Source organism: Didymosphaeria variabile (assembly GCF_027946475.1).
Source record: "Didymosphaeria variabile strain IMI 356815 chromosome Unknown scaffold_2, whole genome shotgun sequence".
Lineage (NCBI taxonomy): Eukaryota > Fungi > Ascomycota > Dothideomycetes > Pleosporales > Didymosphaeriaceae > Didymosphaeria > Didymosphaeria variabile.
Window position 1 is genome coordinate 4,748,493 of NW_026611621.1, and position 268,871 is coordinate 5,017,363.

General features: G+C 52.2%; 90 protein-coding genes across 90 annotated transcripts in view; 40 read left to right on the forward strand and 50 right to left on the reverse strand.

The window, feature by feature from the left end:
• Nucleotides 1-206: 206 nt before the first annotated feature.
• On the forward strand, nt 207-3,758 carry N0V89_003278 (uncharacterized protein; the record flags this gene model as incomplete). The annotated part of the gene is made up of 2 exons (XM_056212080.1): nt 207-2,036; nt 2,091-3,758. The coding sequence occupies 2 exons, from the start codon at nt 207-209 to the stop codon at nt 3,756-3,758; spliced, it is 3,498 nt and encodes a 1,165-aa protein (XP_056075553.1).
• An 828-nt stretch (nt 3,759-4,586) lies between these two features.
• N0V89_003279 (uncharacterized protein) lies at nt 4,587-5,627 on the reverse strand (the record flags this gene model as incomplete). Its single annotated transcript, XM_056212081.1, has 3 exons — nt 4,587-5,015; nt 5,077-5,275; nt 5,338-5,627. 3 exons carry the CDS (start codon nt 5,625-5,627, stop codon nt 4,587-4,589), a joined length of 918 nt encoding a protein of 305 aa, XP_056075554.1.
• An 803-nt stretch (nt 5,628-6,430) lies between these two features.
• Nucleotides 6,431-7,532, reverse strand: N0V89_003280 (uncharacterized protein; the record flags this gene model as incomplete). The annotated part of the gene is made up of 2 exons (XM_056212082.1): nt 6,431-7,365; nt 7,526-7,532. 2 exons carry the CDS (start codon nt 7,530-7,532, stop codon nt 6,431-6,433), a joined length of 942 nt encoding a protein of 313 aa, XP_056075555.1.
• A 2,242-nt stretch (nt 7,533-9,774) lies between these two features.
• N0V89_003281 (uncharacterized protein) lies at nt 9,775-10,476 on the reverse strand (the record flags this gene model as incomplete). The annotated part of the gene is made up of 1 exon (XM_056212083.1): nt 9,775-10,476. One exon carries the CDS (start codon nt 10,474-10,476, stop codon nt 9,775-9,777), a length of 702 nt encoding a protein of 233 aa, XP_056075556.1.
• A 3,515-nt stretch (nt 10,477-13,991) lies between these two features.
• N0V89_003282 (uncharacterized protein) lies at nt 13,992-15,623 on the reverse strand (the record flags this gene model as incomplete). Its single annotated transcript, XM_056212084.1, has 1 exon — nt 13,992-15,623. The coding sequence occupies one exon, from the start codon at nt 15,621-15,623 to the stop codon at nt 13,992-13,994; it is 1,632 nt and encodes a 543-aa protein (XP_056075557.1).
• A 4,584-nt stretch (nt 15,624-20,207) lies between these two features.
• Nucleotides 20,208-21,783, reverse strand: N0V89_003283 (uncharacterized protein; the record flags this gene model as incomplete). Its single annotated transcript, XM_056212085.1, has 3 exons — nt 20,208-20,977; nt 21,035-21,264; nt 21,317-21,783. 3 exons carry the CDS (start codon nt 21,781-21,783, stop codon nt 20,208-20,210), a joined length of 1,467 nt encoding a protein of 488 aa, XP_056075558.1.
• Nucleotides 21,784-22,384: 601 nt separating this feature from the next.
• On the forward strand, nt 22,385-25,708 carry N0V89_003284 (uncharacterized protein; the record flags this gene model as incomplete). The annotated part of the gene is made up of 4 exons (XM_056212086.1): nt 22,385-22,609; nt 22,661-23,406; nt 23,464-24,466; nt 24,515-25,708. 4 exons carry the CDS (start codon nt 22,385-22,387, stop codon nt 25,706-25,708), a joined length of 3,168 nt encoding a protein of 1,055 aa, XP_056075559.1.
• A 349-nt stretch (nt 25,709-26,057) lies between these two features.
• Nucleotides 26,058-30,252, reverse strand: N0V89_003285 (uncharacterized protein; the record flags this gene model as incomplete). Its single annotated transcript, XM_056212087.1, has 7 exons — nt 26,058-26,255; nt 26,318-26,455; nt 26,508-27,113; nt 27,182-27,531; nt 27,596-27,802; nt 28,351-29,810; nt 30,020-30,252. The coding sequence occupies 7 exons, from the start codon at nt 30,250-30,252 to the stop codon at nt 26,058-26,060; spliced, it is 3,192 nt and encodes a 1,063-aa protein (XP_056075560.1).
• A 977-nt stretch (nt 30,253-31,229) lies between these two features.
• On the reverse strand, nt 31,230-32,172 carry N0V89_003286 (uncharacterized protein; the record flags this gene model as incomplete). Its single annotated transcript, XM_056212088.1, has 3 exons — nt 31,230-31,782; nt 31,844-32,053; nt 32,165-32,172. 3 exons carry the CDS (start codon nt 32,170-32,172, stop codon nt 31,230-31,232), a joined length of 771 nt encoding a protein of 256 aa, XP_056075561.1.
• A 1,741-nt stretch (nt 32,173-33,913) lies between these two features.
• FMO1_1 (monooxygenase) lies at nt 33,914-35,163 on the reverse strand (the record flags this gene model as incomplete). Its single annotated transcript, XM_056212089.1, has 3 exons — nt 33,914-34,381; nt 34,435-35,047; nt 35,093-35,163. The coding sequence occupies 3 exons, from the start codon at nt 35,161-35,163 to the stop codon at nt 33,914-33,916; spliced, it is 1,152 nt and encodes a 383-aa protein (XP_056075562.1).
• A 398-nt stretch (nt 35,164-35,561) lies between these two features.
• On the reverse strand, nt 35,562-36,986 carry RIPK4 (Receptor-interacting serine/threonine-protein kinase 4; the record flags this gene model as incomplete). Its single annotated transcript, XM_056212090.1, has 1 exon — nt 35,562-36,986. One exon carries the CDS (start codon nt 36,984-36,986, stop codon nt 35,562-35,564), a length of 1,425 nt encoding a protein of 474 aa, XP_056075563.1.
• Nucleotides 36,987-39,428: 2,442 nt separating this feature from the next.
• N0V89_003289 (uncharacterized protein) lies at nt 39,429-39,702 on the forward strand (the record flags this gene model as incomplete). Its single annotated transcript, XM_056212091.1, has 2 exons — nt 39,429-39,433; nt 39,513-39,702. 2 exons carry the CDS (start codon nt 39,429-39,431, stop codon nt 39,700-39,702), a joined length of 195 nt encoding a protein of 64 aa, XP_056075564.1.
• A 2,747-nt stretch (nt 39,703-42,449) lies between these two features.
• N0V89_003290 (uncharacterized protein) lies at nt 42,450-43,365 on the forward strand (the record flags this gene model as incomplete). Its single annotated transcript, XM_056212092.1, has 2 exons — nt 42,450-42,766; nt 42,822-43,365. The coding sequence occupies 2 exons, from the start codon at nt 42,450-42,452 to the stop codon at nt 43,363-43,365; spliced, it is 861 nt and encodes a 286-aa protein (XP_056075565.1).
• Nucleotides 43,366-51,933: 8,568 nt separating this feature from the next.
• On the forward strand, nt 51,934-53,305 carry N0V89_003291 (uncharacterized protein; the record flags this gene model as incomplete). The annotated part of the gene is made up of 2 exons (XM_056212093.1): nt 51,934-52,533; nt 52,580-53,305. The coding sequence occupies 2 exons, from the start codon at nt 51,934-51,936 to the stop codon at nt 53,303-53,305; spliced, it is 1,326 nt and encodes a 441-aa protein (XP_056075566.1).
• A 492-nt stretch (nt 53,306-53,797) lies between these two features.
• N0V89_003292 (uncharacterized protein) lies at nt 53,798-55,380 on the forward strand (the record flags this gene model as incomplete). Its single annotated transcript, XM_056212094.1, has 2 exons — nt 53,798-54,687; nt 55,281-55,380. 2 exons carry the CDS (start codon nt 53,798-53,800, stop codon nt 55,378-55,380), a joined length of 990 nt encoding a protein of 329 aa, XP_056075567.1.
• A 36-nt stretch (nt 55,381-55,416) lies between these two features.
• On the reverse strand, nt 55,417-56,955 carry N0V89_003293 (uncharacterized protein; the record flags this gene model as incomplete). Its single annotated transcript, XM_056212095.1, has 1 exon — nt 55,417-56,955. One exon carries the CDS (start codon nt 56,953-56,955, stop codon nt 55,417-55,419), a length of 1,539 nt encoding a protein of 512 aa, XP_056075568.1.
• Nucleotides 56,956-57,475: 520 nt separating this feature from the next.
• N0V89_003294 (uncharacterized protein) lies at nt 57,476-58,586 on the forward strand (the record flags this gene model as incomplete). The annotated part of the gene is made up of 3 exons (XM_056212096.1): nt 57,476-57,835; nt 57,885-58,051; nt 58,166-58,586. 3 exons carry the CDS (start codon nt 57,476-57,478, stop codon nt 58,584-58,586), a joined length of 948 nt encoding a protein of 315 aa, XP_056075569.1.
• Nucleotides 58,587-58,795: 209 nt separating this feature from the next.
• Nucleotides 58,796-59,605, forward strand: N0V89_003295 (uncharacterized protein; the record flags this gene model as incomplete). Its single annotated transcript, XM_056212097.1, has 1 exon — nt 58,796-59,605. The coding sequence occupies one exon, from the start codon at nt 58,796-58,798 to the stop codon at nt 59,603-59,605; it is 810 nt and encodes a 269-aa protein (XP_056075570.1).
• An 889-nt stretch (nt 59,606-60,494) lies between these two features.
• N0V89_003296 (uncharacterized protein) lies at nt 60,495-61,712 on the forward strand (the record flags this gene model as incomplete). Its single annotated transcript, XM_056212098.1, has 2 exons — nt 60,495-60,612; nt 61,234-61,712. 2 exons carry the CDS (start codon nt 60,495-60,497, stop codon nt 61,710-61,712), a joined length of 597 nt encoding a protein of 198 aa, XP_056075571.1.
• A 1,026-nt stretch (nt 61,713-62,738) lies between these two features.
• On the reverse strand, nt 62,739-63,248 carry N0V89_003297 (uncharacterized protein; the record flags this gene model as incomplete). The annotated part of the gene is made up of 2 exons (XM_056212099.1): nt 62,739-62,965; nt 63,050-63,248. 2 exons carry the CDS (start codon nt 63,246-63,248, stop codon nt 62,739-62,741), a joined length of 426 nt encoding a protein of 141 aa, XP_056075572.1.
• A 1,678-nt stretch (nt 63,249-64,926) lies between these two features.
• On the reverse strand, nt 64,927-66,849 carry N0V89_003298 (uncharacterized protein; the record flags this gene model as incomplete). Its single annotated transcript, XM_056212100.1, has 1 exon — nt 64,927-66,849. One exon carries the CDS (start codon nt 66,847-66,849, stop codon nt 64,927-64,929), a length of 1,923 nt encoding a protein of 640 aa, XP_056075573.1.
• Nucleotides 66,850-67,173: 324 nt separating this feature from the next.
• On the forward strand, nt 67,174-70,622 carry EFG1 (18S rRNA maturation protein; the record flags this gene model as incomplete). The annotated part of the gene is made up of 4 exons (XM_056212101.1): nt 67,174-67,519; nt 67,567-68,094; nt 68,330-70,226; nt 70,403-70,622. The coding sequence occupies 4 exons, from the start codon at nt 67,174-67,176 to the stop codon at nt 70,620-70,622; spliced, it is 2,991 nt and encodes a 996-aa protein (XP_056075574.1).
• A 587-nt stretch (nt 70,623-71,209) lies between these two features.
• N0V89_003300 (uncharacterized protein) lies at nt 71,210-72,605 on the reverse strand (the record flags this gene model as incomplete). Its single annotated transcript, XM_056212102.1, has 2 exons — nt 71,210-72,023; nt 72,079-72,605. The coding sequence occupies 2 exons, from the start codon at nt 72,603-72,605 to the stop codon at nt 71,210-71,212; spliced, it is 1,341 nt and encodes a 446-aa protein (XP_056075575.1).
• Nucleotides 72,606-73,470: 865 nt separating this feature from the next.
• Nucleotides 73,471-75,153, reverse strand: N0V89_003301 (uncharacterized protein; the record flags this gene model as incomplete). Its single annotated transcript, XM_056212103.1, has 1 exon — nt 73,471-75,153. One exon carries the CDS (start codon nt 75,151-75,153, stop codon nt 73,471-73,473), a length of 1,683 nt encoding a protein of 560 aa, XP_056075576.1.
• Nucleotides 75,154-75,875: 722 nt separating this feature from the next.
• Nucleotides 75,876-76,949, reverse strand: N0V89_003302 (uncharacterized protein; the record flags this gene model as incomplete). Its single annotated transcript, XM_056212104.1, has 1 exon — nt 75,876-76,949. One exon carries the CDS (start codon nt 76,947-76,949, stop codon nt 75,876-75,878), a length of 1,074 nt encoding a protein of 357 aa, XP_056075577.1.
• A 4,173-nt stretch (nt 76,950-81,122) lies between these two features.
• Nucleotides 81,123-83,033, reverse strand: N0V89_003303 (uncharacterized protein; the record flags this gene model as incomplete). The annotated part of the gene is made up of 4 exons (XM_056212105.1): nt 81,123-81,671; nt 81,718-81,894; nt 81,945-82,919; nt 82,980-83,033. 4 exons carry the CDS (start codon nt 83,031-83,033, stop codon nt 81,123-81,125), a joined length of 1,755 nt encoding a protein of 584 aa, XP_056075578.1.
• A 1,547-nt stretch (nt 83,034-84,580) lies between these two features.
• Nucleotides 84,581-85,619, forward strand: MDM12_3 (Mitochondrial distribution and morphology protein 12; the record flags this gene model as incomplete). The annotated part of the gene is made up of 2 exons (XM_056212106.1): nt 84,581-84,770; nt 84,820-85,619. The coding sequence occupies 2 exons, from the start codon at nt 84,581-84,583 to the stop codon at nt 85,617-85,619; spliced, it is 990 nt and encodes a 329-aa protein (XP_056075579.1).
• A 937-nt stretch (nt 85,620-86,556) lies between these two features.
• N0V89_003305 (uncharacterized protein) lies at nt 86,557-87,754 on the forward strand (the record flags this gene model as incomplete). Its single annotated transcript, XM_056212107.1, has 3 exons — nt 86,557-86,563; nt 86,584-87,085; nt 87,136-87,754. 3 exons carry the CDS (start codon nt 86,557-86,559, stop codon nt 87,752-87,754), a joined length of 1,128 nt encoding a protein of 375 aa, XP_056075580.1.
• A 1,328-nt stretch (nt 87,755-89,082) lies between these two features.
• On the reverse strand, nt 89,083-91,142 carry N0V89_003306 (uncharacterized protein; the record flags this gene model as incomplete). Its single annotated transcript, XM_056212108.1, has 5 exons — nt 89,083-89,192; nt 89,251-89,692; nt 89,813-90,390; nt 90,827-91,028; nt 91,077-91,142. The coding sequence occupies 5 exons, from the start codon at nt 91,140-91,142 to the stop codon at nt 89,083-89,085; spliced, it is 1,398 nt and encodes a 465-aa protein (XP_056075581.1).
• Nucleotides 91,143-91,435: 293 nt separating this feature from the next.
• On the reverse strand, nt 91,436-92,685 carry N0V89_003307 (uncharacterized protein; the record flags this gene model as incomplete). Its single annotated transcript, XM_056212109.1, has 3 exons — nt 91,436-91,582; nt 91,654-91,952; nt 92,004-92,685. 3 exons carry the CDS (start codon nt 92,683-92,685, stop codon nt 91,436-91,438), a joined length of 1,128 nt encoding a protein of 375 aa, XP_056075582.1.
• Nucleotides 92,686-93,334: 649 nt separating this feature from the next.
• On the reverse strand, nt 93,335-94,672 carry N0V89_003308 (uncharacterized protein; the record flags this gene model as incomplete). The annotated part of the gene is made up of 1 exon (XM_056212110.1): nt 93,335-94,672. One exon carries the CDS (start codon nt 94,670-94,672, stop codon nt 93,335-93,337), a length of 1,338 nt encoding a protein of 445 aa, XP_056075583.1.
• Nucleotides 94,673-96,180: 1,508 nt separating this feature from the next.
• On the reverse strand, nt 96,181-97,510 carry N0V89_003309 (uncharacterized protein; the record flags this gene model as incomplete). The annotated part of the gene is made up of 3 exons (XM_056212111.1): nt 96,181-96,545; nt 96,602-96,939; nt 96,996-97,510. The coding sequence occupies 3 exons, from the start codon at nt 97,508-97,510 to the stop codon at nt 96,181-96,183; spliced, it is 1,218 nt and encodes a 405-aa protein (XP_056075584.1).
• A 1,035-nt stretch (nt 97,511-98,545) lies between these two features.
• Nucleotides 98,546-100,609, reverse strand: N0V89_003310 (uncharacterized protein; the record flags this gene model as incomplete). Its single annotated transcript, XM_056212112.1, has 6 exons — nt 98,546-98,927; nt 98,984-99,192; nt 99,240-99,411; nt 99,462-99,682; nt 99,731-99,928; nt 99,977-100,609. The coding sequence occupies 6 exons, from the start codon at nt 100,607-100,609 to the stop codon at nt 98,546-98,548; spliced, it is 1,815 nt and encodes a 604-aa protein (XP_056075585.1).
• A 580-nt stretch (nt 100,610-101,189) lies between these two features.
• On the forward strand, nt 101,190-101,837 carry FTR1_2 (high-affinity iron permease; the record flags this gene model as incomplete). The annotated part of the gene is made up of 2 exons (XM_056212113.1): nt 101,190-101,214; nt 101,263-101,837. The coding sequence occupies 2 exons, from the start codon at nt 101,190-101,192 to the stop codon at nt 101,835-101,837; spliced, it is 600 nt and encodes a 199-aa protein (XP_056075586.1).
• Nucleotides 101,838-102,578: 741 nt separating this feature from the next.
• N0V89_003312 (uncharacterized protein) lies at nt 102,579-102,969 on the forward strand (the record flags this gene model as incomplete). Its single annotated transcript, XM_056212114.1, has 2 exons — nt 102,579-102,695; nt 102,748-102,969. The coding sequence occupies 2 exons, from the start codon at nt 102,579-102,581 to the stop codon at nt 102,967-102,969; spliced, it is 339 nt and encodes a 112-aa protein (XP_056075587.1).
• A 425-nt stretch (nt 102,970-103,394) lies between these two features.
• On the forward strand, nt 103,395-104,445 carry N0V89_003313 (uncharacterized protein; the record flags this gene model as incomplete). Its single annotated transcript, XM_056212115.1, has 2 exons — nt 103,395-103,515; nt 103,577-104,445. 2 exons carry the CDS (start codon nt 103,395-103,397, stop codon nt 104,443-104,445), a joined length of 990 nt encoding a protein of 329 aa, XP_056075588.1.
• Nucleotides 104,446-107,200: 2,755 nt separating this feature from the next.
• On the forward strand, nt 107,201-108,898 carry N0V89_003314 (uncharacterized protein; the record flags this gene model as incomplete). Its single annotated transcript, XM_056212116.1, has 1 exon — nt 107,201-108,898. A coding segment is annotated over one exon (1,698 nt), but the record flags the coding sequence as incomplete, so codon positions are not given.
• A 251-nt stretch (nt 108,899-109,149) lies between these two features.
• On the reverse strand, nt 109,150-109,470 carry N0V89_003315 (uncharacterized protein; the record flags this gene model as incomplete). Its single annotated transcript, XM_056212117.1, has 2 exons — nt 109,150-109,405; nt 109,460-109,470. The coding sequence occupies 2 exons, from the start codon at nt 109,468-109,470 to the stop codon at nt 109,150-109,152; spliced, it is 267 nt and encodes an 88-aa protein (XP_056075590.1).
• Nucleotides 109,471-109,881: 411 nt separating this feature from the next.
• N0V89_003316 (uncharacterized protein) lies at nt 109,882-111,621 on the forward strand (the record flags this gene model as incomplete). The annotated part of the gene is made up of 1 exon (XM_056212118.1): nt 109,882-111,621. The coding sequence occupies one exon, from the start codon at nt 109,882-109,884 to the stop codon at nt 111,619-111,621; it is 1,740 nt and encodes a 579-aa protein (XP_056075591.1).
• A 681-nt stretch (nt 111,622-112,302) lies between these two features.
• On the reverse strand, nt 112,303-115,268 carry SEC21 (coatomer subunit gamma; the record flags this gene model as incomplete). Its single annotated transcript, XM_056212119.1, has 5 exons — nt 112,303-112,535; nt 112,587-114,902; nt 114,952-115,030; nt 115,081-115,127; nt 115,202-115,268. The coding sequence occupies 5 exons, from the start codon at nt 115,266-115,268 to the stop codon at nt 112,303-112,305; spliced, it is 2,742 nt and encodes a 913-aa protein (XP_056075592.1).
• A 412-nt stretch (nt 115,269-115,680) lies between these two features.
• On the forward strand, nt 115,681-116,904 carry N0V89_003318 (uncharacterized protein; the record flags this gene model as incomplete). The annotated part of the gene is made up of 1 exon (XM_056212120.1): nt 115,681-116,904. One exon carries the CDS (start codon nt 115,681-115,683, stop codon nt 116,902-116,904), a length of 1,224 nt encoding a protein of 407 aa, XP_056075593.1.
• A 749-nt stretch (nt 116,905-117,653) lies between these two features.
• N0V89_003319 (uncharacterized protein) lies at nt 117,654-118,720 on the reverse strand (the record flags this gene model as incomplete). The annotated part of the gene is made up of 3 exons (XM_056212121.1): nt 117,654-117,846; nt 117,901-118,472; nt 118,619-118,720. The coding sequence occupies 3 exons, from the start codon at nt 118,718-118,720 to the stop codon at nt 117,654-117,656; spliced, it is 867 nt and encodes a 288-aa protein (XP_056075594.1).
• A 1,461-nt stretch (nt 118,721-120,181) lies between these two features.
• Nucleotides 120,182-121,338, forward strand: N0V89_003320 (uncharacterized protein; the record flags this gene model as incomplete). Its single annotated transcript, XM_056212122.1, has 2 exons — nt 120,182-120,472; nt 120,523-121,338. 2 exons carry the CDS (start codon nt 120,182-120,184, stop codon nt 121,336-121,338), a joined length of 1,107 nt encoding a protein of 368 aa, XP_056075595.1.
• Nucleotides 121,339-121,935: 597 nt separating this feature from the next.
• SNX3 (Sorting nexin-3) lies at nt 121,936-122,480 on the forward strand (the record flags this gene model as incomplete). The annotated part of the gene is made up of 3 exons (XM_056212123.1): nt 121,936-122,013; nt 122,084-122,405; nt 122,452-122,480. 3 exons carry the CDS (start codon nt 121,936-121,938, stop codon nt 122,478-122,480), a joined length of 429 nt encoding a protein of 142 aa, XP_056075596.1.
• Nucleotides 122,481-123,172: 692 nt separating this feature from the next.
• Nucleotides 123,173-125,342, forward strand: N0V89_003322 (uncharacterized protein; the record flags this gene model as incomplete). Its single annotated transcript, XM_056212124.1, has 5 exons — nt 123,173-123,234; nt 123,290-123,369; nt 123,449-123,481; nt 123,870-124,214; nt 124,270-125,342. 5 exons carry the CDS (start codon nt 123,173-123,175, stop codon nt 125,340-125,342), a joined length of 1,593 nt encoding a protein of 530 aa, XP_056075597.1.
• A 1,806-nt stretch (nt 125,343-127,148) lies between these two features.
• Nucleotides 127,149-128,033, reverse strand: RPS2 (40S ribosomal protein; the record flags this gene model as incomplete). Its single annotated transcript, XM_056212125.1, has 3 exons — nt 127,149-127,743; nt 127,796-127,869; nt 127,926-128,033. 3 exons carry the CDS (start codon nt 128,031-128,033, stop codon nt 127,149-127,151), a joined length of 777 nt encoding a protein of 258 aa, XP_056075598.1.
• Nucleotides 128,034-128,726: 693 nt separating this feature from the next.
• Nucleotides 128,727-130,217, forward strand: N0V89_003324 (uncharacterized protein; the record flags this gene model as incomplete). The annotated part of the gene is made up of 1 exon (XM_056212126.1): nt 128,727-130,217. The coding sequence occupies one exon, from the start codon at nt 128,727-128,729 to the stop codon at nt 130,215-130,217; it is 1,491 nt and encodes a 496-aa protein (XP_056075599.1).
• Nucleotides 130,218-130,714: 497 nt separating this feature from the next.
• Nucleotides 130,715-131,425, reverse strand: N0V89_003325 (uncharacterized protein; the record flags this gene model as incomplete). Its single annotated transcript, XM_056212127.1, has 1 exon — nt 130,715-131,425. The coding sequence occupies one exon, from the start codon at nt 131,423-131,425 to the stop codon at nt 130,715-130,717; it is 711 nt and encodes a 236-aa protein (XP_056075600.1).
• Nucleotides 131,426-131,932: 507 nt separating this feature from the next.
• Nucleotides 131,933-132,481, reverse strand: N0V89_003326 (uncharacterized protein; the record flags this gene model as incomplete). The annotated part of the gene is given in 2 exon segments (XM_056212128.1): nt 131,933-132,464; nt 132,477-132,481. 2 exon segments carry the CDS (start codon nt 132,479-132,481, stop codon nt 131,933-131,935), a joined length of 537 nt encoding a protein of 178 aa, XP_056075601.1.
• A 1,422-nt stretch (nt 132,482-133,903) lies between these two features.
• Nucleotides 133,904-135,364, reverse strand: N0V89_003327 (uncharacterized protein; the record flags this gene model as incomplete). Its single annotated transcript, XM_056212129.1, has 3 exons — nt 133,904-134,734; nt 134,785-135,003; nt 135,059-135,364. The coding sequence occupies 3 exons, from the start codon at nt 135,362-135,364 to the stop codon at nt 133,904-133,906; spliced, it is 1,356 nt and encodes a 451-aa protein (XP_056075602.1).
• Nucleotides 135,365-139,596: 4,232 nt separating this feature from the next.
• On the reverse strand, nt 139,597-144,251 carry YTA7 (TAT-binding protein-like protein 7, AAA ATPase; the record flags this gene model as incomplete). Its single annotated transcript, XM_056212130.1, has 2 exons — nt 139,597-143,217; nt 143,265-144,251. The coding sequence occupies 2 exons, from the start codon at nt 144,249-144,251 to the stop codon at nt 139,597-139,599; spliced, it is 4,608 nt and encodes a 1,535-aa protein (XP_056075603.1).
• Nucleotides 144,252-145,872: 1,621 nt separating this feature from the next.
• N0V89_003329 (uncharacterized protein) lies at nt 145,873-146,773 on the reverse strand (the record flags this gene model as incomplete). The annotated part of the gene is made up of 2 exons (XM_056212131.1): nt 145,873-145,901; nt 145,954-146,773. 2 exons carry the CDS (start codon nt 146,771-146,773, stop codon nt 145,873-145,875), a joined length of 849 nt encoding a protein of 282 aa, XP_056075604.1.
• A 427-nt stretch (nt 146,774-147,200) lies between these two features.
• Nucleotides 147,201-148,480, forward strand: PDX1 (pyridoxine biosynthesis protein; the record flags this gene model as incomplete). The annotated part of the gene is made up of 3 exons (XM_056212132.1): nt 147,201-147,261; nt 147,316-147,416; nt 147,470-148,480. 3 exons carry the CDS (start codon nt 147,201-147,203, stop codon nt 148,478-148,480), a joined length of 1,173 nt encoding a protein of 390 aa, XP_056075605.1.
• Nucleotides 148,481-149,543: 1,063 nt separating this feature from the next.
• AGC1 (mitochondrial aspartate-glutamate transporter agc1) lies at nt 149,544-151,857 on the forward strand (the record flags this gene model as incomplete). The annotated part of the gene is made up of 5 exons (XM_056212133.1): nt 149,544-149,720; nt 149,780-150,973; nt 151,036-151,195; nt 151,247-151,586; nt 151,635-151,857. The coding sequence occupies 5 exons, from the start codon at nt 149,544-149,546 to the stop codon at nt 151,855-151,857; spliced, it is 2,094 nt and encodes a 697-aa protein (XP_056075606.1).
• Nucleotides 151,858-153,647: 1,790 nt separating this feature from the next.
• N0V89_003332 (uncharacterized protein) lies at nt 153,648-155,159 on the forward strand (the record flags this gene model as incomplete). Its single annotated transcript, XM_056212134.1, has 1 exon — nt 153,648-155,159. The coding sequence occupies one exon, from the start codon at nt 153,648-153,650 to the stop codon at nt 155,157-155,159; it is 1,512 nt and encodes a 503-aa protein (XP_056075607.1).
• A 4,338-nt stretch (nt 155,160-159,497) lies between these two features.
• Nucleotides 159,498-161,771, forward strand: N0V89_003333 (uncharacterized protein; the record flags this gene model as incomplete). Its single annotated transcript, XM_056212135.1, has 1 exon — nt 159,498-161,771. The coding sequence occupies one exon, from the start codon at nt 159,498-159,500 to the stop codon at nt 161,769-161,771; it is 2,274 nt and encodes a 757-aa protein (XP_056075608.1).
• A 2,119-nt stretch (nt 161,772-163,890) lies between these two features.
• On the reverse strand, nt 163,891-166,188 carry N0V89_003334 (uncharacterized protein; the record flags this gene model as incomplete). Its single annotated transcript, XM_056212136.1, has 3 exons — nt 163,891-164,151; nt 164,205-165,621; nt 165,830-166,188. 3 exons carry the CDS (start codon nt 166,186-166,188, stop codon nt 163,891-163,893), a joined length of 2,037 nt encoding a protein of 678 aa, XP_056075609.1.
• Nucleotides 166,189-167,701: 1,513 nt separating this feature from the next.
• On the reverse strand, nt 167,702-168,002 carry N0V89_003335 (uncharacterized protein; the record flags this gene model as incomplete). The annotated part of the gene is made up of 2 exons (XM_056212137.1): nt 167,702-167,863; nt 167,916-168,002. 2 exons carry the CDS (start codon nt 168,000-168,002, stop codon nt 167,702-167,704), a joined length of 249 nt encoding a protein of 82 aa, XP_056075610.1.
• A 2,174-nt stretch (nt 168,003-170,176) lies between these two features.
• On the reverse strand, nt 170,177-171,458 carry N0V89_003336 (uncharacterized protein; the record flags this gene model as incomplete). The annotated part of the gene is made up of 3 exons (XM_056212138.1): nt 170,177-170,600; nt 170,666-171,222; nt 171,285-171,458. 3 exons carry the CDS (start codon nt 171,456-171,458, stop codon nt 170,177-170,179), a joined length of 1,155 nt encoding a protein of 384 aa, XP_056075611.1.
• A 2,062-nt stretch (nt 171,459-173,520) lies between these two features.
• N0V89_003337 (uncharacterized protein) lies at nt 173,521-174,231 on the forward strand (the record flags this gene model as incomplete). Its single annotated transcript, XM_056212139.1, has 1 exon — nt 173,521-174,231. The coding sequence occupies one exon, from the start codon at nt 173,521-173,523 to the stop codon at nt 174,229-174,231; it is 711 nt and encodes a 236-aa protein (XP_056075612.1).
• A 2,593-nt stretch (nt 174,232-176,824) lies between these two features.
• Nucleotides 176,825-178,599, reverse strand: N0V89_003338 (uncharacterized protein; the record flags this gene model as incomplete). Its single annotated transcript, XM_056212140.1, has 3 exons — nt 176,825-177,215; nt 177,266-178,198; nt 178,400-178,599. The coding sequence occupies 3 exons, from the start codon at nt 178,597-178,599 to the stop codon at nt 176,825-176,827; spliced, it is 1,524 nt and encodes a 507-aa protein (XP_056075613.1).
• A 2,294-nt stretch (nt 178,600-180,893) lies between these two features.
• Nucleotides 180,894-181,756, forward strand: N0V89_003339 (uncharacterized protein; the record flags this gene model as incomplete). Its single annotated transcript, XM_056212141.1, has 2 exons — nt 180,894-181,332; nt 181,437-181,756. 2 exons carry the CDS (start codon nt 180,894-180,896, stop codon nt 181,754-181,756), a joined length of 759 nt encoding a protein of 252 aa, XP_056075614.1.
• A 2,668-nt stretch (nt 181,757-184,424) lies between these two features.
• N0V89_003340 (uncharacterized protein) lies at nt 184,425-185,726 on the reverse strand (the record flags this gene model as incomplete). Its single annotated transcript, XM_056212142.1, has 2 exons — nt 184,425-185,519; nt 185,718-185,726. 2 exons carry the CDS (start codon nt 185,724-185,726, stop codon nt 184,425-184,427), a joined length of 1,104 nt encoding a protein of 367 aa, XP_056075615.1.
• A 676-nt stretch (nt 185,727-186,402) lies between these two features.
• Nucleotides 186,403-188,936, reverse strand: N0V89_003341 (uncharacterized protein; the record flags this gene model as incomplete). The annotated part of the gene is made up of 5 exons (XM_056212143.1): nt 186,403-186,919; nt 187,304-187,646; nt 187,695-188,083; nt 188,136-188,874; nt 188,933-188,936. 5 exons carry the CDS (start codon nt 188,934-188,936, stop codon nt 186,403-186,405), a joined length of 1,992 nt encoding a protein of 663 aa, XP_056075616.1.
• A 4,368-nt stretch (nt 188,937-193,304) lies between these two features.
• N0V89_003342 (uncharacterized protein) lies at nt 193,305-194,333 on the forward strand (the record flags this gene model as incomplete). Its single annotated transcript, XM_056212144.1, has 2 exons — nt 193,305-193,310; nt 193,338-194,333. 2 exons carry the CDS (start codon nt 193,305-193,307, stop codon nt 194,331-194,333), a joined length of 1,002 nt encoding a protein of 333 aa, XP_056075617.1.
• Nucleotides 194,334-195,355: 1,022 nt separating this feature from the next.
• N0V89_003343 (uncharacterized protein) lies at nt 195,356-196,201 on the forward strand (the record flags this gene model as incomplete). Its single annotated transcript, XM_056212145.1, has 1 exon — nt 195,356-196,201. One exon carries the CDS (start codon nt 195,356-195,358, stop codon nt 196,199-196,201), a length of 846 nt encoding a protein of 281 aa, XP_056075618.1.
• Nucleotides 196,202-196,919: 718 nt separating this feature from the next.
• Nucleotides 196,920-198,500, reverse strand: N0V89_003344 (uncharacterized protein; the record flags this gene model as incomplete). Its single annotated transcript, XM_056212146.1, has 4 exons — nt 196,920-197,209; nt 197,261-197,752; nt 197,803-198,176; nt 198,226-198,500. 4 exons carry the CDS (start codon nt 198,498-198,500, stop codon nt 196,920-196,922), a joined length of 1,431 nt encoding a protein of 476 aa, XP_056075619.1.
• A 2,177-nt stretch (nt 198,501-200,677) lies between these two features.
• On the reverse strand, nt 200,678-202,336 carry N0V89_003345 (uncharacterized protein; the record flags this gene model as incomplete). Its single annotated transcript, XM_056212147.1, has 1 exon — nt 200,678-202,336. The coding sequence occupies one exon, from the start codon at nt 202,334-202,336 to the stop codon at nt 200,678-200,680; it is 1,659 nt and encodes a 552-aa protein (XP_056075620.1).
• A 516-nt stretch (nt 202,337-202,852) lies between these two features.
• On the reverse strand, nt 202,853-204,687 carry N0V89_003346 (uncharacterized protein; the record flags this gene model as incomplete). The annotated part of the gene is made up of 5 exons (XM_056212148.1): nt 202,853-203,301; nt 203,358-203,447; nt 203,497-203,673; nt 203,950-203,968; nt 204,019-204,687. The coding sequence occupies 5 exons, from the start codon at nt 204,685-204,687 to the stop codon at nt 202,853-202,855; spliced, it is 1,404 nt and encodes a 467-aa protein (XP_056075621.1).
• Nucleotides 204,688-206,419: 1,732 nt separating this feature from the next.
• On the forward strand, nt 206,420-208,133 carry N0V89_003347 (uncharacterized protein; the record flags this gene model as incomplete). The annotated part of the gene is made up of 2 exons (XM_056212149.1): nt 206,420-206,459; nt 206,509-208,133. 2 exons carry the CDS (start codon nt 206,420-206,422, stop codon nt 208,131-208,133), a joined length of 1,665 nt encoding a protein of 554 aa, XP_056075622.1.
• A 412-nt stretch (nt 208,134-208,545) lies between these two features.
• N0V89_003348 (uncharacterized protein) lies at nt 208,546-209,472 on the reverse strand (the record flags this gene model as incomplete). Its single annotated transcript, XM_056212150.1, has 2 exons — nt 208,546-208,556; nt 208,608-209,472. 2 exons carry the CDS (start codon nt 209,470-209,472, stop codon nt 208,546-208,548), a joined length of 876 nt encoding a protein of 291 aa, XP_056075623.1.
• A 232-nt stretch (nt 209,473-209,704) lies between these two features.
• Nucleotides 209,705-211,189, reverse strand: N0V89_003349 (uncharacterized protein; the record flags this gene model as incomplete). The annotated part of the gene is made up of 3 exons (XM_056212151.1): nt 209,705-210,141; nt 210,200-210,858; nt 210,912-211,189. 3 exons carry the CDS (start codon nt 211,187-211,189, stop codon nt 209,705-209,707), a joined length of 1,374 nt encoding a protein of 457 aa, XP_056075624.1.
• Nucleotides 211,190-213,276: 2,087 nt separating this feature from the next.
• Nucleotides 213,277-216,319, reverse strand: N0V89_003350 (uncharacterized protein; the record flags this gene model as incomplete). The annotated part of the gene is made up of 4 exons (XM_056212152.1): nt 213,277-214,250; nt 214,399-214,672; nt 214,776-214,791; nt 216,132-216,319. 4 exons carry the CDS (start codon nt 216,317-216,319, stop codon nt 213,277-213,279), a joined length of 1,452 nt encoding a protein of 483 aa, XP_056075625.1.
• A 1,109-nt stretch (nt 216,320-217,428) lies between these two features.
• On the reverse strand, nt 217,429-219,266 carry N0V89_003351 (uncharacterized protein; the record flags this gene model as incomplete). Its single annotated transcript, XM_056212153.1, has 5 exons — nt 217,429-217,810; nt 217,863-218,199; nt 218,252-218,602; nt 218,653-218,929; nt 218,997-219,266. 5 exons carry the CDS (start codon nt 219,264-219,266, stop codon nt 217,429-217,431), a joined length of 1,617 nt encoding a protein of 538 aa, XP_056075626.1.
• Nucleotides 219,267-220,266: 1,000 nt separating this feature from the next.
• N0V89_003352 (uncharacterized protein) lies at nt 220,267-221,596 on the forward strand (the record flags this gene model as incomplete). Its single annotated transcript, XM_056212154.1, has 2 exons — nt 220,267-220,370; nt 220,648-221,596. 2 exons carry the CDS (start codon nt 220,267-220,269, stop codon nt 221,594-221,596), a joined length of 1,053 nt encoding a protein of 350 aa, XP_056075627.1.
• A 380-nt stretch (nt 221,597-221,976) lies between these two features.
• On the reverse strand, nt 221,977-223,470 carry N0V89_003353 (uncharacterized protein; the record flags this gene model as incomplete). Its single annotated transcript, XM_056212155.1, has 3 exons — nt 221,977-222,558; nt 222,603-223,384; nt 223,449-223,470. 3 exons carry the CDS (start codon nt 223,468-223,470, stop codon nt 221,977-221,979), a joined length of 1,386 nt encoding a protein of 461 aa, XP_056075628.1.
• A 533-nt stretch (nt 223,471-224,003) lies between these two features.
• On the reverse strand, nt 224,004-224,621 carry N0V89_003354 (uncharacterized protein; the record flags this gene model as incomplete). Its single annotated transcript, XM_056212156.1, has 1 exon — nt 224,004-224,621. One exon carries the CDS (start codon nt 224,619-224,621, stop codon nt 224,004-224,006), a length of 618 nt encoding a protein of 205 aa, XP_056075629.1.
• Nucleotides 224,622-226,626: 2,005 nt separating this feature from the next.
• On the forward strand, nt 226,627-227,662 carry N0V89_003355 (uncharacterized protein; the record flags this gene model as incomplete). Its single annotated transcript, XM_056212157.1, has 3 exons — nt 226,627-226,648; nt 226,699-227,413; nt 227,461-227,662. 3 exons carry the CDS (start codon nt 226,627-226,629, stop codon nt 227,660-227,662), a joined length of 939 nt encoding a protein of 312 aa, XP_056075630.1.
• A 586-nt stretch (nt 227,663-228,248) lies between these two features.
• Nucleotides 228,249-230,054, reverse strand: ILV1 (threonine deaminase; the record flags this gene model as incomplete). The annotated part of the gene is made up of 2 exons (XM_056212158.1): nt 228,249-229,766; nt 229,839-230,054. 2 exons carry the CDS (start codon nt 230,052-230,054, stop codon nt 228,249-228,251), a joined length of 1,734 nt encoding a protein of 577 aa, XP_056075631.1.
• Nucleotides 230,055-230,558: 504 nt separating this feature from the next.
• Nucleotides 230,559-231,629, forward strand: N0V89_003357 (uncharacterized protein; the record flags this gene model as incomplete). Its single annotated transcript, XM_056212159.1, has 1 exon — nt 230,559-231,629. One exon carries the CDS (start codon nt 230,559-230,561, stop codon nt 231,627-231,629), a length of 1,071 nt encoding a protein of 356 aa, XP_056075632.1.
• A 163-nt stretch (nt 231,630-231,792) lies between these two features.
• On the reverse strand, nt 231,793-233,263 carry N0V89_003358 (uncharacterized protein; the record flags this gene model as incomplete). The annotated part of the gene is made up of 2 exons (XM_056212160.1): nt 231,793-232,483; nt 232,542-233,263. The coding sequence occupies 2 exons, from the start codon at nt 233,261-233,263 to the stop codon at nt 231,793-231,795; spliced, it is 1,413 nt and encodes a 470-aa protein (XP_056075633.1).
• A 1,281-nt stretch (nt 233,264-234,544) lies between these two features.
• Nucleotides 234,545-236,021, forward strand: N0V89_003359 (uncharacterized protein; the record flags this gene model as incomplete). Its single annotated transcript, XM_056212161.1, has 2 exons — nt 234,545-234,683; nt 234,733-236,021. The coding sequence occupies 2 exons, from the start codon at nt 234,545-234,547 to the stop codon at nt 236,019-236,021; spliced, it is 1,428 nt and encodes a 475-aa protein (XP_056075634.1).
• Nucleotides 236,022-237,368: 1,347 nt separating this feature from the next.
• Nucleotides 237,369-239,927, forward strand: N0V89_003360 (uncharacterized protein; the record flags this gene model as incomplete). The annotated part of the gene is made up of 3 exons (XM_056212162.1): nt 237,369-237,528; nt 237,577-238,312; nt 238,361-239,927. 3 exons carry the CDS (start codon nt 237,369-237,371, stop codon nt 239,925-239,927), a joined length of 2,463 nt encoding a protein of 820 aa, XP_056075635.1.
• Nucleotides 239,928-241,713: 1,786 nt separating this feature from the next.
• On the forward strand, nt 241,714-244,155 carry N0V89_003361 (uncharacterized protein; the record flags this gene model as incomplete). Its single annotated transcript, XM_056212163.1, has 2 exons — nt 241,714-241,721; nt 242,562-244,155. 2 exons carry the CDS (start codon nt 241,714-241,716, stop codon nt 244,153-244,155), a joined length of 1,602 nt encoding a protein of 533 aa, XP_056075636.1.
• A 5,951-nt stretch (nt 244,156-250,106) lies between these two features.
• N0V89_003362 (uncharacterized protein) lies at nt 250,107-251,316 on the forward strand (the record flags this gene model as incomplete). Its single annotated transcript, XM_056212164.1, has 3 exons — nt 250,107-250,509; nt 250,556-250,655; nt 250,707-251,316. 3 exons carry the CDS (start codon nt 250,107-250,109, stop codon nt 251,314-251,316), a joined length of 1,113 nt encoding a protein of 370 aa, XP_056075637.1.
• Nucleotides 251,317-253,212: 1,896 nt separating this feature from the next.
• On the forward strand, nt 253,213-254,526 carry N0V89_003363 (uncharacterized protein; the record flags this gene model as incomplete). The annotated part of the gene is made up of 2 exons (XM_056212165.1): nt 253,213-253,390; nt 253,748-254,526. The coding sequence occupies 2 exons, from the start codon at nt 253,213-253,215 to the stop codon at nt 254,524-254,526; spliced, it is 957 nt and encodes a 318-aa protein (XP_056075638.1).
• A 1,176-nt stretch (nt 254,527-255,702) lies between these two features.
• N0V89_003364 (uncharacterized protein) lies at nt 255,703-262,798 on the reverse strand (the record flags this gene model as incomplete). Its single annotated transcript, XM_056212166.1, has 4 exons — nt 255,703-261,101; nt 261,172-261,336; nt 261,489-262,463; nt 262,744-262,798. 4 exons carry the CDS (start codon nt 262,796-262,798, stop codon nt 255,703-255,705), a joined length of 6,594 nt encoding a protein of 2,197 aa, XP_056075639.1.
• Nucleotides 262,799-265,547: 2,749 nt separating this feature from the next.
• Nucleotides 265,548-266,807, forward strand: N0V89_003365 (uncharacterized protein; the record flags this gene model as incomplete). The annotated part of the gene is made up of 2 exons (XM_056212167.1): nt 265,548-265,551; nt 266,035-266,807. 2 exons carry the CDS (start codon nt 265,548-265,550, stop codon nt 266,805-266,807), a joined length of 777 nt encoding a protein of 258 aa, XP_056075640.1.
• Nucleotides 266,808-266,901: 94 nt separating this feature from the next.
• On the reverse strand, nt 266,902-268,019 carry NOG2_1 (GTPase required for pre-60S ribosomal subunit nuclear export and maturation; the record flags this gene model as incomplete). The annotated part of the gene is made up of 2 exons (XM_056212168.1): nt 266,902-267,828; nt 268,014-268,019. 2 exons carry the CDS (start codon nt 268,017-268,019, stop codon nt 266,902-266,904), a joined length of 933 nt encoding a protein of 310 aa, XP_056075641.1.
• Nucleotides 268,020-268,045: 26 nt separating this feature from the next.
• Nucleotides 268,046-268,871, reverse strand: part of NOG2_2 (GTPase required for pre-60S ribosomal subunit nuclear export and maturation) — a gene marked incomplete at both ends in the record, with an annotated part of 917 nt that continues 91 nt past the window's right edge. Inside the window, one exon of the mRNA XM_056212169.1 lies at nt 268,046-268,871. This exon is cut by the window's right edge and continues 32 nt beyond it. Coding sequence (XP_056075642.1) covers nt 268,046-268,871 — 826 coding nt within the window.

Here is a 268,871-nt window from a genome sequence, read left to right on the forward strand (position 1 = left end):
AAGTGATGGCTTAACAAACGATCGGATCTAGCATGAAGGTATAAGTACTGCTAATTCTGCTTACTCTCTCGTCGCATCATCAGCAGTTATTTGCAACTTGATCTTTGCAACTTTAGCTAGACAACTTCACATTTGCATCTTCTTCCTACTCAGTACATTCCCACCTTTCCAAGATGAGTGGCCCAAGTCATCGGGTTTCATCGAGAATGGAGGTCAGCATGTATCACCAGGTCCCGTCATGGACCGACTTCGACTCCGATGCTCGTAGCACAATAGGCTCTGAGCGTACCGACAGCCTCTTCTCAAAGACTGCTGCCCAGAGAAGTGCGCAGTTTGCGACACCTTCTTACAATAACATCATGTTCGAAGACGGGAAGCCAAGCAGCAAGACGTCGCTCGGTAAAGTATACTATAAGCTAGGAGACCTTCCATATCTGCTGTTGATTGATGTGGATATCACTGCGACGGAACCAGCAAGAGGCGAGGATGGAGAACCAATTCTCAATGAGGATGGTTTGCCAGTCTCCCAGCCTACAATGGTGCGGAGTCGCAGGCTCCGGCAGCAAGCTTTGAGGGAGTACGTTGAGATCGACTTTGACGGACTTAGTGTCAAGCAGAGTCAGATTGCTTTCGATCTTGAAGCGCGTTCCAACCAGCTCGATGCTGTGCAAAAGGTCTGGCCAGGCATAGGGGAGTGCCCGGAGCGTGCTAGATTTGGTCGAACGAATCGTCTTATCATCCCAGTGCGAGAAAAGCTCGACGTCAAAAAGGTCTTCAACAAGTTTGATCAAATCAAGAATCTCACTAGAGTTAAGAAAGCATATTCAGAGGCGGAAAAGCGAGCAGATCCTGAGAATTCAGGCTGGACCATCAGGTGTACCGTCGTGAGGCAGGGCCTAATCGCTCATCCTGATATCAAGAGCTCAGAAGATGCGATTTTCCCAGAGAGCGAACATTTGAAGGATGCGAATGTCTCAAATGCGAATAAAGAAGAGAGAACTGTTGAAGAAATGGCTAGTGACGACTATCTAAGTGACGAGACGACGGATAAGGCATCCACCCAGGCTAAAGAATCCTTGAAGGTTGATGAAGCCAGGAGTGCCGCAGAAGCCGGGAGTGCCGCAGAAGCCAGGAGTGCCGCAGAAGCCAGGAGTGCCGCAGAAGCCAGGCAGGCAGCGATCCCTCAAACCGCCAAAGATGACGCAAGCGATTTATATCGTCATAGTGTACAGCTTCTCTTCCAACATCACTGGGATACCGCATACCCTGAAGCGAGGCTTGGAAACACCAGTGAATTTAGTTTCACAAACGCAGACTTGGTCGGTCAGGAGTTGAAAGAGAAGTCCGACAGACATATCCACCAAAACGCGCCGTGGGAGTACCGAATTCGATATAGACCACGTTTTGATAAGGACATCCGCTTCTTTCTCGACTGTGACCTTGTTCCCATCATCCAAAATGGTGTCTCCGTAGCTGAGTACGCCCGCTATCACTTTCCTGCAAACCACCCAACGGCGCCAGCTAGCATGAGTCAAACATTGAAGAAACTCTTACAAGGCCTGCACGTTAAGTATCCGTCAGAAGTCAAATTGAAGGAGAACTACAAGCGCATTGCTAAGGCAAACAAGTGGAAGTTGGTTGAGCAGGTGGACGAGGAGAACGAGAACAAAGAATTGCAGAATCGCACATACACGATCCGAGACGTCAAAGCCAACTCATATGTGGGTATTGTCGTTCCCATAACCAAGCTGCTTCCCGAGGGTGGCGAGGAGAAGACATTCTTCAACGTCAAGAAGTTCCTGCGTGTGTGCGAAGCTCCTTTCGAGGACAGGTTCAAGCATCTACCTTTAGCTGACATCGGAAAGAAGCAACCCTGCTGGGTTCCTCTCGATCTACTAGTGCTCAGTGGTGATCAGGTTTTGGCCCATTTGTATTATCTTACCGATGAAATACAGAGATTGCGGAAATCAGTGAATCCACACGAACTGTCCGCGTCGGGAAAAAAGCTGTTGAACTTTCTTGTCAAGGATCCTAAGGTAAGTCGAAAGATCGATCAAGAGCTGAGTTGGCTGGTGCTAACGTGAGAATAGAAAGACCCCAAGACATACGTGTTCTTTCATGATAACATATGGCAGCCCATGACTGCGCTTCCTTTCCTAGCCTCCAAGGATGCATTTTACGAACCACTGAAGTACACCGCTTTGGAACCGGCATCGGAACCGAGAAGAGCAATCAAGAGCGGCGCGCCTTCCCCTAAGGTAGCCGTGGTTTACATTACACCTGATGTTCACAGCCGCTCCTCAAAGTTGTTCGTTGCTGATGTGCGGAACTCGTTGGCTCGCGAAGGCAACAAACCCACACAAGAACGGATCTTGGACATTGGTGTGGACCTTGACCAAATCTCGGCCGGTGTGGTCAAGTCAGGTCCTGAACTTTTCCGATTGCAAGATCAAAAGCGTTTGGAAAAGCTTGGGGATATTATTGACCCGACAGCGGATGTTCTTATAGGGATTATCGATGGTTCCGGGATGAAACAAGCTAAGTACTCCGAGACGGCTGCGGAGGTGAAGAGGCTAGGAGACCGCAAGCTTGGTGCTATCACTATCTGCCTCAAGAAGCAGGACTTGGAAAAGCATTTCCATCGCATTAACGGCCCGCCCTTCTTCCCCTCAAACGTTCTACGCAAGATTAGGTTCATGTTTGGAGCGATGAACTTTGAGACGAAGAAGCTTGATACTTACATCAAAGAAGAACATGTGGAAGGTCTCATCGTCATTGGAGCTCACATCTCACAGCCTGCATCAGACTCAACAGAGTACTGTCCAGCTGTGGCTGCTCTGGTGATGAGCAAGCCGAAGAACCCATCATTCTATCGTTCCGCGGCCCGGCTGCAGCCTGCCACTAAGTTGCACACACAAGCCTACGACAACGAAAATCTTCCGGCAGATGCGTGCAAATCTCCCAAAATGAAGACAATATACCAGCCCGAGATCTTGGAGCTAAAAGCAACACTGAGGTCTATGTTCCGGGCTTGGAAGAATGATCGAGACGAGTCATCGAAAGCGAACTGGTCAAAGGAGCCACGAGTCGTCTTCTATCGGGATTCATACCACGAGATCGACACTCTTTCACACGAACGGGAGGTAGCACAAATTACCGAAGCATATCAGAATGTCTTCGGCAACACAGAGGATGCACCTGTATCCTACGTTACGGTTATGAGAAACAGCAGAATCCATTCACCGATTCCAGAAGACAAGCAAGACAAGAACGACGTCTGCAAACCGCACTTTACTTTCACTACCACCCAATTCGCGATGGATATCTCTAGAATTGGAACGGACCCCACGCGCAAAGAAGACGGAGCCAAATACCAATACCTTGTCCACTCGAATGGGCGGGGATCCAAGATGACCCTTTCCAAACTCCGCGATTTGACCGGACTACTCAACATTAGCTCTCAATTTTGCCATTACACGTCGCTCGCGCTCCCCCTCCACTACGCCAGGAAACTTGCTCGTCGCGTTCTGTCGTACTACGACTACATGTCTCACAAGGACATCAGTAACTACCCGAGCCTAGCCAAATTGACTCCGTATGATTCGGTGACTGGAAAAGAGCAGATGGGCGAGGTCAAGCAGAATCTCCAAGTCATCGCAAAGAGGAGTAAGTCGTGGGATTGGGTCCGAGACGCTAAGAAGGAAACGCACACCCGTCCTTGGAACAAGAAGCTCGACGACAAGATGTTCTTCCTCTAAGGAGAAGATGAGTAGATCCCTCCATGTTCGCCAGCTTTCTCTTCGTCGCTTCTTAAGGTAACTTTCTCATTCTCTTTTGGCATTTCGCGGATCCCAACATCACTCTGATCTACTCATCGTCATTTCCTTGGTCTTTTCCTTCCTTACGCAGGCCAAGTAAACTCATTCACATTTTCTTGCTTTCTTGCGTTTTAATTCCTTATGTGCACCATTTCCACGATGCCTTGAGGGCTGCACAGTAGCTTTCGGGGTTGTTCGACGTCTTGTTCTGTTTTTCGACCTGTTTCCATGTAGTTAATGCGTCTTCAGTCTTCGACCATAGTCGTTCTTTCAATAAAATCTCTCACTCTTTTAATCCTCATGCATTCCTGGCACGTCGGTGATTAACTTCATACTATGCCTCTTCAAAGTATTACTAATAAGCATTTAACTCATCGCTAACACGATCTTTAGCCAACATTGAATACCGCCCTTCCTCCTTGTCTAGAGCAGTCAAATGCGACACGCTCAAATACACCCTCGAAAACACCTCGAAAACGCCTTGTCCGGTGCAATGAGGACCAGCACCTCCACAACCGCAAAATTTTGCCCGGCTGATCACCACTACAGCAAATTAATCGATGCTATGCATCTCGATAGGTTGCACATGGACGCTGACTGGATCGAAGCCGCCCGCGAATGTATAGTCTCCGGAAGATTTTCCAGGAAAACACAATCAACATCTAAAGTTCACCTCCTAGACTCAGTACTTCTATCTACTTCTATTTCTACTGAGGGTCCGGCAGTCTATTGTATTGAGGCGGCTGGGAAGCACATACATCTCGCCCTTCACATACCGTTTGAGATAGACATATTCTTCGTCTCTGAAAGTAACGCTTTCTCCTCTTTGATCCTCTTCTCCTCTCTCTCGCTATACCGATCACCAAAGAGATCAAAATGTGGGCGCATCACCATCGTATACTTGACAAACTCCTCCATACAATCAACAAGCCTGTCTCTGTTTCCGCTCGGCATCAGCCGACTCCCTCCTTCACCTGCATCCTCTTCGGTGAACTGTTTATAGGCCATTGGAATCGAGCTTTGATTGGGAATAGCGAACATGCGCATCCACCGTCCAAGAATACGCAACGAGTTCACCGTATTAAACGATTGAGAGCCGCCGCTAACTTGCGCGATCGCTAGGGTGCGTCCTTGTGTTGGACGAACGGACCCGGTTGAGAGAGGTATCCAGTCGATCTGGTTTTTGAACACTGCGGTCTACAAAGAATAGGTCAGCTGGAGGAAAGGAAGAAATGGTGGATTGCTCTAAAGCACTGACAAGGTTTCCATGCTGCTCTGGACTTATCCATACATGCCCATCACTCCACTTGCTCAGATCCCGCAGCTCCTGCACTTTCGGGTGCGAGTGTTGTTCGTCGTCTTTTACGGGTAGACCGCTGGGATCGTACATGCGGACATCGCAGCCGAGCCGGAAGAGTATTCGGCTGGCCTCGAATGCTAATAGTCGTGAATAGGATCTGTACGCCATTAGCTATTTCACACATGTGTAGACTAGCCGCACGGCGAGCTGGATATTTACCTTTTCCGCATACTGCCGTGCAAGACGAGAACCCTCAATCTCTCACCACCGCTCCTCAATATTTGGGAGTCCACCATCTCCAACGCCGTGTTCAGCTCAAGCTGTGCAATCCAATCCTGCTCCGACTGTGCACTATCGAGTAGGAACGGGCGGTACTTTTGTCTCACAAGCGCATCGTCTTCGGCAGCAGGAATTGCAAACGAAACATCGCGATATGCCGAGTCATTCCTGACTTCAGCAAGAGCTCGTGCAGCCGCAGTGTTGTTCAAATCTCCATTCGTCGCCATCATGCGCGAAATCGGACGACAAAGAACGAGTTTCGAATTATTAAGAACGCCAGAACGGCGAAGCGTACGAGAAATAATCACAAACATACAGTGAGAAGGGGGCAACAAAAAGCTGTAAAACGCTCCTGAAATTAAGCCTCTGAGGCTGAATTGAAATGGTCGTGAAATTATTGTTGCGAAGGTACTGCTTAGCTAGCGATATGTCACTCGCGTTGTGCTATTGGCTGAAAAATTCCGACGCTAGGGCAGACCCTGCGTCGTTAGCGGCTTCTCTATGCTCGATTACATCGTCGGTAAAAGGAAGCAAGCAGGACTGTAGGGGAGTGATGAATAATAGCTGGCCATAGCAGGCTCATGGTGATGGGTCATAACTGTACGTCGAAATAAGTCTTCCAAATTATGTTTTGATTGAGAAGAAATCTAGGACCGTCCAGCCTCGGACAGGTCTAACGCTTAATTCGCATCAGTATCCCCTCCTACGCAGAAGGTATCAAATACTCTCTTCTCATACGCGTATTATTCACCGTAGGCTAAGCAGCAAAGCTATTTCAATATTATTTCCCTACATATATGGGCATTCATGTTCGGTTATACGTCAACATGTCGTTCCTTTCGAGATTCTGCTGTTTTCTTCCTCTGGGAGACGCGCCAAAGTTCGAGCATGATAAGGGCGCCCAGGAAATATGATATACCGGCAAAGATCTGCGGATACAAATAGGATCGCGAAGCATTAGGGCGTCGGAGCCGTAGTGCTATGGCTTCGGCAACTGCGAGAATGTCAGGTCTATTATACCTCTTCATGCCACCTAGAGGGCAAGCTTACACGAGCAAGGAAGTACAACTGTCAGCGAACTCAACGACAGGTACGAAGTAACATCTCTAAGATCGACAACCTCAGCCGCCAAAGGACCGATGGCAACCCAGAAGATTCCCAGCGCAGCACCGCCTGTGAAAGCAAAGACAAGCAGCGCCGCAAAGCTCATGGTCGGAAGCCAGACGGTGAAGACGAGCAGCGAGCATGCAAACGTAATAATGCCAGCGACTCGAATGCGTCCATACCTATCGCTCGCAAAGCCAATGAACGGACGCCCGATTGCGCAACCCAAGTTAAGCACTGCAGCCACGGTGGCCGAAGCCCTTTGCGATTTCCCGATCGAGAGCGTGTAGTCCGAGAGCGAGAACATGAGGGTGATGTACCCAAACATGATGACGAGACTCCATGCCAACAGGAGCAGCACCTGATATCGCTTGACCAAGTGCCAATCAAACATGCGCTGGTGCGGCTGATCGTCAGTAATGCAGGGCTGGATCAGAACAGTCGCCGGGACGAGGACCACAACGATGATGACTGCGGTGATGCGCATAGTCCAAGCCAAACCAAGCGAGCTTAGCATCGCCTCGGTGGAGAAACACATAATCAGGCCGCCTATACCAGACCCCGCGGCGCAGATGCCGTTCGCAAGGCTGCGTTTGGTGGTGAACCACTGGGGGATGATAGCGTTCGCTGGCACCCAGACGAGGCCCACTCCCCACCCAACAAAGACGCCTTGGAAGAGGTAGAGCTGCCAGATTTTGGTGGAAAAGGACCCAGCTAGAAAGCCACCACAAAAGAAAGCAATCCCTAGAGACATAGGTAGCTTAACACTAACTCGCCGTGTTGCAAGGTTGGTAAGGGGCGCAACGAGCATTGCCATGGAGAAGTTGAGACCGCCGATGTACGCGAAATCCAGGGTTTTGGCATCTGGAAAGGTTTCGTGGGAAAGGTAGTAGGCCAAGTATACGCTGTACGACTGTACACTGATGAGTGGAATCAGATTCAGGTTCGTATAGTACTCACAGCGACGATTCCCCAAGTGAAAGCGTTGATGAGGAATTGCGATGCAACGCATACCCAGCCGTACCCGCCATTTGGTATTTCATTGAACCTGGTGGAGTGGTTGAATTGTAGACATAACATTCTCAGTGCAGTTGAAGAGGCAGAGGCCGCTTGAAGATTGGTCTTGTCCCGTGAAGGAAAACGATGGCTGATACTTCAACCAAAAGGAGTTTTGATGTTGTATTGAGAATTGCGATGTCCAGGGCCACCGCGGTATAACCTTCACCTGTGACGTAAAGACCGATATCGTAAGACTAAGCCCCAGCTCTTGGTAGTCACACCGCGATGAAAGCCAAACAGGGGTCAAGGCGTGTCATCCATCACAATATAGTAACGATGCGCGACGATAACGTTGAGTATTTGAGCTCGTGGTTCCATGATGGGAATGTAGATCATCACCAGGCGACGCTTATGTTACTTAGGTATAGTCGATACTGTCACCGGTGCAGCACTATTGGCTACCAACGAGCCGGAATCCTAGCCTCAAAAGGGTGCATGGGCAAGCTTCCCCTTCCTAGCCTAGCCTATCCGCTGGATGCCTTCATCAACGCCCTGTGCAAGCAGAAGATGAATACCGTGCAGTGTCAATTAATTACTAGCGGGCGTTCTTTATCTTTCAAGCCCCTCATATTGATAGCAAAGGCTCCATACTACGTAGAGCATAGTCAGCTTTGATATTATGACATGTAACCGCATTAGGTGCCGGTCTCGCTCTGGACCGGGAACCATTGCAACATATTTGCAGCTGAACCTTCGTCGGGACCATTCTGATATGGCAGGGTGAATTGATCGTTGCTAGCGCCTAAGTACACCAGCTGTGTAACATGACCGGAATTTTGCTCTTGTAAAGGCCATTGTTGATGGGCCGTATCTACTTGAGAATGGGCTGGGTTTGCAGTATCAAAGAGTCCGTAATCGGCAAATGTAGCGCCTGGAAACGGTGCATCTTGGTCGGAATTGAACCGCGCCTGTTCGGCGGTTAGCGGATAGGCGGCTACTGTTGAGGCCTTACGCTCTTACCTGGGCTTCTATTCCGTAGGCAGCGTGTATACTAGACAGATCGTTCAGCCAACTGGAGAGGTCCCACGTTTGGAACGGATCTGGCATCGTGCCCTTTTCTTGCGCATTGTGTAGCGCGGTTCTCGTCCACGACGGGTCTGCTGAGCTAAGTGCGGGCAGCAGAACAGAGTCTTGCAAACAAGTTAAGTTTGATTCTTGTGCGAGGTGGACCGGGCCGCCTGCCGAGGCTATTGGTTTGTCCTTCTGGCCACAACGAAGTGTCAGAAGTCATGGAATCTGTAATGGTAGTCATGGCCTTACCGGCGGCGTGTGCGACTGTGGAAATTTGGCGCTAACTGAGCAGAGTCGCTGTTGGAGTGTCTCATGGCTCATTCCAAGCTCCGCTATAATCGTGCGGAGTGTCTGGTTTTCTTCGTGGATCCGGCGAGCCTGCTTCTGGATTTCTGCTGAAGCCTGAACGCCTAATCTGACGCATTCCGACCAACGATGCTCCAGATCGTGTATGTACTCTTGTTTTCTCGCTCTCGAGTTACGCTGGTTGCGGCGTAGACGAGCTCGCTGCCACGCTGATCAGTAAAGTGGTTGGCACCTGGTGGGGAAGCAACAACGACCCCTCACTCGACCTAACTGACCTCTGCTGCGGATGTCTTTGACTCGGCTGAATTGGTCATATTCTGCATCGTCAACTAGGCAACCGCAAAAGGGGGTGCATCGGTCGTGCAGAGGTTGAGATTAAGCAAGACAGTGTCGATCTCATTGTACAGCGGGCCTGGGCTGCAGGGCTTAAGTAGGCATCCAAACAGGCGCCAAGCGCGCGCTTCGGGATTACCAGATGATAATCATTAGTATGATAATAGCCTTTCGTCTTCAAGAAACCAATCATTTGAGGCACGCAATTTTTTGGGCAGCTTAATGTTCTATCCAAGTCCCACGCGCACGCAGAACATAGATGGCCTCTAATCTCATCCATCAAACAAGCAGGCAGATCCCAAGAAGAAATTAGCCTTCCATACTTTTTAAAGCCACGACTGGCGTTATAATCTGAACTTTATGAACCATAACATCATTACCAAATACCGCAGCATCTTGCAGACTATATTAAGATAGTGGTTGGTCCAATGACACAGATCGTTGTGCTAGAGTGTCGCTGTATGAGTCCCTGTCTTGCGCTCCAGCGCTATGCATAAAGTCGGGCCGTGCTGAATTCTCGCAAAGTACATCCGTGATGCGCGTGAGCCGATCCCCAGTCAGACCCTAATCCTTACGAGCCAAAGCAATGCAGCTGAAAAGAAGTTCCTTTCCTCCTCCCTCCGCGTTCAACTCGATGATCCTCTTGATGCCCATGTCAAGCGCCCGCGGACTGAGAACGTCCTCGTCGTCAGCAAGACTTCCTCTGTCGAGAGGACCCTTCCTGTCCCCTTCCAGCTCCCAGAGCTTCCCGCCGCTCTTGACAAAACTCACAAAATGCCCACCATCGCGCTCATCCGTTGGATCGGCATAGCTGTCGCCGTGCTGCTCGACCGACTTGTGAGCGATTTCGAATGGCTCGCTGTTGTACAGCATGTCGGCACGTTTGTCCATGTCCAGCGGTATGGCGAGGCTTCGTATAGCCGCGAGATCGGAATCAGGCTTGATAAAGTCGACGGCTGGACCGTTGATCACGCTATGGAGCAGACCGATTGAGCCGCAGGCGTGGCCGATGGTCTGCTTGAACCAGATGACGGGCTCGTCAGGGCCGGAGCCAGTGTAGGGTCCTTTGTCGGCGTCTTCGGCCTTGCGACTTCGATCCCAAGCTGGCGTGAGTGGAATGATGACTAGCAGAGCCAGGACAGGTCGAGGGATATGTGCGAGCAGTTCGGGTTCATCCAGGGAATAGACGTCGTAGAATTGGAGCTCGGACGACAGACCCAACTTTGTTGCTAATTGGTTCATAACATGGGGGTTGTTCTCTGCCATTTTCGATGAGTCTCTACTCGAAAATCAGTGGTCCATGAGGGTGAAAGTCCCTTACCAAGCATTACCCATTTCTTCGCTTCCATTTTGGGCAATCAATAGATGGACGTCAAGAATTCAGGAATTTCGGCAGAATTGAGATGGCGTAGAGATCGCAGGATCTGACTCTTAGATTTATCGTGAAACAGGGCCCCTCTGCCCTGGAAAGACTTCCAGGTTGACTGGCTCAGACACGGTTATGTGGGAGCCTAACCCCGCGCTTGCGGAGACCAATCAGCAGCTCAGCTGACGTTACGTTGCTTACAAAGCTGAGTGTCGTATATCTATCCAAAGATCGTCTCGCCCAGCATCTTCACGTTGTTGAATGATAAACTTTCAATGATCTATATAGCGATCTAGTTAGAGAGGTCCAGCAGTAGAGGATCCAAGGTTCAGACTTCGAATGTACGAATCAGTACTCAGGAACAGATGGCTGAAGAGCCAGCTACATACCCAGCACGGGGCTTAGATTGCTGTAGCTTCTCCGTTTCGTGTCCATTTTCTTGGTGGTTCAGACGCACACGCTCTGCACAGATCTTGGGCTCTGAAGATACCGCCAACGCTCCGATCATGGGCTTCATTACCCACCGTCAAAACTTAGTCAGTCTTTCTTTTACTTCTTCCCACTCTTCCCACTACTTTTGTAAAAAGATGTCGCTTGGGAATTCGTCTTTATACCCCTGTTTCCTCCTTCCTGCCTTCGGTCCATTTAAAAGAATTTCCTCGGCGACATGTATCTGCGTCCCGGCATAACACCACCGAAACGATCCGACGACTGCTTCTCTTCTTCTACCTAAGAATCCCAGCTTCTTTTTCATTGTTCCACAATTTTTGTATTTCCTTGGTAGTCCGGTCCTGAACTTACTCTGTATACGTCACTACCTCCAAAAATCGATCACTCCTCACTTTATAAGAAATCATTTTGAGTAAAAATTTTAACAGCCGTGGCATAGCAGAACCCCCGGATTTTTACCTGCTCTTGAAACATCCACAGCATCACTGCGTACAAACCCGCGATTGAGATTCAAGTTTTCAGCGTAGGTTCTACTAAGAATGTCAAATCAACGGCGGAGCGATCGTCGTGAAATGGGATCATAGTCGTTCGAAAGTCGACTCTCGAATCTAAGCCAGTATCGAACTCGAGCCCCGACCTGCAGGTAGATACTCATAGCATGAGTTCCCTACTAGAGCTTATCTGTGAACGGATTGCTCGACCGCTTGGGCAATCGCAAAATAAGCACCCTCGTCGGAAACCCAACACCCCATGGAAGTAAAGCAAGGCACGACATCCATCAGCCCTTAAGCAGAAGATCTAGATCCGAAAATCACACCTACGTATCCACCAAACAGTCCTAAACAACGATCAACAAGTCGTCTAGAACCCCGCATGTGCAACCCTCACCTCGACGTATCGTCCACGCTACGGACCTCACCCCCCTTCCCTTGTATCTCGGAATCTCGACCGCAAAAAGGCAGATCAGCATGTTGAAATCGCATATCTGACCCTCCGCACCGCCACATAGGTCCCTCGAAAACACCCAGTCACCCGCCCTAATACCCGTAAGGCTGACCTCCCGGAATCCAGACCGCCGCAGTCTAGACCGCTCCCGACCCCGCGTTCCACGAAGCGACGTGCCTGCACGCGACCACGCGCAGCAGGGAAGTTTACCCGCCTCGTCTCGTCTCGTCGCGATCTCGTGTATGCAGCGTGGAGCGCTGATCTGGACACAGCCAGGGCGGTGGTATCTCCAGTACCTACACTCGCTTCCCAGGACGTCGTTTTTGTTCTCCTCGCCGGAAACTGTTCACGTTGGGGAAGCCGATGGAGAGTTGAAGAGTACACCTCGAGAGGTAAGGTTGGAAAGTGTGGGCCATAGTTGTAGCGGTTAGCGCTACCTACGCATATCCGCGAAGGACTGATGCTTATCGCGTCGCGTCGCTTCACGCACACATTCGTATCGTCGTGGTATCGGACTGCGCTTGCGTATGCGTATGCGTATGCGTATCTATACAAATCCACCATTCTATCTGCATGCACGATCCCACCCCAGCCAAGCCACGCGCGCCAATATCGCGGCTGATATACAAAGCCCCATGCAGCCCCCCCGCGATGGGCAGAGCTTGCGAGGGTGTTGCAAATCGCGAACAGACTATTGATGGAGCGCGTGTAGCACGCGTGCATCGCCCCCGCTCGACGGTCGAGGTGTCGCGCAGATCACGCACCCAGGAGAGAGACACGACTAGACTACCGACTGTAGTCATTAGCACGAGTGCTGGTCTTCCCGCACCGCAGCGTACCCCCCACCTCACTTGCAATCACAAAACGCCGCCACAAGATTCCATCGTATCGTGGCGTCTGCCAGCCGCTACGCGCATTGCGGCTGGCAAGTCCAAGGATCACGTGATGTGCTGTGTGGCGGAGTGGTGTCCTAGTGCATGTGGCGCGGCGCTGGACGAGGCGCTCCGCATGTCACGTCATGGCTGGTACTAAAGTGTGCCGAAATGTACATGCCGAAGTATGTAGTAGATCCATCTAGATGAGATCAGCTACGCGCTCGCCCCCGCGCGTCGGCTTGGCCGTGTACCCGTTGAGGGGGCTTGACAGAGCAAGTGTAGTGCCTTCTTCGGCGGTGAGGGGATGCTACATCTACGCGTTACTTAAGTGCTTGACGAACCAAACGCGAGGTGGCCGTGAAAGAAAGTGGGCGGGAATAACTTCACAACATCCCACCATCTTCCTACAGACCGGCTTTCACGCTGTGCTACTTATCGAGTACATCGCTTCCCTCAGTGCTGTGTCTCTGGCAATGGAAAAAGCCTGCGGTGTTGCCCAGAGCGAGATCGGCACACAGACAAAGCGCAAGCGCATCCAGCCGTGTAGCCGCATCACTCGATTGGCGCTAACGACGTCTTCCGCATGCGGAAGGCAGGAATGTATTTTGTCTGGGAGGGAAGTCGCTGCCGGGACAGCGGGTCATCCAGGTACGGACGTGCCGCCAGGTGCATGCGTAAGACATCGAATCGTAGCATCTCTCGAAATGGTACCTTACATTGCATTCCATGGTTCGGCTGTCGATCACAAATGTCATGTCAGAAAGGGTGTCGCTGTCAGCTTGCACACGTACCGTGGTTCATTCGGTTGTCACGACCAAACGCAAGACAAGACACTTTCGATGCGCTATTTCGGCGACCGACTGAGCATGTACATTGCATTTCCGTCCTGCACTGCGCTGTAGCTATCTATGTACAGATATTGCGCCATCAGATGGCCTGCACTCAACTCCAAAATGTGCAAATGGGTATCTCATAGACTAGGAAATCCATGGCCTGCGAAGCCAGTTGGAAAAGAAAACGCTTATAATGTAGAAAAGGTTGACATGTCGCCAATGAGTGTCTATGTATAAGAGACGCCGTTCCATGCTGACAAAAGAAATTGTGGTATTTGGGTGGGTTGATTTCGTAGTATTTGGGGTATGATATTAGACCATGAGACCCGCGACGCCGAGAGCCATAGCGCTCATGCCCGTCTCTCTGACCTCGTCGCCGCTTCGTCTGTGCTTGCCGATAGAGACAAGCTGGCGAGCTGCATCGGCCTTGGCTTGTGTGAGTGCCGTGGGCGACGGCGGCTCAGAGGGAGCACCAGCGCGGATCTCTTCGGCAGCCGAGTCGGAAGAGGTGGAGGACAGGTCGTAGCCGAATGATTCGATGGAAGTGTCGCTTACACCACGGAGAGGAGACGAGGGCCTTTCCACATGGATGGGGGCAGGGATGGGCTTTGGAACCTTCGGTGCCCGTTTGGCCTTCGGGAAGTTATGCGCGTCGTACCGGGGTGGGTGCGAGGTGTACGTGACTAGGACGTTCTCTCTGGTGTTGATGCGCACGCGTTCACCGCCGCACATTACAACGTCGCTCACCCGCGGGGAGCAGGCAAGCAACGCGGGCGCGCATCGTCGACGGTAGCGGAGAATCTGGGACTGGCTTGGGCGGATCATAGGGGCGTCTTTCGGATCCGGATACATCTCCCTAGTTGTAGGACGGTCTTCGATGGCGGTTTCCTCATTAGATACAGTTCGGCTCAGCGAAGAGCTGCCGGGCCTCCGCGAAGGGAAGCGCACATCCTCAGCGTCAAATTCTTCTCGGTCTGCGTCTGCGGGCGCATTAGACAAGTCCAAATCAGGCAACTGAGGAGCACTCGAGGTGCCAGCTAGATGGGGATAAAGCTGGCGAATGATCTCCTCCTGCTCTGCGATCATGCGGCGACCGGCCTCCAGACTGGACAAGTTCTCGAGGTTTTCGCCAAGGCGAGATCCGTCGAGCACGCGCTGTCGTCGGCTTCGTCTGGGCAAGCTGCGATAGCGGGGTTCGCTCCGGTCCTCCAACGGCTGGCTGATATCGATAGCTGCACACAACTTCTCCGACCAGTCGAGCATCTCCTCTTGGGAGCTAGCGCATAGCAAGAACTGTTCGGTCTCCAATCGCAATCGGATGACGTGTTCACGGACGGGTTCGAATAGATGAGGGTCAGTTTCATACAACTTGTGACGCGCGGAGCCCGGGACCAGATGTGCGAACGGAGATTTTGGCGTCAGCGGGGTCTTTTTGAAATCCGACGCCACACCAATTTCGGAATGCTGCAGCGTGAACGACCGGATCAAGCGCCCTGGTACAGGCGAGCGGTGCTTGCTGAGGATGCCGGGCGACTTTACGCGGTGTACGTTGAGCTGGGTTCCTTCCAAAACCACATAGACATCGTGCCAGTCTCGTGACCGCGACACTTGAAAAATGGCCGTCAGCTCTTGCTTCATTCCCATGATGCCGCCTTTGAAAACCGTGCATTCGTAGGGTGGGGGTGATGTATTGTTCCAAAGCTGCTCCGCCTCTTCCATGTGCTTCGTGTATGCCCACGTGAGCGTCTTAGCGCTGTTTGCGACTTCATAAGATGGCGGAGACGCCAATACTGGGGTTGCATGTGTGTGAAAGGTGTTGTGATATCCATAACTGGGCGGTGTTGATTGTGAAGCTGAGTTGTTGCTGTGCCGCTCTGATTGCTCGGCTCTCCGCGAGCGGCTAGCGGGCTGGGCCTCTGTGGTAGGGTCCATGTTGGAGGGCATTTGGAATCCGTGGGCCGCGACACCGATTTGGCTGCTCGGGAAGAAGGACCTCAAATAGCGGCAGCAAACGAGGGGAGGAGTCGTTCGCGGCGGGCCTGGGTCTTGTATGCGGTACGGAGGGCGAGATGAATGCGGTTCATGGATGGATTCCCGGCATGCAGCGTGGTAGCTCGACCCGAAGCGAGTAGTACCGCGGAATGCGCCTGTCTTTGTTCCTGGCGAGCAAGAAGGAAAGCTGTGGCTTGAAAGACCCGGCGCGGCCAGGCGGTGGTGAATGGAAAAGGTCGGCGACGGCGGAGCTGGAGCAGAAGCAATGTGGCGCGGGAGGCTCCTTCTTTGTACGGTGTTTCTCTAAGGGTACGGGCAAGGGTGCAGGTTGCCGTTGCGGTGATGGGCCTGCGAACAGGCCGGCAAGCGGACTGAGGTAAGCGCGCACGGCTCTCACTCGGGCGGGCAAGACAGCGTCACAGGAGGCGCCGAAGTGAATGGCAGCACCGAGTGAAGCGTGCTCCCTTAAGTGCCCGTTGCTTTTCGCAGGTGGTCGCGGGCAGCCCAACCGGAGCAGGCATCCCCTCACGAAGCCTGGTGCTGTGGCGCCGGATCCAGATCGCTGCACCCTGTCTCCCGTCGAGGTTCGGGGTTGGCGAGGCAGCCGTCGTGGTCACGGAGGGCTAGCCCTAGCTCTAGATAGCTCATGCGGTGCACGCAAACACGCACCTGACAGCAGTCCAGCCGCATAATCGCTCCAGAGTGTACATGGCTGTCTTGCACGGCCGTGTTGGCAGCATTCTGCCTGGACACCCTGACCGCCGTGCTCACGCCCAAGGCTGCGCGCATGCCACCATCCTGACCATGGCCGCGAAGGCTGACTCAGGGCCAGACACCGAACGACGACGCTCAAGCCAGGCTGTTCCGGGCCTGGCTATGACGGAGGTCAAGAGTAGAGAGATTCCTCCCCACCGCGCCGCCGTCGCAGATGCGCTGATTGACATGGTGCGCTGCGAAAAGCACGCCGCCTCACCCCTCCCGCGCGCCGTGCCCGCCCGCGCCCATCGTAGCTCTGTTCGGCGGTTGCACCTTGCGGCAACGGCTTCACAAAGTTTTGTTGGCCGCTTGACGCGGCAACCTTCTTGTGCCAGATCCTGTGAGCGAGCCATCCGCAAGCCTGGGAGCAGCTCCGACGATCTTTCCTGAGCTGTAAATTCTCCGCGGCGAGCTTACACCAAAGCATCATAACATGCAGCTCGCGTGCTTTCTTCCTTGGTGCATTGTTTCTTGATCCTGTTGCCCCTCTCGCGCCGACATTCAAGCGTCGCATCGCTGCATGAGGCGGACTCTCTCACCAATGGTGACAGCGCATCTCTACTTATGCTGAGAAAGGAGTCTCCCTGCGCGTCGCAGTGAATGGAAGCGCGCTGATCCAGCTCACGTACCGTGCAGCGGCAGCTCGCATCAGTGGCTTCGTAAATCTGTGCCGATCAGCAACTGCAATCTCAGCCTTACCGCACGAAAACAAACCCGAGCATCGAAGAAATGTCTTCCATTAATTATGAATCTCCAAAAGAGACCCTGTGCAGCTTGACTACCAACGTTGCCTGGGGAATCGTCTGCCATCTGCGACACGTTCCAATTCCACACCCACACATGTACGAGCAGTGCAAAGCTTGAAGAATGCAAATATCGATAAAGCGTTCCTTTCGGAGGAACTAGTTCTTGAACACATCTCACGAAACAATGGTCTCGTGATCGTCCCAGAAGTCGTAATCTGTAGATCTTGACTCTGTGTGGCTCTTTCCGTCCTCGACGCCAGCTGCAGCTTCCCGCACTTTTAGCGTGCCTGTGGTTAGTGCGGCTCAACATTGCAAGGCTCCTGCCCCCACGGGCCACGAACACTTGCACAACATAATCTCTCACACGCTCTCTATTCCATACGCGCCACTCCTGCGAAGCACGCGCAAAGTGGCACGCCAAAATTATGCCGAAGAACACTCTCCAGCCTGATCTCCACACGATGCGCAAGGATTGCCTCCACCCGTTCGCGCGTGCTTAAGTCGCGGCAACCGGACACTACCAAAAGATACTCAATCTAGTACGCCCGCGGAAACTCCAATGCAGCCTGCAAATCACGCTTCCCAGAGCGTACGGGGCCATCACCTCGAAACAGAAGCTACCGCCGCACCATGTGCTGTCTCCACATCGCCGTCCCACCAAGCTAGCCTTCGCTTTCTCGAACAATGAACTGACTTGTAGTCTTGTTTATATCGTCGCCGCAGTAAAAATGTCAACGTGTCGAGCGCAGACCGGTCAACATGTTGTCTGCCATCGCTGCCATCCCCTGCATCCAGAAAGAGCTAGCATGAACACCTCACCTCAGGATTCTGACCCTGTGTCATTTGTTCTCCGATATTGCGTCAATAGGAAGGCGCATAAGAATCGCGTCACTTTGTTCCCACGCGGTCAACGGTCCGTTCCTTTGAAATCCTTCTATGTATGACGGTTGTCGCTGTCTTGCTGCTTCGAGGTCGGTGATTATCGGATAGAGCTAGTCTAAGGCCTCCGGAGTCCGATGGCGGCGAAACGGCGCAACGAGATCCACACGACCTGCACGTCACTAATGCAACGCTCGGGCTTCCTCGAAAGGATGCCCGATGTGTATGGTTAACCCTGTGTATGTTTTCACGAAGCGGCGAGCTTACGCAAATCATACCCTGCGAACTGGATCCGCGATGCGTACACAAGTCTACTCACCATGGTGTACCTAAAGAGACCCTTTGAGCCTCACTCTGTCGAAGCACCTCTGGTTGCTCGGGCATCCGTCTTCGGTACACAGCCGGGTATATAGCCGCTAGGCTCCTTGTCGTGGTAAAATCGCAGCATCGACTGGCTAGTACAATCATGAAACCAAGCCGGAGCTTTTAGGTTGTACCATCGGCAGTTATTGATGGAACCTTTCTGTGAAACTCTCTCTATCCGCCTACTTGTCGGCATATCTTGGGGCGCACGAACCCGTGACTACCGACACACCTGGGCAGGATGCAGACGGGATGCGAATACATTGCATATCGAGTTTGCTGTTCTCCGCACACCTGTAGCGTTTGGTACAACCTCATGACGTACTCTCGAGGGTCTTGCAAACATTCATGTCTGCTTCGTCTTCACTGTTTGACGCAGACAGCCCGGCGAGACTAGTTGGTGAAAGAATTTTAATTGTCCCTGAACATTGAGACCTCGCAAGGAGCAAGAGTGGCGCTAAAAACAACAGGGGTTCGTGAATGCCGATGTCAGAAACTCCCAGCGGCCCAGCTCACAACATCACCAGAGGAACTCTCCGTCACGACTAATCCTGGTCTAATCAATCAAGCCCAGCAGAAATACGCCAACTATGCCTACAAGACCTTGCCACGAGGAATCTAACGGAACAGCCGTGCCTGAAGCTACGACTGTTTCTCTCACCGTCGTCGCGGCCTGTGAAGTGGCACTGGCTACGCAGCGACTGTCTGCCTCACAGATGTAGCCAGACTTGCAGCACACCGAGCCACAACACGTGCTCGGTTTCGTGCAACAGATGTCACCGCAGCATTCCTCAGCGTACAAGTCGCAACAACCACCATTCTTGCAGCACTGGCTGAGTCCCGCACATGCCTTCCCAGGCTGCTCGCAGCAGAATCCCCCTGAGTTGCCGTCAGCCGCCTTTTACACCTGAATGGAAGCAACGGAAGGCTTACAGACGCACGTCGTGCTTCCGCACATGATGTAGCCTTCGTTGACAGGGCAACATGCTTGTACGCCATTGTTCAAGTAGCACTGTAGCTATTGGTTCTGTACCCTTCACACCATCCTGGGGTACCTCGACATACCTGTTGACCTTCGTAGCAGCATCCAGGTGAAGCCAGGCTCGAACACTTGTTATATCAGCCACAACTGCAGAGAACCATCACGATACCTACGCATGTTGCATTGCCAGGGCAGCTATAGCCTGCGCCAGACGTCGAAGAGCACTGCGCACCTACATTGAAAGTCAATCAAGTCAAGTTTCCGGACTCTTCTTTCGCGCTCACCGTTTTGTCTCTCAAAGAGGGTTCCTGCTAGTGACCCGGACGCCAGATCAAGCAGAGGTGCCTGTGGGAATGCAGCCGACCCGGCAAATGGTTTTCTAGGAGTCCAGTGCTTAGTTGTTGCAGTGGCAGTTGCATATTCAGACGATGCTTGACCGGCTGCAGACACCAACCACAAAGCGACGAGCGCCCACATCGTTGCCATATTCTAACGAGAATACTTGAGAAGGCGAGCGAAGAAGGGCATATGCTGTGCAACTGTCACTCGTATTCGCTTCCTAGCCTCGACCTCGATGCTAGTGTTTCTGGGGGCGTCTTAGTTCACTCTCTGACCAATCACGAAGCATACTGAGGGCGGATACCAATCGGCCAGTGAAAGCCAAGATCGTGAATGCGAGCGATACGAGAGCTGAAAGTACTCTAACTGATTTGTTTCTCTGGTTGACACCGCCATCCAAGCCCACTTCAGTCCCGTCATCTGCCGGATGTACCTTAAAGAGCGCTTCCTCCCCGTAGGCATACCATCTCCTCAGTACACATAGAAGTTGATCGCCTCATCGTTCGACGCGCGGATCTTCCTGTTGTTCCTCTGCAGAACCAGTCTCATAACCCAAGCACACAAGACTACGCCTGCCGAAAACCCAACACTCGCATACATTGCCTTGCCAAATCGCGGCGCATCGGTATCCGGCCATAGATATGGCGTGTACACGAACGATAGATTGCCTAGCGTGTTGACAATGGCCAGCGAAACAGCTTTCTTCTCTGGGGTCTGGCCCAGCACACCTGCAGTCCAGGCCAACACGATGTTATTCACACCGTAAGTCGCGCCAACAAACAAAACCATGGCGAAGTATCTCGCACCAATGTTCAGCGTTGCAGTCCCGACTATAAAGCCCACAATCGCAACAGTCTTGGATAGCGTGATATGCCACGTGCGTTCGTTGAATCTTCCAGACGACCAGGACACGGCCACACTTACGAACGCTGAGATCAAGTACGGCGGACACGTCAGCACCAGTGTAATTGTCGTGTTAAATCCTAACGTTTGCACCACCGTCGGCAGGAAATTTTTGAACCCATTGGCGGATAGGTGGAGATTTTGCATCAGTGCAAAGATCCATGTGCGGTAGTCGGAGCACGCTTCGCGTAGGCCCTTCCACACGTCGACTTTGCCCTTGAGCTCGGTGGTATCCAGAGCGATGCGGGCGTGTGCGAGTTCCCGCTCGGGCTGGGTGAGCCAACGGGTTTGCAGGGGCGCGTTGGGGAGCAGAAAGAAGGCGGCTGCGGCGACGAAGACTTCTCATCGTTAGTACTGCACTGAGATCACGGAACCCGGGGGCCGGGGGAATTTACCTGTGACAACGCCTTGAATGAGGAACAACCATCTCCACCCCTCAAGCCCGTGTGCACCATCCAGTCTAGCGAAGATGCCAGCTGCGATGAGCCCGGAGAAGGAACTCGCGAGGAGGTTGCCGGTGTAGAAGACGGAGAGGCGGGTAGCGGTCTCTTTGCGCGTGTAGAATGACGAAATCATGAACAGGGCGCCGGGGTAGAAGGGCGCTTCTGTCATACCCAGTACGAGTCTATCCTCTCAATCAGTTCCATGGCCCCGCCTTACTTCTCCCAGAAACGCACCTGCATGCCAACATCCCATGGTAATTCTTCACCAGCACCATAAGCGTGCTCACTATCGCCCACGCCATCGTCCAGCCCGCCATGTAGTGGCTCGGCTTGACCCTCGTGAGTAGCATGTTGGAGGGTACTTGGCCGACGAGGTAGCCAACGAAGAAGATGGACACGCAGGTGTTGTATTGCGTGCCGACCAAGTGCAAATCTTTGTGCATGCCGTTTATCTTGCCGTTGACGATAGCGTTGCGGTCGAGGAAGTTCATAAAGTACATCAGCCAGAGTATCGGCATCATGTACAAATCCAGCTTCTTGACAAGAGCGATTTCCTCGGGATCCGTCTTCGCGGCCGCGCCGAACTTGTCGATCTCAGCGACATCGTGGGGTTTGGGTTTGTGCAGCTCGTCGATGTGCTCGACTGAGACTGAGGGCTTGAGCTCGTGCTGGTGGGCAGGGGTAGGAGTCGTGGAGGCCATGACGAGAAGCGGTCAGAATCGATGATGTCTGAGCCGGATGCCGCTCATACCGAACGGAGGGCAAGAGGTTATGTAGCATTTTCACGACGTTTATATGTGCATTTCGCGTTTTGCTTTCCTGTGCGCAACGCACAGCTTGTTGAGCTCGAGGGTGAGCTCCAGGATTCGTTGCATGATTCGTGCATGCGGGGTAGGGTCCCGCGTGCCCGTGGGGAAGGTCGCTTGTGGTATAACGTTACTTGGCAATATGTTGGCGGACGTTTCAAGGAAAAGCTACAGATCACGATTGGCAGGTATACGGCGGTATCAGACTGTGGGTCTGTGATCTTCTGCGGTTGCGAAGGGTCGTTGGTGGGTGAATTAACGGCGCAGCGGGAGAATCCGCCCCGCCTCCCCGACTTGCGGAAACTAATCCGGGCAGTGTTAGAACGCGTCGGATAAGAAATCCGGTGCACCAACGGATAAGCCTACTTTGACCTAATCCGGCATCCGAGGCGTGGGGTTACCTCTTTCACTCTTTTCGAATGGTACATGCATTGTTTTACATATATATCGCGTGCACATTTGAGGGATGTCGAGTACTACAGTTATCTCTGAAGCAATGAAGACCGCAGAAGACAAGCCGCTCATCGCGGGTGGAAGCAATGACGACATCTTCACCATCGATGAGTTGATCAAGCGGCGCGCTGCAGAGCTGCGAGGATCGCCGCTGCTGTGCTACCCGAGAGAAGGCTTGACAGACCATGAGGAGCACTCAGCAGAAGCCATCGACAGATACGTGGATGCGGCAGTCGAAGCATTGCAGCAAAGAGGGCTGCAGCCAGCGGTTGGTGGAAGACCCCACAGATATTGAACGTAAAACTAATCGACCATGTAGGATCCAGACCTCGAGCAAGCCCCTTCGGTCGGCATCATGGCGCATTCATCATTGGCTTTTATTATCACCCTTCTAGGCTTGAACAGGTTGGGTTACGCAGCTCTCTTGTTATCCACACGACTCGCAAGCCCGGCATTACAATCTTTACTTCAAGCTGCAGACTGCAGTACCATCTTGACGACTTCACATTTCTACGATGTACTAGCAGAAGTGCAAACGCTACAGGATCTCAAAGTGATCGAGATGCTGAAGCACGAAGACTACTACGGAGTAGAAGCACCCGTTTTCCAACGCAAATACGACCCACACAGAGAGAACCCTAAACGAGCAGTCATAATACACTCGTCAGGCTCGACAGGCCTGCCAAAGCCCATCTATCTCACGCATCGGAGCTGTATTGCTGCTTTCGGGACGAACCTGGACCGAAAAGCACTAATGACGCAGCCACTTTTCCACAGCTTCGGCTTCTACGAGACGTTCCGTTCGATATACTCTGGAAAGCCTATGTACTATGTTAATTACAATTACCCGTTGACGAAGCAGAATCTGCTGGCTACGCTTGGCCACGTCAAGCCAGACCTTCTTTTCTGCGTGCCGTATGTTCTGAAGCTGCTGGCGGATTCAGACGAGGGGATTCGGTGCTTAGCGGATATCGATCTCATCATGTACGGTGGGAGCGCATGTCCAGATGATCTTGGCGATAAGCTGGTGAAGCATGGGGTTAATGTTTGTGCGAACTATGGCGCGTAAGTATTTCGTACCCTCAGATTATGCTGAACGTCCATGTCGCTGACGCAAAACAGGACGGAGACAGGCCGAGTAATGACATCCGTGCGGCCCAAAGGCGACAACGCCTGGAACTACCTCCGCATCCTCCCGCAGGTAAAACAATTCCTCCTCATGGATGAAATCGCCCCCGGAATCTTCGAGTGCGTCGCCCTCGACGGCTTGAAATCAAAGAGCACCGTCAACTCCGATGACCCGCCGAATGCCTTCCGCACACGAGACCTCTTCATGCAACATCCCTCGAACCCTGACTTCTGGAAATACGTCTCGAGACTAGACGACAGGTTGACGTTGGTAAACGGTGAGAAGGTCCTTCCCATACCCATCGAAGGACGCATCCGCCAGGAAGGTCTCGTGCAAGAAGCCATCGTCTTCGGCGACGGAAAAGTCATCCCCGGCATCCTTATTATTAAAGCGGATGCCGCCTCGCACATGTCCGACGACGAGTTTCTACAGCACATCTGGCCGAGCGTCGAGGACGCGAACGCCCGCGCAGAAAGCTTCTCCCGGATACCGCAGGAGCTGGTGGTCGTTCTGCCGGCGGGCACGAAGTACGCCACTACGGACAAGAGCACGTTCATTCGCGCGCAGGTGTACGAGCAGTTCAAGCAGCAGATTTACGACGCGTATGAGAGGTTTGAGAATAACACTGGTGGGTCGATTGCGCTGCCACTCCAGGAGCTGGAAGCGTACCTCCTGCGCCGGTTCCGCGAACAGCTCGACGTGGCGCTGGAATCCCCAGAGACGGATTTCTTCGCCTTCGGCATTGATAGCTTGCAGTGCCTGAAGATGTGGAGCTTGATCAAGAAGGAGATTGATCTTGGGGGGAGGCAGGCCCAAGTCGGGCAGAATGTGCTGTATGAGACGGGCAATGTTGCGTCGCTTGCGCGGTACCTAGATGGGCTGCGTAATGGGACGCAGGAGGATGTGCAGGATCAAGAACAGGTTATGAGGGATTTGATTGACAAGTACTCGTCTTTCGACACGTTTACTTGGCCCAGCCCGGAAAAGCACGTCGTCGTATGTTCTACCATGCCGTATAGATTTCGAAATGCTAACCTTCCCTAGTTATTGACAGGCGTCACAGGCGGTCTAGGCGCCCACCTCCTCGCACAACTCCTCCAACACCCTCACATCTCCTCAATATGGACCCTCGTCCGCGCCCCCTCCGACCTCACAGCCCTACAACGCACACTCCACAGCCTCTCCTCCCGCGGCCTCTCCCTCTCCCAGTCCCAACTCCAGAAAATCACCGCCCTTCCCTCCGACCTCAGTAAACCCGACTTCGGCCTCCCCCCAAAAAGATTACAAGACCTCCGTTCAAAACTCACCCTCGTCATCCACAGCGCCTGGGCCGTAAACTTCAACATATCCGTCTCGAGTTTCGAAAACGAACACATCGCCGCAGTGCAGAACTTCATTAACCTGTGCCAGTCGACGACCCACGGCTCGCCAGCGCGGTTCTACTACTGCTCTTCCGTGTCATCTGCAGGAGGAACGCCGCGCCCTGGCATCGTACCCGAGCGTGCAGTTCCATCCATCGCGCACGTGCAGAAAACGGGGTACGCGCGCTCAAAGTACGTCGCGGAGTCTATCGTCCTGGCCGCAGCCAAACATGGTGCTCATGCCAGGGTCCTTCGAATAGGCCAATTAATAGGCGACACTTCCGTCGGCGCGTGGAACACGACGGAGGGCATACCGCTTATGATACAGACTGCGCAGACGGTGGGTGCGTTGCCAGCGCTAGATGAGGAGATGAGCTGGTTGCCGGTTGATTACGCTGCGGGTATCATCCTCGACTTGTGCGATGTATCACCCCTTTCTGTGGTTTCAAATTCAGAACCGGCACGCGAGACGAGACCGGACCTCGTATACCACGTGCTCAACCCCACGCGCTTCCACTGGACGCGCGACATGCTGCCCGCGCTGTCCGCCGCGGGGCTCGCGTTCGAAACGCTTCCGACTGAGCGGTGGATGGAGAAGTTGCGGGCGTCGGACAGCGATCCGGAGAGGAATCCGCCTATTAAGCTGCTGGGGTGGTTTGAGAGTAAATACGGGCGTGGCGCGAGTAAGGCGAAGGGAGCGTTGGTGTATGAGACTAAGGAAACAGGGAGGAAGAGTGCGACGGTGGGGAAGGTGCCTGATGTTACGGAGGTGGGGTTTGTGAGGTTGATGGTTGAGAGGTTGAAGGGGAGTGGAAACGGGGTGAGGGCGGGAGTTAGGTGGAGTAGCGGGGAACTGGGCGGAGGGCGCGGGAGTTAAGGGATGGTGACCCAAATACAATTTAGACATCTCGGCATGTTTAGGATTGGGTTTGAGCCTAGACATAGCCAGCTAGAGACCTGGTGTAAAACTAGAAATGGACTTTGTGTAGAGAAGGTTTGTGCTGAGGTCTTTTATAAGCCTTTGAATATACATTGTGGCATGGTATCCACGATAGCGGGGTGTTGGCTTACGCCAGCGCACACGGAGTATTTCACCCTCTGTTTGTAGCCGGCACAGATGTATGGGGAATGAGAGGGTTGCAATGATCTACGGACTAAGCTTCAGAGCAATGTTGCGCACCTTTCCATAATCCAAAGTCGTACCTCAACTTGCCTTGCAAGCCCATTCAAACAGTCCGCTCGCGCACAAAGCACTTGAACTTCTGCTTCACAAACCACAACGTCTTGTAATCGTACATCTTTCCTCCGTTCTCCGCATCAGGAACGATCTCGAAGTCAAATTGCCGCACCAGCTGGGGAATGACTTTCGACAGTTCGAGCAGACTGATGTTCTTCCCAATGCAAGTGCGCGGGCCAGTGCCGAACTGCGAACGTGACATTAGCTACACCGCGGTCATTGCGAATGATTGGAGAAGAAGGCACTTACAGCAAGGAAGTTCCTTTCCAGCCTTGCGCGCTCGCCAGGATCGTTCGTCAGCCAGCGCTCAGGGACGAATTTATCGGCGTCCGGGCCGAAGATGTCCTTGTTCCTGTGGATGACCCAAGCGTTGATTCCGACCTCAGTCTGGTTCATGTCAGCTCCTGTACGTCGTTACTGGAAAGATTGTTTGACCTACGCCAGCGGGAAAATATCGGCCTGCAATGTGTGCGCCGCCTGCAGGAACGACACGTACTAGCGGGCAGCCGACCGCAGGATGGATTCTCAGACCCTCTTGAATGACAGCCTGGAGGTAGGGTAGCTTCTGTGCTTCCTGGTACAGCGCTGGATTGGAGAGCTCCCCTCTCTGCGTTGCACTTTCCAGTTCGTGTCGTAAACTGGCCATCTTATCTGGATTCATAGCCAGGTGCCCGATCACGCTAGCGATCGAGATGGCCGTGGTGTCGGAGCCGGCAGCGATGTTCTGCCCTAGAGCGTTGAAGGTGTCGACCCGCTTGGCCTTTCCCTCGTGTTCAAGACGCAACAACTTCGTGAGGAAGTCTTCGCTGTCTGACTTAGGAGGTGATGTCTTGCCCTTGGCGCGATCCAGTATATGTGGCCAAGTGAAGTCTATAATGGCGCGAGTTGGATTGTGAAGGCGAAGGAATTTTCTGATCTCTTGCATTGGGTAGTGCACATCCGGTACAAGTGCACAATAAGCTCCGTAAGCCGTGGAATCGTCGATACCTTTGATGATACCGCTGGAATCGCCGTTGTTTTCCATTAATCCGAAAGAGGAACCAACCTAACGATCCCGAACAAGCCATCAGCAAGGGACTCATAACCACTTAGCAGCCAGTGCAATGCGCTTACGCTGATCTCCCCAATCACATCGAAAGCATAGTACTGGGCCCATTCGCGAAAGTCGACCGCCTGTCCCTCCCGGGCAAACTCTTTCAAACTTTTCAGCAATACCACGTTACACTTGTCCACCTGAGCTTCGTATGATAAAAGGTGTGTATTGGAATAGAGTTGCGAGATTGGTCGTTTTAAGTTCGAGTGGACGGCTTTGTCAGATACGGAGAAAAGGTTGGTCTGGTCATGTCTACCAAATGGGTAGTAGTACTTCGATTTGGCCATGGATGGTGAATGACCTAGGATCGTCTTGATCTCATCCGGATCGTTGATGCTGTACCTGTTGGGAGCGATTCTTACAATTGGTCCTGGATGAATGTAAGTGTGGATGCAGATGGTTTGATCAGAAAAGGTTGCGACCCTGATGCATACCGTACTTTTGATGAAGCGCAATGTTGTAGGTGGCGAAGTCATATCGTCTGACAGCGAACACCTCCCATAATCGTGTGAATCGTGCTAGAAGTGGGCCGGGTACATTCCGCAGAGGCGATAGTAATGACTGAACAAAGGATTTGATTACGAGCAGGGTGCAGACTGCGAGAATGCCGTAGGCATATTTGTGAGTTAGAATATGTTCCACTGTCGAAGTCATTGTGAGATTCGTAGAGCATCACAGAAGACCTTTGGTGTTACTGCACATTTGTACCCGTTCAGTGTTGTTTATGACCCACATGAGTTGTCGATCATTGTCCTAGTCCGCGATCCGATCCGAACTGGCATCCGAGCGCTAGTGTTTCCTCCCCGTACAAGCCGGAGCCCGGAACTGCAAGGATACATCCGAACCTCCATCATAACGGCCGGAAAGTTGAGCTTCCGAGTAGCATGAGCAGACAGACTCAGTGCGGGGAAACACATTATAGTGGCGACCTGCAGGCCATATTGCTCTTCAACCTGATGGCCAATGTGCTCCAACCAACCACTGAACATCCACCTAGTGACAGGCACGTGGCGGGGCAGAACCGTTTCCTCGCTTCAGAGTAGGAATGCATCTAACAGATCGAAGCCGCAGCCATGCGGGACGGGTGCAGTGAAGGATCCTGCGGAATGCGTTACGTCGAAGGAGCCTGGATCCCAATTGGACAATTTTTCAAGTGGGATTTGTCTATCTCGCGAGCTGAAAGCTCCACACAACGTGTTGTTCGATGGCGAAGTATCTGTATCGTCGGAGCTAATTACGAGATCTTTCTTGTGCGCAAGCGGTTGGAGATCGTGCAGTTGTCCGAACATTCTTCCAATCATTCTTTGTTGAAATTCCATTCTTCGGTGAGTGCGGCGGTCGATATAGCTCTCTCCGGCAGCTTGGAGACGTTCTGTTGCTCGCAAAGTGGTCCGGGCCCAACAGTCGTTAAGCTGTAACGTTCGCAATAGGGCTTGAGCCTTTTGCAAACTGCTTTTCAACGGGTAAACTTGGTCCAGATCGGCAAAGACAGCAATCCCAACAGTGAGTGCAGAATGGAAGACGGAGTTCACAGCATATGGCAGTCGCTTTGGTTGACCCGCCTGGGACAGCGAATCCCGAGTGACGTCGATACAACGCACCGCCGAGTTCACACATGCAGATACCAGCATATCACTGAATTCTGAGCTTGGCGTGTTCTCAGTGCGAGAAGAGCGACCTAATGCCTCATCTCCTCGGTCTTCTAATTGGGTGGAAACCTTGTCGAAAAGGAATGGCCATGTAAGGAGCATAACAGACCAATGGTATGACTCTTGGAGTGGAACGAAGAGACGGATTTCGTCTGCTAGTCTTGAGTCGAGTGGAGAACCACTTGCGGTAGCATTCAGCTCGGTTGCCAAGCGATCCACCCAAAGCCGATGCTCCTCCATAGAGTCGTATACAAATTGCTTGGAGATCTCCCCTGGGCTGTTGTAGATAGTCTTGATCGTGGTCTCCATGATCGCGGCTAGATCGTTGATACATGAGTAGCCGCAGCTAGCTTTGGTATCACGGGTCTCGGCAGTAGTCATGGGCCGACCGATAGAGATACTCAAGAAAAGATCAAGCATGCGAAGAGCTTTCCATATTCGCTCCCGCATGGCTTGTTCGTCGGTGAAGATGTACGAAACTGCAGAACGATGTATTCCTAGACCATGCGCATCACGAACAGCCGCACTGAGCGAAGCATAGCCAGCATTAACTTGGCGTGAAGTGATCAGGTAGAATGTCGTCCAGATGTAACAGACAATAGACAGGATGCTTGGCTCGCCGGTAGAGCCGATCATGCTCAAGTACTGGCCGTGTCCGAAGTAAGCGGCCGCCATATCGTCTTTATCGTCTGGGCATGACAAGGCACCGACGGCAAAGATGAGGTTGTTGAAAGCCCCTGTCAAAGGTCTGTCGTCCTGATCGCTGCACCCAAGCCAGTCCCGTATGCTCTGTTGTAGTTCGATTTCCTCGCATATCCCCAGTGCTCCATTTGTAGCCCGCATAGCCCAAGAAACAAGATGAGAAGCCTCGAGACAATCAGGCTTAGGTGGGAAAGCTTGAAGCATGGTCCAGTCTGCAAATTCATTGGTAGGTTCCACTATATAATGCTGTAGTGGTTCGTCAACGAATGAACATGGGCCGAGCGCTTCGGCAACCAGACTGCGAACGCGCTGTAATATGGAAATATTGGATGACGCGCCAAGGTAGACGACGCTTCCATTCGAAATTGGTATTAGTAGTTCTTTAGATGAAAGCGTTGGTTTCAAATAAAGCTGGTCAGATGGAAAGGCCTTCGCAGGCAATGATCGATCATGATCAGCAGCAGTGTCAAGAATACTAGCTTCTTGCGGTGAAGTTGTTGTACACACTCGGGAAATTGGCCAGTCTTGAGTTCGACGGTTGCTGTCCAGGGAACCTTGCGTTCGCAAAGTGATCGGATTGGAAGAGATTGCGTGCTGACCAGGCGTGGAATAGGCGCACCGGTTACGAACCCCTCGTACAATACATCGCTTGCATGGCTGAAGGCCATCACACCGCTCTTTGCGCCGTTTACAGGTGTCGCATCTGTATCGAAAGTCAGAAGAGTAATGAAATTCAGCATGATGGCACCCACGCTTGTACAACCCGACGGCGAAGGTTCTTGGGGACCTTCGGTGTCGGCATGAAGGGAATCTAGACTCGAGCTGACATCGGAGGATTGAGTGTGGGGAAGAAGGGGTAAGGGAGATGCGGCCCGGCCCATTGCGGCAGCCACGATGCGTAACGTAATTAGCGCGGCACGCTAGACCGGAATGGAACCGCGAGCCGAAAGTCACATGACATCTACAAACGATACTGGAGGAAGAATAAAGTCCTCCTCATGTACATAGATTCCACCTCATGTAATATGGAACTACACATCCAAAATGTCGGCTGGTCATTGCCATGCTAACTTTAAATGTTATGATGCTTACGAGATAAGGGCACGAATCTCAGAACAGCAAAAAGATATAGGATGGTAGAGGAAGAACTTTTGCAAAGCATCGATAAGCTTGCAGGCCTGCCCGCTATCACTGAGAGGCATGCCCGTTAACTCGCACCAGATATCTCCCCGCACAAGTTTCGACGTGGCGGACCAACTCCCATACCATTGGTTCACGATAGCCACGCGAAAAGCAATACGAGGCTATCGAAAGCCACCTCCTTCCCACCCATCTTCAAGCTCTTAGTTATAAGAGAGGCTCAAGGCATCAGTTAATATCAAAAGTTTACGATCGAGTCGTAATACCTTGCTTAGTAGAATGGTCAAGGAGAGTGTAAATTTACATTTTCCTCCTTTCCAAGTCACCATAATTCGTTGTTCAGGGGGTTATTAACAGGATACTATAGTTGATAGGTTGGAGATATCTTTGTGGAGCGATGTTGTGGCTCGAAGGTCCTGGGCAACGTCCATGTCGAATAAAATCAGCTCTTTCATGCAGACTTCGATGTTTACGATGGGTCTCCGATCGGACCCAACAAGCGTGTAAAGAACGTATAACTCATTTCACATAGTGTATCGATACTCCGGCAACCTCGTCGCTCCCCCGCTTGGGAAAACTACATACTTCGTATCGAAATTGTTGACTGTCGCTGCAGAACGATGAACTCCTGGCTTTCGTTGAAGTCTTCGTCTTCTCCGCCAAAGTTATTATCACGCGAATTTCTCCAAGCGATGCTCTTGTCTGCTTTGAACATCGCTGGCGCCGGTCGTTTTGGATTCACGACTCCCATATCGCGTTTCTCTTGGCTATTCATGGCATATCCACTCTGATTAGGTAGGATCACTAGACCTCTGCCACCTGAGTTCAGACTCTGTAGCTGAAACGAGGCCTTCGTGCTGTCCACCGTACGGCTACCTTCGGAGGCTGTAATCTCCTTGACCCTGCCTTGATCTCGAGGCCGATTGTTGTCTCGATTCGATGATATGCCAAAAACTTGTGGAAGTAGACGCGACATAAGCGGCTTGCATCCAGGGAGACATCCGCATACTATTCCAATGCAGGTCTCGACAGACATAACGGCGAAGACGGTGGCACCCCACCAGAGAACATCGTACGAGTATAGGTAAAGGCGGGTATAGTAGATCCGGGCGCTACCCGCAACGCATACACTGTGACTGGTCAGCATCGTATCGACAAAGGATCTACAAACGCAGGTTCATGGAAACGTACACAAGTCCGCATGAGAACATGGATGCGAGTGTGATACGCTGACGACGCGATATCCGGACCGCTGCGATGTCCTTCACCGGCCAAAGGAAAATCAGAAAGTCGCTCAAGGTGTTCTGTCCACTCCAGATAAAGTAAATAGCCTTGACGTTGCGACAGCGCTGCTTCACAGAGAGCAGGAACTTGAACGTTTCCCAGTACACGCGGACAGGTCTATTAGATGCGTTAGAAATGGAAAATTGCAGATTTTCGTATACGTTAATAACTCGCCTGCACTGGAATAAAACAAGGAAGAAGCAAGCGATACTGAAGGCGATAGTATACGCTAGCATGATGGAGCAAAACCACTTGTTTGTCTTCGATGGAAATATTCGTAGATAGGTCATTAGGATCGATATCTTTGTCAGCCCTATGCTCACGATGAATAGAAGTTGACCCGCCATTCCGAACGTTTCGCAGGTTAGCAGCGAAACCGAAGCATTTGTACACGTTGCGCGAGAGCATACCTTGCCGGCATCCAATGTTCCCAGTACTTGATCGAGCCTTACATCCCATATATGATATCCCATTTGATAGCGGGACGACGTTGATACGGTGATAAGGATATTATTCGCGATGGCGACGATCTGCAAATCATTGGAACCGTGGTACCTAGGACTGGAGACTGAATAAGAAAATCGGCTTACACCTGCACACAGCATAATCCAATCATCCCAGCCAACGGCATATACTAGGACTGTCCTGCTGTAGAACCGACAGGAAAGGAACACGATGACTAGCAAACTCATGGCAGTCGTAACACCAATTATTAGCGGTTGCTGAGTGACAGGATCCACATAGTTGGGTTCGGGGAATGAGGCGAGTTCCTGTGCGGTCGGGAACCTTGAAGTCATCACTGGGACTTGCGCAAGGGCAACGGACAACAATATTTGGAGGCAGAGTATGCGACAAGCTATGGTACGTGCGGGGCAGTCCCATATAGATCTGTCACAAGTAGACCAGGGCCTTGGTATCTGCCACTTCCGATGATGCCAGCAACGCGATAAGAACAGCTTGTTTCAGCCTCTTCGCGAAAGACTTCACTTCTGTACATTGTACCCTGCAGGACAACCAGCCGCTTGCCTCATACAACGTTCCCCGAGCCAGAAAGAGAACAGCCACCGCATTACCCTGGACTCTAAGGTGCCTTGGAAGTTCACCTTCGATTTCGGGAAGGTGTAACAGGGGCAGATCACGCACGTGCTGCTCATGGCATGCATCGCTACCCCAGTCAATCTCCTACAGAACACGTTGGGACATGCCGGCATTTGTTTGAGGGAGAAAGAGACAGATCTGGACACACGGTCGGGAGATTCCAAAGCTAGAGCGCTATTGGTCGCTGGGCGTTCGTATAGTGGTGGTGCATCGGGGCGTTGCCTCATCGCGACTTAGCGTGCTAGTAATGTAGGGTAAACAAGGATCATGAGGAGCATATACGTTTGCGGTAATAATTGCGACAAAAGGAATGGATTCGGCGCCTACTCTTGGAAAATCGGACCTCGAAGATTTTCTATTATCCAAAAAGGCTGAAAAATAGAGTATAGAAAAGAAAGGTTGGCAGAAGTGCAGCCCAGCCAATGGTGAGAGCTACTCCATACATGACGTATTTGCCGCTACGCTGAATTAGAGTAGATCTGCAATTCGTTCATGAGTACAGTGATCTCGATGCATATATGCTTTCGAGTTACGTGTCACTATTCTTAAAAGCTTGCTGCATCCATAGGCTATGGACTTAGCTTTTGTATCAAGCCCTCTTCTTCCTTCCATGTCTCAAAGTCAAACCCAAGGTCTTTCAGGCTGCGAACATCACGCCTCTTCTCACCTAACTCCAAAGCTGCTTGCTTTATCATCCGAAACTGTTGTCTCGTCCATCCCTTCTCTGCATCCCAAGGGCGGTAGTTTTCCTGATCCCCGAGCTGCACAGGCCTTCGCACTTAAGCTGAGCTTGTACAGCGCGTTAACGTACTCAACATCCTCGGGAAATCCAAGATCGTGGAAGCCATGGCTGCCCTTCGCTTGCAAAACATTGTCTTCCTAGGCTTTCATTTCTGCTAGCGTCGGTAAAACCAAACGTCCAGAGAACACCCGGGCAACGTACGCTGCCTGCGCTTCAGCGACCGGAAAGGGAACAATACGCTGAGGTAGTGCCAGGAACGCCAGCGTGGGTTCAAGGTTATAGAAAATGTGTTGATAGACGTTCCTTGTTCGTTCCCCCGTTGTGGCTACGGGTGGATCTAAGTCTTTCAGGAAAGGGAAAGAGTACTGGTAGCCCGTGCAGAAGATGATGTTGTCGATATTCGCCACAGTGTCGCCGTTGATGAAGCATACGGTTCTACTGTCGGCAAAGAATTCGGCGATCTCTGGACGATATGCAATGGATTCCAAGTCGTTGTGCAGCGTTGTTGGCTTCTTTTTCTCCGAAACGATAACTTGGGCAGCGACGGTGCTTATCTGTCTCGATATATCTAAGCCTGACGCTGAGTTACCCACGACAATAACTTTCTGGCAAAGCTTAGCTAGGTTTTTGTATATCATTTATAACAAGCTTGCCTCACCTTGTCTGCATACGGCCCTGGATTTCGGTAGTATTTCGAGTGCGATATCACCCCCGGATACTTCCCATTGAACTCAGAAATTCCTGGTATTTCTGGGACGAAGGGATCTGAATAATGACCGCTGGCACAAACAACTGCATCGAAGTTCTCTTCGCAGCTCGTCCCTGAAGCCATGTCGAAGTAGCGTATCGCCCATTTCGTGTTGCGAGCGCCATCATCACGGACAAGGCGTACTTGTGTAATTTGGGTTTCGAGTTTCAGGTGACCTCTTATATCGTCCGCGTATTCTTCAAGATACTGCTTGACAACTCTATGAGGCGGAAACAGTGGACAGTCTGTCGGGAAAGGTTGGTCGCTATAATTCATCAAGGTGTGCGGAATGTTCGTTTCAAGAGACTCGTATATGGGAGATGGGAAGACATGATTTGCCGCACCCGTAGCGGTGCGAATCAATACCGGTTGTTCCACCGACTCGGCTAGTTTTGTCCTTGGAATGGTGAGGTCAGACTGATGTTGCTGGAAGCTGTCGCCAGTATAGTTCCACACGCCGCCGACTTCATGGCGTTGCTCGAATACCACGATTCTATCGAATGCGTTCTCGGCTTTGAGATACCTGGACTTGGTCAGCGTGTTACGCTTGTGTACAAGGCAAACATACTTCACCGCCGCCAACCCAGTAGGCCCAGCACCGATGACTGCTATGCTTTTTATATTTGTGAAGGTCTCCATAGTTCATGGAACTGCGTTAGTGTAGATAATCTAAGTTGGGTAAAGGCAGTCGCGCAAACACGTGATTTTCTAGAGCCAATCGTAGGACATCTGGACCAATCAGTCGTCGCATCCTTGCACGAATCAGGGCGGGCGCTATTACCATTCCGGTAATTAACATCGGAGCTAGTCTTCCACGAACCAACAAAATCTATCCTCCCGCCACCCTCGATTATTGTTGATCGTCCCATCCATAAAGGAACAAACAACTCGACAGTGCAATATTCTATGCCAGTAACAAATGTCGAGGGCATGCTAGAGGCTAACTACAAATTTATTGGCAGCTACCTATGGTATACAGTTTACGATACAAGCTGTGCCACGGAAGAGAGCGATGTATCCCCTAACTAGGAGCGGTATTAGACCATTGACCGCAGCAGCCTCGCTACACCCTCATGCCCGTTCTCCGTGGCCAGCGATAGGGCCGCCTTTCCCCACTCATCAGTCGCGTGGGCGTCTATGCCCTTCTCAAGGAGGAATTGTACCACATCCTGGTGCCCACGCTTAGCGGCTAGGTGTAGTGCTGTGCGACCATTCTTCTCAGTCGCGTGGACGTCAGCGCCCTTCTCAAGAAGCAACTGCACGGTCCCCAGGTGCCCAAATATTGCGGCCCGGGTTAGTGCCGTCTGTTCCCAATAATCTCTCGCGTGAATATCAGCGCCGTTCTCCAGGAGAAACAGCACAACATCATGGTATCCGCAGTCGGCGGCGGCAATAATTGGCCTCTCCCCAGTAATAGAGTCTTGCTTATTAATATCAGCCCCGTTCTTGAGAAGCAACCTCACTACATCCCATTGCCCGCTTAACACGGTAGTCATTAGTAGACCCGGTTCCACCTTGGCACCGTTTCGGAGGAGAAACTCTACGGTGGTAGTATGTCCGTTTCTCGCGGCGACAAATATCGGTCTCGGTCCGAACCAATTAATCTTCGTGCTGGTGTTGTACTCAACGAGAAGCTGTACGATTTCCTTGTAGCCCCGCTCCGCAGCCCGGTATGTTATCGAGTGGCTATGTACCTCCGCGTTAGGGTCGGCACCATTCTGGAGAAGGAGCTGTGCGACGGCAAGGTGCCCTCCCTTCACGGCGTACATCAGCGGTGGCCATATATTTCCATGGTGTTCCTCCCTGGCCTCGGCGCCATTCTCAAAGAGCAGCTGTACAATAGCCTCGTACCCCTTCTCTGCAGCCCACGACACCAACGAACGCCCTCTCCACATTTGCTGGGCCTCGGCGCTACCCTTGAGTAGAAGCCGCACAACGGGCTCATGTCCATTTTGCGTAGCCCACCATAATGGCGTTCGTCCTGCCCTATCCGTAACCTGGGCGTCGGCGTCGTGTTCGAGGAGGAGCCGCACGATACTCTCGCGCCCGCTCCGCGCTGCCCATAACAGCGGCGTTCGTTCTTCTTCGTCCGCAGATTGGACATCGGCGTTACGCTCCAAGAGGAGCTTCACGATAGCGTCGTACCCGTTCTGCGCGGCCCATGACAACGATGTCCGTCCAGCGTTATCCTTCAAGTTGACTTCAAGCACCCGAAGTTTCAAAACCTGCCGAACGATCTCTTCGTGCCCTTGTGCGGCAGCTAAGTGTAATACTGATGAGCCATTCTCCGATTTCGCGGTGATGTCGGCTCCATTTCGAAAGATCCTGTCAACTAAGGGCCAGCTTCCTAACCGCACCGCCGATAACATGTCGAAGTGATCTGCCGGATTTCCCTGCTCTTTTAATGACTTCTCGAAAGCGACCTGAACATCATCTCGCGTTCCTTCCTTAAGCCGTTGCATTTGATGCACTATTCGCATATGCTTCCGCAAATCATCCTTCCGAGTAGCTCCCTGGGAACGGCAACCATGTACTTTGCAGGAGAATTTTGGGCTGTGATGAAAATGGATGCGCTTGTGTCGGGGAACATCGCGATTTCGTTTGAATAGTTTGAAGCAAACATCGCATTGATTTGGGGGTCGTGGTTGCTCCTGAGGAAGGCCCATCTTGTGGAAGCGTGGAAGCTACTCGATTAAGAGGTAGCCCTAATAAAAGTAGTTCGGACAAAGGTTGCAAGAATGAGTCTGGATTGTCCTAAGAGGGGGCCGTATGATGGGCACAGCTGGTGGTCGATCCACGCCTAGGGCTCGTGCTCACCTGCATGTGTATGACGCGCCTGGTTGGCGGGCGCTCCGTGTCAGCGGAGCGCCGCGCATCTCCTCGTATGCATAGCCAGGCTATATACCAAGTGAGGCAGATTTGATGCCACGTTAATTTTTAGTAGGTGCGGCGCGCCCATGTCCCTCCTCAGGCTCACTCTTGTGGTCCAGCACGACGACTCTTCCTTCACCCGAACACAACGCTTCCAATCCACTTCTCGCCGTAGTAGCAAACCCAGAAGCATCGCACTTTTCCCTCCCTTCCGTTCACTTCTGTCACAAGCTTTTATCTGGCAAATCCAACATGTCGCGTTACCTCATCGAGCATTCCGGCGACGACGCCGAATCCGGTTAGTTTTTTTTTTACGCTAATGCGACCGCGCCGCCAGAGTTTCGTTCTCGAGGTTGTCCGCTTTGCCATGACCCAGGCTGCGCCTACCGAACGTCCGGACTTGATGCTCTTGCATATCATCTTGAGAAGCGAGACCTTTCCGGTCCTCCCTACGATCCCATTGAAGGGACCACCAGTCACGACAACGCTACCGTTGAAGCTGAGGTCCCCAGCTCAGCCGACCATCCCGCTCAAGATGAGGTTCCCGCTCACGACGAGGTCCTTGGCCTGAACGACAATACCGCTCCAGGTACGGTTCCCAAGCGGATCGCAGGTCGCTTCTACTGCTCCCACCCTGGGTGCGAGATGATATCGTTTAGTCGCCGCCGTGACGCGCAACGCCATATGGATAGCCAACACAACCCACCGCGATTCCAGTGCACATGCGGCTGTGCCTATCGCAGACTGGACATGCTCAATCGACACCGGCGTAACACAGGGCACTGAGACTAGCTATCTGGCTTGTTTAGCTTAGGCGACGAAATCATTTATTTGCTAGATTGAATGAATCAGATTGGTTTCCGCATTATCACTATCCTTGCATTGTTGAGTGAAAGGAGTGCCGGAGTGTAGCTGAAACATTGAACACACCAGACGAACACATGAAAGTGACAACCAGGAATCGCGCTTCTGGTCAGGGAGTCATCGGCCTATCCTGAACGGCAATTCATGCAGGCTTTCAGAATGATGCTACACTGCCACAGATGTCCTGCGGAAAACCCGGCGCGGAACCAATTGCTCCGTAGTAGCATCGCAACGTTAAGCTCTTGTCGAATCATCTTCCGAAAGCAATACTATCCACTCACTAATCACCATGTAGCCTATAAGTTGCAGGATCAAATAGCACTCGGACACCGCGAGAAGAGTAAGCGAAAAGCCTAAAAAGTAACTTATGTATGGCGAACGTTAGACTCCTCTATGCCTCGTTTAGTAGAAGTCAGCGCGCATTGTATAAATATTCCTAGTCTCCCTACTCTTTCTATCGTTACAGTTCTCCTACATATTTAAGCTTCGTCTACTCATTACAGTGAATCATTTGAGTTATTATTATACGTAATTCCTCTTACCCCTTATTTCTACCATAGGGACACCTTTATCTAACACCTTACGCATAAGAGGTCTGTCGAAGTTGAAAAGGGAGAGGCAACGGACTAGAAGATAGAGGAGCAATTGAGCGTCGGATATCATAAGTAATTGCATGTATGCCAAGTAAATTGAGGTATGAAACTTTTGATACCGTGGTGGATATATTATTTCCATGCGCGCAGGCTTGCAATGGTTTTTAGCTACTCGTGCAAACACCTGTCAAGCCCCAATCGAATCATACAAACTTCTTGGCTAGGATCGGGGACACTTACCCATATCGTAGCACACAATTGACGATACCTAGGTAAGAATGTAGTACTTGGATAGCATGGCGCTAAGTCGGCAAAGATCCGAGAGTCGGACCATGGATTCCTGATACAGTTCGCGCTCCTCCGATCAGATTACTATCATCCTGTAGCTTAACACTTTGTTATCATATTTTACTCACCTTCGTCGAAAGTACATTGGAGCATTCACTGACACCGATTTCACTATGGTCATCGAATCCGAGGCCCACGATCTCTATGCAAAAACACTGCACTTGGACAGTCTCAACATGTGTAACTTTTCGCGAGAAATTCTCACTGCCTGGTGCGCCGGCGCCAATGATGGCGTGAGCCGCACGTGCGGGCTCTGGGAAGGCTTCAGAGCCTCTATCACCAACGTCGTACAGTGAAACAAATGGTTCGAAGAGCACTCGATCTTATCGTGCAAGCAGACACCGTCGCTGACATACGGAAAGCAAAAGAGCTTGGGAATATGGCTGTGCTATTAAGTCGGCAGAATACGGCAGGCATTGAAGATCAGCTCGACTACTCTCGCGTGGTTCGTGACTTGGGTGTGCGCAAGATGCAATTGACGTGCAACACGCAGAACTACTAGGCGCAGGCTATACAGAAGCTAACGACAGTGGTTTGACCGGACTCGGAATGGAAGTCGTCAGTGAAATGGCTCAGTTGTGAACCGTGTGTGATCTCAGTCACGTCGGACCTAAAACCACTCGAGACGTTATTGAGTTTGCCCCCGCAGGAAAGCCGCCTCGTTTCTCGCACGCTCTATCATGCGGAAGAGAGACCATCCCCGAAACAAGACTGACGAGTTCATTAGATTGCTTGGCGCAGGGGTGGGTTCGTGGGTCTCACTCAGTTTGGCCCAGACATGGAGGAGGGGACGACAGCACCGTTGACGACTGCGTTAAGGCGCTGGAGTACGTCATTGCTTTGATTGGGATAAGATTTGGTAGGAGTGGGAAGTGACAGCAGCAAGGTCACGGGCTACCAAGCGAGTTCATGGCGTGGTGCAACAAGGACAAAGGCTATGCTCGTCACTTGACGCCGTGGGGGAGCCAAAAGTTATAAAGCCGCTAGGAAAGCTTGAGGATAGGGGAGACTTGGCGCTATCGATGGCTAGGAGAGGCTGGAGTCAAGAGAGAATGAGGAAGGTGCTGGATAAGAGAACATCTTTTTCGATTTCGTCACACGAAACATCACTAATTCCAGCTAGGGGAAGATTGGTTGCGATACCTAGAAAGAATTTCGGCGAGTAATCTACGGGGGCCGCTTTCCACAAGACCAATGCTAAAACCCGTGAAACACTACGTCTCCCACTTCGGTTTGCTGAACCTTGGCACGACCTGGGCACACCAGTCACTTAACGTTCATGAGAAACGCATATGCCGCAATAAGTGTACAATGAAAGAAGCAAATCTTGCTATACTTTCGTAAATGCAGATTGCCGAGTTGAGGCTCCTTCGGCTCAGTGTTCGAGGCGAGGAACAGCACGGCAGCACCAAAGATTGCGGTGAAGAATCACAGTGCCTTAACTTTATATCGTAGCGGCAGCTTCAGGCTAATTTTGATAGAACATGGCGTAGCATCGCTGCCATTGTCCTTTCGGAAGCTTGGCTACTGGTGGTAGCTGTTCTTTGGTACTGTGAATTGCAGAGTAACTGTCGTACCTCTGCGTTGGTTGGAAAACCAGGTGAGTTACGATTTCAGGTATTGTTCCCTGCCCTATTAACTTCTCAGTGGGCACCTCACCGACTCAATGGTGTGCGTTTTGACCGGATGCTTGATGCCTGCTCGTTGAAGCTAGAGAAGGCGGTGTCGTACGGCAACCACCAGTGCCGAAACGAGTCCTTGAACCGAAAGCTACAAAACCAGCTTTGGGTTTTCATGCCAATATCTTCGCATCCCACGTAGAGAAGCTGTCCAAAGTGGCTTACTGAACTTGTGGTCCCTCAGTTCGGATTCCCAGGTGGCTTATGCTTTATGTATCTCGCACTCTTGAACAGAAATCATCATTGATCATGTACAGCAAGGTCATCGCCGACGACCGTGCTCATCACGGATTTGGTGAGTGGCATCTAGATCGAACTTGATAGTATTCCATTCACGCGGCTCCGCTTTCGGGCAGCATCTGCGCGAGGCCAGTCTCCATGTTTGACAGAGCCCAGTTTGGTGGTGCTGTGGGCGAAAAGCGGCGGCATTGGGTGCTTGAGTCCACGGAGGAAAAGGAGGCCGTTAAGGGACCAGACCGCCTTAGTCGCGTAGACTGGGCCGGACATCTTTATCTGGGAGTGAGTAAGCCGCGCCTGGACAAGTCATGTGCCGCTATGGTGGCTCCTCCTGACGGCTGCAGTGACAGCCGGCTTAGGGATGCAGCTACGTTTAGTGCCCAGCTAATCATTATCGGGAGGGAAAACACATTGCAAAACATCGCCCAAAATTTTGTTGCTTTCAGCAGAACCGGCAATTTCACCCGCTCGTTCCTTTCTGCGACCTCACATATACGGACTTGTGAGATACTTCTGACCAGGTCGTCTGTTCAAGACATGATCAACAATGCTGAGAGACGTTACAAGAGCAAATGACTGATAGTCGATCAACTCCTGCCGCACACTAGATTCATATTTTCAATTGATCTTGCATGTCGCAGTGACCCACCTAAACCTAGATAGGAACCTCCAGGCCCGTCATTCCGTCCCCGATGCGTGGAGAATATCGTGGACAAACAGAGCTAGCGGTAAGCTTAGCAAACAAGCTTTTCGATCGCTGTCGTGATTCGCTAGTTGCGCGAAACACGATGATCGCTGGAACAAAGTGGCGCTGCGCTAATCCTAACGCAGCCACAAACACGGTCGGAAGCTACAGCTCCCGAACAGTATGCCTTTGAAATCCCTCTCCTTTCAGTGGCACAGCCTACCGCCAAACGGGGCGCGAATCTCCTTTCAGAAGGCTTAAGATTCATGACGATTAAGTTGATTCTGATTGGTAGCAGAGAGCTTCGGAGATGAACCATCCCGGTGACATTCACGATGGTTTCCGTTTCCAGACAAGCAGACGGTTGGGTTAATCAGATTCGGCCATACTGTGGGTAGACCAGGCATGCTTTGAGGAATAATGAGACGTTCGTACGGGACCAATGTCAGCCACGGAATTACCTATCAGCGCTAATGAGTTGAGGGAGTATAATAAACTCGAGCTTCAAAAGGCTGCCATTCCTCCGCGAAAGCCTCGAGCGTAACCTCCTCTGCAGTCCTTTATTGTAATTCATTCTTTACGATCATGCGTTCCTTCACATCTCTTGCCCTTTTGGGCTGCGCCATTACCTCTGCAGCAGCCCAAAACATGTCAGTGTGCGATAAATACACAACAGCACTTCTCATGGACAACAATGCCACAAACCAGTACACCTTGCTGACACTGCTTGTCAACACTGTTGTCATTGGAAACTACACTCAACCCAACAAGAACGCTGTCGCAGGCATTCTGGCCAAGGGCACCTACGAAGGCGAAGAGGTCAACCTCCTGCCATACTTCGACGGTACCCTGATGTCGAGCAACCGCGGTGGCTCCAAAGGAGTTTCCATCAACTTCCTTGACGGCGGTGGTGCCGCTCCGTTGATGGAGAACAAGCCTGCCAACAACGAGACTTCGAACCAATAGTAAGTCGACTTAGCTTTTCCCACCCTTCACCACGCCTTACTAACCATAGTGCAGCTTCCTCCTTACGCACCTCTACCAGTTCTTCGGCAAGTTGCTCGGCTGCTCCGAGTACGGCTCCATGGGCTTCCCAGCTTACGCTGGACATGACATGGCTTCCGCACACGCCTTCATGAACCTCGATCCCTCCGAATTCGGATACTTCGTTCAACAGGTCGGCATGGCAGCCACCTCGTTCGGTGTTACGGAAGATGATGTCACTGCCGTCGCGATGGCGCTACAGAAGCTGTTCGGATACAGGTGCAGCCCGCCTACGACCGTCATTCCAGAGCAAGGGGCTACGCTCAACAGCATCTGCCAGAACGAGAAGTGCCCGCTTGACCCTATGGCCACGTGCGCTGCGTACCCGAACAATGGAACGGCGATGGAGCCCATGTCGGCGAGTGGCATGATGAATGGAACGATGCCGAGCTCAACTGGAATGAGCCCTTCGGCTTCGGCTACGTCGACGATGGGACCGGACTTCACGGGAGCTGCCGTATCTCAGCGTGCAGGGTTTGCGGCGATGGTCGGAGGTTTGGCCCTTGCGATGGCTTTGTAAGAAGCTGGAATATCAAGACTGCTCATGTCGATCAAGCTTGGTTCTGTCGCATCTTATCATGCATATTTTCTCCCAGGAAGTTTACTTCTATGCTTCTTACGTATAGGTTATGCGTGCCACGCCCTATTCAAGTTTTAATTTACGCTTTGATTATCATAGGTGGGAAATACCTACCTATTACTTTAGTTATCCTTTTATCGGCTTATCATGTCAAATTAGAGCATGAAAATCAGAATGTCGTCCAAGGATCAATCTTAAGAATCGTCCTCGTGCCTATCTGAGAACTCGAATGTAATCTTCCTCATCATGACCTCCTGTGTCTCAAGCTTAACAGGAAGCGACGATCCATCCCAGGCGCATTTTACCTACACTCATCAACGAAAAAGGAAACAACCTTGACGCTTTGGACACGAACGAACTCGTTTCATGAATTGTGTGAGTATCCTCAATGAGTGCGCACGGTTTTCAGAGGAGGAAAAAGGTGAAAGACTCAAGCACAGCGACGCAGGCGCCGGCAGCAACATGAGACGAGCAATTCCGGTCCCTTCTAAGATGCGCGTACATTAACCCAGATCAAACAATGCGTACCGTAAGACAACTCGATGCGATTGGTGCGCATCCCTGTTACACAAGCTGACCCCCTGGTTACACAAGCTGACGTTACCGTTACCCAAGCTGACATTCGGACTCAAATAAGGTTAACATAAGCTTTCCTATTGCTGGGCATTTTTACCTGGCCGCGTAACCTACTAACCTGTATGACAGATGTCTGGATGTCTTACATGGTTCCCCGCCTGAACTCGGTGCCAGCGGGTGCATGAATTCGGACCGGAAACGCTGACCTGCATAGGCCTGCTAAGGACAATTAGCATCTGTGAACTCAGCTCGTCCGAAGCCCCATTTCTAGGTTAGCTTTGATGCAGGCACGAGGCTTTATGGGAGTCGTACGAATTAAGCATTGACTATGTGCGGAGGCCGGCATCATGTCGCAGTCTTCATTGTCGCGATTGGACATTCTCAAGTAGTCGAGTTCTAGCTAACTTCTGAATGGTAGCCAGGTACACATCCAACATGTTCAATCAAAACGAATTTGTTCGTGATTGGCTTACGATCACATCTGGCTCCGATGACAGACCGAAGCTATTGCCTCGTGTCACCTCAGTCCTTTGACATGGCGCAGTAGTCAGTCAATCGACCGGGAATAGTGCATTGGCCGGAAACTATTATCAAGATTCTCATCAGGTCCCCTTAGTGAATCCAACTGCTCGATGTCAGTTCCATGCGTACGAGGACCAGCTACAAGCTTTGCAGAAGTACAATCACAGATTATTTCACAGTGTTAGGAACCTAAAAAGCGCCAAAGAAGAGCTTTAGACTTTTCCGACCCTGATCGGCGGCTTATAGTTACCTCGACAGGATCTCAAGATCCGAGCGCTCCGGAACCTGGAGAGCTCGCGATGCCCGATGAGGTTTCACTTCTGCCGTGATACCAGAGTTGACAGAGCGGCAATTACGCGGGGGCCAAACGCGTGCGGTGACGAGGGGGTTCATTGTGGATCTCACAGCTCTGTAAGGATCCCTCGTTGCGTAAGTCCTTGCTTCCTAGTTCGACCACTTAAACCTGCTACATTTTCTAAAATGAGAGAAAATTGCCTGGCCAGGGATCGGTCCCGCATGTTCAATTTGCCTCACTTGCCTCGTTCGCTGCATATGGATCGTAGTGCGAGGTCGAGTGTCGTTATTCTTTGGCCCCCGCATGGCACACTGCTCCATATGGACGATGCCGGGATCCCAGATCCTCAATCGTCCCAAGACTGTGGGTAAGCTTTACTTAGCTATTATGGCCCCTTCCCGAGTCTTCAGTTCTGTTGAATTGTACCAATGTGTTGCGTGACAACACGTGCACAAGGATGTGGAAAGAGACACTCGCTATATGAACTTCGATAAGACTAGTGTGTATATTAACACCCGTTCAAGCGAATACTAAATATTCTATTGCAATCGGCATGTTGAAGGGGGCGGGTGAGACGGAACTCAGTCCCTCACTCAGATCCTTCCCAAACAATGTTGTTACACATACTTCTTTCAGCTAGATGTACGCGCAAGACATACATGATTTAGAAGACAATGACGTGTGCTTACGCTCATTACTCGATGCCTGAGATTCAATTGAGGGATTTTCAACTCCACCTGCACTGCATCCGACAAGGGACCATGCAAAGGATTGATGACTCTCCACTACGAAGACCCCACGGTATACGGTAGGAGAGAGACAGCTAGAGGCAAGTTGTGGGAGGCCTGAAAGAGCTTCGATGTATAAAACCTGAACAGTCCTTCACCTTTCTCTTCTCCTCACCAATCCAAGAAACATCCCTTCCTCACGACCACATCAACTTCCATCCGATCCTCTTAATCAATTCCTCCACCGACAAAATGCAGTTCAAGCTTGCAATCGGCGCACTTCTCTCCACCATGATGTGGACTGCCTACGGAACACATGTGGTTTGCCAGGCCGGCTTGAGCGACACCAACATTTGCGAGCAGACCTACTGTGATTGCGATGGGCCCGTTCTATTCTGCCAGGGTGGAACCACGTGCGCATCGACATGTGTTTGCGCCGCTTAGGCATCGTTGCAGTACGTCCTTCTTATCAGCATTGAGATTAACTTGGTACTTTAATGCTAATTTTTCAGGAACACCGGGTTAGCAGCGATATCTACGTCTCGATGAGGTTTTTTATCCTCTTATAGGTTTTCCTCATCTTCGAACAAATGTTGAGGCTAGATAGTCCGGAATGAAAAGATGTAATCATTGTGTTTCTCTGAAACGTCGATGCTTGTGATTGCAGTGCGATCGTGGTGCGGCGAGATCGTTGCCAGATAGAAGCCCATGTCTCTACTACGCTGCCGAGCCGGCCAATTATGCCATCAGCACGATACGTCTTGTGGCCCCATGAGGACGGCACCTTTGCTTATGCGCCGGAAGGTACAGTTAATCAACGGGATGACCTCACCACAGGACCAGAGCGAGAATAGTGACGTGTCTGCCAAGCTCGATCGGAATAGATCCAGTGGGCGTTCTTGAGAGTAGGCATGGTGATGGAGGTCTACTTTCCCTTGCTACTCAGTTCGAGACCATCCCACAAGGGATTGACATCACTTTTGATTTAACACTAGATGATTCGAGAAATCTCCTACTTTTTATATCTTTTTAAGGGCCTAAGACATCAGCCTTCATCCAAGAGAGCCGATCCTCGTTCGTTTCCGTAGTCACGCTTCCTAATTGTCAGGAAGTGAGAATACAACAACACCATCGTCGTGTTCGAATCCACATGAAGATACCCAACTTGAACGTTCAGCTCGACGCTTGATCGAAGTCTCTGTTGAGAGATTGGACAGCCCCTAAAAGCAACATGAATATTTTGAGAGAGTTCTCAGATCGACTACCTATGCGCGTGTCTGTTCAAACTATCTGACCAATGATGGAAGATACTCCAAATTGAAGCTAGGCAATGAATCTTGGTAAGCGCGAATTCGGAGAACAGACAGACTATCCGATTTCGAACCATTGGCTTAGCTGCCGAAGGTCTCACGGTAGCGAATTTTCAAACAAGCAAGGCTACTCTGATCAGCTCATTATCGAATATATATGAGTTCGTAGAAGGCTCCAGCTAATAGTGAGTGAATGGAAAAGTACTACTCGTCTAAGTTCCTATAGTATAAGGGCTTTCTAGTTTGATAAATCTAACGCTAAAAACCAAGTGTCATGTAAAACTGCCGACAGTTTTGAAACCACTGTCTGGAGTACTGGTATTGCAGGGCTTTGCACCGGCATCGCACGATTTCTAGACTCGCTCCAAATGGCATAAGATGTTGCGCACTATTGGGCACCTCTTATCTCCCCGCTGGAGGTTTAGCCATAAATACCAGGCTGCTCATTGATGACGCAGTGTAACCTCCGAACAGTCTCGATGACTGGATTCCATTTGCGCTCATGCGTCGTGCGCTGGAACGGATCTACTCTTGTCTACGCAGCCAGGTGCAATAATGTATGTTCTGGCCGGGTGCTTGGCATGACTGCTCGTCGGGGCTAAAGATTGCAGTGTCGGCTGCCTGTTTTAATACACCTTTGAACGAAGTGTGGCAAAGATCAGTAGGCTACTGTCCAATGCTGATATCCATGCACTAAGCTGAGCTACCCCTTGACTACCCATCGCTTCCGGTTCGCTTGATGCAATCTAGACAAGCATGGTTCGGCAGCTTGACCCTTCATTGCTTCTAGTCGGATCTTGGCTGAGATATTCGTTCGCGCTAAAGAATGCATTGAAAACTGCTCGTCGGTGCTGAATATTGCAGTGTTTCCTGCAGAGCCTCATAAGAAGGTGAACATGTTTTGCGAAACACCATGTCCTACGAAATCACCGTTCTACCAGAATCTACCCTGTGCTATGAGGTGACTTTGCGAATGGGTCACGAGTTGTTCATGTCTTTCCAAATCATACCAATCATTCTTTCTTTTTTTCACACTCACCGGTTCCGTAGCTAAACCGCTAAATAACGCAAAGAATTGTGGCTTTGTTTCTTTCGCTTGACCGAAAACTTCAGATGCTTTCGTAAAAGGCTGAGTCCGAGCGCCGTACGTTCTAATGGACGCTCCGCATTTTCTTTCCGGGCATATTACTGCGGACTCCACTGGTTCGACTGTTGACCGAACTCACCGGAAGCTTGAATTGACCGCTCGTTGGGGCTAAAGAATGCAGTGTCACCTGCATCTTCGTTCCGCTCCTAGCTCCCTCTCTCGTCCAATAGCTATGCTGAATCACTGCACCATGACATACCATCCTGGATATGTTCCCTCACCGAAAGCTTGGCTGAACCCCTCGCCTACGCTAAAGTTGCAGTGAAAAGTGGGCTTGATGTCCTGCTAATGCTTCCTCCAATCTCATTACAAAATAAATAATAAGCGCTTGGTTGCACTTAAAGACTTTCGACATCTATAAAATCCTCTCTGCCTTCAGATGTCAGATTCTTTACATGCAGAACTGAGCACGATATGGACCCCTGGGGTGTGGGAGCGGCTTTTTCGACACGATTTTGGTTTCAAAGATCATCGCTTCGGCACCAATTCACATCTCACCTCCATTAGGCACAGACTTCAAGGCTTCCTTAAGAAGCTCGAAAAGTACGGACGCTTATCAATTTCCATGACGTTCAGTGACATAGGAGCCGAGCGCTCAAGATTCGTAGGGACTGCAACCTCAAACACACAATTAAACTAATTTCCAAGACTGTCAAGAAGCCCCAAGAACAAATTTGCTTTCCCAACAACAGCGAACGCTGAGCGTCGAAAACGTTGAGCGTGTCCGCGATTTTAACACAGTCTTCGAGTATCCGGGGATCGTCAGTACCGACGAAAGGCTACACTCATTCTCCATACTCAAGGATACCAGTTGAAAGTTTACGAAACATTTGAGGTTGTTGTCTTTTAGAAAACAGCAAAGGCATTCAAAGACCCATTAACGCGAGCTGACACGTATGGACGCCGACTGCTCCTTAACAGGGATTTGCAATGATAGAACGTGAAGAAGGTTCATAGCTATGATCACTATGTCCTCCTCCAGTGCTTGCCAGGGTTGGAGATTGTAGTGCGATCTTGATTCGAATATGTCCGGACTCCCTGCCTGAGCCTCTCTACAAATATAGGCTACAGTGATTTTTGATTGCGAAGCTCATGTAGGCTTCAATGTTTGTTGCCTACACTCACCGGAAGCTTGGCGGGACTGCTCGTCGGGGCTAGAGATTGCAGTGTCGTTCCTGACAGGGTGGTCTGGGGCAGTGCATGCACGAGCTTGATGACTCCCGGGCTCTAATTGGACATACTTATGCAGGCTTTGTTGACTTTGCTGGTATCTGCACTCACCGGAAGCTTGGCGTGACTTGACTGCTCGTCCGCCCTAAAACTGGAAGTGTAAACGATACGTCATACGCTGCGTTTATAAAGAAAGAGTCCCCCGCACTCTACGCCTCTGGCCATCTCGTAGAAATCTCGTGTGCGTGATGAGAGTTTCTCTATTCGACAAGTTGGAGCTCACGAAATCATTTACTCCAGAACAGACTTTATATAGGAAATATCTATCAAGGTTTATACTTCGAAGCAACTAGAACCAAGGTTAGACTGATTCGTAAAGGTCACCTGCTCTACCGGAATTTGTAAGGACCTTACTTCAAGGTGATCATCGGGATATAAGAATTCATGAATATTGTTTGTATTCGTGAGCAAGTATGATAAACGGTTCGAGCAAGTCAGTATACGTATTACAAGGTCCTAGGCAGCTGTGGTTCGCTGGTGGTGTAACAACAGGGTATGGCCAGTTTACTTGATCTTGCCTCCCAGACCGTAAGAAGACTACCATGTTAAGTATCTTAGCAGGAAAGCGATCAAGCTTACAGAATTCCTACATCCGTTTGTGATGACGTTTGTGTGTGCGCAAATTTCTTCTTGGTGCTAGAAAATGTAGTCTTCGAGTATGATGAGAACCAAACATCCAGGACACTGCTCACCGGGAGCTTGGCTTTACTGCTCGTCGGGGCTAAAGGATTGCAGTGCTGCGCATCATTTCTACGTTTCCAACTATGAGAGCCCGAATTCAATGGCTCTGACTTCAGATTGGCTATGCTACTACTGGTCTCATTGGTCGAGCTGTCGCCTATACTCACCGGAAGCTTGGCTCGACTGCCTGTTGGGGTTAAAGATTGCAGTGTTGTGGTGTCTCGCAAGGCAGATTTTACTGGGAATCAACCTTGATTGGGCATGCTATGCAGCCTGTACTGTTGCCTGCACTCACCGGAAGCTTGGCAGGACTGCTCGTCGAGGGCTAAGATTTCTATAGGCCAGCGATCTTTCACAGGCAATAAACGAATTAGGGACAGTCATACAGATTCTACCAATTAGATGGTTGGGGATACTCACCGGTTCCTTGGCTTGACTGCTCGTCGGGGCTAAAGATTGCATTGTGACCTGGTTCGTTTTAAGTATCGAGACTTTCTACCTGAGGCTCTGCACAAGAGTTGCCATAATGATCATGACTGAGCATTCTTAGGTAGGCTGTGTTGTTGCCTGGTTTGACTGCTAGTTGGGGCTAAAGAGTGCAGTGCAGTGTCGTGGGGGGTACACAAACACTCAAACTTCGTGCCTGAGAGCTCTTTGCAACGAAAGGTCACAATGATTGTGATTGAGCATGCTTATGTAGGCTGTGCTGCTGCCTACACTCACTGGAAGCTTAGCTTGACTGCTCGTCGGGGCTAAAGATTGCAGTGCCATGGGGGTAGATATTCTTAGACATTGTGCCTAAGGCTCTTTAAAGGGTCAGCTACAACGATTATGATTGGACGTACTCATGTAGGCTGTGCTGTTGCCTGCACTCACCGGAAGCTTGGCTTGACCGCTCGTCAGGGCTAAAGATTGCAGTGAAAATTGTTGTTTATGAACATACACTTAAACTCAGCTCCCTCCGCACCTCCTAGAATCTTAGGGATCGCATTTTCCTGGGCATACCCACCTACCATAGGTGTAGTTTCCCAACAGAACACAAAGACACGCGTTCCTCAGTGCTGTACATACGCCGGCTTTCGTATCACGAACAGCATTTTCACGAATACTCGAAGTCGACAGTAGCGGAATGCAACACGAAGCTTATGCGAAACGGTACTGTCGTTCCGCGTGCTGTGAGATGCGTGAGGTCGAGGCACTGGTCTCTGGGGGGAGCTATGAGATTCGACACTACTTCACGCACTGTGTACGCCCGACGGAGTAGGCAGGCGTTTTGGGAGATGCCATGACTTGTCGCCTGTATGATCAGATTGTTGATGAAAAAGTTGGATACTCTGAGGTGTGAGCGTCCCAAGGTTTCAAGGTTCGCTTCGATTCACGTGACATGCTGAGCATAAGTCTGTGCTTCGAGCTTCACAGAAATGCACAAGTTCGCAATTCCATAGAAGGAATATTATCGAGCTTGGCTGAAACACACATGCTTGTGAAGCACAAAGGCATATGGATCTGGCATACTGTGAATATCGTGGTTAAGCGGCTAACCGGCACACCAAAACGGTGTACAAAAGGATGCAAGTACCCCGGATCCTAGCTGTTCCTGGCGGGAACGTTGCCTGGCCGCTCGCCCTCCGACGCGTGTCCATGGAGGCGACCTGGATTGGGACCGACCAGGACGCGCTGGGAGATGATGATAGGATGTGGTCGAGGAGAGTTTGCGCTCCTTTGATGATCCATGCCAAGTTCCGTTTAGCCGCTGCCACAAAGCTTGTGCCCTGCCTTGTTTTGGCGCAGGAACACCCATCATCATCGTCATCGCTTCCACAATTCCCATGTTCTGCACGCAGAACCGCATGCGGCGCGGTTGCTTCCCGGTTCGATCTGTGCGCTGTGTGAAGGACCGGGCGTGATGCTAATTTGACAATGACATCAATTGATGGTTGAGCCGAGCTACCAGCTTATATAGCTTCGCGCTCGGGAATTGGTGCGAGGTACGCCGCTATACACAGGCTCGCTTTCACAATGCGCTCCACTCTCGCTCTGTCGCTGTCTGTCGCTAACGCTGCCGTTGCAGCCTACTCCTTCGATCCCCTGGAGCATCTCGCGGGCATTGCACCGTACTTTGAGCCCGAGGACCCGCCGCTCGACCCGAAGGCGCCGCAGGGTTGCAATGTCACCCGCGCCACATACCTCGTAAGGCATGCTGCCATCTACGCCAATGACTTCGACTATGAGGAGTACATCGAGCCGTTCACCGACAAGCTGGAAAATGCGAGCGTGGACTGGAGCAAGGCGGGACCGCTGTCCTTCCTCTCCACTTGGCAGACACCCATCTCCGATGAGGAGCTCGAAGACTTGACCAAGATTGGGCAGCTGGAGTCGTACAAGTTGGGTGTGGACGTGAGCCTGCGGTACCCTTCGCTCAAGAGGTCGAACAAGGTGTGGACCTCGACGGCGGAGCGGACCGAGCTCAGCGCGAGCTCCTTCATCGATGGCTTGTCCAGGAGCAACGAGACCGAGCGCGTGTCTGTGCCAGAGACCGAAGCTGAGGGTGCCGACTCATTGACCCCATACAAGGGCTGCCCCAAGTACAGCTCGTCGTACGGAAGCGACCAGTCATCTGTGAGTTGATAGACACGCTGTCCATATTCCCCGCTGACCTTTCCAGAAATACAAGGAGAAATACACCAAGCCCATCATCGAGCGCTTCAAGAACCTCGCACCGGGCCTGAACTTCACCGCCGATGACATTGTCGGCATGCAGGAGCTGTGCGGTTACGAGACCGTCATCCGCGGCTCCTCGCAGTTCTGCAGCCTCGACCTGTTCACCGCCAACGACTGGTTGGACTTCGAATACATGAACGACATCCAGTACTTCTACAATGCCGGATACGCCAACCCGATCTCGGGCGTGCTTGGCTTCCCATGGGTCAATGCATCCGCAGGCCTCTTGCTCGAGGACAAGACAGACCAAGACATCTACGTCTCCTTCACGCACCGCGAATTGCCGCCCACCGTTATCGTTGCGCTGGGCCTGTTCAACAACTCGATGTACTCTGGCACCAACAACCCGAATGCGACGATGCCATTGACTACGCAGAACTACGGCCGCGTGTGGAAGTCGTCGGCCATTCTGCCCTTCTTGACCAACATCGCCGTCGAGAAGATGTCCTGCGACAGCTACGGCTACGACGCTGGAGACTACTTCCGGGTGCTGGTGAACCAGAGCCCGCAGCAGCTTCCCAACTGCGACGACGGCCCAGGCGTGAGCTGCTCCAAGGCGACGTTCCAGGACTTCATCAGCAGCAGAGGAGAAGAGTTCGGCAGCTTCACAGAGAAGTGTCAACCGGAGTACAAAAACTCGACTGACGTTATGACGATTTACGATGCATGAGCGTAACATGTAGATTAATGTATAATAATTATGGCAGCGTACGCGTTGATCTATGCTGTTCACATCCCTTTCTTGCATGCACATCTCCAATTGCCGTTCCACAGCCCGCTCAGAGCCCCACGCTTCCCCTGCGTTCTCTGGGGCGCCTGCCCGCTTGTAGACTAGCGGCCGCAAGCGAGTGGGCACTCGTCATGCCGAGCGCGCCGAGCTTCTGCATGCCGCGACTTTGTTCCCACCAACCGAGAAGGGTTGCGCCGCCCAACGCCATCGCAGGACGTCTGCCCCTCGCGAAAATTTTGATCCGCCATTGAGGGGTCGGTCTTCACCCTCATTACTCTCATTTTAGCTGCGGTAGAACCCCAGACCCTTTTGCTATCCCGTTTCTTTCGACTTTGCGACCCTTTCAGGGCCTGCGCAGGCTTGTGCGACGCCGACCCCGGATTCTGGATACTGGATACTGGATACTGGATACACGCGGGAAGCAACCACACCATGGCATCCTTAGCCATCGCCCTCCGCCTGCCCCTCCTCCTCTTCCGCAAACCCTCCAAGGGGCGCAAATCCTCCACCAAGCCCACCGACCAAGATGCAGATGCCACACCCCAGCGCCTGCTCACCTACAACGAGCTCCCAGACTGGTACCGCGCCGAAGCCTCCCCCTTCATAACATCGCACTACCGACCCCCCTCCCACAGCATACACAAAAGCCTGCAGAGTCTGGGACGTCTGCACAACGAAACGACGAATATATACACGCATCTTATACCCGCGGTGGTACTCGCCCTTGCGCTTCCGCTACTGCAGCTTAATATTTCAGATATCTATGCGGATGCTCCATGGATGGACCGCTTCATGCTCGCCCTCACGCCCCTCACCGCGCTCTTCACTTTCTCCGCCTCCGCAAACTTCCACACGCTGTGCAACCACTCCGAAGTCGTCTCCCTGTCGTGCCTCCTGCTGGACTTCACAGGCATTTTGACGTTGATCCTCGCGAGTTTTATATCAGCGATATATGTCGGCTTTTATAATCATCCGTTTGAGCAGAGGCTGTATTGGAGTATGATCACCGTGTTGATAGCCACGAGTGCGGTACTCGTCCTGCATCCCGCGCTGCAGGGCATGAAGTACCGGCCTCACCGCACCGCCGCCTTCGTCCTAACCACGCTATCCGGCCTCGGTCCCACGTTCCACGGGATGTACGTGCACGGCGTGAGTCGGGGGTGGCATGAGTGCGGTGTGAAGTGGTGGGCTGCAGAGGGGCTGTGGTACTTGCTCGGCGTGGGGTTTTTCGTGTCGCGGTGGCCGGAACGGCTCGCCTGGCGGGGCTCGAAGACTCGGGGCCGCTTCGACGTGTGGGGCGGGAGTCACAGTTTATTTCACACGTGCGTTGTGATAGGGGCGGGGTGTCATTGCTGGGGTGTGGGAGGCGTGGAGGAACGCTGTTTAGCCTTCTGCCCCCATACATCAACTTTTCATATGTTATGGTCATATAGACGGCTGGGTTGGGTTGGGTAAATTAATGTAATATCGTATCACGAGCGGCGCGGTTTTATGGTGAGAGAGGAGCCATACGAGTGTGAAGAGGTCGACTAGCGTCTTGTGCAGCACTATGCTCAAGACGTGGTATCACCGAAGATTCATCCTCCTCCGTCCTTTCCACCTCCACTAACCTCTATCGCATCCCCCATCTTCTTACTCCTATACAAACCCTCGGCTATTGATCGGATCCGAATTTCTCTCTAGGCGGTCGACTGCTTCGATGGGGTGGTGCGAGTCGAGGGAAGTGGGATGCGCGAGGGAGTAGAGACGCGGTGGTGCTGGAAAGAGATAGGAGCGCGATGGTGGGTGGAAGAAGGACTGCTTCGCGGGTGGCGTTGCTTGCTGGGTGAGAGAAGATGGTGGACTTATACTGTATGTCTGGCCGGTCGTTAAGTCTTGATTCCTGCTGGTTGTTAATGCTCACTATACAATGCAGCCGGCGTGATAACGCACCGCCGTCCAATCATGACTACACGCCGGTCCACATTCTCGACAACAGGAAAACCGTACGGGTTTACTTCATGAAGGCATCGTAAATTCCAGTATGTATACTTTCCCCAACGAACGGTATCTCACACCCCATACACAAACGTCCACTTCTTATCCGCGTACCTCACCTCGTTCGTATTCTCCGCTTCGATCTCCTCTGCGCTCATACCCGCGATCTTCCTCGCTTTATACTTATTCCACGCCTTCAACTCGAAATAATAGCACGCGTAGCCGACGAACGCCACCGCGATAAGGCCAGTCGTTACTTTCAGCGGCCAGATGTAATTAGGTCCGTACTTCGCAAGGAACAGTTCAGAACCAATAATCCCACCCAGATTGCCCCACCCATTGATACCCAGCACAATCGCACGCTTCCCAGGCTCAGGCGTGTTCCCAGACAGCCACGCGACGGTGATAGGCGCCGCGATGAACGTGCCTGAAAGAAGGACTATGATACCGCCATAGCGGGCGGACGGATTGGTAAGAGGTAAGCTGAACGCCATGATCAAGCCTATAAGTACAAGCGTGATCCCCACGAGGATGTGCAGCGTTCTCTCCCGGAAGTGATCCGAGCTATGCGCGAAGAGCAGCAGTAGCACGGCGCCCACCACATACGGCGGCACGGTCATCAGATTGGCCGTCGGTCCGGAGTACCCTAATCCTTTTATCACGATGGGCATGAAGATGGTGAAGCCCTGTGGCGCAATGCTAGCTAGTACATTAAAAGGTAACACGGCCCAGAGTTTCCAGTCGACAATCGCTTCTTTGACGTCCTTCTTCGAGAGCTTAAACCGCGAGTCGAGATTTGCCGCGGAGTCGAGGACCATGCGTCTGTCGGCGAAGGCCCGCTCTGAAGGGGAGAGAAACCACGATTCGCCCGGGCTTTTGGCGAGCCAGAAGGGGGTTGCGAGCGCGACGGCGATGGTGGCGGCGCCCTCGACGATGAAGAGGTACTGCCAGCCGTGGAGGTGGCCATCGATTTGGAAGCAGCCGTATGCTATTAATCCGCCGAATGCACCAGCAACCGCGTAGGCGCCGTAGAAGATTGCGATGCGGAAGGCGAGGTCGAAGCGGGGGTAGAAGAGGGAAAGGTAGGACACGCAGGTGGGATAGAAGCCGGATTCGAAGATACCGATCAGGAGGCGGACGGCGATGAGCTGCGCTTCTGTCTTAACCCACGCGTGCGAGAGCGTGAGGATGCCCCAGCCTAGCCCGATGATGCCGAGATAGGTCGACTGGCCGACTTTCTTGCCCAGGATGACGCTCAATGGCTGCAGCGGGACGAATGTGCAGAAGAAGAGACTCGTCGCGGTATTGATTGCGCTAGGACTCATGTGCAAGTCCGTTGTGAAGCCATCGGTTTGCGCGTTTCCTAGGTTGCTTCGATCTAGGCCATTGAACATGTAGATGAGGACACAGAAGGGTAGGATGCACAGGTCGAATTTTCGGTTCAGGGCGCGCGAGACTTTCTTCTCTTCTGGGGTGTTTGGGATGTATCCGCCTTGCTTCGATGATTGTAGCTCCTCCTTCAGATGGCTTGCTGTCTTCTCGTCGACCTGCTGCACGCCGCGTGCAACATTCTCGATCTCTTCTTCGACGGAGGCCTTTTCCAGCGAGGCCATGATGTTTCAAAGAAGCGACAAGGCGTGGAGATAAGAACGCTCACTCCATCGAGCGTTAAACTGCGGGTCCATCTCTTATCAGACGTCTGTCAGATGTGATGATCCTTCGCACGTGCTTTGCTCTATGACACGAACACGCTGGGTACGGCACCCGCCCCCAACCTCCCGCTCACCAAGATGCGGGGTCCCCGCACGAGGGTCGAACACCATTCCCCAAACCCACGCGCCATCTCGAGCTTGATGGAGCCAAGGGCTTGGGGAGCGCTTTGATGCCCGCAATTTCCCCAAGTTGTTGTTTTACCTCGGGCTATTTCCTCCAATGGAGGTGCGGCGGAGTGTATTAATGGCGCATACGCCACCGCATATCAGCGCCCGCGGAGGCGCGTTTCTCCACGACTGTGACTGTAAAATGAGGAGGTGTGATAATTTGGGCTCCGCAAAGGTCGACGGGTGATATATGGTGTGCAAAGGGTAGGAGCGAAGGCGACAGGGACAACCCATCACCTAGAGGACACACACCATGGCTCCCACCAGAGAAGAGCTGTTCACTTCATTCCCGGACGATGTTGCAACTGCACCGCTGGTGACCATCAGTCTGAGAAAACTCGACTCTGACGATGCACAAGAGAAAGAGCGACTATTCGAGGCGAGCAAGTCGCTAGGGTTCTTTTACCTTGATATGCGAGACTGTGCCCATGGCGAAGCTCTCTTGAAAGGCTCAGACGATATGTTCGACCTGAATGAGAAGTTCTATGATCTGCCGCTTGAAGAGAAGACCAAGTATGATTTCGCAGCCAAGGGTATGTATTTTGGCTACAAGGGAATGGGAGCAGAAGTCATCGACGGCAAAGGCACAAAAGATAAGAACGAGATCTACAACGTATGGTTTCATCCTTCCAATATAACATTACCAGGCTCACTGCGTTCAGATATCAAAAGACGACATCCTCTCCATCAGCGATCCCCTCCCGGCACCAGCCCTCATCACCAACAATCGTCCAAACCTAGCATCCTACATCTACGCCAACAACGCAGTCCTCACAACACTCTTCACTTCTCTTGCTGCGTCCCTTCAATTGCCACCCTCAGCATTCAGGTCCCTTCATCGTCTGATCTCTCCCTCTGGTTGTCACATTCGGTTCATCCGCGCGCCACCCCAGCCCATGAACGAGCGCTCTCTTGCTCTCGGCTAACACACTGATTTCGGCAGCCTTACCATCCTCTTCAATCGCGTTGGCGGTCTGCAAGTTCTCCTCCCGAACACTTCAGATTGGGTCTACGTAAGACCCATGCCCGGCTGCGCGATCATCAACCTGGGCGACGCAATGGTTAAATTCAGCGCCGGGATCCTACGCAGTAACATGCATCGTGTTGTCGCACCGCCCGGCACACAGGAGAACCTAGTGCGTTACAGCTTGGTCTACTTTTCGCGGCCAGAGTACGACGTCAAGATGAAGAGGATAGAGGGTGGATTGGTTGGCCGTGTGGCGAACGATGGAGAGGTGGAGGATGAGAGCACGAGGGAGTGGCTTAAAAGGAGGCATCAGGGGAGGAAAGTGCAGTTTTTTAAGGGCGCGGAGAGTTGGGAGGGCGCTATGGGGACCGAGGCGAAACCACAGATCGCAGCGTAACACGTCTGGGAAGACTTTGATATTTCGGTTGTGGCACCCGACGAGCTTTTCGCCGATCGGCGTTCACAAACGACTCGGCGATTCGGCTTTTCCCCCGATGACTGTTGAATCAACCTACACTAAGATAAAATTTACAACAAAGTATTTAGTTAAGATTTTAAGAATACTTGCTAAGGTTTTCTCTTTCCTGTTCTATCATATTGTTCATAATGACGCTCACACACGCAGACATCCCACTACAAGTCTCAAACACAAACCTCATCATCTCCACTATCCACAAATTCACCTCAAACCCACCAATTCTATTCCTCCACGGCTTCGGCTCCTGCAAAGAAGATCTCTCAGACATCCAGATTGTGCCTGCCCTTCAAACCCATGGCTTCCTCGCCTACGACGCCCCTGGATGCGGCCATACACAATCCTCCGATCATTCTAAGATCGACATTGCTTTCCTCGTCGCAACCGCAGAAGCAGTCCTCTCGCACTTCGACATCGACAAGTTCCACCTGATAGGCCACTCTATGGGTGGTCTCACGGGGCTTCTTCTCGCACGCAGATATCCCAGGAGGGCGCTTAGCTTCGTTAATATCAAGGGGAACCTCGCGCCTGAAGACTGCTTTCTCTCGCGGCAGATCTTTGACTTCCCTTCTCAGGACCCTGGAGAGTTTCTCGATATGTTTACTAAGCGGTGTTACGCCTCGCCTTCACGGGGTAATGCGTTGTACGCTAGTACACTGAAGACACGCGTGCGCGCTGAAGCTGTGCGTCCTATCTTCGAGACTATGGTGAAGTTATCGGATGAGGAGGCTCTACTAGGGTGGTTTTTAGACCTGCGGTGTAGGAAGATGTTTATGTTTGGGGGGGAGAATAGTGGGTTGAGTTATTTGGAGAGGCTGGAGGAGGGAGGTGTGGAATTGGCGGAGATTGAGGAGAGTGGGCATTTTCCTATGTATTCGAATCCGGTGGAGATGTGGAAGAGGATTGGAGGGTTCTTAGGAGAGCGCGGAGAGTGGGTTTAGTAGGGTTTAGATACGGGGAAATGGGTGTGCGTGTTTTGATTTGTAAAAGAAGGACAAAGTGGTGGAAGAGCAGCTAGGGTAGTGCGGTATTGGTGTTAATAGAGAAGGAAGCACGCGCGTACTGCACCTTTGGCAGCAGGTGGAAGCGGCCAATTCAATGAGAATAATTATTTACTTGTTCAGGGTTATGTCACTCTCCTCCATGGTTAGTTTACTCGTGACCTTTGATCTACGTTTCGCAATTATATTACCGTGTGGACCAAGTCATTCTCCTTCCGCACTTTGATCACGTACTGTTAGGCAATGTTCGTAAGAAAAGCTGTTGATGTAGGCTATTGGATCTTTTAGTGGTAATGCCGGGGGGCCCTTGATTCGCGAAGTGGCTGCTTGCTAGCACTGAGAGCTGCTCGCAGTCAAATGTCCAGTCGTAGACAACGCAACGGTTGAATAGAAAGCGTAGCCAAGCTACACTTCTGCTCAATTTATACACTTGTGTGTTGCTGATATTCTGAAGCGGGAGGCAGATTTACCACCGTAGCTGATGTGTGGTGTCACAGCTCCAGCCTCACGCCATTCCCTGCACTGCGCCTCTGCGCTCGGCGCATGCCGTCATCGGTACTTTGGGGGCGGCGCTGCACCTGCAGGTAACGCCCTGGGGGCGGAAAGCAACGCGCCATTTTTAGTTCACAGCCTTGCCCCTACAAAATGTCTTCTAACTCTCAGCCTTTCCCTCCAGAACGTTCCTGCGAATTTCAGCCTCGCGCTTCACAGATGTTTGCGCTTCTTAATCCCAACCATTTACTGGCACCGCTCCGCAGCTCCGATTCGTTCCAGTCCAAATCTCACGTTCTGCTGCGTTGCTAAACTCGAAATGACGACAGCAACAGCAATGACCAATCCGCAACAAGAAAAGTCCTACAAGGATTTCGTGAAAAGAGTGTACCGGGACCTCAAACCAAACATGGAATTTCCAGACAAGACATATGTTCCGGGCGATTTAAGCGCCAGTATGTGGTTGGCGCAACAAGTTGACAAGCCTCTGGATTATGTGAGTTCGGCGCGGATCAGCATCGTTGATTTCCAAACTGAGCCACGGCGCTTCAACTTATGGTCAGACCTCGCGCCGGCAGAACAAAACGACGGTCTGCGTACCATACATGTCCGTTTAAAAGCAATGAAACAGTTTATACGCGAAACGCCCATCTCTTCCAAAGGCCTAGTCATCCTTTGGAGCAGAGATTCGGGCCAGAAAATGGAAATTGACAGATACTTCTTTCAATCTGCTGTGATCGTGGGACTTGCAGAAGCAATGTCTGCTAGATACGAAAGCATGCACAGTGTGGGTCGCCGCATTCGGGAGGAAGAGAAGGCACACGCTTTTATCCGCAGAACCGAAAACATTCACACGAACACAGCTTTTGCGAGAGTTTTGCAATTATGTTCGATGAAACATGGCGGCCCCATGTCTATACCATATCTCCCAACACTGGACATGGCCCTTGTTGGTGCCAGAGTTCTTGACCTTCGTGGCTGCTGCACGCTGGCTGGGGGTGCATTCCCCATCTGTATGTCAATCCATGCGCCTTGCTAGGCAACTCTATGATGTAGCGCAAACTTAATTTGAACAGACTTGATAACGACTTACGGGTTTGACAACTGGTTTTTATCTTTTGAGCGGCGGCTTTCGAGATCGTCACCTGCGGCATGCATTAGTGCAGTCGGAAACCGTGAGGTTGAGCTAATCTCGCACGCCTGGGAGTATATGCTCAAACAAGTACCACAACAGAGGATGGACAAAGAAACCTACAACGCCAGCCGATATCTCCATGTCTCGACGAAGATGCTCAAGAGAGACCTCGAGAGCTGGGAGAGTACTGGAGGGCCTGGCTCTGTGGCAGAAGTCATGAGTGGACTCTCGAACGTGAGACGTGATATCGAACTTTTCGATCCCGACCTACGCGATGCATACCAAATCTTCGTCAACAACACGACATTGCTTGACGCACGCAAAGGTATTCAGATGGCAGAGAAATCTATAGAAATGTCTGAGAAGTCCATCAAAGAAAGCGAGCGAGTCCGCATCAGTGAGTGCTTCATGCGCGAGTAAGGACAACCGTCTAACAATACCTAGTGACGATAATCGCCTTGATCTTTCTTCCCATCAACCTGGCCTCATCAATATTTGGAATGAACGTCTCAGAAGTCAGCGATGATGCAATAGTACCACTCTGGGCGTTCTTTGTGACCGCTCTCTGCTTAATCCTTGCTGCTTTATCCATATGGGCGGGCAGTAGCGTCTTCTTGCGCTACCAGAAGCTGAGCCTTGCCCAAATAAGAAGGGCACTTGAGGCAAGACATGTGGACTGGAATCGAAAAAGGGCCGGATCATGGAATCATGTCCAATGGAAATTGCGTTTGCAGGCTGCAGTGACCAGTTGGAGGAGGCGACTAGATGCTATGGAAACCCTTTTCGACCTCGACGAAAGCGAACGTAGGCGGAATCCACCTGTAGACTAGCGTTAAGTCGATTCCAGCTCGTTCCTTATTCCGAAATATGCTTTGGCAAATCGGTACGAACGAGCAAACTTGCACATGTGACTTGCCTTCCTTTACCGCTATCAATTCCATGCATCGCTGGCATGCATTTTCTCATGGATCTCGAATATCATCTAGCATCCTCGGCCTGCCTTGTCATGCAGCTGCATAGCCTGGCTTTTCTACTGCTGACTCTTACGCAGACCGCGCCTGACTGGATCGCTGTAGTGCGATCTCGGAATAGTATCACCAGTGAAGGGTGGGAGATTAGATATGTAGAAGGTCTTGGGGAGTACCTATACTGACTCCCAAGTTTAGGCCGTTTCTTCTAACCAAGACAAATTCCGACACGATCATGGTGCAAAGATGATGAATAGAACACTGCATGTTATGGTACCAAGTATTTTATTAGTCTTCGAAAGCTAGCTAGACATCGCACTCAAACGAATGGGAGTGCAGGGGAAAGTGGCCAAAAGCCTCCCCAGAAACGAAACCCCTATCACCAGCCTCTGCATCTACCATCCAATTACCACCACTTTTTGCTGGTAGCCCAGCACCTGTATTGATCAAAGATCACCACACAGTGGCTTTCAAGCTCTTAAGAGCTGAAAAGCCCATAGCTCTGCCAGCTACCGACAAAGCACTTGTCAGCACCAACCTCGGTGGCAAAGAAGCGCGTGAGGACACCAGACTGCTGGAGGCCAGTGTAAAGCGACAAGTGCCAGCCGTTGGTGAGCTGGAGGATGCGCACGCTGTGCTTGGTGGGGAAGTCGCCCTTGGTGCCGCTCCCGGTGGCGGTAATGACGAGACCGTTGCCGCCGCAGTCTGTGGGATATAGCATTAGAACTGTTCAACCACTTCTCCTCTCGCTCTTTGCGAAGCGGAAAAGTTCAGGGAAGAGTGTCATACTGTTGGAGTCGTAAACGACGAACTGGATGTTTGCGCGCTTCTGAAGAGAGCGCGCAGAAACGGAGGAGATGAGCTCAGGAGCAGCTTCGCCGGTGACGTTACCGCCGGCATAGTCAACGGCGAACTTGTCCTCGTTGGTGAGGGGCGCAGCAGTGGCGAGGGCGGCCAGGAGGGCGCTGGTGATGTAGGTGAACTTCATATTGATAGAAGATGCTTAGCTGCAAGCTGGTGGACTGCTGTAGAGTTGGAAGCTGGTAGTTGATCTGAGACTGGTGCGGTGATGGTGCTCAGTGAGGGTCCCAAGGGCTCCCTTTATACCCATTGTGCTGGACGCTGTTGATTAATCTGGTCAGACGGACCGTCTCTTTTCGATCTAACCCCTCATCGTGCATTGCCCTTTTCGGCCTTGATGATGCCCGTAAGGGTCGGTTCGTCTGGTCAGTGATGATATTGTCGCCGAGTTGCCGCGGCGTGTGTAGAGGTGAGCATTGTGTATGGCCGCTGAATGTTCGTATCCACAGTTGGTGGATTCTTACTAGCATAACTTCAAGCCACTTAATATATGAAAGTAATCTTGTGAGATAATTATGCATGAAGAGATCACTCCCGCAAAAGAATCGATGACAAGAGTACACTGAGCGAATTTGTCAAAGTCGTACGAGAAGAGCCACTGGAGATCTCCGTGAGTTATGGCGTATGATTGCGCATTATGCTTAGATGTTCTCCCATCGTAGCGTCTCTATCCCAATGGCGTTTACCAAATGGAAATAGTCCATGTTCGCAATAGCTTCCTCGTGGTTGCGCATAGTAACCGGTTTACTTGATGTTCAAAATAAGTGGAGGTCGAAAACGAATGTGTGAACTAGTCTCCCTGACTGGCCAGTGTCTATGGAAAGCTAGATCTATGCAATTGACCACGTGCAAACCATTGTCTGCGGCTGAATATGTCTAAAACGGTTAACTCGACAGCTTACTCAGGATGGCAGGCAGCTACGTTACCGCTCCATCGGTACCATGAACTGCAGGCACTCTCACCGGAACTATCCAGACCGACTCTTAACAGCATAAGCGTGGTAGTTCCCGGCTAGTCTGAGGTGGCGCCGAGTAGTTTGTGGGGTGGTCCCTGGATTGCTCGATCAAGCGTTTAAGGTAGTGGGGCTCGGGTCATCATAACATCCTCTAGATCCTAATTATCTCGAGCCAGATTGAGTGAGTGTTTAGCGCCAATCCATGGCGAGGCAGGTATTGTTTTCCATCAGTTATATATCCAGCGTACTTCTACAGATCCACTAAATGGGGGAAAAGTATGTCTCTATAGCTTTGGCTTGCTCATCTTCATATCATCTCAATCATTTCACAACAAATGGACTGCGACACCATGGGAACCTTCTGGAATATTTGCAATTGTGCTGTTTCCGAACCATCCGATTCGGCTGACGCCATCGAAGATATCCGTCTGCATCTGCGGTTGCTGGAATTGGCGATGCAATTTGTTGCTGACGCCATCAGGTAGGTCAAATTGGTGCTCACAAGAGTAGCCGAGAGCAGCGTGCTTTGCCCAGGAGCCAGTGTTAAGAAAAAAACTTTCAACGCGAATTATCGGATACCGGTGAACTTTCAAGTTGTGTTGCATATCAGGCACGTATCGCTTGCTACTTGGCTGTACAGCTGAATGCATTCACTAATGCAGGCTTTGTGATAGCTCCGCATCCCCTTTTGGAGACAGGAGCGTTTCCAGGTTTCGTAACCTGAGTAAAATAGGTCCCCAAGTACCAATGGTCGATCGGGCCATGCGAAACTTAAGTGAGCGCAAGGTCTCGGGAACCCAGCTAGGCTCTGCTTCGGAGAAGCGACTCTCAAAAACATAAAGTCCTTTATCAACTTCCCATGAATCTCTTCCAATCCGTGATCATGTCTTCGAGGCCGCAGACGACGTCTGTATACACCGCGCTACGCAGTGCCTCATCCGTAAGGTCTTCGCCGGAGGAGAAATCGCAATCGATGCATTGGCGAGCCATTTTTATGTACCGCTTTCCGAGCATTTTCAACGAGGGTGGCTCCCCACGTAGCATTTTTCGAGCACCAATGATGCGGTGGGGAATTGGAACAGATGAATCTAGGCTGACGCTACCTAGTTCTTGCTTGATGCCAATTTCGAGAAGCGCTACACCCAATCCGGCGAGCGTAAGATTGCGAATACCATACACGTAACTCAGCTCATCTGGGTCACTGCTGGGGCTAAATTTCGCAGGAGAAGACTCAGATGGAAATTGCGTGCTTAGGTGCAAAGTTTGTAGTGTCTTCGTGATCTGGTCTTCAAGTCCAGACGACTGGTTTTTGGTGACCGATGTAGTATTTGTAAAGTACGAGATGTCCTCAAGGCCCCAGTCCCGGCATAGCCATGAAGTGGAGTGATACTGCAGGACCCCTGTAGCAATTTTGTGAGCAAGCACCAGCTGGTGGAGAGTGTGGAGTTTGGCAAGTTCCATGCGGATGGAGTAGGAATCTTTTCCAGGCATGTTCTTTGCCATGTTGGCTTCGGTGTTGCGCCCCGCATCGTAGAAGATGAATGTGAACGAGTGAGGGCTCTCAAGGGATTCTAGATAGCCCAAAGAGATGTCCTTGCAGGGTGCTGACCGACACGCTTTACTCAAATGGCAACAAACACTAGCTGTAGCTCTCAGATCCAGCATAGCGAAAGTGACGGCGGAGGTGGGTTCAGATGCTTTGAGCGATGTCGATTTTCTAGGCGAACGGTTTGATGTCGTGATATTGCCGGCTGATGTGTCAAAGTGTACTCGCTTGAGATTTTTCTTAACTTTGCGAACTACAGAAGCTGGTGTGGAGGCTTTAGCTATCGATACTAAAGGATTGGGTTGAAGGTGTGCAGAGGCTGATAAGCTGCCCAGGATTGAGGGTGAATTGAGCGCAGGTTGCGCGATGTGCTCATTAGTGGTGATAGACCGAACTTGTAACCATATCGGTGGCTCTTCCGGCACTCTGCTTTCTCCTTTCGATACCCCGATAGAGGCTGTTCGGCGACAGGCAATAACCATATCTAATTGTGCCGTACCGTGGTCGGCTTCGGCATCTAGAGACAATCTGGCTTGGTGACCAACGTGTGAGATGTTGGTGCACGACCATGACTCTTTGAGCGAATCGTGAAGCCGTTGGGAAGCGGTGCGAATATCGCTGTATCGTTTCGGTACGCTCTTACGAATAAGGGCATCGGGGCGACGGCTGCGGTGTTTATGCAGCTTGCTTCGCTGATCGCGTAGACAACCCAGCTTCGTGTTCCACTGGTCTAGGTCATCCAGTGACTTGCGGTACGCATTCTCTTTACGAGATATGTCGAAGGCCGTGTAGAGCTGCCTCAGTGACATGACGCGAGAGTCGTTCTGTCCCGCGGACAGGTCTTGGTCGACCTTTGATAGTCGCGCACCCGTGGCACGTAACACATCTCGAATTTTTATGACCACCTCCTCGAAAACTTGACAGTCTCGTCCCAGATATTTGCGTAGTCGTTCTTCGAAAGACGGGTCTTGCCAGCCGCTATGGCTGGGGTTGTCGATCATCTGGGAAAGCTCGTGGGCATTTCCTATAACGGGCTTGAGCAGGAGTTGACAGTCGTTGGCAAAATTAGTCGCGGCAACGCGATATCGCAACTGCACATCGTAAACCACCTGTACATGATGCGTGAAGGACTTGAGGCGCTCTTTAGATGAGTTATACGACTTGAGGATCTCGACGACAACGGGCACGATGCCAAAAATGAGACCGGCCACTTCGATGCCAGACATTGTCTATAATATTATTGAGGAAGCAGAGCGATGTCGAAGACACTGTGTTGTCGACAAGGCAGGACTGGGCACTTCGTGGCGCAGCCCACTGGTGGCGCAGCGCGGGGCTGAATCCGCCCCTAAGTTACGATGCCTTGCGGCATGCCTAGGCATCACGCAACTGTCAATTTGCGAGCTTCTTGCTCATGAACACTCATTTCCTCCCATCCCACGATATCAAGTCGCGCTCAATCTGCAAGTCACATCATCAGGCGAGCCATACTACACTGGCGGCGTCTCATCTGAGGTGAACTTCAGCCTGATGTCATCCCACTGACGGCCATAATGGCTACTGGACAGTCCCGAACATCCTCGAGTCGCGCCGAAGATATCAAAAAATGGCAGATCCAGACACGCGACGGAGATGAGAGGACCGTCTCAACGGCCAATATATCGACACTTTATGATGGCTTAATGAGCTTCCTCAAGGCCATCTTAGCTCACACCAGAGAGCAAGGGACCGAGGTTTCGTACTACTCGTCCTTGGAGCAGAGCATCGCAACCTTGTTCTTCTGGGGGCGGGATTTTGGCGTATCGCAGGGCGAGCTTGACGCAGCGCTGCAGTATTCTCACCGCCTGCGTGACACCGTTCTGACTCTTCTCGTTGCTTTGGGAGATCTTCTGAATCTCGGTAGACACTTCCGCCATCTATCCAGTCCTATTGTTAATGACTCGTAGGACTGGTACAGGTCGTTCCTACGGTTGAAGAACGCCAGGCACTATCCAAAACCTCGAAGGTAGCCTCGCTTACGGAAAATGCTAAGCTCTTAATCGACGAGCCGGTGCAGGCGGCGAATTACAATGGAGAGACTATCGAGCAGCTTTGCAAATCGTTGAAGAACATAATCGAAGGACTTACGATCCTGAGTCCGAGCCTAGAGGCAATTGCAGATGACGAATCTGACGAAGAAGAAGCTAGGGCCTGGGTGCAGCTCAAGGACCGGGCTGCTCATGAGTATTTTATCGATATCGTTAGCTCACGTTTTCCATCTGCCAGCCAGCAACTTGTGCAGGCGCTTGGTCAGTCCAACTGGGATCGATACAACTATATCCAGAGATTGCGCGAAAATGCAATCGATGAGCCGACTCTAGTTGGGACAGACAAAGCTCGATCCGAGTTTCATGACTCTGGGATTGGAAGTTCAGCCCCAGCTCAATCGGTAGTCGCTATCGACCGTCTGGAGTACGCGGCTACCGTCGTCTCAAGTAGAGCCGAGACAAGCCACAAACGCTTACCACGACTTCCTGAAGTGGCTCGATTGGGTTTGCCGTTCAAGTGTGAAGTCTGCAGCAGAAGGATACAGCTAAGACGGACTACAGAATGGAAGTGAGTGGATCTTTCTGTTCCATGTTTTCAGAGCATTGACTCGAGGTTGATATAGGAAGCACGTATTTGAAGATATCTGCGCTTACAGCTGCATCTTCCCTGATTGCTCCTCAGTACGAATGTTGTTTAAGGATCGCGAAGCTATGACGAGTCACTTGGAGTCACAGCACGGTATGATTAACGAATCGACATCAAGTACCTGCCCACTCTGTCTTGAAGAGATATATGGAGGTCGCGACATCGTTTTTCTTCACTTCTCTCGTCATATGGAGGAAATAGCGCTCGGAGTGTTACCCCAGGGATCACAATCGGAAGATGGCTCAGCAAGTTCAGATGATGAGGGAGTGGAGCAGCCTCCAAACGATGCATTGCAATCAGATGGCTCTCATGATTTGCCTCCTGAAAAGCTACCCGGGAGCATCCCAATAAGCAAGGCGCCCACTGAAGAAGGCTCAGCTCACAGCACTTCTGCGCGGTTCCAAAGGAGAGGACACGTCGTAGGCAGGCTCAAGTGCTATAGCTGCAAAAGAGATAAGCAGCAATGTATGCCTCAAGAACGTAAATGGCCACAGCGATGCGATCGATGCGTCAAAAGAGACCTCCCATGCTCAGAAGGCCTGCCCCGGCCCCGACGCCAAACATTGAACAGTACTCCCGCACAATCGGTGAACAGGGATGAGTTCCAGAATACACACGACCAAAAGCCACTCACATCCACAACAAGGCTTAGCACAAGTTTTGAGGGAGACGAAGAGCCCTACACTACCAAGTGCATTTGCGGCTACTCCGATGATGATGGGAACACAGTCCTGTGTGAGTCGTGCGATACATTGCAACATATCCAGTGTTACTACGAATCTGTCGGCGAGGTCCCAGACGTTCACGAATGTGGAGATTGCAACCCCCGACCTCTCGACTTTGTGCGCGCACAAAAAAGACAACAGCATCAAGTATGGTACAACAGTGACTACTCCAAGTTATTGAAGGCGTCTGAAGCTTTTTTGGAGGACGTACCACCCACAACTGGTCACGGAGGTCGAACTAGGGAATTGACAATCGAGTTTGGTAGCAAACTTGACGAGCATGGATTTCTCCAGACAGCTGCCCAAGCGAGGGAACATGATAACAACGACTCAAGTGAGTCAGCTGATCCAGGATCAGAAGCATATGTGCCACCCGAACGAGTCACGTGCGTCTATCGCAGCACCCGTGGTGAAAGATGCGTGAACGTCGAGGAGCATCATTTTAAAGGCCACCGGGACAAGCGAGGTCGTATCATCGGGACTGGTCCATACGAAGGGGACGATGAAATTCTCCCCAGCGTAAAAGATTGGCCATCGAACCTTGCAGCGCGTGATGTAGAGCAGCGACAGATGCGACAGCAGAACGGACTGCCCAATCTATCCTCGGCTAGACTTGGCAGCTTGACCGGAGATGAGCACCTTGGGCAAGCTTCTCTCGAGATGTCGTCACACTCTTACGATAAGCATCTCCTTTCGAGGTTGAACACGAACTCTGTACAAAGCGCCAGCCACGAAAAGAGTGAGGCCGCCAAGATAGGCCTCCAGGCTGCTCAGCGTGCCCACGCTCAGCAAGCGGACAATTCCTCTCATCGGCATCTCGACAATGAGAAAGGTGCCAGACTCGGACATGACGGGAGAGAACCGTGGATTGAACAGCAGAGTAGCGCAATGCTCCCTCCTCCACGTCATCCAACCTCTCATTCCGAGCTGCATGATAACCTTGGCGACTGGGGGCCGGTCTACCACTTCGCAGGGCACGGAGACTCGGAGTCTATGTCCCATCAATCCACTACTGTTACAGGTCCGGCTAGCGCCTTACCTGCATTAGAGGAACTAGCTCCGCCATCAGTATTGCGCGAAGCGACATCCGGTACCTCGAATCATCGTCGAGGGCCTTGGTCTCCACATGAAGACCGCTACCTTATCGAGCTTGTGAATCGGAATGGACCGCACAACTGGGTCCGAAATTCGCAAGAACTGGGTACACGGTAAGTCCCACGGTACAAAGCGGAAGTGTTCTTCTAGCCTAGTGAAAGTATGACCCCTTCATTGTGTCTTGAAGACGCGAGAAACGAGTCTTGTGTTCACTTAGCTAAGACATGAGCCATTCTACCACATCCATTTTTTGAGCCGTACACTGACTTTATATCTTCGGGATTCACAGGTCACCAAAGCAGTGTCGAGAAAGATATCATCAAAATCTTAAACCTACGCTGAATCGCGATCCGATCACCCCAGAAGAGGGCGAGCTCATTGAGCAGTTGGTCGGCGAAATGGGTAAGAGATGGGCTCAAATCGCACGGAGGCTCAAAGATCGCAGTGACAACGCCGTCAAGGAATGGTGGAATGGAAGCCACAGACGAATGACAAACCATAAGAAGTAAATAGCGGGACGCAACAAAAGGGCTCAGCAATGACACGGGTGACGAGCGAGGTCTGTAATCGGATATAAGCATCCTTGGCACACCGTGGGAGCAGCTTGACCCGAGTGAGTTCAATAGCAGGCTTATGAAACTGCTTGTTCTTGATACAATGGGTTCGAATGATGCTTTTTACAAAAAATTACGTTGGCAACGCTCGACTAGATACCGTACCTGTTGACACCTCCGATTGGTTTCGAGGTCATTACGTTGAGCCATCTAGACGGAACAGATCCTCGGCCCTAGGATTGTTTCTCTTGCGGAACAGGAACTAATGAGAAGTCATAGAAGGCTCTCTCGCAATAGCGGGCGACTACCGTAGTCTTCAATGGACGTATGCCAAGAGGGGTTCGATAGAACGGGAGCGCGGAATAAGCATTGGTAGAAGGAAACCAGCTGGAATCAGCAACACTTTTTCAAACAAGAAACATCTCAAGGCGTTGGTTGCAACTCTATCACATTGGGATCAGTCGTTGCTATCTCGCAAAATCACACTTCTTCGATATAAATCTGCTCTTCATTCGCACATGAACTGTCTATGTTTGAAACTATTATATCCTCGCCATAACCTCTCTACTCCTCACGAACTTCGCCGCCATCAACGTCAACGTCCCACCCAATAAAGCCACGCCCCCGAAGATCTGCGCATACAGATACCCGCCATCATCCCTTTGAATCAGCGCTCCAGCGATAGGCGGGCCCGTCAAACACGCCACGCTCACGAATGAGAAACACATGCCCGTCCGCACGCCCATCTTCTTCAGATCCGTCGTCAGACTGGCGCAAGCCGCTGGGAACAGCGATTGTATACCGCCGCCGAAGAATCCGTAGATAACGCAGAAAACATACAAAGAGGGAAGAGCTTGAATGCCTATCCAGCCGAAGATCAGAATGCCGGCGGCAAAGACAGCGGGTATGAGCGTGTTGACAGGCCCAAGCTTGTCAGCTACGAGATTGCAAAGGATACGCGCTGGAACTCCGATCGCGTTCAGCACCAGCAGTAGGTTGAGCGATGTACTCGGATCAACATGCAAGATATCGCGCCCGAAACTGCTGATGTAGAAGTACGCGAAGAACACGGCCCACAGCACGAGAAACATGCCGCAGCAGAACAGGCTAAACGCAGGATCCTTGAATGCGCTCCATTCGACAATCGGCCCTGCTTTGCGCGGTGGCAAGCGCGGACGAGCAATGGATAGGAAGACGAGTGCATTAAACAGGATCACGAAGCCCATCGTACGGACGGTCCAGCCAAAGCCCACGCGTGGAAGGAGTTGTTGTGCGATGACGGGGAAGATGATGCCGCCTGTTGCGCCTCCACAGGCCATGACGCCGATGGCGAGGCTGCGCTTGGTGGTGAAGTATCTGTTTTCTTGTAAGTAAAGTCCATACCATTCTCAATGTTCGGGGGTCAACGTACGTAGCCACCAACGCCACCGTCGGACAAAACACCAAGCCGTCACCCAACCCCTTGCAGATCCCCTGTGCGAGGAAAAGCTGCCAGTACGCCGTCGCTCCACTTGTGGCAAACACTCCAAGTACCTGCAGCGCAAATCCCACACTCACGACCACGCGGAAGTACCCCGCGTCCAGAGCGCGGCCGGAGAACGTGCCCACCAAGTAAATAAGTAGAATCTGCACCGAGCCGATCCAGCTGATAGCCGAAGGCTCCACCTGAAAAGCGTTCGTGTAGTAGCTCTGGAAAAAGCCGAAGGAGGAGATGTAGCCCCAGCAATTGATGATGACGAGGTGAGCAGCGAGTGGCTGAGACCAGGCTTTAAGACCGCCATTGGGGGCCGGCGGAGGTGCGATGGACGAGGGCGCGTTACTGACTGTTGGGTTCAAGGGCACATCGTGTTGGATCTCTCTGGTGTTACCGCCGCCGAAGTCCTGCTCTTTTGTTCCGGGTATCGCGTGCTCGACGTCGGGTGGCGGCATGGAAGACATCTGGACAAGCTGGGCAGCGGATGGATGACAAAATGCTTAACAGCGCGACCCTAGTTCTTATTTTACAGTGTGGTTCATCATTTTACATGGTTAAAGAGTGTGTGGACAGTCATCTCGTAGACCGTCGGAAACCGGATATACAGTAGGTGCGGCATTGCGGAAAAGTAAGTTTTGCGGGGTTCCCCGGATGTCGGGGCAGATGCCGCTTTGCCGTCTTACGTTAGCAGGCGCACATCTGCGAGCGCTGATTGGTCAGAGACGATGGTAAGCACGATGCTTCTCCGACGGGCGGAGGTATCGTTCGCTAAAAGTTTGTGATCACAGTCAAGATCCCGGTATTCATGAGAACAGCCCTCATTTTGGTGCCAGGCGTTCTGTGCTCTACTATCATTACGAACGCCTGCACTGTAGTAGCACCTATGGGATATGGCGGATATGGCGGAAGTAACTTGACGCCTGGATGCAATCACATCGGCCTGACAGAGATCAGCGACTCGGAAATTGATGAACGAAGTAAAAATTCAGAAGTCAGGTTTTCGGCACTTTTACCATGTCCTATGTGGGAATAGTTGATACGACTTGTAGGGTTGTTGAGTGGTAAAATCGATGGAATATATCATGAGCACAATTGTTCGACCACAAAGCACACTACGGCCGCAATACTGATTTCTTCTCTCCTTACGTCGTCCAGGCCCAGGAGGATCTTCTCCGAACACAATCGTTTATCTACGACCATGTACAGCAAAGGAAAACACCCAAGCAACCCTGATGAACCCTTTTTTCGACCACGACGGCTGCGTATACTTGTATCGAATCTAGTAGCCTTGACAAGACCTCTAAAATCACATCCGTACCAACCATCGCATCAAGTCAAACCAACATCCGGTGGCTCAGGCATAGTCGGACACATCTCGAAGTCATCGCGGTAGGTCAGTCCTTCCCCGGCCATAAAAGCATCCCAGTACTCTTTCAGCTGATACCCATGCCTATCTCTCCCAACCTGTCGATACAATTCGTGCAATTCAGAGCCAGGACGCCATTTCCCGACACGCCACCAAAGCTGGCGGCTGGCGCAGAAGTCCTCTCCATTCCAAGAGTCGAAGGCTTTCACGCCAGGTTTTCTGTACGCCATGCCCCATGCAAGACCCACATGATCTGCGTCTGGAAAATTGGTCACTTGAGTTGTATCAAACCTCCTGTACCTATCCTCGGATTCCAGCGCCGAAAGTTCGAGAGTGAGGGGTGACCAAAGTGCAGCATCCTTCAACGAAGGCATATGTGCGAGGGCCCGGGCAAAAGCAGTAAGGAACGGGACTAATAGCCTTTCGTTGGGAGTAACGCGAAATTGAACGATGCGTTGCTGATTATCCCAGTTCGTTTCCATGGCCATAACATCATCATGTGTATCTTTGTCAGTGGTAGTCAAAGGTGGATACATGTCGTTAGTGACGTCAAAGCCCTCTACGGATCCCACTCCAGGTATCCCTTGGAAGTACCAGGAGCCTGAGGGTGCTGCGATGTGAAACATGACATCGATGCTCTTGAGGTTAGGCCACGCAGGCGTGCTGCCATCTCTGACCGTCGGCCAGAATAGCGTTTCATCTGCTACAACGCAAAGTTTCATGCTGCGAAGCTGATAGGATAGGAGGCGGATACTCGTACTGAACGGGTCAAAGGCCGCCGGTTTGACCAGATTTGGCAGGCTGCGCCTTTGATCGATAGATTCTGTCAGATCGAGCGGATAGAGGAAGTCTAAATCGACATGACGCAGGGAAGAGAGGGCTCCCTCAACAAGCGCTTTTCTAAAATCATGACGCGAATCTCGGCGAGGCCCTGCCCAATCTCGTGTGATGTGTCGCAAACCCTCGTTTACGAAACTGCCATGCCATTCGCCACCGCCTACCTTGCATGTCAGGGAATGCAGATTCGGCAGCTTATTGGAGAGGTCTAGGAGGATACGATGGTCCAGCATTCGCAAAGCCGGGTCGAGACCATCTGAGTAGAATTCCTGGTCAGGGTCGAGCACACGAAGATGCTGTATTGAGGAGAGCTGAGGGAGTGTCGCTGATGAGAGGAGATGCACACGCCAACTAACGAAGGTTTGATGGAGGCAAAATTTCTCTCTGTTTACCGATCTTTTAGGTGTATAAATTGACAAATCAATTCTGCCTAGGTTGGAAACATCTGCCTGCCGAGATTCGATTGCATCCACTGTTGAAAAGAGGAAGTTGATTTGGCGGGTGAATTCTTGATCCAAAGACTCGAGCTCTTCGAGTGATTCCCGACAATTGTCTTCATTGTCGTTCGAATCGAATTCGGGGAATTCGGTGCTGAAGTGTATGTAGCGAAGGTAATTGAACCTGCGATTACTGTATGTGGCTAGGAATTTTTCGGCATTGCTTTCGGTCAACACGTAGCTCTCAAAAGTTGCCGAGTACTGTTCGGCTGCATATTGGAACTGACGCGACAGCAACAAAGTGTTCCGGAGATCTTGGCGGCCGAGGTAACTGCTGATGCGGTCGACTAGCTCCTGTGGAAGCTTGTCCATGGTGGAACAAGCCTTTTGCGAATTCACGCCTGTTGGTACTTTGTACTGGGTGCAAAAGTCAAAGTCCAATTTAAGGGTCGTAGAGAGGACTACAAGAGGTCCTCCATCTCAAAGCGCATATTTAAAGTCACACTGGGCTGTGCCGCGGACCCAAAGGTGGGGTTGACGGGTTAGCGGTCAGCACATCCTGGGGGCCAACTTGTAGTGAACGCGCTGTATGTGTTGAGACACAATAGTTCTGACCACGATGCCGATCTCGCTGGATCGCGACCGTTCTCAATGGCGGCTGTGAGTGTGTGGGTTGGCTCTTGCTTGGGTTTTCATATTTTTGGCAAAGGTACCGGGCCGAGGCAGCATACCTATGGTACCATGGGTATGTTTAATAGCGGTGATCAGGAATAAGACGCTATCTATGGGCTCGTCACGCTGTCACCATGCTGATCCTGTGCATTACTCTAGCATTCTCACCAGAATGGGTAGCATCCAGCAACCGTGGATCACGACGAACACAACCTCGATGTATGGAAGAGAGACTCAAGAGGGAATGGCACTAAGTTGATTCATTTGTAACCTTTCTGGAATGTACTGTCAATGCAGCTATCCAAAAACAAATCTTTATTGCATGGCGAATGCAGACAGTTAAGCAGAAATCAATACAAACAACGCATGCGGAACCCTGAGTTCAGTCACGCCGTATCCTAACAGCTTAGCCCTAGCACAGTCTATTCTCTCGCACAAAGTTCCGCCGGTACGCTAGTCTCACATGTGTTCTTCGCAAACACATTCTTTTTACCCGTGGTATTGAGAAAGATATCGACATCGTTGTCCCACAACACATTCTTGATAACAACATTTCCGGATGCGACACTGCCACTCGGCGTGTCGTCTACCACAACAATCCCCGCCCCTTCCTCCAGCTTTTGCCCCTCCACATGGTTTTCTTTGACAAGGGTATTCTGCGCACCATTGACGATGATGCCAGCTGCTAATCCAAAGGTGCATGCTTGGTTGAGGGCATCGATATGATTCCCAACGACCTTCGCGCCCTTGACGCCTGGATCAACAAAGGCCCCAACGCAGCTATCATGCACCTTGTTATCTTGAACCCTCGCGCCATTCGTCTGCACGCATAGTGCGATGATATACTTCGAGATATTGTTACTCGCGATGCGTGGATTTGCCTGATCGTCCATGCACATGCCAATGAAATTGAGCGGTACTGCTTCCGAAGTGACGACGTTATTATCTGCGACCGTGTTCTCCGAGCCGTCGCTCAAGAAGCCGTAGTTGGCGCCGTCGACAAGAACATTCTTGGTAGCCCGGCAGTTCTTCGCACCTACGAAGGCGATGTTCTGTCCCGTAAACCCCTTGATCGTAAAACCTTTGATCAGGACATCTTTGATGGGGTGGCCAATGGAGAGCACCTTGCGGTGTTCCTGGCCTGGAAACGGTCCGAGTTGGATATCGGAGCCGGAAACGCAGATACCGGCTTGCGTTGGGAGACCACTGGTGTCATTACCGGCGAGACCTGTGCAGGTGTTTGAGGTGGGGGTTTTGGGAGGAACGAGGACAGCGTCAGATCCGATGAGAGAGATTCCGCTTGCAGTGATGGTGAGCTGTTCGTAGTATGTGCCAGGCTTCACGAAGATGGTGGAGCCGGGACTGGCTGTACTGAGGACGGCTTGGATGGATTGGCCGGGTCCAACTTGTTTAATCTTTCCGTTATCATGCGGTGAAGCAGTGACAAAACCGTGTAGGGTCAGCAGTGATACTAATAGAGCAAGCATGATTTTCATTGATTAGAGAATTTTGTGGAAAAGCTTCCGAGACAGTTGCGGCTGATGAGAGGGGAAGCAGGCTTACTTTATTGTTTCCTAATTGCTGGGAAGTTCGGACGTCCAGAACATTCTTCAGTAGGAAAGGAATCGTCCATCATCTGCAGATTCTTTGCATGGGCTGGACGAACAGACCCATCCAGCCTGCAGCCATTCATTCTTAATGGTACATGCCGCACAACAGTCCAATGGTACGAGTCGATGGACCGTTCATGTGACACCAAGAAACATAATGATGCCCAAATTACGAGAAACATTGAGGGAGCTGTCCAGCCGTATCGCGGCTAGGGCGCCGCAACCGAGCTGAAAGCTGAAGGTTTGAGAAAGCGCCTTGGCATTCACCATTGTTGTTGACAACGCTAAACCGATTCGAGCAAGCTAGGCCTCGTCGTTTCCATGGATATCGGACTACGAAATCACAGCATGCGCTTCAAAGCCGCATCATGCTAGAAAGACAGATCAATTAGAAACTGAACAATGCTCATGGAACACACCCTACAGTATTCGTACAGCTTCTTTCCGGATTTCATGACTTACGCTGGTTGGGGATGTCCATATCAGCTTTTTTTTTAACTCTGTTTGCAGATAGCATAGGTAGGAAAGTAATTCTAGCCATTGTCGCTGCACTCGGGGGTGAGTGGTGCTGTCTTTGCAACATCTGGTAACTATTGGGTATTACTTGCCGCTGCAGTGCTAGGAATCATGAGTCCAAGGCACTTATCACCATGTGGTTTATAATACTCTTTAAAAACCAGACGTAATAGTAACCTCTTCTAAGGCTAAATAGCCCTTCATCCTCCGGCTTTAGACATTAGTCCTGTTCGTAGTAGCAGATTCCATTGGATTACTAGCCCTGTGCTCTTCGTGTTGTTTTTGCTCCCTCAGTAACTTATTTTGTTTCAGCCACATGCTTCGAAAGTTCTTTGCTCCCCAGAGCTGGGCAGCGCTGAAGATAAAATACAAAATTGGGGTGACGACCCTGAAAGGAAGAGTCCAACGATGCCATAGCGAGCCGAAGAGCCACATGACAGTCATGGTTTCGATAACGGTGCCAGCGAAGGTGCTGATGTAGCTAAAGCGGAAGACTTTGCGATGGAAGTTGTGGTTGGTCGGGTATACCCGGTACAAGATGATGGCGATATGTGGACAGAACTCGGCGATGATGTCGAAAGCGCCCATCGGATGGGTTTGCGTTAGTAAAGGAGAAGAGGGGAAGAGGGGAAGAGTTGAAAGCCAAGTGGACTTTTACAACACGAAACATACCCCAGACAAAACAAAGGATGAACTCAATGGTGGCATCTCGCTCATGCTTCCAATTAAGACTTATGGCGATCGAACTTTGGGCTATGACGATGGCTCCAATGTGGTGGGCAACGGCGACAGGAGAGAGCTTCATGCGGAAAAAAAGCTCAAAGATGTACATAGCAATAAAGAGCTGATTGAGGACGATGAGGACTGCATTCTTGTTAAGTAATGAAATACGACTATGTTAACGATTTTGATAGAAGAGGGACGTACCGTCACCTAGAGTCACGATTTTAAAACCTGCGTATAGGGCGTGCACCGTCGCATTTCCAAAGGTCACGTCAATGAATGGATAAGCACCAACGGCCGCCATAATAATCTTAGCGCTACCAGCAATGTGGTGGTTGACAAACCCTCACCAGTTGACCTCATCAAGGTTCAAGTATTTGTCGCCGTAGCATTTCCGCATCAAGAAAGTCTTGAAGAGGTAGTAACGCACGAGAAAGAAGATGACCAATATGACTGTGAGGATGAGTGCAGAGAATGGTGCCAGCTGAGAGATGGCTTGGTTGATCAGATCAACGACGTGAGGAGGATCGTAGTCAGGATGGATATCTGTTTAGGCTACCATAAGGCTCAAACGGTTTGAAATGCAGCAAAGGTCGTTGCCCCTAGGGGCTATCGAAATGGGAGTTGCAGTGGAGCACCTCAAGCCAGCACGCAGGTCGCCCAAACGTCATAGAATTAGCAGCACCCTAGGGCGGAATGGGCGGGGTCAAGCCAGTGAGACCTAAAGGTAGCAAAGGCTTAAGCTAAGCGAGGCCACACGTTCATGCTAGTCTCCTCGGCGATGTCAGCCTAGCCATGCCGATCAATAGCTTAACTCAACTAAGCAATTCCATAGGAAACGACTGATGCTAAATGAAGCATTGCGTGGCCTTGCAGTCCCCCGCACGGTTTGCTTATAAGAGGGCATATAGAGTCGCCTGCGTTACCTTTTTTCAGTCTACGCGCACCGCTCTACTTCCAACCTGCGCTGCCTTGCGTATTGCGTTCCCAAAAGCCGCACTCCATTGCTGGCCATGATTATTGAACCCACCGCTTTACCGTGCGCTAAAACTTTGGTTCTTGTCGCTTTGCGAAACCGTCTGCACTAAGGTGCCATTGCTACTGTTCAACCAATCGTTCCCTGCTAGAAGGCGGCTAACCCTGGTCGACGCTGAGGTTGAAAGATTGGTCGTCTGAGAGGAGTGTAGTCATATATCTATTCGCGTTTGCTTCAGCCTGAATTATTTCAGCGATTAGTACTTGGAATAAATTCGGAGTGGAATGACAGCATGTCTTTTCGGCACTTGTCATCACGTGCTGTTAGGCAACGTTCGTGGGAATGGCTTTGATGTGACTTGTTATTGTGTTGTTGAGTGGCTATGCCTAGGATGGAACCGTGTTACGCGAAGTGGTTGCTTGATATCACTGAGAAGTGTCACCGCGTATCGACGCGTACATGTACACCTTGAAAAGATAGAATGATGATAGTGAGAACATGAAGCATAGAAGAAGTGGAGGTTATCAAGGTACATTCTACAGTTCCAGCTTAGAAAAGAACTTTGTGGTACCACTTCTGTGGAAAGGTAATTCATACTCAGCCATCTCCGTAGTATAAATGAACGCCTCGTGTCCCTCCCCGTATAAACACCAATAACGAGTCAGTTTTACAGCTCGATGATCACTTCGTACCTCCTCACGATTGCTGAAACATGAGATCGCTCACGTCCTGTGGAGACACTGGCTTTCCTTTGCGTCTCTGCGTCGGCTCTGGCATGAGCTCGCTCACCACCAGGTTCGTAGCCCTCGCCGCGTACAGGCCGCAGAGTCCGTCTTCGAGGACCTCCCTGTAGAACATTAGGAACACAATGTTTGGGAAAACATACCTTCCTGGCTCGGGCCAGGCGGCCAATAATATGACCATACTCGACCATCCAAGTTCCAGGCCTGCACTTAAGGACCTGGACTGGTCCCTCGCAGTCCGGACCGCTTCACCAGCCCCGAGAGGAGTCAGGGCCGTTTCCATTCCTCAGACAGCCCATCGAGCTCAACGCAAGAGAACGAGCCAGCCTTGGCGGCCGAACCCGTTCACACGGAGCGAAGCCCTTTCAGTACAAGCCGGATCGATTGGAGGGTGGTCGAGTGCGCTGAGGGAAGCCTCAAAGGGCGGGGGAAGGGGCGGCTTTATATACCGCGTAAGGCGCTCGGACCTCGCGGGCACGTGAGTGGGGCTTTTGCCAGGCCTTTGCCCTTAAGGGCATATTTCACTGTGCGATTGAACTCGCCCAGCTCGGCTCGTGAGACGACTCCTAGCTCGATTTTCGGTTCTTTGATTCAAAGGGAGCCTGTTCGCCCCTGTCAACAGCGCAGACTCAACAACCCAGAATCAACGTGGTACACCATGACTGGTCTCACGGAGCTACCCAAGGAGCTACTCCAGGACGTTTTCAAGCTAGTGCGCTTTCTTACTCTCTGTGTATCGTGTAAATCCAGAACTGACCGTTCTAGTTGAATTTGCACGACAAGCGCGCCTTGCTCATGCTCAACAAGGACTTCCACGAGACTCTTGCCTATCTGCTTGGCGAAGACATGGGCCTGCTTGACATAGAATGTTTCGATGACCGCCAAAGCCGGGCTATGACGGTGAACTACCTTGCGAGTCACGGTTACGCCACGAGGAACTTGCTTGTCCACTACGGTCGGCCGCATGTGGATAGCTATCATCAAGAGACAAAACTGCTTTTGACATGGTCTGTATCCTACGTGTAGGAGTGTATGGCTCTCAAAGGATCTAATCTTAATATCCTTATGCGGCGCCTATAGCAATTTACCAACCAGTCTATTTCATTCCCCATCTTCGATATCTGAACTCTCATCGTCTCCTGCGCTCCTCTTCTGTACTCGGCGCACGCGATGCTGCCGATAGGACTTCCTCTTCCGCGCCAGTGCCTCCTCATCTTCACGCCTTTGCAATCGTTTGCGAGTATGGTCAACCACCTGCTGCGGAAGTATACTAAGCTCGCGCAAGTGACTACGTTCATAGTCGCCGTACGTCGAGACAAAGTCGGCACCAAGCTTCCAACGCGTCTCGAAGACATCATCGGGGAGATCGACTATTTCCTCCGCTCTGAAGCTTGCATGGCCATCGTCTGCCTTCACAGCACGGTAGGTGATTCCGTTGTGGCTTATTGTGGACCACCATGTGGAGTCGTTGCGGATGGCGCGGTGAACAATATGCACCCATTGTATTTTCAACCCCGCCTCGTCGAAAATGTGCAGGAGCTTTCCAACCGCGAGTTTTTCAGTCCATATGTCATGCAGGGTATAAGTTTGGGTCAAGCCGGGCGTAAAAAAGGCAACAGTGTCCAGGTCGTTCATCAAACTAAGCGAATCCTAAGGGTGATTAGCATACGACCCACGAAAGTAAGGTATGTCTTACCGCCAAATCTGTCGCATGCTGTTGGAAGTTGGCTCGAATGTTGTGGTTCTCAGGGATGATGTAACTCCAGTTGCCACCCCAAGCTTTGACCTTGTTTGACTTGTCTGCGAAGTGCTTGAGCTCGGGATAGACGACGTCGCCTTCGCCATCGCGGAATGAAAACGTTATCAGCGTCGGCTTAGCGAAATCGTGAAGTGAGCCCCCGTAGACAACTGGACGCACAGAACCGCAATTCGGTCCTGCTTCCTGACAAAATTTATGAGCTTTTCAGGATCAACGGTACTGTAACCCTCGTTGAGTCTAATTGTCCGTTGGAGGTGGACAAGTTCTGCAAGGCCCTTGCATCCTGGGGTATTCTTCTGCACCTCTGCCAATTGCTCCAACGCATGACCTTGGTTGTATTTCTGGAACGTTGCAGGATCGTCGCAATTGTCAATGAACGCAAGAGCTTCAAGACTAGCAGGGAGGGTAGTCTTGGAGAGCGTTACAGTATTGCAATTGTACAGTCGGAGCGTCTTCACAGATGACAAGTTCATAAGCCCCAGGTCCCGTCTGAGGACCTCCCAGCGCTTTAGGCTGCGTTGTGGATTGTGTCCAGCTTCCCGGTTGCCGAAGATCACCACTTCCGTTACCGTGCGGTTTTCCTTCTCAGTAGCAACCCTAGCTGCGTCTAGTGAAGCCCAAGGTCTAACGTAGAGTTCTGTCTGCTTGTCGGGTTCCTTGCCGTCTGTCTGCACGATCTTGATGATTGCTCCGCTTCCAAGGACCGTGGGCTGTGTCATCATGCTGTAGGTTGGCGCGCCGAGGTAGTTTTCGATCCGTGGCAGAACAAACCGCTCTGGCAAGGTGTCTGCTTTCAGAGAAGTTTTGATTGATGAGTACGGCTCCGGGCCCACGACGGTGGGAACCGAGAAACCGACAAACTTTGACGTGGATCTTCCGCGGTATATGTCGAGAATGCGCTCAAAGTTCTTCTCGTATGCGGCGTTACGTACACTTCCCTCAGCTGGCCATTTGTAGTGGATAAGAAGATTCTCTGCAGTGTGTGCGCGTTGAGCGAGGTAGTCAATAGTCATGCGACGAGCCTGAAGGTCGAAGCAGTCCATGTCGAGCAGACCCAAACCTATGCTGAGCCTGGGGGCGCATATGTCGTGGAGGTACTTATCAACCAGAACGACACTGCGCTTCTCTTTGAAGTTCAACTGTTAAGGTGAGAGAGCCGTCATGCCCATATAGCGTTGTATCGGCGCAGGGTAACTGACCTGCTCGAATATTGCGTGCACCAGCTCCTTTGGGAGCTTGTGAAGAAAAGACATCGCGGTGATTTCGGCGACCTCGTGGAATGGGCTCTGATGGGGTGAGCCTAGAGTCGAGGGTTGCCCCGCGAGATTTCGAAGGGAGAGCGGACACGCCTTGTCGAGCCAAGAAATTACCTCAGCCGCCGAGCCAGGTGAATGAAGGGACACGTGCTAACAAGGTCCGAGCGCCATGCCGTTGCCTTATAAAGTTGACTTCGCCTCTTGTTCTTCTCCCACCCTTAGCTCCACTCGATCCGCGCGACCACTTCAATCGATCCGGCAAGTACTGACGGCGCTTTGTTCGGCATGGTAATGAGGGTTGGCGGATGGCTACAGTCACCATGAAACAGTTGGTTGGCGGTCACTGCATATCCAGTCCCACTGCTTTGAGCGCGCTTTGTTCGGCGATTCATCGCGGGGTTGCAGAAGTGGCTCATGCTAGAACTGGTCAAGTTCTGCCAGCTCGTTCGAACTGGCTAAGTTCTGCAGCTCGAGCCGCGAGGTAGTAGCTCAGGCGTCTTGGTGCTTGCCTGGAACTTGGGTGGTACAGTGCATAGGGATCAAAGGTACGTCTTCCTGAAACATTTTAGTTCTAACATTTTGGTGTAAGGTCGTCGGGAACACAGTTCTAGCTCGCGTTCGACGCACCCCACCCATATCCAATCGATCCGACTTGGACCCTGCCCCAGTCAGGGTGAGGTACGTTTCCCCAAACATTGGAAACTTGACGATTTGTATAGGTGGTCCTCGAAGACGGACTCTGTACCTGTACGTGGTGAGGGCTACGAACCTGGGCTCGAATTCGCTTGTTGCCCAGAGCCGACGCAGAGACGCAAATGCTATAGTTTTCAATGCAACGAATTGGGGTCAAACGCTTCGTATCTTTTGTTACCAGGGAGACTGCATAGCACTGTGCCGCAACTGATCGTATCTTATGCTCATATCATGTTCCAACGCGTAGGAAGACTGGCGATCCCCTTGATGTGTGCGGGGTGATCCCCTTTGATGTGTGCGGAGCAAAGGAAACAGGTGACGCTTCGCAAACCGTTCGAATAACTCTTGTGCCAGTATCTTGAGTGAGGGTTTCGACAGAGTGCAGCGCGGAATATCCAACACTACGTCTTTCATTACTGCATCGCAGTGCTTGTTAATTCATAACGACAGTAAATTGACAAGAGAGTGATGGCTTTCCTGCGATCTTTGACCCACGGTGAGGAACTAAATCTGCGCACATGGTTCATGGTCTAGCAGTTGCCCGGGCGCCATGCGTTTCTTGGATGAAGCAACGCTTGTGATGTAGTTCCTTTGCGACATTTTGGCACTATCTTATGCCGCATACAATAGTATGATAGTAATGTAAAAAGGACGAGGAATGAGGAGCGTTGGGTCATGGCCGTCGTCTGAATTGAGGTGGGCCAATGCGTCGAAGGAGGAAGGTGCACCCGAGCGCCCCACCTAACGTCATTGCTACACCAAGATGCAGGAGCTCTCTGTTCGCAAAGCTTCCGCGCAATGTTCAAGTTTACATGCTCCCAACGCTTCGAAATAACACGATTCGAACCGCCATGAAGCTCGACTCAGCCGTTGTCCAGCTCCTACGCCTCGATCCAGAGCACACGAACGTGTCCTCGGCTGGCGGAGGCGGTTGCAGCTCCGCAACTACCTCGAAGATCACATCCAAGCTCGGCGATGGCACAGTGAAGAGCTTCTTCATGAAGACTGGGAAAGGCGAAGATGCCGAGACCATGTTTGAAGGTACGATCCGTTCCTAATCCCGTGTTTTTCTTACCAATTCTTGTGCTAGGCGAGCACGAGTCGCTCAAAGCTATCCACGACGCCGTACCCTCACTTTGCCCCCAGTCATATGGCCACGGCCGCTTCTCCTCCCAACCCTCGATCTCGTTCCTCGTGACCGACTTCCTTAACCTCACGTCGCGCTCCGCACCTAAATCATCCGCACCCTCATTGGCGGCGAAGCTCGCGAAGCTCCACACAACGCCCGCACCGGTACCCGACGGCCACGACAAGCCCATGTTCGGGTTCCCAGTCACAACATGCTGCGGTGACACGCCTCAGGACAACAGCTTCAAGGATTCGTGGGCGGACTTCTACGCGAACAACCGGCTGCGCTTCATCCTACAACGCGCGGAGAAGTCGAACAATGTAGATAAGGAACTGCATACATTGGTGGAGACGACCGCATCTAAGGTGGTGCCTCGCTTGCTGAGCGACGACCAGCTAAACAACGGCAAGGGAGTCACGCCGGTGGTCGTGCACGGTGATCTGTGGAGTGGAAATGCTAGTGTTGGCACCATCGGTAGCGACACCGGTGCCCCGGAAGACGTCGTATACGACTCAAGCGCGTGTTATGCGCACAACGAGTTCGAGCTAGGCATAATGAAGATGTTTGGCGGATTTGGTGGCAGCTTCCTGAAAGAGTACCACGACCTGTGTCCAAAGACAGAGCCCGTGGACGAGTACGAAGATCGCGTGAAGCTGTATGAGCTGTATCACCACCTCAACCACTACGCGCTATTTGGTGGCAGTTATCGTTCTGGTGTTATGAGTATTATGAAGAGCTTGGTGCGAAAATACGGAGAGTGAGCGTGAAGGGTACAGTATCACGCCAAGAACGGAGACAAGGTGGGTACGAGAAGGTACATAAAACATCGAGAGAACCACTCTAGATTTATGACAAGCGGCTGTACCTCCGCGTTACTCCACGCGGCTCAAACGCGGCCTCAAGGGTGCGAAACGATGACAATATGTCCAGGACTGGTATAGGACCGGGGTTTCCTCCTTATCGCCCTCTGCAGGACCAGGTGCGCGCATTCCGATATTGCTGCGAATCCTAACACCATCTTTTCTCGCAATCAAACCACGCGCGCTTGTTATACTCGGCATCAAATGTGCTTGCAATATAAGCCTCGTGGTCGCGGAACCCTGCGCGTTGCCTACGCGTGATGCGACGCCAGACCAGGATCTCATCCTACTAGATCCGGCAACTCGAAACGCTCACATTTGCACACGGACCAATGGCAACCCCGAACAGCTTCTACAACGGTCAACGCCGCTAAACAGTGACCCTGAATTTCTTTCCCATGCGCGGCGCGCGTGCTTGATTGCTCCCAAAGTGGTCCCTATAGAGCCGCTGAGTCTCAGGGTTTACCCAAGATTATGAACAGGTTTAGTACCACTCGCCCAACGTACCAGGACCTGTCGGGCGAGTATTCTTACCACCGGGCCTTGAAACTCAGAGATGGGCTTCGGTCCTCGTCATCTTACACTTCGCAGCTGCCATCCCATTGCGCGCATGCCATGTCTTATCCTGAGGTTCTTCAGGCTGTACGGCTCATGAGACGTTTCGACATGGTCCACCTTGGAATCAGCATGAACTATATGAAGACGGTGCCCTCGTCGCAAACCTTTCGAGTAGGAAAAAGAGTAGGTACCTTAATTGTAATCCAATAGACCAGCATGCGTTCGCATTATCTTTACTTCGTCGTTTTACCAGGGCTTTGCGCCGCCCTTCCCGTTCAGGATGGAGGGTTTATCTCACAATTCCCAGTCCACACAACCAACGGTGCCGACGGGTCGGTCATCGATTGGGTGGCTGTCAACTCTCAGGTGGACGATGATGAAGTCGCTACTGCGCCTGAGCTCCCGAGCATAGTGGCTTTGTCTGCTTCGAGTTTCAACGGAACCAATGGAACCACCTTAATACCACAACCCATCACCGCAGAGGAGCACGTAGGACCTGAAGGCACTGTGCCTATCGTTCGCCAATATGGCCGACTACCAGACGTCAAGGCCCCGCCGCAGACCATGAGCTCGTCATTTGCGCAACAAATACACATCGGCAAGCGCGCAATCGGTGACCACTGGTACGCCTCTTCCGCAGAGAATGTCGTGAACCACGGCGGCTCAGCAACATACTCCCTGTACAAAGCCTATACCGAATCCAGCGCCGACTTCTCCCTCCTCCAAAGCGCTGTCATCAAGTATAACGTCAAGAACCCGCTGTATAACGACCCCTCCCGCGTCGCCATGCAGACTGTCGAAGCAGGCTGGTAAGTTATGGCCCCCTCCCCCATTATATACACCCCTCTAACAGACGCAGGATCAACTACCCCAACCAAGTCTCCGCGCCCCACCTCTTCATCTACTACACCACCAACGGCTACACCACCTCCGCCAACAACCAAGGTGGCTGGAACCGCGACGTAACCGGCTGGGTACAAGTCGACTCAGCCATCTACCCCGGCGTATCCTTCTCCCCGCTCTCCACCCGCGGCGGCGCCCAATACGACATCAAAATCCAATGGCTACTATACCAAGGAAACTGGTGGCTCTTCGTCCTAGACCGCTGGATCGGGTACTACCCCGCGACCCTCTTCGGCGCGAACACCGACGCTTCAAAATCCCTCCAGCAAGGCGCCGACGCTATCAACTACTACGGCGAGATCTACGATAGCCATGCGAGTCTTACGAAGACGGATATGGGGTCTGGCACGTTTCCTGATAAGGGGTATGGGCAGAGTGCGTATATTAGGAATATGGTGTATACGGATTCGAATGGGGCGGATCAGAGGTATGATGGGAGTAGGGGGATTGTGGTTAGTGATACGAATAGGTATCAATTGAGTGCGGATTGGAGTGGTAGTTCGAGCTGGGGGAGTTACATGTATCTTGGGGGCCGGGAGCGGGTGGGGTTGTTGGGGCGTGAGCAGCATGGGTAATGATAATGATGGAGTTTGTGTATATGGATGGCTGGCTGGGATGGCTGGCTGGTTGGGAAGGAGTGTATATATTGTCGACTTGGGGGGAAGCGTACATATGGGATTGATACCATGGGATAGACAGGCGCTGGATTAATGGATGATTCATTCTATTTCACTTGTTGCGCTGACCCTATGTAACTCTCTTCCTTCGGTGCGTCTCTGCTTGGCTCTGGCAATGAGCAAGCTCAAGTCCAGGTTCGTAGCCTTCACCACGTACAGGTGCAGAGTCCGGCTTTGAAGGCCACCTATAATTTGTTACGATAAATGTTCTGGGTACACATACCATGAAGGCTTCGGAAGCCAAAGCGGGTGGGTTCGGAAGACTTCAGTTACTCATCTTCCCAAACACGTCGCAAAGGGCTTTTCCCAGTGCAGTTTTCCGTGGCAGGTCAAATATTGTAAAAGGCTCTTGCTGCGATCCATTTACCACGTCCCCCTAGATGTAGAATTAGCAGCTCCGACTTGATAAGTATCACAAAGGCTTACCTAGGAGGAACAGCTGTACTACTTGCGTAGCGTATCCAAGCTCCTTCCCACCAGTGCCTCTGGGACTGGGGCATCACCCGCCATCGATATCTAGATCAATTGCTGTAGCCAGAGGCAACATCTCGGGATATATCACTCTACAGACCAGCTATCACGGCGAAGGGCGATACCTTGTCCCTTTTAACATATAGAGCTCCGTCCACTGGCCTGTAGAGGTTGAGATTACACAGCAAGCTACGTCATGGTGGGTCGGAAGAGTGAAGGCTGTGCGCGTTCGTCATGGTGAATCGAAAGCAGCGCGAGCTCAGGGTCGAAAGTCTCCATGGTGGCGGCGGCGGCGGAGGGGAGGGCGGCGGAGGGAAGGCGGCGAAGACTGAAGGAAACGATGGAGCGAGGGCGCGAAAAGCGTGGAAAAGGTGCTGGCGTGAGTGGGGGAGGCAGCGACGGGCTTATATAGAACAAAACGGGGCACGTTCAAGGCGCTAACCAAAAGTTTTGCTGGCCTGCGCGGTTGCGGCTGGGAAAGGCAGGCGCGTGTGCACGGTGCAGTGAAATGTGGACAGTGGTGTGAAGGTGAAGTTGAAACATGGTCACACTGAACACGGGATAGCAAAAGCACGCGCACTGTTCTGCACCAAGTTGCCTTTCTGTTCATCTGCTGAGGATTGCATGTAGCTGAGGAGCTAATGTATGGAACCGTTGGTCGCCATCGCTATATCACGGCTCCGTAAGTCACCTCGCGTCTATCCGATATCCGATTCAACTTTCTGATGAAATGACGCAAGTCACGACTATGGTACCTAAGGCCAATTCAATTCCATGTCTGAATCTCCGTCTTGATCAGCATCGAGCGCTTGTTCCGGGAACCCGGTCTCCTTTCCCTGCTGCTCCAAGTCTCGTTCTTGCTCCTCTAAGAACCGCTTCCGCACATTGTCGTATCACTCCCCCCTGTTTGTTCATCCTCTCACGCTCTAAACGCTCATCCCTCTTTTGCTGGCATACTTTGGTCTCATCTTCGCCTAGGTAGAGAGCACCCAATCCGGCACGCTCGTAATCATTGAATATCAAGAGAGTGTCTCCTCCAAGATTCTTGAGGGCTTCCGTTTCTTTCGGTGATAGCTCCTTGATCAGTGGGGAAACTACCGAAAACATGTCCTGTTTGTTGTCGAAGTCGAACCTGATCCGATAGCATACGGCCTGGCGAATTTGGCGTCGGCGAGAAGGGGTATTGAGAATGTTCCGATTGGCAACGAATACCGTCTCTAGAAAGACGAACCGATCCGCGAGCTTATCGACTAGATATTTTACTGCACCGCGTTGATGCTTCTTGGCTACCTTGTTGAAAGCCGCTGAAGTAGCTGGGGTGATCAACAATAATACTTTCAGCGAGATGGCCGGAGATAGAGCGTCCTATAATATCGTTAGCTTATAAACTTCCATACCACTTGGAAAGGTTGTTGCAACACGACATGTCAGTCGTGTGTAAGAGGTAAGGCGAATTCACCCGGCACAGAAGCTGCATATACTTACTGCGAGAGCTTCCGCTTCCTGCTTGAAGTCATCACCCACTCCCGTCATCAGTCCAGTGTAAAGAATTGATGGGAAGTTCATCCCCCAGCCAACAAGGCCGTTTGCTACCCTGAAGAAGGCTTTGATGTCTCTATAGTTCCGTTCGTCTTCGCCGTGCTGATGGCAAGCATACTCCAATGTCGGGATTGCGAAATCGGAGAGAGGCCCCATGTACCTAAGGTTCTGTTGAATGACTTGTACAAGCATGCCACTGAACTGCTGCACGAATGCTGCAAGTACATGACCTGGCACTGTCTGTGAACCGGTAGGCCAGCGTATAGTCTGACGATGTTTGAACACTTTTAGAACGGGAGTAGACCCAGGCGAGTGTTTCGATTTGATGTGCGCGAATCGCTTCATCAGATCTTCTTGACCACGATCATCCGTCGTCTGTGCTTTGGTGTTGTTGAAGAAGCATAACGCTTCGATGCTGGGTAAGAATTCAATATCGATGAAAAAAAGAAAGTTCGAAAGCATGGAACTCGATACTTCGTAGCGACTTGAATTGTGGACTCGCGAGCCAGTTCGCATAAGGACTCCTGTTATTGCGGAACTCGTAACGGTTATGGCAGAAGTTGCCGAACAACGAAATATGACTAACTTCAGATTTTTGAAAGTCAATGGTCGCTTCGAAAGCCTCTGGAACAGTTCCAGGTCTCAGATAAAACGTAGTAGTACGTCGAAAAGAAGATTCATTCTGTGTCTGAAACCCGACAGTTGCCGAAGTCACCGCGATGGCGCCGACATAAACCACTGGGATGTGGTCAAGCGGGTACACCTGTGGGATTACCACGTGATCTGGTAGCGGGCCCTGTATTAAGGCGTTTTGGAGAACATGTATTGAGCTCGGAAGTTGCCTTCCTAAACCATACGGTGACGAGGCACATATGGATGAGCTGGTCGAGAAAACAAGTGAACCGAGTTGATGGCCGCGAGTTGGTTGCAAGATCTTTTCGAGTTTGTCTTGCTCCATACTTGGATAGATATGTGCAGCGTTGTTGTGAATAGCAAGATTCTTTATCCGATAACTGGCAAGCTTGTATCCGTCGAGGTTGGCGTGCGAACCTTCCAAGAAGTTCACGTCCACAAGACCGATACATTCGAAGAACACTGGAGAAAACGTCCAAAGGAGTTGCTTATTGACTTGAAGAACTGCACGGCGGTCATCGAGACGAAGCTAGCAATACGTCAACTCGATAAAGTCTACAATTGTGCCATAACAAACCTCATTGAAGATCATGAGCGTCAGCTCATCCGGGAGAGTGAGCAGGTGCTGCTGGGGCTGTGCCATTGCGCATGCGACTTGATTTTTGCGTGGCGCGAGAAGCTGGTGCGCGGTTTGGTGCGGTCAGGGCGGGTTGATGGTGAGAACCTTGGTGACGAGGCGGTCGAGCGGCAGCGTTTGCGCGTCCAGGCGCGTACGTAACAAGAAGAAGCTCACGCTAGGCTGCTTCAGGAAACCATATCAGTGAGACGTCAACGTCACGTGGCAATGATGACATGAAAGTCGATGGCACGATCAGCGCCGGTGATACCCTCATCGCAGGATATTTTCTTGCATTTTGTTTGACAAACTACACATACTTATGGGAAGCCGATCTTCCCTTTCCACAGCGATTTTGTGTTCTCCGAGAATACATCGTTCCTTTCCTCAGCTGAAAGAAAGTCGGCTTCCGCGAGACCATTGATGTTCGCATTGACATCCCAGAAGCCAATGCCGTACGGATAGTCCTGCACGTATGTTAGCATACAGAATCTTGTCGTACCCTGTCGATAGCAAACTCGGACTTGAATTAACTCACTGTCCCAAATACCATCTGTGAGATAGGTATATCGTGCGCAAGCAAGCCTTTGATTTGCCTGGGGTATACGGGACCCGCGCTGTCATACCAGAAGCGCGTCGTATAGATCTTGCGCGCTTGTTCTGCGTCCTTTGGAAACCCGAGAAGGAAGCGATCGGATATATCTGGAAATGCACCTGCTCCGTGTGATACGCGCCAGTGAAGGTTGGGAAACTTGATGATGGTGCGATTTGCCGTTATGCTCGAGATTGCTCGCGCAGTCTCGAAGTAGAACTCGCCGAGGCCAGAGCGCAGAGGTGCTGTATCTGATGAGCGTTTGGGGTGGGTCACCACTCCGCAAGGTAGCTTACAAGGTTTTGAGCTGACAAGCCTTCCGTCCTCCAACCTTATCACAGGATCGTGCGGATGAATAAACACAATCTCTCGCCCGTCTCCCTTTTCTGCACGCTTCTGTAGATACGTCCAAAGTGGGTCGAAACTGTCTTCCCCAGGATACAACCCTTCATGGTTCGTCAAGACGCCCACACCCACGGCTCGCAGCTCCTCAAGCGCGTACCGCACTTCCATTACAGCATCTTCCACATACGGAAGCGGGGTGACGGCCATCCAGCTGAAGCGCTCCGAATATACCCTCACCAGCTCAGCGGAGAACTCATTCAGCAATCTTGCCAGTGCAACGGTTTTTGCGTTGTCATCAGGGAAAGCGTTCGCTTGCGGGGTCGACACACAAAGGATGGAATGCGCTATGCTGTGCTCCTCCATGAAATGTAGATGAGAAAGTGGATCCCAGGATGGTGTTTCGCGACCCGCAGAAAGAGGCTGGAGACTACGGAACCAAGATGGGACGGGGTGAGTGTGGGTATCGATCCGGGTCGCATTCTTGAATGAGGGCAGTTGCGATTTGCTGCGATTGCTGGATAGAGTAGATATGTCGAATAAGGCATCCTCGAGGAACGGAAGAACGGATAGGTCGATGTTGTCGCGTAATGCGGTCGCTTTGATGCGCTCGATGCATGCCGAGTTGGACGCCATTGCAGTTGCGAATAGTACGAATTACGGCCAGAATTGCATCATATTAGCACCTCATGCGTATCTATGGGTGGATTTTGCTCTACAGTGGTGCAAGTGGGAGAGATTAGAAGAAGGAGAACTCGACGGTGAGCTGCAGTTGATGATCACGAATGTGGAGGTTGTGCGACGTGAGCTGCGGTGCGCCGGCTCCCCGCGTTCCAATATTACACAAGCAAGCTATCTACGACAGGATTCAATTTGCAAAGACCCGACCGTTCCATGCACTGCTCTCTTTATCTCGATCGCACATGTCGAATTCTAAACAGACAACTCTCGACGAGACCACAAGATACAAACAAGGGCAAGCTCACGTGGACATGCACGTGACTAGTAACCGTCCACAGGCACAGTCGCTTGCGACCGGATATGAACGAATCAAGGAGATCATCATGCAACAGTACAATCATCCATTGCTTTTCATGCTTTCATCCTCATACACATACAGCAGGTCCAAGAACGACAGACAAGAGCTGCATAAACACATCAAATCCTAACCACTCAACAGGAAGCTAATACTCGGTCATCCCTTTCTCATATCCACAACGTGCGTGAAGTCATACAAGCTGTATCTCGAAGACACGGGCAACTCCATACCATAAGAAACCAAAACTTACTTCCTCCGCTCAGCACGACCGTCCTCGCCTGCCAGCCCAACCCAATTATCCGGCCTATTGAAAGTATGCCCCATCGCCTCTGCAACCTGTCGAACCGCCTTGGACTTTCCATTCGGTATCATACGGCCGAACGCTTCGATGAGATTGCCCGACTTGTTCATCTTGACGGTGCGAACATAGTCTTCGCTAATTTCATGATGCTCCATCTTCCGCGTCTTGTCGTTCTTGACCTCGATGCTGTGGCGAGCTGACACCGGCACGATGATTGTTGCCGGTGAGTTCGGAGCCGTGGCGGCGGGCGTCAGTGGCAGGCGAGCTTGGGGTGAAAACTGCAGGCGATTTATCTTCGGTGCCGGTGAAGCGTTGGATGTATGTTTGGCCTTGCGCTTCGGAAGTAGGGTCAGAACCGGTGCCATTTGAGTCGGTGAGGGTGTCAAGGCTTGAGGCCAGCCGGCTTGGCCAGAAGAAGCGCGGACGATGGTCTTGAACGTGTGGTCGACCTGCTCTGCGAGCTCTGGGGCGAGCGAAATGCTGTTGGAAGCAGCCCCTTGGCTGTCTTGCGCGTGCGTAGCCATAGGGGCTAGTAGGCCTTTCTGCTCGTGGCTCGAGTCAAAGTGGTAGAACTCGAAGGTCGGTTTGAGAGGGCTTCCGGCGCAGGCTAGAAGTATGACCGCACCACGAGACATTCGATCGCCGTGGATGGTCAGTCTATGTCGTGATTCGAGGTGATTTTTCGTCACAGCAAGATGAGCGGGCGCTGTGCGAGCAGGAGGCATGCAGAATTCTGGATCGGTGACAATCACAACCAGTACCGTGATCGCGGCGTCGGACTTCTTTTGCACAGCCCAATGGCGAGTACCGGCTATTGGAACTCCATTCACAACCGCGTCATGTGTGAACTCTGCTCCGGTGCTGGTGCTTGGCCATACTTGCTTCACCACATACTCCACCGACGGGAAGTAGTGGCGGAGCATAGCTGAGACGAGAGAGCAGCCAACGAGTACTCGGGGATAGCCAGTCTGCTCCTTTACTCGCTTCAAGAAGTCGTGTTCTTCGTAGTGGTTGTAGAAATTGCGGTAGCTGAGAGCAAGGGGCTTAGGCAAGACCGGGATTGGGGACGGAACGATAGCCTCGCCGAACGCGTTCATTTTCCAATGTGACTCTTTGCCAGACATGTCGACAAAGCCAAGGCTGACAATGGCGCTCTTCCTTAGAGGTGCTGCTTTCTCGGCCTCTGACGCTCCAGGTGATGCGAATGATGATGTGATTGTATCATCTGCGACAGCCTTCTCAACCCCCTGCGACCGAACAGTAACGGGTGTCGAACATCCCATGACGTGTATTCTTGGATGAGTTAGCTGTTGCGTGTATCAAACTGTACGAGAGCCAGATACTCCACAGCGGGAAAAAGCTGCGAAAGGTTTACAACCGGACGCTAGGTTGAAGCGGATGTTTACTGTTGAGTTCGCTGATTGTTTATATGTAGACTTCAAAAAGCGAGAGCGCGTCTTTGAGTGGCGTGTACTCAAGTACTTCGGAAGCCAGTGTGGCTGCAGTTGAAGTTGAGGTTAGAAGTAAGTAGACGCTGTGCTTTGTTTATGCGTCTGCTGCTGTATTTTTATGGAGCCTTTCGTGTTTTTTGCTGGCACGAGCGCCTTCTTAAATGAGCCGGATTTATTTGTGGTGAAAGACTATGGTGAATCCTTCAGATGTTGCTCCTTCCGCGACTGGACGTGTTCACCTGGTCGGAAAGTTTCGACAAGACGCTGGACTCCTTGAGAATCCCACTACTCTACGTTTGTGCAAAACGACAGGCTCTTCGTTTTGGTTTTGCACGATCGATCAGGAAAACAGGATTGGCTTGTTGTGCGTATCGGGTAAGAAGTTCGAGATTGGAGAATACATAGATGCCTAGACCGAGAAGTAGGCACGAGAACGTAGTGATGCCTCAAAGGCAACAGAACCTATTGATAAAGTTAAGCATGATAATAGAAAGCCAGACGACGTCTACAAACGCCTTCACGGTGCGCAAACGCCAATTCGATCCAGATGACATCCTCAACTGCTCAGGGCGTTCGCATTTAGCTAGAGTGAAGACTCGGAATGATTGTACAAAATTTCGAATATATCTCAGGGGTTTGATGGGAAATCCTCGTGTAAGAGTCATCCGTGTAGGACTAGTGTGTGCGCGTTGAGGCACTCGAGATGCGTTTGCTCAAGGTCAATGCTTGGCAACAGAAGTTGCGGTATTACAAGCGAAAAATTTACTGCATGTAGAAGGACCTAGGCATCACCGCTCAATGGAACACTACCCAAAAGGTCACATCAAAGCCATTCTCACGCACGTTGCCTAACAACACGTGATAAGTAGTGCCTGAAAGAGAACCGTCACGCATAGATATTTAGACTTGGGTCACTTCTATATCGACACACTGTTCTAGCAAAGTTCACCTCTCTAGTAACAAAGAATCTCCGATGACACGAAGAGGAAAGTCCGTCATGCACGCCAACATCTTACATTCAGATAGCTACCTAAAAAGATAAGGACAATAAAGGTCGTGAAAAGAATACGGAAAGAGCTCCGTCGTCATATTCCGTGGAATCAGAGGGAAGAGATATCAGATCTAATGCTGTATGCAACCTCCAGAACACCGACAATGCACTTGGTGCCCCTGTAGGACCAGACTCCAGACCTCCGCTTGCAAATTTTTCTTATCGCTCGATTACTCCATGTTACGATCGAAAAATGCCGTTCCGTGTGATCAAAACATTGTCTCCATTCCGTCTCGAATGAAGCACCTCAATGACTCTGGGTGCTCAGAGTAATCCACGTGGTCGGGCTTCAAGGTTGGTTCTGACCATGGTTAGCGTTGCCGTTGAGATGGTTGTTGAATGCGCGTGCGTGGATATGCATCATCTGCTGCAGGAAGCCGAATATACCCGCAGCATGACCAGGTTGCTGAGGCGCACCGACCTGAATAGGGCCATCATCTGGCTGGTGTGGGACGAACGGAGGCTGTGGTGGTCCTTGTGCGGCGGCCATCATAGCGTCGACCCAGCCATCTCCAGGAAGGACGTTATCGGGAAGCCAATTGCGAGGATCCTGCATGATGTTACGCTGGGTTTCGGCACAGCCGTCGCCATGCTGCATCTTCGGACCGTAGGCGACTAAGCACGAGAAGCAGAAGTCTTGCTTGCAGTGGCCACCTGTGAGACTGTGTCAGGTTATAAGGTCCAGACAAAAGTGATATGACATAACTCACACTTCATGTGGTTGCAGCCACCGTTCTTCACGATTTTGACTCCGCACTTGGGGCAGGGCTTGGCTCCCATGTCCGTGATGGCTTGCAAGGAATGCTTCTCTTCGGCGATCTTGAATTTGCTGCAGCTGGTCGAAGCGTGCCATGGGCGCATGCACTTCATGCACATGCTCTCCTCGCAGTGTGGACAGGCGATCTTCTGGCCGCGGCTGGACTTGGACGACTTTGGTAACTTGCCCTGGCAATCTTCGATCGAGAAATATTGTGCACATGCCGGGTTCAGACAAGCAATGTAGTTTTCGCTAGTGCGGAGATGGTGGTTCACCAGCGCGGTGTCCCAGCTACACGTACGGTCAGCATCCATTGTATAGAAATACTTGTTATCGTGAGTACTCACTTCTCTCGGGCGCCTTTGAAAATCAATCCCATGATGGTGTGGTAGTCGAGCACGTGCTCACAATCCGGGAAAGCGCAGATCAGAATTGCTTCACCGAGATCGCGCTGCACGATCTTCTCCTTGATCATCTTTCCGATGCAGACATTGCAGGTGTTCTGGAAATGCTCACACGCGCCCTCCACGGCCTTGAAGCCGCGGCCTGCGGAATTACCGACCTGGCGGGTGGTAACACAGATGATGCACTCTTTCTTGACAGGCTTCAGCTTGGGTTCCTTCTTTTTCGGAGCGGCCTTCTCGACCCGGTTGCCCTTCATTGTCTGCTGGCCTACGATAATCCTTCCCAAGCTCTTCGCAGGGCGCAGGCCTGAACGGCTTATTGGTAGGGCGGGTGCATCGGCCGCCGCGGGCGCAGGGCTGTTGCTGCCGCGAAGGACGGTGGGATTACCAGAGCTACCGGTGTTTGAGGGCGGAAGGGATTGTTCGACAGCGCGTCCGGTACCGCGCGTGCGAGCCATTGTGGTGGTCGGTTTTTCGGTCGATATGTCTGCAGTGGTGGGAGTGGTGAGCGGTGTGGATCGCAGGTGCGGTTGGGTTATATGACGGGTGCGGGTAGCTGCATACACGCCGCAGCCGAGACGAGACGACTTGGCTCAGCTTGGGCCTGCGGAGAGAGCTCTGAGCGGGGCGTCTGGCCGTTTGTTTGTTTACGCGGGTAAGCGCCAATGCTGTTGGTCAAAGTGAAAGACAGTGGCGCATAGACTCAGTCCGTGACAGCTCGTCGCGATTCAATCCCCACGATTTTGGCGAATTCTACACGTTGGCGCAATATTTGTCTGTCGAATAGATCGTTCCTCGGAGGATCAAAATGGTCTCGTTGAAGCCTTTAATATGGCCACAGAAAATGGCATTTCCAACCACGGTCGACCGCGCACGTGACTCAGCCCAGCCAGTCAACCGTGCGACTTACTTTTCCCTTCACACCCTTCTACGAGGCTGTAGAACTCATCGTACCTAATCTTGACTGTCGAGACATCACACGTTTCGGGAATTGTGTGCGTTTTGTATACCGATATCGAATAGCAGTCCCCTGCTGTGAAGTTAGCGAAGGTGGTACTAAATCTACGTCACATGAAAATGGAGCAAACAGTCCTCGGTCATGTCCCGCTCTGGCACCCATGTCCCGCTCTCGCACCCATGGCTCGCTTACGAGACCTCCACTTTGGTGGTTCCCATCACGAGAATCTCAATCCATGGCAGATCACTGATATTCAACACGCCAAGTACTCATAATCACCGCCTCTCAGACACGACTATCAGGCTACAAAAGGATAATTGCACTCATGTGCCTCGACGGCCTAAGCCGGGAATCTTACGGTGTGCGAAAAGGATGAGCATTTGCGTACCTATTCGCATACATTCGGGTTGAGATTTATCTAGGATGGTATAACCTAGGGCAACTCAGTCTGCAATGAGTCTGAAATTATCATATAATACGTACTACCACCAAAAGTCGACTCCCCATGCAATCTCAGTCCGAGAGTTTCTCCTCCCTACGGCGCATTGTCGCTCGCCGCTAGAAGAGGTTGATTCTCACCCTGCGGACCTTCATCTTCTCTTTCGCCAGCTTCGCCAGCCGGACTCTGCAGCATGCCATACCACGCAATGATAGCCACCATCGCTAGCCCGTTTATGATACTGACTATTAGCGCAATGATACCCTTCGTGGTGAATCCATCAGGCAGCGGTGCCGGAGGCGCAGGCTCGCCCTGGAGGTTGAGCAGGTCATCGACATTACCGGCTGCATTTCCAGACGTAGGAACCGCTGGTTTGTTTCGCGCACAGAGATTGTAGTGGGATGGTGGGATGGTTGTTGTTTTCTGGAGCTCGAGCGGCGCCTCGATGAAGGTTGCGATGAGGCCGGTGGTAACGTGCCTTGGAACAGGAATTGTTAGTTTATCATGCAGCATGGATGTGTATAGAGAGCTCACCATTCGATGTGGCAGTGGAAAAGCCAAACACCGGGATTATCGCTGCGGAATCTGAGAACCGCGTAGCCGTTGGGGTTTACCAGTATGGTGTCACGCCTCATGGGTACGGCAGGCTGGCTGGCTGCGCTACCGGCCTGGTAAAATCCCGCATCCTCCGCGGAGCGTTCGATGACTTGGAAGGCGTGTCCGTGGAGATGAAATGGGTGTTTCTATGGGCGGTCAGCTATGCCGCAACAAGACCGGGCTTATAACGCACCCCATCATCGTCATTGTTCAGAATGATTTCAACGGTCTCGTTTCCATTCAGCACGAAAGAATTGGTGTGACTGCCATAGACAAGCGAGTTGCTGGAAGCTTGGCCGGAGGACATGACAGTGTATAGGGTCGGGACTGTCGGTTCGACATATGTGTTGTCATTGAAGAAGGCACTAGATGAGTGTCTCAGTATAGTGATAGATGATCGAGAATTGACACTTACTAATTAGCACCGTCTCCCAGGTTGTCCATCTTGATATCTAGCCTGACAGTTCTGTCCACTTTGTCGAACAAATCCAAACTGTCCAAGGGTTGGATTGACAAGTCGTCCAAGGGCTCGAAATCGTCAACATCCGATGGTTTTGGATGTTCTCGAGTGCTGTCCAGTACAAGCCAGCCAGTTACGTTGGATCTCAAGTCATCTGGAATAGCATCGAATAGTTCCTTGATACTTGTCAGACGGATACCAGTCTTCAAGATGCGCTAACCTACCTCGTCCATGCTTGCTACAAAAGGAATGTTGGTCGCAGCATCGCTGTCGATGGTCAGAAGCACCGAGTATCGTTGACCAGCCGTAAGGTAAAGCATGCTCGCTTCGGTAGGTTTGGTATAGATGCCATCCACTTCAACGACTCTCATTGAGCAGCTCTGGAACCACACGTACATGCCTGCAAACGCAGCCATGTTCACCTGCTAGAGTAAGGTCGAGCTTCTACTTGTCTACCTTGCTATACTGACCATGCGTATCATGTAAGTCTTTCCTGCCTGAACTGCAACTGTGACATTCTGGGAATCATTGATCAAGGCCGAGTTTGGCACAGGTTCCGCGCCGGTCGGGTTGGTGACGCTGATGAAAGACGAGAGGAGCGGTATCATCGAATCGTGGTACCAATCCGAGAAGGAGAGTACAATCTCTTCGTCGAAATCATCCTTGAAGGGATTGTCCGGATCGTCGACAATGAGCGGAGCTCGGAGTCCATCAGGATATTGGCCTCTGGTGTGAGAATGAAACCAGTATGTCCCCGGCTGGTCGACCTTGAAGTCGTAGATGAAACTATCACCAGGCGGGATTTCACACTGTGTTACGCCTGGCGGGCCGTCCATATGCGCTGTGCCATTCTGGTAAAGGCCATGCCAATGCAAGCTAGTGGTCATGTTGCCAAGGTGGTTGTGCACTGTGACAACGACTCGTTCGCCTTTCGTAACGCGAAGAGCTGGTATAGGCCATTGGCCATTTATGCCCATGACGGGCCTTTCGTGTAGTCCATCAGGGTTGCGGGTGACCCACGTGATGTTGTACTCGTGGTATGTCACCTTCGCGGAGGCGACGCCATGGAAGAACACCAGTAGCGCCCACAATACAGTGAGCATTGTGTCAACTAGTGCCGCGGAGGAGGCCAGCAGTCGATGTACCGGTAATGTCGTCAAGCGAGGTTAATCACAACACGCGTGCGTGCTGAACATCATGGACTGCCGATTTCCGCGGGGAAAAGAGAAGCGGCTTTCAACTGTGGGACAAGATCGATGCCCAGAGACCCAGACATTATTCATGATGATCTAACCTCATAGCCAGTAAGGCTTGTGTGCGAGAGCGGTATGCGGGGCGTGGCGACACATTTCGATTTCGTTATCAGATCCGAAATTGATCCGACTAATCCGCTTCCGGCACAAGCTCCGCACAATTTCTGCCGCGCTAATCTTATCTGATGGGTCAGATCCGAGTTGACCCCACTTACATGACCACATTTCACACACATGTGACCAGGTGATTCGTTCCGACAATCCTTCGCGTCCCAGGTGCATCAAATGCGACCCACTGAAGAGCGATGTAGGAGGGTACTGCGGTAGGCCATCTAAACATCTCCGGCGTAGGACTCTTCACGACGACGAACGACCTGTTCGGCCTCGAATCTGGTTCGACCCTTGGTAGCTCCACGCTCGCACATTCGCCATGGTCCAAATCTTCGCCGCGCAAGGTCTGTAATATCAATCACACTATTGCCATTGCGTACTAAACGAACTAGTGTTCTTCATCTGCCTGCGCGAATGCCTGGAGACCAGCATCATCGTGTCGGTCCTGCTCTCCTTTCTAAAGCAGACCTTGAGCTCTGAAAATGACAAGCCCGTCTACCGAAAGCTGGTCCGACAGGTCTGGCTCGGAGTCATCCTAGGCGTCGCAATATGCCTCGTCTTTGGAAGCGCTATAATAGCTGCTTTCCACTTGCTCGACTCCGACATCTTCTCGCAATACGAATACATCTGGGAAGGCGTATTCGGCATCATCGCATGTGCCATCATCACCCTCATGGGCGCGGCGCTGCTCCGGATCTCCAAAATGCGCGACAAGTGGCGCGTTAAGATCGCAGCCGCTCTTGAAGCGAACAGTGCCGATGACGCTTCCGCACCAAAAGGCCTCAGTTTCCTCGGAGAGAAGTATGCCATGTTTCTACTTCCCTTCGTGACGGTGCTTCGCGAGGGACTCGAGGGCGTCCTATTCATCATCGGCGCTGGTCTAGGACTACCAGCGACTGCTTTCCCGCTCGCTGTGGTGTCAGGTTTGGGTGTTGGTGCGTTGGTTGGGTATCTACTTTACAGGTAATCATTGCGCGTTGATTACCTGTTGTAAGGCTGACACGTCGCAGAGGAGGTAACGCGGGATCTTTGCAAGCGTTCCTTGTCGCGTCGACCTGTTTCTTGTATCTGATAGCCGCTGGCCTGTTGAGCAGGTCTGTGTGGTTCATTGAGAACTATGCGGTATGTGTTACGGAAAATAATCAACGAAGAGCTTTACTAAGAAAGTGGTAGTGGAACGTCGCCATCGGCGGCGACGCAGCGGAGACAGGCGTCGGACCTGGGTCATATGATATTCGTCAGAGCGTCTGGCATGTGAATGTGCGTCGCTCTCTCTCACTTTTCGCTCGACGATATGTTGCTGACAATGATTGCGACATTAGTGCTGCAGTCCTGAAATCGACGGCGGCGGCTGGTGGGGTGTCTTCAGTTCGATCTTCGGTTGGCAGAACTCCGCCACCTATGGCAGTGTCATCTCGTATAACCTCTACTGTGTTGCAGTTGGTGCTGCATTCTTGGTCATGTATTCCAAGGAGAAGCATGCGGCGAAGACGGCGTGAAGTTCTTGGTGTTGGGATGAGTCGGAGACGAACCGCGGTAGAGGTCTACAGAAATCATTTTATGCGGTGCCAGAACCACACTTCCCCATAATCCAATTCTTGCCTTGAGTATATCCAGGATGCCCTTTCATCTACTCTATCGACAGCATCTTCGCAAGCATCCGCTCCCAATGCCACACACCCACTTTTGCAAAGACACCTTATACGCGATGAGGATCACCACCGCCATCCTCGGCTTGTTCGCCGCCACGACATTTGCTCATCCCGCACATGCAGACAACCACGCCCCTGTCGTCCTCGACGAGATTTCCAAATTCGACTGCGTCGTAAGTCCTCATGTCAGTGTCACTCACACCAAATGCAACTAACATCCTCCAGAAAGACTGTTGGCGCGCACACTCTGACATCGAGGACTACAACCGACGCCAATTTTGCCACAGCCACGCCTACGATATGACTATGAAATTGTCACGCAAAGTTCTACCTTGTATCAAAGAGTCATGTGACCATCACGACAAGGATGCAATCGTACTTGAGAGCCGTGTCTGGTTCTGCGATTTCTGTGGCTATTTACCCGATGATGCCGAGATCTCGTGTTGAAACACGATGGAAGTTTAACGAAAGGAACGCCGCGCGAGCAGGGAATCTACACTGGGCTTGTGAACACCGACGATGCAGTACTATATCAGAAATCCAGACATTCATAGCAGACTGAGTTATCCCAAGATATATCATCCTAGATAGCGCTTACTGACCTTTTTTTCGATTATTAGCAGACCTTAAAATGTTCATGTTACTTCATCTCAGATTCGTCTCAAATTTTTCAGTTGCAGCCAGCCTGGCATGGGGAGGGTGAAAGTGAATGGTGAGAGTCGGAGCGTAAACCTTAGATAAACGATAACGGAACAGCTGCTTGCTTCCTTTCCTCTTCGTCCACACAGCTCGCACCTACATTGCACCTGCACACTCAAAGCTACTTACTGCTCACATAACTCTGCTCTCTTTTGCTGCTCTGCTCTGCGAAAATGGCTTTCGCAAAGGAATTGTGGGAGACGCTGCGCGCTGCTGTGTGGGGAGCGTTCTTCCCCTTCCTCTTGTTCGCACAGGTCGTAGTGCCTGTGTACCTTATCGACGTCAGGCTGACGAGTGAGTTACTTTTTTCTATAAAGGCTAGTATGTCAGCATTCAATAAGCTAATAACACCCAGTGTTCGTGCTGGCGGCCAGGGACGATGAGGGCTGGGCTATGTATAACATGCCCAAGGACTCGGGCACAGCTCTGGGTGCCGCTATCGCCGTCGCCGTCCTCTCCAAGGTTTTTCTTTTGCTGTGGGTGATTCCGCTTGGGTACTGCCTTTGGAGCTATTACTGGGTAGCTCGCCGGTGGAAACCGGTTTCGGCACCAAAGACACCTACCAAGCAGGTCAAAGCCCATAGTCAAGAACGGCGGTATTGCGACCGCTGTAAGATTTTCCGTGGTGACCGGACCTACCATTGTCGAGACAACGAAAAATGTCTCCCATACTACGATCACACCTGCTTCTGGTGGACAGGTGGTGTATGGCTACACAACGTCCAGGCCTATGTGGTCTTCCTCTTTTTCCTCCCGGTATATCACCTTTACATCTTTGGCATCAGCCTGTGGGTTCTTATCAGCCCAAAAAAGTACCTTCAAGCCAATGTGTACATCGCTCTTGGGGTACCTTCTATCCTCGCACTGCTCATCTCTGGTGGAGTTGCCTTCGTATACATACGGCACCTCGTGTTCTGGAACATTCTGGATAACGAGGTTGATCATGGGGTTTGGTACCTCAACGATGACGGTGAAGCCCAATTCTGGGATCCAAAGAAGGAACACTCTTCGACAAATCCTTGGAGCAAAGGCTGGCGTGCAAATCTTCGAGCCTTCTTCAGCAATGAGCTCCGGGACACCATAGAGTGTTACCACCAAGAAGAAATGCCTATCCTGCTTCGCCCTCTCGAAGTGACCTCTCGAAGGGCGAATGCTTCAAGCACTGGATTCGAGTCAGACATCGAGCTTGGCACCCTCGTTCGTCGATCCCAATCCACAGCTTAATTTCTTTTTTAAATCCCCCACGGTAGGGCAGGACCGTGAACAAGACCCGAATTACTCGAAGGCACTGTCTAGCCATGAAGAGTCTTTTGGGCATAGCAAAGGGAGGTTGGAGCGTTGGGGTACCGACATAGATTCGGAACGCACGACCGGCTTAATGCACTCTTTGCTATTCGCTCCTCTCCTTCGCACTAGGTGGTGGCTTTACGCTTTACAGCTGTAAACCCGTTCGCGGGGCCTGTTGAGGGACAGGTGCCCATATCCATAGGCAAGGTTGAGTTGATGCGACCCTGTCATGACTTCGCGCCTCTACGTGGCGACAGGGACCAGTACGCGGTTCAACTAATCGAACAGAACGGAATCCGCGGAAGCCAAGCAAGTCAACCATCGAACATCGATCACGAACGAACACAGTCTCTCCATCGGCCTACAAGTTACAACAGACTGTACCATGCACGAGCAGCAGCAATCTCACCGCCTATCGCATCCACTCTACCCTAATGAGACGAGCCATCATCTGCATGCGAGACCCGCCAAAGAATACCAGGGCATCGTGATCAGGCCAGACCAGAGAAGGAGCTGCTATAAGCTACACCAGCCAAGTCAAGTCAGGCTGGAGCAAACAACAGTCATCGCAACATACGAAAGCAGCAGCATCGAGTTAGCAGATGCATCGCTACCAGAGCCGAGCAACACACCGTCAAGCCAGACCAGCGCAGACGCATTTTCACCAGAACAGACGCAATGTTACCAGAGCAGAGGAGAGCGCATCTACAATTCACACTGTTCAGGTCCAGTCAGGCTAGAGCAGAGCGATCGTCAGCACATCTCGAACAGAGCAGCAGCCCCAGGTCATTCCAAACAGAAGCGTCTTTATCGAACCAAATCATAGGAGCAGCATCTACAAGCTACACCACTCAAGCCAAGCCAAACCAGACCACGAAAGCGCCATCAAGCTAAGACGGACCAGACTAGCGCTTTCAAGCCAGGTCGGAACAGTATCTCGTCAAGCCCGACCAGACCAGCGCATCCTCAAGCCAGCTGGACAAGCAGATTTTCAAGCCAGACTGAAGTCGAAGCACACACACCAGGCCATCTCAAGCAGCAACATCTACAAGCCATATCAATCTAGTCATGTCGGGCTATAGGACTAGCATCGTCATCACGCCAGACCAGAGCAGCCCTTCCAAGGCAGGCCGGAACAGCGCCTTCCAACCATTCTCAACCAAAGCAGAATTACCACCACGCAGATTCGCATCAACTACACTCAGCCAGAGCAACTCAATCCTACCCCACCAGGAGTGAAAGTAGAAGCGATGATCAGGAATCTCAACGAGGCCAGGCTCGCAACTCGCCACTGAGAAGGAGCAAATCGACTAATCGAGTCAGCCACTTGAAGCCAATGCCCCGTGGTCGACGAATCAATGCTCTTCGTTACAACACTACACTTCTAAGTCATTCTTCGAAGGTCATTCTTCGTTGACCCTCGAAGCCACCAAAACAGCCCCTCATGATCACCGTCCGAGTCAGTCTCTCAGTTCCAAACACAGCATGACCAATCCCTCATTTAAAATTTATGGCCAGCCCTCTATGTCAGACTTACGACTCGTCGACCAGTTCCTGTACGTAGGGCAACTTCTCCAGCCAAGGGTTCAAAACAGATATCAGAGTAGTCTCTCACTCGAGTTGTTTTCCAGTCAAGACATCAAGCACTACAGCCACGCCAATCCCTATGGAATAGCCTTGCTTTCTAATATGTCTAAGCCCTGTAGCCCAAACAGTCCGTCAAAGGGCACATCCGTCAGTCCTTTAAACAAGACGGCGATCAGTCTCTCCACCACGATGTCTACGCCAGTGTCTCAAACTAGACGCTCAGACAGTCCCTCAAAATCAGCTACACAAATCAGCAGTCGAGAAAACCGCCTCTAGCACAGATACTAGAGCCAACCTACTTAGGTCCGTTTGACAATCTCAACACTCGTTACCAGAAGAGTCCTCCAGACGAGCGCCCACGGACCTTCCGACCGCGGACTACTTGCCATGTCACCTCAGAGAAGAGCAAAATGGAAAGTAGCTGTCGCTCCGGAATTACAGCTGTTTCCAATCGCGCCTGCATCTGCAACAGCCTCCTCGCTACGGAAAATCAACCCACCCTCAGACCGCGTCCAACTCAGTCTCGATCCTTTTGATGCAAGTGCTAAGTCCTCGATTGGAGCAACTCATATGCGATGAAGAATCGCTCTTTCGAGAATACTATCGCCGGAATCTGACATCTGTACAACTTCGCACATGAAGCTTCGACTGCAGACACAAAGTCAATAGATGAATGCGAAGCTTTGAGCCGGAGCGATACGTGAGCAAGCCAGGTTCGCGACATCTGCAAAGGCCTGCGTCTTACCATAGGTATACCATTATCGAAACTCAAAAGCCGTGCCATGTCGGTCTCAATTAGCATCGACCTTTGCTAGAGATTGACATGGAGTATGGGTGCGCTAGTCAGTCGAACTACGTTGGCATGTATGAAGGGTCCGCTCGATCAGGCGCCAGCCGCAACACAACCTCGCTCTACGCGACCTCGGCGAACTCTCCAAGCAGATCGAACCAGATGGTATCTCTAAAAGCGTAAGTTCGGTCCTGTATGTGCCATACCACGCCAATATGCGGTGGTTAATAAGGTGGGGTCGACCGGGTAAATAGACGCGCGCATCTCCACCATATCATCCCACCTACGAAGGCCTCAAATACGCTACAAACCCAGATCATGATTCCAAAAGCGCATCGCCAACTCCCCAAATTCTCTCCTCCTCGACCACCAGCCGCAATGCCCGAAGTGCTCAACCCAATCCTCCCCGGCTTTAACGCCGACCCCTCCATCCTCCGCGTGGGGTCGGACTACTACATCGCAACTTCAACCTTTGAGTGGTTTCCTGGCGTACAGATCCATCATTCGCGGGACCTCGCAAATTGGACTCTCGTCACGCGGCCGCTGAATCGCAAGTCGCAGCTCGATATGCGCGGGAATCCTGATAGCTGTGGTGTCTGGGCACCGTGCTTGACGCATGATGGATCCAAGTTCTACTTAGTGTACACGGATGTAAAGAGGAAAGACGGGAGCTTCAAAGACACGCATAACTACATCGTCACAGCCGAGAAGATCAAAGGACCCTGGAGCGATCCGTACTACGTGAACTCATCCGGTTTCGATCCTAGCCTTTTCCACGACGAGGACGGAAAGAAGTGGTTCGTGAATATGCTCCAGGATCATCGCCGGCGGCCGAGATCTTTCGCCGGGATACGGCTGCAGGAATGGTCGGAGAAGGAGGGTAAACTGGTGGGACCGTGGAGAACGATATTCCTCGGCACTGAGATCGATCTCGTTGAGGGTCCGCATCTCTACAAGAGAAACGGGTGGTACTACCTTCTCACTGCCGAAGGCGGCACTGGGTATGAACACGCTGCCACGCTCGCGCGGAGTAAAGACATCTGGGGCCCGTACGAAGTACATCCCAAGAACCCCATTCTCTCTTCTACAAAAGCTCCGCTCGCGCCGCTCCAACGAGCAGGACATGCAGACATCGTGGAAACTGAAGATGGGAAGACATACATAGTCCACCTGACAGGCCGCCCGATAACACAAGCGCGTCGTTGCGTCCTCGGCCGCGAGACCGCCATCCAAGAAGCATACTGGGACTCCGACGACTGGCTCTACGTGAAGAACGGGCCCGTCCCCTCTCTATCCGTCGAGCTCCCCGCTGCAAGAGACAACGCCGCATACTGGGCAGAGCAGCGCTATACCTTCTCCGCTTCAGACGGCCTGCACAAGGACTTCCAATGGCTACGAACCCCCGAGCCAGAACGCATCTTCGCCGTCAAAGACGGCGCCCTCGAACTCACCGGCCGAGAAGCAATCGGCAGCTGGTTCGAACAAGCCCTCGTTGCGCGACGCCAGACACACTTCTCCTACGACGCGGAAACAGTGATTGATTTCAAGCCGTTGGATGAGAGGCAGTTTGCGGGGTTGACGGCGTACTACTGCCGCTACAACTTCTTCTACCTGACCGTCACGGCGCACGGGGACGGCCAACGCGAACTCCTTCTTCTTACCTCTGAAGCGTCGTGGCCGGAAGGCAGACTCAAATTCCCGATCCCGGAACCTGTTCCTATACCCCAGGAAGGCAAGGTGCGGCTTGCGCTCAGCATCCGCGGGAAGGAATTGCAATTCTCTTATGCGCTGGAGGGCGAGGCAGAGCTCAAGAACATTGGGCCAGTATTTGACGCGAGTATTCTGAGCGATGAGTGCGGTGGGCATCAAGCGCATGGCAGTTTTACAGGGGCATTTGTCGGAGTCGCGGCGAGTGATCTGGATGGGTTAGAGACGAAGGCTACATTTGATTATTTTGTGTATAGGCCAGTCAAGCATGAGAGCGATCGGTACGAGGTGGAAACATACACGTAGTTCGGACGTGAAACGAGTAGATGAACGATGATTGATTGTTCTGGAAGCCATGCAGAAATGCCGAAATGTATAGACAACGCCTTTACGCCCTGCTCAGCCTTCTCTGAACAGAAGAAGAATCATACACCATCCTCTGTTCGGTCCATCCTCCATCCCAAGTCATCCCCCAAATTCCCCCGCTCTGTTGACACGAACGCGCATCCCTCCCTCTCACATAGCACAAGCCCCACACCTCGCAGTAGCGCCTGCCTTCAACGGCGCTCGCATATCCAACGTGGCCGGTAACCTTCCTCCCTCCTCCCACCTCCACTTCCACCCGTGCCCCTCCTGCCCTGCCCATGCATGCCCGCCTGGTATTCCGACGGTCTGTTCGCGGGGCGGTAAAAGCTGGTTGCGGAGGGCTCGCGGTAGGGCGAGTTGCGGGCGGCCGTCCAGGTGTCGAGGGAGAATAGCGTCGTGAGGTAGAGGGCGAGGAAGGTTGTCAGAGTGTTAACGGGGGAAGATTTGCTATTTATAGTATCAGTAGAGATAGGGTGGGAGAGATACAAGGGAAGGACGTACGCTTCGGACATATTGGCGGTGAGTTTGTTGGTTGACAGCGGGACGGTGTGGAGATGTTTTGAGCGCAAGACCCGACGCAGTGAGGTCGTGAAGTGGTCTTATTACTGCGCCATCGTGTGAATCCTACGAAGTGCCTGTTTGCGCCCCTGCAGCCTAACAGCCGCACTAGTTTGGACTAGCGCGCCATGTTACAGGGATCCGCGCTTGCGCCTTCCCCGCAATTCGCGTGGGCAGAAAGTTCGCTCGCGTATTTTTTTCGATCGACGTCGGTGAAGGTTTGCGACAACTCAATTGAAGCGCATTACGCCGTTCTCTTACCCTCTGAGCGATGCGCTGATTCATATTCAAAAAGAGTATTCCGCAGACCTTAACGCTCGTACCGCGCTTCGACGATGGGACGCATAAGCCTCGACAACGGCACGATGGGCAACGAGTCCTCTAAGACGAAGTCCAAGTCCAAAGAGCCTAAGAAGAAGGAACCGGTCGAATACGTCAATGGAAAAGGCTGGGTAGACGAAGACGGCAACGTGGTGGAGGAAGAGACGGGCAAGGTGAGGAACAGGAGGGCGCTGGAGCTTGTCGACAATGTCATGGAAGAGCACGAGGCGAGGGAGCAGGAGCAGGCAAGAGCTGAACGAGAGGGCAGGGAGGTGGAACAGCCGGAGCTGGAAACAGAAAAGAAGGGCAAGGTGGGTGTTATTGAAGTTCTGTGTAGGACATGGAACGCTGACGAGGTGCAGAAGCGGAAACATGCGGTTGTGGTACATCAGGAGGAGACGAAGACTAGGAGCGCACAAACAGACATATATGACATACCTGGTGAGGGGAGAGATCAGGCACCCGCGACACAATCTTCAATAGGGAAGAGGTCGAATCGACAGAACAATGGTCTACAAGATCAGGTGGATGCGCAGATCGAAGCAGAACAACATCCTGCTAAACGGATACGAAGCGAGGGCACACAGAGCAAGCCCTCTTCTTCCAATGACCTGCTGAATGCACAACCTGCGAGAACGCTTAGGAAAGGCAACCCTTCAACGGAGCTACATACCGAAAAGCCCTCCGCTACTTTCAAACCGCGCACAGCTCGACCTTGGACCGTAACGATGGCTCTCCCTGGCAGTATTCTCAACAACGTCGCTCGACACGACACAAAGACGCTCCTCGTAGGCCGCATCGCCCGTGCCGCCGCCGTCTGGTGCGTCGACGAGATCGTTGTCTACGACGATGACCCGAACACCATCCCCGAGAAAGTCTCAGGCTACTATCGCAGCAAGAAGAAGACCAAAGCGGAAATCATGGACAGCATCTCCGAAGCAGACATCCCGTACCAGAACCCAGATCGCTTCATGGTAGGCCTGCTGGAGTACGCGGACTGCCCGCCACACATACGCTCGGCGCTATTCCCCATGTGCGAGCCATACAAGCATGTGGGCCTGCTTCCTCCGCTCGACACGCCGTCCCACACCAAGCCGCACGAGTGGATCCGCTTCCGCGAGGGCGTTGCCCTACCATCCCCACCGGCTCACCTCCGCTCCAAATCCGGCAATCAAGAATGGACATACATCAACTGCGGCCTTCCCTTCCCGGTCAAAGTCCCCTACGCCGTCCCGCAAGGCATGCGTCTGACCGTAGAGTTCAAAGACGCACAGCCACCCTCCTGGCCGTACCTCTCCGAATACGAATGCGAGAGTCTCGCCGTCGATGCTGTGGCGCCTGAAACGCCCCGCGAGAAGGAAGGGTACTACTGGGGCTATAAAGTCCGCTACGCAGCGAGCTTCTCGAACATCTTCAGCGAGTCTGAATTCCCCGACGGCTACACCTTTGCAATCGGCACGTCTGAGCGGGGCGTCCCCCTCTCTTCCATTCTACCCGATGCCATCGCGCCGCGGAACCGGCCTATATCACACGAGAAGAAGCTGCCGGATTCGTGCGAGCATTTACTTGTCGTGTTCGGCGGCGTAGCAGGTCTTGAGCCCGTGGTCGCGAACGACCCCGTGCTAGGCGAGCTGAGCAAGGAAAGCGCGCACGAGGCGTTTGACTACTGGGTTAATTTGGTGCAGGGGCAGGGAAGTAGGACGATTCGGACGGAGGAGGCGGTTGAGATTGGGCTGGCGGGGTTGAAGGGGTATGTGGATTATCAGTATGAGGCTCATGCTTAGGGGTGCGTGTATTTAGTACAGCGCTGGCTTCGCCCTTTCTGGGACAGTGTACCCCAGGGTGAATTAATCTACAATGAAGCTTCAAGACCTCGATATGATATGGTTTTGCTGCTACGTTTGCTGTACGGTTTTTCGTAGCATTGCATCAACATTCAATACGCTGTGTTACCCCAGGACAGTCAATACAAGTGTGGCATTCACACAGTGAGGAGCTCGGCATCTGTGCCAGCGGAGAGATGGCAGAGCCTAGGACGGAGCTTCCACAGCACTGCCAGAGAAAGGTTTAGTACTCTGAGTTACCCCAGGACAGACGATGCAATGGCCGACTGTAGGCATACTGGCCACGTTCTCTAGAGTTGCCCGTCTCAATGACTGCAGGCTCGTTTCTTCCCTGCTCACGTGTTTCTGTACGCTGTTTCCCCAAGCTAGACAATGCAACGGCCGATTTACTGTAGCGCGCAGGTAAGCCCATAGCACATGCAGTCACGTGCCTCTCCATAATCTCTCGAATAAACTTGATCACGTATCAACTTCTAGACCTCCTTTCAGAACTTCATTCATAACAATCATTCCCTTTTCCCCGCTATCTCATATGGTAATCTATTTCCCCACACGCTGATCCAGCAATGCTACCCCAAATCCCACAGCTCCCAAAGCAGTCCCCAATCCGCATCGATCATATTACGCCACGCTCCCCACAACTAGCGCCGCAACACCCTCCTCCTCACTCCTCGCCTCGATCTTCATCGTAACGCCCGTCTTCGCGCTAAACGCCATCCTCACCATAGCCGCAACCTTGCCATTCGTAATCGTCTTGCCGTACAGCTTAAGCGTATGCGTTGATTGCGAGAGCGGGACGTCTGTGCCCTCGAGGGGCTGGAGGGAGAGTGTCTTAATGAGTTGTTCGGTTGCATCTACATCCAGGTCAGATTTCCTATTGCACGGTTTGGGGGAAAGAGGCTTACCTGCGACACTCTTTATGTTAGAAAGCTGCAGCGTCTCGGTCGCAGAATCGACGTTCGACTGCTCCCAGACGTTGTCAAAGCTACCTGCGTATGCGGGGACAACATAATCTGCGCCGTTGAGGTCCAAGTCCTCGACTTGGTACTCATCGGCATAGCCGTCGCCTTCTTCAGGCTCGTTAGTGCTGGGATCGATTTCCTTGCTGACGAACTTGAGCGTATTTGTAAACGATGTGGCGATGAACTGTGACTCGGTTTCCAGGCGCTTGAATGAGACGTAGATGGTGCCAGGCTCGTTTGTGGGAAGTTTTGGCGCGGGAATGATGAAGTCTTCCTCCAGGCCTACATCATCGTCCTCGGCGGCAACAACCATTTCCACGTCCATAAGTACAGTGTCGGGAAGTGTGTTCTTGACATCGTACTGGAAAACAACGTGGTCCTTGAAGATGTGCTTGACAGCAGTGACGACGTATTCCGTTTCGGATTCTGTGAGCTCAACCACAGCACTGGACTTGAGCAAGCCACCGTGCGCAGCCAGCTCTGGGATCTTCTGCAGCTCTTCGGCGTACTTCTGTGTTGCTGCAGTCGCTGAAGCGGCCGCATCTGCGCCAGTCTTGGCGGGTGCTTTTGTGGCGCTCGGGGCTTTGAGTATGGGTGTGGAGCCTTCGGTCTTCTTGCTGAGATCTGCTGCATCTGCCTGTTCGCGAGATACAGTGGGAATCTTGGTAATGTCGAAAGCGTCCTGGAAAGTGTCCTTCGAGTCGGAGCTGACATACATGGTGAGCTGGTGCTCGAGGGTGGGTAATGAGTACATGGAGTCGTTTCGGACAAAGCTGAGCGCGAGTTCGTCGTCCTGGTCCATCAATCTCAGGTTAAGCGCAGCGCGGTCTCGGACCTCATCGTCGACATCGTCAAGACACCTGCTAAGGAGTACATGAACAGACTTCTTGATTTCGGGGTCTTTCTGCCCAACACCGAACTTGGCAAGCGCGGAAGTGGCAGCTGCGCGAACAATGGCGTTCTCCAAAACGACGCGGTTGTAAATATACCGAATATACTTGGTTGGGTGTGGTGTGGAGGGACCCTCCCGTCCGAGTACGAAGAGGATGCGGACTGCAAGCTTGGTGAACTCGCAGTCTTCAATGAACTCGCAGAGGGTAGCCAGAGCATCCTCCTTAGCTTCCGGAACGAAACGGATGAGATCCATGATAGCTTCAACCACGGATCGCTTGAATTCATAGCCACCCTCATCACGAAGGATACCGCTGAGGAATGCAAGGAAACCAGCCTGTTTCGACTTGAACTTGAGGGCCAATGTGCGGACAGCTTCAACGATGGTCACCTTGAACTCGTCTGTGATCTCAGCCATGAAACCAGAAATTTGCTTCATCAAGCGATCAACAGAAGATTCATTGCCCGTCTTGAGGAGGGTGGTGATGGCGAAGGTGGCAATGCTGCGGTTAGAGTTGGTGATGAGCGATTCGATATCCTGGTTGCAAGATCGGACAGCATCGGGCTTGAACGAGGCCATGGTGGACAATATCCTTAGAGCAGCAAACTTTGTGACAGCGCGAGGAGATGTGAGGAAGAGCTGCAGAACGTGGACAGCCTGCACGAGCTCGGCGTCTGTTACACCGCGCATGTCGCAGATGGCCTTTGCCGCCTCGAAATTGACCATCTCGGACTTGTGGCGCAACCAGCCATCGAGGAGCTGTACCATGGGCTTGCGCAAATTCGGGTCTTCCTCTGCGAGCTTGGAGGCGAGCCTGACCAGCAACACAGTAGCAGCAGGGCTCTTGACTACACCCGCAGCGGAGTATTGCTGGACCATCTTGACCAAGCTCATCCTGTCGCCTGACCGCATCTGGTACAGCAGTCCAATGGCGTGGTACTGCGACATGTAGTTTGTGCTCGCCTGGAGGGTGCTGTGCGAGCTGCCTCCGAAACCGCCTAAAAAGCCACCAGACTTTGGACCTGATGCCGCCTCTTGAGCTTCTGACTGCCATCTCCGAACAACATCCTTTGCGACGGGGAGAAGGTGATACGACGAAACGAGTGCGGCCGAGGCAACGGAGGGGTTCTTGTCCACGATGCATGTCTTGACAAGACGCTCAATCGCCTGTACGGTGGAGGCATCGATGACGCGGCAGAGGGCGCGGATCGCATTGGGCCGGTATACGACGTCGCTGCCGACGGAGGTGTCCTTCATGATGGAGGCTGTGACCATGATAACATCGTCTGCGTTGCCGGCGAGCTCCTTGAGGACAAGGTAGACCATCTGGCGGAGGGAGGCATCTTTGTTTGAGAAGAGTTTCGAGACTATGATGGTCAGTACATCCTTCTGGCGGTACAAGGACGGGTTGCATACTGCCAAAGAAAAGGTTAGTAGCTTCCTGTCTCCCCCAGCTTTCGCCGGTGAAGAGCAGCAATGCAAGCTTGGTCAGAATCTACATAGGGTCAATATTTTAGATTGCTTCAGCTCCAAGTTGCAACATACCACTCTGCATTTCCGCGGCGATATCGGACTCTGGCTGAATACTCGTGCTGTGCTTCCATGTCAGCTTCCGCATCTTGAAGACCCCTCCGCAAGCTCCCCATTGCATTGTAGGTCGCCATACCTTCCTGGAACACGGAAGTCTTATCGATCTGTGCCACTCCACCAACATCCTCGTGCTTCTTGTCCATGATTGCAGAGTGCAGGCACCCGCCGCGAGCCCGTCCTCAAATAAGTGTATTGTGTCCTTCTCCTGCTCCGCCTAACGTGGCCTTTCCCGAAAGCTGGCGGCGCGATGTGAGGACCCGAGTGTAATGATTTGGTTGGATGGCGAGAGTGAGAGAAACCGCGAGCGGGGTGCGGTATGGCAATGGTCTCGTCGGAATTGGCGACGTTGTGGTTGTCCTCTGCGGCGCAATGCAGGGATGCTCCAAATGTGGGCGGTCGGTGTTTGCTGTGTTTGCATTGGATGCCTGTCTGCTGAATAAGGCAGCCCTACCCCGTTAGCTTCGGGAGAAAGTGCGGCCAGAGGCGGGATTTCGAGGACTACCAGCAACTTTGCGTGCTCAACCTCCATCCTTCTAAACACGCCTCTCACGCACAATGGCAGCTTCAGTGCCCCGGTCAGCATCTCGCCTCGCGATACCGAATGCATCCCGCTCAATACGACCGGCTGCACGATGCGCCCGCACGTTCGCCACCGCTGTAGACACTCCCTCGCAGCCCTCAAAGCCCGCCCGACCAACCACCAGATTTGCTGATAAGCTGAACACCGGGCCTTCCTTCAACGACTTTGTAAATCCAAACGCGCCGCTCTCCCCATCCGAAGCCTACGAGATAAAGACCGCCACGGTTGGCCCCAACGGTCGCAAGAAAACAATCACACGACTCCCCGAGTGGCTGAAGACACCTATACCCGTCAATGAAAACTACAAGCGACTGAAAAATGACCTCCGAGGGTTGAATCTCCACACCGTCTGCGAAGAAGCAAAATGCCCGAACATCTCAGACTGCTGGGGTGGAAGCTCCAAGAGCGCAGCTACAGCGACGATTATGTTGATGGGCGACACATGTACGCGAGGCTGCCGCTTCTGCTCGGTCAAAACCTCCAAAGCACCCCCACCACTAGACGTCCACGAGCCCGAGAACACCGCAGAGGCACTGCGGAGATGGGGCCTGGGCTACGTCGTCCTCACAGGCGTCGACCGAGACGACCTCGCCGACGGCGGCGCCCGCCACTGGGCCGAGTCCGTCATGAAAGTCAAGCAGAAGTCCCCACAGATGCTGGTCGAGACTCTGACGGGAGATTTCGCAGGCGACATGGAGATGGTTAAGCTCGTTGTACGCAGCGGGATGGACGTCTTCGCACACAACATTGAGACAGTTGAGGAACTCACGCCCTTCGTGCGCGACAGGAAGGCAAAGTTCAGGCAGAGTCTGGACGTCCTGCGCACCGCGAAGGAAGAGAGACCAGACCTTATCACCAAGACTAGCATTATGCTGGGTTTGGGCGAGACAGAGGCGCAGGTTGAGCATGCGCTGAAGGAGCTGCGTAAGAACGGCGTGGACGTGGTTACGTTCGGCCAGTACATGCGTCCTACGAAGCGGCACATGGCTGTTACGGAATACGTCACCCCCGATAAGTTCGAGATGTGGAGGCAACGCGCGCTCGATATGGGTTTCCTGTACTGCGCTTCAGGGCCCCTCGTGCGGTCGAGTTACAAGGCGGGAGAGGCCTTCATCGAAAACGTGCTGAAGAAGCGGGCAGCGAAGAGGAACGAATTGGTCGGCGCGCAGGCCGTCGAGGACTCGTCGCAGACGGTTTGAAGTATGCGTGGCAATTTTTTCATCTTCTTGTACATTATGAGGGCACGTGAATACCGCGCTCTGTATAGCGCTTGTCACTCGACCTCGCAGAGGCTTCAACGCTCTGAGCGACGCGCTATCGGATCGAAAGTTTAGATTTATTAGCTAGTAATGATCCTTTGCAACGTGCTATCGTGGCACGTGGACTCCATCTCACTAAGACGCCCTCCATGCGTTGTTACATATGGCAGCTGTAGTATCTTCCAAGTTCCCCTTCATACTGCCAAAACGTCTTATTGAAGGTATGAAGCACGATTCTAGCTTAGAGAAACGGTGTGGTGGGGACAAAATCATAAACGTCTCCAAGTCCATAACAAGTTTATAGTAATAAATCTTAACCCATACCAGATGTATCACGACAACTTAGATTTCACCAAGCATGTGTTCCACGATATTTGGTCGATTACTTGTCAAATATTAATCATTCTAGTGGATAGGTTCAAAGAATTACGGCCAGCCGAGGAGGTTGCCTCTCGCCCAGGGCGGCTTCCAAGGGTATCTATACCGCCGGTCTGAACCATGCTGCACATACGGTTCCGAGCCTGCCTAACGCCTGACCGTGCCATTCCTCACCCTGGGGATATCATGCCAAAGAAAAAAATCGGGTTGCAACTGGCTTGTGCACGGGAGGTTAGTGACAAGCGTAGTATAACCCAAACTGAGGTAAACAAATTGAGGGATTCGGAGAAGTGATGGGTGAAGTCTCCTCACTACAGCTCTTTTCTGGACTCTTCCCTTGACGCGGCCTCCGCCTGGCTGCGAAGACTCGGGGCAGTGGTCTCTCCTGGCGCGGTCTTCTGCTCGATGTCTGCGGCCCATAGTGCAGCGCCGACGGTGTTTGTAAAGCTGAAGAAGATGCCTGCGATTGGAACAAGCTCGAGGAGGACAGCGGGCACGCCGAAGCTACAACATATTAGCATTCCAAAGATTTACGTGTGCGTGATCCGCTAAACATACCTTGTGTACGCAGCTTTCCTGCTCTCGATAAATTCCTCTTTTTGATGCTTGTTCATCTGCTTGAGCTGGAAATACCTCGCGTGCGCCGTTGGTCCGAACTTCCTTCCCTGGAGTATGACGAAGAGCACCGTGCCCACCACGGGAATCATGTTCAGCGGCAGGTACATAAGGTACCTGATGATGGCTTTCGGACTGAATCTCTCGAATGGCTTCCGCGTGATTTTACCCAGACGCGCCATGTAGTCGCCGCCGCTCTTCATTGCCCTCTCTCGCGAGACGAGGGCGGCCTGATCGCGCGCGAGAAGGGTGCCATCGAAGGTGTCGATGAGGGCATCATCGATGAGGAAATTCTTGGAGAGGATGTTGAAGACGGTGGAGGCTTCGGACAGGACCAAAAGAATGGTAGTCACGATCGCGAGAGGGCCGTTGAAGATGGTCAGGACGGCAGCTTGTGGTACGTAGGTCACGGCGAACATGAAGACTGTGACACCAAGACCGAGGGAGAGTGTGGGGATGAGCTTGTTGGCGAGGGGGCGCCAGAGTGCGCGGTGCGTGAAGAAGTAGGCTATGCCCTGGGGTGTGTGTTAGTTGCATTGTTTGATATGTGTGTACCAAGCTTGAGATGCTTGAGATATGGAGGGTTGGAATTTTCAGCACACAGTAGCCTGTATGCACTGAAGTGGTGTTGCAGAAGCTAAAATTGCGGTCTGAAGCTTACTTTGAGTGGATAGAGGTAGGCCTGCGACCGTACTGCGCCTGCGGCGAGCACTTTGGCCTGCTCAAACTCCTCCTTCGCAACCTCTTTGACTCTCTCCGACATGGCTTTGCGGAATCACGAATAGAGAGAAGGATAGGTAAATCGTAGGACGTGGTGTTGACACTGTTGAGAAAAGGGTTCTACTATGGCGGGGGAATTTCACACGACGCTACGTCATCGTCACGTACCTCTGACTTTTTACACCACGCGACTGGATGTTGGGCGCGCGTGGAAGGATTTCGATCACGAACTCCATATCGAGATTGCTATCGAGATTGCAAATTGTGCCATGTCTTACGATAGCCACGCTGCTGATAAGATGCACGAGGTTCATGCAAGAAATTGGGTGCAGGGCAAGGGCGAGGGGTCTTTTTCCCAGCGGGTAGATGCGGGCTGGCCTTGATGCCCTGGTCTCTGCCGCTTCAGGATCTGCGAGAGCGGTTGCTTCCTTTGGACCTCTGATGTAAATTTGAGGTACCCTAGTACGCGTCTCAAGTTCATCTTCCTGATCACGATCGTGCCATCGCCGACGAAACCCCGCGAATTGATTGTTTGTTTGTTGATGCTTCAGGGTAGACTTGCAACGTCATCGCTTTGACGCAATTAGCTATCTCCCCGCATGCCAGAGGCTCGAAGCGTCGAGCTGAAGGTTTCCCCAAAGTGCTAGCAGAATGCTAAAAATGCCAACATCCTAGCGAAACCGTGGCTCTAGATCCGGACGGACATTTTCGTCGTTGCGTTAGCAGAACTGGTCCCTCATCTGATCGGCCATGGAGGGGCTAGCTAACAAGTTTTCGCTACTTTTCCCTGCTTTTGCCGTCTCACCGCCACAGAAAACGCTCCGGGCTGATGCAAGACGCCTCCAAAAACAGGGACACGGAGACCACAATCGATGGTTAAGCTTTCATCAGTCCCCGCACTTTCTCCGCTATGACGCACTGCACAGCCACTTCTCGCACGGCCACGATCGAGCACCGGAATGATCGCTGGCGACGCCTAGCTGGATTCAGCCAGCGACTAGCCGCATATGTCAGGATAAGCTCCCGCTCCCGGCGCATATGGCTCAGCACGTGTGGCAGCTGTGGCGTCTGTTGCGAACATCCGAGCCCAACCTTGCGCAATGCCAGTCTTTGTAAAATCTAGACAAAGAACGCCATGCGAGGTGACCGCAATTGGTGGAAGAGAGTACATTCCCATGACGACACAGGCCCCTCTCGTTACTGCTTCTGTTTGTATCCGGCACTAGCGTCCGACGCGAGATTGCCTATGGAGTCTGAGAGGCAGTTTCACTGCAGACGGCTACCCGTACGGTAGCACCTTCTGTCGGCTGATTGAGCTCACTCGTTATGACGTACGGTAGGGAAAGAGACAGGAAAGAGCACCGCGTGGTATATAAGACCTAGCTCTCCCGCCATCATGGCATACACTCACACAAACAACCACTTCCACACCTCTACCTCACTTCACAAGAACTTTGCACACTTTTGATACCCCTTCACCTATCTATACATCAACTCAACAATCATGTCTGGAGCCATGGAAAAGATCAAGGCCAAGGTCGAGGGCGTCCTCCACAAGGATAAGACCCACGATGACCCCACTGGTCCTCACTCTTCCCACTCTGCCAACCAGGCCGACCCTCGCGTCGACTCCGACCACATTGGCACAGCAGGTAACCATGGCTCTGCTGCTCATGGCACCACGGGCACCCACGGCACCCACGGCACCACGGGCGGCTTGACTGGCTCGGGCGTTGGCAGCAACACCTACGGCTCGGACCCCACTGGTCCCCACGAATCCCGCATGGGCAACAAGGTATGTCTCTATCAATCACATCTCGCAGCCAAGACACTAACAATGTAAAGGCTGACCCCCGCGTTGACTCTGACACGTATGGCGCCGCTGGCAACATGGGCACTGCTTCTCACGGCACCCATGGCACCCACGGCACTACCAGTGGCTTGACTGGCACGACTGGCTCAGGCATTGGCAGCAACACCTACGGCTCAGACCCTACTGGCCCCCACGACTCTCACCTCGGCAACAGGGCCGACCCGCGTGTCGACTCTGACCGCGTTGGTGGATTCGGCAACACTGCCGGCACTGGAGGTCACTCTTCAGGCTTGACGGGCACTGGTCACTCAGGCTCAGGCTTGACTGGCAACACCACCCACGGTACGACCGGCGGCCTTGGAGGTAACACCTACTCTCAAGGCACCACTGGCTCCGGCCTCACGGGCAGCAACACCTACGGCTCAGACCCGACTGGTCCTCATGACTCTCACATGGCCAACAGGGCCGACCCCCGCGTCGACTCGTCTGTCCCTGGAGCTTACGGCAACACTGCTGGAGGTCGCACCGGCGCCTACGGCTCCGACCCCACCGGGCCTCACGACTCTCGCCTTGGAAACACGGCTGACCCTCGCGTCGACTCTTCCACCACTGGTGGATACGGCAACACCCACTCCACTGGCGGCTACGGCGCTGGCTCCAACACCCACTCTGGCGTCGGCGGTGTCGGCAGCGGTCACGGTGCTGGCGGCCTCTCGAGCGGACCTGGTCCTGCCGAGAACACTGCTGGACCTCACAAGAGCGACATGCTCAACAAGGCCGATCCCCGTGTCGACAGCGATCTTGATGGATCCAAGACCTACGGCGGCAACAAGACGAGCGGCTACTAGATGTAGCAGGTATGGAGGAATGAAGCGGACCTGATGATATCCCCGCGGGTAATGAAATATGGAACCTGCCACTCATGTAGCACTACATTCATGGTTTTTACTGTGTTTGATTATAATGTATGAATGAATGACACGATTATTCAATGATAATCTCTACCAAACTTCCGTGCTATGGTGAATTTGAGCTTGACATCCGAACCAAATCAGCAATACCTTGAAAGCATCAATTATTTGACTAGATTGTTTGACTCGGACAAAGTTCTCTTTATTGTTCCATGTTCTTATTGACCCTGGAATGAATCAGGCACCACGAAAGTTCGAGACTACTTGATGCCCGTTTGCTCCTGTCTTACTCATCATCAACTCCAATTCCAGGAGAACGAACAATCGCAAGAAAGACGAATTGACCTGCATCGTTTGCTCCTGTCTGTTGAACTATTTACGTAAGCCGCAGTGCACGCCTCGGCCCATGTTATCGGAACAGCCGCCAGTTTGCGCCTAGCCTAGCGCTCTACTTCCCAGTTGCGCCATAAATCCAGAGCTCTCCGCCCGCATATACACGCCTCGCTCTGAGCACCGCCTCACGCACCCCTCACGATGCAGTCGCTGCCCGAGTCGCGCCAGCAGTCCTTTGAGGAGCTGTACGGCCCCCCGGAGAACTTCCTCGAGATAGAGGTACGGCGCTCTCTAGAACCCCTCAGCTCCACGCCCGCCCCGCAATGAAGCTCACCCGTGTCGCACACAGGTCCGCAACCCCATGACCCACGGTGTTGGCCGCGGCATGTACACCACCTACGAGATTGTCATGCGCACCAACATCCCCGCCTTCAAGCTGAAGAGCTCGTCGGTGCGACGGCGGTACAGCGAGTTTGAGGCCTTCCGAGATATACTGGAGCGCGAGAGTGCGCGCGTCACGATACCGCCGCTGCCGGGGAAGGTGCTGACGAACCGGTTCTCGGACGATGTGATTGAGCACAGGAGGGAGGGGCTGCAGCGGTTTCTGCAGATTGTAGTCGGGCACCCGTTGCTGCAGACGGGGAGCAAGGTGCTGGCGGCGTTTGTACAGGGTTAGTCGATCTTAAGAGGGAGGGGAAGGTGTACTGACGGATGCAGATCCGAACTGGGACCGCCACGCATGGTAGACGACGACTGCGAGCCTTTCGAAAGATAATTCGCCGTCCTACGGACTTCCGCGCATGCAGCAAGCGGTCACACGATGTCACGAGACCACGAGGAACGACCTCGAGAGGGAGAACTCTCGGGCGAGCTGGGGCGTAGTACATATTGCAGACATACTTCTTGAGTGGGAGGCCATATTTATGTTGTTGTTGGCTGGAGACGGACGACGGGGTGTGTGCATGGAAGATCACTCCGCTTGGAGCGCGTTGATACTGATCGTATACCCTTCCTCCTTTCCTTGATATATCATCTCATAGCTCGAGCCTTAGGATATCAATTCGTCATTCAATGTGTGTTTGCCTGGCGTCTCCAGCGACATCAGGTTTTCAGCATACTATCAGCGTCTACAAAAGGAAGACAAGATTACTCAACCGACATCGTCTTGTGCACCAAATCTCAACCGTCTAGTTAATTCCTACAACATAGAGCATTGCAGTGCCCTTCGAGGTGTAGAACGACCGTTCGTAACGGATGTACGCTAGCAGCTGTTAGCTTCCTATACCGGAAAAGGCGCGAGCCAAAAGCAAAATTTCAAGCACGCCAGACGCTACCCCATGAGCTTTAAAGCTTGAGCTCCCCATCCCAGCTCCGCGGTTCTCTTACCACCGACCCACGCAGCCTCGTTTGCTTGCTTCCTATCCCTCTCTCCATCGCCATGGGTGTACCCTCCACGCAGGCGTCAAACGCCATCCTCTACCTCACCTACGGCGCATTCCTGTAAGTGGCAAATATGAATCAAACTAGGGAAGTGATGGAATTGACAAGGTGGAAGGGTCGTTGGATGCTACATCGCTTGGCGGCTGCGGCACCAGTCTAAGACGGAATGGCTGAGCAGTAACAAGACACAGAAGGGTTAGGATACCAATTGCGCCCCCCGTCCATTTTTATTATATCACCCCATGGTATAAGAGTGAGAGCTGACTGTGAGTAGGCATACCGCTTGCCTTCAATTTCATCGCATCGGGTGAGTGCATTCGCGCGGTGCTCCCGGCGTGAAGGGCGGCGGCAGTATCGGCTTTTACAAGACGTATCTCGAGGCGTCATAGGACGCAAGCAAGGTTCTTTTTTGTTCGAGGAAGATGAACAGGTTCGTATTTGAGATCACTCGCAGAGCCTGCTCTCTCCTGCTCCGATTCTGTCGTTAGATGGGATGGAAGCGGTGGGAGGGCGGTTCTGCGCGGCTACACTGCGGGCGCTGAGCTAAGTTGGATGTCATGCATGTCCAACAAGGCAAAGCTGAGAAGTACCGCCTGAACTCGATCAAGATAATACTTGCGTGAGGAACGTGCTGCCGCTACTCTTTTCCCCCTTTCCTTCTTTACACTTGCTGACCTAGCTTTCTCTAACACCAGCTCTCGGTTCCGGCATCCTCTTCACGTACCCTGAGATTGCGACCATCTGCGGTGTGCAAGGCGTGGTGGTGTACGCGCTTGCCAGCGCCCTGCCTCTACTCATCTTCGGTTATCTGGGTCCCATCATTCGGCGCAAGTGTCCTGAGGGCTTTGTTCTGACCGAGTGGACGAGGCAGAGGTATGGTGCTGTGGCGGGCCTGTTCCTCAGCGTCTGCACGCTGATTACGATCTTCTTGTACATGGTGAGCGAGCTGTCTGCCATGCAGCAGATCGTCACTGCGTTGACGGGACTGGACGGTCTCCCTGCCATCATTGTTGAGTGCGCCGTGACTACGATTTATACTTGTAAGAAGGATTCCCCTTTCTCCTTTCTTTCGCATGAAGACTGACGCCAGCACAGCCCTCGGCGGCTTCAAAGTCTCCTTCATAACCGACAACATCCAAGGCGTCATGGTCGTCGGCCTCATCATCCTCGGCGTAATCACCGTAGGCGTAGAAACACACATCCAGCCCGCCCTCATCAAAGAATCCGGCTTCCTAGACGCCTCCCTCCTAGGCTGGCAACTCATCTACATCCTCCCCGTCGCCATCCTCACAAACGACTTCTTCCTCTCGGGCTTCTGGATGCGCGCCTTCGCCTCGCGCACAGACAAAGACCTCTGGGTGGGCGTCTCCATCGCTAGCATCGCCGTCCTGCTCATCCTCACCCTCGTCGGCGTCTCAGGCTTGCTCGCCGCCTGGAGCGGCGCCTGGCCCCTGGGCGACGCAGACAACGGCTACCTAGCCTTCTTTCTCCTCCTCGGCCAACTCCCCGCCTGGGTCGTAGGCATCATCCTCGTCATGACCGTCTCCCTCTCCACCGCCGCCTTCGACTCCTTCCAATCCGCGCTCATCTCCACCGGCTCAAACGACCTCTTCAGAAACAAGCTCAACATCTGGGTCATCCGCCTGCTCGTCGTCGTACTCATCGTGCCTGTCGTGGTGGTGGCGCTAAAGAGCCCTGATATCCTTCAGATTTTCCTAATAAGCGACCTCGTCTCCGCGGCCGTCGTCCCGGTGCTCGTCATCGGATTGAGCGACAAATGCTACTGGTGGCGCGGCTTCGACTTCGTAGTGGGCTCGCTTGGCGGGATTTTCACGGTTTTCCTGTTTGGGTTGGTGTATTACCACGGGGACGCTGTGCTCGCTTCAAAACTCCTGATCTTGGAGGGAGGACTGTACGCGAACGACTGGAGCGCGTTTGGGGCGTTTGTTGCTGCGCCGTTTGGGGGGCTGCTGTGGGGGTTTGGCGCGTGTGGATTGAGGCTTGCTACGCTGTGGGTTGTTGCGCGCGTCAAGGGACAGCGGTTCGATGCGCTGGATAGGCCTATCCCTAGGGCGCCCGGAGCTATCGGTGGGATGGATGAGGATAGGGAGGCGGAGCGGGTGTTGGAGCATCCGGACGACAAAGCTATCTATGGGAAGTTCTTCTAGGCTTCACGGAAGCATTTGTGGAGGGAGAGAGGGGTGAGCAGGGAGGACTGACGAGGGGTAGGTGCACAAGGGGACGTTGGTGTATGGGTGGTATGCACCACATGACGATGAGCGGTTCAAATGAGACCATACGCACAGGAAGAGGAGTTAGGGGTCGGGGTGGAGTCAGAATGCGGTGCGCATCGTGAGCCGTGTAGCTCAGATCACTTCACTTCACTTCACTTCACTGAACCATACTGTACCGTATATATAAATTGTAAATGTAAACGAGATGTAAATGAGAGAGATAAAATGCTGCACTTCCTATCTTGATATTCTATCATCCTGTTATGTAAACTCCGCCATGCGCTCTATATCTCGACCTCACATCTAATCCTTTCTTACGCTACAGCTCGAATTTGCGAGACGGATGGTTATGAGGGGGTGTGATTCTCGGGTTGTACACTCATATTAATAGACATAGATCCATAAGGTACTCTAGTGTCTAGATTTCAATGCCAAGGTTTCACATCACGTTGGGGTATAAACTCTAGTCGTATACCGATAGATACACATCCACACATCGGTGCCCAGCGCTTCATCTCAGATGCTTCGTTGACGTGTACAGAACCACGTCGAAGGAGAGTCTCGTAGCGGCTATTTCGTAACATAGCTATTCCCCATCCTTTTGCGCCTACCAGCCAAGCTATGCACCAGTCACCGTTCTCACCAAAGTATGATACCCAGCGAAAAAGCAAGTAATTCCAGGGCAAGATGCGCGTTTGCGCGTAGTATAGTATGGGAAGGAAAGGAAATCCCTTCCCTTCCTTCCGCTCATCCAGCCAGTCCTTACAAAACTTCGACACAACACCACAGAACCATAATCCAATGTCCCATCCACTACAATAAAAATAAAAATCAAACGAGACACTTACCACCTGCCCTGCATAAATATAACCTCTTTTCCCTATCTCCCTCCTAACTTTTCCCCCAAAGCACATAGCTTAGATAAATAACACGAAACGAAATGCCGGCGCCTTTTTTTCCTATGAAAAAAGTTTATTTAATAGAAAGAGGAGGCGACGGGATTTCTTTCAGAGCACGTCAACCAAGCTATTTATCAAGATGGACAGAGTCTAGAAGACATGTAGGTGAGAGCGAGTACGGACGTAGAGCAAATGGTAGGGATGCGATGCTATTCTATTCGATTTAAGGGTTTGGCGACGGGCGTGCGGGTTGAACATTGGACTTGGCGTTGTGCTAAGAGGTATGTGAGAAGTTTTACACACACACTCCGCCTGGGGTGGTGTTTTGTTGAGGAAGACTGTGTTTTATATGAGGATGTGGCTATGGTGGTAGGCTGGAGGGCGGGTGGACTGTGGCGTTGTGTGTACTACGTGTATGTGTAACCGGTGATGAGGGGAGAATTGGCTGTGTTCGTGTTACGATGACCTGCATGACCCAAGAACATGGTCGCAGTGTTTTAGAAAGTATTTGGGATACTTTGCCTAAGTTCTGTTGTATTCTGCTGAAGTTGAAAGTTGCGAGTCTGGCCACTGTCCGTATTCTTACGGATGAAGACGACACCGGCGCGTCTTTCGCGCCGTTGAGACTTGCACAGTACATGAGATGAGTCCCTATATATTCAAGTTTGTGTCACAAGCAGCAGTCGCAAATTGAAATTCGTCATGGATATCATGAACGTTTTGTCATTTCCATAAATGACCTGAATGGTCCCCTATGCTACCTCACGCCATATTGGAACCCGTGAATGTAATGCCGAAAAGAGACCTCCTACAACCGCACTAGTTGTGTCACACCACACACCTAGTACCTCTTGCCCTCGCGGAGCACATCGCTGTACTCCTCGAGCGGGCCTCGAGGCAGCTTGGTCTCCTTCCACAGGTTGGGGGTAAGGAAACCGTATGAGTTGGCGACAGCGACGAAGGTCGCCTTGAGGGTGTTCTCGAGCGTCTTGGTCGAACCAGACGACGCGGTGTAGATGTCATTGACACCAGCGAGCTGCAAGAGACGCTTGACGGCGGGCGAGGCGACGAGGCCGGTACCACGGGGCGCGGGGATGAGACGGACGGTGACGGAACCGCACTTGCCGGACTCCTTGGTGGGGAGCGAGTGAGGCTCACCGAGGTTGGTACCCCAGTATCCTCGTCGGATGGGCACAACGCTGAGCTTGGCGATGATGATGGCGGCGCGGATGGCGGTCGCGACTTCCTTGGAGGTCTTGATACCGAGACCAATGTGGCCCTCGGAGTCACCGATGACGACGATGGCCTTGAAACGGGTACGCTGACCGGCACGGGTCTGCTTCTGGACGGGCTTGATCTTCATGACCTCATCCTTGAGCTTGGGGAGGAAGAAGTCGACGATCTGGTACTCCTTGATGGCGAGAGAGTGGAGATAGCTGCAATTGTCAGTCCTGCGTTCTCTTGCTTCGGTGAAATTTTTCGACCTACATCTCCTCCATGCTCTTGATCTTGCCGGCCTTTACGAGACGACCGAGCTTGGTGACGGGCTGCCACTCCTTCTCCTGTGCCAATTGTCAATTTTGTCTGCGCATTTTCTCTAGCCAGTGTGTATCCGTACCTCGGTCTTGCCGCCACGACGGCCACGGCCGCGACCACGTCCGCGACCACCACGGTCACCACCACGAGATCCGAATCCGCCGCGGGCGGGGGCAGGTGCGTCAGCCATTTTGTGAGTCGGTGTAGGGCGACAACTGAGAAATTGTTAGCTACGGCTACGGCAATATTTTGGAAGAGAAGTACTCACAGATTTGTGCTGTGGTTAGTGCTGGTGTCGCGATGCTGGACCTCAAGATCAATTTTGTGCGGAGTGGTGGCTCGCTTAAGCGAGGGCGGGAAACTTGGCAAGTGCGGCCAGCAAGCTAACCATTTTAGGATTGAACGTCGTCGCAACACCTCTGGGATGAACACCTACTTCAGAATGCCGGAAATGCACCCCCTGTCGCATGCAGCAGCATCCTGAAGAATCACAGAGGGTTCAATTAATATCCACTTACATCACTCCATCTTCACATGTTCAATGGTCTTCGATGAAAGCCATCCTAGCGCCCTGTTTTAATCCCGCTCCATAACAACGCACGAATTTTATATCATAATGTATAGTGCTACACTCGGTCTCTGAATGCCACCAAGTATATCTTCCCTCATCTATCACAGCTCTTTGATGCTGTCAGCTGCGCCTGCCCACGCGTGAGCATTTGTTTTTGGCTTGGCGCGAAGGACTCCCGAGACAACGTCATTGGCTAACGGTCACGTACCAACTGTTCGTACAGCTCACCTGAACAACATTCCACTATGCTGTCTGAGCCTCTGTAGCTCCGGTTCTCTCTCTGTCCCATTCCTACACCCTTCATCACTCACCATGTCGTTACTAAACTCGGTGCTCGGCTCTATATCGCCATCCAGATTCCGCGATTCTTTCGAGGATCTACGTGCGCCAGACCATGAGCTGCCTCTATCTCGCTCCCCGTCCTCGTCACGATCGCCGTCACAAGCTCCGCGCATCCCTCCTCCTATAGCATCCACAGTGTTATGGAGCGTTCCACCCACACATTTCAAACCCGCAGCCCGCGTTCCCGACGAGCTCCTTGCCCTCCAACGAAGAGCGCGGCACCTCGAACAGCAACTCCAAGAGCTGCTCGACGCCCAGGCTGATGGCTTGATGGGCGGGCTAGCGGGGAAGGACTCCAATATACCCGATGACCTTGTCTCGAATGGTAGTACCACACCTACCGTGAGTAGCGTCCGCAGCTCAAGTCACAGCGGTGACGGCGATGAGAACTCATACAGTCTGCCGCGGAAGAAGAAAGTAGGGCTCACTGCAGCGCGGAAGGGGATCTACAAGCGCATACAACAGCTCGCGAGCGTCAAAGCTGAGGAGCTGAATCAATTGGACGAAGATCTGCAGGACTTGAATGGCATTGTAGGGCAGACGGATACGTGGACGAAGAAGCGTGCGCGGCTGGAGCAGAAGATACAAGACATCGAGCAGGGCGAAAGCAGCGCATCACGTACGCAGGCTTTGCACACTGAAGCTTCGAATCTGGAACGCGAGATACGGCAGAGAGAGGAGGAGTTGGCGGCGTTGAAGGCCAGGTACAGGAGTGTACGGACAGAGCTTGAGAATGGAGAAAATGCGGTTGAATCGAAGCTCTCTTCATACAAGGCATCGCTCGCAATACTTGACAAGAACGTTGCAAGTTTCCTCGCCAGGCCACCAGATACGAACCACGTTTCTCTTGCAGCGTCATCTTACCTCTCTCTCCCACCACGGCGTCGGACTCTCGAGATGGCACACGACTACTGGACGGATGAGCACATGCGGCTCGTTGATAAATGCGAAGAAGTCGACATTGAGCGCGCCGCGCTAGACGAAGGCGCCATCTTGTGGAACGACGTAGTCAAGAAGATAACGACATTCGAAACCGCTTTGCAAGACATGATGCAACAAGGTTCGCGCGCCCCATCACCATCGAGAATCATCGCGAAGATGGATGCTACGATCACGTATCTCGAAGAACAGGTGGACTTTGTAAAGAGTAGAGACTGGAATCTTCTCTTCCTTGCCATTGCCGCCGAACTAGAGGCGTTCAAGCAAGGGAAGGACGTACTGGAAGACGCGCTCGGGTTGAAGAAGAGCAAAAAGGGTAAAGAGAAAGCGATTGAGAGCCTCGTCGATACGGATGACACGACCCATGAGAGCGACGAGGAGGTTTCGAGGTCCGCCATACGCATACCGAAGGAGCCGCCTAAGCCAGCTGTGTCTCCGCCGAAACAGAGCTTCTTCGATACAGATAACGAGGACCCGGATCCGGAGTTGATGATCAGTCATCAGGATACTGATACGGACTAGAGTAGGGGTGTTTAGTTCGTAATGATCATCAGATTTCTTGTTGCTATTTGTGTAGTCCAAGTGTTAATAATCAATACTGAAATGATTACTGCCTAACGTGCTTCCCTACGTAACGGATACTCTAGGCTGGGACAAACTTAAGCTTTTAGCGTGAGAAGTCTCTCCCCCACCACTTTTCATAGTCATAGATATCATGGATACGATATCGTTGTTGTCTCTAATATACTCTAGGATTCACCTTCTGATAGTACAGCGAAATCAGCGTTTCTCATATTGTCGATTGGTAGTCTAGAGTATTGCATCTCGCTTTAGCATACTTTACCTTATCCTAAATAATTGATCTAGGTTCCAGAGGTATTTGACGATATTCCTGCTACTGAGGAAATATTGGTTGGGCTTTGAAAATGCTGCTCTTGCGCAATTGAGCAACCACACTAATACCCTCGAACCTACAGCTAGACTTCCGCTACTTACACATGTACGAGGCAACCCAAAAATTACCCAACGTGGGCTACATGGAAAAACGAACGATCGTTACAGTGGTCAAAACTCGAAAACCACCATTCGAGCCACCCAAACCACGGTATCCTCAGCGTCTTCCACACGTTTTTACCCTCCACCTCTCCGGCACCGGCGCTCTGGACATACGCTCCGCCAACAGACGCAGCCATTACATAGATGCCCCTGGTATTCCTGACGTGCTCTCCGTAGTCGCAGTCGCGGTACATGGTGACGATGAGCGGCATCGATTTCGCATCGGTTATCACGAGAGGCGGCTGCACGACCCAATCGTGGCGATACTGGCCCACGCATGCGCGGCGCCCGCCGCTGTAATGTAGCATCATGCCGACGATAGGCCTGTGGGCGTGGTCCTGGTTGACGCAGCAGGTGACGTGCGAGACGTCTTCCAGGCGGCACTTGTTGAAATATATCAGGCTGGGAGACGGGGGCCACGGGGAGGCAGAAGGCGTGAGTGCGGGTGGGTATGGGGTCCAATCTGGGCTGATGCTTGAGACGAAATAGTGGATGTCGGTGCTAGGGAGTCGCTTGAGGGTCTTGTCTATGCCTATAGCTTCGATGGTTTGCTTGTGCAGGTTGTAGTCTATATCGCCTAGGTAGAGTTGTGACGTGGGGCCACAGGATCGGGAGAAGATGCGGAGGAAGTTGGGGCGGGGTTTATTGGCGAAGTTTACCATCCGGCCGAGCATGCTTGCGCGCCCGAGGTTGGTTACGAACTTGCAGCCAATTTCGTTAGCAAAGGTCGAAAATCATGCATTGGGGTGGTATGGCGTGTGCCACACGCATGATAGACAGCTTACCATGAGCGCCCTCCCTCCCTTGTCGAATTGCACGACCCAGATGTTTTCCACATACTCGCCCTCGTCAATGGGCATGTACATCCAGTCACCGTAAGACAGACTTCTGTACGTTCTCAAAACTTGTCGCGAATATCCCGGATTGTCGTGGACATCCGCGATCACTGCATCGACTAAACCGTATGTCGATGATGCGTAGGCGCAATACCCTCTTACATTGGATGCCTGGCATTCAAGGAGCGTCATTCGCGGACCATAGTACTCCATTGTTCCGCCGCTCGTAGATATAGCTTCGTAGCCCTCATGATGTAGGCAGGGCCAAGCTATTAGGTCTTCGCCGTATTTGTGCTTTACAGTCCTTAATTTCAGGCCCTGCGGAATGTTTTCAAGAGTCAGTGGCTAGTCATGGCCCCATGGTGGGCAACTGAGCGATGGAGAGGAACGAACATCGTGGATGCAGACCAAGGTCTGTTCATCGGTATCAGGTCTTATCACCTTCCAAAACGGCAGAGAACCAACCCCAAGAGAAATCTCGACGGGGTGCTCCTTAAGATCGACTCGCCTGACGCCGAGTTGATCGAAAGCCACCCATAGGGCTTTTACTTTCTCATCTCTTCGGGCCCTGTATATACACGGTCCCTTGCCGCCCATATTCGTATTCGACAACCATTGAACATAGGTAACGCCTTCGATTTCACGATATCTCACGTAGATATCTTGCCTTAGATCGAGCCTATATTTGAAACCGTTTGTGGACCTCATCGAGGAGAATATCTCTTGGGAGTGAACAGCAGCCAGCTCCATGACCATGTTTTCCGTAATCATGTCGACGAGTTCCTGTGACAGATGCTTGAGCATGCCTGATCGTAATTTGACCGAGGCAGCATCCCTTATGCGCCTCGCTCTCAAGCGCTCGTCATCATATGATGGCCTGTAATCGTACGCCATGGCAGCTGCAAAGGATGGTGAAAATGAATCCGGCACAATGGAGTAGCATCCGGTGTGGAACGTGTAGGTGTCCTTGTGACGGACTATACAGCTGGACCGTCCGCACATATGGATCCGGATTCCATTGTCGAGGTCCATTTCCTCCATATGGTGGAAGCGAAATTGACTTGTTATATGCTGGTCTCCGCATACTTGATGAAATCTGGCATTAGCAGGTCAAGAGAAGGGAAGAGTTATCTGACCTTGGAAAGGCACGATGCACTTACACGCGGAGATGAGGTCGTTTTCATCATATCTGAATCGACACAGGAAGCATCGCACGTCGACCATGCAATAGTTGGGGCCCCGCGGGGGAGGCACATAGTTACTAGGCGCGACGATATCATAAGAACTCATCTTGACATGTAGAGTCAAAACAAGCTGATCAATGCACGATAAGTACAGTAAAGAAAGCAGATGATCTTTATCTACTTGTTCGTGAACGGAATAAATTGATGCATAGCGATGGAAGCGAGCTCATTTAGATGCGGCGAAGCAGCTGCCTTGAGGTGTTCGTCACCTGACATCACCCTTCTAAACCAATCATAGCCTGAAGGATTCGATGTTCCAAATTCCGCCTAGCGCATGTCAGAGTTCCCCAGACCACAACCTTACATTGGTGTAGAGCCTTAGGATCCTCCCCGTACAAGCTTAAATGGATTTCTCTGGTACTTTGTGCCTGGAAAGAAGCTCTGACACTAAGTGCACTGATGTTCGAGCACTACCTCTGTCCAGGGATTTTTCTTTAGAGTGTAAGCATGCGCTGTGGTTTATATAAATTGGCAGGAATGCTAGGAAGAAAATACGACGCACAGAAAAAGATTTACTTCATGTTCGTAATTTTTGAGATCACCTTACAATGGAAGGATGATAAGTAATACTCATGGTAGACCTACTAGTAGATATAACCAGAGTGTTCAACCTCCAAGAAAGGAGATTGAAAGAGTCTACGCAGTACTCGAACTACGTCAATTCGGTGGGATTGTGAGGTTTGATGGTACTTCGCGTGCATTCATGATGCGCACATCTGCCTCATTTCGACTATGAAACTTGATAAGAGGTAGGAGACGATTCTCCTCGCTGTTTGTGCGGTCCACTTCTGATGGAAGACTAGCGGAATGTTCGATCTGAGATATTAATCCAACACGATATAACGCACCACGGACATAGAAAGAAGAGCTAAAGCTAGACATTGTAATAGTATGTAAGACCTTCCCATGCTCTGTAGGTATAAAGGCCCATATCAAACCCCGCTGATGCAAATGCCGTGGCCCCAGCGCCAATGCCAACAACACAAGGAGACATGATAGGAAATCCGTTCCCCATACACACATACATATCATCAAATACAAGTACAACAAGCAAGCATGCCGAAGCACAACCTCATCTTGTCTCCGCTTTACTATCTACCTTGCTGCTCCTCTCGCTCAACTGACTCCGCTTGCTATGCAAACTCCGGAGCGTGCGCAAGCTCTTCGTACTGGGTATATGCGCGAGTTCTACATCTTTGATCGCGCCGCTTTCTTCGCTCCACCGCCCGGCTGGCGTCCGCGGGCGCATCTGCCGCGCCATTTCCTCGATCTCTTCGTAGTCTTCTGGCTGCGCGGGTTCGCTGTAGACCTGCGTCGTGGTGATGAGTTTGATATCTTTAGTCCCTGCACCAACGAGGTCGTTCTGGCTGTCGTTGTCGAGGGTCAGGGAGAGGGAGCGGAAGCCGCGGCGGGTTCTGCCGGGCATGGGATGTTCGGTGTCTCCGCCTGAGATCGCCCAGGTGCCACCGAAACGCCGAGGCTTTTCGTTCCAGAAGGCGACGAAGTTGTCGATGCCGTTGTCGTCTGCGGGAGGGTCGTCGGAGAATATCATGATGCGGCGGGTGAGCGTGTAAAGGAGAACGTCGAGCCAGCCGTTTGAGGTGATCATGCAGGCTGCTAGACAGAGTCTCGCGTAGGACGGCGGGTTACCGCCCATTGCGGACATACGTGCTGATGCGAGGGGGATGGTGCAGATAACGTAGACGACGGGGTAGACGACCATGAGGAGCGAGACTTCTTTAACGCGCTTGGCTTGTTCGGGTGTGTAATGACCGGAACGGATTCGGAAAATGAGGATGGTGTAAATGGCGACGTAGATGAAGACATTGCCGAACTCAGCGACGAAGATCCAGAAGTAGTGGAGCCAGAGACGGAGGTCCTGCAGGTCGTGGTGTATCCAGCACTAGGTAACTATTAGTCTTTGTGTAACCGTGATGAAGAAGAGGTACGTACCCATACGCCTGACCGCACGTACAGCTCCTTGCCGTACATGCCCACGCCGATGAGTGAGATGCCATAGATGAAGACCCACAGTCCGACAATGCAGGCGAAGAAGCACCTTTTGCCCAATCTATAGTTGAGAATGACAGAAGCGAATGTGTGCAGGCCGATAGCGAAGCACCAGACGCCACTCGACAGATCACCTGTTGATACCAGCCATCCCTGTGTATACTGTAAAATGGTTCCCAGTCAGTAATTGCCTTACATCGATGGCTTTGGGACTTACACATATCGGAGTGCCGACGACTACCGAGTTCACACGGAGCCACTCAATGTTGAGCAAGAAAGCTAGCGACTGCTGAATGTCCGCTATGAGCAAGTTGAAAATCAAGATGACGAATTGGTTTGTGCGCTTGGCTTTCCTTTGCCAGCGAATGAGACGGTACGTGAGCAGGGAAAGTAACGTGATCGCCGAGATGAAAGAAAGGAAGCTGAGGACGACAACGGCTTGAAGCCATGGGCGGATGTGGCCTGGGAGTTCAGGTAGAGTGGCCGAGTCGGCGTCCAGAGGCCCTAGGATGTGTTTTGGCATGGCAGTAGCAGTAGGTACTGCCACCGACGTAAATGGTGTAGATTCGCGATTCTTGCGCTAGTGGAGGCGTTATGAGATACGACGCGATAGCATGTCGACTAGCTGGTGATGGAGAGGGTGTAGATGGGGTGAGGTTGGGCGTTGTTGTTCTATCGTGACATGGCGGGTGCTCGAGTGTGTTTGTAGGTCGATGGGAGTCCTTCGCCCGTCAATGTCACTGGGAGAGTGCCGATAAAGTAGAGACCCGAAGACCAGAAGGGAAGGCAGGGTGGGCTGATCAGATCTGACTACGGTAGGTACCTTTTTTTTCCCTGCAAGCACTAGGATCATCACCTCGAGCGGGAGGCGGCCCACTTACGCAACTACCCCAGTCCTCACCTAAGCCCTGACAGTGGTCCCGATCCCTTCAACAACCCCGGCCTGCACATACAGACTCGTGAGCATCATGGATGAACCGAGTAAGGTGCGGACTTCAGCAACAATTCGTGTCACTCTGCGTCTTTACGGCGCGGTTGTCACGCCGCCGCCATCCAATCGAAGCTAGAAGCCACTGGAAGGCAGCTGGAAGAAGTTCAAGCGCAGGCTCAATGGTAGGTCTGGCGCGGTTCGCACGTGGAGCGCTGTCTGTCAAATGCAACCAATCTGTAGCGAACCTTGGTTGATTGGATGCGCGAGTCGTTACTTGTCGCCGAGCTCATAATCACTTCATATCACTGGCTGCATTGTGCCAAGGGCGAACTGTATTTTTGGCGCAAGTAATGCGAATCTCGTATCCGGCCTTGGTGGCGTTTTCTGGGCCATACAGACGAGACGCTCGGCTGAACTATCTTCTTGGAAACACGCCGGCGTCTTCGGAGCGACCGTAGGGGCTTTCTTCATCGAACCCTGATGGACGTGAATGCTACCCGTGGTAACGTCGTGTGGTATGAAACGATTACATGATATAGAAAGTGTGTTGAGGGAGACTTTGCTGTGGTGAACGTCTGTTTACAGCTGAACGCGATCGGCGCTAGCAAGGGTCCCTGGTCCTTGCCTGTCATCCTTCCTCGAAGCGAGCGCATCGAAAATCCGGCCCCCTACGAGAGTCTGTGCTCCCAAGGATGCCCCTCACAGCATTCAAGGTCAGTCAGGTACGTAACGATATTTGCTGCGATATCGTACGGGCAGCTCTCTACGATCACGGCCTTATGTATACCGAAGTCCGTTCACCGAGCCATAGCAACATAGAGCAACTTCATCCGGCTTTGCAAGCGACCCATCGACCGGAACAGCGGACATGGGATCTGCAAGTCCCGCTTAATGGAGACGCGCTCTTACCACCTGCTCCCTATAACAAAGCTGCTATACTAAGGGTGTGCCTCACCTTGACCGGAGAGGTACAATTGGCGAACCGTCACTGTACATCAACAAGGCCAAACGGCCCTTTACAATCTCTACACTCTGTTTCAGGCAGGGATAATCAGAGATCTACTAACCACTTCTTGACCGTGCTCGATATCGAAAACAGTAAATTCTAAGTTCATTCTAGCGCCGTGATTGATGGAACGTTGATGAAGTTCGCTTCTTCGCTCCCAGTTCGCAACAAGCGCTCTGTCTATGCGGAACCGTGTAACCGCTCCTACTGCATTGTTTTACAAGCAATCTGTACGCTACAGGTGCAAGCCACGCTCGTATGTACTACTTTTCCTGAGACAGTGGCGCCTGCCAACGATGTCGCAACGGCACGCCCCAACGCTCCTGGCAGCCACCACGTGCAGCGGCGAACCCTATGTCCAAAAAAACCACTATAGAACGCACGAGAAAGATGCCTGCGTCTTGTGTTCCGGAGAATTGGTCGCATTCTTTGCGAGGTACGGGGTCGAAAAGGTGCACCCAAGCCTTGGACTGCCGGCAGGAAATCCTTCCGTAATCCTACGATCCTTCTGTGACTAAAATACGTTGTCAGACCGGCTCCTGCTGAAAGACGTCTTTCTCGACGTCACTACTTTCAGAAATTAGATAGTGATCTCGAGTGTGTTCGAGATCTGTGCAACCTGCGGGGGTGGCACCCGTATCGCGTGCAGAATCACGCACCTTCCCGGAGTGGTGAAAGGTTAAAGCGTTATAGTTGATTCCTCGTATATGTGGGTGGGTCTCGTCTGGCGGTCTAGCCCAGGCCTTCGGTAAGATCTTGAGATAACAGAGGCCTGTCCGCGAAGTGGATCCCAGATACTGCAGATGGCATCGTTTCCGATCTGTCTCAAACATCTACACACCATGCAAGTATACATTTACGCAGCATAGGATAATAGCCGAAGCACGAACCTCGCAATCGGATTCACTCCTCTCAACGACGCTAATGATTCATCTCTCAACCTGATGCTGCACCAATCTATATGTCGACAATCCATCACTACACGCAAGTTTATCAGCAGATTATACAATCCCGAACCATAGTCACCAGTCTCGACCTCCCCTCTCTACCCCACCCATCCAATGACGCACCCTCTCCCTCGCTAGACCATCCACTCCACGGCCTCCGTGTACAACTCCGAATCCCATCCACCCAACCACGTGCCATCTCATCCCTACCTATCTTCACCATTTCGCTTCCTTCCTAGGAACCGCATCGGCGGTATCTCGGACGCGCACACTCCACACTTTCTCATCGCTAGTTGTTCCCTGCTCGTGATGCCTAGGTTTAGAGCATAAGATGAGGCTGAAGATCGTGCCTTCATGGGTGTAGCCACGAGGCTGGGACGGGTAATGCCTGAAAGTTGGGTCGCAGCGCTGGAAATAGCAAAGCAGGCGTACATCCAATAAGGCGAGTTCAAGGGTGCACTGTAGTACCGCGCAATTTAGAGGTCTGTATACAGTTTTTCGAGAAGTTATAACGACTAGTACATTCATCGACAACTTTAACCGTGTAGATGTTTACATCCTCGAAAAAAAAAACCTATAGACATGAGTATCGTCCACCAATAGCCCTTACGAGTTGAAATAGTACCCACCTGTTCAATGATCACCACATAGTCACGACATGCAACACAAGACCACCCATCCCTAACCCCCCTGCTTCATCAAACACAAAACCTCCCACATATTCATCCAGCAATACATTCATTGCGCTTCAACACACACACAACTGCATTTAATGCGAAAGCGAGCCGGCAGGAACATCATCCCCGCTCCTTACGCAGACCGCACCACGCACAATCACCTCGTCGCTAGGGAAACTTTTCCCATGTAAGTAAACAAGGGGCTGAAAAACCCCTGCTCTGCCCGCCGCACAACCATGTCGCTCCAAAATAGCAGCGGAAATTAGGACCCCACGCACGAGACAAGGGAGCAAGGGAGGAACGGGCCGCTTGAACCCAAGAAAAAAGCAAAGAAAAGCTGAATGAGATACGGTATGGTGCGATGGGCGACAAGACAGCATCACAGACAGCAGTTGTAGTAGAACAGGAGGAGTGGGAGTGCACAGAGATTTGTAAGTTAGGCATCCCATTTTCCCCATCGGCGTCTAGCGATTTGCCTTTTGCAACGAATGCACTGTGTGCTTTGTGCCCAACCAACAACCCAATCCCAGGCGGGGCGACCAGAAACGCCACTGTAATGAACAGAACAAAAAGATCATGGGGAATCGTACAATATGCATGCATGCACGCCAGCGCAAACCTCTTTGCAACCCAATTTCCAAAGAACCTTCCCACGCGTGTACACGACGGCTATGCACACGCTCACATCCCCTTACGCATGTACAAACGGATTTGCACACACTCACATCTTCCCATCAGTTCATGCGGAATACTGACTCGCCTGCGTCTGCACCCCTCCTGCCACACCGACACCACTCCCCTCCCCTCGCCGAATCCCAATACTGCGTCGGCTCCTGCGTCGGCACCTGCGTCATCCCCGTATAATACAATCCCCAGATCCCTCTCCCTCTGCTGACTCCTAAACTCCTCCCCGCCTCCGCCTCCTCCTGACTCTGCCTCTGCAGCTTCTGCATCTCCTGAATGTCCATGATGATGCGGTTGAACGCCTCAGACACGTGGTGCACCACCTTGTTTCTGTTCCACTCGCGGCGGTCCTCCCAGATGGTTTCCATGAGCGTGGCGTTGATCTGCTCGAGCTGTTCGAGGAGCAGCCTGAGGACTGGGAGACGAGCAGGTCGTGCAGGGCGGACAGTTGCTGTTCGTCGAGGAGGAGTTGCGGGTGGGGATCTTCGTCGCGGTCGTTGAGGATGGCGGTTAGGGCGCCGGGGCCGCGGGGACGGCGGGCGCGGGCATGTCGCGGTGGTCGGAGGACGCCTGTGAGGGCGGCGCTTGGCTGCTGATGTCTTCTGATGGGAATTCTGGAATAGGCGGCAGGTTAGGCTTGAGCTGGTGGTGGGGAGGAGCTGACATGTACGAACTTGACAAACCTTGTGTGTCCGGGAGCTGTGAGCCGCCGGGCTGAGGCGCCATCTCTGAGAAGTCTGGCGCCCCAGCCGGAGCATTGCCGTTTGTGCTTTGGGTGTTGTATTGCGTGCTGAAGCGCGCGCCCGATGATCGATCCGAAGTCTTCTTCCCAGAGGTGGTCGTTGAGGCACTATTCTGGTACTCGTGGGGGTTTGAGTTGGGCGCAACGAAGGTGCGAGCCGATATCTGTGACTTCTGCGTTTGCGTTCCCATTCCACCAGGCGTCTGGAGCTCGTGATGCTGCGTATGGGCATCAAGATCCTGACTATCCGTCATATGCGTGTCTGCATCTGTTCGGGATGGTACAGTAGATCCATTCTGTTCCCCACTTGTCCCGTTTGTGAGAGGAGCAGCCGGTGGAAATGGCCGTATGGGTGTGACAGGGGGTGCTGCATCGAACGCTGGTACTGGCTCTCCTAGCACAATGGGACCGGACGATTCAGCGGTGGTGGTCGACTGCTGCGGTGGTATAGGAGGAACAGCGGTGGGCTCGTTGCCGGCGGCAATGTCCCTCTCACGCTTTTCTTTGGCCTTCTTCTCCCGTTCAAGTTCTCGCAGATAGAGAGCCTCACACTCTGCTGCTAGAGCTGGATTGCCTTGTATGATCCCTTCAATGTCTACCTCCACGTTTGTCACCATCTCATTGGCCTTCAACGTTCGTTCTGTGTCCCCGAAAGTCTTGGAATCTTTTGCCAAAGTTCTAATGTCGAAGAGGAAGTCCCGTGGCCTCTTATAGTACCCATTCGATAACCTCTTCTCGATGTTACCGAGATCGAGATTGTAATACTTGTTACCACTCGGGATGTGGAGCAGCATATCCACACCTTTGTTGTCTTTCGAGAATGCCCAGTGGCGCTCGTTCTCCTGCTGCTGCTGCTGTTCAGGCGGAAGGTCCGTGGTGATGTGGTTCGGGTCGGTTTCTGTCAACAAGTACGAGTACCACGTCTCGTCTAAGCAAGCCTTGAAGAATTTCCGGTAGGACTTCTTCAACTGATCCATGATAGGCTGGATGGTGATTTTGAGCTTGTTCAAGGTCATGCGGTCCTGTTTGCGTTGCGCCTTCTCCCGAGCTGCCATTTCGCGGGGATCTATGACTGGCTCAACGATGGGCGCAGGAGGCAGCTCCGGGAGTATCCGCTTCTTGCGATTGTCTGGATCCGGGAAGTCTGTAGGTGACATGCGTATGTAGGTGGACACTTCAGTGAAAAACTCGCGCCGCGCTTCTTGATCCGGTCTCCTCAGGTCGTAAATGTTCTGCTTCGTGTAGGCAAACAGGTCTTTCATCATGCGAGGATTCAGACGCTCATTCTCGTGCTCCTGCTCCATGACACCCAACAGCAAGACAGGCTCATTCGCCTGGATGTCTCTGAGCATCATGTTGAACATCTTCAACGCGGCGTCCGGGAGCGAATCGTACCATACATCGACGGCTGGGATGTAGATGACGCTGGGTTTGTGGCGTTTCACTTCATTGAAGAGCTGGATTATCGCTTGCTCAGGCGGTCGAGTTGAGTCCTCGTAAATCGTTGGGAGATCAAAGGACTGGACGTGTAGACCTTCGATTTTGCTAAGCAGTGCTGCACTGAGGTAGCGCTGCCCCATGCCTTCCAGTCCGTTGATGAGCAAACGTGGCCGGAACATCCGATTGTTCGTGAAGCTGCGCATGAGCATTTCTTTCTCGAAGCCCTTCTCCTCATCTCGATCATCGTATTGGGCTTCTTCGAGCGCTGTAAGCTTCTTTCTTCGAGGTATGAGCTGATCGAGACGTTCTTGCAGTTCCTTCAGTGGCTTGCGCAACAGTGGCTCGATGCCCTTCGGAAGCGGTGCTGCTTTCGATGTGGCCGTACGCTGCGAAGACGGCACGATCTTGTTGACCGAGATCATGAAATCCTTAGCGAGAACCTTGATGCTCTTAGCGTCTATGAGCAACTTCCTCTCAGACGTGTAGATTTGGGGGTATGTTCCCTGCACCGCATTCAGCGCGGCTTCAGTACACAAAGCGCGGAGATCGGCACCGCCGTAGCCCTTCGTCAACTCTGCCAACTGGTCTTTGATTTCTGGTTTCAAAGCTGGTTCCCAGCCTTTCGTGTGGATGTCGATAATAGCGCGTCGACCTCCAGCATCGGGCAGAGGGAAGTAGAACTCGCGATCGAATCGGCCTGGTCGCCGCAGTGCAGGATCGACCGAATCAGGCCTATTGGTAGCACCGATAACAATAACTTGCCCACGACCATCCATGCCATCCATAAGGGCTAGTAATGTCGCCACGATGGATGCGTGAATCTGCTCTTGCTTGCTAGATCGCACAGGTGCCAGACCGTCTATCTCGTCGAAGAAGATGATACTTGGCTGATTCTTGCGCGCTTCCTCGAAAAGCAGACGAAGCTGGCGTTCGGCTTCACCAACCCATTTGCTGAGTGCATCGGCACCCTTGCGCATGTAGAAGCTAACCTTTTGACCGGATTTGCTGACACTGGAGGAGAGCGCACGGGCGAGCAGTGTTTTACCGGTTCCGGGAGGGCCGTGGAACAAAACACCCCGTGGAGGCGTGATCTTCTTGTGAATGAACACTTCGGGATAAAGTAAGGGGAGCTGCACCATCTCTTTGAGCTTGTTGATGTGATCTCCTAGGCCACCGACTTCGTCAAAGGTAACATTCGGATCGACGCCCAGAGGGTCGGCATCTGCGAGAGCCTTCTTGTCCTTGACTTTGCCTAAGTTGGCCGGGCCACCACCTGCTCCCGCCTGTTGCGGATCAGCATTGTGAGTCTGTGGGAAGCCAAAGCCGGGGGCTGTTGCTGTGGTTGGAGTCATGCCAATGGCGCCGCCTATCGACGGTCTAGGCATCTTCTGCACTTCCTCATCGCTGCTATCTGAATCAGCGCCGCCCATTGCACCGGCTTCGAGGCCACCACCAAATGGACCCTGGTTGCTGAAGAGACTCCGGTATTTGGCGCCGCCTCCTGCCCTAGACCGAGACTTGTCGGCTGCCGCAGCGGCACCTTCTTCATCATCGAATGCCGCATTAAGTTCTGGGCGGACAATGCGATAGTCGACCTGGTTTCGGGCACGATTACGTCGCTGAGGTTTGTCGTAAGCAAGGTCGCTGTCTGGGACGTTCCTGTTGAGGCGGCGCCTTTTGGTGGCTCCCAACTCGACTGCTTCTTCGGCCAGCTCGTCATGATCCAGATCAGATCCTTCACCGGACGAATTGGATTGTCGACGACTCCTAGTCCGTCTCTTCCGAGTGCGATTGGACCTCCTGCCGGAGCCGGAACCACTGTCTTCGGATGTCGACCGATGGCCCTGGGGCTGATCGTCCTCAGACATTTCTTCGTCCTCTTTCTCCTCTTCTGGAGCAGGCTCAAAGTCGCTGCTCTCGTCGACGCCTCGCTTGGGCTTTGCTGCGGACTGCATGTTGTTAGCTTCACTTCATTGACTGCAACAGCTCGACTCACCCTAAGATTTCTCGCGCCACCGCGAGTCACGGGGCCCTCTTCCTCTGAATCGTCGGCTGCGAGTGGATCATGCTGGGATTCCTGAATGACGCCCTCCTGCATCTGCTCGTCATCATCCTCGCCCTCAGCATCATCCTTGGCGGCTTGAGCTTCTTGCTCTGGTGACGCTTCATGGCTCGCCTGTACCTGTGTCTCGGTGTTCTTAGCGAACAGGTCGTCGAGCGGACCAACACTGGTGTCGCGATGTACCATCGAGTCTTCCTGCGATGCCTCCATGATGGCGCTGGCCCTGGGTGCCTTGGCGCCTCGCGTCGCTCGCGTGGTAGGCATAGGCTCGGGGCTGCGCGTACCCTGGCGGACTACGTTGACGTGCTTGCCGGAGTCGGACAGAGCTACAATGGGCTCTTCAACATCGTGGGACAAACGACTACTACGTCTCGTGCCAAACGGATTTGGCGTTTCGCCGCGCGTGTTGGCGATGGACTTGCTGCCCTGGCGGGTGCGCAAGTTCCTTCCGCTTGACATTGTAGAGTTGAGGTTCCGCGCTGCGTCCTCGCCGATCTGGAGCTTCACTATGAGGGACGGATGCTCGATGCTCTGGTGGGCCTTGTTGCGGCGGCGCGGCGCAGGGCTGTCGCTCTCCGAGGGCGTGTCTTGGATCTCGTCTTCTTCGCTCTCTTCGTATTTTATCTGCTTCTTGGTCGCGCGACGCACGCTGCGGCCCGTGTTGGGGTTGATTTCAACCTCTTCCGAAGACGAGCGGTCGGTAAAAGAGTCGTCGGTCACGATCTGGTCGTCGTCGTCGACGTCGGACCCGCTATAACCGCGGCGCTGGCGTTTACTGCCCTTCTTCCTCGGTGCGCCAGACGTGTGTCGCTTCCTTCGGCGTTGTGGTGAAGGACGTTCCGCGGCGTCCCAGTCGTGATCGTCGGGATCCGACGCGTTCGGATCGAAGTGCTCGAGCTTCCGCTTTGTGCGATTCGACATGGAGTTCGATGCGGTGAAGCTGCGTGCAAGACTGCCGGGCTTTAGCAGCTGTAGAGCGGCATGAGGATGCGCTCAACTGACATCGCGCAATAAGTTAGAAATAACTATGAGAGGAGCATCTGCAGCAAGCGATGCGCCCTGTGAGCTCGCGACTGCGATGGCGACAGTGCAGGTGGTAGCGTGCGGTTACCCGGACGCAGCTGTTGATGCAGAATGTCGAGGACGACGCGCGTGTACAGACACAGAGCGAATGCGCTGAGAAAGGCTGCACACGAAGGAACGACAGCCACAAAATATTGTAAAAAGCCGAATTGCGCTCGTCGTCGAACAAGGTTGATGCGGGGGATCAGATGGTATGGTGAGTGTGGTTGTGTTGGGGGTCGCGGTTCAGAGGGCTTGGACCCACCGCGCACGGTTGCCTGTCGTAGACGACATTCTTGGGTTCCAGGAAACACCCTTTCACGACTTTAACAACATGCATTATTTTCCAGCTATTCTGCGCTCTAATGGACTTTCTGATGATTGAAATCACATTTTCGACTGCGACACGTTTGATCCGGGCACTTTTCGGGAGTCTCCCGACTGCCCCTGAAGCATTATTCAAGGTCACAGAACCGCAGTAGATGACCATCCTGCTGGCGATCGACTCTGTACCTGCAGTGCGGCTCAAAAGCTTATTCCTCCCGTCGGTGCTGTCAACGATCTGTGGGGAAGAACCCACGTGTGTGCACGTGCCATCTCAGATGCTGAGACGGCATTCCACGCTCCACCTGTTCGTCCAAAGGACCCGTCTTCACAGATACCATGCGCTTTGAACGTGTTTATCTCTCAGGATTGAAATTACGATTTATCTGCGTGCTCATGGACTTGTGCGAGTGGACAAGAACTAATGCAGGGCTTGCGGAATGACACGCTGATTTGCGAATGCCTACACAGCCTTAGTGTCGTTACAGTGCATGTTATTTGTCTGTTCGGTGCTTGCGCAGGTGCGGCGTTTTGGCTGATCCCTGGCGTTGTGAAAGTCTGGATAGACCCAGACTTAAGCGACGTTGGTGTTGCAGGTCGCCCTGCAATCCGTTCCACTTCCATCACCACCTCAGGCAGAACGACGCACATCTGAACAGTTTCGAAGTGCTCTTAGGGGATAATATCATGTTATTGCGTTTCTAAGAAATATGTTGTGAAAAACAGCAACATGTTGGCTCGATTCAGATGTTCCCACCTAGCGCGGGGCTTCCCCCTTTGCCCGCTGTAACAGGCAGCACTTGAATCATGCAGAATAGATAGTCGAACATCACATAGTCATATTCCATGATTAGTCCTGCTCTGTCATTTTATTTGTTGCCTTTGCAGAATTGAAGTTTTTACATTTCACTTGACAGGTGTCCGTCGCTCAAGCCCCACCCACAGTAGGGAAAGTAATACATAGTGTCAACATGCTACCATTGCTCAATTTTCCGCCGGCTTGAGTATCATACACGTATCTTAAAGTGGAAAAGTAGTTTATAAAGGAGGATGTGTCGTAATGGCTCTGGAGGGTTGCTTGCCCGTTGAATGTGCGCACAGTCGACCAGTTGATCAGCCGGGGTCTTCTGCAAAGGACAGTGGTGGGCCATATCGGCTACTCAACGGGCAGAATACGGTCAACGGCTGTAGGAGTTAGTAAGCTGTTATTCGAGAGAATCGTCGATAGCCAACGTACCTGCTCCTTGCTCCCGGAGATACCCAGTGCAGTCAATTTTCCACTTTACTCCGTCAACTTCGACATGGATAATTCCAAACTGCAGCACCGCAAATTTGAACCTCAAAAAGAAGCTCGTCCACTTCTGTTCCACCCAACGCGCCATAATCTCCCATACCTTTAGCGGAATCGACAGGTGCTCCAAGCCCTGCGTAATACTCTGTTGTCTTGCTCGATTCGCCTCAACTATTTCCGCTAACATAGGTCCCGTCTTCTCGCTGATCGTGGCGTTGAAGATATCCGTTTCGATCACTTGATCCTTCGCCCAAGGCTCTTTTCTTCCGGTAAGTCGCAGCTGCAAGCGACCGCCCCTATATCCGGGAACCACCTCGAGCGTGGCGAGTCGCCGCACGGGACGCTGGTAGATGTGGATTCCAATGGCGCAGAAGGCTATGCCTATCACGATGTACGTCGGTGCGACGAAGAAGCTCAGGCCTTCCGGAAGGACCGAAACCCAGTAGAAGTTGTAAAGGCCTATGCCAGTAGTTACTGTAGCCCATGCATATACTTTCATAAGGTAGTTGTTGCGCGGTGGCTCCTTGTATAGTAGAACAGGCTGGTGCGTTTGTATGACCGACCGAAGGACGGGATCGGCTTGCACGTAGGAAGAGCGACTGGGCGCCGCATAACGTCGGAGTATTGATGCAGAGAATTGTCGAGTAGGAGGAAGCGCGCGGGTGGCTTGCAGTCGGGTGTTCAGAAGGGTCGCGCGGAGAGTAGAGGGGAGGCGGAAGGCATGCGGGTGGAGGAAGCTGGTCACTCCTCGAGAAAAGGCAGCCATGCTGGAGGCAATTAGACCAATGCTATGTCCAAAGCTCGGAGCAACATACCTGAAATACCGCCTGTTATAGTCAAGACGACTAGTCGCTGGAGAGCATGCTGCCGTCGCGTCCCATCAAGCTCCAAAATGTCAAGCCACTATTTTCGGCGACCGCGCGCTCGGACCCTTTGCTCAACAAGCTCGACATTCTTCAACAACCCGACGCTCCTCCACATCCTCTCCCGAAACTGCCTATCCGTGTCAATTGCGCTCCATGGCCTCGATCGCTGCGGCATGTAGGCTGTCGGCGCGTGCTGTGTCCCAGCAGCTGAGGAGCCAGGGCGCCCGCAGAGGTAGAAGCTCGCCGATCGGGGATTCAGAAATAGACTGACAATGAGCCATAGCATTCCACACGGGACAGGCGTCGCTCGCAGCGCAGAACTTCAATATGCCCGCACTCTCTCCGACCATGACCGAGGGCAATATCGCGACGTGGAAGGTGAAGGAAGGTACGACCGCCGACCGGACCGCATCTCGGCGCGAACATGGCTGACGAGCTTTAGGCGATTCTTTCGTCGCCGGAGATGTGCTCCTTGAGATCGAGACGGATAAGGCACAGATGGACGTGGAGGCTCAGGATGACGGTGTGCTGGCAAAGATTTTGGTACGCTGCGCTTCCCAGATGAGGAATGCTACATCGGGGCTGACATGAAGTAGCAAGGCGATGGTTCAAAAGCAGTTCAAGTCGGCACGCGGATAGCAGTCACTGCGGAACCAGGCGATGACCTCAGCACTCTCGAAATCCCCGCAGACAACAGCAAGCCCTCCCAGCCCGAGGCTTCCAAGGAGGCTTCCAAGTCAGAGTCCGCGCCCGCGCCCAAGAAGGACACTCCTGCCTCATCGTCTAAGCCTGCCTCTTCAGGCGCTTCCAAAAGCCCGGCTGGAAAAGCCCAGAAGCAGACCTACCCACTCTACCCTTCGGTGCAACACCTGTTGAAGCAGAATGGATTGCCCAAGGAGGAGGCCGACAAGATTCCCGCGACGGGTCCTAATGGAAGGCTACTGAAAGGCGACGTGCTTGCCTACCTGGGAAAGATCAACGAGTCCGCTGGATCGGAGGTTGCTGCACGCTTGAAGCAACTCTCACACCTGGATCTATCCAATATCAAGCCCATGGCACAGAAGCCCAAGCCGGCTCCCGAGAAAGCGGCAGCGATTCCTGAAGAAGTTCTCGAAGAACTGGATATCGAGGTCGCGCTGCCCATCTCTCTCAAGGCAGTCACCGAGGTTCAACAGCGTGTACAAAAGTCTATCGGCGTATTCCTGCCCCTCTCGACCTTCATCGCCCGCGCCGCAGAGCTCGCAAACGAGGACCTTCCTCGGTCCCAAGTAGCCAAGCCCTCTGCTGACGAGCTTTTCAATGCGGTGCTTGGTCTCGACAAAGTAGGTGGAAAGTACTCTCGCGGCGACTTCGTGCCTCAGGTCACGGCACTACCTCCCACCACTTTGAGCCCTAGGATACCAGCTAGGAAGCCAGATGTCCTGGACTTCCTCGCCGGAAAGAAGGCAGCCGCACCGAAGGCGCCTGTCGGTGGAGCGGCGCAGGTGGTCGGTCCGTTGAATGTGTTCAGCGTAAGTGTACCGAAGGGCGACGAGCGAAGAGGACGCGTCTTCCTGGAGCGCGTCAAGAGCGTTCTGGAAGCCGAGCCTGGACGATTGGTTGTCTAAATACCAAGTCGCCTGCTCTGTAATCTGGATGTACAATGATACTATATTGGCACGTTATAGATGGCGCGTGAATCATTTGTATTCTTAGCTTTGCACAGTTCGCAACTGCTGCTATCTACTCCCATAACCTTTCAACAGTCTACACTTGCTCTGATCCGGCTTTTCGACGCATGCAGCGCTTTCCCCACTGCTTGGGCCTGCGGGTCGGATCGTCCTTCCCAAAGTCTCGTTTCCTTGGCCATCTTGGGACCGACCTCGATGCGACACCAGAAATTGTGGGGGGCTCAAGTGCTGTGACAACACAGTGACATTGTACGCTGGCATAAACCACAAATAAACCGGATGCGGGTGCTGCGAACCATGGATGCGCTGCGCTGTCAACCGAGATGCACTAAATTATATGGCAGATGCAGCTTGACCCAGGAACCAGATACCTCGTTACCGACGGCATCGACTGATGGCAAAGTACCGCAGAGCCGCATCGACTGAGCGGTACTGGATATGTATGGAGCTCGCCCGGTCTTCGGCTGCCACGGGACACGGCTCTGCTGTCTGCGCTGAGCTTCCTGCGGCCTCCCCACGCCAAAGCAGCTCGAGCCCTGCAGGTGATCACACCATTCGATTGGATTGGCGGTGAGCGTGGGTTTTGTGCTACCCATCCCCATCCCAGGAATAACAAAACCTGGCTTGAAATTCCTACCTGTCCGCGGCGCGCCTCACTCTGTCTCTCGTACCAAGGGGCGACCAACGCACAAGCTTCAACATCCACTCCAGACAGCTGTCGTGTTGTGCTCGTCGTTGGCGGCGCTCCCGTGCCTGTCCGCGCCTTCTCCACGATTTCCCCGAGTTGCGCTAATCGATAGCTGGCAATTAAATTTTGTCTGTGCATGAACTTCGCGCCGAAACCCGCACAGCTCTAAGCTCCTCCTAACGGCTCGCTGCTGGCCGAGTCACACGCCCATCAATCTCTCACTTCCTCCACCCTCCCGACTATCATTCCGACTCGACGACTCTCGTTATCCGCCATTGATACCTGCATCCCTGTGCTAACGCCGACTCCGCCATGGCGACTGTAACGGAGCAGGTCGGCGAGGTGCTCCTCGGCACCTCCGATGCGCCGCAATTGTCCTCCATCATGCGCCAGACCTTCTTCCGACACGCCAAGAAGGATGAGAAGGATGAATACGTCTTGGAGGAGAAGGATTTCATCGACGCGGTCGCGCCCGAAAGCGAGGATTATGTAGATATACCCTCTGCAACGTGTCGAGTGCATTGGAGCTGACCACGCGTGTTTTCTAGCACAAAATCAAGCGCTACCAATATGGCATCCTCTTCTACGTCGCAGATCGCGAGCAGAAGGGCAAGGTGACCCTCCAGGACTGGGCTGTCTTCCAGAACCTGCTTGCGAAGCCAGATGCCGAGTACGAAGTCATCTTCCGCTTCTTCGACCGCGATCGCTCTGGATACATTGACTTTGAGGAATTCTACGGGACATGGCAGGCGCACAAGGGCGAGGACAGCCTGCCGTTCAACTGGAGCGGAGACTGGGCGACGCTTTACATCGGCTCGAAGAACAAGCGGCATATCATGACCTATCCTCAATTCGCGCAAATGCTCCGCGGACTGCAGGGAGAGCGCGTTCGACAGGCGTTCGTGCATTTCGACCGCAACAAGGATGGATTCATCGAGCCTGAAGAGTTTCAGCGCATCATCCGCGAGACCGCTGCCCACAAGCTGTCTGACTACCTTCTCGACAACCTCCCCACCCTTTGCAATATCGCGACTGGCAGCAAAATTTCTTATGCCAACGTGCGCGCATTCCAGAACATCATCCAGCAGATGGACATGGTCGAGCTGATCATCCGGAACGCAACGATCAAGAGCACCGACGGCAAGATTACCCGCACAGATTTTCTCAACGAAGCCTCCAGAATCAGTCGCTTCAACCTGTACACGCCAATGGAGGCAGACATTCTTTTCCATTTTGCGGGCTTGGATGAGCCGTCAGGGCGACTAGGCCTGCGTGACTTCGCTCGCGTCCTGGACCCTTCGTGGCACACGGCGTATACACTCGGAACCGACGCGATTGCGGATGCCGGCCAGAAAGCTTTCGCCGGCACGAAGACTCTTCTGCACGATGTTTTGGAATCGGTGCATCATTTCGCGCTCGGTTCGCTTGCGGGAGCGTTCGGTGCCTTCATGGTGTACCCGATCGATCTCGTCAAGACGCGCATGCAGAACCAGAGAAGCTCGGGCGTCGGCCATGTTCTTTACAAGAACTCGCTCGACTGTGCGAAGAAGGTCATACGGAACGAGGGTTTCAAAGGCCTGTACTCTGGTGTTTTGCCACAGCTCGTTGGTGTGGCGCCGGAGAAGGCCATCAAGCTGACGGTGAACGACTTGGTGCGCGGAAAATTCACAGACAAGGCCACAGGCAACATCTGGTGGGGTTGGGAACTTATGGCTGGTGGTTCAGCAGGTGCCTGCCAAGTGGTACTATACCCTGCATTAGCGATGTAGAGTCGACTGGAAGCGTGCTAACTGGACGGCTGCAGGTCTTCACGAACCCTCTTGAGATTGTCAAGATTAGATTGCAAGTGCAGGGAGAATTGGCAAAGTCTGCAGACGTGCCGAGGCGATCAGCCATGTGGATTGTGCGCAACTTGGGTCTCGTCGGCTTGTACAAGGGTGCTAGCGCCTGTCTGCTGCGCGATGGTGAGCTTGTTTGAACGGAGGTGACATGAACATGGGCGCTGACGACTATAGTACCCTTCTCGGCGATCTATTTCCCCGCATATAGCCATCTGAAGAGGGACTTCTTCGGCGAGAGCCCGCAAAGGTCGCTCGGCGTGTTGCAGATGCTTACCGCGGGTGCGATCGCGGGTATGCCTGCAGCATACCTCACAACACCGTGCGACGTCATCAAGACCAGACTGCAGGTGGAAGCGCGAAAGGGCGAGCTTTCCTACACAGGCCTCCGGCACGCGGCTACAACCATCTACCAACAGGAGGGCTTCAAGGCCTTCTTCAAGGGTGGCCCGGCCCGTATTATGCGATCATCTCCCCAGTTCGGCTTCACCCTTGCTGGCTACGAGGTGCTGCAGCGGTACGTAAACGATCTAGCCTATATGAAAGACCGCTGACATGTTCGCAGCTCGTTCCCCATGCCAGGCTCCCACGCAAGCGAAGGGCCCAGCGGCCACGTCGAGCCCGGCGTCGGGCTTGCAGAAGCGAAGGCTCCGTTGCCGTACCTGCGCAGTCGCAACGCGCTCAAGGTGATCCTCGACCTGGACGAGAACTTTGGGCGGCCCCGGTTGCCCAAGGGCCAGAAGTTCCCGGGCATACCTGGATTCGGCGGCAAGACGCAAGAGTCGTGATTCAGGCGGCCCCTGCAATCGAGGTGAGGGGTGCAGCGGAGGGGGTAAAATGGCATTGGACGGATTTGTCGCATGAGGGTTGCATCTGGCGTGGTCGAGCGTTAGCCAATTGTTGTGTTTTTGGCGAGCGTTGGGCAGAGGGGCGCCTGTCGGTTTAGTCCGTCAGCCGCACTGGGTGGGGGCTTGAGGGCGGGCTTGCCCATCTGGGGCGGCTTGTTGCGTTACATGCATATACATAGAGGTCGGTGGTCAGCCTGCCGCGGGCTGCGGGGGTGTACGATAGGGAGCGGGGCCATGTAAGCAGCGGTGAATAGGGAGAAAGCGCGCATTGCATACGACAGAGCCCCAGAGCAGGCAGATACATCAAGACTGGCAAACGGGGCTTAATCTATTCGACCTGTTCTTACTGGACACTCGCAGACACACTGGGGACGTAGTGGGGGCTAGGCCTGTTCGGGCGGGCGTTGTGCGGGGTCGCTGCCATGGTCGCTGCTTCCCGATTCGAGCGCGTGCTCAGGTGCTCAGGAAGGAGCCCTGGAGCAGGCACGGAGTCGTCGCGGGGAGCATCTCGCTGCTCCAACGAGCTAAAAGACAGTCAAGCCAGCAAGTTCTCCTTTTGCCGTGCCGGCGACGGGGCGTGGGCTAAGTGTGGGCAGCCCGTCTGCTAGCGGGCGTTGGCGCTGGAGACCCCAAAGACCCCGAAGAGTCCAGGCGGAGAGAGCTGCGTTGGGCCGTGCAGGCGCCCCCCGCGGCTTGACGCTTAGCGACACGCCTTGTCCTCGAATGAGGCTCCATCAGCCTCCAAGAGTGTGTGCTCCAGTCAGCCTACAGAGACCTCCCGCTGCGCCTCTGACCCTGGGACGCTGATGGCTCCCCTTCCCTCTTGGACAGCTTCACCTCCTCCGCGAGCAGAGAGTCGCCGTCCTCCGCGAGCCACCGCGCCGTCTCAGCCGCTGCCCACCCCACACCTGTCCTGCTCGACACGAGGGAGCCCTCGCCCGGCGTCTGCGGCCCACGACGCACCGCGAGACCCCGCCGCCAGAGCCCTGCGCGAACGCCCGCCCTGAGCAACGAAACGAATCTGTTTTGTTTCCTCGTCGCGGAGCCCACGGGCACGCGCCCCTGAGATCGTCTCCCCATGCGTTCGTCGAACCGGTGCCTTGGAATCCGACTTTCGCATTGACGTAGGCTCGCGATCGGCGCCCCGACTTTCTCCACCGCTTGAGGCTGAACGGCTTCGAGTTGCACCTCGGGTACGTCTCCACCGCGCAGAGCCGCATTCCCGCAATTCCTCCGTTTTCCTGCCCACATTTTTCAATCGCTCGTTTGCTTTAATCTCCTGCTGTTTTCGACGTGTGCGCTGTAAAAAGCCCGTGAGATTCTTTCTAGCTGCCTGTTTCGGTTCTCCGTCTCTCTCGAGGACCACCGCCTAGTGCTACTGGCCGCAGCCTTGCCCGCTGCAATTTCATGAGGGCCACAGTCCACCTCTGATCATGTGTTTCGAGCTTTTCATGGGCGCCGCACATTCCCAAAGTCCGTTCTACACCCTTCATGCATCTATCGCACCACATGGTCGTTGCTTGTGCCTGCGCTGACCTTCCTCAGTCCTCACTGGCGCATGCTCTACCGACATCAGTCTCCAGCCCTAGGCTTCAACGTCCAGGCCAACTTGCACTTCTTCCCACCGCAGCGTGGGGGCCATTGCTGCTTCCGTCCCTCAATCCCACCAGTCGCTTGCTTTCTCCGACCGAGGCTACGCTCCACGGTAGTAGCCTCCGCGTCAGGAGCGAATGTCAGCCAACTACGATTCCGACGACGCACTCCGCAAATCGCCAGGCCTTGAACCATTCCGTCCGCGCGCCACTCCCTCTGTTTCGCCGCCCCCCATAGTGACCCACCACGTGCCCCTCTGTACGACTATTCAGAACGTCAGTCCATCCTCCTCGAGACGTCGCAAGAAGTCTAATCGGAGAAAGACCAGGCCCAGCCAGGGCGACTTCGTCCTCATCAGGGTCATGGATCCGAACCAGCCCGATATAGCGCGGCAGGTGGGTGAGCGGGCGCTCAACTCCGAATCGGGCTCGGAGATGGAAGATGAAGAGATGGAGAACAGGAGTCCGATCGAGGTAGCGAGTGCCGATCATGCGAATCACCCGAGGTCGGATGGGGCGTCTCTGGACTTGTCAAGAGTGGCGCAGAGAGCCCTGAGCGTAGATGCGACGACACAGCATACGTTCGCAAAACCACCGCCGCCGTTGCATCGAGATTCGGTTGTCGAGCCGGACGGCCATGATGCACTGCGCAAAGCCAGCTTTGCGTCTCAGGCGACGGATACGTCGGGGAATGGCTCGCTGCTGTCAGTCAGCGATGCTCTCGCGAGAACTCGGACGCTGAGTGTTTCCGCCACCTCTGCATCGTCGAGAGAAGAGCGCAATGGCTCGATTGCAAACGGCCATGCAGACTCTGGCTCATCAGGGAGGACTCCAGATCTCCACGATCTAGCCATACCGTCCCGGAGCGGCTCACCCAGCCAAAAGCTCCCGGCACTCCAAACACCACAGTCGCCGCCTCAGAACGGTGCAGCAGCCTCACCTAATACCCAGAAGCAACAACTCCCAGGTTTCCGACACCTCAGCGATCTCGCAGAAACAGCGATACAAGAGCAGGAAACAAGGAATAACAGCATCGCACACCGCCAGTCCATATCCTCGACCGGCCAGTCGCCTACATCGGTTGGCCGCCAGCTCTCTGTTACATCACTCTCCCCCAACAGCACATACGGCCCGCATAGCGCGGCCTCCCCCAACGGCGACCCCCAATCGCAGTTCCAGACTCGCGACCCCTTCCTGCGGTCAGGGCATGGGCATCTCACGCTCTTCGCCAACACGCGGCGGCCCTCGCAAGCGTCAGATTCGGGTCCCTACTCCGCGACAACACTGCACTCCGCCACGACAGAGAACAGCTATAGCTCCGAGGGCGTGAGTCCCGGCGCGCAGGTCACGCCCATCGAGATGCGCGGCGGGCCAGGCGGACGTCTGAGCATCGACGGCGCCCTCGCAAGTAGGACGCTCCCGCCGCCGCCAGGCGTAGGTGCAAACATCGGCTTAGTCCCCAGCCACGGCAGCGGCGGCTTCAAATGTGACCACCCCGGATGCACAGCATTACCCTTCCAAACGCAGTATCTTCTTAAGTACTTCCCCCTTTCTTCCTCCTCTCTCCTTCCCTCTCCCCCAATGCTAATGCTAAATAAAGCTCCCACGCAAACGTCCACTCGCAGTCCCGCCCACACTACTGCCCCGTGAGCGGCTGCCCCGCGCAGAAGGCGGCAAGGGCTTCAAGCGCAAAAACGAAATGATACGCCATGGGCTTGTGCATGCGAGCCCGGGGTATGTGTGTCCGTTTTGTCCGGATAGGGAACATAAGTATCCGAGGCCGGATAATTTGCAGAGGTATGTTCATTCTGAGTTTGGAGGAGAGGTGGGAAGGGGTGGGGAGGGTGGCTGGGTGAAGGAAGCCTGGTGGGTGGGTAAATGGGGAGGGGAAGGGGAAAAGGGGTGGAAAAGGGATGAAATATGCTAACGGGAAGAATAGGCATGTTCGAGTGCACCACGTCGATAAGGATAAAGATGATCCGCAGTTACGCGAGGTGTTGGCGCAGAGGCCCGAGGGGGGGAGTCGGGGGCGGAGGAGGAGGGTCAGTGATGTTTGACTACCGACATGACCGCTTCTTTTAGGGACGGTGTGTAGGACGAGCTGCGTAGCCTTGGGTAGCTCGAAGCAAGGACTTGAGTGAGGTTTGTGCTGATGTTTAAGTGCGTTTTCTTTTTCAAGCGAGCGTGCTTTTTACACTGGCGTTCTGGCATGGGGATCCCGCACGACGTGCACGAGCGGCATGTTGCTCTCTTCTTCTCCTTTCTTCTCATGGGATGTTATGTTACAGAGACCGCGTTTCGGCGGTCGGTCGGACGTCGTTGTCTGTCTGTCTGTCTGTCGCTACTAGACACCAGACCAGCGCCGAGTCCTTTTCGTCCGTGTTCGTGTCCGTGTGGTATAGCGTGTGTGTTTTCTGATACCACTGTACCACTGTTGCTGTTGCTGTTGCTGTTGTAGTCGTTTACATACGGGCCGATGCGCGGTCCGCATGCGTGGGTGGAAAAGCGGAGTCTGTACCGTACCTACCGTACCTGACGTTCGATGTCTGTGCTGTGGAAGTGAATGAGATGAGGTGGAATTGACGACTGTGTTGCTGGTCTGGCTTCCCTGTTTATCCTATGGCCCACGTGGAGCGTGCTGTCTCGTAACATACCACGCTCATACTGCTTCTTATTCTCATCTTGGTCCTGCGCTGTGATGTGGTACGATACGTTGCCTCGCGTTGCGGTAGTATCCACATCCACATCCAATGTATCCAATGTGTCCACCATATCGAACGACGTCGAACTCACCCTCTCTTGTCCAAAGCCCGGCACATGTGCGTTTCACTGCGACGAAGGGTGGTTAGGTTGTTGCTGTGTGATGGAGAGATGGAAAATTAGACGGAGAAGGGGAGGTGGTAAGGAGGTATGGGGTTGTATGGGTGTATAGGGTTGGGGGAGGTAGTAGGAAAGAGGGGGAGGTAAGGAGGGTACAGTGATAAGGTGGTGAGGAGGGAATGGGGATATAGGGGTTATATAGGAGTGCATAGGGTTGTTTGGGTTGCGGGAGGAGGGTAAGGTGAGGAGGGTGAGGAGGGTGAGGAGGGTGAGGTAGGGTTAGGGGTTGAGGTAGTAAGGTTGTGAGGAGCGTGAGGTGGTAAAGTAGTGAGGAGCGTGAGGTGGCGAGGTAGTAAAGTAGTGAGGAGCGCGAGGTGGCGAGGTAGTAAAGTAGTGAGGAGCGCGAGGTGGCGAGGTAGTAAGGTGGTAAGGAGGTATAGTGTCACTAAGAAGGGAGAGAAGAGAAGGGAAGAGGAGAGAAGCAAAGTGGCGAGATAGGAAGATAGCTAGCGAGATAGACAGGTAGCTAACCAGCTATGTGTGTAGGATAAACACAAAGGAAAAGGTTCAGCAGGTTAGGTACAGTGCCAGCATGTTATGCCCCTTCGGCCTCTAAAGGGGTATACGGCGCTAAGCGTTTACGTAGTAAAAGTAGCTTTTTCAAGTGCGCAGAGGCTGTGTAAGGTCCTAAATCATGTAGCGCTGATTGTGGGTGTAAGGGCGAGGGGTTGTGTCGGAGGGGGTGTAGCTTTACCCCTCTTACGCAAAAGTATCTAAGCTATATGTAGATGGCGGGCGATCTTTCTTATAGAAATCTCGCTAGATACCACGGTGTGTACTTAAATAAGCCTCCTATTACCTATGTTTTATTAATTTAATAGCTTTAGAGGCAGGCGAGATGGCAAAAGGGTACTAGGATATTGTATAGGTCTACTAAAGTAATATGTCTCCTAATGGAGAGACGTTATCTGTTTATTAGATGTGTTATCAGTGTGTGAAGGTAAGACGTAGTATAATGGCGTAGGAAAAATGTGGGAAAGTGGGATAAGTTAGTGGCGTTAGTTAGTATAAAGTCGAGGGGGGTTGGGGATGGATTGGTAGAAGGTAGTATTAGGTATTCTAGTGAAGTATATAAGCGTATGTAGCTAAGTTATCCTTCCCCCTCTGTACAGGGTCAGGTAGGTCCGTATGGCTAGCCAATCGTGTTTTCGGGGTATCGCATTTGCATCGGTGAAGCGATTAAGCGACAGTAAAGATGTTGAGATACGGCCGAAGATCAGTATGTTGCTATGTGATGATGCCACAGTCGCGTTTGATCAAGTACATGTTCGTTACACACGCGGTGCGGGGACGATCCCTACGATTACGCCAAGGCAGAGCTCCAGGGCTGCCATGGGCCACAGCTGAGCCTCGCGGCCTCTTCAGCTCATTTCCATACACGGAACGACTGAAGGAGTACCACAAGCTCGACGATATTCCTCATATCGCTTGAAAATGGACCCTTCGAGGGCTACTGTTTATCCAGCTGCACTCCGGGCTTCGGGAAAGCGTGAGTGTGACCTTGCCACCACTACAAACGACCAACAACCTACTCATACTACTTAGCTGAGACCGAGTCAACGAGCGCGACGAGTATTTATTCAACATCCCAACTGATTTCGTGGCCAGCCGCAACCACAAAATCTGGCGCCCTCCAAACCGAGCAGCCCTCGTTGGCCTTGGACTTTCTAGTGACACTTGCTATGACCAAAGTCGCCTTAACGGGCCAATACTACGACAATGGCCCTGAGCGTGACCTTCCCGTTGGCTCTGGGAGTGTGGCGACCGTAGTTCGTTCCGAAAATTTCCTGGAGGATAATGTGGTCGCTCTAAAACAAATCCGTGGCCCACCAAAAGAACGCGCGGCAGAACGTAGCCAATTTGAATACCAGCTCCGTCGCATATGCCTAGAGCTGCGCATTCTTAGTCATGAACCCCTGAGGGAACATGCCAATGTCGTAAAGCTTCTAGGGGTTGGCCTCTTCACAGACTGTGGACATCCTTCTCTTTCTTTGGCTCTAGAGTACTCCGACTACGGCAACTTGAAAGCTTTCTTGGCTGCTTCTGGGGAAGATTTGGACAATCGAGCGTTGGTTGGGTTTTGTGCACAGGTGGCTTCGGGACTTGGCGCACTCCACCTTTCAATGATATGTCACGGAGATGTGAAGACTAGCAACTGCCTAGTTTTCCGGGAAGGAATTGAATGGAGGATCAAGATTTCGGACTTTAGTGAATCAGTTGTGGGACAAGCTGATGATCCCTCACTCTTGATACGGTGTAATTTTGGAACCCGGTTTCTCAATGCTCCCGAGTTACGGCAGAGCGGTAGCTGCTATCTCGACATCCGTTCCGCCATTGCTGCCGATGTCTATTCCTTCGGACTCCTTACATGGGAGCTGTTGAAAAGAGGGCAATCGTATCTGGATCCTTTGTGGTGTGCTGAAAGAGAGTCAACGGTCGACGAAGATGCTATGGAAGATTTTCTGGAGAGGTTAGGGCCATACGGCTTGATTGATCTGGGGGAAAGGTATTTGAGAGACAATATTCTGGAGCCGCAGATTGTCAAGAATGTGTCTCGAGTGTTTGAGGCATCATTGTGCGGCAACGCTTTGGAGAGGTGTTCAATGAAGGAAATTCGCGAATTTCTAAAGATGGGAAGCGAAGAAGATCAGTGAGTAACAATCCTTCTTTTCGGAATAGCTACTGAGTTGCTTTGAATCAAGGTCGGAAATCGAGGATGAAGCTCCGGCACTGCAACAAATTTCGGATTGGAGTACCAACCGGAAGGCCCTTATAGAGGTATGGTGTTTGCCCCATATCCGCATTGACGTGTTGGCTCAATCAATTTAGTTGATCGAGTCTGGGATAGACCGTGATAATTTCAACATTGAAGGTCTTCCTCTGAAGATCAAAAAGCACATAACAACGCAGATTAAGACCATAGCCCTATCAGAAGGACTTCCAAGACAATCAAGGATACATGCCGCCCTCTGTGCGGCCGAGGCTTACGCGTTGGGGTTTGGTGTCGAACATGACAAAGAGAGCATTTTACATTGGGTGTTGCAGGCAGCTGAGCTAGGATCTGTCAAGGCTCTCGCCTGGTATCCACGGCTCTGCTCTGCATTTCAAATGAAGCCTCTTGTCAATGATCTGACGTCACCATCTTTGCTTCTTGAAGGACGAATCTCCCAATGTCCGCCAGAAAAGTATCTTGGGAACCGTATCAGGCTGCAGGTTCAAGTAATGATTGAATCGATTCAGGCTCCAACCAGCCCCGAAATCAAGAGTCATGGCACTTCGCTTGGATCTATTTCGAACTTCATGCTTTTCAACAATTGGGAACCGGACATGTTGCACCCAATACACGTTGCTGCTCTTACTGCAGACGAAGTTGCTATCAATCGCCTATCTAACGATCCCAGATCGGTTCTCTTATCCTCACGTGGATTCAGCCCAATTCATTTTGCTTGCATTGGCGGGCATCTGTCGGTGCTCGACCTCTTGCTCAAAAGTGGTATGGAGGCCAACTCAGGTGGCGGTAGAGTCCCTACTCCATTGCATTGTTGTGTATTCTTCAACGAAGAGGAGGCATGCGCAGCCGCTGCTCTTCTCATAGCGCATGGAGCTGATCCGAGTATCGAAATTGATGAGGTTGACTGGGAGTACCATGACATACAACCACTTGGAACCCCACGTGATTGGGCAATAGAGTGTCGACATAGATCGCTTAATCAATATCTACTGCCTTTCGAAAAAGATGAGGAGTACATGGCGATGATCGCAAGGTCATTTTTCTGGGAGCTTGGTGGAGACCTCAAGGAGCATTTTCGTGAAGCCGGCAAGGTCCCATCATCCGAATCACACATACACAGTGTTCTTCAACCAATCGCAATGTGGATCGCACATGGGGCCAATTATTCGGAGGCAATGAGACGAACAGCTCAGTTGTGCATCGAACACGATCAAGAGTATGGCCTCTGCAAAGGGCAGAATACGAATTGGGAAAGTCTTATGCTCCTCATCAACAACGCACGCTTTGAGGACGACTTTGTGCTCGTTCACGCCTATTTGGACTTTCTGCCAGTTGAAGAAGTGAAACGACAAGAATGTGATGGACGAACAGCTCTTTCAGACGCAATATATCGCGCACAAGACAAGAGGATATGGACCGACGTTATTCAAAAGTTGGTGAACATGTACACCATAAAGGAATTAGAGGTCAACGTATTGGCAAGGCACGACGACCCAAGTCCGCCGAGCGAGGTATATCTATCCTATTACAAGTACTTCCCCACAAAGTTCTATCCATATTTGCACTGGGCGACATTGCATGAATCCATTATTGGAGCTCGCATTCTACTGCAAAAGGGTGTAGAAGTTAACCAGACCTGTTCCGAGAAAAACTTCGAGACCCCCTTCGCGACTTGTCTTGGACAAAGAGAGTCGGCAGATATGTACAACCTGCTTCTAAGTTATGGGGGAAGGATGGATCCTAGAGACCCCACCTACTGTGATTCCATGCTCGAAGTCCACCTACTCCGTTTGGAAAATGACTATGACTTTCTTGAGATAGCAATGCGGAAGGAAAAAGAACTGGGTACTTTCGCACAGTCCCTCCATGGCGCCTTCGATAACGCAATCGACCTCTTTTCTTCTACTTCACGGAACCTACCCAATGGCTCTGAGTACTTGCTGGGATCGAATTTAACGGCAGAACACATCAACGAGCGGGACAAGCTGGGCCGGACACTAATACAAAAATCGGCGAAAGGACTCAGCGCTGAAGTTGTGAAGCTTCTGCTGGAAGCAGGCGCAGACGCTAGCATTACATTCGAGGATGAAACATCAGGAAATCATCTGACACCATTGGAGATGGCTTGTATTACCGGCAGATCGTTCAACCGCGTCTCATATACAGTAGAGTCCAAAGCACGGTTAATATCGAAACGAGACGCATTGCCAGTCGCCTCAGAACTACTGCAATGGCATCACGCCAGGTCTGATGGATTATTCGAAGGTATAACGAAGCTTCATCTTGCAGCCTATATACACTCGGAAAAGGATATAAGAGTGCTACTCGACGCTGAGTACAATCCAGAGGCGAAGGGCAGGTGGCCTAACATTCCATATCTAGTTACGCCGAAAGCTCTATGTCGGGCCAGGCACGACTACTGGTCAAAGCAAACAGGTACTCAAAACGAAGATGTGGCACGTGCTTCCCCCGAAAGTGGTATTGCGCCAGAAGCTCCTTGCCACAGTAACGATCCTTTTTGGGACATTCCTGTATGGGACGTAGAAGAGCTGGACGGCATGGACAGTGAAGTGAAGGAGTTCTTTTTATCCCTCGATTTTGAGGCCACAGCGGAACGATTACGCACTATAGATGCCATGCTTCCGGGCTAATCATGGAGCTGATACAACCCTAGTGGGTGTGACAGCTCTAGCACCTTCTCGTCCTCAATGAAATGGATCTCGCTTCAGATGCTTCCCCTCCACCAATTCCGGATGAGGGGCGTTGTTCAGCTTTCCTATCAGCTCAAAGAAATCATTTGGATGCGCTTGTTTGATAATAAATTCGCCGAGTGGTGCACGAAACCCTGGCTTTACGATCCAAACAGTGTCTCCAATTTCGAAAGGGTACTGCGAGGGTTCGTTGGCAAGCGATCTTTAGTTCGCGAAAACTATCGTACCGGTGCCGCAACTGCATATTGCCCCACGTAAGGCTTTCCGGGATCGGCAGCCTTGCTCGGGCGTTAGAGGTCACGTTTGCAGAGGTTTGAACGCACACACCTCTCCCTTAGCACCATATTTTCTAGCCAAGTTATTACTCATGGCAACACAGTTGTTTAAATAAAGCTATTGAGGCACTTGTCGATTCTGGGTGGGTAAGATACTGGGTCTGTTTGGAAGAGTTCCAGAAATTGGTTCTTATCGTGTCGGCCGGGGCTTTGATGCTGTGTAACCCACCAGCGCATTGCCTCATCGCCAATTGTATCTGCCTAAAAGGCACATGCCTAAAGGAACAAATGATAAATACCACATGTACAATATGAGTAAGACGAAACTCAGAATACCTACATGGCGATACATTTTGTAAAGTGTACACGCTTGTGAAAATGAACTTTAGGTACACTTCGTCCTCGACCAGCACAGCGTTCGGCATGAATAGGCAGTTGGTTCACCGGTTGCACGCTAATGTACGTAGTAATTAGCGAGCATTCGCTCAGTTTTGCAATATCGTCGTCACCTCATTCACTTCGGCTTCCAAGCTGGCCCACTTCTAGTGTCTGCTTTTTCCACAAATGTCGAGAAAATATAAACGCAAGTCGCCACCCAGTAAATCTAGAGATCTTACTAACAACCACGTGTGCATAGTTGAGCATTATAGGCGGGGCTATCCAAGGCTGGCTGCATTTATCAACCTGGACGATGAATTCAGCATGCTGAAACGGTTCGATAACCTACACATGCGTGTTCTGCTCGACCAACAGGATCGTCTGGCTGAGTTAGAGGAGCTTCTGAATACGTGCGATGACGACGAGACAATACAACTCAACCTTAGCAGCAGACGGCAAGATACCAATGTGCAGCGCCGGCAGCTGATTCATCAGATCAAAACAGAGCTGAAAGAGTACTGTGAGGCAATTAACTCAACAGCTTTGCCATTATCATACAAACCCCTGATGCATAATAGGTGAAGCGGTGCATCGATATCGGAGGATGCTCTCCATTCCAACCGCACGAAAAAGACATCGCCGCAGCGTAGAAAACTGGATTGTTGGCAACACGCCTCTCGTTAGATCCGAAACCAAAAGCTTTTTAGAGAGCACTCATTGCGACGACAAGATGGCGCTGAAAGCGGAGAACACCGATCGAGGTGGTTTAGAGACTTTATTCGACGTGCTAGTCATGACATACCCAAATCTAGCGAAACATGTTCGTACTCTACGTTATCATGTGCAGAATTAAGCTGACATTTGCGGCCACATATCTCTTATAGTAAGGTTCGTCACCTGGTACGGATGGACAAGAACAAGCACATGCACTAACAGTTCAAACAGGCCAAAACAAGCGACTCTCAGATTTTGCTATTTCGCAAGCAGAGGTTTGAACAGTTTCTCAGACTCTTTGTGTCGTTAGTCGTACCGTCAATGCTCGTTTTCCCCGGCCTGTTACTGTATAGATTCCCTCATCCATCGAGTCGGGCAGCGATTTCTACGGTTTTCACATTTGGTGCATCTTTTGTGGTCTGTTTCATGACCAACGCCAGCAAGTACAACTTGTTATTAGCAGTGTTCGCGTAAGGAAGTAGCGTAATCTTTCGGTATTAGCCCTTCGCTCACTTTTGCTTATAGATATGGCGCAGTTCTTTCGGCTTTCTTATCAGATGGTTAATCGAAGGATGGAGGAGTCTGCTACATCTCTGATAATTGATGAAGTGGGAGTAGAACTCCTAGGCCCGACAAATTGCGAGATCGAGTATATGACAGTCCATTCTAAACCAACACTCAACTAAGAACTCTCATGAGAGTAGAGACAGAACTTCCTCGCGAATTATAGACTGTGCCTCCCAGTTCTCATATTTCTTCCAATCTCTTGGTCTTATGCAAGATCGTACAGCGCTTGCGTATCTTGATCCAGCCGCATGGGCAACACTGGCGCAGATAGGGCCTAAAAGAAGGTCACGAAAGCTTTCCGGCTGCTGAATGTGAGTGAATTCTCTGCGTTTCTTGTCCAAGCTCGGCAGCGCCTTCCAGAGACCAACCTCCAGCAAGAGCACACCCTACAGTTTCCATCAGTCAGGAACCAATTTCGTACACCGACTACTCGACTTACCAGCGCATAGACATCATGGTGCCGCTCGAATCCTCGCGGCCTTCCCCATCGATCAGGATGCCTGTAAATGTTGTTCTTGTATGAGAAGTCCGTCGCCGTCCATGTCTCAGCATCGGCAGGCCGCGAACAATCGAACCCTGCCAAATATGGATTGACTAGGTCGTATTGCATGTACCTCTCGTAATCAGGCTGGCCCTTCCCGGCGGAGTCTGCGTTTTTGAAAATGAGAATGTTGTCGGATCGTATGGCCTTGTGAAACCATCCAATGGCATGCAGATCTAGAACAGCGTCGCAAATAACCGCCGCGAGCCTCTTCCGCACTTGGAGCGGAACCATCTTCATACTTCTCATCAGGTCAGCCAATGTGCAAATTTCAGTCTGCGCAGGAAGTTCGTAAACGAATCCAAATCTTCGTCCGTGCAGGACCTCGTGTACGTATCCCAATCCGCGCAGGATACGAAATCGATCAGGCTTATCCTCTGCTAGTAACTTGGATATTCTTGCAACACGATGTTTGATCGCAACAAAAGCTTCTTCTGATGCAGGTTCCTCGTAGTACCAGTAGTCGACTAGCACGGTGGAACTACCCTTCTTCCCATTCCGAAACCGCTGGTTGGATGTTGCTTGATCCTCATAGTTCACCCTGCATGGTTCTTCCATTCCTTCTTCTCGTAGCAGTGTCAGACGCATAGCTACTCGGCTTGCAAGTACTCTGTTTTCGCTTAGTGCCTGGACACTTTGGGTATCGCGCGACGCAAGTTCGAATGACGATAAGTTGTCACTCAGGAAGTGCAGCAGGGCGTGGGTCCTAGTCGATATGGTTTCTATCAAATCCACTGTCTGGCTCGCGTGCGGTAGATCCTCAGGAAGAGTCAGCGCCTCTCTCAGGGAGCTGAACAGCTTCCCGGCCTCTACTTGGGCTTTTTGCGATAGCCAAGGCAGAACGCTTTGTTGTAGTCCGGGCTTTGGCTGTAGTATCTCGCTGCTCAAGCTCCCAACCTCGGTCGCTTCTGTGATTGTTCGTTCTATGACTTCGATGTCATGGATAATGGATGGGGAGCCACGAGTCAACCACCTCAGAAGGGACTCTCTCTCCGAAGGTTTTGGTTGCTTGATTAGGAACAAGCGCAGGTAGAGGGATGCTGCATGCTCCAAAGGTGGAAGGGGAATCTCCGATGCGCTGCTCCCTTCAAGCGGCCTCCATGGCTGAAGACGTATGACCCCTACAGAATCATCGGAGGAATATGGAAAGTAGAACGGCTGCTTAGTGGCTCCCGCTTCTTTTCTCAGCATTCTCCGTTGCAAGCCAGGTAATGTTGCGGAGCCATATTCTCTCAGCATCGCCCTCAGTTCTTGACATAGAACTTTGGTGAATGATGGCCACCTTGAATCCTGTCCTGACGGAGTCATCTGGTCCCTGTCCGTTGCTGCCAAAAACTCCACATTATGCACCAAGCGAGAGCGAACAGCTTGGCCTGCATAACAACAATCGAGCAAGAACGCGACGTCGCAACTGGCTCCAAGGAACATTGGTTGGATGCAAGCCCAGTCCAAGATAGATCCGCCAACGATCTGACTGCGGTCCGACTCAGCCATCGGCCATAGCCTGTGGTTTGGGTACTTACGCTGCCCATATGCATGCTGCGTCCTCCGAATTGGCCGCTCGACCACCATGGCCACTGTAAAACACGACAATCAAGTTCTCTTCATCGGCATAGCGAGAGATAAACTGGGAGACGTGTACCTGGAGTTCCTCTTGTGGCTTCTGCGATGGAATGTGGTATGGCCAGACTAGGTAATTGAATTGCTCCCGAAAGATGCTGCCAAGCTCACTAAGTTCATCGGCTATCTCCTTTATGTCACTGTCCTTCCAGGATAATAGCAGCACATGCACACAAGCATAGCGTTGGTGTCGCCGGAGTCGGTAACGAGACAGTGCTCCTGACAGGTCCGCTTCGGCGGACTGCATCACGGGATCTTCCATCTTGCTGGCTCCTAGAGAGCAATGGACGTGCTGAAACACAATTCGCGAAAATCAATAGGAAACTTAAAGGACGACGTGTCCCTAAGTTATGTCTTGCTGACTTACACCGGTCGGCTGAAAGAATTTACATGCACCGAAGTGCCCCACGCTGCTGCCTTGTTATCATCTCGCTTACGAGATTTGGGAACATCTAAGAAAGTACCATACTCGAGCCCCGGTGACACGAACATCACGTGATTGCTCTTCAACATGGGAATCTCGCGAAGAGCACGGAAAATTTATGATAGGAATCTGTGACGAGATATTCAGCAAAGAAAATGGCTCTATTTTGGCCAAGGAAATATGTTGCCATATTGTTGTCGCGATTCTTCTTTCTCTGTTATGAGGCTGAGCCTATCTCCGTAGACCATCGACGGGAAGGACTGACCGTAGAGGTCGCGACTAATCGTTGTGCATGTCTCAACCCTTTTTACAAGGAAACGCCCTGTAAAATTAACGATTCGTGCATTATCTCGCGATACAATGCGTGTACCTTGCGCCTCGTCCCATCCTCGGCCCCTCTCATCTGCTTACGTATATTCTGGGGCTGGCAACGAGGCGTAATGCGAGCGTGTTCTCTTGCGGCATGTTATCAAGCACTATTAGGCAACATTGGTATGCAAGAGTTTTGATGCGACACATAGTGTTCTGTTGAGTGGTGATGCCTTGGAAGAACTATGATACGCGATATACATATGTAGCTACTTGAGGACACTGAGAGTTCGGGTTACCGACGCTGAATCGGGCACAACTTTTGCTTCCTCCCTAATAAGACGATAGGGGCGACCCAACGCTTCCAAAGAAGAGGCTGATATTTTGCTGGACCCCCTTGAAAGATATGTGTCAAGGCCTCAATACGATGAAGTTGTGGAGGTGACGAAGCATCAACATTCGAAGCAGGCATCTATCGCCAGTAATAGGCCGCTGCCAAAGCTTAAGATAGGATATGAATCCAATAAGCCTATTGATCCCTATACAAGAAAAGGTGAGCGCGGATAACGCTAAGGAATCGCTGACCAGGCACGCCAAGAAGTGGGGTGCCGGCAGGGTTTCCTAAAACCGCTAATAATAGCTTCTATAGAATGACGTCTGAACTACAAGCTGAATCATCAAGGCCCCGAACTGTTCATACAGCACAATTCCAAGCTTCGGAGTTAACTTCATCTCAATACGTTCATCTTTCGTCACTCGACGTATTGAATATAGCTACAAACGCACCTCTTGCGGCTTTCCGAGACAGTAGGAGCGCAGAGCTTTGGTAGTTGGCAGGAGAGCACCCCCAACACCGGTACATCATGAGGCGGGGACGGATCAAATTTTCGTGACGTGTCGGACTGTCCGCCATGCAAAGACCGAACCGGCGATTCAATAAGACGTTAGTGTATTATTCTATAATTGAGAGTATCAATGCTTTGGATTCAGTTCTTCCAAGGATGCTATGTTACATGATAAATAGCCTGATCCGTTGAAGCGACTACTTTGCTTCCTTGGAGTCTGACAGCAACGGTCCCTTTCCCTGATCACCGGTCGATGGGAGGCTGAGGCCACCACCGCTGGCGTTCAACCCCTCGATTCCTTCGCCCTTTTCAACTTCGGGCATTGGGGTAGTCTTATCGGCACGAGCGACATGGTCGGACTGTATCATGGGTGAGCGAATCAGGAACATTAGGCCAGATTGATGGACATACCACATTGGAACCTGCACCGTGAAGAATGTCATGCTGTGCCTCTTCGAAGGGGCCATTGTCAGAACTTCCGTCTCCTTGGCGAGGCATGTCTGTCGATGCGTTATGGCAGGTGTTGAAGCACGGGCAGAGGTGTGATTATGCTTGTTGAACGTTATCGAACGTTGTGGTCGAAGACGAAGGGTAATTGGAGGCTTAGAAGAAGTTCAAACACTGATGTAAAGCCCCCTGTACAGATTAACGAAGCATGATTTCACACTGGACCCTGCTTCGCCATTCTGCGCTAATCGAGCAGATGCGAGGATATTGGATTGACATGCGTGATATGGCAAAGCCTAAAATTGGACGGCTCGGCTCGAGAACCTTGAATTGAGTCATCGCTTACGCGCTTTAATTATCGTTAATCCTTGATGCTTATGGTACAACGTTCGTAACCTTGGAATGTAACTACACAAATCGCGCTAAAATGGTCCATAAGCGAGCCGGGCACGCAAGCGAACCGGCCACTTTTCACCAGCGGCTCGCCTTCGCAGTACAATAACGCTACGCCATAGTCATAAATAATAACTTACTGTACACTGGTATATTCTTTGGACTCGTCGCTATCATCCAAGACCTCTATTCCTACCTTACAGTGCGACGGGTATATCATTTTTCGCCACTCCGCTGAGCTCACAAACCACCTCTAAAAGAGCCAGTTTCTAGTCCTACTCAAGAAAGGTGACTTCTTCCCTATCTTATGGAAGGCGTGGATGAGCTTCTTTGAGGAGGAGACGATACTCACGTTATTTGAAGCAACAGGAACATCACCATTCAACGCAGAGGGCATGATCAAAATGTTCAGCAACACCACCCTGGATGAGCAGGAATCGCGAGATAGTTCTACGTCAGTACTCGGTGGATCTGTATACGATCGGTATATCATTCTCTGTATGATGGGCTGTCTCTCATTGAGTCCCCGGGGTGGTGTGCAGGCAAAACCATTACGCGGGTCTGGCCAGAGATGCTCAGTCGGTCGTCAGTCTCAGCGATAGCACGAGAGATCCCGGCGGGTGCGGGTCTGTTGTGGTGTTGTGCGTGCCTCACGCGGAAGGATACGTCATCTTGGGTTTAATTTTGTGCGTGAAATTCCTTCAGCTATGCTTGATATGAGCCAGCTAGGAGGCTATGTATGCTCAATTGTGAGCATAGCTCTCTTGACCAAGGGGAGAGGCTCTAATGTGACCCTATGGGTGAACAAGACGGCCATTTAGTCTATCAAAAACGTCGACAAGCTCACGAGTCCGCTGTTGGCTACATCAAACGGACAATTAGGCCTTTATTTAGAAACGGCTATATTAGAGAAGCTATAACATCCCCACCATTCACCGTCTCCCTTTTGCTGGCTCGTCCCACTGCAAAGTATTTTGTTACATCATCCACATCCGAATCCTCGATACGCCCGTATACTAGGTTGTCACTAGGATCGGCCCGTAGGGCTACTGCACCGCAACGTGCGGATGATTGGACATACCCGTAGAGGGAAAGGAAGGGGTGATGGAATTGGAGACTGAGATATGATAATTTAGCAGAAAATTAGCGACAACGTCCGTCAGATCAAGATGCTTAGGTGGGGCGATTCCCGCGCTGCCCTTATATCATGTCCAGTTGTGATGTGAAGTTCAGCATTGGCGGAGTCGGATGACATTGTTTTACGGTTATGTCGAACCCACACTTCACGTGTCTTCGGCTGCTCGCAGACGGGAAACGTTCTATCCGGACCCATTTCGTCGAATTTTCCATGGAACTTCTTGAAAGCAACTTAACTGTATGAGCCTCCACAGCTGCTAGCGTCTATAATTACCCCTCATGGGTAGGGGTATTTGAATGACGTGGAACACGTCAACCAGTCTAACGATGGGCAAGCGAATCGCTTCCATTCTTGGGAAATTACTCTTATGGAGAGGGCACAATCAGTTCAATCACTGCGAGGTGAGAGTGAGCGCAACTACGCGACTTTTCAATATCCGAAGGATCGATACACAATTATATCCCCACTATTTGTCCATGTGCGCTGCATCCACGGTTATCCGTACACAGTTCATACAACAGTTTGATGTAGTAATCTAGCTTTGTGGGAGTTATTCATTGCTCATGACACCACACGGCTGTGTCTGTTAGGTAGGGCCATTGCGTGGGGTTACCATAGCCCATAAATGGCAGCTTGTTGACCAAAAACAACCTCATCAAACATATATCCTAGCGTTGATGAATACCATAAGCTATCAAACCATTCCATGCTTGTCCGCATCGACCACCAAATCCAGTAACCAATTCTCTAATGCCATCTCGTCAATATTCTTCAACCATTGTTCTGTCGTGTTGCGCACTCTGTATGAAAGCCTCAAGTACTCGGATCTGTCAGTCATCAGTTTATCCACAGTCTCTACCCACGGCCCAATGTCTTGCTCAGGCACGATATATGCTCCTTGCTCATCGCGTTCTCCTCCGATGGGACTCACAGGGACAGTGTACTCCAGCCCGAGCATGGCCTCGGGAAGTGCCCCTACAGTAGATGAAATGACCGGAATGCCGCGCAGGTGGGCTTCGATCACCACTATTCCCCAGGCCTCAAACCAGAGAGAGGGAACGAGGAGCACTTTGATTTCGCGCCAAGCCACTTCCATATCTGTACATGTGGGGCGGATTCTGAAAGTAGACACTGTGTTAGTTTACAATGCTAGACTGGATTTAGTTTACGATGATGGACGTACGTCATGTTCTTTAACCCTTGCAGCTCTTTCGCAATCTTATCATCGTAACCCCAGCTTTCATACACCAGAAAATCATACTGCGGGCATGATTTGGCGAGAGCAACGAGTATCGTCGAGCCCTTGACCACGCAGGGATTGATCAGACCTACGAACTGTTTGTTCCAGTTGCGTAGATGGACCGGCAATTGGTGCTTCTTTTCCTCGAGGTACGTCCAAGGATGATGCACGAAAAAGCTCGTCTGTAGCTGTCCGTGATCGAGAGCGTAGTGCTTGAGGGCGTTGGAGACGCTCCAGATGCCGTCAAGCATTTGAAGGAGTTCCAGTTCGCGGGGTGAACTTGCGTGACCTGGCACACCACCAGCAAATGGACCAAAAGGAAGCTGCTCGGCAGTATGTATAATGCCAATACGGCACACATTCATACTCGGCATTTCCAGGGCAGAAGTGGCCTTCATGGATAAGCCATCATTACTGATGATGTGTGTCGGCGAGAAGTGCGTGACTTCCTGTTGCAGGAAGGAGGCAAAGTCGAGTAGCCGGGCTGATAACGTCCCGGTCTAAGGGAGAGGAGAATTAGATATGCCGAAGTTACAGTAGCAAAGCTCCATGGATTAGTTACCTTGATATAGTCTGCCGTCTCCTTGGCTATGTCTTTGTATATCTTCTTGCCACCAAATGCTGCATCAAATGCTTTGCTGTCCAAGGCCACAATCTGAACGCCGTCATCCATGACGAACTGATTGACTTCCACATTAGTTCCTGGCCCGCCGTTCTCAGCCCTCAAATGCAGCATTCTCTTGCGTAGGTGCGGATCATGCCCGCCGCTGTTGGCCATGGACTGAACATATGTCTCTGCCTCACCGGGGTGAGAATAGCAGAGTTGGCGGACATGATGGCCACGCGAGGCGAGATAACGCAACAGGCAAATATTGGCTTTGTAACCACCCGAGGAAGAGAAAAGGCCCTTTGCAGTCTGGACGAGGAAGATACGCACAGGGATGAGACCCGGGCTAGAAGTAGAGGTGCGGGAAGAGGAGGAAGAAGAGGATTGAGTAAATGGTTGGTGAAACATAGTGATAAATTAGCATGAAGTTCTGTATATTATGTTGATGCTTCGGGAGGAGGAATGAACAGACAGAGGGTGGGAAGAAGGAGGACATTTTTAATCGTAAGTAGCGAGGTATCAGGAGCAGCTGTGTGCTCTCTGAAGCGCAAGAGGATGATGCACGTATGCGAAAGAGTCAAAGGTTAGAAAACGTCAAGATGCGTTAATATTTGCGAAAGAAAGTACCAGAATCTTAAGTTTCGAGGAGATGAATTCTAATCCAGCATTTGATTTTCAGGTCATTACTGACAAACTCTTTCCTAGCAGTTGCTTAGTCCTAGGATAGCATCGTACACTAAGGTAGCGTTGATAACTGGATATGAGGGAGAGCGATCCTATTGACAGGAGGCCAAACAAACAAGTACACACGGAAAACCTCTCTAAGCCGCTAAATCGGTCGCACAAAGGTCGCCGTGGAGATGCTGTTGATATCACGCTACTCATGCTAAACCGTCGCTTAAACCCTGTTCGTTATGCCCTGGTGACGTATAACATACCGACCATAAGCGCTAAAACAAACTTCGTTTCGGCTGACCGCGAACGGCATGTGCTCCACTCCGACCCAAGTATCCAAATCCCCGTGTGGCTCGTCCGACTGTGATAGAACTGCATGTGAACCTGCAACAGACAGCCTTGGCTAGATATGTCCTTCGTGAAATGTAATCCATGGCTACAACCTGCTATCACACCCTTTCTGGGTTGCATCCAGTAGAGCACTGGCCTACTCCGAGCGTTCCTGTCAGAAGTATGTGCCGTCACCTGACTGTCGATGCATGCGGGTGCGTGCAGGGTATGCTTCGTCTAACCAAGAAGCAATGGGGCCAAGATATCGATGTGACGGTACGGCTTCCGACTGGATAGCTAGCATCAGCCATTGGCATTGCGAGACTTGAACGTCCCTGCATTCAGCGTCAATCTAGCATCATGTTGGGGAGTCAGCTACCCGATCTTATTTGACACGGGATACACAGCCGATGCTTGGAGCTTTGGCCTGCAACTCAACATTCGCAACGGCGGCTATCAGATGCGTGCCTTCCCCGCAAGGTCCAATGATGCTATCGTCCGTTCTGAAGTGCAGAGACAAACATCTGGCCGTGAATCTGATCGCGATCCGTGGTTCTAGAGACGTTATTTCCACACCACCTACTCCCTTTTCGACGCATGAGATGGAGATCTTGATCCGGCCTAAAATCCGCCAAGGAATCTGCCACGAAGATTCCATATTAACCCCTCCAGGATATCCAGAGTATTTCCCTACTCCACCAGCGTGCCTAACCTGTAATGTCTTTGAGATAACTTTCCACCCTCTGGAAGTACCTCGCATCTTGAAGCGCTGTTACTCCTTTACGATACATCACTTTGCGCGTTCTACATTGTACGATACCAAACCTCTTAATCCTACGTAGTCAATCGCTCACAGAAGCTCAGATACTCTAGGCAGTAACTGAGTATCAAGAATCGGCACTCGCTGATCATGATGGGGGGTACCACTCAGCAACAACTCCAATGGTCAGAATCCTCCTTTGTCACCCCCATTAGCCCATTTCCCCACCACTGGCATCAGGGATGGCCTGCGTTCGAAAGTGGTGTGGCGCAAACCGTCACTATCTCCCCCTATCTACTGAACCTGGAATCGATCGAAGAGAGCGACTGGATTAGTCACTATAACGTGGTTTCTCCTTCCGAACTTCCCCGCAACTTTGGTGAACAGTCTTTTGTTCCAATAGACCAACTGAAGAGCGAAACTTTAATGTCCGAGAAGCCGCCCGACATATTTCAAGAACGTGGAAGAGCTTCGCTATCGAACCCAGATATACAGCACTCATCCTCAAACCATCATCATGCCAGCGGAGAGGCTCCTTGTAGTCCGTTCGAGGTACGCAACAGTGCACGACAGCCTGTCACCAATTCTGAGCCTCTGAAGCGCCGGCGTGGCAGGCCTAGGGCGCACCCTCCCGCGACCGATGCTTCAATCGCTCGAGAAACACGTCTTGAGAAGAATCGCATTGCCGCCGAAAAATGTCGACGACGCCAAAAATCACACATTGCTACAATAACGGCAGAAGCCTCAACTCAATCCTCTAAGAACAAAGCTTTGAAGGAGGAAGTAGCTGCTCTCCGCCAGGAGCTACTTGATCTGAAGAATGAGGTGTTACGCCATGCTGGATGTGGATCATGGACAATTGACCAGTACATTGCGCAAAGTGCTAGTGGTCAATTCGGCATGAAAGAGTCATCCATACATACACCATCACTCAAGGACTTGAGCCAGTCCGAAGGTTCTCCTGTTTCTTCCTGCCTTACGGATGAGCCTGCTAGTCAAACCGCGACCGTGACCGAGTGTTTGTCCTCCCAGGGAAGTTCAAACTCTAGCGTCGATATGGACGAGTACTTCGGCCCCTGGCTCTTGGAGGACTCTGATCATTTCAACATATCAGAGGAGACAACTTCATCATCATAGGCAGACACGGCAACTTTTTTCGTTCAATTGATGGAACATCGTGCCTTGCCGGTCAATGCGCGCGGGATCCAAAATTTTAGTCAATGACTTCGTAGTACAGAGACTATACAAAAGTTATTATATTGAGAATTTTAGGGTCAAGGTGTCTTAGGCCTACAAGGAACTCCCAGCTAGTTGAGTCATAATCCTTCTCATCGTTGTATACTTTGGCTGGAAACAGATCCCTCACTTCGTAGTCTTAGAGCTTTCAATGCTGCAATGTACACTTCCACCACCTCCTACCCAACCATATTAATAGTTCCCTGTTCACCAGCGTAACACATCAGGCCATCAAGTTCAAGCCGCGCCAGCAAGCCGGAACGCACCACTCGCTCCTGGCATACTCCCACTTGCTTTAGCTCTTTACTGCGTTCCCTGTTCGCGTGCTTTATACATCCTTAGGCTTCCTCTAAACAGTGGTCTCCACAATCGCAGTCACATGCTCTCTTGATCACATTTCCCTTACTTTAATTGCCGACATCTGTACTCTCGTCACGTCGACAAGTACGCTTGCGCTACGTCGCCGATTATGCTATTCCCGCCTTACAAATCTCTGCCGCTATTTAGTGGCAGGAAGCCGCCATCACTAGGATAACACCCCCAGCACCCCCTAGGACCTCGAGGCTCCGATACTCCGTGCAGGGGTCCCAGACACAATTCTAGTCGAGCAGGGCTCGACCTATCGCGAACAAATGTTTCGTAATTTTGACTATACTATGACAATAGACTTGGGACCGGAATAAGCACGGTAACAAAGACATGCTGATGAGGTCATAGGAAGCCTGGTGGTAAGGAAGGTGTATACGATAGGCTTTGGAAGCTTGGTAGGGAGGTAGGAAAACCCACCACCGAATTCCCAAAGTTACAGGATGAGATTATTGAATAAAAAGCTCCTAAGCCCCGCTCCCAAGCTTCCCCCTCTGGAGTAGATTAAATAATCTATTGTAAGCAAGCGATGTGGTTGTATTAGTCCTTTAATAATATCTTTCGTTAAGTCACTGCATGTCCATGAATATGATCTGATAGCATGTGCAAGCAAGCCGAGACAGAACAATGAATCATTGTTACTATGTTCATACTCTCTTGGGACAAGCTCCCACCATACGTTCAGCGCTACGCCTTCCCTGCACGCCTACCATGCGAAGGTTACCCCTTTCCCCACGGTCTGGGTGAAAGCGACCTTGCCTGCGATGCACGGTCATGCCGCCCCTCTGCACAAGCGCGGCACAACTCGCGGCGTGAATGCTACATACAAGCTTTCCTAAATATAACCGCCTTGGCTTTCGTGCGTCTTAGCACTTGGACCTTACGCCAATCGAACATTTTGGCCTGGAGAGATAAGCGCGGGATGATTTAGCACTGACAATCACATGATATCATCGATATGGACCGTTGCGCAACTGGTAGAAAGAGAAAGGCACCCGTAGAATGCATAACGAGGGGAGATATGGCTTCTATCCCGTACAGCAATGTTGTAGTAGGAGGGTAGTGGGCCCAGAGACGCAACCGACACTTGTCAGTAGCACTGGACTGCAGTGGGCGTTACGTAGCTGCGCAAAGAGAAGCCATTCGTGGCGAAGGACGTCGGTATCGGCCGTCCTGATGGAAGATCAACTGGCGATACCGGGATGGGCCAGGGCATTTTATCTGCGCTCTGCGCTATCAAGCCTCTGTGCCCCGATCCCAGGATTCTAGCCAGTGGATTATCGGCACTCGTAGGTACAACCAAATCTTGTCTAACATCGCATGCCTACAAGCTGAGACAGAACTGGCGGTTCGACGCCCGGCCGTTGAGAAGATCTATGGCTGCACGTGAGGTCAGCGAGTCGGCACATGCGTCGACGCGGTGCATTTTACGGTGTAGTTCGATACCGAAATGGTTGCTATAAAGTTAGAATACTAGACGAGCCACGGGCTTAAGTCTTCCTAAAATCAGAAGAGACAGCTGCGAAACGTTAATCTAAAGAAGCTGTACCCTCGATAGTTGCCAGAACACGATACCGAATAGACAAGAACGTCGCCTGTGATAGATACAAGAGCCAGTAGATAAGCGAAACGATGACGTTACTGTAGTAGAGTGAGCCCCAAACCGTGTCCAAGTTTGTCGAATTATGCGACAGCACTACATACTTTGTACCGTGCTCCTATGGAATTCGTATCGTGCTTCTATGGCACTCGCAAGCAAGCCGTTGTACCCCTGTTCGGGTACTGTACCCGCGGCCCAACTACCTGGCAAGGGAACGCTCGCAGCATTACAAATCGCTAGGTATTCACTTGGTAGAACTATCTTGCGATACTCTTTGTTACCCTACCCTAACATATAAGGTGACCGTATTGAATACTGTACTATTATACTTTACATAGTCATAGTTAATATATATAGTTCTCGACCTCGACGAAAGAGACGTTTCAAGGCATTGGTACGTTGGAGCTGTTGAAGAGATGAATCGTGAAAATCCGAGTTAGGCATCTAACGCTAGTAATTGGGTGCTGCCAAAGCTACTCACCGACACTTGAGATATAGAGTACCGCAAGAATAACGTACATCCCTTATCTACCACTTCACCGTCTCCAACGCCTTTGCGTCGCTTTCTTGCCAGGGATATTGCTTCTCTGCCTCCCTGATCAGGAGCTCATGTTTTTCCGATCTTGGCTTGATAGAAACGCGATACGGTACAGGATGCGATACCACTCCGGGTTCAAACTTCATTTCTGGCTTTACCACCTTGCCGTTCTCATCGACTGGGTTCTCAATCTTGAAAACAGCGAGCGACTGCGCGATTGTAAGGAACAAGGCGTTCTCTGCAACGTATCGACCTGGGCACACGCGCCTTCCGTACCCGAAGATCCAATTGCGCGGGTCGGGTTCCGGCTCTGCTTTGAGGTAACGATCGGGGTTGAATTCCATGGGGGAATGGTACACGGATGGGTCGTGGGTAAACCACCTGGCAATTGTCAACGGAGATCGCTGGATTGGAAATAAGGGAGTACTCACCAGTTATTGGGAAGGAGCAGGCTGCCCTTGGGGATCCTATATCCATTGATAACATCGTCCTTGGTACTAGCATGCGGAAGCGCCATAGGCGCAACTGGATGCCATCGGTGGGTCTCACTAACAAGCGCTTCGATATACGGCAGCTTCTGGCGATCTGCGCTGACAGGCAATCGGTTGCCAATGACGCGGTCAAGTTCCTCTTGCGCTTTCTTCTGTACGTCTGGGAAAAGTGTGATGGCGAGGAAAAATGTCATGAGCGAGGAGACGGTGGTATCGGCACCGCCGAGGTACATGGAAGAAGCGGACCACTTGTGAACACTCTCCATATCATCAGTGTCTGAGTCGCCTTTGATGTTCTCAATAGCCTGCGAGAGGAAGGATGTCTTGGCCTTGTTTTGGCGCATCTGCTGCTTGACGAATTGGTAGGGTTGTTCAGTCGTCTGGTGCAGTTGGGCTGCCATTTGGCGTGCTGTGCGTTTGAAACCCGCGCCGGGAAACCAGTCTGGTGCGTATTGCACTATTTTGCAAAAGGAATCATCAGTGATTGCTTGCATGAGCATGCGCTGCTCGCGAAGGTACATGTACTCACAAAATGGCATGATATCTACCGCCCATTTCCCCGGCACAGTCGAATCGGCGAACTCATGCATTGTCTTGACGGCCATGTCCACCAGCGGGTCTTTGCCATGAGCTTCAGCTGTATACCCATAGGTAATTTTCAAAATCACAGCTCCGGCTTCCTTCTTGATATGGGAGAAGAGATTCTCCGGGGAAGAGAGTACATTAAGGAGAAAGTGCACTGCTTCTTCCTCCTGCACGCGGTCAAATACAGAGAGTGAAACAGTACTACCAGCGACCTTTGCGATATTCTTGCGGTGCAATTTGAAAGTATCGGTGTAGCCACTGAATGCGAGTGTGTTGTTCCAGCCGATCCTGGGCACCGTCTGGGTCAGCAAAACATGCGACAGACATTGCAATCAGATAATGCGCGCATACATGTCGCTACTAAAGACCATGTGTGGCCGCGCAGAATGCATAGCCGATCGGTCTCGGAGTAGCTCAAGCGCTATCTGCGCATCGTTGATTATAACGAAGGTCTGCCCTAGCACGGTGACTGAGCTGATCGGACCATACAGTTCCTTGTGCTTTAGCCAATGGTGGCACTCTAGCATGCCTGGCTTGGGCAGGTCATTGACGTTGCCCAGAAGAGGGAGCCCTTTGGGCCCTGGAGGGAGGGGTAGGTCATGTTTCTGGGATCGTACAAGACGGTTGAGAAGGTATGCCGCGACGATACTGAAGAGGACGAGGAGGGTCGTCGGCGACGAGACACCCATCTTGACGGCAGTCTCAGTTTAAGAAAGGAGGGTTTGGGGGAGTTGGGGAACTCTGGAGCGGAAACACGGAAGACCAGTGCTGGAGCATATCGCTGGCCCACATAATGTTTGAATGGAGCGGGCGGAGGCTCGACTTACCGCGCGGCTTGCTCGCTTCATATGCATGTAACAGTATCTCGCCTAGATGATGCAAAAGCCGCACGTGCGAGGACAAGGGTATGGATATTCAATTGGGCCTAGCAATGATCGGCCCCCACAATACCTTGCTGAAAGAGGCTTGACCTGGAAGCAGGTCGTTCTGCATACAGTAAAAACCCAATCTTCATCAGGCAAGTATGCCGCAAAGAAACAGGCTTAAGATGGTCGTTCTTTCTCGCGAATCGGCTATGGGGGATTTCAAAAGAGAGGCCCGCTGTTGAAGTTGTGAGTCAGGGATAGTCGTTGAGTCTGCAGCGCGTGCACGGCTGGCAAAAGTCGTCTGCGACTTTTCGTCAATCCCACACGTAGGTACATAGTATGATGGATGTCGAGAATCCTTTCAGCCCTATCCCAACTACTCTCGATTTTCTGCGATGTCAGCACATGAATAAGAGCGAAATAAGCCATGAGTCGTTCGCTTAAGGCCGTCTTCGACTATCCGCTATGCAAATAGAGCACGGCACAGATGTCATCTAGCGCCACTGGGCCGCCCCTTTAGCCTACCCGACGTGAGCCGACCGTCGCACTTTAGCGTCAAGCGTTAGACATGTCTGCGAAAGGGTCTTTGAGGGGGAGAATGATTCTGAGTGCCCAAGAGGCTAGTGTTTCCGCCTCCGTGATAGGGAGCGTACAGAGCGTACTGGGCAATTGGGCGGCAAACCCAACCGTTACCCTCCATGAGCTTCAGCTGCAATTCAACAAATGCTCTTCTTAGTCGATATTCGCGCAATTGACCATCGATGTAGTGTAGCGCATGTTACAGCTAACTTGGCTTGTTTGGGACCTGCTGCGGATGACATGGTTGTTTCGAGGTTGCGTGGCTCGGTGCACCTTCGGTCAGATGGCGCTGCGGGCCTGATGTTTGGTTGGGGGACTCGGCTCTACTCTAGGCTTTCCTGGGGCATAGCCGTAGGGGCCGAGAGAATTTTTTTCAAAAAGGGAATGACCTGATGTCGAATGTGTTGATCGTTAAGGGTCATGAATCACGGAGTAAATTTGACATCTTGTGAACCACACCACAATCAAGAAATGCCTACACAGTATAAAGTTGAATCAGCTACGGGGCGAGACGTATGGTTCCCGCATCGCATTGGAGAGCCATGGTGAAGCAGCATCTACACTCCTTTGGTAAGCCGTATCTATAGTGGGTAGGTAAATCGCACTCATTTTGGACGACCCCCGTCAGAAAGTGGGACTGAAGATGCATGAACTCACAAAAGGCCAAGTAAGATCGTGATCACCTCGGACCATGGGCGCCGCACCGTTGCGTCCTAATCCCTCGGATGCTGCTTCCCCAAGCGACATTTCAGGCCGTCACTCAGAGGCTTAAAAATTAGTGTGAGTTTGACAAGCCGTTGCATTGCAGATCTCATGCTTCTCAGGGTGTGTTTGGGCTCAGGAGGGGATGGCCCGATGTCGTCGCCATATAGGTTCTGCTACTTACCCACCACACAGGTGGTTTGACGCTGCGTAGTATGTTTGACACTGTCGACCACAGACACAATGATGGTCCGCATTAATCTCCTGCTGTTCGCTTTCTTCGTAACGGGCGCCTTCACCCAGCAGGATTTCTTCAACCGACTACCTACTTGCTCTGTTCGTCTCCTTCTCCTTCATTAATAGGGTCCAGACTGACCACGACTCTCAGGTGCGCTGTCTTCAAGCTACTTTGCCCACGACATCCTGCTCGTCCACCGACTTCAATTGCCTCTGTACCGATGGAAACTTCATGCAAGCTGCGGCGGCTTGTAATGCCGCAAACTGTACCGTGATCGAGGTGCTGCAAGCTACGAACGAGACGTACGCAGCGTGCGGCATCCCCGTTCGAGATCGAAGCGCAACGTTGATGGGAGTCGTCGCATCGCTCGGGTCCCTAGCCTTGCTGATGGTCATCATGCGGCTGGCTGATCGAGCCATCTCCTCGGTAACGCAACTTGGATGGGATGATTTCTTGATTGGTCTATCAGGGGTATGCAATTACTTCTTATTGTTGCTCTGGATGAGAAACCATGCTAACGACCAGCGTTTTATAGCTCTCGTCCATCGGATTGAATTCACCAGTCATCGTAGCGGCTCATTTAGGCTTCGGTACCGATATGTGGGGCATGGAAGCCGACAACATTACCACCAGCTTGAAATGGTTGTATGTCGCCTACTTCATGTACATGATCGCCGAAGCCTTGTGCCAGCTCTCTATCCTTGCATTCTACCTGCGCATTATGATCCACCCAAAGTCGCGCCTTGCCGTCTGGACCTTGCTGTGGCTGGTCGTTTGCTTCGGACTCGCGAATGCGTTCTCCATGATCTTCCAGTGCGCGCCCATCCATTTCTTCTGGAATGGCTGGAAAGGAGAAACACCTGGGAAATGCATCGACGTCCGTTTGTTTGGCTTCATTCGAGGCGGTATTGAGATCTTCCTCGACCTAGCCATTCTAACCCTGCCTCTTCCTATGTTAGCAGGACTTCAGATGTCAAGGAAGAAGAAGCTACAGATCATGTCCATGTTCTGTGTCGGCTTCATCATCACGATCGTCAGTTGCCTTCGCCTTCAGTCGTTTGTGCAATTCGCCAGTACTCAAAACCCCACGTGTTTGTTACCACTTTCCCGACTGCCATCTCATGATCGCTAACATATGCAGACGACAACACTGCCGGTCTATATTGGTGTGCGACCGAGTCGAATCTGTTCACAATCGTCGCCTGCATGCCTGCCATACAGAGCATCTTCCACAGGGGTCTAAGAAAGGTCCGTGGCGTCAGCACCCAAGCGAGCAGGAACCACTATAACAGCGATGGATTGGGCAAAGGGTCGTACTTGCGTCAGGGTTCCAGCCGGGATCAGAGGTCGGGCAGTCTTCCTTTCGGTGTCATTTCCAAGTCGGTCAACGTGGACGTTTACCGCACCCAGCGGTCCGACTCAGACATCGAGCTAGTGGATAGTCCCACTTTCAGCAAATAAGGTCATACTTGGTTACTTCTACTAGATTACACAAGCACCGAGAACATGAGAGCGCAATGATACTGGTGAAAGACTGATCCAAGCCCGCCGGCAAGGAAGGGTCTGCATGTATTTCGAAATGTACCTCTTTCGCTCCCTCTTGAAGTAGACTCTTCAGATGGAAGCATGTTGTCGAGCTCAACCAACGGATAAAGGTCATGGCAGTGCGCGATCCGTTTTTCGACTCCTTTTCGATTCAGTCGTTCCACGTAAAAGTGGAATCGTGATACCTTTAGCGGCACGAATAAGAAACTTGGGGGAGGCAGAAGGGTTGAATCTTTGACAAAATTGTTGATGATGGAGAAGTACAGCTGTGACACTCAGCGAACGTCGGCACGACTTGAACTGGTGTCAGTGCACGAGCATAAGAATGCTGTATTGTCATTGCAAGAACTTTGATTAGTACTCAATCGGTGCCCGTATGTTCGATATGTAGACTATCGTTTATAGTGTATCGATTACATCGAGGGTACTTGCGAACATGGCATCCGCTTCTGTGTCACTCCGTCTCACGTCCACTATCTTAGCCAGCTTTGGTCCTGCAATCATAGGAATAGCGCTGCTCTCCTCCTAAATGCATTTACTGTCGCTGTTACTATCCGTAGGCGCTCTAGTCACCTACCCATCACGATTCCTTCAATTGGATAATCCCGTCAATCGCTTGTGTCGTCCAGAAACGACCTGGTCACCAAGAGATGACACGCAGGCCTTTATGGTTTGCCATTGCAATATCCTTCTTCCACTACATTTTTGCCATGCTAGCAATTGTAAACTTGAATGCGACAGCAGTCGAGCTGGGACGGAGGTCAGTTGTCAGCTCATGGTTGCCGCTCATGCGGGCTATAACACCCATCGCTTGTTATGCTCCAGCAATCTTGAGTATCGAAATCTAACCGCTAGGGCTGCCTGTTTGATCACGTAACCTCTTGAGCTAAGTATAAGAACGTGAGGGAAAGGGTTGTGGCGTTCCTTGAAGAAGGCGAAGCGAGGCGGGAACTTCATTCGCACAGCGTGACCCCATATCCTACACCGATCACATGGAAACGGTTCCATTGACCTCATGCGCATGCCTGCAACCGTGTTGCCTTGTTTTGCCTTGTTTTGCCTTCCGCTCTTCATGAACGCTTCTTCGGGTGGACGGGGGCCAAAGAGATTTGATGGCCAATCAGATCAGATCTTCGGGTGACGGAGGGTTTTCTACACCGATATGTCGGGACAAGGCTGAGCGCTTCCTAGCCTGCGTGCCTGCTGCGCTACTGTGGACTCACTTTGTAATATCATTTCCAATTACTTGCTTGCTCTGCGGGTTGTGTAGCACCTACCCGAAAGGTAGCTGGTGCAACAAGAGGCTGAACTGCTCGTCCAATCGTCCACAATACTTTAGTGAATTGTCCTTGCCTAGTGTGCGGACAGTTAATATGCGAGTATGTACGATGTAACGTAATCATCCATGCAACTGCACAATCCTGTCGCAATGGTTCTAGGACCGGCCAAGTTGGTACGGAAGGAAGAAAGCTTATTTACTACCTTAATCCGCCCCAGATCGATGCCTCGCCCATCTTTGTCTACAGCCTGCTTTGATCAGCATATCGTCTGTAGTCATGGCCCTACTTTTCGCTTTTAGTTTCCTCGTGACCCACTTCGTCGCTGGGGCCCCAGAAGCGCAAACCACGGCCCGAGCCGAACTGCACGTGCGCCAGAGCGTGGACTCTGCGACTATCATCGGGTATAGTCATATGGGAGGTTTCTGGGACCCCAACCGTTCGCCGTGTGAGCTGTGTCCCTGCTAAAGCATTACTGTGCTTGCTAATATGTGCGGTTACAGGGTCGCTGGTAGCATGCGAAGACCAGAAAGAATATCAGACCAGCGGCGATTATGCACGATGCGGCTACGCACAATCTTCTTCCGATGATCAGTACGCTACTGCATGCTCTGATGATACCGTCCTGTACGCTGGGACACAAACAGAGGCGTGCGATTTACCATCTTCCACTTGCGATACTGCTTTTGTTGTGCCTTCGCAAGATGGGGGCGAGACTGCAACTATGATAGCTTGCTGGTCCACCACTTTCGTCTTCGGTTCCGTTTCTCTGGTGAGGAACACTGCCGATGGTAAGTCTATGGGTGATATTGCAACGCTTGTGTGCATGCGACTGACTGGGTGCAGCACCTGTCACCGATAGCGCTTCATCCACAGGAAGCCTAACGGGTGCATCTGACTCTACTAGCCAGTCTCCGCTTACTTCAAGCGCTACACCGAAGTCAACTGGCGCTGCTGCATTGGGTGTCACGTATTCTAACACGGGGTTTGCTGGGTTGATTGCAGGTCTGCTCGCTCTGCTTTAGATGTAAATAATTGAGGTTCAAATGTGACCATCTCATCTTGTTATTTATGGAGTCCGCACCAGTAGCTTCAGTTTCTTCGGTTCGAGTAATCTAAGGGTGAGGGAAGTAAGGCTGAGAGAACTGGGTATCGAGTCTAAAGAGATGAGCGTTTGGGCGAGCTGTGAGGAGGTTGAGAGCCCATATATGGTGACGAATTCATACTGAGCTTGGATGAATGTTGCTCTCAATGTGACTGGACACTTTCATAGCATAGCATTGTCTTTCTAGTCTCGTTTTGCCAATCTAATCAAACGGACGTTCCAACACCGAGTGCACGTGTTGCCGACGCCTAGGTTGTGTGTCATCCTGAAAGTTGATGAAGTACGGCACGTCATCCATCCAGATATGTGGCAAAGGCTCCTTACCCCGGCACCTACTTAACTCTCCTGCATCCACCTTTGCATAACGCTCAAGCGGCTCGTCGAATTTATGATCGCTTGGACGATGGAAGCCATCCTTGAAGAACTCGTCTCGGAGACTGATGACCGCATTTCGCCGTATCTTCGCATCTTCCGGCCTTTGTTCCCGCCACATACTGAGCATTTTATCCCTTGCAAGATGCGGTGATGTCGAGTTCTCGGGAGACCATTGCTGGTAGAACAGCCATGGCCCTTCGTGTAGAATAGCCCAATTCGCCCATGAGTTACCCTCTTCTAGAATTCTGTTTTCCGGATTTGGTTGCCAGTCTTTCACAAACCAGTCAAAGTCGTCTGGGCCATGGTACATGCTCTCTTTGCTCGCGTATATACAACTTGTAACTTTGTCGTGCTTGGTTCTGAAGGCGGAATGAACAAGAAATATGGCTATCGCAAAATATGCCAGGTCTGCGGGAGTCTTCTGTTGCAAGTACTCGATTCTTCGTTCCGCGATGAGGTTTTCGCGGTGTTCCGTCACATTCTTCGCCATGGTGGTCACCGGGCTGGTGAGGAATTCCAGAATGTTCTTTCCAGATGTCTTTCGGAAAACAATCTCATCAGGGAGTGCGTATATGTCTTTGGATATGTTGGACAGATTCCTCCAGACTCGGATACCTCGCACCAATCCTTCTCTCAAGACATCTCCAATGTCGCTCTCTGCGGGGATGCAGCGTGTCCTACCAGTATAGTGTGAGGACAGAATATATCTGTCCAACATAACCGCTGCTAGATACTTAGGCACCAGTGACTTCAGCCAGGTAAAGTCGAGAGGTTGTTCAGGTGCCACTTGTAGCATGCGCTTCGCTTGCGGAAAGACGTTTGAAGCGACGGCTGGGGCGATGGCGTTGGTGTGAGAAGCAATCACCTCCGATATCTGACGGCTAACGAGTCGGAGCGAGAATAAATCAACGAGCGTAACATGCTGGAAGATGAGAACTTGCAGCTCAATTGGGCAAGGCAGGTTGTTCGACATATTGGTCAGAGAATTTCATGCGACGGTTGACGAAAGATTCCGTTTACTCGAAGTTGGTGCTGATAGAGAAGGTAGGGGACGAGGAGAAGTAGTTGATACAATAGGTGCCTAGAGCTCGCTAACCGCTTCGGGCGCTTATCCGATGACGTCAAGCATGTTCTCTCTTTCGGGACTTTGATCACGTGCTGTTAGGCAACGTTCTTGGGAAGAGCTTTGATGTCAATGGTTGGTGTTCTGTTGAGACGTGATGCCTAGCATCGCCGGGCGAAGAATCCTTCCTGCGCCTTTCATTATCCATCCGCTTAGGAACCTTGGGGCCAGGGCGGGAACGAAGTACCTAAACACTGAAGAATAATCCCATCCTATGCCACTACGGATCATGAGATCTCTGCATTCGAAACATTTTGTCCCAAGACATACCTAGGTGAGCCCAGAAGGAGTTTGGAGCTCCGCTATGCGTTATCAATGGATTCTTTAAACGACTAACTTTCGGCGTACTCTTAGGAAAGCGATCAACTATGCATGGAATCAGAATGAACACTGACTTGCGGATCTAGAGTTCAAGAGTCTCTTGGGGCCCAACTTGCTACGGGTATAGTTCTACTGGATGTTTCTCACAGCTGATTCCCACGACAATAGACCATCTCTGAAACGAAACACACAAGATCGACCCAGCATCCCATCAAACCAGCGCATTGAAACACAGAAGGCGCGCATGTATGAACCTATTGCACCCCAGCATATAAAACCCCACAGTCAACCCCCAACCTCCCCATCGCTAAACCCGCAATGCCCCGCCTCATCCCTCGACCCCTCCTTCGTAACCCCCACTTCAACGGCTGACACACAACACCACCCTCCTCCCCAGTCTTATTACTTTCACTGCTCGTATCCACATGACACGCTGCACTGATAACAGCGCTATTCGTCCCCCAATCGGCATCCCCTCAGCCGGATACCTCCCCACCGCCCCAACAACCAGCGCCGCAACAACCAGCACAAGCCCACACACAAGCGTGCCGATCAACGCATAAAGGCTATAACCCAGCTCGCTATCCTGCGTACGCGACGGCTTATCCGGATCCAAAGCATTGTAGCTAACCACCCTACTCACGAAGATAGTCTGCGAGATAAACCAGTGGAACAGCGCGCTTAGCGCCATCAGCGGAAGGCTGTAGACGTAGGGAAGTGACAGGAAGTAAGTTGAGCGCTGGCCTGGTTTAGCCGCGCTGACGCGGAGGGCAGCGCGCTTGGTGCTGTACTGGGCGTATTCGCGGTTGGCGAGCATTGTGGTGAAGAGGCCGTTGTAGGTGAAGTAGAAGAGGGAGGCTATGAGTTGGGGGTGTTGGCTAGGAGGGCGTAGGCGATGATGTTGTTTGTGTGGCGGAGGGAGGGGGCGTCGAGGAGGTAGTCTGGGGAGGGTATGGCATGTTAGTGATGGAGGCGCGGGCGGGCAATGGAGATTAGAAGCATGGGAGGGTAGGGCGAGCGTGAATTACACGACTATTTGTTTTTGTTGGGGGATGGGAACTTGGGGACGTACTGGGATTGAGCTTGCCGAATTTGTTCATGTAGCAGCGGTGTTTGAGTATGATGTAGTTTTCACAGTATTCTTGTGAGTGACCCTTTGCGATCCAAATGGCTACAGCAGTGCTGATGATGAATCTTGAACGGAGCGTTAGCGCACTCCTCTTCGTGGTATCTCATCATGGTTGTGGGGAAGGTTGTCTCACAGCATTATAGGAACACTCCAACGTTTTACGCTTGCGGCCCGGAACCAAGCCTCCGTTGAAGGCATGTGAAAGGTCCGGCCACGGCGACTGTCCAGTGGTGTCTTCCATGCCTTGACTATGTCGTGTCGCGTTTCCAGGCAAAGGTTCGTGGTGGTGGCATCCGGAGTCTCGATGAACGATTGGATACCGTCGCCGATGGTGGCAATAGTGTCCTCCTTGGTAAACTTCCACAGTATCACAAACATTGTTCCTATTTTCACAATGCCACATGCAATGACAATCCCGATGATTGTTAGGCTGAACTGTATGCCGCAGCGTCCAGGTACTTCTTGGCTTATGCAGTCTGCGAAAAGTTGAGTATTGGAAGTATAGCTGGAATTGTAGGACTCACACTCTAGAGGGAAGGCTGTTGGGGAGGGGTCAATATCACTATCCACCGGGATTGAGCCTCCGTCAGTAGGACGGGTCCATGAGTATACAGGCGTAGCTCGATTGATGTAGTGCTTATGTTCTTTCCGCCACGACTCAGCTGGTACACCAAAGGCGTAGCCTCTCATCATATAGGGCGCTTCGTAAATATCCCTACATTGGTCGGCCGTGAGATTCTTCCACACTGACTGATCTTGGTATTGGCCGTCGGAAATCATATTCCTGAGTTCCGGGAAGTCCTCAGCTTTTTGTGTCCAGGCCGTGTCGGTGCTAGTGAAGATTGAAGGATCTACAACGAGGTAGGCAATTTCATCATAAGTCGCTTGATCCTTGATGAGGACGGAGTTATAGCTGGCTCTATATGAGTATATCTGTAGTAGTAGAACGTCGGAGCCATTCTTACAAAAGATGCAGCGGCAGGCTGCTCAGGGCCAGCATAACCCATAGCACTATGCGCATCGGATTGATCGAGGGGAGATTCCTCACACTTGGCTTCCCGATATCGAGCCATCTCCTCTTTGCATGAGCAGCATCGATCTCGCTTCTTGTCGGTGCCACCAATCGTTGCATGCAATAATTGGACGCGGCTAGTAAAACAGTACTGAAAACGTTGATGAGAAATTGCAGTCCTTCGAAGATGCGCTCATAGACTCCACAGTCGCCACGATAGATGGTCGTGAAGCCAGATTCCGGGTGAGGAGCGGCTCCTGCGATGATTGCGAAGAGAACGTTGAGGAAGAGCACGAACGCGGTGCCATAGGTCCACAATTGGACACCACCACGCCAGCCTGGAAAACGGCGTTTAAACCAAGACTGTGTCCTGCTCCACCACCTAAAACGGCGTTTGAACCAGAACTTTAGCCTGCTCCACCAAGACCTTTTTGCTCGTGGAGATTCATCGACAGCCTCTTCGGCCGCTTCCACGTCGTTTGCGTTTTGAGGGAGTGGTTGATGTTCCACGTTCGAGTGTCCTGAGGTCTCGGCTACCGGCGGCGCACCAGAAACGTTCGCTGGAGGAGGTTCGTTAGGGATGCTTGCTTCGGCCGGCTCCATTTCGTCATCGTCTACATGCGCATTTCCAGGAAGCGCTTCAAGTTCGATATTGGAGTGCCCTAGGGATGTTTCCGCTGCCGCCTGCACACCTGAGATTGCGTTTTAGCAACAAGTTCCATTGCGGGCGAAAGCGTATTTTGGGCATACTCATGGCGTAAGGCGTCCAGGATTATTTACCTCTAGTCTTTTATCTGTCGTCTGCATCGTATGCGCAATGGCACTCTTAACAACATTTGCCCAAGCATTTGCCTTGTTCTGAACGGTGTGCGCAAACTCATTATCTTGGGGGCCGTTTTGTCGGGGAGGGTTACTCAAGGAGATTATCCCCCGCATTTGTACGACCACCCGCCTTCCGTCACAACAAGTGAGTGGTGGTCAGCATTTTCCTAGTCCGGCACGCATCCTTTTATGGATAAACGACCGTTATTGACAAGCCTCTCCGCCAAGGCAACCTGCAAGGCTTGATGCCATTTAGCTCTCTATCCGTGGATCGCAGGGATGGAACCATCGGTGAACAATACTGCCTCGACCTAACCAATGGCAGCTTGGTCTTGTTCGAGTGATGTCCAACTTTATTGACACGTGCGACCATCTTCGAAAGTGGTGGCTACTGTAAGCTTAGGCTTCACAAAGCTTCTTCATAGAAAGGTTATGAATCGAGGATATAAATGTAGAGGTTATAGTAGTATACAGTATGAATGTTTTACAGAAAAGGTTTAGTACCTGGGCATTAAGCTATAGGTATTGAAAAGATCGATTAAAGTAATATCTATGAAGTTGAGAACTAATAGGCTACACAAGCCGGCAAGCCGGAACCTCGCAAACCGCGTATGTCCGCTATCTATGGTACCTAATCCGTTGGACTGCATTTAGCTAACCGAAGTACAGACCTTTCTCATTTCTTGTCTCTTTTCTCATCTCATCGTGTACAGAACATAACAGAGAGCCGTTTACAGTTTATATAGTACTAACTAGCCACTTCTTTACTATTAGGTAGTTGCAATAGCAGCTTCACTCCAAACTTTCTTCTGAACTGATGCTGTGATGACTCTTTTGCTAAAACGTTTCGTGGCGCTGTACCTAGATGGCGGGTTCCCGCCCATGGTCTTCTTGCGGCACTTGGATCATGTGCTGTTAGCCCGCCCATGGTGCCGCATCATTAGCGCGCACGTATGGCTCATCGATATCTAGACCTTGCACATATATAACTATGCTGCTTTTTGATACATTTGCACCTTTCCGCGATCACATCCACCGTACAATTATGTCTCAATCAAGTTCCCCACTCCTCGGCTTGCCCCGCGAAATGCGGGATGAAATCTGTCGATATACGGTACAGGAGCCCGGTGGCTATGCGCACAACGCCTCGTCCGGAAGATTACGTACCTTCAGAGACGCACCTATCGATCTCTCTATGAGCTATACGTGCAAGCAAATCCATTCGGAAATGCGTGGCGTGGCCTTGAAAACCAATTCGATTACGTTCACGTCACAACTAGATCGATCATCAGATATGCAAGATTCATCGATTACGGCACGTTTCACTGGCCTATTGGCAAACCAATACATCGCACTTAAAACCATGTTATCTTGGGTCTCTGACTGCGTCACCGCTAGCCATCTAGATACTTTACTCGCCTTGCACCCGTACAACAGCAATGTCCGCAAGCTTCAACGGATGAACGAGGTCGACAGATTAGATCAATTGAGAAATCATGGCCTCGTCGCTGGATCAAGATCCCTAGAAAGTATCGCAACCGTTCGCGCGGTACGCGATCTGTTGGAGCTTGTTTCCGCAGACGAAAGATTTTACAGACTGACAGCCAAAGAGTATGACCGGATGTCTAGAGACGGTCAAATACCACCAGGTCACCTCGACTACTACCGAGAAATTTATCCCAATGCAAACGAATACGATGGTTCGGAACATGTTCCACGCTATGCGCCAAATTCCGAAAAACAGCTCCTTGCACGAGTTCTGGAACCTTGGTGGATTCTGGACAAAGTCGAGATTGACCACTTTGACAAGCTCCTTCCGGATCCTTGGGCAGATCAAGTATTTCCTAACACTGTGCAAAGATGGTATATTTCAGCTGCAGCTGGGGCCATTCAGTTTCTTAACCGACTTTCCGAGGACACTCGCGGATGTATTCGACACATCTCAATCATCGAGGACCATGATTGTAGGACAAATCATCCTTGTCACCCCCATGGTTTTATCCCGTTCTGCGTAGAGAATCCGCATCTACAGGTGGAATCCGAAATCGATGTGTGGAACGTCCTCTTTTGGCAAAGCAGCATGCACCACCGCCATGAGATCTTTCCAAGTACAGTTATCTGGAGAACAGGTCAATACCTACGAGAAGCACTACTTTTACCTCTGAATGGGATGCCAAAGGGACAATATACGCTGAAACTTCGGGGCAGAACGCCAGAGATGACGCAGCAGGTATGGAAAAAGATCAAAAGAGGAGCCGAGGTACTCGCAGCTGCCCAACAAGTTCACCAGTCGCATCCCGAACAACAAGAACACCCTCTCATTCGTCACCTTGCCAAGGATCTTCCTCAAATTGTTAAGGATGTCATAGATGGCGATACACCAGTGCTCTTCGACCACTGTCCCGGGTCTTCGTGGGACCTTGAGCAAGCTACGTTTGACCTGAAACACACTTTGCCATATGAAAATGAGTGGCGCAATGTAGTCGATTTCTCGGACTTTGAGCGGCAGACTGAGGAATGGGAAGCATTGGAGAATGAATACATGAGAAACGTTGATTGAGTGCGTGTTGGGGAGCTGGCGACTGCACTTTCTATTTTTTTCTTGCAGCTGCATATTATATCTTTCTTTCACAGCGGATTTGCTCCCTCTTCTGGCTGAATTGTTTGGTTCGGCCTCAATGGCTTTCTGCACACAGCTGAGATCTCCATATTAGCAGTCTACACACCTAAAAACCGCTTCCGACCCGAATAGGGCTGCCAATCTACTCATCTCGCCGCTTCCTGAGGTCAAAAGTCACCAAATCGAATACTCGGCATCCACTTCGAAGCAACCGAGGCAGTCTATGGAAGATGGGCAGCAGCTCCAGATTTATCAATGCATACCTAGTCGAAATTATTGTCTCCATGGGATTGCAAACACTTTGGATCTTTGCCCATCGCCGAAGGATAAAGATAGTTTGTTCGTTGGGAAAACTTTTGTGCTAATAGCTAGTATGGCTTATGGCAAGTGGGCAAGACATTAATCGAATGATGTGACTGAGGTAATGTGTCTCTGAGGTGACGCATGATGCGTACTTCCGGACGCTGAAGCTAGCCTTCCATGCAATTTTTCCTCACTTGCCGGAAGCTGCGGCAGGATCCGTTGTAAAGAATTAGGCTCCCTGCTATCGATTGAACGCATGGCAGATCATAGGAACCGCAAATAACCAACGATGTCAAAATGACTCACAGAAACGGTGCCAGTCCGAGACGTAACACCACATGCGTGATTAGTCATGCTTGATTTAGGAGTCATAAGAATTTTGGGGCCCGCAGGGCGCTACCGTAGAGATGAGGGACCCAACGTTGAGAGACACCTTGTGCATGCCTCTTTCGGCACTCGAATGACGCGCTGTAGCCAACGTGCGTGAAAAAAAAAGTGATATGACTCGTTGTTTTGTTAAATAGTGATTCTTTGGATGGAACCATGGTTTATGCACCTGGGCATGCCTGAACATGAGTGACCAGACTCATGATTCCATGAGCTCCTCTCGAGTTTCGTCCTGTGAAAATACCTCAAATCGTGAACCCAATAACCGCTGGGCTTTTATAATGTGCCGAACTATGGTACATCCATCGTAAAAGTATCCCCTGCTAAGCAGCTCCTTCGCGATACATGGTATCATCCTAGGCATCACTACTCAACGAACCAACAAATCATCATAATTTCCCACGAGTGTTACCTAACAGAAAGTGGGCATAGTGCCAAAAGAGAACCAAGTACTTATATCGGGTTCGCAGCCCTGCGTGATCCTTGAGTCAGCATTCAACTTGACGCACACCGACCTCCCACGAGACCGACACCATGTCGCAATATCAGTCGCCTTTGTTTCGCCTACCCCGGGAGCTCAGAGACGAGATATACAAGTATTCATTATTAGAAACTGGTGGTTATCTCTATGATCCAGCGTCTGGACGATTGCGTACGGCTCAAGGAACTCCAATCAATGTTGCTTTATGCTTGACGTGCAAGCAGGCAGCAGAGGAGACGCATGACCTAACTCTCCAAAGGAATACCATCAGCTTTACCTCGTTCGCAGACGCTTCTCTTGATGCACGGACCTTCGACCGCCTCCAGGACCGTTGTTTAGCTGCTATCCGGAGTATGTTGGCTTGGGCTGCGCATTGTGTCACTTCCGACCATCTTGACATCCTGCACTCGAAGTATCCTCACAACTCCGGCGTGCGCACTCTTCGTGCCGCCACCATAGCGAGGCGAATATATCATTTGGAATCCTTGGGGATACCAGACCTTTTCATCATGCCAGTGCATGTGCATTCCAGAGCTATACAGTCTCTACTTGAGCTCATTCAGAAAGAACCCGAGTTTCATGTGTCAACAGCCAAAGAGTACGACGCGACACTAAGGGACGGAGAAGTACCTCCGACAATAGCATGCAGTCACGAAGGGAGAAGGCCTGGAAAATACGATGAAAGCCGTCACTTTCCAGCCTATAGTACAGATTCCCAGCAGCGTATCATCGAAATTCTTCCGCGACCTTGGGATATTCTTGGGTCTGTTGCTTTAGACGAGATGGCCAAGCTTATGCCTGAGTCACAGCGGATCAAGGACTTTTACGCGGCTGTCGATGAAGATGTCGAATCGCCAAAACGATATTGCTATTCTGGGACAGCATGTGCAATTCAGTTGCTCAAGGAACTTCGTTCAGAGCACCGGTTAAACCTCCGAAAGATCGTGATTGACGAACGATACCTTAGCGTATGCGCCATGGAGTCGCATGCAAATGGACTCATTCCTTATTGCAACGAGAATCCGAAGCTCTGCATAGAAGTCAAGGTGGACGTGTGGCATGTGCTCCTACAGAAAACTTGGTATGACGGGCGTCTATTTGCATACTCGGTGATCGTAGGAGTAGCGAGGTGGCTCAGCGAGGCATCCTCACTCTTGGCCCAGGGCATGCCACAAGGTCAATATACCCTATTGTTGGGAGGAGCAGAACCAGAGCTCTTGGAACCACTATGGAACGCGATCAAGAGAGCTGCCGCGATATATGAAGGGACTCAAAATATTGAGGAAGTGCATTTGGACCTATTTAGCAGGTTTCCTACGGACTTCCACGTGTTAGTGAGACAGAGTTTCGATGGAGGGCTCCCACTGCGATTTGATGCGCCTTTGGGCGAACCCTGGGATCCGACGCAAGTGATGCACGAGCTGGAGCATTTAATTCCTGACGCGATTGACTGGCATAATATGATCGACCTCTCGGCCCTGGAGCGGCACGCGCACATCTTAGATGCCATCCGGAAGGAATACTACACTGTTAGCTAGCGATCCGTGAAGAATTTCGATCTATCGGCTCAAAAACATTGCTGTATAATTCCTCTTTTTTATTGCCCTTCGGTTATGCTGCGCAAGTAATAGCTTAGTTTAGACCTAATGTTATAGGTCTGGTTATGGTCGGTCTCCGAGTCATCACGATTTGATCTCGTCTTCAAATCGTTGAGTGAAGAGTTAAAATGTGCTGTTTGTCTTGAGGTTGGACACCGCCACCATGTCCGTGCCTTGGGCTATGTGGCATGCATAATGATAATCAAATCACGTGGAAGCTGCCCACCTGCGCATTCAAGATAAACACTTGCTGTAGTGTTGCTTGGCTTTCCCGACCCTCGTGACACGCAGACCACAGAGCTGGTAGTCCATTCCCGTAGGAGTAATTGCCACCTGGTCCAACATCACCACGGTAAATCTATTTCCAGGGACTTCTAACTCCTTTCTAGGGGTTTTCTGTCTATAATTTCGGAGTCACTTATAACCAAAGTGCCAAGTCCAACCCCTCACGCGCACGTTCGCTTGTGTAAAGGCACGGCGGGCAGGAAGGTGGGGGGCATTGGAAAAGCAACAATCGGTATATCCTAATGTGAAATATAGGGAAGACGAATCCTTGGGGTGCCAAGGGTTCGGATGGTGGGACCAAATATGGGCTGTCACATGACCATAGTAGTCTCGTGAACGGCCCTGGGTATTTCCGATGGATTTTCGCCAGGACTGGAGTGATACGATGTCGTGATACCTAGCCGCGTAGATATGTAGGTACTTTTTTTTTTGTTAAACTAGCTAGTAGGGGATTTCGTACGGAGGAGCATTTCAGAAGTCTTTTTCCATACAGAGAAACGATAATCGACTAATGACAAGGTGGATAACAAATGGCGAGGTGGATCGCCCAAGAATAGAGCAGTGGTGCCGAGGATCTACGTGACATGGTCCAAGCGTTTTTAGTGTGGGACATCCGATCCAAGGCGCCAAATTCCCCCGTCACTTCCCCACGTCACTCTTCTTCATTCAGAGCAACAATGGCCGACCCGCCTTCTCCTCCACCTGGGCCTGCACAATATGAAGCGGAAATCCCTCTCAATGCTATCGACCTCTTTCCCCGCAAAGTCGGACCGAGAATCTTCCATTTGCCGGACAGAGGTGCAATTTTGAAAGTTGGGACAAATGTAAAGATGGCTGAAGCTGAGGCTATGCGGTTCGTGTCCAGCCGTTCTTCCATCCCCGTACCTGAAGTATACGAAGCGTACGAGAAAAACGGATTGGGGTACATCTACATGTGCAAAGTTGAAGGACTGGAGTTGGCGGAGACGTGGTCGTCGTTGTCGGACGACAAGAAGGCATACGTTGCAGATCAGCTTCGAGGATACGTGAGAGAGCTTCTTGATATGCGCGGGGACTCGTATGGCGCGCTTTGGAATCAACCTAGCGAAGACATCTTCTTCTCACACCTATGTCTGACATCACATGACGACAAGCAGTACGGCCCCTTCAATTCAAGGATCGAATATAATCAAGGGCTAGTCGAGGCTCTTACCAACTCTCGTCCCGGAGGTCAACTTGGGGAATCAGAGAATAGCCTCATCGCCAAGATCACAGCTTTGACTGAAGATGTCAAGATTTTCTCTCATGGCGACCTCCACCTCAGCAACATTCTAGTTGATGGCAACTGCAAGATTACGGCCATCGTTGATTGGGGCTCAGCTGGCTTCAGTATACCAGGTCGAGAATATCTAGAGGCCAATCTACGAGCTCGACGACCTGACTGGATCAAATTACTCGACGATGTATTCCCTGAAGATGCAAAGGCGGAGTATCATATACTGAAAGAGCTAGATCGAGCACTCATATTATATAGTGGGTTTTAAGTTGAATAGCTCACTCGAACCCATTCAGTCCTTGACAGCCATACTCAAGGCGCCTCTAACCAACCGCACGCACCCAGCGGGACCTGGTCTTATTCGCCACCGTCGCTGCTGGCTGTCCCAACAACCCCCAAGCCACTCGCTCGTTCCCGGTGGAACAATCTCTCCCACCTCGAGTGCGATGATACAATTCTGCACCTAATCTTGGCACCTGATCCTCCCATTATTCGGAGCCGGCTCCTGACTGATGATATGATCCGCACGTTGATACTGCTCTAGCGACAAGGCTGCTATAGTAGCGTCTCCGGATGATTTAGACCGAACCTCGACGCTTTTGCGCTTTACAAAAGCATAGACGAGTCTATTGAAATCGAGAAGAGTGACATGAGAAAGTCGCCGACTGAGAAGCCGGGCCCATGGAAGGCGAAGGCCCAGTGGGAGCGGTGGTTTGAATCATCACCAGGACCGCAAATCACGACTGAGAGGTAGTATGACATGTCCATGCTATTGTTATTGGGAACCCTGGTTCCGAAATTCCTTCTTCAACTTACTAGTACAACTTACTAGTAAAGTCCCACCTTAAGGAATCTGTCTCCTCGAGACTTTCTTTTGGATATGATGGATAGTTAGTCGCCAGGCTCACGCTTCGTAATTATCCAGGTTCAAAGTCCAGCATGCTCATTCAAGATACGTATTATCCATTTCGACCAATTTGTTGATGCTAGATCAGCCATCCTTTATTCAGTTTCTTTTTGGTAACAACCCACAAGACGCACAAGCATCCCGATGCGACCAGAAGACATATTCCAGACCAAAGCTGTGGACCCAAGAAGTCCGTCTCTCCATTCGGCTTCGTTCTGAGCAGGGCACCAGCTATCGGCGACCCGATCAAGGTAGCTATACTGGATACACTCCACGACATGCCCAGGCGGGTACCGAGCCGCGACATATCCGGGCAGATATTTGCAAACGCAGCTGAAGGAAGCGTAACAAGTGCGGCGGACAGGAAACCTACAGACAGTCAGACACTGCAATCAAGGGAACGGTCGATGGTGCACTTACCCCAGAAAACGCTAAATGCAATGAACGATGCCTGTGTATCAATACTAATCCAGCAAAGCGCCAAAATACCACTGGTGAAGGAACACAGAGCCCACGTAACAATGCTCCCCAGGTAATGCGCCAAAAGCCCGCTTCCAATGCGACCGAAGAAACTCCCGGCCAACGCGCCGATGAGCATGTACAGCGACACGCTTTGACTCGAACCCAATTTCTGCTGGGCAAATGTCGGGATGTAGAAGTACGGGACGATGTAGCCGAGGAAGTTGCAGAACGTGCATAACGTGAAGAGAAGGAAGAGCTTGTCTTTGACAGCGGAATTGTCAAAGAGGGCGCGTCTTTTGCGCGGGCGAGCAAGCATGCCACTTCCAGAAAGGAGGGCGGGGAACGACAGCAGAGCGCAGCCGAGAGAGACGAAGCCGATCGCGCGGATTGTCCAGGGGAAGCCGGCTTTGTGGATAAGTTGGTCAAACATGATGATGTAAATCACGCCGCCTACTCGCCGTCAATACAACATATGCAAAGATTCATGTACAAGGACTCACCGACAGCGATACCGCTCATCACAATACCCAGTGCCATCGCGCGTCTCCTCTCAAACCAGATACCTACTAGCGCAAGACTCGGAATGTATAACAGGCCAGCGCCCAAACCCATGCAGATGCCTTGAGCGAGGAAGACCTGCCAGTAGGTCCTGCAGAGACTGAGCATCATGATGCCGAACACGATTAAAAAGTTGCCAATGTAGAGCATAGAGCGGAAATAGCCGAGGTCGAACAACGGACCTGACAAGACTCCGACTACAATTAGCAGCCAGCCTTGAACAGTACCGATCCACGATATCGACGATGGTGACTGATCGGGAAGTAGCGTGAAAGTGTAGTAGGATTGGAAGGTGCCATAAGCGAGAGTGAAACCCCTGACACATGAGTTAGAAGCAGGATACACCCAGATATGGGACTCCGCACCAAATGTTGATGTACACCAAAAAGCCACCAAAGACTTTCAACCATGCGTGAAGACCACCATCAGGCGGTGGTGGCAGCTGAGATCCTGCCAGTGATTGCGATTCTATGTGTTGTAGATCATTCGTGTTGTTGGAATCCTGTGCGATCGAATTTTGTCGTGTGTCATCCTGGGCCTTCTCTTCATCGTGCCATCCAGTAGATGACGCATTTGAATGTGGCTCTATGGAGGATTTGCCTAGTTGCCTCTTTTCTTCCGCACCTGTTGATTCTGACATGGTACCGATGTTTCGTAAAGTTATTCTCCCGACCGTCAAGCCTTGTGTATGATCCAAGCAATTGTGAAGTGACCAAAGGCTGATTCAATGTTCGGAAAGCTTTCGGCAGGGGAATAAAGCCGGAATTCGTTCCGCCACTTAGCGTACAGGAACACCAAGGCGATGAGGTATTAGGACGGTGAAGAAGGCAAGGCGCGAGAATGATGTAGGGGCACGCAAATGCAAGGAACGAGAGACGTGACCGCGATTTGAGACGAACTGACATGACGAGGCCAGCGCGCCTTTTATGACCACCGGAAAAGGTCATGTCCATTGGGCGTTTAGATGCCGGCATCCACAACAATGTTAAGCTTAACCTCTTTGGGATGAGCTGTGCGGGGATAATGGTACCGAGGTCGGTGCTCTCCCTGCGGCACGATGGCGCCAGGCCTCAAGAGGCAATCGTGAATTTAGCAACGACCCGCTCAGATCAGGTGCTTTACTCCGAGTACTTGCCATTGTGGATTGTGCTCGGTGTGAATGTACAAAACTTGGTTGGATGTGAAGGGCAGACAAACTCACAGATGAAGATACAAGTGTCGACCTCGCATGCTCCGCGGAGTATCACGAGGCTGGAGGAACGCAACACCAGTCTTCCAAATATTCATTGGATACCGAAATCCAGTATGCGTGCAGCAATCCCTGCAGCAATATTCTACCCTAGCGTGACTCACGGCCAGTGAGTTTCATTTTAACTGTGTACGCAGCATCTTGCCTCTATTTGAGTTGCAGCTCCAAGATCCACGACAGTCCATGTTTTCAGAGAAGCAGAAAAGGACCAAAGCCTTGCTCTCGCTATAACCAAACCGCAACGACGAGGTTTTTGTATTATCGTCCTTGATGCTGTAGACTGCCCGAACCGGAACCGGAACCGGAGCCGGAGAGAAAGAAAACCATTAGTCTATGACCAGCATGTCAAGAGTGTCATGTCAGAATCCGGGCGGCAATGCGACCATGCACTGCGAAGCATGTGCTTCTTGTATAGCACAGGTGCGCTGTACATTATTGTTCGTCTGATCTTGGAATATTGGATAGATAATTCGGAGGGGAGCAATAGCAGGGTTCAAAAGCGAAAGCGCTTATTTCCGACAGGTAATCTAGTGGGATCTTCTGTAGATTTTCACGAAAGAACCTGCATCGCGCAGAGAAGCATATAGTAAAGAGTATGATTTTCCAGACCTGAAGCGTAGAAAGAGCATGAGAACTGTGTCGGAAAGTGAGGAAGTTCTTGAACATTACATCATTTACAAATTAGAGTTACCGAGCAACGATCATTGCGATGTCCGTGCTCCACACTAGCGCTTTCGCGGGACCAAATGCTGAACTGCATGCAAACCAAATACCCCTTGCACACTTTCAAGCCATCTCAATAACAATGAATGGGTTGCTATTTTGATGACGCTGGTCAGAAGTTTGACTTTTGTTGATCATACATGTTCCATGGCAAATTATATCACCATTCTCGTCACCAGCACGTGCTAAGATGCAGAATTTGACTGCGCAGTGCTATCAAGCAACTACATCGCGTACCATGGGTCCATCCTACGCATCCCACTCAAAAAAACACCAAAAGGTCACATCAAAGCCCTTCTCACAAACGTTTCCTAAAAGCACGTGATTAAAATCACGAAAGAGCACACGCTAAGTTTCGTCAGTGATACGGAAGCTGGAACGAGAAAGCAAGTATTGGAACGAATATTGGAACTGAGACAGATACATACGTGTATACGTTCCGATAAAGATACTTCAACTCCGGTCTATTGTTACCAGTTGTTCTCTGTGCCAAAAATCCATGTCGTTGAACGATGCCAACGAACACTGACGATACTCCACACTTAATGACAGAGCATAAGGGCTCGACGTACATTCTCGCGACTGGCAATTCGAGTCGAGCCATATCTCTGCTCGCCGTTCGCTGTGACCGGTGAATACTCGTCCGGGTTGTATGTAAGATATGGCATCACCGACTAGCCTTCGGGGCTCTGTTCAGTCTTCTGCCGCTTGGCTAATTTCGACGACGCAAATTCGCTATCCTCGGAATCGCTTGGAGTGCGAACGCGCCGACCGAGTGTGGAGCTACCATGAAGCTGTCAGTATGCTTCCAGGCAGGTACAGGCGACCATTGAGGAGGGTATGACTTACTTGGTGGAGGCCTCGTGGTTGTGGTCTGCTAGAGGATATGATTGCGAAGCGCCATCCATTGACCGAGCGTCATCCACCATATGGAGACCCTCTTCGACTTGTTCGGCCGAGCAAAGGCCGCTCGATAAGAGATAAGACTGCAGCGTGGCATCCGAAAGACCACACACCGCATCCAGCATCTGCACGTCGTGCTCAGATGGTGCTCCACTACTGTTCGGTTCCACTTCGAGAGCAGTACCTGTTGCGTGATCAGAATCTCCAACGAATTCCACTCCCACCTCCATCGAATGCATGATGGCCTCAGCTAGCGGATCTTCAACCTCTTCTAGTTCTTCGGCAGGCTCACTACCGGAATCGCTTCCGCTAGATGAGTCCTCCGAGTCAGTATCACTTTCAGTGTCACCAAAGACACCTTCGTCCACAGTAGGGTCTGTATCCTCGCTGCGCGGAGCAAACAGTGCCAAGAACCTTTGGTGGTTTTCCTCCAATTTGTCTAGCTCGTTGTCGTATTCGAAGTCCTCATCGCAACAGAAGCTGGTGTCTGCCCACCCATCCTCAGAAGGACATGCATACCGTCCGGGACGGTAGTAGATACCAGAGGTCCTCCTGAACTCGTATCCCCTCCGTTTCTTGTTATCTAGCACGTCGACGGCGAATGTAACTGCCTTCCTTTCACGAATCGGACTGCGAGGCGGCGATAAAACTAGTGACGGCGAAGACGAATCGCGCGCTGACGATGACGATGGCGATGGCGGTAGCGGTGGGTACGCATGCCCAAGTTTCGAGGGGCTTGGCGTATGTGGTGGTGACAATGGTTTATCTGATAGCGGAGCTCCCGATTCTATGCTTGGCCCGCTCAGAGCTTCTTGAGCCTCGTCGCGTGCGGTAACATCAGTTTGGACTTTTCGTAAATCAGTGCGACGATGCAGTCGCGAATGCAGCGCGTATAGCACGCCGACGCTATCCATGCGATGTGGATCATTCCTTCGTGCAAAGTGTAAAGCTTCCAGCACCGATTTCGCCTCTGTCAGCTCCTCGAATGTATAAGCCGGGCTCGCCTTCCGCATTTCGTTGTCCTCCCATGCGACGACGCCTTTGCTCAACTCCTCGTATTTGTATACGAGACCCACCCATCGATTCTTCTCAAAACGCCAAATGTCCTTGAGTATGTGGTACAGCTCGCGTGAGGACCCTTTCGGATCGTATGGTAACCTCCGGTCCGGAGCACCCAATGCTTTCCAGGTTTGCCATGCGCGAGTCAAAGTCCAGGTGATTTGTTCCATCGTGCACACCGGGCATGCCGTCGCGAGGCAAGACGACCGTATCGCGGGATGCATGGCGTGACCACAGAGTTTCGCAATCACGAGCCTGGTTGTCGTAGGTGTCCGGTACACCTTGAACAGCTTTCCGCGCGCATGAAGCCAATGCATGAACGCCTTGTAGCCTTGCGGGTTGGGAAGATGTCCGTGAGGTACGAGCTGTGAATTGAAGCACGCTTCTATCCATGCTTTTGTGCTCCTATACAGACCGCTGCTACGAGGCAATACGATCGAGGACTGAAATTCGAGATATTCGGAGTATAGATGGTGGCCGAAAAGTAAGAATGCGACGTTAGGTGAGGTGACGGGGACCTGTAAGCCACGGGAGGCGGCCATGGCCGATGATTGATTGGGTTGAGCCCTGGTGGGCCTGAGGTAAGGGATGCTTTGGGTTTAGGCGGCGACTGCTCGAGGATCTTTTGTAGAAAGCGCGGGTTGGCTCCTTCACTTCAGTTCAGATCACGTGCACGGTCCAACTCCAGGGCTAACTCAACTTTAGATGGCCAAGCTAGGCTGCCCACATTCCCAACAAGTGCGTGCAATGACCCTTACCAAACATCCGTAACGCCCTTTCCAGAATCGGACCCTACAGCAAACACACCACTTCACAAGAAACATTGATACTCAAAGCAAGCGCAGTGGCCAGAGATACCATTGCATCGGCACGAAATGCAACATTGCCAAGAGTCGTTCTCCTCGTCTACACCACCGCATCATATAGCAAGAAGAGATAATGAATTGCTCTTTCTGGCAATAAATCGAAATACCTGCACATGGGGATCGATCCACTGACGACGAGAGAATGGAGGAAGCATCTGTGGCATGTAACAACTGTGGCATGCAACAACAAAATTATTCCCTCCTGGTTTCTCCATCATCAGCCCTCTCAAATTCCTCCGCCTGAATATACGTAAATAATGGCTCCGGCCACTCTGGCTTTTCCCCTGCCCTCGCTCCCCTTCTCAGCACATAGGTCTTCCACTTCCACTTGACCATCTCCCGTGCCCATGGAACCATACGCTTCATCTGATACCCCACGTGCTGTTTCGTCGTTGCACTAAAGATATAATTCAACTCCTCCAGCGAGATGTAGTTGAGACCCTGAGCATCATCGACGCCAGTGATCGCAACAGCAGTCTCCGGAACAAAGAAGAAGATCAGAATGAGCGCGATGACATTGAGGCAGGTGAATATTCCCAGGAGTCTAGATTCGCCGGTCTTGAGGTCGGTAGTCTCTCTAGCGGTCGAGGCGGTGTGGTTGAGCGCGAGGGTTAGTTGAGGGACTACGAGGGCGATTATCCCTGGGTGGGATTAGTCATGCGGTATGAAAATCGCTTAGGGATGAGTCAGTATTTACCGCATCCGAATAGGTTGGCAAAAACTGCGAAGCTCATGCCTGCCTCACGGTTGAGCTGGGGAAAAACTTCCGAGGAGTAGGCAAATGGGACTGCGAGGGTCAGTAAGGACTGCGAGGGAACCACGAATTGCAAGCGTACCTGGACCTTGACCCCAGGAGTAGAAGAAGATGAAGCAGAACATGAAGAATACCACGACGATCAGCCGGCTTTTATCGTTCTCGATGTTGTAGGCTAGGCATGCGGCTAGCATTGAGAGGATCATTCCGGGATACGATGACAATAGGAGGAATCGGCGACCCCGGGTATCGATGAATTCTGTAAGAGGACTGGTTAGATACCATCAAACGTTCATCTGACGAGCCTTATCAACAAAGAAACGGTGCCGCTCTTACTGTGCAAATGTTAGCTGGAGTTTGTTTAGTCATCTCTTTCTGGGACCTTCATACCGGTATATGGGAAATGTAAAGAGAAAGTTAGCCAACCCAAAGCCTAAGCTAAGCCCCGCTCCTACAATCGAATCCCCATTTGAATCTCCGGGATCACAAGACCCGCGGCTCGAATCAACACTCGGATCACGGAAGAAAGTCGTACTGTAGAACTGGAGTATATTCTACGACATATTATCAGTAAGTAACACAAAAACAAGCGGACTACACTTACAATGCCGCAAAGTTGCTGCGATATCATCATTATGAGCGCTGCAGTTGTCGCACGTCTAATACGTGGGATTCGAAATAGCTGTACGATGCGATCGACGAAATACGAGCGCTTTGCACACAATTGGTATTCATCCAGCTCGCCATCAGCGAGCTCATCTCTAAGATGGAGAAAGGTCCAAAAGTATCGCAAGCGACCGGAAAGACTGAGGCATCCGTACGATGCGTTGTTGCCTGGTTGTGCAGTAACGCCTATGTCGTCAGTATTCTTCTCAGGATCTTCGATATTCATGGTTTCGCCCGCATATTCACTATTTCGTCGTTTTTTGGCCCGAGCTTCGGTAATCACCTTCTTATCACTTCCACGTGTGCTCCGCTGGAGAAGCTGGAGTTCGGCTTGGAGCTGAGCGTTGGCGTAGAAGAGTTCAGCTGCAGCCTGGAGAGGTGTTGGTCGAATTGCACAGAAGGAACGAAAGGCTTCGGCATATCGACCCTTTTTAAGGAACCATCGTGGTGACTCTGGTATGGTCCATATCAAAGTGAGCAGACAGATTGTTGGGATGACTGCCGATGCCACCTCGTATCTCCAGCTGTTGTCGCCCGATTTAGAGACGATGAGGTTGGCTGTGAAGCCGAGAAAGAGCCCAAATGCGTCGAATAGCTGCCAATTCATCACCAAGGCTCCACTGTCTCTTTATTAGCCCAAGCAGTGACAAAGAAGAGGAAATGTTGCATCGTACCGGAGATGCGTCGGACTAATTTCTGCACCGAAAATCGGCGTCACGCTGGCTTTCGCCCCCAGTGCTGCTCCCAAAACGATCCTACAACCTAGCAGTTGTTGCCATGTCTGAGAGCAAGCACAGCCAATAGCTCCGGCCAAACAGAGGCAGGCTGAGAAGAAGATGGCACCTCGGCGACCAAGAATCAGTGACTGGAGGGGATCAGACAGCCAGCATCCTATTATGCTCGCAGAAAAGTACAAGATGGAATTGATCCCGGAGAATATCCAATTCTCACGATTTCTGGTTGGAGGTACTGCGTCACTCAAGCCTAGTTGGCAGGGCCATTTGAGGTTCGCGCCGTTCTAGTCCCGCTGTCAATACAATTCATAGATAGTGCCTCGTAAAAAGGTTGGATACACGGTGTTGTACTAATCTGAGCAATACAATATCACAGGAGGGGGGAAATATGGCTGACTTACCAAGCCGGTTTGAACCCACCCTTGGATGATTGCAGACAAACACAGTGTCACAATAGCGATCCGAAGCGGCTTAGGCTGTTCCCAAAAGCCTTGTTTCCACTGTCTCTCGATAGCCAATTTTTCCTCTTCTGTCAAGTCCTTGAGACGTGCACACAGATGGGGAACTTGTTTGTACCGGGCCACGAGCGCGGCTTTCCTCCAAAACTCAGTGTCCCGATGCGTGGGGTTGATCCTTTCCGCAAACGCATCCGCAGCTTCGTTAAGCCTTCGAAGGCTCAAGTGAGCTAGCGGATTGTCGATCCTGGATCATTTAGCAAGATACTGGCCAACGCAGAAGAGTCAAACTTACTCGCACTTCGCGTTCACTCCTGAGATGTCGTGTCTTTCTTTTGATGACTTCTTACGGTTCGTCTAATACTCGTTAGCAGCGCATTACTGTCTTTTGATTAACCACACAAACCATTATTGCTGTTTCAGCAATATCTTTGGCCGTTTGGACATGGGGTTTGGCTCAGCTGGGTTCAAGGAGCCGTTCGTAGTCTGAGCACCGGCTCTGTAAGTACGCGAGAATGTCAAATAGTTGGTATATTACGCGTCGAGCATACGGCATAGCCACACAAGGCTGAAACACGGGAGGACTTGAAAGAAGGCAAAATGTCTTGGAGTGCATATGGCTTCCACAACCCGTACCGAAATTTGTTTTTCCACTGCATTGTTTCTCGCCTCCAAGGCGGCCTGGGTTGAAAAGGCTCTGCATCCTGGTGACTGCGAAGCCTTTCGAACCGTTGGAATAGCTGCGCCTACTGGCCAGGTTCTGGTGGAGTCTCGCCCCCAAAAGGATCTATGTCGATCGCGTTGCTGGTCGCTGAGCTCGATAAGTTACCCCGCGCATTGACGAGGGTGAGAATGAGTTCGCGATGGCTTGATTGGTTGCAATGGTTGGTGGCGCAACGGGGAGCCTTAAAGCGACACGACATTCAGCCTTGAGAGATGCACAGCAAACCGCCTGCACTTGCCTGCGATTATGGCAAAAGGTGGCTTACTTTAGCCTGAGGCGCGTCTCACCGGTCGTGTGGCGCACATATGATGACGTCAAACTCGTATTCTTGCTGGCATTGCGCCTTCCGTCTCGATACTGTCCATGGTTCTCTCAGCCATTCAAGCTATGTGAAGAAGTGGACTATGGACTGAATTTATACGCGATATGGCTGAGCTGCAAACGGCATCTGCCATTTGTGGCATTGGTACGATTTTCACGACACCTGCGTTTAGGGCTTCGCTGACAGGACCCAGTACGAACGACATGGCAAACGATAGAACTTTCCAGAGACATATTCCGAGCCCCAGAGGACGCTCAGATGCTCTGGGGGCGCACCAAGTCTACATATCAACTGATGCAATGCCTCGACGCTGTCATCAAACTGAGAAGAGAGAATGCTGTTGACAATACGAGACCACTCAGTGCCAGCATTGTTCTCGTCATCGAAGGCGCCGCCAAGAACTGTCAGCAGGTATTGCAGAAGCTGGCAGATAAATGCATCCAACTTGGGGCACATCAACACATAACAAGGGGCAAGACCGTGAAGGAAAGTGTGTCATTCGCGTTATCCGCAAAGTCGATTCAAAAGTTCGAGACAAACCTGATATTCGCTACCCAGATGGTGAAGTTTGCGCTGGAACTACTGAACAACGCCGATAGAATAACCGATAGAGTGGACACATCTGTACGATTCGATATCATCGAAGCACTGTTGCGACAACTAGTAGCCGATCGGGGTCTCATACTAGACAATCAAGAGAAGGACCACACTCTGCCTTCTAAATCTAGCACGACGACTCGTAAGCGCCTTGACTCAGGAGTGGGGCTCGAAGAAGATGCTAGAAGCACTGCGCCAAATATTGAGAAGACACTATCGACTAGTATAGGCGAGGAGGGCCAACTCATGTCCGAAAATCTTCTAAAATTTGCGGAGCAGATCAACGTGAGCTTCGGCGATTTTCATCCACATGTACCTAAAGAGTACGGAAACAATGCAAACCCGACTCCCTTGAGAGCGAACGATGACGACGATGTGAACGAATTGCATACACTTGAGAGCTGTCGCACCAACTTTAGCTTGTTGGGAGCGATCGAAGAACGGTCACCAGAGAAGTGTGAGGCACTACTCAGCCGGGAATGCGAGGTGAACAAAAGAAACGAAGAAGGACTCACTGCATTCATGTGCGCAGCAGCCTGTGAACATGGAGATGCATGTGAGTCTTGTCTCAGGTGCATGAAGATGCTTGTCGACCATGGTGCTGATCTCGATCAAACCCACGAAGAAAAGTCTGCGCTGCACTTGTCGGTGAAACATGGGAATCTCCAAATCGCGAAGTGGCTGGTCGAAAGCTCTGCCGAGATTGAGGCTTCATCCCCTCGTACACCTTTATTTCTTGCCGTAAAGTACAACAGACCAACTTTTGTGGATCTCCTCGTTTCGGCGGGCGCAAACGTCAATGTGCTCGATGAGCACAACTGGAGCCTCATACATTACGCCGTAAATAGGAACTGCAAGGCCGCTCTACTCGAGCTATTACAAAGCGCCAAGTCCAAAGGCATCGACTTGGATGTCAATGGTCGCTGCGAAATGACTTGGACCCCGTTGATGCATCTCGCAGAGGTATCGGACAAGGAAGAAAACGTTCAACTGGCTGGGATCCTGATTAAACACGGCGCCAAGGTCGATGCCACGGACGGAAATGGATATACGGCGTTGTGGTACGCTGTGCAAGGACGGTTTTCTGCAGCAAGAAATCGGTTTGTGTTTGAGCTGTTGCGGAAAGGTGCGGATGATGCGATTGTGAAGAAGAAGGCGCCAAAGAAGATAGCGGTTTTTGGCGCTTTTAAGACGTGGAAATTGTCGACCGTGTCTCGATGACATTGTTTTCCTTGGACAAGGGGTTCACCAATCAGAGAGTTCCAACCCATACTACTGCAATGTACAGCACCACCGCCAAATAAACCCAATCAGACCACCACCTGGCTCCTGTTTCCGCCTAGTTGATCTACCTTTCTGGCGGCCGCTGCTCATAACTTGCTCTCCACCCGGAGTGTTAGGCCATGGTCTCGATTTCGTGGAGTATTTCTTAGTTCGAAGAAACTTCACGTCCGAGGCTGAAGAATGACTGCCAGGGCTCTCCTGTGGGATTTCATAGGACAGACTTGCTTGCGCAGTATCACATGTTGCCGGTAAGACCGTTGTAATCGTATCAAGCAAGCCTTTCCGATCTTGTTGATAGCACTGAGCTTCAGACGCGCCTGAAATGGGGTTATCGATTGTAGTAGATTGCTCAGTATCTGCCTACAACTTAGCGAAACTGACCGCTCCGCGGATGGACTTGCGTGAACGCACCTTCAGACCGTCCCTTACGCTCTACCATCTCCAGCCAAGCCAGCACCAGCCTACCTTCTTCCTCAATCTCTCGCAATCGCAGGTCGTCATCGTCGCACCCCTCTTCCTCAACACCTTCCCACGCTTCGTCGCACCCCTCTTCCTCAACACCTTCCCACGCTTCGTCAAGTTCACGATCGCACTCTGGCATCCCGTACCTCGCCTCCCGCCAAAACGACGTATCCACCCACGGCTTCCCCTCAGGCGCACACCACCTCCCAGGCATATACCGCCAGTGCGATCTAGCAAAGCAGTGTTTATGTCGAATTAGCCGCTCAGCAACACCATCCGCAAACCTAGCACTCTTCTTCGGTTCCACCCGCGTACCAGTGCATTTCGGTGCATCGTCATCAGAAGCATGCCAATCAAGGAACGGCGTCCTCTCCAATGCCATCCTCAACGCTTCTCTCGCACTGTTATTTGCAAGACCTTTGAGTGCTGTGGGGTGCTCTCTTTCCCACTTCGTCTCTTCCTCTAGCAAGATCTCGAGGCTTGACATGTGGTGTTGAAATGCGAGTCGCTCTGCGTAATACGCTCGCAGCGCACATGAGCGATTTGCATTGCGTAGGTACACTTCGGCTAGCGGATCTGGTTTCTCCTTGCTGTTGAGGTATTTGGCTGTTGTGTGGAGCTGTGCGAGCTGTTGGTCTGTGTGGCAGGCAGGGCAGAGACCGTAGCCTTGGGTGGTGGATGGATGGAGTATGTGGCCGCAATGCGATGCTGTGCGGATGATCGGCGTGTTGAGGAAGGAGCATGAAGAGTCTTCGGGGTTGGAGTTGCCCAAGGGGTCGCTCAACATTGAGGTCAGATCGGGGTTGAAAGGCATAGCTAGATTGTCGCGACAAGTACTGTGGACGTTCTAGATTTGTCCCAAGGAGTCATGAAGACGATCTCGTAAGGAAAATTTAGGGTACTGTTTCGACTAAAGAGGTCATTACTATTCTATCACATGGGTGGTGACCGTCACCAAAGAATAGCTATCCACCTCTAAATCATTATTCTCTTCAGAGATCCCGAGACACAGTCATTCCGTGACATGTTCGCTTCGCTTCCCTTGATCACACCTTCACCAAAGCCTCATGTCTCTTCAAAAACTTCTGCACACACCCAACAAATCTCTCCAACTCCTCCCACGGCGTTCCCAGAATCAGTGCAATACTCCCTCGCTTCGAGATCCAGAACCCATCCTCCATCATCTCGAACCAAAACAGGTCCTTCAACTCATGCTCATCTTTCCTCTCTCTGTAGCTCTTCAACTCTTTCTTGCCGTCCTCCAGGAAGTGAATGCCAATGACTGTGCCCCGCCCAGTGACAGTCATCTTCGTACCGTGACTGATTTCCCGCAGCTTCGCTTGAAGCCTATCACCCATCGCATTGAACTCGCGCGCCACGTCGGGGGTGTACACCTGCGACATACCAACGTACCCCGCAACCATACCCAGCGTATTATTATTAAACGTACCAGAGTGCGCCAGCGCCGCACCATCTCTTGGGTCTGCACAATCGTTAGAATATATCCCACACACACTCATAATCCGGATAAGAAAACTTACCATAAACCCTCATAATCTCCTCCCTCCCCAAACGCCCCAAACGTAATCCCTCCCCAAGATACTTCCCCATCGTCGTAACATCCGGCTCCAGCCCTCCAACTTCTGCAGCCCCCTCCGAAACCCGACTCGTCATCACCTCATCCAGGATAAACACCGCACCCACCTTCCTAGCCGACTCCTGAATCTGGTGCAAGAACTCGTGGCTCCCTACTATACACGGCCCCGCGCCCTGCATACCCTCCACCAACACGGCAGCTACATCCCCACTCTCCTCAATCTTGGCCTTCGTATCAGCAACGTCGTTGTACTCTGCGACAATCCACTCATCGCGGTCGACACAGTTCTCAGCAGGCGCGTCGGCGGGGAAACTGAAACACCCGCCGTGATACCCGCCCGTGAAAACGACGACTTTGCGCTTTCCCGTGTGGCGCTTTGCGCCGTTTATGGCGTGGAGATTCGCTTCTGTGCCGGAGTTTGTGAAGCGGATGCGGGCGAGGTTGAAGCGCGAGCAGAGCAGTGCGGCGTGCTGGGCTTCGAAGCGAGAGGTGCCGCCGAGGTTCATGCCGATGTCGGTAATAGTGTTCACTAGAGTCTTTGTGATGAGGGGGTGGGAGTGGCCGAAGAGGGCGGCGGTCATTTCGCCGACGAAGTCGGTGTATCTTACGTCTTGATTAGATTTCGCTGCTGGAAGAGAGAGGGAGAGGGGTGTTACGTGTGGCCATCTTCGGAGAAGACTTGGTAGCTGTCACCTTTCTTGAGGAAGACGGGGAAGGGCGCTGTGTGGAGGAGACTGCGGGTGTTTCCGCCTGGTAAGCTTTTCACGGCTTCGTTGTGGAGGTTCAAGCTCGTGGCGTTTCTCTCCGTGAAGCGTGCTTTGGCAGCTTCAAGTGCCTCTCTGGCAGTAGAGTGTCCGCTCTTGATGCTGCTTTTGACATTGTTGTTGTCTGCGATGGTGCACGCATCGGATGATAACACGCGGGCTGGTGCCATGATGCTGATAAGAAATTATCGATGTTCTGTATTGTCACACGTCTTCTGTCAATCTGGATTAATTGTCATTATTGTATCATTCAATGCTCCTATTTGAGCATTTATGATATGGAGCTATTGACCCAACAAGGCACAGTGCAACCGCGTGTGTAGCGTCAGTTGCGGGGTTGAACAGTGTAGGATTCGTCCCAATAGTTTTCCGTAGGGCTTTTCCGGATCGACGTATTGGTAGCGCACGCTCTCATTCGCTGCAACCCCTCGTTATCAGATATCGCAGATATGCTATCTTATCCGATGTGTTGAACCCGATCGGAATGACACCTGGTCTGCGGAATGCTTCCATTCGCGAATGGGCTATTCGATGCGTCTTAGGAGTACGAGGAGCTCGTTTGTGCTGAGGAATAGCGATCATACCCCAACAGAATAGAGCTCTACCACTACGAGATTTCATCCTTTAACAATAAGGAGAGATGATAAGCAAACTTCCACTATTCCTCCCATTGCAATAGGGTGTAGTATTATAGGGAGTTTATTAAAAACGCGACGTTGTGAAGTATTTAGTGTTCTCGGCGCATATTCCTCGATGAAAAGGAGCTTCTCGTCCACGGCACTGGCGTCAACGTTGCTCCTTTCACGCTGGGGACAAAGATGTTGATGGTGCGAAGCAACTGGAAGAGAGTTCGCTGGTTGTGTACCAATATAAAGTCGAAGCTTCAACGCTCATACAGACTGATTGCGCTCAAGCGCTCTCAGCAGCCCCTTCGCGATCCACGATTCCGTCCTAGACATCACCACTCAGCAGCCCACTAACACATGTATTGCCCAACAGCACGTGACCAAACCGCCGAAAGGAGAAAACGCTCATATCATACAAGGCCGCCATCCCCACTCCACCTCAGCCCTACAGCCTTGAAACATCGTGGGGTCCGCCCCTGCACCCAAAATAGCCACTACCTAGATCTAGGCACACAACGCTGACATCTTCATCCGGTCGGCCTGATCACTCCCCGCGCCCCACTAAACTTCCAGAACGAAACGCTGCGCATACGAGGCTGCCCATGCATGATTAATTAAGCCAAAGGTAGTTCGCCTGCGTGCCAAAGACTCCGTGTAGACGCTATCCCACTTGACACAACGCTGACATCTCCGTCCCCCGCTACTAAACTTCCAGAAGGAAACGAAGCGCATACGAGGCTGCACATGCACGATTAATCAAGCCACCAAAGCCGGTTCGCCTGCTCCCAACAGAAAAGAAAGATCTCGTGCGAAACTCAACAACGATGCAATGTAGCTAGAAAGCGAAATAACACAGATGGAAATAGACCTCCCACCGCAAACCGCCTTCTCCACGCTCGCTATTCGAAAGTACCGTACCTTTCCACCACATCGTGAAGTTCCCTCAACCCAACCCCACCCACCACCTCTCAAAGTGCCCTGATCCCCAAAACAGGCACCCTCAAGCGCCCGCTAGTCTAGTCTAACCGCATCCCGCTATCCCCTCGTGCATTGCATCCCTCAGACCACGGCACCTGCCGCTCCTCCTCTTACCACTATGTCCCTCCTCCACCCCCCAACCTACTCCATCCGGCAATCCAACTTCCCTCCAGAAAAAAACCATCGATCGCAGCGCTCTAGCATTGTCCGTTTTGGGTCGCAGGCGAAGGATCGTATTGCGTAGTTTGCATGATGCGGCGGTGCGTGTGCGGCGGCGGGTCGAGGTGGTGGGGCGGCTTACGTGCGTTAAGCGTTTACGTGCGAGACGTGTGGGAAAGCGAGCGGGCGCCGGATGGGGAAATCGCTAGAAGGTTGCTAAGAGGGATGGGGAAAACGCTGGTTATAGGATTTTGTATATGACGAGAGGAGTAGATGGAAGGGGAAGGGCTTGCGAAGAAACTTGTGATTCGAATTCCGATCTCATAGTTAGACAGTGAAGGAAGTACATTGCGAAAGAGGGAGATGAATACACGGGATAGGTTGAAGGGTACATGTATGTGAGAAAACGCACATGCTATGATACAATCATGATTTAGAAGAGAAAGAGCAAAGGGAAGAAGATAGATGCGAAGATGCGATGCACACTCCCACCCTCAATCTCTATCTCTCCTCGGCGCACTATCCCTCCTCGGCGCACGAATCTCCAACGTCTCCACCTCCCTCTCCAGCCTGCGCCTTCCCCCCCTACTCGGTCCAAGACTGAAGCTCCGCCGACTACTCGGCGCCATCACGCTATCGCTCCTCCTCTCCGGCATCTTCTCCACAAGCTCAGCAACATCCAGTTCGGCCTCCAGCTCGCCGATATCGTGGTCCTGCCACACGTGCTTGACCAGCGCTTTCACGTCGCCGCAGACCGTCTCGTGGCTGTCGCTCTGCGCGCACAGCACGCACGAGTAGCCGCCGTCGACGCCTTCGCGGTGGCACTTCACGACGAAGCGGTTCTGCACGTGGAAGCAGCGTTCGCGGACGCCGTCGTCTTTGAATATCTCCCATGACCTTCCAGGCGAGAGGTGCAGTGAGCGCTTGCAGTATGGGCAGAAAGGCGAGGGGTCAGAGGTGATGCTCGACGCGAGAGGCTGCGAAGCGTGTCTCTGGAGGTCGAGAGCATAAAGACAGAAGTTGGAGTGGAGGGTGGTCTCTGTGCCGTAAGCGGTGGGGCCCGAGTAAGCTGTTGACTCTGTGTCGGTTCTCGGTACGGGAGGTCTGCTGAGGATGGTGGTCTTTGCGGGATGTACTGAGCGCAGGTAATCTTCTGGCGGGTCATGTCGCGACTTGATCAGCGCTGTCGATGCTGAGCTTGTGGCAGTTACAGGATATGGAGGTGCTTTCATGCTCCCCGCGCGAGACCTCGCTGTCGAACGCGGAGTGGGCGGCAAGACAGCGATCTGTCGTTGTAGTTGCGCGGTCAGTATGTCGACGGCGGTTGTCCCTGCCTCTCGTGAAGCTTCGAGTAAGGTCTTGAGATGGTGCGAAAGTGGCTCTGGCGAGGTAGGTCCGTAGAGGAACGTCGTGATGATGGCTGACTGCAAAGTGATAATCTGCGACTGTAGCCCAGCTTGCGAGATGACTACCATGTATCAGCATGAGGCCTCGCATTCATGGAGGTTGCAGTCTTGAAAACAAAGTTTGAGCGCGCTGAAGTAACACCAAATAGACCGGACGGAGGTGAAATGCGACCAAATTTTCGTTCTGCGGCTGCAGGAGGTTTCCCGTACCATCTCCTAGAGCGAACTGCGAGCCAACATCCTGAAGCCCATTATCGAACACCCTCCGGACCGCCGCCTTGTCCATGACAATCTCTTCCTCGCCGTCTGGGCCATCGTCCACGTAGTCGATGCTCCGCCTGTAGCCACGTGACCTCAAATTCTGCTCATAGTCCCTCCTCTGCTTCGACTTGAGGGTCTGGTACAGATCTCTCGTCGCATCGAAGACGTCCACCAGCGTGTTGACAAGCGCTTGCACGACGTTGGCCGGATCAACTGTAAGGTTCTGCGATGGATTAGCGACGTTGCACGCATCTCAGCCCAACAAGTGTGTCCATACCGCAGCACCCATTTTCACAGGAGATCCACGTCTTCGAAATCGGTCCTACAGAAGGTAAGCAGACCCTGCATTGGTTATAAGAAGCATCTTCGGGCATCACACCGCCGACGTGATGCTGTTCCCGCATGGTTCTCGGCGGTGTCCACCCCCAGCCACACCACTCATGTGTGAACTCTATGTTAGCCGTTATGTGGAGTGATGCGCTTGTACAGCTGGCAGAGCGTCATTGGCGGTGAGCGAGCGCTGACTGACCGGATGGGCATGGCCGCGGCTACGGGCCGCCCATTAAAGTGGTCCAGACGCGGTTGCAAGGATGCATGACGTAGTTGGCGTCATTAGCAAGGCACAAGAGGTCGGAAAACGACGCATTTCTGCGGTCAATCCCCGCTACGCATTTCGCATTTCTTCTTTGGGCGGCGCAGATCGCGACGTTGTCGAATTTGGACAGCGTAGTGGAGTATCAAGACGCGTATTGGGACTGTGGATTGGCTGTGAACGGTTCGTCGCAGCCTCACTGGCGATGGCCTGCAATGGAGTATAAGTGCGATATCGTCGCGAGCTGTCTCCAGGGCCTTCGCGAGGTCAGAAAATGCGGTGATGCGGTGTCAAGGGAGCAGCTGCGTCACGGTAAGAGCGATTGCGGAGTTGGCAGGCTCAAGGCTTCGTGGACGAATGGCTATCGTGGCGAAAGACCATGCCCATGGTAATATGTCGAGGAAGGGGATTGTGTTCCCAAACGCTGTCATATGTGACGCATGACGTGGAGGTGTCAGAGAGGGCCATAGTCGGGATGAGACGAGGGAGGAGCTGTCCTCGCGCTAGTGACGCGGCGCGACACGAACGCGACATCGCACCTCCATCAGCTTCATCGGTCGGCCTGCGCAACGAAACAATTCAGTTTCGGCTCACTCGCTTCCGCTTCTTCCAATGGTCGGCCCGTGTTGTTCTGAGTGGCCTCGGCCGTCACGCTTTTCGCCGGAGTACACTCGGCCCGACAGGTGCGACGTGTCACTTCACCAAGACTTCACCATCGTGGGGGACAAATGACGCAGAAGAGCTCAAGGGAGCACCTCAGACATGCGGGCCAGAGAAATACGATATGTCGCTCTCAGTGCCATCAAGCAGCTACATCGCGTACCATGGTTCCGCATTACCGCTCAACAGAACCCTACCCAACAAGTCACATCAAAGCCATTCCCACGAACGTCGCCTAACAGCACGTGATAAAAGTGCCTGAATGAGAACCTAGAGGATCCGAATATGCATATCATCTCCCGTCCCCGCCACCCCTCCATCACACGTTATATCCGACCACAGGAACCAATCGCCATGCCAGCTCTGCTGGCTCCCAGCCCAGCCCCAAACAAAGTTACAAAACGCTTCGTCACCCGGTCCAGAAACGCACATCTTTCCCTTGTCCGCTTGGTAGCAATGCTCGCCGTTGCCCTGCTTGCAGAGGTCGACGAGGCGGTCCGCGGGATTCTTGACGTCCGCCCAGCGCCCGGCGTCGTCGGTGTTCTTCCAGCAGTCGTAGGCGCTTGTCTGGGTTGCGAGTGCGGTGATGAGAGCGGATATATAAAGGGAGACCTTCATGGTTGCTGGTCCAGATTAGAAGGGCCGTGGAGATCGTCCGGAGAAGACTAACCGTTATTGATATTGATGTTTTCGCAGATAGTGGTTTGAAGACTGCTTGTTTGATGCGCGATGGAGAGGTGAAGAGGTGAAGAGGAGGCTCTTTATACATGGCAAAACCTTGGGCCACACGGATCTCGATTGCTCGTGCCCTCGTGCTCGAACACGCCTATGCTGGGGCGAAACCGGTCAACACAATGGGTCCCAATCGCCGGAGCACGAGGGCTCGAACTTGACCGGAGTTCTCTCGCCGAATTGCTCATAACAAGGTGTACGAGGTAAGGTCCAGTGGTTGTGGGACCTTACATAACTTGTACAACCGAGGTGAGTCCGACTGCCCCTAAGGATAGGTTTCACAGCAGGACGAGTCTCGGCGTAAGCCCATCTAACTACTTGGGTATTCCGGTGAAGACGAGATATGTGAAGTTGCCAATGGAGGTTCACTGGAAGGACGTCTGCGTGTGTAGGCCCCAAGTCTCGTACAACACGACTTCGTGCACCTGGATTACCACGTCCAGTATCGGACTTAGAACGACGCACGTGTATTGCTATTGTGTAGCAGATTGCCTTCCGGTCAATCGCCTGATCTCGTTGCCCGGTGCTACTTGTTTGGCTTTTTGAAGAGCATGGGTAGGACGGGTTTCAGCGCACTCGTATGTGCGGGCGTGAACGGCCGTGAGGCTATACATAGGTATTGGTGGTTTCCTCGGGTTCCAGGGGTTGTGTATCGTTAGCACCCGCGACTATTTCGCATTGATGTTCTCGCTGGCATATGTGCAAGTATATCTCACATGTTACGCAACCACTTGTTCACTCTTCTTAGATAAGCTTATGTTTGAAGTGTCTTTTAGGAAACATCCTTGTTTGTTGCGTGGGGTTCTAATCGACAGAATGCCTGCTCTAGAATGAACAAACCGTTCAGATGTTGAACAACCTCAGTCGGACGTGACATGGGTATGGTACATTGCTTGGACATGCTCAGCATGCACGCTCCTATATTACAATTCATTCCAATACTTCAGACTTTCACTTCTCGATTCTTATCGTCTATCAGCATCAACGACTCCTCTTCACGGCTCCAACTGCTGACGCCTCGCCTTGATTTCCTCCCTGACTCTACCCATCTTCTCCTGCTCGACCTTGACCTTCTGCGCCCACTTGCTCCGCGCACGCACTTGCGGCCCCTTCCAGTAGAAAATGTACACTGGGATGCACACCAAGAAGGAGACGGCGAAGAGGAGGAATGTAGAATTTTGAGTGCCGAGCGACTTGTACATCGGGCCGGTGTAGAAGGCGCACAGGCCGGCGAGGAGATCGCGAGAAAAGCCGTTTCCGCCAGTGGCCGAGGCAGCGTACTTGCCTCCGTAGGCGGCCACCATGTAGTCGATGGTCGCGTAATAGATGGCCATGTTTGCGGTGCCGATCAGGACGGCGAATATAAGTGGGGCGATCCTATGTGCGGGTTAGCGAATCCAACGACGAGCGCATGTCTGCTTATACGTACCATGGCAGCGGAGGTCCAGTCACAACAAAGGCTGAGCCGAGAAGGCCGATCGGCAACAAGGGGGCGAGGAAGAGCAGCCACCAGAGACGGCTCTCGGGTGTGACTTTTGCGGGGTCCGTCTTGCGCAGCTTGTTGTGGTGTCGGATCACTGGGAAAAAGGAGAAGTACGCGAGGCAATATCCGAGGAGTAGTGCGAACATGGCTAGACTGAACTGCACGGCGTTGAAATCCCACTGGCTGAAGACGATGCCATAGGACTCGAGGAAGGAGAAGATTAAGGCGTCGCTGAAGCCGCTGAGGAGCGAGAGGAACAGCACGATTGGCTCGAACAAGAGCACTGTGTAGCGTTAGTCTCAGAAATGTCCACATAGACTGCGGATGCTACTCACTGTGGTACGGTCGCCACATCGTCTTTCGGATCTCCTTCCACGACAGGCGCGCGCTGAGCGACTTGCTCCCATTAGGGCCATACACGTTAGCCCTTTGTTGCTTACGCATTTCCTTGGCCTTTCGATCCAGCATGACGGTCGACCTTGTCTCAGGAACAGTGAAGAAGTGCACAGCTTGCACTCCAACCCCAAACATCAACTGGATCCAGAAATTCCAGCGCCAGTCAAGGTACTGCTCCACAGGCCCGCCGCAAATCCCACCAATCACGCTCCCAATGCACGACCAGAACGAAGCCCAAAGCACCGCATATTGCTGCTCCTCGGGATCAAACATGTCGGCAACCATGCCCACTACTCCTGTTAGCTCGCACCGCTTAACACCATCTATGCAGGAAACTTACATGTCACCGATCCACCAGCCGTCGAGAAACCACCCAGCACACGCGACGCCAGCACCATGTTCCAGCTGCTGCTCGCGCCCGCCAGCGGCTGCCACACGTTGATGAAGAACAAACTCATCTGCATGATGATCCAGCGGCCGAACTCCTCGGACCAGGGCGCCCAAAGCTCGCAGCCGAAGGCATACGTAATGAGGAAGGCAGCCATGCCGTCGCGAGCGCGCGTGATGCCGTAGTGCTCGTTCAGCGGCCTGACAGCGTTCGAATACACCGCTGCGTTCTATTACTGTTAGCCATAGCCACGACTCAGGGATTAGACTCGGACGAAGCGAAGTGACGGGACATACAAAGTTCATGCTCGTCTGGCAGAGCGCCACGACGGTGAGGATCCACCATTTCTTGCCGGTGGAGAAGTTGTACGCTGTGTACTCGTAGCTGTTTATCTCGTCGAGCTGCGCGACGCCGCCCAGTTCGACGGTGGGGTGCGCAGGGGTCGCGCCCTGCGTGCTTGCAGTGTTCACGTGCTCGATGTGGTCGAAGGGGCTGGGGCGCTTGTGCTCCGTCTCGGGCGTGCTGGGGACTTCGCTGGTGGAGGTTTCGAAACGCAGGTCTGCCATGCTGGTGGAATTGTACATGGTGTAAGTCGTCATTGGCTGGAAATCTTCGTCAAGTGTATGACGAGAGGTAAGAGTGTGGGGAGATGAAGAGTATATTTAAGTAAAGGAAGAATGGAATTATCAAGCACGGGCTGTGTTGAGCCCGCGTTGCTGGGAAAAAGCAGTTCCAGTCCACGATCGGATTGCCTCGGAGGACTTTTCCGGTAGAGCACTCTACAATGACGGTGTGATCTGGGTTGCAAGCCTTACGATGCGTGGATTGGAAATAACGTCCGTACCAAACTCGTACCGTCTCAACATGATCGGACCACGCCCTCATGTGGAAGATAGCTGGCAGCGTAGGGGGAGTTCGAACATACACAGGAGCATCTTCGCTATCAATACGATTAATGACTCTTGAATAGCAGCTCACAACAACATCTGCTACTATCACGATGAGCGTTACAACAGACGGCGGGCCCAGGGATCACGGATGGCGCCGCTCGACCCACACGCATCCGTGGACCGCACATGTACTTCCCCGCACCGAACAAATCCACCGGTCCAAAGAGTAATAGCCCTCCATGGCTCGCTTTGAAGCACGTGATAGTCGATGAACCGTTATTCTCCGAACGAGCCAATTGCAGCAACAAGGTGGTGACGACGCACCTCTAGGAACACTCTCATTACATGATAACCGGCTACAACAACTTCCATTCTTCCAAGACATCAATCTCGAAGCCATCGATCGTCCCACTTAAGGACCGAACATACAAAGCCCCAAATATCAAAGCAAAGTCTATGAAAGCACTCAAAAGCGCCCACCTTGACCAATGCCTATGAGCTTGTCCGGTCGCCGTTGGCGCACGAGTAATCTTGCGACCGCACGTCCGCAAGACCAAAGCCTCAAATCAAGTCACGATCGCCAGCCATAACTCTGGCGCCGCTTGAGTGTGCCGCTTCCCTTCTAGTAGGCTGTGGGGAAACGGCGAACTGTTGAGGAATACACCCCCCAGCTACCATGTATGCGTATCCAATATCGCCCAACGCAAACGCGGCGTCCCAGAGTTTAGACACGCTTTTGCACTTCGACGCTCATCTACTCGTCCCTCTTCGGGACACTGCGTACATATAAAGCCCATCGCCTTGCCGTGTTCCTCGCACAATCCAATCCAATCCAATCTGCACCTGAAATCTACATTGCAAGCTCGCGCAAACCTCAACATGAACGCAAAAAGGAACGCAGAAAAGAATACAAAAAACAACGCCAGAAAGAATGCACAAAAGAACACACAAAACAGCACCCCCGCCCCAAACCCAGCCCCTCTCCCGCCTCAAATCCGCCTTCAAGCTCCACCTCTCCTCCTTCCCCTTACCCGCTCGCCAAAACACACCTCCCCAGACCCCTCCCCAAAGCGCCCCAGATCAAAACCCAAACACAACTCCAAGCCCCCAAGGGTCTCAAACGCAAACCCCGCCCCAGCGCCAAAGCCAAAGCCAGCGCCAAAGCAAGCGCCAAAGCAAGCCCCCACCCTCCGCACCGTCGCCTCCTCGAAGCCTCCACCATCGCCCCATACGGCCGCGGCACAGTAGACCTGCGCATCCGCGCGCAGTGGGCTGCGCGCGTGCAGGCGGAGAAGGAGGAGAGGGCTATAGCTGTGCTTACATCCGGGATAGAAAAATTGGGGACGGAGCCTTTGCTGCAAGAAAAGATGGAGGGGAGAGGGGTGAGAAAGGGAAAGAGGGACGGACTGGGGTGGGAAGGGAAGGGGAAAGAAAGGGAGACGGTGGATGAGAAGGTTGGTGGAATGGGGATGGAAATGGGCATGGGGATAGTTATGCACAGGGAGATTTACCGTGTGGGTGTTCCTATAGCTATGCCTTTACCTTTGCCTTTGCCTGTCACCACTATCTCAGCGGAGGCTTCTTCTTCTCAATCTTCTTCCTCACTTCAACGATACCGCGAGGACGTACGCCGCATGGAGCGCAGACATCCTACGGCCCTCACACCCGGATATAGCACCATCCCCGAAGAACAAGAGCGCTTAGGAGAGGAGTCTATCGCTACTGAGGACAGCGACGACGGGTCCGAAATACGGCGGCGGTGGCCATCTGCAGAGCAGACGATCCAGCGACGCAGTCTACGACGCGAAGAGAGGCGCAATTGGTTTCAGACACCTCCCCGGGGTCGGGGGTGTACTTCTACGCTCGCGGTGGTTGGCAAGAAGAGCGACCAGGAAAGCGACAGCGTGCTGAGCGATGAGGAGAAGCGCATAAGGGTTGAAGCTAAGAACGTGATTTTTGGTTGCAAGGGTGAGGATAGGTTAGTCCGGGTGAGAAAAGTGGGTTGAAGGTATCTTGCACCGGCAAGTTATAGTCAGTAGACTTCTCCTTATAAAAGCAGATTATTAAAAGCAATCTCTATTAACTATGTACCTCAGTACAAGCGAGTGTGGAACCCATAGACTTGCTTGTTTGGTATGGCTACAGAAACTCCGGCGACAGCTCAGATCCAGTATCGTAGTCGCTGCAGCATACGACTTTGAAGCATTCGCAATAGAGTGACCTTAACTCCTCATCCACCATAGGATGTTTTTAAATCCATCAAACCCTGATCAAAGCCTTCGAAAGCAGCCCAAAGTTCTCATTTGAGTATCGAGGCTCTTGGCCACGCCTACTCATACTGTCAGCATCCCATATATAGAAGGCATGAACCGTCGTCTTACCTAACTTATCCACGACCTTTGAAGACAATATGGCCGTCGTCATCGTCATCATCATCGTCCTCATCGCCGCTAAGACCGAAGCCATCGCTATCAAAGTCGCGCCCGCTGCCAATGCCTTCACTGCCATCTGCTAGGCAGATGAGGTCATCCTCCGTCAAGAGGAATCGACGCTCAGAAGACAAAGACCTGGTGTTGCTGCCTGAAGCCTTGTTATTGTATGCAAGGGCGATATTCTCGAAAGCTTCGTTGAGTTCCCTGCCGTCCATTGCAAGGATCGCCTCCACGCTATAGCGGCTGGCTTCCATATCCGCCTGCATTTTCATGATATCTTGTACGCGATTTTGGCGGACGTTCCATTGAGCAAGGTGCATGGATACCACCTTCGCATAGTAACTGTGAAATTCTTGCTCACTTATCTGGAAAAGCGAATCCTTAGACTCAGCGAAAGCGGCAAGCTTCATCGATTCCTGTTTCCACAGGATCTCTTGGATCTTGTGTATCTTCTCGTACAAGCCTGTGCAGTGGGACGTAGTTTTTCCGTGTTTGGACTTGTAGTGTTGAAGCTCTTGCTCAATCATTTGTTGAGCCTACAACTATTAGCAGATGTTATTGAGTCGCGAAGAATACGAACGCTATTGATGTGGTGTAAACCAAAGCCAAACTCCTTCGCCTGGAGCGTCCTTGCCATGGATTCGTCATCTGAATCCGTGCCGTTGACGAGCGTAGTGCTTGAAGGCCTTCGTCCTGTTGAATTGGCAGGCACTGTAAAATAGTTGCCAGGTGCGGGGCGCGATGTGACCGGGTTCGAACGCATTACAGGAGCCATAAGCGCCTGCGATTTAGTTGATACCTGGAGACCCAAGAGATCTCTCGCTGCGTTAGATGAAGCAGAAGTAGCCTGCACCGCCAGAATCCTCCTCTTGTGCGGAGGAATACTTCTGTGATGAGACTGTCCCGATATTGAGCTATTGGCGTTTGATGTGATAGACTCGGCCTTTGTAGCGACGGATAGAGGAGAGGCATTCGCATATGCTGCCGCAGTCTGTGCGCTTGCAGCTCGTACTCGCTGCTCAAGAGCCTTGTTCATTCCATTAATAGTGCAAGGTACCTGCGACGCATCGCCTTTCTTGCTGTTCTTGGGTGCGCTCGTAGTCTTCACGCCCCAGTCACCCCAGGTACCCGTGCCATCTAGCTTGAGCTCGTTGCTGTCGCTTGTGGTATCCCACTCGGTTGAGATAGCAGCCATGTTTGCCCTCTTCGGCCGCACTGGCTTCGTCGCCCACATGTTATCTTCTAGGAAGCGCGAGTCTCTGCCGTTGCCAGACATAGGGATCTGATCAACAGGTGGCTGCCAGTTCGCAAGCTTCGGGTCGGGCGGAGCGAACCCAGCATTGAGGTCGAGCGGCGCGTCTTCTGTGATGGTTAGTCGGACGGAAGCAGCAGGGCGCTGATAAGGTGTCTCTCGATCGATACTTACTGCTGTTGTAGCGACCCACCATTGTGCCAGAGCGTTGCGCGAAGCTCTGCGTACGTATTGATGTATAGAGCTTGTTGTGGTGTTTGGTGTTGGCGTTGGAGTTGAAAGCAAAGCTGAGAGAGGAAGCAATTGCCAAAACAAAAGTCGTTGTTTAAGGTGGCTTCAGGTGAAGGCCAGTGCGTGCTGTAGCAACGCGTTGGGTGACAGCGACTCGAGAGAAACAGCAAGAGCGGACGGGACACGAGCCGGAACCCGACACAAAGCGACAGAGGCCGGATGAAGACGAAGAGATGTGAGGTAGAAGATGCAATTAAAAGAAATCTAATGTGAAAACGCCCAATATACCCGGGTATCCACGTGATGTGAGAGAAGGAGCTGCCGTCTTGATCGACTCCAAATTCTCTTACTCCAGCAGTAATCTTGTCCCTTGTGAAGTAGGTGCCAGACAGCCCATCAACAGAACGACAACGTCAAAGTGAACGTGTCGCGATCTCTTCCTCCCCAAAGTCTTCCTCTCCAAAATCTTTCTCTAAAGAAAACCAAACCACCCAACTCTTACAACACCAACATCGCGCCTCCGATGGCCGCAGCTCCCCAAATCATCCCTACCAGCGCCGCCGTGTTACCGAACGTGCTGGCTCCAACCATCGAAGCAGCACCTTCAGCACCCGTGTTCTGAGCTTGGCCACTTCCCGAGCCAGATGTCTCAACCCCAAGGATACTGTTCACATCCGCAAGGGCGCTCGACACCGCTGGACGGGCCGCAGATGGAGCCAGATTAATCAGGCTCGACACTCCAGCTGCATCGGTTGGGAAACTCTTGTCCGAGAGTATGGAAGAAAGGGCTGCTGCGAAGGATGTTGGAACTGCGGTGCCCAGCGAACCAAGGTCACCCACGAGGGATGAAAGAGGGAAGTCGTTGATGGCGGATTTGGCTTGGCTTTCGACTGCAGAGGCGAGGTTGTTGATGCCGTAGGGGAGGGCGAGCGTGCCGTCATTGCCGCACTTGGTGACGGTGCCCGAGGTGTCGCATTTGTTGCCGGATGAGCAGCAGAAGCCATTGCTGCAGTCGACCGAGTTGTCGCCGCAGACAGTGTCGGGGCCAATGGAGAGGTTGATTGCGTTGGCAGCGAAGGCGAAGGCCAATGGGAAGAAGAGAGTGGCGGCGCGCATTTTGACAAGGTGATGGATCCAGAGTTTGAGTGTAAATTCGAATTGTATTCGAAGTAGTTATCGTAGCGACTGATAGAAGAGGACGGGAAGAGAGTGTGGGTCGAAGTCGAGAAATGAGCGACAAACTACCGCAGGGGCGAGCTCGTACTTAAACGGCCATGCACAAAATCCGCCGCCCGCGTGGTAATCCTGGGGTCGCAGCTGCCTTACTCCAAACGCGGCCCCTCTTGTTGCAGTTGTAAGCTCAGGCCGGATGGTGGTCGCCCAACGAGGCTGAGCATGCGGCAGCGACAAATCGGGCAACCCTCCTACCGTACGGGGAGACCCTCATTCGCTACATAGTCCACCAGGCATGTAACCCTGCTGATCGGACATTTCAAACAGTCGCATGCTGGACGGGTGTAAAAGTGCGATCTCCGTTGGCGCACCGTTTGGGACGTGGTCTGTCGCACGTCAAACACTTGAATTCGGACTTTCAGAGGTGGCAGCAGAAACGGTTACCCGATTCCGATCAGCGTTGTCCTGTTCACTCGAAAGAGTGGGAAAATTCATAGGCGAGACTGTACGTTCGAGTACTCGAACGCCGCAGCCAATTTTGGGTTGTTGCGCTGACGCAGGGCCCCGGATGCTGCCGTTATAGATCTCCGACATGGAAAGGGGGCCAATGAGCATCGCGTGGCTTCTATCAGGCCCACAAAAGACCTGCTTATATTAAGATCAGCCTGTAGCCAGAGCATCTGAAACATGACACTGTGCCTCTGTAGCACATCAATGTATACTCCGTTCCTTGCACCGCCGCATTGGAAAGGTATCGATTGAAGGATTCGACAAAAGCGGATAGAGGCAATGAACGCTGAGCCACGAAATGTAATGATTGAGAAAAGTGACGAGATAGTATCGGACGATTCCAAGCGACATGCGACGAATATCGTGATTAGTGCTCTCATGATTAAGTCACCATTGCGCCTTTCTTAAGCCAATGTGTGAACTCCGAAGGCACGGTCTGACTGAGATACCGTCTTGAGCTTGTCATCTGATGTTACTAAAGTAGCATGCTGCCATATAGTCAGCCGCACATCTTAGTATATGAGCCGAGCGTATTGTTGTAAGTAAGCTCCGCCTCCGCTAGTAGCGGGGGAGCCAAGCGCAGGCAAAGGTAAGATGCGTCTGCTGACATAGCATCTCTTGTAGGCAGCTGACAAAGCCCTCGCCGGTCGCAGAAAAAGATGCTTGAGATTGAAGTCGTCCCACAGACAAAGAAGTTGCTGGCTCGCATGGGGTCGGCGGACGAACGTGTCCTAATCAGAATCGGAGCGAAAGGAAGGATCGGGACGCGATCATGAAGACACAACAGTACGCAGCCAGACTGAGGAAGACGGTATGCGCCCTGTTGTTTGCTTTGTCGTGCGAAGAAGATGGATGAGAGGACTTGACCTTGGAGTGTGTTGAGGATGGTCGGTCACAATGTGAAAGTCCACCTTAGGATGAACCGGTTTAGCGGCTTGGCAAAGACGAGTGCTCCTCCCTTCCTCAATTGCCATCCTATCTACGTCACTCTCATCAAACGCGATCTATCCGCTTGACATCTCACCGTCGGTCTACATCTCTCAGCTTTTCACACACTGCCGCCATACGCCAACTTCGGCCCCGGCCTCCATCCCGATTCTGCTACCGTAGCGAATCGGACACAACACCTATTACGGAACATTAAGAGCTGATCTTGGCTTCGCGACCCGTTTAATTGTTCGCTTCTTGAAGAATCATCCAGTGACCAAGAAATGGATACTGACGTGATCGAAGCCACCCGCGGCCACATGCTCGGCGCAGAACAACATGACACTGGTACCTGCTTCCGCAATGCTGGATTGCAAGTGCAGTCGCGAACACGTGAATGAAATGTGTGGCTAGCGTTTGTCTCCGTCTGCGCTTGCCCACCTTAATACCAGAGTTCTCAACCTCGAGTCCTCGAACTCATGGCTTGAACTCCGCATCTGGGGACCTCAAGATGGCTGCACACGGCGCAGCAGGTAAGAAATACTTCTTCATCATTTGCGGTACTCTGCTCAAGTGGCCTTAGATTCACGCCATCTGATCGAGGTCAAAGTCGCGCCTGGCAAAGGTCTAGGCTTGTTCGCACAAGCTGACATACCGCGTGGAACTCGTATCATCGCAGAAGCAGCGCTACTTGGAAAGAACGTCGATTACACCGCGAAGGATGTCGTGAAGGAATTCAGAAGCCTCAGCCCTACACTGCAAAGCCAGTACCTGGGGCTCCATGGGTGTATGCCGGAGGACGTCAAGGGCCAAATCGAGCTGGAGCTTGGCCAGAAGTTGGAGAACCTCTCAGCGCTCCACCGCAAAGTGTTTGCAATTTATGCAGCCAACGCTATCGGTCGAATTATCTACCTCCATGGGTCACTCTTCAACCACTCCTGCATTCCGAACGTCCACTTCGCGTACAACTCAACGCTTGGCATGGAGACTTTTCATGCTGTGCGCGACATCCTGGAAGGAGAGGAATTGACTGTTTCGTATATCAACGGCATCATTCTTACTCGAAGCCAACGACAAGAAGCGCTCGAGAGGTGGGGTTTCTTATGCGCCTGCCCAGCATGTGCCGACACGGAGGAAGCCAGAAAGGCCGACGTCAAGCGGGCACAAATGTTCGACCTCGACCAGCAGCTCGCCATATACTTTCGCCGTGAACACTGGGAAAGATTTCGCAAGTTGGCACAGAAGCAAGCAGCTTTGCAGCGTTCCGTCGGGTTCAGCGGTGGGGAGCTGAGCAGCACGTAAGTCACTGCTTGCCAACAGAATTGTGGGGCTAATATCGATTCAGGTACGCCAAAATTGCCTGGGCATGCCAGCAATTGGGTGACAGGGGAATGGAACTTCTGTGGGCATGCAAAATCTTGGATATCGACCTCCACTGCCTGGGACCCGATCATCCCGACTGCGAGTGGTTGGAGGAACAGGTGCCGAAAGTGGCCGCAGTAATAGAGAACCAGGCCGCAGTCGATGACTCCGGAGTCAACCAGTAAAGGGAGGCTGGAGGAGGGCCACGCAGCGACGTGAAGGCCGCCGTTCCTTCTATGATGATCCATTACACCCACTTGCCGCCGATTTCTATTCTTTTCACTTCGATAAAGCAGAACGGAAAATGGTTGCTCAAGGAGACTACACAGAGCATCATGGGCAGCTGGGGTTTCTTCCAACGGCCCGTGATAAATCTGACATGCTTGGCTGCTTTAGATGGTCAGCTCACATCTTTAGATATGGTTAGCGCACATCAATGGATAAAAAAACACAAAGTACCCACCTTGCGCCCGTCCACTGCGCACATTGATACATTTGATGCCCATAATGCAGCACTCAAGGCTTCGAGAAGTCAGACTCAGGACTTGGCTGTTCTCCCAATACTACTCACGAAAACACGGCACCTTATACACGGCAACTTCGCCATGCAGCGATATACCTGGTTCCAGAGATCTTCATCCGACCCCACTATGTAAATGCTCAAACGACAGACAAACAGACAGCCCACATGCACCCACGCACATAAACGCCGTAAACTCCCAGCACCCGTACATACACGCCTCACCCTATCTCATCTATCTCTCCTCACCGCTAACTCCTCAAAAACTGCTTATAGCTCTCACTCCCGGTTACATCCTTATACGGATACCCGATGTCCCGCAGAAACGTCTCCAGCTCGCCGTACTTCCCCTCCTCACACTGTATCCCGGCTAATATCCTTGCGACGTCGCCACCGTAGTTGCGGTAGTGGAACAGAGAGATGTTCATGCCTGGCTGAAGCGTGTTGAGGAAGTTGTACAGCGCGCCGCCTCGCTCGGGGAACTCGAACATGAACATGTGCTCGTCGGCGGCGTCGCTGCGGCCGCCTACCAAGTAGCGGATGTGCGACTTTGCGAGCTCGTCGTCTGAAAGGTCGGTCGCGCTCATGCCTTCTGCTGAGAGGCGGGCGAGCAAGTCTGGAAGGTCGGTGGAGCGGGTGCCGGCTTTCATTTCGACGCCGATGAGGATGTTTGCGGCGGAGGGGGACGAGTAGCGGTAGTTGAAGGCGGTGACGGCCATGGGGTGCACGACGGAGACGAGCTTTGCGAAGGCGCCTGGCTGTTCGGGGATGGTAACGCTGATGAGGGCTTCTTTGTTTTCGCCGAGGGCAGCGCGCTCGGCGACGAAGCGGAGGCGGTCGAAGTTCATGTTTGCGCCTGAGGCGATGGCGACGAGGCCGCGGGATGGGTTCGGGCTGGGATTGCGCTTCACCCATTTTTTGAGGCCGGCGAGGGCGAGCGCGCCGGCGGGCTCGACGATGGAGCGCGTGTCTTCGAATATGTCTTTTATGGCGGCGCAGGTTTCGTCGGTGGTGACTTGGACGACTTCGTCGACGACTTCCTGGCAGATGCGGAAGGTTTCTTCGCCGACGGTTTTGACGGCTGCGCCGTCGGCGAAGAGGCCGACTTCTTTGAGGAAGACGCGCGAGCCTTTGCGGAGGGATTCCACCATGGCGTTTGCGTCGTAGGCTTCTACGCCGATGATCTTGACGTGCGGTGCTATCCGCTTGATGTAGATGCCGATGCCACCGATGAGTCCTCCGCCGCCCACGCAGCAGAATACTGCTTCCAGGTCCTGTAGATTTGTTTGTCGTAGCAGTTCCATGCCAATCGTGCCCTGCCCGGCGATCACGTACGGATCGTCAAACGGCGGGATGCTAATCAAATCATGCAGCTTCTCCAACCGCGCTGCCTCCGCTTTTGCCGCGTCAAAGTCTGCTCCATGCAATATTACACTGCCGCCCAACCTGCTCACGTTCTTGTGCTTGATATCCGGGGTGCCAGACGGCATGACAATGGTCGCGGGGATGCGCAGGTGCCGCGCGCTGTATGCAACGCCCTGTGCGTGATTTCCTGCGCTGCACGCGACAACGCCTTTCCAGCGGGCCTTTGGGTCAAGGTGTGCCATCTTGTTGTATGCGCCGCGCAGCTTGAAGCTGAAGACGGGCTGGAGGTCTTCGCGCTTGAGGAGGACGTTGCATTCCAACCTATTGCTGAGATTCGTCGCGTGCGTGAGGGGCGTTTCGGTGACGACTTCGTAGACGCGCGACGTGAGGATCAATCGCAAGTACTGCCATTGAGTCAGAACCAAACATACTCTTTCTTAGAGTTGAATCTGAGATTGGGAGCGACGGAAACACACATCAGGATAGCCATTCGGCAGCAAAAACGCCTCCGGAATCGCACTCTGCGCCTTGCTCTTCTGGTCCTCAGACGGCGGGCTAGGATTCGCCGTGTACTCTGTGAGACTCAATCCCACATTCTTGGGCGTCCGAGGCGACGACACGCCATTGGGCCTCCCGTTCTCGTTTTCGGGCGTCACCGGCCGCGAGTAGTCGTCAATCGCAGCAGGCGGCATCGTGGGCGATTGTTGTTGTGTATGAAGCTGTGACTGTTGCCAAAGCTCGAAATTTTGGGGCATGATGTCGGTGTGCTATCGGGGACAGGGATTGCACGGCCGCGATAGGGCGTCGTCGTGGGGTAGCTTCGGTCCGATAGCGCAAGCCCGGTCGGACCGCTTTACGACTCCTGGAAGGAAGTAGGCTGATCTTCACGACATGCTGTGCTTGGCTTGTCGCAACTTGATTACAGCAAACAGTGAGGTCTCAACTTGTACCTTGTTCTTATTCTGACCATGGACAGTGTAGAATCACGTGATCTGCAGCTTCCAAGGTTTCCAACGTCCCACGAGCGCGTGCGCAGGCCTGGGCCAATTGAAGCCTCGAGCAGACTATATCGTACATTTCAAGCAGACCTTGAGTACTACACATCTGGTTGTGGTACAACTCAAGGTACTCGGACTCTTAACAACACGCTGTAATGAGCACGACCTCACCTTTGGACTCGTGCCCACCACCCAAGCATGGACACGCACCCAAACAGCGGCCTTGAAGAGCTCAGAGCAAAGCTTGACGAAAGGCTCAAAGACCTCCTCGCTCCCATCGATCTTCCAAGATTATCACGCCTCCCAACCTCCCGTTTCCTCCACACAGCCCTCCCAAACCTCACCCTAATAGAACTCGTCTCCGCCTCCGCCTTCGCAGAAGATTACAACGCCCTCTACACTTCCACATTCCACGGCGCCGAGCGTGAACGCCCCGATCTAATCATCTCCCGCCTTGCGCAAGACTCCGCCGGCCAAAGAACAGGCCTCTTCCCCTACCGCATCATCGGTCTGCGCGGTAACTCAGGAGAAGCACTCGGCGCAGCGCAATTCTCCGTCCTCCTATTCCCCACCGAAGAAGGGCATTACGCAGTCCCCTACCTCCAATACATATACATCCGCCCCCAAAACAGACGGCAAGACCTCTCCGAGCTCCTGCACACCCTCGTCCTCGCCGTCGCCACAGCCGAGGCCGCGAAATTTCCCTGTCCCGGTCTCGGTCACGGTCAACCAGGAGATAATGGGACTAACATAAAAGTACAAGTTCCGTTTACGCTTTTTGAGACGGAGCCACCCTCCCACGGCGACGACGACGACGCGCGCGCTATAGCTGCACAACGCACGCTTATCCACGCCCGCAGCGGGAGTATGGCCCTCATGCTGCGTCGCAAATTCCCCCTCCCAGATAAGCAATGGAAGTATCTAAGCGCACACGTCCAGCCGGGTCTCGAGGCAGGCGACCCCCCTTTAACTCTGATATGGGTGATCCGGCCGAATCCCGCTCTCTCAGAAGACGCCACAAGTCCGAAGATAGATATAGGAAAATTACGTCCTGCGGTGCTCGCGGCGGTCTATCTTAATTTTCGACACGAGGGGTTTCCAGAGGAGAATATTAAGCTGGCGGAGAGTGTGGCGGGGAGGAGGAGAGTGGGGGCGGAGTTTTGCGTAATGGAGCTGGGGATGTGGGGGGATGTATCTTGGGGTGGACTAGGGAGGTGCTGGGATTGGACGGGATGGTGGGCGTGGATGGTAGAGATTCATGACACGTGATAGACGAGGAGACTGCTGGGGAGTGTGATTTGTATCTATCCTAGTGAGAGGCTAGTCCTTGGTTCGTCATAAACAAGGCTACGCAGCATGTCGATATCCATCGATCGGGAAACCAACCCTTCCTTTTTCTTATCCAGAAAGGCATGGCCGCGGCCCTATCACCCTACCTTCTCGCATATGGGTGGGTGAACTTACCGTACCCATGACCACCCCTGATCGTAGGCTTGGTCAGCTTGGATGTCGGCTGGTATTTGACGAGTTGGACTCCGCTTGGATGTTGAGCAGCGAAGTCACCACGGGTTCTCCCATCAGCAACGCCGCTTCCCCTTACCACCTTGTAGTGACCGTTTGCCATGGGGACGTCGGCGGCCATCAAGAGTACGTGCTCCAAGTTGGACAGCTTCTCAAGAACAGCTGGCGCAGGCAGTCTATGCAGTATGACGATGGACTTGATAGCCTGACACTGCTGCGGCTGTAGACGGTCCTCTTTAACCAGAAAGTTGAAGAGGGCGTTGCCAGAGTTGAAGTAAAAGTCGTTGAGCGCATAAGGCAATGTATATGTCTCGTAGTACAGCTGCCGACAGATACCATTCAGCAGCGTCATGCCTTCCACGCGAGGATTGTCTTTGAGAAAGGTCTTGAATCCCTGGAACGGGTTGCGTCGGTCGTCATACACGTTGCTGGTGTACTGGAAGTAGGGAACACATCGGTTTGGGCGACCCGCCCGTTTCTCCACGAGGTACGTCACATGTCCGAATTCGATCGAGTTGCCCCCGAGAGCGTAGTCGTAGATCCTTCGGCGGACGTTGGCGGGTAGGCGCAGGAGCGATGCGTTGGTTTGGTTTGCTGACCATCTGGGGTTCAATGTTAGCAATCGGACCTGCGAGGACTGGACACCGGATGGGTACTCACCCCAGAGCCTCTGCAGAGTCTGTCTGCATCCTGACGCCCCACAAAGTCCTCCGCGGGGGAGCGGTCTGGGGTGCGCTGTATTGTCGTCCGTTGAAGACACGAGCGGAAGCCTCGGCCGCGTTCAGGGCGCTGCCACCGCGCATGGTAACGTTCACGGCAGGCGAGCCTTCCATTGGGAAGTCCAAGTCGTCTGAGCCGAGACTAGGTATCTCAGATTCGCCGTGCGGCGGAAATTGGATTCCGCCATCGACGGATAAGTCGTCACTGAAGTGAACTTGAGTTTCCTTCTTCTTCTCGCGCTTGCGGCTCTTGAGCTGGGCTGAGATGGAGTTGAGCACGGTGCGTCCGCCGCCATAGATGGAGCCGCGCGGCTGCTGTGGCGCCTGTCTAGTCTGCGCCAATGCGAGGACGGAGTCGAAGGGGTCAGTCTTTTGTTCAGAGTCGTCGGGATCCATCTCGTCCCCTGGCAAAGTGGTCGGCCCGCTGAAACGCTTCTTGCTGTTATTCTTCTGCAACATTTCGGATGAACTCTTCTGCTTCATGCTCCGCGGACGGCCGCCGCCGTTCAATACATGCGATTGGGGCATCGGGCCTACGGGTGACGGTGGTGTCGGTTTTCGGCGTTTGTTTGCCTCGTGATGAATGTTGTCGGGGTCAGAGGCCCTCAGTTCGGGTTCTGCGATCGACATGTTGTGCCGCGAATAGGTACGTTTAGACGCCATGATGATAAGAATGCGGCGTGCGGTGGTAGCTGTGAGCGAAACTGTGGGTGCGTGGAGTTCTTTAGATCTAATGCTTTGAGTGTATATACGCGCCGCGCACTGGGCCGTGCTGCCCGGTTCGCGGGTGAAAGTGAGTGCCACGCCAGAGAAGTTGACCGATACCACGTATAAAAGTTGGGGCACGTGTAGGTGATTCAGGACTCCCATCTTCGGGTTAGCGCTGGCGGACGTCACACAAAGCAGGAACGGCAGGTACGCGCTGTCACGTGGCCCATCAGGTCAGATCCATTTCTCAGTCGCCGCCAGCAAACCAATCGTGTTTTGTGGATTAGTAAGAACTGTTTGTACTTGACTTCTAGTGTGATCCGTACGCATAATAAATGATGAAATATTTTGTACGCCCCCCAAGTGGGGGCTGACGAGTTGGCATAGAGGAACCTCGATAATAGAAGTTTTTTCTTGAACAGAACAGGGCTGGATGAATTCTTAAATGGTATTAAGCCTTTCAAACATGCCTTAATCCCACCATGGTGTGGTCAATGACACCTCAGAACATGCTTCGCAGAGATTTCCTTTGTATCGATCCAGAGCGATATCAAGCATCCGGATCAAAGCTTAGAAAAAGTGCAGCACGCGAGATGAGTTTAGGTGAATGAGAATGCTGATCTCCTACCAACCTTGGAAGCCCGGGTGATGCGAGACATCTACACATATTGTTAGTGAAAAGCCATGTCAAGCACAGGCGCAGGTGCGCAGATCTGGGCACGTGGGTGAGGCTGAGCCCGAGTCCACCACGGGAATATGACTCCCCTATCTAGAGAGTTGTCTTCGATCGTTCAGTCTACTCATCAACTGAGGCTGGGTTGAAGGATTCAACAGTAAAGCAATCGCCCTAGGCATCCACACGACATCCTACACACAGCCTCGCTTGTACCACGGGCGTTTTTTTTCTCGAGGAAGGACTTTACGAGGATTGCCGAATTCGAATACCTCTTTCGGATTACATCCTACATAGGAGTCAGTCTGACCTGCAGCGTATAACTCGCCCGTTTCAGGCCGAGGTAAGCGGCCCCCAGGTCGCCTCGATCGCCGAGCCTCATAACAAGGTACAATCGCGCAGTCGAGAAGTACCTCAAATTCCATTTTCGAAATTGCAGAGACATTGAATCTTTCCTTCTGACCATCATGGAATCGCGATTCACAGAGGAAGCAGTCGCGCCGTCTACAAACGAGGAAGCGACAATCCGACGGCAACTTCCGGTGCTCCCTTCCACGAACACAATGGCAACAGACAGTGCGATGAGTGTCGTTATGGAAAAGAAATTCGATGTCGTAGGTGAGGATGCCGAGATCGGTGAGGTCAAGAGTGCGGTTGAGCTGCCCAAGCAATGGGGAAATCCTACCCTTCGTAAATTACGATGTAAGTCGCACCTCCCCATGCTTGAGATCCACTAGCTAACAATGAACAGATGCCTGGGCCAGCTCGTACCGCAAGACCTTCACTCTCATCTTCGCCATCAACCTCGCCGTCTTCATTGCACTTGTCGCGACTGCACCGAATGGCCGGCCTGAACATCGCGATATCGGAACCGCAGCATCAGCAAATCTCCTGGCGGCAATTCTGTTTCGCCAGGAGAACTTCCTCAATGTCGTGTATGAGGTGTTTGCACGCGCTCCTCATTCTTGGCCGTTGAGCGTCCGCAAGCGTTTCGCAAAGGTCTTTCACTACGGCGGAGTTCACTCTGGCTGTGGCGTCGCTGCTGTTGTATGGTACATCATGTACACCGTGGAAGCCACGCTTCTTCTGATTGAAGACAAGAACACGCACGGCGACATTTTGGCCAACATGGTCACCTCTTGGGTTCTGGTAACCATGTTCATCGTAATCCTCGCCGGCGCACATCCTTGGTTCCGGAGAAACTACCACGACCACTTCGAGGCATTCCATCGCTTTGCTGGATGGACGGCGCTGGTAAACTTTTGGGTTCATAATGTCTTCTCGGCTGCCATCACCGCGCGCGAGACTGGCGATACCACTGGCATGGCACTTTTAAAAACACCCTCCTTCTGGACAATCCTCGTCTCGACGGCTTGCACTGTACTATCCTGGTCGCGCCTGCGGCTCCGCAAAGTATATCCGGAGAAGCTGTCAGATCATGCCACGCGCCTGCACTTTCGGTACGCAGGTATGCCTTCCTTTTACGGCGTCAAACTCGCGGACCGCCCCCTCCTCGAATGGCACGCCTTTGCTACCATACCTGACATTGACGAGACAACGGGTAAGACGACCGGTTTCAGCGTCGTGGTCAGCAACGCCGGCGACTGGACGAACAAGCAGATTATGGCTTCGGGCGAGCGAAAGCTCTGGATCCGCGGCAACCCTCTGCACGGCTTACTTTACACGTCCCGCCTCTTCAAGCGCATCGTCCTTGTCGCAACAGGCTCTGGCATCGGACCTTGTCTCAGTCTCATGCATGCTAATATTACGCCGACGAGGGTATACTGGAGTACCCGGGATCCGCAGCAGAACTACGGCCGAAGTGTTGTCAACGCAGTGAAGAAGGCCGATCCTCGGGCCGTGATATGGAACACGAGTACACAGGGCCGCGGTACGATCGTGCAAAGCGTGTACAAGTTGGTGAAAGAGAGCGACGCTGAGGCGGTGTTTATTATCAGCAACCCCAAAGTGACGGAAATGGTCGTTTTCGGCATGCAGAGTCGCGGCGTTCCGGCGTATGGTGCGATATTCGATTCTTGAGCAGAGATTGGAAAACTGTGCGGCGGCCAGGCGTTTTGTTCGTTGCCGTTTCTTTTTTGGCGCATGGGGATCTAGAAGCATCTTGGGTCGGCATAGATTTTTGGATCAGATCATCGGCGCATATTTGGTTCAACAAGAACGAGCCGCATTGCAAGGCGTTCATCGGCGGATAGACGATATTGAGTCGACATATACAAAGAGCTTGCAGGTGGCGCTCAGCAAAATTCACGAGTTCTTCTGTCACGTCTCTGTGCTCCTCCGTGAGTGTCAGCGTCTCAGGCATCGACAATGACCTTAACAAAGATTCTCCTCTTCTGCTGACCATCTGTAGCTTGTTTAGTTTCATGATGTTTCGTATCGCGCCGTCGTCCGGCACGCGGATGCTCTCTTCTCCGATTGTTGATCCACAGCTACCACGTGTGACCGGATCGCCCATGCAACCCTACGAATGCCGATGCCTGCTTCCTCGCCCGTGCTTATGATTACCACACACGTGCTGTACGGAGTACCAAAAGACAAGGTACCTCGGTGCACTTCTCCCCACACGGCGTTCTTGGATGACGACACTGGGGAATTGCTCGGTATAAATGCTCCTCTCGGCTCGGGCTAAACTGCACCGGGCCACCTCCGCAAACACGGAGCCGCCAACGGCCAGACTAAGAAAATTCAACAACACCACGCGAGCGATGGGTCCTCATTTTACAGCCCGGCCGGCCTCGTCACGAGTGCCGGTCAATTGCCGAACGCGCGACATCGCCGTGAATTGGGCCGTTGGTACTTGGAGCGGGGTGCCAAGGTGCGAAATTTTGGGGTGCATGTCAGTTCAGGCTAGGTTCCCCGCTTGAATGATTCGTGTGGGACTTTGGCATCGTGGAGTGCGCGTGGGCGACCGCGGAGTATGCTTCGGCGGTGAGCACTCCTCGTTCTGTCCGCGCGCTTTCGTCGGCTCCAAATTTCGTCAGGAGGCACGTTGAAGAACAAAGGTTGTGGTAGTGAATGGCTTTATAAGCCTCCGCAATCAGGAACCGCGCCGGACCAGCCACTGGCTCAAAGAATCCCACGATCGACTCACGAGGCGCAAACAGGGGCGAGCTACTGGTCTACTAGGCGAGTGCTACTCATCCATCCCGCAAGCCACCGCTCGGGATGACGATGCTAGCTCCACGTCCACAACTGCACGCCAACGGGCAAACTTCGGGTCGAAGAAAGCGCCCTTGAATGCGGACGCGGTACTTAGCCGGCAAGGGAGATTCGGCCAGGTCATTGGTCGTGCGAGAGGCTGGTATAAAGACTGGCGTCCGGTAGCTATGAAGGAGCTCAAGACAGTCCTGCTTGTTTCTCCGAACCATGGCGACTCTTCTCTCTGTCTTGCTTGCGGGCTCTGCCCTTGTCAGCGCCCAGGACTTTAGCGGTGGTTCAAGAGGCGAGGATGCATTCAGTTGGGTCCAGCCGGTGAACACTACTATTTTGACCGAGCATGGCTCTTCGCCGGCCGTCTATCCCTCCCGTAAGATACCTTCGTTTCGAATCTTGAGAAACAATTAACACTTATTAGCCAATGCAACCGGGGCCGGTGGTTGGGAGGAGGCCCTGCAAAAGGCAAAGGAGTTCGTTGCTCAGCTTACCGTCGACGAGAAGTCCTACATGGTCTCGGGTCAACCCGGTCCCTGTGTTGGCAACATCGCCGCCATCCCTCGTCTCGGCTTCCCTGGTCTTTGTCTTCATGATGGGCCGTTGGCTATCCGTGTAGCGGACTATGCTAGCGTCTTCTCTGCAGGCGTGTCCGCGGGAGCGTCTTGGGACAAGGCCCTCATGTACGAGCGCGGTCACGCCATGGGTCAGGAGTTCAAGGGCAAGGGCGCTCACGTCGCGCTCCAGCCCGTTGCTGGTCCTCTGGGTCGCTCTGGCTACGCCGGCCGCAACTGGGAGGGTTCTGCTGCTGACCCTTACCTCGCGGGTGTCTTTATGAGAGAGACGATCCTGGGTACCCAGGATGCGGGTGTTCAGGCCTGCGCAAAGCACTACATTGGAAATGAGCAGGAGACTCAGCGCAACCCCGTGTTCGACCCGAATGGCACCGACACGGATGTCATCTCTGCGGCCATCTCTTCCAACCTCGACGACAGGACCATGCACGAGCTCTATCTCTGGCCGTTTGCAGATGCGGCACGCGCCAAGGTTGCATCCTTCATGTGCTCGTACACGAGGATCAACGGTAGCTACGGCTGCCAGAACTCTGCGGCATTGAACGGTCTGCTCAAGACGGAGCTTGGCTTCCAGGGTTACGTCATGTTAGTAAATCGACGTCAAGTATAAGGATAATTCACTGACTGAGCTAGGTCTGATTGGGGTGCAACCCACACTGGTGTCGCCGGCATCGAGGCTGGTCAGGATATGGATATGCCTGGCGGTCTCGGAGCCTATGGCACTGCTTTTGCTGAGGATGTCCCAGGACGCATGCCTTCCTTCTTTGGCGGCAACATCACTCTCGCCGTTAATAACGGTTCTTTGGCTGAAACTCGCGTCGATGACATGATTATCCGCATCATGACGCCTTTCTACGCTCTCGGCCAGGACAAGGATTTCCCGACTGTCGACCCCTCGTCCGCTGAGCTGAACACCTTTTCCCCGGTCAGCACTTGGAAGATCGACTGGAACCTCACTGGTGAAGCCAGCCGCGACGTTCGTGGCGACCACGCGAAGCTCATCCGGAAACACGGAGCGGCGGGTACCGTCCTGCTCAAAAACGTGAACAACGCGCTTCCCCTCAAGGCCCCCAAGAACATTGCCATCTTTGGCAACGACGCTGCAGAGCCCACTCAGGGCCAGCTCAACCAAGTAAACTACGAGTATGGCACTCTCGCGGCTGGCGGCGGTTCCGGCACCGGCCAACTAACCTACATCGTCACTCCTCTCCGCGCCCTCCAGGACCGCGCCGCCTCGGACAACGCCAAAATCGTGCAATACTGGCTCAACAACACGCTCATCGCCGACACCGACATCGACACCCTCCTGATCCCCGACCGCCCCGAAGTCTGCATCGTCCTGCTCAAGACCTGGGCCGAAGAAGCCGCCGACCGCGCCTCCCTCCACGTCGACTGGAACGGCGACGCCGTCGTCGACTCGGTAGCCTCAAAGTGCAACAACACCATCGTCGTCACCCACTCCTCCGGCATAAACGTCCTCCCCTGGGCCGACCACCAAAACGTCACTGCTATTCTCGCCGCGCACTACCCCGGCGAGGAATCCGGCCATTCGCTCGTAGATATCCTGTACGGCGACGTCAATCCCTCGGGACACCTGCCGTACACCATCGCGCTCAACGCAACGGATTACAACGCCCCGCCTACCACGGCTATCAACACGACGGGCGTGTACGATTGGCAGTCGTGGTTCGACGAGAAGCTCGAGATCGACTACCGGTACTTCGACGCGCACAACATCTCGGTTCGATACGAATTCGGGTTCGGCCTGAGCTATACTTGTTTCGCCTTCTCTTCCCTAGCCGCTGAGCCTCTTGCGGAGAATATTTCCGCGCTGCCGGAGAAGCTGGATGTAGTGCCGGGTGGGAATCCGGCGCTCTGGGAAGCCGTGTATAACGTCTCTGTTAGCGTTAGCAACACGGGGCCTGTGGCGGGGCATGCTGTTCCGCAGCTTTATCTTGGGCTTCCGGGTAGTGCGCCTGAGGGTACGCCGCCTAGGCAGCTGCGCGGGTTTGAGAAGGTTTGGTTGGAGGTTAATCAGACGAGGACGGTTTGCTTTGAGTTGATGAGGAGGGATTTGAGTTTCTGGGATGTTGTAAGTCAGGAGTGGAAGATTCCGGAGGGGGAGTTTACGGTTGGTGTGGGGGAGAGCTCGAGGAAGATAGGCGTGGAGAAGATGGTGGAGGTGTTGGGGGGTTATTGAGTGGATGGAATCATGGTGTTATGATGGCATGACTGCATGAGATACTCAGTGTACTGTAAATAGAGTTAATGTTCTTGTTCATATGAGGTTGTGCCGCGGTCGTGCATGCGTTGATTTGTGAATGGACATGCAGTATGAGGTATCAAGCGAAGGGCGAGAGTCGTGCGTATGTTTTTGGACGGCGCGAATGTAGGCTGGTGCGGGGGTTTTCGGTTGGGAGAATGATTGATGGTGTTTCTGCCTCTCTTCTAGATCTGACAGTCATGCGTCCCTCCCAAGCACGGTCATAGCCGCTCTCGTTCGTAAGGTTTAGCATGAACGCACATAGCGACGTCCGGTATTTTTAGCGGCGTGAGAGTCGCCCGTGCATTTTTGGACGTTTCGGGTGTGGGACTAGTGCGGCGGTTTTCGATCAAGAAGAGTTGTTCGCGGTGCTTCTGCCTCTGCCTCTTCTTCAGGATCTGACAGATGTGCGTCGCTCCCAAGCACGGTCATGCCCGCTATCGTTCGTGAGCTTCGGGACGAGGTGGTATGCTTGTTCATTCAATTGGCTGATCAGATGCTCAATGCGCTGCTGTGAAAGAGGAAGAGTCCAAGCTCGTGCGCTTCTCCCATGACACGTATGACGTAGGATGTGGTGAAAGTGCCTTCTCGTCATAGCATATGCCCGCAGTATGTCGGGTGTTCGGACCCAACGCGAGTTCTTTGGAAGATTGGAAGATTGCGTTGGTCTTGAACAAGGGCTTGGTATCAAGATCTAGCCCTTAACGATGAACAGGGTGATTTTTGCCTCGCTTTGTATGGATGCACTTGCATGGCGAGGATGCGAACCTCTGGAGCTCCGGAGGGACAGCTTGACAGCTGGATATCCTGGGGAGTGGTGTGTTGATTTTCATACGAAGGCATGTTTCCCTGTGCAAATCGCCCTGTAGGTCTTTTGAGCCGCTGTTGCTCGGAGTTGCATGCTTCCTCCTGCGTTGCTCTTCTTCTGTGCCTCGTGTTTCTTTCATTCTCGCGGATGGCCACGTTTCCGTGTATGCAAACTCCCGTACACTTATTCGCCTTTGTGTGGTCTTGTTGCTGTCACCTCTGTCTCCGTCTTCCCGCGCGTACTAATCGCATATGGCTTCCGTGGGCCATCCATGGCCGTCGCTACGGAGGGGTGCTGGTGGAGTTATGTTGAAGAACACGGTGCGGTGGAGCTGTAGACATGAATACCGCAAAGCTTGGGCATGATCATTGTAGGTTCGCAAAGCGGATGCGCCGCTGTCTGTTATTGGTGCTTTTGGAGCATGATTGTGGGATAATGGCGGTAGTCATCGATCTGGGATGTCGATTGTTCTGTCCCTCTGCCCTTGGCCCACCTCTCAAGCTATCCCCTCTGACATGTACGCGCGTGCTGCCGTCAAGCCCGACTTGAAGATTCCGTACTGGTTCGTGAATTCTCGAGCGGCCGGCAGGGGGAGGCTACGTGGCCCATGATGCCATCAACTCCAGCTGTTCGCGAGACGATGGAGGCGGTTGCGGCAGCAGGCGTATTTTCTTCAAGTGGCTCCTGTGTATAATGGCATTGCCCTCGCACACCTTCCGTTCTTCGTGATGCTATAGCTTCTGTCATGTAGCTCCGGTGCTCCTGTCGCTGTGGAGGCTGACCATACCGAACTATCGGCATAAGAACGGTGCCTTCGAATCTCCCTCTCCATTGACCGGTCCAAGTACAGATTGCAGGCCACTAACCGTGATAAGCTCCAATCTCTTTCACCCGCTAGCCTGTTTGCCTTTCTTGATGCCGGAGTCCTCTTCCTGGTGTGGTTGAGTTTCTCGTTACCCACGCAACAGCTGGCGACGCTCCGGGTAGCTTCTTGCCTCATAACCCTCACTCGACATCTTTCTACCACTGCAATCGTGTAACCCAGCTTCTTTTTCGACCTCAGAATATCGCCTGCCGCCTGCTTACGATTGGCTTCAGCCGACACAACGCGTGAGTGCTTCGCGTCCGCGATCTTTTTCGACCAGCCGAAGCTCACCCACAACAGTGACCACCACCGCGAAATTCTTCGACCGTGTCATTCTCACTGTTCGACCTCTGATTCCCGATCGCCCACGCTTGCTACCAGGTATGATTCCGCTCTCTGCTTCTTGCTTTTGCTCGGCCCTTGGCCATAGCAGTTACAGCGCGGCGGAGTTTCTTCGTAATTCTTAACCACAACACAACCCCTTTCTAACACACAGCTCTCCAGGTACAAGCTGCATCTTCTCCCAGCTGCTTAGCTCGCGAACTCCTCTGCCGCGTAAGTGCGAAAACAGCCGCTCCTGCCACGCCTACTGATCCATCACGAAGAACCCAACCCTCAGCTTTCGCCGCCGCCGCCGTCCTTGCGCTCCTTGCACAGCACGCTGTCAGGTCACATTCAGGCCGCAAACATCCCGCAATCGACAAGCTAGACGGCTTGCCTCAGCACGAGTTGTGTAAGTGCGCCTGAAGTATGCAAACACCTCTTCCTAACAGTATTTAGAAGGCGCAAAATCCAGTAGTAGACACTCCACGGCGTTCGTCACTTGAACGTCGTCGTATATATACTCAACAACCAAACATCCGACGCGTAGTCAGCACAAGGTAGGGAGTATCTCCAGATCCCAGCGCGGCACTGCTAACCGAGACAGCAAGGTGCGGCCGACTTCGTACTTCAACCGCTTGAACGAAGCCATAGAGAATCGCGTGTTGTACCCATTCAACACGATCGCGCTGTTGGGGCAAGATCCAACGCAAATGCAGATTCCCATACCAGCCTCGTTCCTCGCTGCGATGGAGCCCCGCGTAGAAGCCACCGTGCGTGAGCTACGCAACCGCTTGACCTACCAGGAAGCGAAGAAGATCGTGGTCTCCATCTTGCCTACTCTTGAGCCTACGGACGTGTCTTCAACCCACTGGATTGCCGAGCCTTCTTCCCGCCTGCTGCGTCCTCAAGAGGTCATCACCTCACTGGGGCCGCACTCAGTCTTCCTCGACCAAGCCTTGCAATCCGATGACTTCTTCCAGAAGCTGGTGTGCGCAATGCTTCTCAAGAGTACACAGCCGAAGTTGTCGTTCCTCCAGGTGATCGTCATGGCATTGATGGCTTATGGGGATATCGCAGATGAGACCGAGATCTGCGATTGGATGTGGGAAAACATCCCCTTCTGCGGTCAATGTATCAAAGCGCGGTTGGCTCTTGTAATCCACAGGGAGCTCACCGTAGTCTTTGAGAGCCGCCATCGGGTCCTAGAGCCGATTGACGCTGCCGTTTGTGGTCGAGGACTGGTCTACGAGCGAGAGCAGAAGGGTCGTGTTTGGCGGCTACCCACGAACAGCGAGAACCGCATCTTCCAAGGCCTGTACGCGCCAGGGCACGTCTTACTTTGGAATCGCCCGCGGCCCTTCGTAGCCACCCAGAATATGCCCAGGATACGAAGTGTGGCGGCGATCAATGGGACCCCGTTCCTAGCGCACAGTTACGTCCCCAAGCTTGAGATGATGCCCGCGGAAATCTTGGACCAGATCGCCTGGCACAGTGTCCTGCGTTCCGAAACTGTTCAGGCTCTGATAACTTCGGCCGGAATTGGCTTCTACCAGATCGCGGCAGAGTCAATCACAGCAAACGCCACGGGTCAGTTCGCAAACCTTCCTCGACGCCGACACTACCGTGAGCTAGGACTTATCGATGCCAGGCCGTTGTGCGGTCTTCCACGTCTGGATGAGCTCATCCGAGAACAGTTCTTTAGCAACAACCACTTTAGGTTGAAGGACAGCGTCCACGGTTACCACGCCACGACGTACCAGATGTCAGCTTCAGGTGTCGCTAACGATGTGACCTATCTGCCCTGGGAGTTCGTGGACCGGCTTGGCTCCAAGAGTGCTGAACTCCTTACGAGTATCAGCATCGAACTTCAGGTAGAGGCGCTTGAAGAGACCGAGGTGTTCCACTTTGACGAGGGGTACGCCGAAAAGGTGATAGAGTTCCTGAGCTTGGTACGGGAGAGTAGCAATCTCCGGTGCTTGGAGGTACACATCGAGTGGGTTCGGGCTGAAGACGTCCGAGGCCTGTACATGGGTGGCGATGTCCCGGATCTCAAAGTTTTCGAGGAGCTGTCAGCATTCCGTGGCCTTAGGGAGGTGTACCTTCCTGGTCTAGAACTCTTCCCTGCACTACGTGAAGAGCTGGTACGCCTGATGACTTCGCCTCAATAGAACTGGGCCACAGGGCAGGTCTCACAAGCGGGAAAATGGTGAGTTTCAAGTACCCCGAGAGTATTGAAGAGGACTGACCAGATCCAGGAAGCATACGATGACTACGATCTAGGGGGGTATCCACTATGGAGGCGCTTGACGCTCGTGGTTGAGGTGGTAGGACTATGACTAAAACGTACCAAACGATGTTGTCTTTACTTTCAGCGAAATCCTGTACACAGTCCAGGGGCAAGTTTAGTTTGGTATCATTAGTGTACTTTGAACCTGAAAATTCTCTTCTACGACTCAGATCGTTTGCTGTGGTCGCGACACAAATTACGCAAACGGCCTTTCTTTGCAGGACTTCTTTATGCCCGGCGAGCTAGCTTTTTCATCTTCTCCTCGTATATGGTGCGCTTCATTTCGTGGAGGATAGATTCATACAATGATGGGATCTTCTGACTTATTGCACTTTTGAAGCCACTGCGTTATTCTATTATCACATGATGGTTTGTACAAAGGTCTGGTAGATCTTGTACCCCTTTCCAGTCTTTCGCTCTCGTCCTGCTAACATGCTACACAGGACAGACTTGAACAGGTATGAGTAGGTTGCAGCGATTCAATGCGACTTCCTGTGCTCGATCAGGTAACACTGGATTGTGATAGCCCCATCGTGGCCGTGACACGGCGCTGCAGAGCATGCCGAAGCAGCGGTAGGAAGCCGGAGTTTTAGAAGAGACCATCTTAAGTCGCCCGTTCGCAATTCCCGAATGCTCGCAGACTGACTCCTTTCTATGTATACACATAATACCGAACTTCTGCGGCCTCGGATCATGGCGGCCCGTGATTGCTCTTTCATCAACCTCTTTGTCCGACAAGGAAGGTCCGTGCACGGCGCGTTTGTCGCTGGGTCGTCCCTAGCGGTGGCTGCTACGACCACTCATTCCCCGCTCAACTGTGTCGAACTTTGTTACGCCTTGTGTTGAGCCAGCGGCCTGACAGATCGCACCTACGCCAAAGTGTCTGTGTGCGCGGGCTTCAGTGCACGTGTCTTTTGCAATCGCGCTCAGATTCCATCGCGTAATCTCAAAAAGGTTGAGCCGGCTCAGCATTCGAGGGACTGCAATGAAACGGCTGGGATCTTGAAGTGGCGCGACTCACATGGCGAACTCGTTTGCAATCGCATGGCAGTGCTCAATAGAAGGTCATAACAACAGCCTCTGCGAACAGTTCCAACAATCCAATCGAGGGCCTTTCTCTATAAAACATCATCCGGACGAAGCCAGAGTCAAAGCGAAAATGCCCGATAGCGCAGAAGCAAGACAAGCCAACGACGGGTCGAAGTGGTTCCTGTCAGCCAATGCATGAGGAAAAAATCTCGGAAAGGCTAACATCGTAGTCGGCATTCATCAATTTGAGGTGGCGACGGAGGAGAAGAACACGCTGCGTCCATGGTGTGGCAATTAGGGTTTTCCAGACAACGGACAGGCATACTGACAACAGTCATGCCTGCCCTCTCCAAAGCGGCGAAGTGGCGCCATTGGAATCATTACCCACATCACCGGCCATGATTTAGATCCCAAAAACCTTTGTGCGTCTCGTTCCGGGAGGATAGATTTCGACGTCCATGCCAGCCAGGTCGGGCTTGACAAAATGGCTGGTGTTCTAGTCTCGTCGTAGCCAAAGGAGACCAGGACCATCAGGGGTCTCCTGCCCCCATGACAATGCGCATGAATAGTTGTTTTCATTGGAAGACCGTTTTGTCGACCATATCTGGGGAGCTAAACTAGACGTGGCTGTTTGAAGCTCCACCGCCTTCTCGCCCCTCCTGAGCCTTCGATGCCCTGGTCCCTCTCGGCGTCGGTCTGGGTTGCGCAGTTTTTACAGAGTGTGGTTCATTATCAATGGCTGTCCAGCGCCGCGAGCCCTGAATCGAAGTGTATTGGTTCCTAAGTGGTGACAGGTATGAGACGCCTGAAGCACGCGGATTCGTGAGAACTGGTTCGAAGAGAGGCTTAGCGAATAGGGTCCCCCCGGCCCCATCAGTCCGCAACACCAGCATCAACAGGGACTCGAGAGCAACGTTCCGATGATGGATGTCCGTTGTGTGTGGTAGACCACATGGACTGTATGTTTGAAAGAGCTATGCCGACTGGATTTTAATGTGGCCGAGGACGCTGTGGTGTCCCGAGGTCTTCGAAAGACAGAGTCATCGGCACCTTCCAATGGAGACAACGGTGGATCCATAGCCCACGTTGAGACAGGGATCGATGAACCTTGCCAAGGGGTATTGCGAATGATTGGACCGCGGAAGTTCTCTCCGCTGGCAGTTCTCTCACGCAGTTGTATACTGTGCATGTCCTTACCGAGTCCTCCGGGATCAGCCCTCGAGATAGGCAGGCAAGGCCAATGACGTCCGCCTTGTGGAAGGGCTTTCAGTACCGGAATGTCGAAAAGGCTTCTGTGTTGGCTGCTCAGTCGAGAATCGGCGATGAGAGTGTGTCTTCTGCCGAAGCTGTCCATGCGCGAACGTCCGGGCGCAGACATAGACCGGCCACCAGCTGTGGGGCACGCCATGGGCTACAATGGGGCACCTACTGTGGAGGTTCGCCAAGGTCCGTCTCAGGCTGCAGACGAGATGAGCTACCCACGGCTTCCACTCCTTATTTGTCCGTGTGTAACGATGTTTGCGTCGAGGCGGAGGACAGAGCTGATTATGCTTTGCTTGTCGCACAAGCGTCGTACATCTCTTCGAGCAGCGGTACGATACGTCCAGCGTACTGTAGCAACTGTGCGCTCAAGCGTTGTTGATTGGTCTCCCGGAGACTTTTTCGAGGCAGAATCGTGCAGCCGCCCTCCGAGGGAGCCACACCTGTACTTGACAGTGGATAGGCATGTATACGCATTGGAAAACCGGTGTCAGTGAGCTGGTTCAGCGCATGAACTCTGCGGTACGAGAAGGCATGTGTTGACTGTGTGTTGAACGCGGAACAACCGGGCTGTGTCTGTCAGTGGTTTGCAATCAAACGACCCTGGCAAACATTGCATACATCGATTGCGTGGACTCGAAGCACGGCACATTTGGCCCTCGCCAAATGACTCGGTGTGAAGACGAGCCCAAGTAACGGTGAAGCAGGTAGCTGAAAATTCAAGAGAGCGAGGTGGTGTGCACGCACGGGCCTGATTAGTTTCCGGGCCCCCCTACCCGGTGAATTGCTCCAGAAACGATGCTCTGAGGTCCTTACTTGGGTTCCTCGTTGGGTGCATTTCAAAGTACGTTTCTCAAGGACAAGTCTGAAATCCTGTGCGTTGGAACATGCCACAAGAAGCCGGATAAAAAGCATTTAGGAAATCCCGAGGCCTTGTCTCCTTCCACCAACCCCCTGGCGCTACACTGCTCAATATCGCCTCAAATTGTCTTGCGATTAGGCATGCCATGTCCAGAAATCCAAGGGATCAGCCTTCTCAGAAGCAGAGAGAAGTACTACAAGCTCTCCACGGTACAATTTTCCCAAGTACTCGGTCAGCGGACTCCTCCTACGCCGCACGGCACCGGTTTGATGGGGACCTCGATACCAAATCGTTGACAAGACAAGTTGACAGCAATTGGGATGCTCTTGCCACTGTCGCTGGCTTTGATTCTCCTGAGATGGCCATAATGATAGCTGAAAAGCATGCGACGGTGATAAAGGAGGAAGTATACGTAATGGTCGCCGTCTTTACTATCGTATCTTGAAATAATCCTAGACGTTATTTCACACTAGGAGACTGCCGTTCCTCGGATGGTAGGTAGATCGTCTAGCACTTCGACAACAGCCGTTCCCAAGCGCGAATTTCAGCCAAGGTAATCCTGGTGAGCCACGCTAGCAAGCCGCGTCGCGGTTCTCTTGAAACCAAGGTCACTGACTCGTTAACTCCACCTTCCGACGGCCCCCGAATTCTAGTCATTCCATCGACAACCACAGCGATTATCAATCGGGGTAGGTCTCTACCTATATCTCGGCATCTAATCAATCATATCAATCTCCTCTGTGCGCCACTGATGGCATGGCGGTGAAATGGTGAACGATCGACAAACAAAAGTGCACCAGAAATCCACATCGAAGAAGCTGGAACAGGAAAACAATGCCATCGCAAGTCATGAGTTCCTGTCCATTCCTATATCTCCATTCACCAAGTGCACGTTGGCCTCCCGCGCAGCTTTCAATGATCATCGATTGGCCAAGTTCACGTTCGGGCCTTTTGGGAGCAATCTTGTGGCGGTGTGACGCATTCTATGCAAACGTCCATCCTATGAGATTTCAAGTCGTCGTGAGCGCGAAGGCGAAGTGGCGAGCAATCTTTTCGAGATGCGTTGAGGTGATGGGATGCCTGATATTCCCAGGTAGGAAACTCTAGCGGGTGTACTCGTCTTCGGGAATTTTAGATCGCGAGCATGGCCACGGGGATATCCTTAACATATTCATATTGATACATGCAGCTTGTAGTGATCGATAATGTTGATGTCGATTGTTCCAGGCTCGTGGATATTTAGCTTCCCCGGCTTATAAAGATCGTCGACCGGAGATGACTCCTCCGACGATTTATGCTTAAAGGTAGGGTCTGTGGCAACGACTTACAGCCCGTGGAGAACATCCGATGGTAAAAGTCATCAAGTACATGCTGTTCGCAGGACGCATGATGCCGCTAATGCTATTGCTGTCACGATGTTCTGCTGGGATAGCGGAGAAAAGGAGGCTAATGTAGGCGCCGCTTCACTCTCAGGGATGTGAGGATTTCGGCAGCTAGGCCGAACGTTGATCCTCACCACGTGATCGCGCTTAAATTAACATGCACGTCTTCATCGCTCTCTTCGACGATGTCGCACATGCGAACATTGCAGCAACGTCTGCAACATTCTACACCCGAAGCGCGATAGCTTGCCCACACCCTCCTATCTACCCAATGATGACCTCTTCGCCGGCATGGCATCTGCCGTCGCCATCGGTCCGAAAGCGCAATCTCGAACGGTGAGGCTCCACCCTCCCTTTTGGGTGTCGCTCGGAGCCCAAAATGTCAAAAGACCCGGATCTATCTCGGCAGCTAGCCCTGTCAGCTTGTGTGATATTACAGGGATAACGCAGGGATAACGCAGACTCTTCTCGGCCCACCAAACTCAAACGCAACACCTGCCAGACTTGAAGCCGCTCACTGTGGGGAGGCAGGGACTAGACTGCAACAATTGTTCGCTTTCGTATAAGACGCAGTGCAATAGTGTCTTTTTCCATCATTTTGCCACTTCATTCGCCGCTTTCGAACCTAGAGTTCATTTAGGGGCACGTCTAGTGAGTTCGCGGAAGCATTGCGTGGATCCCGCCGCAACGAGAATCGACATGGTACCCAGCCCTGTGTAGTACTAACCAAATTCTGCCGTTCCTCGGATACTACTCCAAAACCAGCCTATGATCACCACGGTACCTGTCGTCGTCACGGATCTAGGTTCTCATCCGAGAATAAGGTTCCTCCCCCCACAGTTCTCTAACACAAACATGCTTAGCAGACGGCATGGGTGGGATATTAATGAGACACTCGGTCGCAGGATCGACGAACAGGGGAAGACTATAAGGATTGTGGGCACCCAAAAGGCGCAACGTTCATCCTTCAATTACCGTTCTGGCGCAATCCTTCCGCATCCTCCTACCATCAGTACAGTTCGTCTTCAGCCCTATTGTCTAATTGCCCGAATTTAGCCCTATACCCATCTATGTTTGTTTGAGGAAGAGAGGTGAAGCGTGGCCGTGCCGTTGCTCGGATCGCTCGGAACCGATTGAGGCTGTCGATTGAGCCTGTTCAGCAATGGAGAATCGAGGGGGACAAGTAGCTGCTGTAGCTATTGTCTTCTTAATCTTGACATGGCTCACCGTGGGCCTGCGGTGCTACGTGCGGTCAGTGCATCACTCTTTGCGCCGAGTTGGTAACTAAAACAAACCAGAATGGCCATTGTTAAAGGCTTCGGATTAGACGACAAGCTCATGGTAGTAACTCTCGCCTTCTTCACAGCATACCTAGCCTGCCAGCTCGGCGGTGCAGCCCATGGTACTGGCCAACACCGTTCAGCACTCACGGACGAACAAGCGCAAACTGCCCTACACTTTTGGTATTTCTGCGAAATATTTTACACCATATCGACGTGTCTCTTAAAGTTGGCCGTCGGATTCTTCTTGCTGCGCATAACAGTGCACAAGTGGCACATTTGGATCATCCGCTTGATCATGGCCGTTGCCGGTTTCTTAGGCATCGGGTACACCGCATTGGTCATCTTCCAGTGCAAACCAATCTCGTACTGGTGGGATCTTGACCCTACCCATGAGGGGAAAATGCCTGGACGCCTCACTTGTCATGATTTTTACGTTTGTGGTATCGGCTCTGAACTCGTTTGCAGACTGGACGTTTGGCATCCTGCCCGTTCTTATTGTCAAGGATCTGCAAATGAAGAAGCGCATGAAGGTGGTTGTTTCTGGTGTCATTGGGCTGGCAGCAATGTAAGTTCCGCATGGGTATCTCCCATTCTGGACACATGCTTACAATAACAGCGGCTCTACTGCAACAATCATCCGCTTGCCTTACACATCTACCCTCAAGCCATACAAGGGCGATTTCCTGTATCGCACGACTGACTTCGCCATCTGGACCACCGTCGAAGTCGGCATCGGTATCACAGCCGGTTGCATCGCGTGTCTCAAACCCCTCGTCAAATCCAGCTTCCTTTCTACTCGATCAGGACAGAAATCTACCGGGAACCCTTGGAGCAAAGGCACAGGAAGCAGGCTTGGAAGCAAGATTGGTGGAACCAATGGCAGGCAGACTCCCATAGGAGGACTCGAAATGAAGCCAGTCGTTGTTGCCAAGAACACTACGACAACTACGGTCACGGCTGGGAGGAGTAGTAGCGACTCAGACGAAAAAGATCTCGTGAATAACGGCATGACGGTGGGAAGTTGGGATAATGCGATCAGCAAAAGTGTGACCACTACGGTTGTGGAGGAGCGTATGGATGACCGTGCTGGTCGTGCAACACGCAGACCTGAGCCAAGCGATATCACCATCCAGCGCAGACGAAATGGTAGCCCGGGGGGAGATAGTGGGTCGACCCTTCATGACGACGAAAGACGAGGGCCAGTACGAGCATATGGAGCGTTTTAGCAACTTCGAGCGAATGTATTATCATCTCCACGCCACAAGGCATCGCTCAGGAAGTGATTGCTATGTCTCCATGCCCGCCGACTCACTGTACTCACACAGCATGTATATTACTACTTTGACATAATCGTAATAGAAGGAGGTCATAGGCGTCTTGAACTGCACGCCTTTGGCATGAACAGTGCCGCGTCCACTTGGCAGTTGGGAACTCGTCTATGCCTCCCAGGGCAACATGAAGCTCGTGCGCGACACGTGGGATGTCAAACTTGAAACCATCAAAGGGGTCCAGGGGTTTCTCCACTGGGTGGAGCTTGACGCTTGGCTGACGAACGTTCCAAGAGTGGGTCACTTCGGCAAAAGGCAGCGGTGCCGCGAAGCTCGCCGGTCACAACCTCGGGGAAATCATGTGCCCAATCTAGGCCTAAATAGTGCGCCCCTAAACGGTAGCTAGACACGTGCTAGCCTCCAGCGTTCATTCCACTTTACGATTCCGCGGCCTTGGTAGATGTCTCACATCGCGAGGTATTTTGCTGACTCGCCTTCTCTACGGCAATTGCGCTCTATTACATGCCGACAGCAATATGAAAGTTGCGAATACGAGGTAGCTTCCCGCAACTTCATTAGCTAAAGCTTGCATCCGCTACAGTTGCCTACGGACACTAAGCTGGACGTCTACTGCACCACGCCGCGGAACCACGAACGGAAGCAAGCTCTCCGGCTGTGATGACGTCTGATACGTTTGTGTAGACCGACATTCTAGGAAAACACCAATGCCGCTCAACGTTTAGAGCTACATTAGTTACGTTTTCGGTATGTTCCCATAGGCAAACCTTGACGGCTCATAGCCTCTGCCCAAACTCTATACTGTGGCGCGCGCGTCTGGTCGATGCCACTAGTGATGCGCAAGCTGCGGATGAGAGCGCAACTATCGTAGAGTCTGGAACATTTTATTTACCCCATTGACCGCTAGCGAACTGACAGTCGCGCGCCGACGTTACCTTATTTCAGGAACCGAGAGCACTTATGCCCGTCAGAGGCCGTGCACCCGGCATAGCAAACTGGGGCTGGGAGAGAATGACTGTGACGGGTTTCGTGATAGTTGGCGCCCAAATCCTGGGGGCTCGTTCCTAGCCATGACCTCAAGCGATGTGCAACATCCTTCCGAGATGAAGTAGACTCGTCCAGTCCCGGAGACACTGGTTCAAGATCACCATCTATGACTTCCCACATTCTACAGAAGATTTGGTTGAGCTCTTTGACGACACTACGTGAAATGACTGCCACTCGCGATGAGTCTCCAATATAACTGTGACTGTGACCTTGTCCGCGGCATTCCGCATTGCACGAACGTGAGATTCGTGTAACGTAATTGACCAATGGAACTGTGGGTTGGGCAGCGAGAACTACAGCACTGCATTGTTTGTCACCTTGGCGACTGGGCTATGCTCTCGACGTTACGGTCTCAGGCACTTGGACGGTAATGTACTCTTTTGTGAGTCTTCAGTATGAGTCCGCTCATTGTATAAAAGTTCTTTCCGAACCTCTTGTTCAACTCTTGTCGCTATCGATATACAATCACAGCTGCATCTCCACAGAACTGCCAAAACAAGCATCTCGCGAGACCTTTTCGAGACCTGAAACCCATCCGCCTCACCGAGAGTACCCAGGCCCTTCCCCTTGCCATTTCTACATCACATGATGGCAACCCAAACACACTCGTCTTCTTCCCTTGTGGAGCCGGTCACTCCAGTAAGCCAACGATCTCCCGACGCAATCTGACTGCCCTCATCCTGTTCCCAAGATTATGTTCAAACCATTCAGGCTGTGGCGCAAGCGGTCAATAAGCTTTACGAAGATTTGGGCGAGAAGCGCTTGTTCACTATAGAGAGCATTAAATACATGCAACTTCTATTAGACACGATCCACGACGTTGAGAAGCTAAGGTATGCGAACGTCTCGGAAACAACGGAAGAATACACATTCAAGGATAGACATGGCAAGGAGCACAAGTTGAAGCATTTGAGGACTGCTGAAACTTTTGAACATGAGCAAGAGCCAGGTTCAAAGCTTCTAGAAGGTACGACCACGATGACTTTTGAGAATGCACTTGGCGAAGAGCACCAATTCGAGGTTCCACTCGTACCATGGTTGTATTCGCATGACCTCTTCGACGTGGAGTGAGTGAAATACTTGACTATCAAGAAGGTCTGCTAATTTACACCTAGTGTGAAACCTGTGATATGCTTCTTTTCGTACCAACAGTTGATTATCGATCCGACTTTGGATGCATTTTGTCCAGAGCAGCTAGCTCTACTTGGTCAGCAATTTGAGAATCGACCGATTACGCCGAAACTATGTTCGTCGGGAAGTTGGCAATCGCTTGCTGCCAAGTACATACCGATGTATTTTGGTTACAACCTAATGGATATGATAGGTTCAGAAATTAATATAATAGATCCAGAAACCGGCGGCACTTTCGAGCAGCAGGAAAAGCGGGCGGAAGAGATTAAGAAGGATTCTGAACCTGAGCGAGACGAAATACTCAAATTCGTTGGAGAAGCCAAAGGCACCATCAAAAAAATCGTGTGCTTCGGCCTGGGCTCAATAATCGGCGACGAAGAAGTTAATGAAGATGCGGTACCTCTGCATTATACCGTATTGAAAATTGCAGATAAGTTGGACATTCCAGTCTTTTTTCAGGACCCTTCCTATCAAGAGGAAGACGAGATATTTCTGCGAGCGACAATCTTCGACCCGCCGAGGATCCAATTCCTCCAGTATCCGGAAGGCCTGTATGAGATCGATCAGAACACACTCGTTTTTTGCGCCAGAAATCCTGGTTTCCCAATACGACAATTGGTCGCAGATCTCACCCATGAATACGGCGGACCAGCTGCAATCTTTTGCCCGCGAGTCGAAAATGCCGTGATGAAGGAGTGGACTGTGGAGGCTGAGATGAAAGAATTCCGCACGGTGACAAGCGAATGGGATACGGGGAATGAGGTGGTTAAAATCCGCACAAAACCACATGAGTCCCACTATGATCCCTGCAACAAGCATGTTGTGAACATGCTGAAGGGCTTCAGTGAGGACTTGAACATCGACGAGTGGTATGCCCGGACAAGGGAGGTGCGTGAAGGGTCCTGTTTCCCATCGCGAGCGTATAACTCCGGGTGCTCCTTGTATGTCAAGAAGGGCACCGCAGACTCGTAAGGGCGTTTGAGCAGGCACTTGAAGATCACGAAACCTAATAAGCTTTTCTAGCCATGTAAGTATGGTATGAATTCTACTTTGAGGTTCTTGCATGATCGATTTAATGATCTGTATGTTGTCCATTATGCTGAACCTGAGCAATTCCTTTCATAATATGTGTATCATTGCGAACTTTGCGACAGATCTATCACGTTGATGTTAAGTATTCAAGATCTTCAATTCTAGTTTCTCGTCACAAGTTACTAAACGTATAGAGTATTCGTACGGCAGCTAACGTGCTACTTGCTGGCGGATCTTGGGCCGACAAGGTTTCGTAATCTACTCTCCAACTGTTGAAAGTAAGGATAGACCTCTCGACTAGTCTTTCTACTCGATTTCCACTCGTTCGTTCGGCCAGCCAGTATAGCGGGTCATTCACCTAACGGTGCATCCTCAACCCCATAACGCGACCTGCAAGCACCTTCAGCTCCGACCAGACACGCGAGGAAACGAACTGCGGAGAGATTAGAGCGCCGTGACCACCCACAATGAAAAGGTTTCTGATCGTCGATGAGAATTAGAGCTAATTAGCGATACAATACAAATTGATAAGATTGTCTCACTGTCTGTGAGACCTCACCACGAAATTTGCTTTCAATATCAACTCCACGCAGCATATAAGTAGGAATCTACGCATCCTTAGATCCGAAGCGGCCAGTATTCTTTCTGTTACTGCACCAATTTCTGTTACTGCACCAAGTGTTCTATATCCACAATACCATCCCGGACCCGCATAGTCGGTGAGTAAATTTGGAGCCCCGGGGCGATCCACAGTCGCCGGCGCATCTAGTCTTCCTCACGACAGCCTGAATCAACTCGATTTAGCATACACCACTTGAATTATGGAAAGATCGAAGTCGCGCGTTACAACATAAGTCTAAGAAATATGGAAACTGATCAACCGCTGATGGTGCTCCAGCCATTGCCTCAGGCGTTAACGACGAGGCTGTAAAAATGGACTCACGAGGTGCTCTTCACACATGATCGCGCTTGTCTCACGATGTATGGGCTTTACCAGAAAATCATAGCTCAGCGAATGTGTAGACAAAAGTATTATGTATTACCAATTATATACATCATTGAACATTAAACCCCCACTAAACTATCCCCTTCTACTCCTCCCATCTACCCGCACGCTTATGCACAAGTAGGAGCATTCTTCTTCGTCGTCGTCGCCCAGCTCGTCACAGTCTGCGTCTGCTTAACCAGACTAGTCTTATACACCGTCGCCTGGCTAGTCACCGTAGCCGTAGGCTTTAGCGACTGCGTAACCGTCTTCCACACAACGGACGTGCTCGCAGGTAGCGTCGTTGTACTCTTCACTGTTACATCTTTGCTAGACGTCTTTGTAATAGTCTGTGTGGGTAGGGTCGTGGTGCTCTTGATGGAGACAAACTTGACGCTCGTCGTCGTTGGGCCTGGCACTGTGGACGTGGACACGGATGTTGAGGTCGTCATCACGGTCTGGAGGACAGTCGATGTAGATCTCGCCAGGGTTGTAACCTTGCCGGTTGCGCTTGTCTTGATGACAAAGGCTGTGGCTGTCGAGCCCTGGAGCGTCGTAGTTGTGAGTTTGGTGCTCGTTGAGTAGCTTGTGCTGGTTACAGTTGAGGCCTTGAGGGATACGGTGTCGCTGGAGGTAATAGTCGTGTATACATCGGAGGTGTAGGTAGTACCCGGAATAGTTATTATGGACGTCTTGACAATTGAGGTGAGGGGAGAAGTGATGGTTACAGTCACGGTCGGGGCAGATGCGGCACGACCAGCGAGCTGCTCAAGATCACGACGGATCTTGTTGGCAGTTGGTATACAAGTCAAAGTCGACGTGCTCTTCTTCGTCGTCGTAGCAGTCGTGTACGCCGTCGAATAGACAGTTGTAGCCTTTGCCTCGACCGTAGTCTCTGCGTCACTTCCAACAGTCTTCGTAGTCGTGCTCGTAGCTTTGACGGCCTTTGCCGTAGTGGTGTACAAGCTCGTGATAGTGGATCCTTGCGAGATGGTAATTGTCTTCGGATCGGGTGTTACTGTCGTCAGCGCCGTAGTTGTAGAAGTGCTCGCCACGGTTGACGCCTTTCCTGTAGTCGTCTTTACACTGTATACCAATGATCCCTGCGTGACGGTCGAGATCTTGACGGTTGGGTCTGGTGTTACGGTAGAGGCAATGTTCACATACGAAGTAGATGTCTGGGTAATGGTCTCATCTGGTTCGGTTACTGTGTAGGTTTGAATCGTTGATGTCTTCTCTACAATATTCTTCGTCACCGGTGCGGGAGTGATTGTAGTTTCTACATCTACAGTGGTAGTGTGTAACTTGGTGAGAGTTGCGCCGGGAATCGTAGTGGTCGTAGAGAATGTCGCTTTGACTGTCGAAAACTTCGTGGTTGTCACTGTAATGGTTGAGATGGGAAGCAGCGTAGAGGATGAAAGCAGCGAGGAGGTGGAGCTTGCCATCGATGTCGACGAAACTGAACTCGGTAATTGCGTAGGAACGATGACGGTCCCAGCAGAGAACGGAGTTCCATGCACCAATGTCATGTTGATCCAGGAAGTTGACGCAAAGAAGCTGGCCAGCTCAAACTGCGCTGCAGAACCAGCAGTGAGCTGGGTGGCAAATGAGGCGCGACCAGACGTCGATGCACCAGGACCGTAATTGGCCAGCTCACCAAAGAGAACGCCATCAGTTTGAGGAGCGGTCTTTGACCATGCCTCCCATCCTGCGGCTTCAACACAAGAGCCAAGGTAGCTCTCGATGAAAGCAACGCGGGCGAAGTTATTCCAGGGTCGGCCAAGAGAGATTTCGGAGTAAGAACTGCCGCTGACGGGAGTCACCGTGCACTGATCGAACACGAAGCCGGCCGCAGTGGTGTTTGTGAGCCGTTTGCTTGCTGTCAGTGAGACGTCGTCTGTGTTTGGTGATATGGTGGTGTTTAGGAAGTAGCCCGCTCCGCTTCCCCAGATCATGTCGATGCTGCCTTGGATCAGGGAATTCGAGGCAAAGAAGAAGCCATTGATGAGGAGGGCATCCTGGTTGCCATATACCTGGCATCCGTATAGCGAGGCGTACTTGCTGCTTTTAACACCGAAACCAAGTGTAGCAAAGTTCTTCGCAGTGCCATAGGTATTAGCAAAATTGATGTTGATGGCCTGAAAGTAATTCCCAGTGGCATAAACAGTAGCCGAGTCCGAGTTGGATGCGTCTGCCTGTGTGTCTATGCCATGAGCATAGGTAATGGTAACCTGGTTTTGAGTGTAGTCTTCAGTAGCAGCAGTGTAGCCCATGAATATGGTCGTGCCAGACTTGTTCAACACGAGTTGTTCCTCGTAGACACCAGGGTAGATGAAGACAGTCGCGGTGACCTTGCTGGATGTGGGCAAAACGTCCAGAGCTTTTTGTATAGTATCATAAGTTGTCTTGCCTTCAATGGCGGTCTTGGACACGATGTAAGCTCCTGCTGGTGGTATAGTTCCGTCATACGTAGTGTTTCCGGGTTCAGGAGTGACTATGGTAGCCGGCTGGGGAGTAGATATTGTGTCCCAGTATGTCATGTCGATCCAGTCCGTGCTGTCCATGACTGTCGCGAGAGGGTACGAGTCGGTGGTCAGCAACGTGCAGTTTTGCCAGGCTATTCTGGCTGCAGCATTGTTCTCCCAGTTACCGGGTCCAACGTTGTTGTACTCGGCAAACGTAATGTGGTCCGTTTGTGGGTTGGTGGCTCCCCAGGTCTTCCATCCAGATGGGTTGATGATGTCAGTCAGGTAGCTGTTCTTCACGATGACGGTAGCGTAACTAGAGTATGGTCTTCCGAGGAACACACTCTGAGTCAAGTCCACCGTCGCACTGTCTGCTGCCTTGAAGAGACACTGGTCGAAAATGTAGCCACCAATCGCCGAGGATGGCGCACGACTCTGGGCGGTGATGGCCGACTTTTGCCGCTTGGCACCAATCGTGCATCCCTTGAAGTAGGCCTTTGAGTAACCCCAGATGAAATCAATAGCACCCTCTATGTATGAGGATTCGTAGTATTGGTAGCCATTGGTGGCGCCAGTAAGCAGGGTATCTTGCCAGCCGATGAATGAGCAACCGTAGAAGCCAATATGATTGCCATAGATGCTTCCAGCGAGAGTGACATAGCTGGGTGTGAGACCGTCCAAGTTATCACTGTTGATTATATTGACGTTGTACATGCTGATCTTGGTGCTGCCGGTAGAGAATGTAGCAGTCTCGGCATCGCTGTGACCGACCGGCAGGGGGCTAACGGACAGACCACGTGCGTTGGTGATTGTGACCGTGTTGCTTGCGTATGACTGACCCGGATTGCCTTCGGTGTAACCGATGATCATGACTGGACCCGCTCTAGAGACGCTCTGTACCTGCTCCTCATACGTTCCAGCATACATGAAGATGATTTGGGTGCTGGAGTCGCTCGGGAGACTGGCCAAGGCAGAAGTCAGGTTGCTGTAGGATCCATTGACCGACCCGCCAGACGAGACAAGCACAGCGCCAGTGGGAGGAACAGTGCCACTGGTGGGATGCGCCCAAATAGCCGCTGCGGAAGAAGACGCGGTTGGGCTAGTTGATTGAGTTGGGGTGACGCCTAGGGTGAAGCTCGGCGCATAGTTGTAAGCCGTCATGTCGATCCAGTCGGTAGCACCGATGAAGGAGGTTAGCGTGTACGCAGATGCCTGTGACGAGGTGAGATTCGTCGCGTATGAGACACGAGAAGTGCTCCAATTTCCTGGACCGGTGTTGTTGTATTCGCCAAACATGACATTCGCAGTTCGAGGATCGCTGGTGGACCATACATTCCAGCCTGCAGATGCAATGTGTTTGTCTAGATACGAGTTCATGTACACCACAATGGCATACTGAGACCACGGACGCCCGAGGTACGTTGTTCCAGTAGATGAACCGTAGGAACTGGTGTATGTGACGTAGCACGAGTCGAAAATGTAACCACCTGCAGAGCTGGCGCTGGGTCGATTTTGAGCTGTGATGTAGGCACCAGCAGTGTTTGAAGCAATTTTACATTGATGGAAATAGGCCTTGGAGTAGCCCCAGATGAAGTCCACGCTACCCTCAATGTAGCAATTGCTGAACACTTGAACACCTTGGTTGGCTAGTAGAGTGTCCTGGAAACCGATGAATGAGCATCCATAGGCAGCCATGTTGTTGCCGTAAAAGTCAGCTGCTAGAGCCGCCGTGTTTGATGTTTGAGGGTAGATGTTGACGAAGTCGATATTGTAAAGCGCTAGACCAGATCCATCCGTTTTCTTGGAGTTGATGACTGGGGTCAGCTCATTTTGGTTGGCGCTCGTGGAAACTCCATAGCTGAACTGTATCTTCACCACGTTTTGGGAATAGTCATTGGGACTTTGAGTCTCTCCCCGCAGTGTCACCTTGCCGGTGCGGTTGACCCAGACTTGCTCAGTATATGTTCCAGCGAGGATATAGATTGAGTATGCTTGCCCATCATTGGGAAGGGCAGCCACAGCAGACATGACAGAACCGTATTGACCAGCTGTTGGTGTAGGCGCAACAGTATAGCCTGCGGATACCGAGTTTGTAGCAGTGGAAGCCACCGACGAAGCCGAAATGGTGGTAGCAATCATGGATGAGCTCGAGGCTGTCGTGGCGGTGTTTAGATACACTGAATCTGGGAAACCGGAGAAAGGGGCAATGGCATTATTATCGAGCCAGCTGACATCTCCAAGAACATTGGCAGCGGAGTAAGCCGAGGCGTCTGACAGAATCTGAGCGCTAGAAATTCGAGATGTCGTGGATGATCCGGGACCGGTGTTGTTTGATTCTACAAAGACGGGCGACGCGCTAGACGACGAGACCTTCCACCCAGCGGGGATGATGTGGTTGTCAAGGTACGAGTTGGTGTAAGCCACGTGCGGCGAAGTCGAGTAGTCTCTGCCAAGGTAGGTGGAACCTGTCGGCACAGACGAGCTGCCAGGGACTACAGCGCAGTGATCAAACACAATGATTGAGCCCCCCACGGACGTCTGGTAACTTTGAGCCGCAATAGTTAGTCCAGTACTGGTACTCGTCTCAACAATCTCAGAATTGTAAATGTAAGCAGCTCCTTGGCCCCACACAAAATCTGTTGTGCCCTCGATGTGGCAGTTGGAGAAGTAGAAGGCTCCGTAGTTGAGGAGCAAGGTACCTTGGGATGACTTGATATTGCAGGAATAAAAGCCCGCCTTCTTTGGCTTGATCGAAACAGCAACCGCCTGATAATTGGTCGTCGGCGTGTAACTGTTCTCGAAGTTGATGTTGTAAAAGGTGAGCTGGTTTGTGTAATACTGCGTGGACTGGAAAGCTCCAGTGCCCGCACCAGCTCCCGCGCTCGACAAAACACCGCCATTAGTTTTAATGGTAACGGTGTTTCCCGATCGAGATAGAGGGTTGGCAGCCTCTCCGCGGAAGGTCGTTGCACCGGTTCTGGCGTTGGGAAACACCACCTGCTCGCTGTATACGCCGGCCAGGATGTAGATGGTCTGAACAGTAGAGTCAAGAGGCAAATCGGCAACTGCAGCAGAGATGCTCGTGTAGTTGGCACAAGATCCAGTCGGTCCTACAGTACGAGCAGTACTAGGCACTGAAGATGGCAAAATGCAACCCGTGGCGCTTGCAGAAGCGCTGGATGACACGACGCTTGAGGACGATAGGGTGGTGGCAGAACCAGCAGAGGACCCCGATGAGGTCAAAGTCATCATTGTTGTTGCTGAAGCAGCACTTGAACTCTGGACAGAGCTTGCATCCGACTGTAGGCTGGAAGAAGCTGAGCTAGAGCTCACATCTGACTGTAGGCTAGAGCTTAGGGTCGAACTCAAAGTCGAGCTAGAGCTAGATCCGGCGGATGAGCTGACCGATGAAACAGAAACCACGCTTGAGCTCGAACTGGAGCTCGATCCACTGCCTTGGCTTTCTTGTGCCGCGTCGCTAGCCTGCATGGCGCTCAAGACCTTTGAGTCAATCCACGAGAGGCTAGTAGTTGCCACCGAGGGATATGCGTTGGCGAAGAAGTTGGCGAGACCAAAAGGCGCAAGCTGGGCCGGATCCGTGACAGAGAAGTAGTTGGCTGCATATGGAGTACGGGAAGCCTGGTTGTTCTGGTAGCTTCCAGCACCCGTGGACAAATACTCGTAGTAGGTGTTTGCAGTATTCTGAGTGCTTGTGTCGACGTGGACACCGGATGGAGCAATGCAGCTAGCCATGGCGGTGTTGCGATAGAGCACAACGGATCCCACACCGTTGGCAGATGCCAGATAGACGTAGTTGTTTGTTGTTCCTGGCTTCTGGATTACCGAGCACGAGTCGAACACGATGGTCGAATTGTATTGGATTCCTCCCGAGATTGCACCCTTGTTGTATGTGATCAGAGCACTTTTGGCTGTAGCTGCGATTGTCGAGCCGTAGATGTAGAGTGAAGGATAAGAGTAGATGAGCTTGTCCGCAGCCTCAATGTAAGAGTTCGCAATGAGTGCTGACGCGTAGTTCGTGCTGAAGCCAACAGACCCCGCGGCGACGAATTGGCAGGAGTAGAATGCATTCTGGGATCCGCGGAGGTACATGAAACCTGCAGCGGAGGCAGCATTCGTGTTGTAAAAGTTGATGTTCTTCCAGGTAAGTCCTCGAGTCGCAACGTTATAGGTTACCGGGGCTGCGGTGTTTGAAATGGTTACGAGGTTCGAGGAGTAGGCGTCGGCATCGGTTGTTTCTCCCACGATGGTGACTGCCGCGGTGGCTTGAATCACAACGCCCTCGGTGTATGTCCCAGCCTTGACCGTCACAGTAGGAATTCCTTGACTCTGAGCATACAGAATAGCAGCATTAATGGCAGTGTATTGGCCAGTTCCATCGGCGGCCACTGTCACGGCAGACAAGGCAGCTATCTAGTGTCAGCCCAATGAACCCGCGATGACGGGACTGCGCTACCATACCAGAGGACGTTGAACTCGCCGAGGATTGGGTACTCGTCGTAATTACGATGCTGGATGATACAGTACTTGTTCCGAGCGAAGAGTCAGAGACTAAGTTGGATATGGAAGCTAGAGTAGCACAGATGTCAGCGTCGACAATTCAAATTACGGCACCGGCAGGACGAAAAGAGGAAACTCGCTCACAGCAAGCGTCGACAGAGGTTGAGGAGACGGCTGAGGAGGTCGCACCTTGTTGTGCAATGCTCCGACCCGCAAGGAGCAGTAGGAGGAGAGATGAAAGCATCTTGGTCACTCCTGAACGAACCACCCTGACTTCCTGTATTGTTGTCGAAGTCTGCCCTAGTAGAGGAATCTCATCGATTGTCGGCAAGGGCAGAACACGGCATTATGACAGTTCGTCAAGTCAGCCCCCGTGGCTGCCACTACAAATTCATGTCGGCGAGACCGGGGTGCCAGACGCGCATACGAATGACGGCAATCGAACCCAGAGGCCTGGATTCGGGGCGATGTTGACAAGCTTGCAGATCTGGACAAGCTTCCCCAGCGCACTAGCTATCAGTGGGATGGCCTTTTGCTACTCGGAGGCGACAATGATCGAGACACTGCCAAATTACCACAAAACGGACTAGTTGACCGATGGGGCTAGAAGATCTGGATTGCTACAATGCACCGGGAATCCTGGGCTTCGGCAGCTCCCGAAGAGCATCATTCGGAGTGCCACGGCAATTGGGTGGAGGAATACCAGAGGCGGGGATCTGGAAGGCAGAGGGAACTCTACGTATTTTGACCTTTTGAGCGAGCGTGGTAATTCTTCCAGAGATGGTCACGACCACTGCGTACAATTTACTTGAATAAAAGTCAGATTGTGTCAAGGCGTATCTGGTGAGCGCTGTAGCGTTGAAGCGGGATCAAGACGCCGAACGGGACATGAAGACGATTGAGGCTGGCTGGAACTGGCCGGAGCTGACTCCTAGCAAATTTTCTCCATCACGGCTGCTGAAGTCGTTGTACGCTGCTGCACTGGCCCCTGACTTGAGGACTCAGTGGCGGTTCTCGAGCATTTAGCGAGGCCCACGTGCACCCAATCATGATCAAAGGCTAGAGAGCTGGTGGTTTGCAGATCCAGATAAGAGCACGTATTGAGGAAAGCGCAGTTGATAAAATCGGAATCAAAATAATGCGCCGCGTGGAGTGCGCGACAAAGGCACGTGGTCCGCGGAATCCAGTATGATATTCCACCTATGAGGATACAGCCCGATACGCCGGTCGCGGGAACGCTAATCCGTAAGAGGGCTTAAAAACCCGGGATCGTGGTACCATTGGATGCGAATCTGATCGGGACGGAATCTGGTCACAGTAGGGCCTAGGACGATGAACTAATCGAGCGTTATCAGCCGAGGCTGGACCTGAGACTATTCCTGTAAAAGGCGACGTGAATGAGCTAGGCCCTATGGGCATTTCCAGAGACGAGTATTGTGCCGCGTTCAATCTTTTGTAGCGTCAACACTGCTGTTCAGGGCCGTGGCATCTTGCTCACAATTTGTATTTGAGGAACGACCTCTTCATCATACGCGAGATCTTTTTAGGTGACACATCCAGCGTTATCAAGCGTCCGACTGTTGCAGTGCAGTCGCGTCTCTCATCTACGAGACCATGTTCAGTAAGTTTAGAGGAAATCTTCCACCGTCATCGATTTTACCAATGCGGAAGCGGAAGAAAGCATATCCCCGGAGATACGAATGACCGATGTAATATTGTAGTCGCGGTTGGTTTGGTTCGGTATGCCGAGCCGTCTCTTAGGTTAGCGCCACCTTTTGCTAGGCACACGGGAAGTTCGAGTATATATAGAATAGCTACGAATGCTCTCAGTATCGGTGTAGATCAAGGTTCGGTGGATAGCATGGGCTTGTTCGGTACCGAAACATCCAGAACAACATCAGACCTACAATTCATTAAGCGAGCTTCCTGGTCGCAAACAAGGCTCGAACAATCGAACATGAGTTGCATGCGCCACCACACTCTTCTTGCTTGGCTGTCCCGCTAGTCTTGAGAGTGGCAAGAAATACGCTACGCCTGTCGCTGGCCTTGTCTTGTTGACCATAGCAATTGACTGGCTAGCTTCTCCAATCCTGCCCCGGGTTACAAGCTATTGTGGCAACTCTTCTCTCTTCCCGAAGAAGACGTGGAGAATGGCTAGTACGAGTATCAGGCCCTCAACAGGCCTGTATTGATATCGCCACCCCATGTTCTGGCTGCTGCTACGTGTTGCTGATGTCGCGTCCAGCAGACACGGACAAAGGGGGTTAAGCGCCCATGTTGTGGTTCGGATCAAACAACGGTAGCGCAGTGTTCGAACATCATTTCCACATTCCAACACGTGCTCAAGGCTGTGAGCAAGTACCCTTTGACTCGTGGATGGAGTTTTTGAACACGGTCACATCGATGGCAACTAGATGCGGTGGTTAACATCTGGCCGTGAATGCACTTTAATATGAGCCTACTATTCACACTGGCCCCAACAATTGGAAGCCGAATGCACAGAGCGCTGCAAAGCTCGGCCAACTCGTTACGACAAGCGTGGATATCGCCACCACGAAAGTTAGTGTTTACCACACGGCTTTCCACGCGACGTAGTCGAGAAACAAGAAGTGAGCCAACCGGCGAGTGGCTGTAGAGGAATGTGATGAGCATTGAGGATGATTTGACATGCCATTGTTTAGTGTTCCGAGACAAGTTCAATCGACACTACGAGCATCTGGACATACCATCAGATTTACCAAAGTGTTCTTGCACCGGAGGCATATTCTGCACGTACCTGATCGACCACAAAGCCAAAGCCATAAGTGAAGATCATCTGCTACTGGTATCCACCAAAGCCCAGCTCTTTGAGTGTTCGGTCAAAGACAGCTTTTTGGTTAGGAATTCGCCCACGTGGATCCCTCTTACGATACCTTCCCGAGTTTCCATCACCTTCGCGCATCAACTTCCGATATTGGGTAACTCTCTGTAGTACTTCAGCTTTCACAACATGCATGCGTAGAAACGTACCGAATGGGAAAAGAGAGGGAAAATCTGCCATCTGCATGCATCTCTTCGGCAAAACCACCAATCACGCCAGTAGACCCGCGTATTCTTCATATACTATAAAGCACCCGGAGCAACATGCCACGCAGCCTACAATATCTGTTCGACGCAATAGGTAGTCACAGAGGGTTACGTCCATATAGCAGATTACCAATGTAACCCTCGCTGCAGGTACACACTGTTCAGGGAGGATGGTATATAAGTGAACTTCGCTAGCTACCTCTAGCTACAACCAGCGATCAGTCTACGATGAAGGCGACGTCTCTTCTGGCGTTCGGCGCCATGTTGATCAGTGCTTGCGCGCACTGTATGCTTCTACCTTTCTCCCACTGTCTCTCTTCATTCCTCCTGAAATTACCAATTCCTCTCCCGTACCATTTCTGCTCTTTACATCCCCAAATAATTGATCAATCGAAAACCTAACACCAACCACAGACTTCTTCGACACGCTCATCCTCAACAACACCTTCACCTCACCCTGGGAATACATCCGCAAGATCTCCCCCCAACCCCGCACCGACGACGCCTTTATAACCGACTACGACTACATCCAACCCCTCGTAGACCCGTCCTCCATCGACCTCCGCTGCGGCAGAAACGCCTCTACCGCATGGAACACGCCCAAAACAGCCGTCGTCCGCGCCGGCGACACAGTAGGCTTCGCAGTGAACACGACCGTCGGCCTGCCCATCAAAGACGCGCCTGTCAACCCATGGGATAGATACGCAAACATGTACCATCCTGGCCCGCTAACGGTCTGGCTTTCCCCGGCGGAGGACCTGTCCGCCTACCAAGGCACAAACCCCTGGGTCAAGATTCTCTCCGTCGTTAATAGAACTGCGCAGTCTGTCCCGCCCTCCGACGACTACACTTGGAAACACCAATGGGGCGCATACCAAGCGCCGAGTTGGAACTTCACCATCCCCGCGTCTACGCCGGCAGGTGCCTATCTGCTGCGCATCGAGCAGATTTATCCGGTGCCGGTGGGGGAATTAGGAAGCCTGGGCGCGCAGTTTTATGTCAATTGTGCGCATTTGAGGGTTGTCAACGACGGGGAGGCGAAGGAGGTGGGGGACGATTTCAAAGTTGGCATCCCGGGGGTGTACACTTATGGTCAGCCAGAGATATATAGGTGGGTGGATATCGGGAATGAGACGTTTGATATTAGGGATTGGGTGGAGCCAGGACCCAAAGTGTGGGAGGGGTGAGGGGTTTGATGTAGGAGAAGATGGATGGGGCGTTGAGCATGCATATATGCATGTCGTGGGTATCATTGCTTTATCGTCGTGACTATGGCCGTGACTATTGTTTTCGTTGCCGTTTCTTCGCTTTTGAGAGCGCCGCTGATATTGCAGCGACCTCCTCCTCCACGTCCTCGTCACTTGCATCGCCTTCTGCAACGAGTGTCTGTGCATCATCGCCATCTTCGGCTGCCACATCAGCCGCTCCATCATCGCTGAAGCCGTCAAACTCGTCATCGTCACCTTTTTCATCCACCACGTCCGTGGTAGCAGCAACACTCTCGGTTGCCTCGCTCTCCGCACCCCTCTTTCTCTTCTTGTGCATCTCGCCGAGTTTACCCTCCCTTCCGTCTATGCCCTTGACCGGGCCACCACCCTCACCCTCAAGCAGAGGCGGCGGCGTGAACCACGGGATCTTTCCTCGTATCCAGTCATTCAACACTATGCGCGCGACAGCATCGAGATCTGCCTCGCCACCCTTGAGTAGTCGACCCATCTTTCTACATAACAGCTCAAGAAAGCTCGTCGAATCTGTGTACCCGGTGACATCGTATGTCCTTTGTAGATGCTTAGGCTGCACGCGTCGCAATACAGCTTCCACGTACTGCGCAGGCCATGCGACATTCTCCACTCGGACACTGCCGCGTAGAAGAAGCTCTTCGTCGGTATCCTGCTGGTTGGGTGGGACGATACCGGGGCAGTCGATGAGGTAGATGCGTTTCATAAGAGTGATGTACTGCCATACCTTTGTCTCTCCAGCAATAGGAGCGACTGTGCATACTGGCTTGTTGCGAAGCGTATTCACGATGGAAGACTTGCCGACGTTGGGGTAGCCAATGAGACCGACTGAAATTTGTTTGCGGTCTGCGTGTAGCTGGCTGAATTGCCTGAGGAGAGATATCAAAGAACCCTTGCCGAAAGAGTTGTTGATGGATGCGTGGAATGCGAGGGTCGGGAATTCTTTGGAGAGGTGGCGAACCCATGCAGCCTGGAGCACGTTAGTCGAGCTCCAAATCTCAAAGTGAATTGATCTTTGATGAAGATGTGCGAAACGTTACTAAGAGAGCCGCCACCAAGCTGCGAAGCCTAGGGCAAAGCAGAGGCAGTCCTCAACTCAAACGGGACACGCAGACTCTAGCGACGTGCCACCAAGACGGTAGCACGTCTACCCACGACCATAACGGCCGCGGGGGAGCGAGTCGTTTTCAATCTTCCATCAATGTAACAACGCAAGTCCATGGAGAACGACAGGCATTTGACTTGACCGATGGGATAGAAGGAACGCGAACGAGAGTAAAACTTACAGCAACTTTACTGGGCACCAAATCGACCTTGTTCAGGACGAAGACCAGGTGCTTGTGTGGTGCTTCTTCCCTGAGGTATTTCTCCACTGATCTGCACCGAGTGCCTACCGGATCTCTCGCGTCGATGACGTGAAGAATCACATCTGAGGAATCGATAACCTTGTAGAGCTCGTTCCAGATGCGCTTCGAGGTACCCTTTGAGAAGATGGCTTCTCTTGAAGTGGTGAGCTCGCCGGTGTCTTCCTCTTCCTGCCCAGAAGTCCCCGACAGCAGTTTGGCCTGTTCCAGGCGATCCAAATAAGTGTCGTGCATATCTCCTGTTCTCCCAGCTAGGCCCTCAAAAGTGTCAAAGTCAAGCTTGGGTCGCTTCCTTTGCGCTTTTGCTCCGAATGTCTCTGAGAATGGCTGACTCTCGACGGCGATCTTGGCCTGATGTTGCTTGAGACCGTTGACGTTCTTCTGGTCGGTAATCAGGGACATGGGAAGCTTGTTCTGCTTCAGAAGGAACGACGTAGGGTCCGAAGCTTGCGCCTGCACCGCCGAGCGGAAGGAGTCGAGCGCATCCTGAGAGATGACGCGAGTGTTGTTGAACCACTTGCGATTTGGCTCCACGCGAGCGACGGGAGCTTCGCGGTTCTGGTATGAGGCAGCCTTGGTGATGTCGCCTTTGGCATTGCGTTGTGCTTTTCCGTCTGTGAGGCGCTTGAGGACCTTGACTTTTTTGCCG